Here is a 275926-nt window from a genome sequence, read left to right as displayed (position 1 = left end):
ACAGGCTTTCTCTCTCGATCGTGAAGCAAAGAGTTCCAGCAGAGCGGGCCAGTTTCCTACAGCGATATGATTAATTCACTTACTGCCGCTTTTACTCGCTGAAGATACCGCTGGGTTTTCTCTCCCTGTGCTCGATGGGCTTGAGAACAGGGACGTTCCCTGGAGAAAACGGTGCTTTGTGTTTCTGCTCAGGCTCATTTATTCACTTATTTATTTATTTGCGCCATGATAAATTGCACTGTGTTTTGGGAAGTTGAAATGGTACATGTTAAAATAAAAGCACAACCGCTCAGAAGAGCACAATTTGGGAAGCAGCTAGAGCATCCGCAGATAAAAAGGGAGAGACGGAAAAGACGGAGTTTTCCAACGAATTAATTTCCTCTTCATCATCTAAACACACGGAAATGAATCTTCTAGGATCCATTACGAGAGATGAATGTTTGTTAACACTCAAGTTCAAAACAGTTTGGCGTGCCGGATAGGTTTCCAGACTCCTCCAGAGAGGAATATAGCGGCCTGAATGAATGAATGATTTGTCTTTCTGAGCCTCGGCTTTCGAATTCACAGAAATAGGGTGATAAGCATAGAAATAACCTCCACAGAGGGCTTCTATGTGCCAATCAATGTCCTAAGCACTTTCTATATATTACCCCATTTAACCGTCACAATGAGGTGAGTGCTATTCTCATCATCTCTATTTTATAGACGAAGAAACTGAGGCACAGGAGACCTGACATGCGCATAGCCACACGGCCAGTAAGTGCAGGGTTGGGACTCAAACCTAGGATATTGGGCTCAGTGTCTGTGCTCTGCTCAGCATTAAATTCTGATGCTTCTCTTTTAGGATGAGCATGTCACTTCACCTACAGTGAGTGCCCTCTGCGCCCTACTCGTCATCAGGAGAAATCCCAACTCCACAACACAGAATAATGAATTTTCCCGGCGGAGGTCCTACCTCTGCACTCTTCCCTCTTTGGACAGACCTCAGGCCACCTGAGCACCCACCGGCCACACTGGTCTCCCATCATGTGTCCCCCAAGCATCACAGGTGCCCTTGCAAGCCCCGGGCTCTGCGCTCGCTCCTCCCTCTGCCTGCAGGGCTCCGCCTTCGCCGACTGCCACCCCTCACGAGCTGCTTTCTGGTCTCCTGTGCTTCCTGTGAGTCCCCTTATTACGCCTCAGGAGTTACCTGGACACAGGTAAGTCACCCACCTTATATGTTCCCATGAAACGAAACACGTACCTCTGCCATAGTGTTTGTCATTGTACTATCCGATGTACGAATCTGTCTGGATCAAAGATTGCTGTTTTCTCTACCGATCTAAGGCATCAGTGATACTCCCCAGAGCACTGTGTTAAAAAGCATTCTGGGGTCATATTTGAGACCAAAAGGAGAATGTTAAGTGCAGACTTCGTAAGGGCAGGGACCTCGTCAGACATTTACACCCTGGCATCTCCAGCGTCTGGCTCAATCTGAATGCACAGTAGACACTCGATTAATAACTGCAAGTGAATGACAAACGAACAATGTCTGCTATAGCCATGGAGGTGAAAGCGGTGGCATTGAGTGCGAGATACTTTACATCCCTCTGGCAGTCTCTGATCTCTTCGAGGGCAGAGAACACATCTTACTCATCTTAGTATCTTTGGTGCCTCGCTTACTGCATTAGAGAAACTATTATGCCTATGTAAATACATAGTTGAGAGACACGCCTTCGAGCTCGAAGAGTCTATACCGATGCGAGGCATGGAAGAGGAAAACCGAGCCACGTGACTCAGTCTCTCCTCTGTTTCGTAATGAGCCACGCGGAACATGGCACCAAGTAATGTTTCACTGGTGTGTGGTCTCTTACCCCTGCAGGGTTAGAATAAAGATGGAGATGCCTGCTGCCCAAGCGGCCGGGAGGTTGGAGACACGCTCTGCATTTACTGTTTTGTCCTCCGAAACTCAGAAATATCATCTCTCTTACTTGTTTACTATTGTACCTCCTTTCCTGGTGGGTTCAGGATTTATCTCCCCCCTAAAAAGACCCTCTCTAGGTCCTGTGGATTGGAAGAATCATTCGTTAACTGTGTTTTTAAATTCCTTTCTCCAAATTATTGTATGACAAGGAGAGAAAGTTTAGTCCTGAAAACGATTACTATTTTTTTTTTTTTTTATAATGAACCAGGGCCAGGTAGGAAGTTCCCCTTAAGAGGCCAACCTGACATGCCTGTCTCCTGTACAAGGACATACTGTCCACCCACCAGCTGACCTCGGGTCCCACTCCGTGGAAGGCACCGAGGGGCCAAGTGCACGTGGCTGCCTCTGGACGGTGCCTGGGATGTACCTGGTGGGACACATAGGCCCGTACTCTCTGAACAAGCTCTATTTTCAGAACTGCTCCTTGAGATGATATGACAAATAAAAGTTTTGCTCTTCAAAGGTAAAAGAAGTGGAACGTGACATCTTATTTGTTTTAATTGACCTGAACTGGAACAAATTAATTTAAAAATCATTCGGTAGCATTCTTTGAGATGTTTTGGGAATGTCTGAGGTTCCATAAAACCAAAGATAGCTTGGGGAGGGAGAGCGTTTCCTCTCTTCTGGTCTCGCTCTGGGCCTTAGAATGAACTCACTGTGAGATCTGGAGCAGAACTCGTCCGGTAGAACTTTCTGTGACTGTGGCACTTCTCTACATTTGCGCTATCAATTTGCCACATGTGGATACGAAACATTTGAAATGTAGCTAGTGTGACTTTATTTGACTCTTCTCTTCAAAGTGACTTTTTTACAATTTAGCCAGGTACATTTTCTTCTTCCCTCTTAACACACACACTTATCTACAACTTGAAGCTATTATTCAAGCTGAATCTGATGTGTAACTCCCTAAACCCTTAGGAGTTGGGTGTCAGGAGCTGTACCTGTGACCAAGAGAAGCCACAGAGCCCCACCTATTTTTAACTCTTTGCCTGGACTATCCTGACCCCTGGCACCTGCTACCCACCTGTTCAACACTAAATATTACCCGAAGAGGCATCCTCACCCTTACCAGCTTCACTGCCGACTTGTTCTGCACTTTATTTTGTCAACGTCACTGTCCCTCCCCGACCAGGACCCCTTTTTCCCTCCCTAGGGTCCCTGAAACTAGCCCAAGAAATAATCTCATCCACGTTCCTCATTTAATAGAAGGGGGTAATGAGACACAGAGTTATTTGCTTGCTTCCATCCTCACATGAAGTTAATGCTCCCCATCGAAGTCCTACCCTTTTACTTGAGGTTCATTTCTAGGGCCCCTTTCCCATAAGAGGCTTTTTCTGATTGTTTCTATGCCCCTTGATAACCCCTTCCGGGAATTCCTCTAGCGTACAACCAATAGCATCCATTTCAGCACAAAGTCTTGCATTATTTCATTATTTTTTTTTCCTTAGCAAGAATGTACAAGTTAAGAAAATAGGAACCATTTCTTTAACTGTCTCCCCACACAGTGCTGTGTGTCCGAGTATGTGCTCAATACTATTGAAGAAAGGAAAATAACAGAGCTTGTCCTGACTCTTCAGAGAATAACATGGACCTTAAAAAAAACAGTAGGTTAATCACATCAATCCTCATCTCAGAGAAACTGTAGAAGAGAAATGTTCCCTTAATTTTTCTTTGTGCTTAAATGGTCACTTTTGATAGACTATGCCCAAGCCCAGATTTAAAAATTAAAATTGCTTTTAATATACAAGTCAGTCAATTTAATTTGGCAGGTATTTATTAAATTCAAAGACCTTATACTGTAGTTAAAGGACAATACTTTCTCACAGGAAGGGAACCAAGATTAATGTGACAGCATATAATTTAATTCCAGCATGTATTGAATGCCCACCATGATTCAAAAAATGTGTAGCTCAGGGCTATTCAAGGTTGGTGGTAGCCACAGTGACTAAGGGTCACTTTACTAACGTGGTGAGAATTGAAATAGGCTTTATACGACTGTAGAAAATAGCAAGGCTGATAGGAGGAAGAGGAAAAGGAGAAGTTGCTGGGTCTGGGAATTAGCTGAGCAATCGTGTGGATGTGGACGTGTGTGGACGTGTGCGGACTTTGGCCAGGGTGCAGGCTAACCGAGAGGAGGTGGGCGTTTCCTGATTCGGGAGGTCGGCTCAACCAGCTTTGATGGGAACAAGAGAAACCACTCGACTGCTCAGGCAACGGGGAAGCGCACCAATTTCTGAACGGGCAGAGGTGTCCTTGACATATAGAGTAGAGGAAGAACACACTCATCCAGGAATTGACGTTTGACTTACGCTCTCATTACGGCAATGTGGTGGCCACAAAGAAGAAGAGATCAACCCATTTTAAGAATAATCGTCAGGATAATCTAAGGATACGTTGTTTTACGGGCAGGAGGAGTGTTAGGGGAGAATTGAAGGGCGCTTTCAAGCTCGGAGATCGGGAGGATGAACAGATGTTCGACTGACGGGATAAGAATTAAGAGAGGGGCGAGGACTTCATGCGGTGAGAAGAGGGTATTTTCAGTGTGACAGGATAATGGACGTTCCTGGAGATGCTGAAGGAATTTCAAAACAGGGAACTGGAACTAGAATCCAGAGTGAGGATGAAAACAGTGCCTTTCATCGCAAAAGAAACTACATCCCTCTCCTCCCAACCACACGTTCGTTTCTTATGATGAGAACTATGGAAGTCCAGGATAGGGCTGACAATAGAACATGTTTGGACTGAGTCTCCAAGTTACCTTGCCCACGGCTTTATGGGTGGCTCAAAGTCAGACAATTAGTTAGACAATTAGCCGCTCTATGAACTGTCCATGAACAAGCTGTCTGACCTGAGAACTAGACCTTAGCAGAAAGTGAGAGGCTTTGTGTCATGTACACGAATCAAAGGGGAGACCAAGGGCTGAAGAGTGACAGTAGGGGAGGGGGTTCACGCTGCTCACAGCTCCAGCTTTTACTAGTGAATTCTAATAAAGTAATCCATGCGCCTCGGTCCTTACATACCTGAGAAAAGAGAACACATAGGTAACCAAAGGTAGTCTCACTTGAGCCCTCGCCGCCAGAATTCCCGGAGGTCCACACCCCAGTCCCTCCCCCATGGCCCAACACACGCACACAACCTCTTCTCTCCTGCCGGTGTTACGATAACTTGCTCCTTCCGCCGTGGCTGCCCCCGAGGTCCTCCTCTAGCAGAAGAGGGGGACCTCAACCATACCGCTGTCACTCCAAAGCCAAGGCATGCGCCTCTGATGTTTGCTGACCAAGTTCTTTCCTAGCCCATGGGATTCCTTACAGCCAGACTGTTTGGATCACCCAGCTCTGCCTTTGCTCTAAGTGACGAGAGCTGACTTTCTGGGAAACCCCGGCCACGGCCCGTGCCTCACTGGTGACACTTCCAGCTCGTCACAGTCCCTTTTGCCCTTTCTGTTTCTGTCCACACTGTTCTGGCTGATACAAAAGAAGGCCTTGCTAGTCTCCGGTGTTACAGTTTATTTTAGACCAACAAGCAAAGGCCGCACTGTCTTAGCTCATCAATACTAAGTGTCTACTCGTTCATCTGAGTCACCTTTTCAGATTCTAACAAGAAACTTAAAATCTCCAGTAAGTGAAAAATCACATCGGCGGTATCATTCTGCGCCGTACTCAAGGTCATGCCCCTCCTCCCACCGCGCCTGGAGAGAGCGCCGAAACCAGGTCCTCTCTGCATTTGGGGCAATTGTCCTGCTTAGCTAAGGGCATGCTCTGTGGGGGAGTGTGTCTGTTGTCACCGTTTTTCATCTGCAAGGCCTACTCTCAGGCTGGATGTGTACAGCCATCTTCCCCGCCCAGAGTCTCAAGGACTTCATTTAGGAACGGAATCATAGGAGGCCCATCCCCACCTGTTATTTTATGTTAGGGTTCTGTGGAGGAAACACACACACACACCCACACCCACACACACACACACACACACACACACACACACACTCTCACACACATACACATGAGCCCTAACTATATTAATAGCAATTAGAGTAACAATAATCAGAGACTCTACTAAAGGCGAATGCTTTCTTTCCATAACAAGGACCATGTGTTTCAGGAAATGTAACCAGCAATTATACAGGATTATTTGACTGAAGCCAGTTGCCTAATCTCATGTACAACAGATCCCATTTTCTTTGAAATCCCTGAAATAAACTGGAAGTTAGTTTAAGATAATCGGTTTCAAAATAAAGATTAAATCATAATACATATTCCCTGGTCGAGTCCAAAAATTCCTTGGTCAGGACTTTCAATCATTTCCAGTCATTTATAAAAGACAAAACACGGCTACTTTGATAAACCTGCTGATCGTTTCAAGCTGGTCTTTATGAGCATAAAAATGATTCTGGTTCCAAAATATTATCTGATAGCTTAAAGGGTCCATTTTTTTTACTGCCAGTAAAATAGCAGCTTGGAAGGAAGCAGAGGAAAAATAAAACCAAACCGTAAGTTATCAGAATGAGTTGGGCCTCATCTTCTCTCATAGCGTACGACTGATTTAGAACACTCTTTTAGGAAGTGCATCAAAATGCAGAAGGAGTGAATTCACATCTTTTTCTCTGATGTTGTATGAATTGTAAAAAAAGTAGAAAACCCCTGAAACGAAAAGTATAATTCACCTATTGTCATTCGATGCCAATCAGAAACAGAAAGTTCTCTCCTAGAGTGTTATAGCGATTTTTCATAACCACAGCGTATCTATATAGGTAAAAAAAACACAGCTGGTTCATGCTCAGAATTTAGACCTTAGCAAGACTTTTAAGTGCTAATTTTATTTCACAGGTCACAGCTTTAAACACTGTTTGGAGAACCTGCAGTGAGAGGTAGCAGAGAAGAGCAGGGACGAAAAAAGGAGTGGACTGGTCAAGGGTGCGGAAGACTCCATGATACCAATAAGACCAGCGAGACACGTACTGGTGAGATTCAAAGGACTTCTGCAGAACAACCGTATTCTGAAAATTAAAGGAAGACATTTTTGCCGTCGTCGGTGGGAGAAAGAATAGAGAGTACTAGCTTCATAGCTACTTTGAATCTGTGACATTTATATTCTTGTAAAGACATTTTCTTTTTTAATCCCCAATGCCTCTACAAGATTGCTCATACAGTCCACACATTTTACCAAGAAATATATGTAATTCTCATCTCGTTGCCCTTGTACAGAACATTCCCAGCAAGTACGAGGTCAAGTCAAAGCCCGCTGCACAGCTCAGCAGGTCGCTCAGCGCCTGCTGCCATTTTCCTGCTCTTCTCTTCGGCGGTTCCCCCTACTCTCATCACGCACCCTCCACCCCAATCACGTAGACATGCTCCCGGGTCCCAGACCAAGCAACGCTCTTTCCCACATGGGCGTGCTCTCTGGTGCGGCTCTCTCTGCCTGAACGTATCCCGCACCCTACAGTCAGGGGTCTGGGGTCCCTCCAACGATCGGCCGGTTTCTTCCCATAGATCTTGTCAAAGTTCCCTTTGCACAGTCCAGCCAAGTAGAACCATTTCCCCATGATGGACCAACCCCAACACTGCACATACAGCCAGACTTACAAAGTGATGCTCTCCCCAGGTCAGTTCTGGCCCCCCAACCTGGGGACACTGGAGCTTGCCTGGGCTCTGTGGGGAGTCGCTATCAAGATGATGAGCATGCCGGTGACAATGAGGACAGCCAGAGCAGTATTGACACCCTTAGGATGTTTTATGGACTGTCCTCCAAAGAGTAAAAAAATCCATCCTGTTGAAAGGCACAATGCGAAGTATCAAAATTAACTCTCCCCCCAAAGTTTAACATGTGTCTTTTATATCACCCAACGTTAGCTTAAATTCCAAAGCTGCCTAACAGAAGTGGCCACTGTTTGGTTGGATTCATTCTGGGGGAGCGTATATAATTACTCCCCACAGTCTATCAGACTTATAGCCAGCGTTTGACAGCAGTCGAAGATGTGGCTCCTTAGATGTTTTTAAGAGAGATCTAATTAAAAGAATAAAGTGTTCTTTCTATGAAGAACACCGAATGCCGGGTGTAGATCTGAAGATCAGGCACAGGAGGAGACTGCAGGCAGGCGGAGTCACCCGAAGAGGGCTGGGGGACAGAGGGCCCGGGACAGCTCGCTGAGGGCTGCTCTCTGCTGGTCAGTGGAGTGACAGGATAAAAACAGTGGCGAGTGTGAGTTATGGAGAGGGAAGGTCACTCTCCACTCTGCCCCGCTAATGAGCCGCGGAGATAACAGAACCGAAGCAGCTTTCTCCGTGCAATTTTTCATGAATTGGGTAATTAGCTTTATTGACTCTCGCTGGATATAAATTCCCCTTCTGAACACTCCTGGAAATGTCTAAATTATAAGATAAGCACCATTATCCTGAAATTATATTAAGTTTAACTAACAGAGCTCACTTTTGAACAGAGGTCAAATGCTAAGTGCCTCGGGGTCGTTCAGAGACGTAGATTTAAATCTTCATTCACTGTCCACTTTATGGATGTCTGTGCGGTAACTACAGGGATTAAAAGAAAGCTAGACCTCTCTCATGCATGTTCTGATCTAAACCCCATACTGATCCTATGACATACGTTCTGTCATTAGCTGTATATTGAAAATCAAAAGAAGCATGGAAGGGTTAAGTAACCTGCCCAAAGTACACAGGAGGTAAGAGGCCGGGAGAGATTCCTGGTTTCAGAGGCTGCGCCATTAACTATCGAGCAACGACCTCTCCAGCCACACAGGTGAAAGGGCGCGCGGGCCCTGGTGGCAGCCTTCCGGCCTCCCAGCTCCCCCACTGCTAAATGCCGTGACCAGAGGCTCGCCGAAGCTCACCACTTCCTCAGGTTTCGCTCTGACGCTGCCCACGCTGAGGCTTGGCATCGGGTGGAAAACATTCCGAGTAACTCCCAGCACAACTGCCATCTCTCACCCACTATCCAGGAAGCCGTGGGGCAGCTGTCACTGAGGGGCTGCTTGGCCTCCTTCTCAGCCTCCGAATCCACTTTGCTCAGTCCTTGTGGAATCGGTGAGGAGAACTCAATTCTTTTTTTTTTTTTTACCCATCCCCCATGTATTTTTTGCATATCCTCATCTTTCTTTTCATCACACGAAAAGTATCCTTGGATTTCTCTTCTCAGACAGCCCTTGAGGTCTCTCAAGTACATCCCTGTATAATTTCATAGTGTATATCTAAGTTGTCCTCCTGCGTGTTTGAACAATAACTTGCTTTCCTAAGCAATTTTCATATTCCCCATATAAAATGTGAACACTATTATTTAATAAAGGTAGAAAGAGTACTAAGTAAGAAACTTGCCATTTATGAGGCACTATTTTCTGTCAGAAATTCTCCTACACAATCTACCTATCGAGATCGCAGGAGAGAGTAAATTAAACAATGTTTGCAGTTCCTATTATTTTCATTTTACTCATTAAGAAAGAGACACCCAGAGAGGTGAAGCCACTAATCCAGTCCACACAACTGAGAAATTATGGTGCAAAAAAAATGAAACCCAAGTCAGCTTCCCTCCAAACCCGTGTTCATGTCATGACAGCTGTACTTTTGACACCTTAGTGAGCACAAGCATCATCTGGGGTCCTGATAAAAGCCAGATCCTGATTCAGAGGGTCCGGAGTGGGGCCCGAGATCTGCATTTGTGACAAGCGTCTGGGCACAAAGAGGCCATTGGTTTCCAGACCACAAGTTGAGCAAACAGATACTACGGAGTTTAGCTAAACTTTTCTTCACTGTGAAATGGCCATCCTCAGGCCAATTCCTTCTAAATGCCACAAATCCCATGTCATAAGTCAAAATGAATGAGCATGGACTTGATGGGAAAACAGACAGTACTTCCTGAAGTGGGCTCCATGGGTCATCTGCACAGAATTCCCTGGAGTGCCCTTTACGTGTGACTTTCTGGGCATCACCTTGGCCCCTCCGGACCAAAATCACAGGCGGCAGGACCTGAGAAGCTGCGTTTATGGCAAGCTCCTTATAATGCACAGTCAAGTCTGAAAGTAACTAGAGAAGCTTCAGCACCGAATGAATGGGAGAGAGATGGTGATCAGGGAGGCTTATTGAGAAAGATCTGTAGGTAAAGGGGCCTGAATGACATCTCCCTGAAGGCAAAACAAAGCTTTTTCCTTGTGTAAAAGTGAGGTTAAAACTGAAAGAGTTAGTCATAAAGTTTTAAGATTGGAAGAGGGCCAACGGACTAGGTATTGACAGACAGATCACCTAGGAGACCTCAAGAAGGAGACTGTTCTTTGCTCTTTATGAAAAAGGAGTCACAGCCTCTTCACCCCTTGGATAAAACCGTGATGGATATTAAATATCGGATAGATACACCACACTCTCAGTGCTCCTTTGGCAGTATCTGTAGAGAAGAGAAATGAATAAAAATAAGCTCTTATTTATAAAGCATTTTCACCATGTGTGTTAACACCCGTGACATAATCTGCTCTCGTACATTGTCTCAGAGGGTGTGTAAAGGCAAGAATTATTCATTCTAGCTCACAAGTGAGCACACTGGAAATTGGTAGCAACCCTCGGGCCAAACCTCCCGTCTCCAATGTCATGACCGTACTTTTCAACTCGTCCCAGAGCTGCCAGACATGACTGTACCTCGGAACCACCAAGAAGACCCCACTCTCGGCCCTCTGAATCAGAACCTTTGGGAGGGAGCCTGGTGATATGTACTTTCAAGAACACTACCACAGGCGATTCTTACGCATCAATCTATGAAACCATGTTTAGGAACCACTCAACTAGATTATGTGACAGTGAAGAGCTTCTTACGACTCAAAGAGTCACCTATAAAGAGAAGTAAAGGTGTGGGGACTCTGGGACCCCTCTTGAAGATCTTAATAGCAGCAAGCACGGTTTGGGGTCTACCTTGCTTAGAATGTTAGCTTAGAAGTAAGGTGTCATACCTCCAGGGAGTGAGAAGTTTTAAGAGATCTCCTTTTGAAAAACTGGTTAAAAGAAAAAACCTAAATGGTTTTATTTGCAAGCCTTTCAAGGTTAAGGGACAAATTTAAATTTTTTAACTCTAAGATATGGGGAGAGTAGATGATACTACAGTGCTAGATTTGGGATTTGCTCTCTGTTTAAGTCCTTAATAGCTGTGTGGCTTTGCCCAAGTCAACAAATCTCTGAGACGTTCAGCCACCTTCTCTCCAGAACATAAAAATGTGGGGGAAAGGTGAAAAAAGATGAGTGAAAGCACACAACACATAACAGGGGCTTTTTACTTATTAGTCATATTGAATCTGGGCGTCCTCAGATGAGTGGGCTGGAGATAAGGAACAGGAAGGCGGGGACCCATGGCTGCTGGCCAGGCCTAAGTAGTTCAGACTCTACAATCTCACCCTTCTGTCAGCGGGTCCGGCCTTCCGAGTTGACAGATGGGACAGCAAACTGAGCAATGCGATTGAGTTGCCAGAAAGTTCCTCAGGGATGCGGCGCCTGAAATTTTATCATTTTGCTAGAGACTTCCCCTCAGAACTTCCTTTCTTGTGCTTCTCTTTGAAAAGTGAAAAAGCCCTGATGAGTCGACTTTGTTCTACATTTTAATTGTCTGTTCTTCTGGCCAGAGACACCGCAAGAGCATCTGTGTGTAGGGGTAGGGTAACCACAGAGAAAACCTGTGACAAGAAAGGGACGCAGGAAAGAGAGGTGACGGGTGTCAGGTCCAAGCTCTGCTGGCTTCGCGTCTCCCCCGCCACAGGCTTAGCAACATCGTGTGCTCAGATGAACTTGAGGTGGCCGCTAAAGGCAAGAGGTTTGTGGCCAGAAGACATCTGAGCCCCTCCCCCCGCCAACCTCCCTGAAAACAACACACACACAGAATTCAGGTTCTATTTTGTTTACCGTTCTCCTGCTTGACCCTCTATACAAATCGTCAGCATAGACGGATGTGAGAGAGAGTAATTACTCTAGCCAAATCTAAAACTGCTTCTACTCTGTGCAATCCTTACTGCGAAAAAGGACATCTACCTCAGAACCGACACTGAGAATGGCGCCATCTAAACGCCGGAGACATAAGGGTAAGGATTGTGGAGGAACGATTGGCTCGGGGAAGGGACTGGTGAACCCGAGATGAACCTTTCACAAAGGGAAGTGTGTGTGGCGAGGAGGTGGATAGCACCTTCCACAGGACACATCCAGATACTCCCAGCCCGAAAGCAGCCGGGGCAGGAGCTGGAGGCGGCCTGCTGCACAGGTGGTGAGAAGCAAAGGATGATCGTCTCTGGGGACGAGCGCCAAGGCGAGTACAGAAAGCAGCCAGTGGAAGAGCTCCCTCCCAGCTTCTTCCCTGGGGCCAGAGCATGCTCAATAAAGCGCGGCCACCCCACCGTGGTCATGCCATATGGAGAAGGGGACATTGCCCACGCTCATTTTGCTTTGGAAGATCAATTCTTCCATGCAGCAGAAATCTCAGTGAGTTGAGCCTCTGGATCTCATTCTCTTCCTGCCCCCAAGAGACAAAGCTCTTGAAATAGACAACACTTACAGTCAAATCTAGTTAAAGTTCTATTCGAAGTTTCCCTTCTCCCTTTGTCTGGACCTGTATTCCTTGATAAGGACCCTCCACCATTTCTGAGTGCAATTTCCTCAACTCCCAAACCGGAACGAAGCGAGAATCATCTAACATGGTAATGTTTACTAGGTCAAAGAACACATACGGGTGAAGGCTTAGTGCCATCGGGCCACAGCCACGATCTGCTGTCTCATGAGCATCACTGACTGACGGTCCCAGGTGCTGCACCTCCAGACCTATCCCAGTATTCACAGCCTGTTCCCAGGGCTGCTCCAGCCAGCGATGCACTAATGCAGGCTTCTTCCTGCAAGACAAGGGACTCCTCTAACAGGTGACTTTGGCCAAAGGACTCACCATCTGCCTCCCCAAAACATTCTTAGAGCTCTGCCGTAGAACCCACCTCTCCTTCCTTCTCCCTCCTGCACAGGTGTCAGATCTCACAGCTGGAGGCATTTCCCACTCTCTCCTGCTCCTCATCCTTTGTCCTTCCTGGTCATTTTCCCGAAAATCCTCTTGCATGTCTGCTCCTTTCTTGGAGAGTGCTGAGCAGAGAACCTGAACTAACCCACTTGTGAAGAAACCTGCATCGGTGTAAAAGGGCTAACCCAACACCAGGCAAGATCACATTCTGAAGTTACGTATCATTGTTTTAAATATTTCTAAGGGAGACAAGAGAAATATGCTGAATAGCAGAACTTGTCAATCCGATTAACTTAATGCCTGGCTTGCTTTTGCAGAATTTGGGGGGAAAGTATAGGTTTAAAATAGAACAGATCCAAGAGACACAATACATGCACTATAAAAAACCTAGAGAAGATTAAAGCGATAAGGAAGAATTGGTGATGAAAGAAATAAAAAAGACATTTTTTCCCGATTCACTGAGATTAAAGGTGCCACCTTCTTGCTCCATATTCTACAATACAAGCAGCACCAGAAACAGGAAGAGCTAGAAGCTGTGTTCTCAGCTGCCTGAGGGCTCTAGAAAGACGTGGTCCTAGAAAACCCTACCACGAACTCCAACTTCTGCCAGTTATATTGTCAGCTTAGGAGCAGAGGGCAAGACTTGAAGAGCTAGATTAAGTCACAGTTTTTGATTGATTATGCTAAAGGGCTGGACACCAGCTGTAATGTTGATGGAAAACCTAGCTCTGAAATCATCTGTTAAGTGACACAGTGTGATCATCAGGGACAGACCGCCAAATCACACGGAAACACGTGCTTGCGACGTGATGTGCTATTAACCTCGACAAGTCTGGAAGGTTGGAGGCTGCGATTTTATGCAGATTCCTTACAAACAGCTTATTATTTTTTTTAACTTTCCATCAAAACTCAAATGGCATCCTTTAGTTACCCCTCTGAGAAGGATGTGTAAATTGGACTAGAACGTGTGACTGATGCCTAAGCGGAAAGTCAAAGAATTCGGCAGTGAAGATGTTAGCATCACGCCTGGCTCAGCTCTGTCCAGCCACACGACGTGCCCGCAGAGCCACTGGTGTCCAAAGCGTGACATCTCAATCCGCACTGAAGTGAGATCCCACGGTGGCATTCCGTTTTGGAAACAAGAAGATACGATGGATTCAGTATCGTCCGCTTCCAGAAGAGAGAGATCTGGCTGTCAATCATCAGTGTCTTCGTGGCCCATGTCTTACGCTCAAGCGGAACCACATGCCTTTATGGGCAGGACAGGAGTCGGCGAACAGACTGCAGTTTCGAGCTATCATGCTCTCGCTATTACCAGTAGCGATGAATCCAAAAATTATATTATAATATGTCTATCTCATTTCATACACCATCATACTCATGATCATTATGCTAATGGCTTTGGATTCTGATTTTAATAAATTAATTTAACTACTCTCTCTTTATAGGGTACATTAAAATCCCATACTATTTTGTTTGAGGCATATGCAATTATTTTCTAATGAGTCAAATATTCCTAATTAATAAAACGCCATCATCATGTAGATACATTTTACAGACATGACTAATTTTCAAAGAGTTAGGTCAAAATCGATTCAGCACTAAAATAATCCTGAAAAATTTAATACCCTAGACTCACATGCATTGTTCTAGTATAAATTTTAAGAGTTGATTTATTTAATTTTAACAAATCTCAAAATAATTTGTTTTCATCATGTCTACTTTGTCAAAATTTACTAAATTTGAATCTTTAAGGGGAGAGAGAAAGAGAGTTGAAGGAAGTATTTTATGATTTATTAAGATATGAATACTAGCTACCTCTTTCCATGTGTAGAAAAAAATGGGAAGTAAAAAAGAGTACCAAAATTAGAGTCTAAGAAAATTCTTCGTGGGCCACGTCTCCGTGATTGCCAGCCCGGCTCACAGGATTTCAGAAAATCAAAAATGATTCACTGGAGAAAAAAAATCAGGCTCTCCCCTGATAGCACATATTAGACGGGATGCCACCATTGCTACAGGAGTGCTCAGAAGGAACAAAGTTAACGACAGAAATGTTCCCACTGTCATTCCCTCCAGTTGGTCAGTTCCTGAACTGTACCATGAAACATAGTTTGAATATCACACCTGCATTTGAAGAGGGTTGAGGCCACTGATAAAACTAGGCAAAAGCAGTTTTTTCCCTTCGCCAAAGCTGTCAGTGAGATGCTTTAGGCTGCAGGTGACAGCCAGCTTGAGCTGGATGAAATTATAATCTAAAGGAAGGCGAGCCGTTTGCCTGCTTCTCCCTCTCTTCCAGCCTCATCCCTACGCCAGATCCCTTTAGGCTCTTAACAAGTTGACTGCAGCATCATCAAGGAGAGAAACCATTTATTTCTGAGGCTCTTACTAAATGTGAGAAAACTTTCCTCAAATACTCAAATAACCTCCTACCAGAGTCTCTTTAACCTGCATCGGGGCCCCATACACATTTCTAAAGCAATCTTATGGCCATTAATTGGCATAAGCCTACATTTCTGAACCAACTGCCAGAAAAGACAGTGGCGTTAAACCAATGGTTCTCACACTTGTGTGTGCCCTAGAGTCTCTTGGAGGGCTTGGCCCCCAAAGTCTGTGATTTGGTAGGTCTGAGGTGGGAACAGAGAAATTTGCATCTCAAAAATTACTGGTTTTTTTTTTGTGGGGGGCAGGGTGAAACAACCTAGTCTCTTTCAGGTCATACTAATGCTTCTAGCTGCATGATCACCATTTGAAAAGCTCTGGATTAGACCAATCAGGAATGCCCATTATGGCTTAGGATGGGAGTCTGCAGTTCTAACGAGCTCCAGGATGATGCTGATGCTGCTGGTCCACAGGCCGCTCACTGGGCAGCACAGCCTGAGAGGCCTCCTCACACTCTCTCCTCCCTGGTTGTGTTTATTCCCCTTTCCCGAGCACACTCTCCACCCCCAGCACTACAGCCAGGATGCATTTGTGGGGTATTTCCTCCTCCTGCAGAATAAAGAGAGCAGCAATTTCAGTGCAGCTGGGAGAAAACAACCGAGGGAAAACTACGTTAGACAGCCTGAGACCCATGTTTGATGGGTATACCACTCTCTAGAGTGAGCTCTGAGTTCAGGTGAAGGGGAGGCAAAGATGCATTAATGTGGTTCTAGGGTCCAGGCATCTTGGACTGAGGTAACAGCTTCCTGGCTGAATAATTGATGCCAGGTTAACCAGTGAGACTTTCTATCAAAAAGTCAGTATAATTGTAAGTGAGCTGAGGAAACTTTTTCATTCCAACGGCATCCTATGTAAAAAAAAAAAAAAAAAAAATGGCTTCTATCACTCTACGATGAACATTGCAATTTATTACAAAAATATTATGATATGAGTGATCTCTTCACTCTTCATGGGCTGGTCCTGGTCTGGGAGGGAAACATGTCAGCTGGGAGTGATGTAGGAATTTATCACTGTCCTCAGCCTTCCCTTTGGTCTATTCTCTGCTTAAAATGTTTTGTTTAGAAGCTATAGTAGACAGTGGAAATAAATCACCTCCAAGTTCTCAATGTCGGCAATGTATTATACTCATGAGGAATGATCACATCTAAGGCAGACGGGAGGGCCAGTGCAGGTCATCAAGGTGCAATTACAGCATTAGGCTCAACTGCGTTGGGCCAGGCCAGCTGATGGATGGCTTTCTGAAGGACAACAGGGTAAGAGCACTTGGCAGCAATGGTGAAGGCGGCCTTCTGATCTTCAAACATCACATTGGACTTACTCAAGGAGGCGAAGTACTTCTGTGAGGCCACTTCAAGCATGATGCGTGCTAAAGCAATCGCTTACTAAATGGTGCAGGTCAAAGAAAGAGAAAAATAAACCTCAAGGAGACCTGGTTACTGTACCCTTTGGACTGCCTCCAGCAGTTCAAGAAACCCCATGAGCAAGAGGAAATGGAAATAGAGGAAGTGGATGCTGGCTGATGACACACGTCGAGGAAAAAGGCGTTAAACATCTTGGCTCAGTACCTGCTGTTGCAGAGTAAGCAGAGAGGTCAGCTGTCTGGGTCTCTGGCTCACAATCCCAGCAAAGTGGGAAGGGCTGCAGAGTTGGCTGTGTAAATGAAACAAAAGGAGAGAGAAAACAGAGCAGGGAAAGAATGCGAGGGGAATAGGTGTGGATGTTGAGAGCTGAGATGGTAGCTTGGGCGGGACACTCTCTAAGGGTTTTCTGCTTAAATAGTTCGGTGGTGGGAGAGGGCGCATTTTGTATATTTAGTGACTTTCATCAATTCTGCATTTGGAGAGCTTAATCTCAATGGAAAATCGCAGTCTTATGAATGGCCTTATTGAATGTGAAAGACAGGGCTATGACATAATCTGAGAGAAGAAGCCGAAGGTAAAGCTAAGATAAATCACTCAGCTTAACAGGGAAATGGGAAACTTGGATGTTTGACAGGAAATGAGGGCCTGGGGATGGAGAGAGGAGCTAGGAGACAGCTCTCACGAGGGACACAGGGTGTCAGCACATAGTGGGAAGCCAGGTCCCAACAGGAGAGAGAGATTGAAAGTTTCCTGCGGGTTTGAGGGGAACGATGACTCTTGACAACACAACTAGGCATCGCTTCCTTATCTGTGCTGTAGTTTCCCCGTTATCCTGAAATATTTTCAGTAAAAGTCAATTAGACACGACCTGCCTTATATCAGTACTGGTTTGGGGGGATAATGAAAACGTGCTGTGTCCATTTCTGGGGGGAGTCGATGTATGTCTTACCACGGCTGCGAGGCAGGAACCTGTGGATTACTGAGGGGAATCGGGAAACCTCAGATGGAGGCAGAGGACTGATAAATATTTCCAAATTATTAGGCACATACGGTTTATTAGAGGCTTTAAAGATTCTTTTTGTCTGTTTTGTTTTATAAATAGCCTGTATAATTTTGAGAGTTAATGGTTAAACAGCCTGTTTAAATTAACAGAAACTGTTTATGAGCGTCTCACTAAAGTGACATTGTGTTCACATCTTTATATAATGAGAAGGGAGAAGTAATTTTTAACCAGGTCCCAGTCTGGAAGGTGGTCTTCTGCTGCAGTTTATAAAACTTTTTCTTCTCTAGGTGCCCATCGATAGATAAATGGATAATGAAGATGTGGTACATATATACGATGGAATATTACTTGGCTATAAAAAAAAAATCTTACCATTTGCGACTTAAGATGCAACAGATGGACCTAGAGGGTGTTATGCTAAGGGAAATAAGTTAGAGAAAAACAAATGCCGTGTGATTTTCCTTGTATATGGAAATGAAAAACAAAAGAAACGAACAAAACAAAGCAGAAACAGACTCACAGATACAGAGAACAAATCAATAGTTGCCAGAGGAAGAGGAAGAAGAGGTGGGCGGATGTGTGAACACGATGAAAGAGATTACGAGGTACAAACTTCTGGTTACATAATAAATAAGCCACAGGGATGTAACGTAGAGCGGAGGGAATATGGTTAACGACACTGTAATCACTGTGTTACGGTGACAGATAATTACCAGACTTGGGACGATCATTAAATAAAGGATATAAATGTTAAATCGCTATGCTGTGCGCTTGAAACTAATGTAATATTGTGTGTCGACTATATTTCAATTAAAAAGAAAAAACGCTTCCCACTGCCACAGCACGGGCGGAGAGTGACGTGGTGCCGTGGAACGCAGGGAGGCCGTGTCCTCGGAGGGAACGAACGCTTCCGGACCAGGGAGGAAGGGCCACCAGTAAGCAGAGCAGTCTCTTCCCGGAGAGTATCAGAGAAAGAGAGTGGCCTAATGCTCTAGGTCAAGAATGGACGGATGGATGGATGGATGAATGAATGAATGAAGAGTAACGCCGGAAACTGTGAAGACGAGAGCAGAGACTAGGAGAAAGGGCCTTGATGTACAAAAGATGACCGCTGGGGACAAGAGATGGAAACCGAAGCGATTCCAAGAGGCGGAAGAACCGGGCAGCGCGGAGGTTTTTGTCACTCTTGGTGGAGACGTAGAAATCCATATCGGAAGCTGCGACGCAGCACGTATAATTTGTTACATGTAATTTGACGTAAATTGTCTCTATTGAATTAAATCGTAGTCAATTAAACTGTATTAAATTGTCTGTAGTGAATTATGCATACCGTTCTTCTTCCAGGACCAAAATATAGATTCTATCATTTTCAACAAATTGCCCGGCCTATTACCATGAACGCTCGCGTTGCAGAAACTCTGCAGGTGTTGATACGAACAGGTACCTTCTAGACGCCCTGGCTTATACCCAGCGCCCACCCGCCCTCATACACAAACTCATGATTATAGAAGTTCCTTGGGCTCAAACTGAGCATAAAATTTAGGCAGCCTATTTATTTACTTATTTACTTATTTATTTATTATTTTTTTGTAGTGAGGCAACCCTTGCTTGACCTCATAGATTACAAGGACCTTGTCAGCTTGCAATCTTTATTTTTATTTTCTCCTTTTTTTCTTCTTTTTTTAATTTTATGCCTACAGCACCTGGTCTTCCTAGGTGGTCTCCCATCCAACTACTAACCAGGCCCGACCCTGCTTAGCTTCTGAGATCAGGCTTGTTCACAGTGGCATGGCTGTAGACAGCCTATGTGTTTTTTAACCCAAACCAAAATACAACTTCATCAATACATACACATTCAGAGAAGAGAGAGAGAAGTTCCACATTTTAAAAAACTGTGGGATAAAATGCTAATTTTAAAAAAAATCAAACATGCCTTGTAGAAATTTAAGTAAGGTAGTTTTTATTTCTTAAAATGATTGCTTGCCTTTCCGCTGTGATGAGAGACTATGTTGGGGAAATTGGATTTTCAGAGAATCTGAACCCCTACATCCTAAAATAAGGTAAAGAAAGTAATGCTAAGTACACTTTCTCAGGAAAGAATAGATAAAAGAAAAATATTATAGAAAAAATAAACAAGGAAATAAATAGGTAATTTATCATAGAAAAAAGAGAAAAGGCTAAAACACATGTGAAAAAAAATGTTCAAGCTCACCACTAAATAAGAAATGCAACTAAATTCAAAATACCACGTTTCGACATCTCCAGGTGGTGAAGGTTAATGAGGATAAAAATGCCTACGACTGACAATAGGCCTGCGGTGTGGAAGGCGCGAACTGATGTCGGGCACAGTCAGGGTACAAGGTGGGGGGCAGATCCAGCCTGTGGGCGGGGCCCGCGCCCTCGAGCTAGAGCAGAGAGAACAGAGCCGCCTTTGGCCGCCTTCCGGGGATGCCTCTGCGCCTTCTCTAGGTTCCTTTAAGTCTGGTCCCAAAATCAGTCATGACAGGGCAGTACCCCTAACTGTTGCCAGAACAAGTGCTGGATTATGTGCTCAGAGAATTTGCTTCCCCCGCCCTTGTCTACCCACAGTCCACTCTGTTCCCTGGTCAAAGAAACAGTGAAACCACGCTACCTGCTCAAAGCAGATCTGAGCCCGGGAAGGGCTCGCTTGATATCCTCGCCCTGGGGTTTCCTCATAAACCAGGAGCCTCTGCTGATGCCGTATGAAGTATTATTATATCTAAACCCCTCTGGAGGAGGGATGGCATAGAGGGATAGACCGGATGCCAGACGCGGCCGCATGGTGGGGACGCAGTCAAGCGCCAATGCTTCCAAGCACCACTGATGGGCTCTCTGACTCTTACTTCTACCTACACACACACTCACTCACACTCGCACACACACTCCTATATTGCCACGGCAGCCTGTAGTGGACTTCCTCTCGTGGCATAGGCCGACCTGCTGCCAAGTGAGGCACAGCCGTGCGAGCTCGCAGAGGCCACAATGAAAGGCTGCACTAGCCGAAACACGCAAATACAAACAACCACGAGTTGGCGCGTCCCCCACGCCAACCGCCTCCACAGACTCAGCTCTCAGCTGCTCAGAGGCTGTGAATGGCAGCGTAATGGAATTAACGCCGCCTGTGATCTACCATGACCTGTGAAAATTCGGATTAACTGGAGGAGGGATAACAGCTAATAACAGTAAAAGGCTGAATTTCGGATTTTAGAAACAAGCCAAAACTGATTAAGTGGGCAGATTGGTTGTGACAGCTCGTAGTCTGAGTGTCGTGAAATAAACAACGCTGGTTAATATGCTCTGTCATGGAAGACTGAGCAGATGATATTTCATGCTTTTTTGGAATTGACTAAAGAAGATTATACAACAGCACACTAGGACAGCCATTAAAATATCTACTGGCTCCTTCTGCCTGGAGAATAACAAAGTCTAGGTGAACTGAACTCACTCTTCATCCACCCACCCACCACTATACAGGCACCACCCTCCCCAACCCATCCGTCTGACCAACAAATACTTGCGTGCACTTTCCACCTGTCAGAAACTGACACGCCGAGTCACAGCAGCAGGAGTTTACTCTCCACAGGTTTTCTCTTCGCGTCTCCCTTGTTTGGTCATCGTGAGGGCCCAGACTATCACTTGTGCCTCAAGACCACCAGGCAGATGGGGACCGAACCCTGGTCATCGAGCTTAGCTTCTCATAACCATTTCTAGGACAGGTGCCGGGAGCAGAAAGCTGGGTTGCATCATTGTCTGAGGTGCCAAACCAGGATGGCGTGAGGCTAGGGGATGGCTGTGTACAGCACTGGAGTCGCTAAGGCAGCAACATCGGAAGCGGGTTTTAGATTAGGATGAGATTAGAGGGGATGCTGGACCAAGGGAGGGGGTCATACTAGGCGATAAAGAGGAGGCAGACTCTAGAAGAAACAAGCTAGTCACGGAAATTTGGGGTTTTGACATAATGAATAATTCCTTTGAGCCACATTATGTCTATCTTGATGGCTTTCTGTCAATTCGAGCTATTATTTAATTTTGGTAATTGAAAGAGAAGCTTAGAAAGGTGTACAATAGACATTAATGCAGTGGGTTGAGAGGAAGGCAAACTTGTCGACCATGGAGAACTTCTGTATAAATGTATAAAAAGAAATGTTTAAAACAATATGCAAAGAGCAAAGCGTGTGCCGAGGAAGTTCGGTACCAATTTATAAGCATCACTATCATTTCCTTTATGTTATAACAAAGTCAAAGATCATTACTATTTTCCTACTGGATGCAGGCTTTTCAGACTCTTTAATAACTTGGATGCGAGCCAGATACATTCTATAGTAAGCCTTCTATTAACTTGACATTAATTAACAAGACTAAGGCAAAAACTAAGATACTAAAGAACACCATCAAAGCAGTCAGGTGATTTTTTTTTTTAAGTATGTATGCAGCAGGGGTAGGGCATTCTGTTTGGAATTCTCAAACTACTGTAGCTAAGTGATTTCAGTCTTACCTAGCTCAGATCTCTGCTACCTCATCTGTCAAAGATGTGTAATAATATCTCCTTCACAGGTCGGGCAGTTTCACCAAGAGGCTCTATCTCGTCTCCATACAGGTGTTTAGGAGCCATAATGCAGTTACAAGGGGAGACTGAGGAAGGGGTGTTGAAGCTGCATTGACATCACAATCCTTTCGCTTGATTTTGTTTCTTTGGAAGAACAATGGACATATTAAGAGAGACTATAGCCCTTCCAAGACACTCCTTGTCTGCAACAGCAAACTTTTTATGCAAAAGACCAGATAGTAAGTATTTTAGGTTTTATGAGCCACACACTCTCTTCAGCAACCACTCAACACTGTCATGCAGAGCAAAAGCAGCTATAGTAAACAAATAAGTATGGCCGTGTTCCAATAAATATTTATTTATAACGACACACAACAGACCAGGACCACAGCTTACCCACTCAAATGAGATATCTTGGAGCTATTTTGTTATTTTGATAATACAGTCATAGAAGAGAAGGGACCACAATGCCAAGACCAGGGGGAAGCATTCCACGCACAGTAAATAGTGAGAGTGAATGCTCCAGGGTAGGCGTGAGCATTGGAAGAGAAATAAGAACCATGCCGCTGAACTCAGGGCCAAGTTCAAGCAAGAGGGCGAGACAGGGCGGGTCAGACCCTGGTCAGATCATTTAGATCAGTGTCGTCCAGTGAAAATATCATACAAGGCACATATACAATTTTAAATTCTCCAACACATATATAATTGTAATAATAACTTCTTAATCTATCTAAAATATTATCATTTCGACATGTAATCAGTATCAAAAATAATTAATGAGCCATTTTCCATATTTTTTTTTTCATATAGAATGTTCAAAATCTGGCATGTACTTTACCCTTACAGCACATCTCAATGTGGACCAGCCCCATTTCAAGCGCTCAAAAGCCACATGGGGCTAGTGGCTTCTAAATTCAACAGTGTAGATTTAGAAGCTTATGTGGTAGGATAAAGAGCTTGGATTTTTACTCCAAGCCATTAGAGGGTTTGAGTGGGAGAGTGATAATATCTGATTTACATTTTTAAAAGGTCATTCTTTAGGCACTGCTTCATGGAGAATGGATTATAGGGAGACTACAGGAAAAGAAAAATGGAAGGAAGAGCTGCTGGAAAGTTCTTGGCCTGGTGCAGGTGAGGGACATGGGTGGGCTGGGCCGCATTGGTGGAGGCAGCCGAGGAGGTGGGAAGGATGGGTTCGAGATGTGGATCCCAGGTTGGCATGAAATGCAGGGAAAAGGCCTATGAATTTTGGCGTTGGAGTCAACATCTATATGTAAATCTCACGGACCTTCAAAACGAGTTTTTCCATCATATTGGATAACTCCATGAGGACCCTGCTGAGACAAAGGTCCCCAGTACCAGGTCGAACAAGAATGACCCAGGCAGAGGCAAGAGAATCAGAGCCCCGGAAGACGTTCTGAGGCTGGAGTGGGAGTAAGAGGAGAGTGTAGACTTTATTAGCTCTGGGCTATAAATCTCTCCCACCATTGCCCATCTACCCGAGACCTACAGTGCAAGGCTGAATATTTTAGGACCCTGCTCCCACTCCCCTACCCTGCCCGGCTTCAGCTCTGTCCGAGTCACTGCAAACATTTCTCACCACACCCATTTTTTTTTTTGTTTATCTACTTTTAAAAGAGGCAGCAGGAAGCAGACAGTCCAGACTTTCATCCATCTCCAGTCTCGGCTGCTACCTTGGCCCCGTCGCTCAGCCAATGTACCTCCAGGGGAGACGAGTCTCCCTTTAGATAGACAGAAAGAAGGGGCCTGCTTAGAGAAACTTCTGGATAGTTGTGGAAGCACACGAGTGGGGAGGAAGCCAACAACAAAGGAGCCAAAGCAGAAGCAAGGAACAGACTTAAACAGTCCACAGAGCGAATGACCCCATGTAGACAGAACACTGTACAATTTGCTCTGTGCTTTCCTGTATCCACGCCATTGAACCTTCAGGAAGACACCTGAGGTCAGCATCTTCTGGAACATTTTCGGGAAAGGAAATGTTCCAAATGAGCTTGACTCCTTTTTCTGCAATCACACGACCTAGAAGACGTGAAACCAGGGGCTCCAGATCAATCCCTCACACCCATTACATCCCTGCCAAAGTAGGAGTGAGTCTACGGAGCCATGTGGGGGAACCAGCCATGATCGCCCAGCCGGGAAACACGTAGGAAGTCACACACGCCAAGGCTCAGCCTTACCCACAGGGCACGGAAGTCATTTAGGTTACGCCCTGTGAACACCAGGCATCTTTTCTTTATTTGTGTCCCCCGTATTTGAGTTTCAGACAACACATTCCAATAAGTGAAATGTTGCTCTGGACCAAAGATATCAGTATCATCTGAGATCAGCCCTAGGGTGGAGAACCTAGCCAGGGCAGGGTGGAAAATGTTTTCCATGTAATTTGTTTAAATATTTTCAAGTTAAGTTGACCAACCTTGAAATGCCTCAGGAAGACAACAAAAAAATTCAAATGCCCTAGATGAAAAAAAGCAGTAAGGTACATGAGTTATTTATTTCCTTTTATTTACATGCTATGTCTAGATCCAAATAGGAAAAGATTTTTATATAGACTTGTCCTGCCTTGCATCCATCACGGAAGTGCCAAGTAAAACTAAATTAAGAATGATTGATGTGTGACACACTAGTCAAAATATTTTATATTTAATCCTGATAACAACTCCACAGATAAGGAAGAAAATGAGCAGGAAAATAAAGGTAAGTAGCATTTATTGAGCACCTACTACAGACCCGCCACAGAGAAAAGCATCTTATACACTCTAGCTACATTTTACATGGGAGTAAACTGACTCCAAGAGGTGAGTAACTTGCCAGAGTTTATGCAGGATTCAAACCCAGGCCTTTCCAGTGCCTTCTGCAACTGCTGCTAAAGACCCTTGTGATCGTGCGTCTCCTAAAAAAACAACTGTGGGGTGTGGAACTGAAGAACGCAGATTGGCTTCGACAGATGAAGGGTGGCTCGTTCCCCTCAGTGCCTTTTCATGAATCTGACTCGCTGCTCTGTTTACTTGATTGCTTAATGGCATTTATTTGTTGAGCGCCTAGCGCACACAGAGCACACGTGCATCATTATCTTTCTTCTGGCTCTTAAAATGCCCCGCCTGGCTGGGTTATTGGCATCCCGGGAGGCTGCTATGTGGTGAGCCCAGGCCCGAACTGACTCTGCACAGCTGAGGCGAGACGGGGAACATTCAATGACCTCACACAGATGACACCCTGGGCTCTGCGCTTGGCCCTGGCTAGTCATCTAATACAACGACTCCATAAAGTAGGCATTTGATAGTCCTCTCATAAAAGTGGAAACCGAGATTCAGACGGTTAATTTGACAGCGCTATCTGGCATCGCATTTTAGTAAAATGATATATTTGCTACTCCAAATTGGCTACCAAGTGAAAACCAACAACAGCAAAAAATCGAAGCCAACCTAGAGAGCTCTCAAGGTCAAAGCTGCTTATGATACATTCCCTTCTCCCCCCCTCTAGCCCCTCCTCCCAAAAGAAAGATCATTTATCAATTATTGATTCAACTCTAGGACTAGATAGATAGGGCTAGCTACTCAAATCATATTTCAAATGTTTTGGAGTGAACCAAATTCTCGAGATGTTCTGCTAACATTAAAAGCCTTTGTCCTGTAGGAAAACCACGTGAAATTGATGGGAAATAGGCTTCACATGTGTCCTGCTCCTTAGATTAAAGATCATAGAATACCTTCGTCAGAACCATCGGCTACCCAAGAAGTCCTTTGACGTCTCCAATGATCCTCTTCCCCAATATGAAATCTCTCTAAAGTTAAATTTCTTAAAAATGGGACATAATATTTGTCAAACGCCATCATCCAGAGGACCAAATGTTACTCAGAACTTAGAAATTATATATAGTTTTTGGATGGGATTATAAAATGGGACCTTTCCTTAACTAAAAAGAAAATGGAAGGAAAGGAAGAGAGAGAGGGAAGGAGGGAAGAAACAAAAGGGCCGAACAGCACTTATTCTTCCTGACAGACGTTCCCGACTCTCCGAGGAACAGGCTGTGGCATTTGTCCTTCTCTGGGCCTGACCGGTCCTGCTCCCCTCAGCGCTGGGGACGTGCCATCTCTCGAGAGCACCCTTGTCACTCCTTTCTTCCCTCACTTCCTTTTTTCTCTTTTTCCAACCCTAGCACACATATAGTTATTGAGCAATTTGTGCCCAAAACCAAACGATGCTTTCTTAGAAGACCTCATCCCTTTAATCCATTCATTTATTTATTCACCAAATACATTCAACTCCTGATTTGTACCAGCTCCGGTGCTGAGGAAACTGTGATGAACGAAACGGCCTCGTAACTGGGTTTGGAACCAGGACACCTTCCATTCGCTCCGCCTTCGCTTCCAAGAGTGATCAGGGCCAAGGGGCAGGTGCTGTTGTCTTTCTCCAGGAATCAAATAGGACACCAACCCTCCTTCCATCCCCAGACAGGTCATTTGCCTTCACATCCCCCTACAAAGCCATTTACTCTGACATTTATCCATATGCCCATTTATTCACTCAACTATACTGCCAAAGAGCAGTATAATGTGGCGCATAATATGTACGGTCCAGGGCCAGCTAGACTCCTCTCTTTATTAGCAGCCACCTCTCTAAGGCTTCATTTCCTCCACTGTGATGACAGGAGTCTCATCACAGGACCTCCCTCCTGGACTCATTAGGAGGATTTAATGCCAGCATCACACACAGAGCACCTAACACACTCAATAAAATCACTGCTACTGTTAGGGGCCATGCACATAATCAGATCAGAAAGTCAGACAAAACTTACACAGGGACCTAGAGGGGACGAACACCACACCCACGCTGCATCTAGCAAGTCCGCTGTGTCTCTCCTCGATCAGCCATCGCGAGTGAGGGTAAGGTACCAAAACGGCTCCGGCCTGACCACCCACATTTGAAAGGAGCCTCAGAGCACTCCAGCTGTCACCACCTCATTTTTTGCCCGACCAAACATTATCCGGAATGGATCACACTGCAGAGCTCATACCTGAGAAAGCCGGTAGTTCAATGATTCATCTTGGCTGCTTGCGTCGAACAGATGTGAGTCCTACAAGTGACTCGAGTATCCATCGCCTTGAGATGCGGTGTCTACATGTGTATCTGATGATTCTCAACGCGGCAGCCTGAGTATATCCATGATCTGAGAAGCAGATGAGGAGACCATCCCTTCACAAAGTGCTTTGGGAAAATAAGCTCACAATGAGCGCCCGGGAGGGGCAAAAAAGAAGGGAGTGAACTCCCCTCAGGGTGGAACGTGTGCCCTTTTAGCTCATCAGGTTAAAACTCAGCCAATGACATTGCCCAGAAAAAGAATTGTTCCCTAAGGAAACTGAAAAGGAATTCCGGTGACCCATGTGGGGTCAGTTTACTCATTCATATGGTAAATAATGTAAATGCAGATGAATGCAATCACACCCAGCTTTAAACACTAACTTTGGGATTGAGGGAATGATAAGAGAGGAGGGGTGAGAGCTGGTAGCAGGAAACAGGAAGTAATCACAGATGGGTGACTTTTGAGTAGGGGAGAAGAGCCTAAAAAGAATGAGCCAGAATTCATGCGCTTCCCACCTGTAGTCAATATTCATGGGCTTCGACAGTGGGTACTTTTGCAGAGAGTAGTTCATTCATCTAATCATTTATTTGTTGAATATTTTAAAGAGGATCTCTCCATCTGACATCTCTATGGAAATATATATATTTGTGCAGTATCCAAAACGAACCAATATTACCAGAGAAATAGGGATGCGACTGATGAAAGCTCTAAACCTAAAATAATTGCAGGCATGGGCTGGAAGTACCCTGTCAGCAGAAGTGACAGTATGTTCCAGTCTGAGGCTTTGAGAGACGTGGGCAGTTTCCTGCAGTTCCTATGTAGTCTCCTGTATTTCTCATTCGCCATGACCTAAGCATGACCCTGGAAGCCTTCAGTCTGTCTCAGAATGAGACTTGCACGGGGTGGACCTGTATCCAGCCTACAGCCTGACACCAAACCCCACTGAGCCCTGCGAAGCCCCACAGCGTCATAGCTGACTCATAGACCTGTGGGTCAAAAACAAAGACTTGTTGATATTTGGTGAGGGGTGGGGGAGGTTGTTTGTTATGCAACATCATTGCAGAAAAACCTGACTAATACAAGTCCCAAATTTCATGCTGCTGAAGATATTCCCAAATAAAGGTATTTCACGTAATTCCTAACAGAAGTCCAGCTCGGTTGATAATTGCATTTAGTTTCATGAGATCCAAAAAGAGGTGGGCCGCCTGCATCTGGCATACACGTCACTCATTGTATAAGTAACTCAGAGTCCAGAAATCAGGGTGGTATTTCCCAGGCGCTATAAGCTAGGAAATCCTGGATAACTATTTGCAGGTGTTATTCATTTCTTTATTAATACTAATGCTACGATTTATAAAAGGCTCACTGTTAAATATACCTATATATCCCCATTATATAGAAACTAAAGCACAGAGAAGTTAAGAAAAGCATCCAAAACCACACGAGGACAAGCCGGGGAGCCAAGACGCAAACCCAGACGGTAGACCTCCAGAGTGTGTTAAAACGCTGCCTTTAGGAATCCACGGGAGTCGCAAAACTTTGTTCACACCTCTCTCCTACCCATTCAGCCCGATCCAAAGATAGTCCTTCCTCCTGCCCTTTACTCCTTGTCAGGCCTCATTAATTCAGGATCTGGACACAGGTCTGAGGAGCCCCCCACGTAAACAGAGGCCATGTATCACCCTTATGTCAATAAATCCACGGTGACTCAGAGGTGGTCTGGCTTGAGTCAGGAAGGTGGGCTGTGATCTGGGAAGCTGCTGTCTGCCATCTGGCTGTGGGTTACTGGCTGGCTTCTTCCTTACCTTGGTGAGTTCTCGCAAAAACCCACCGTTGTTTTTTACCACGAACTTCCTTCTCTCTTCCAGGAAGGGCTATGTTTCTTATTTTTTTCTCTTTAGATACTCAATATCCCTTGCCCCCACTTTTCTCTGACCATTCTTAGAATTTTGTGTATTTTTCTTCAGTTTATAGCCTTTGCTTTTACTGCCCTCAAAATTCCTCAAAGGCTTATAAAGGCTTTTTATGCTTCTTCCATCTTCTAAGGATGCAATGAAAGGCAAATTTCATTCAGGTGGATCCAACGCTGTAGTTGGAAAAGAAACAATCCCTTCTAAGATTGTGTAACCAAAAGAAGAAAGAAAAGTAAAATTTCTGGATTTTAAAAGTAATACATGTTTACCGTAGAAAAATTGGAAAACATAGGTAACTAAAATAAATGTAAAAACTACCCATAATTCTTCCCCCCGAGATTATTGCTTTTAGTTAATATGTTAGTATTTTGATAAATTTCCTACTAGTCTCATAAATATATTTTAACATAATCGTGATTTTTACAGTACATGAATTTTAGTGGCTTGCTTTCTCACTTAATCTTATAATGTAAACATTTTTTTCAAGTCCACAAAAATTTTTAGAGGAGTGTTTGCCAAAGCAGCCCAAGGACCATTGGTCTCCGAAAATATACCACAAAAAACACGAGGATCATGGTGGCACGCCTTTGTGAGACAATGAACGTGACATGGTCCCGTCCTGGGGACGCATATTGGCTCCTTTAAATGTCTGAAAAGCTGAGCAGCAGAGAAATCTGTTTTAGTTCATTTCCTCAGCATTCCCCGGGACATGGAGCATGCGTCCCAGGTTTTGAGGAACAGCTATTCAAGTCTCACAAGCCTAGTGTTTTGCAGGGGGGGGGCTAGTGTTTGGGTGGAGGGGCGGCGAGTGGTCGCAATTGGCCCGATGAGGGTCGGGCGGTTTCTAATCAGGCGCCCCTTAACTTCTCACTTGAAATCAGTCGATGTTATAGATCTAGGTGCCAAAGCTCCCAAAACAACAACAACAAAAATTATTAAACCCTACAGAAAAATCGAGCTGAAGTTAGAAGACAAGATGCCAGGGCATTTGGTTTTCCAGATTCAATTCAAATTCCTAAAGAAGAAAAAAAATGCCTACCTTATTAACCCCTTTCAGTTTGCGTTCGACTGCCACACGCCGCCTGGCCTCTGCTGGGTTCCTTTTCATTTAGTTTCTCGTTTCGTTCTTGTCACAATCCTGTTCAGTACCTATCATTGTGTCTATTTTGCAGGTGAAAAAACTGAAGCTGAGAGGGTGTGAGAGCCCGAGTCAAGGGCACAGGACCCCCCCCTCCCCGCCCCCCCCCCCAGACCATGATGGTTGTCTTTGAACCGCCTCTTCTCCCCGGCGGCCAGCCAGGGGCGTGACAGCTTCCATGCGAAATTAAAACCAGTGGCCTGTAGTCAAAAGGGTTCACCCTGAAATAATTAGCCATCTTCTCAGTCATTCATTATGGCCCTGCACAGGACTAATCTTTTTCACGTTTATCGTCCAGCAGCAGCACCTTCTTCTGAATGCATTTCACGTTCTTACGGATTTGGATAGTAAGCGAAATCCATCTCTCATATTAAAATCGCTTCACTTAATGTATTGAACTTCGGCCCTTTGATTGGGTACAGTAGAAGATGTTAGGAACGCAAACTCAGGAATCCATTTTAAGATAAAACTCTGAGCAGCAGATCACGGACCACACTGCCTTTAGCAGAGAGGCATTGGGACAGAGTCGGCATGCTCCATGGGTTTCATTAGGGAAATAGGAAGGAAGAGAAAAACTAGAATTCTTTGAGCTATCCTAAATTAAAGGCTTTATAGGCGTTGCCTTGTTTAAACGTAAAAGCTCTGTATAAAACAGTTACTGTCGTACCCATTATACAGATGGGGAACCAAGAATCATTGAAGGAATGACTTGTCCGGGTCCACGCATTTAGAAAGCAGCAGATCCAAGGCCTGCCCATGGATCTTTCTGAATTTAAAGCCCAGTGGTGGCTGTCACATCCATCTACCAAGATGCGGGCTCTGGCCAAGGGGAGTTTGCTCTGTGCTGGCTGCCAAAGGCGAGGTCAGGATAAGAAGAAAACTGTTGCCTGTATAATCCTGGTTTATTCCTGTTATTCTGGCATAATTATTAACAGAACCTCTTTCATTCTCAAAATTGTCCTGACTCAGAATGATAAATTATAAGGTGCTTCCTGGTTAAATGAACGCATCCACCCCTTAGGAGGGTCATGATCCCTCTGCCATTTTTTATTTGTATTTTTTATTAATATTATTTACACCTACAGTACCTGGTCTTCCTAGGTGGTCTCCCATCCAAGCACTAACCAGGCTCGACGCTGCTTAGCTTCCAAGACCAGACATTGGGCTTGTTCAGGGTGGCATGGCAGTAGACTATGAACTGTGTCTCCACTGGGGCGTGAACTCGGGACGCTCTACATGTAAAGCAGACCTGCGAACCCCTACACTATGGAGCCACATCCACCTTCTGCTATTTATAGGTATCTGGAATGAAATGTAAGAGAAAGAGGAAATCTGGGAAAAAGACACATCCTAGATGTTTTGGAAGTAACAGTCAATCTCCTTCCAAAAAGACTCCCCCTACAAAGCAGAACAATAGGCTGAAGTAATGTCCCGGTGGAGAACGGTGCTGAGCCGTTGGAGAGAGCCATGTGAGGGTCTCAGTGAGGAGCTGATCCCCAGGACGGACATGAGGGACACTGAGCTGTGGCCCAAAGCCATGACACTCGGATTGACCTCAGCCTGAGTCCTCAGAAGGGAGAGCTTTGATGGAAAGGAGAACCAAAGAAGAATTGGGACATAAAAAGACACAGATAGTGTCGTTCCAGAAGACAGGATATGACAGCCACAGGGAAACAGGATGCGACCTGTCAGATTGGAAAAGAGGACCCACTGGGTGTCCCAGAATGGAGAGAAGAGATGCACTTTGGCCCAGTAATGCCGGTACCCAGACTTGTCTAGGCACTTGCAGATGGTCACCATGGCAACTGGTAGCCAGAAGGGGACCAGGAGGAAGATCACATGAAGGAGGTACCCTAGGGAGAGATCCTCTGAGTCAGAGAAGTGGATTCGGAGGGGCTGGCCTGCAAGGGGCTCCCAGCATGATTGATTGGGTCTTGGAATTGGCACCAGCGGCTGCCACTGGTGATTTCCTTGGGCCTATGACTCGAAAATCCCTCGTTCCCAGCCTCTGTCACCACAGCCTCAAGGATCATCACTATGTTTCTGTCCTACCTGCTGCTCCAAGGCCAAGTCCGTACTCAGCCCAGATTTTTCCATTCTCCCCCTAGATTTCCAGAAGGGCCTCTCACAGTTTTCTATTTCTCCCTCTCCCAAAAGCCCTCGTCTGAGGTGCCTGACCAAGGGAGCCAAGTACGTCGTCCCACTTAAACTAGCAAGAGGAAGGAAAATAGTTCACAGGGCCGATTAGGAGCGATGTAAATGATTCTGTGGAAACTTTTCATTCATTCTTGGCAAGCCAGGCCACGAGGTTGGAAAAACAGAGTCGCCGTGCGACCATCCAGCACGATGAGCCATGCTTTGCCCTGCTCCGGAAGCCTGTGTCATCGGGCCATGGAGAAGAGAAGAGAAGGAACAAAGGAAGGTAAAGCCGACACGCTCTTCAGCAATCTGGAAGTAATAATGACGAGGCCTGTGAGCCACTACTGTGAGCAGGGCCGGCCCAGCCCAGCGGCCTGGGGAGCAGTCCGAGTCCTGCTGCGGGAGCTGGGGTATGGGCCCTCCTTCCTCCTACACGTGAAAACGGTCTCAGATGAGAGCAGAAGACTGGTAATGGTTAGACTTCCTTGCCTCCCAACCCGCCGCTGAGGGGAAGTAGAATCGGTTGATTTGCCATGTGCCGTTTCACTCAGGACGGAATTGTCTGATGTCTGAAATATTCGCGAATGTCACTGCAGGTGACCTGGCAGCCTGAATCCCCATCAAGGGACCTTCAGGAGCCTTCGCAGGGTCGGCAGACTCACAGCCCGAAAGCCACGCCCCCTTGCTTCCGACTGCACACCCTGCAAAAGGGTAAGCATCCGCTTTCCCGTCCAGATCTGACCTACGTGATCAACGCAGTCCCCAGACGGCCATTATGTGGAGCTGGCACACGACAGGACACACAGATGCCTCCCGGGCTCGGTCCCCATGTAAGCTTTGCACTGACATGGCTGCTACAGCTGGCTGGCTTCGTCCGGCAAGGAATGAGTCATGGGCCCGAGGTCAGGCACCCAGAGAGGGGTGGGATTCGTGACACTGCCCCCAGATGTTTGCCAAACTAACCTTGGCCGAGCCCGCCACCCCTCCGCAGCTCCCTCCCCGTCATCTGGCCTTCAGATTACTCAGGCCACGGTCATCTGCTCCTGGTCCCCCACTTCTGGGAGCAGGGCGCCCATGTGAGGCAGTGGGCACCCTGGTTCTGCCAGTGGCCCGGGGGCCAGAGGCCACGCACGCGAGGCCCGACCTGGCACGGATCGCTTTAGGGGCGCGATGTCTCCCTTGCTCGCTTATCTTTTCATGCTTTCCCTGCACTCACAGTTTTGAGCCCCAATGAGACGTGTCAGGATCTGCGAAGGAAAGGAGAATACAAGAACGAAGAGACCTGGCCGCTTTCTAGCAACACTGAGCAACCTCCTCTCCTCTGGGCCACAGTCCCCGGAGGATGAGCATGCCCTGCCTCCTCCTTCTCCCTACTCAGGAGCAGTCACCACCCAGCTCGTCCCTGGAGGTCGTCTCCGGAGCTGGGCACTGGCGCGGGCCAGAGTGGCCTCGGCCAAGCCCGCCTTCAGCCACAAAGGCCAGTGCGTGGGTTTTTATTGTCATGCTGCAGGAAACAGCTGAGAAAGAAAAAAACAATGTGAACACAGGGAGCCGGGAGCGCTGCTCATCTGTATCGTTTTCTTGGTCACTGGCTGGCGCTCCCGCGACCACACCTGGAATTCCCACGGGACGATTTTGGCTACACATCCCGCGCTCCCCTGCCGGCAGAAAAACTCAGCTCTCACCCACACCGCCGGCACCCAGCCAATTATGTCCTTTTTTTTTTTTTTTTTTTTTTTTTTTTGGCTGATAAAGAAAGAAAGAGCACGCAAGGGGGTTGGTTTGACGAGGGGAGAAGAGAGGCTGCCAACGGCCACACAGTAAATGGCAGTGAGAGGGAGGCAGGAGACAGGAGGGGACGGCCGCCTTAAAGACAAGCCAGTTTCTCCAAGAAAGCATCGTTATTTGGCAATTTTGCCTGCTCCGAGCCACTCCTGGCCACCTCATTGCTTCTGCTCCTGTAACAGGTGTTAAAACCACTATCTCCTCTCTCCCATTTCCTGTGAGGTCCAGCTGATGAAAGGGGGAACCGAGAACCCGTAGGGGAAGTGGGAGGGAGAAAGCCCCGAAGGACGGATGGAGGCCGTTTATGATGAAGCCTGCAGGACAGAACACTTCCCGTAAGTTAGTTTCTACCAAAACGGCTTTCTGTGTGAAAGATAACGTCGTTTCCTCATTAGTGGGTTTTGTCTGTGATCGTTAAGCCTCCACATCGGGTTCCAGATAATCATCCCTAACTTAACATCATCCATTCAGTTCAGTGGAGAGTGGAGAGGCCAGGCAGGGAAGGGAAGAGGAATCAATCAAAACACGTTCTCGTCTGAGGCCGGCTGCGGTGAGAACAGTGGGATTTCGCGAGGGCTGCGGTGGCGGGAACAGGTTACTGCAGAGCCAGCTGCCTCCGAACTCTCCTGTTCTCTGGGGGACTTTAATCTCCCCGATAAAAAGGCTTAAGCCCCAAGCACCCGAAGGGAAGTTCACTGAACCTTCATCCCACATCATGCACGCAATCGGATCATAAAGACTTCAGAGAATTTCCCGGAGGGTTTCTGCTCGCCCGGGGCCCGCTTGCAGGGAATTTGAACTCTGACTACACTCTCGACACCTCTTCTCTGTCTCACCCCTGTGTCTGCCCTTCGCACTCGGCGAGATTAGTCCCGAGGACAGCCTCCCCCTCAGGTCACCTACGCTCCTGCATTCCACAGGTCTATGAAGGTTTGCAGATGACACAGGTTTGGAGCTGTCACAAAGCATCCCACCTGGGGCACCGGCCTGTGGCCGGGGTTTTATGATCCCTCCTTTCAGGATTCATGTGATTCCCTTTCACTTGCGGGGCAAAACTCACCCATTTCTGTGCTTTTTATGTGGAGTAAATTATATCTCTGTTTTCTCCCTCCACCCCCTCTGCCTCCCCTTGCCCCAGCCCCGGACCCGGCTGCCATCGAAACCAAACCAAGGGTTTATCATTTCACACTCAAAAAACCCATTAAGGGGTTTTCCTGAATGAACAGACCGTTCCATGCTCATTTTTTTGTCACTACCCAATTTTCTTCTCCATTAGTATCTTAGTCATGCCATCGTTTCATGATTCTTTCAGCGGTTGCCCTAGAAACGACCACAGGTATTCTTAAGTAAGTTTAATAGAAGTTTTCATTTTTTAAAGTTCCCCGAAACACTTCTGCTCTATTTACCTCCCCTCCCACCCTTTCTCTGTTGTTCTCTGCATTTTCATCCTCTGCGTGTTCGTGAAATGAGATACTATTGTCGTTTCTTGCGGCCAGTATTTATTTTGCCCACGATTTTATTTACTCGCACATTCACCCTTTCTGTTGCTTTTCCAGCCCCGTCTGCATTTTCATGCTTCTCTCTAGGATCATTTTCCTCTGTCTGAAAATTCCCTTTAGTGCATGTTTTCCGGCAATAAACTCTCTCAGATTTTGTTTTCCGAAACCATATTTTCAGAAGCACATTTTGGTTTCATTTCTCTGGATGTGTTTTGCTGTGTGTAAGCCTCTGGGTTGACATTTATTTTCTTTGGGTACTTTAAAAGTGCTAAAGCACTAAAGCCCATTGGACTTTTTTATTTCCATGGAGAAGTCGGTCGTTAGTCTGATAGTCGTTTCTTTCCAAGTAATGTGTTTGCTTTTCTTTGCCTTTGCTTTTTAGAAATTAGGTAATGAAGTGCATGTATGTTTGCTCTTTTTTTTTAAAAAAAAAATCCTTTTTAGACTTTATAATGCTTCTTAGATCTAGAAGTTAATGTCTTTTACCAGTTTTAGAAATTCTCAACCGTTATCTCTTCAAATACCATTTCTACCTCATCGTCTCTTTACTCTTGTTCGGGTGTAGTGCTCAGGTACCCATGACAGTGTCCTTGAAGACAGAGCTCTGAGCTTGACCGAAGGCCCAGGACTGACATCTTGGTTTCTGTCCCCTGGAGTTGATCGAAGCTGTCGTCTTAGCCATTCGCTTTTGCAGCCCATTGTGACACAGCGGCAGGTAACTAGAGCCACCCCTGGAAGATAACTTCTGCCTCTGAACGAGAGGTGCCGGCCTGAGTGTTGCCTCAGCCTGTGCGGGACGATTCTGAAGACCTCGGACACACAGCTGAGTAGCGTGGCCACCATGAGCCATCTTTTTGTCTATTCCTAGGTGAATCCCGCGTCAAGGGCCCTTCTCCCTGAGTGCCAGCATGTCCCCCAGACCCAACTCCCCCTCTCACGGCTCACCTGCTTCTGTCTTTCTTCACTCAGACCCTAGCTGTATCGTTGTCTCATTGTTAAATTGTCTTTGAAAATGAGTTCCACAGCTTCCGTGAGTCGTGAGACCTCAGGTCATGCCCCCCACCCTTCCAAACTGCCCCCGCTCCAGCACATGTGGGAAAAAAGACACTGTTCAGAAATACTTTTTTTTTTCCTTTTTTTATTTTTATTTATTTTACCATTTAACCTATTCTTCAGTTTCAATTCACCTACTTTGGAAAGGTGATTCTGAAAGGAGAAGTGAGCGGTGACTTTACTTGGCAAAAAAAAGGGGCGTTTTTTTCTTCTCCTTTGAACTATAACCATTTAAGGCAATCACAGTGCTTTCTTTGTAATAAAGGGAAGATTTCAGCGTTATCTGAGCTACTATTTAAAATGCTGCTTTGTTTATAGTTGCATGATTCGAGTTGTCTGTGCTTGCCATTTCTTCCTTCCCATGGGAAGAAAGCTGACAAGTTAACAAAAAAAAAAGTCATAACAAATATATTACAAAGGGGATGTTGAAGATATATCTCACTGGAGCAGTTCCCTGTTCTTAGTGATAGATATACAGTAACAGTGCTTTGTTTATCTAATTTCGGCAGGTTCTAAACAATCCATAACCCTGTGAGGAAAAATTCTCTGGCTCCTGAACACATAAGGAAAGAAAAATTGAGTATAAATCAGGAAACTTAAATTATGATCCAAACGCACTCTAATTAGCATGCGACCATAAGCAAGGTAATTCATTTTCTTGTTGGTAAAATAAAAATATTATTGCACAGGGCCATCAAAAAAACTAAATGAAATACTACACATAAAACATTGGACACTGAGCATATTATATACATAAAAAGATTTTTTTTTTAACATAAAGAAGCAGTTTGAATGAAAATTATATTGACTTTCGGAACAGTGACAATTTATTGTATAGTCTCAGACTCAGTTTCCTCACTCACACAAATAAGGGTCAGTCTTCAAACAAATACACAAACTCATTGCAACTGTAACCAACAGGCAAAGGGATTTTTTATGGTTCTTCATAAGTTTGCTCGACATTCGTCAAAATAATAGTTCAGCAACTCCATAAACTAGAATAGATCCCATGTGGATTAAACTTTAGGAAATTGAACTGTAAAAGTACTGGCAGAGCTGAACATCATATATAAGACAAACAAATAAGAAAGCTCAAAACCATGGCGAGAACAAGGCAGACTGACTAGGATCCTTGGGACCAAGGAATGACACAATGGTGAGTTCCCTAAGCTCTTTTGTTTTTGCCTAATATGTCTTAAATTAGGAGCTGGAGAAACCAGTAAGCCCGAAATGCCAATGGGAATAGACAAAAAAAAAAAGCCTCAAGAAGTGCCTGTTTTCTCTAGCATGGACCAAGAAAGGGGCAGCCCCACAAGACAGAAAAACGTTTTGGCAACAAGTACCCCATGCCAGCGAAACAGCGTGAGCAAAGTGTGGCGGCACCGCGCCCCGGTCAGCAAAGGCCAGTCTGCAAACACAGGCGTCCACGGTCCCCAGGCTGCAGTGAGATGGCCCACTCCCTGCTGGGTTGAGTCACAGAGGACTGTGTAGGGAACGAGACTCCTTTACCCACCTGGCGGTAATGAGGAGCTCTGCTTTTTACGCCCTTGTTACGGTGGAGGCCACGTGGGGAGCTGTGACCAGGTGCCTTTCTCTCCAGGCCAGGGTGGTGTCGGCAGAGGGCTCGTGGGAGGCTTTCACTTCTAGCTGGGCCAGCAGCACTGGCGAGGCGCCCCTACCCCCGGGGTGTCAGTGGAGGCCAAGTGGAGAACACGGCCTCCCCCTGCCTGGTGGGAGCAAGGTGGCACCTCACTTCCTCTGCCAGAGCAGTGTCAGAGGAAGCCAGCTGTTATGGACCGAACCTTGCCCCCCGTCATTCGTATGTTAAACCCCTAAGCCCCTTTGGTCCAGGACTTCTTAGTTGTACTTCAGTGCCACGTTGTGGGGGTTGGGGAGCCCCCCACCTGTCTTCAGGCTCCAGGGTAATGACTGCTTTGGCTTATTCCTCCTCACCTGTCGTCTCCCTCAGGTAATAAGCAGGATGCTTGAACTCAGTAGAACACCCACTTCCTGTGGGCCATACTGTTGGAGCGTCCGGGCAGCTGGGGAAATGATGCGAGTCAAACGGACCATCAAAGTCTTGGCCCTGCCATTTACCAGCTGCCAATATTGGGGCAGGTCGCCTCACCTCTCTAACCCTGATGCGCCTAGCGCGGCCCAAAGGACAGGTCGCCTCATCTCTCTAACCCTGATGCACCTAGCGCGGCCCAAAGGACGCTACCGACCTATCGGAGGTTTCAAGATCATGGTCTTGGATTGCAGCTGCGGAAGGAAAAATGTCCTCCAGCAAACCAAAAAGGACTTCTTCCTGTATCCGAAACTTTCAGGTGACTCCGATAGAGGCTTCAGGCTTCTCCGTGATTCTCCGGGCACAGCCGTTCCAGAGAAGACGCAACGGAGAGAAAGGGCCGGACGTCCCTGAATTTCCCCTCTCTGCTCCCTAATCGAACCATCTTTCATCTGGCTCCACGTGAGGCTCTTGTCCTTCTATGATCTGTGTCTGCGTTTGAATACATTTCTGTTTTAAGCATCCTCAGACCTGTGGGAGCTTATTCTAAATGAAGCGAGGGATAAAACACCCCCATATCGTCTATATATAAGTTAGCAGAGTTAAAAAAAAAAAAAAAATGATCAGACACCCAGCCTGCAAAAATTTATCTCTTGGAAATGACAATAGGCTGCCTCAGACTTCAAAACATCTAATTTGTAAGTGATCTATTTTTATAAAGGGCAAAGGTGGTGGGAGGTGTACAACCTCATTAAAATTCTCACGACGATTTAATGAGGATGGATTGTCTTCATCTTAGAGTCGGTGAGACGGGGGTGTGGGAAGACGAAGCAAGTTTTTCGAGGTCATGCTCGCTACACGTTCATAGGGAACCTGGAATAAAGCAGGTTTAACTGTAAATGCCATGTTCTGCGTGCTGGGTACAGGCCCCCCACGGATACCCCGGGAAACAGGTAAGGATGCTTTGAGTGTAAGAAACAAAACAAAAAACAAAGTCTCTTCCAGGTCTTAAGTATAGAAAAAGCATGGACACAGCTAAACAGCAACTAAAGCAACACGAGACCCCAGACCCTGAGCACAGACTGACGAGAAAGGCAGACGGGCCTCAGGTGGTCTCCCCTGACCACCAGTTCCATTTGAAAATATCCTCTTTTGAGCGTGGGAAGCATTCTAAGGAGCAGCTCTAGGCTCTTCCTCAATTTCCCAAGTCAGGGGAGGGTCAGTTGTGGAGCCGTTGATTCTCGCTGATGCCAGGGGCAGCTGTGGGCACACAGGAAAGGTTTCATCTGGACTTTAGCTCCAGCGATCCCTGGGAGAAAAATCTCAAGTTTCAGCATTTTCCCAGTTCTCGTTTCATTTGGTTGTCACTATGACCCTATGCCATCGACAGGGCATGGAATAATCTCCCATGACATTTCAAGTTATTTTTCTGTTGTTTAACCAATTTGTATTGAGTACTTTCCTCAGGCTAAGAGCTTTTAAATGCATATAGATTAATGTAAGTTAACCCAAATTACACGCCACATAAAAGATTAAAAAGCCGAAGCTCACTGAGGGTAAACCAGTTGCTTACATAAATACTAAGTTATAGAGCAGCGACCAGAATCCTGATCAATCAAGTCCCAGTATGTGGCTCTTCCCACCAGGTCAGGGGTTGGCGAACTTCTTCTGTAAAGGTTCAGAGAGTAAATATTTTAGTCTTTGTGGGCCATACTGTCTCTGTCGCAAATCCTGAATTCTGTCTTTGCAGCATGAAAGCAGGTTTAGATAATTCCTGAGGAATGAGTATGCCAATACAACATTATTTACACAAAATGGCAGTGGCCGTATTTGGCCCCTGGACCATGTCTCCTCTTGCCGTAGGCCACTACCTCAGTTCCTACAGCATCAGCATCCTTAGCCAGGTCCTTGTATTGCTCACTAGCTACTTCCGCATCTCAACACTAAGGACCTATTGTCTTTCCGCCTTCCTTTCCTGACACCGTGGCTCCATGCAAGAACCTGCAGCCCAAAATCAATACCCTGATCACGGTTTTACCTCTGTCCTCTCTTAGGCTGAAATTTATAACAGTCCGGACAAAGCAGCTATGTTGATCCCAAAGAAGAAATGACACGTCTGTGCTAAGAGAAGGCTTGCGGACCTGAGCTCTGTAAAAAGCTTCCCCTGACCTCGTGGCTTCATTCGTCAGACTCTTGAAATGAAGGTGGAAGCGGCACACATGCTCGGGCCCCCCTGGGCGATGTTGGGGGTCTCGGTAAGAGCTCCCAGCTCTGAGGTGGCCGTGAGGCATCTCCTTCTTGACCATACTGCTGCCCCGGCCCCAGCATGACGCGGCATGAAGACTGGAGAACCGGATCCGGAGTGCAGCATGCTTCCGGATGCACGCCGAACTCTGGGACCTTCTCTCCTGTCCTGTCTCCTGCTCTACGTACGCGCCCGCGGGAGTACGGGGCTGGTCTGGTTTGCCATCGCCCCTCTGAAGGATCCTCGTGAGTACAACGTGTCTGCAGGGTGCCAGGGACTCTTCTGGGCACAGAGACATGTCAGTAAATAAAACAAAGTCCCTGCTTTTATAAACCAACACTTATTCGAGGAAGGGAAAGACAAAAGCAGAATGAATCTTAATGTTTAGATAAGGAGGAAAATGAGGGAAAGGAAATAGATTATCGGAGAGAAAAAAAAAACTATTTTAGATAAGATGCTTAGGAAACAATCTTTCCGATGAAGTGGTATTTGGGCAGAAGCGTAAATGAGGTGAGAGAGTGAAATAAGCCCACACCTGCAGGGACAGCATCCTGGGAGGAGGGAGCAGCGAGTCCAGAGCCCTGGAGTGAGACCGGGTCTGGCGGTTTGGAGGTGGCAAAGAGGCCGGCGGAGCCCGGAGTATCTGGGGCAGAGGGAGAGGGGCAGAGAAGCACTAGACGAGGTCGAAAAGGGCCCACGAGACCAGACACACACAGGCTTGTGTAGATCTCAGAAAGGATTTGGGATTTATTCCCCCTGAGATGCATAGTCATTGGGCTTTAAAGGCGGGCAGGGCATGCTATAATATGATTCTTTAAAGGGTTTCCCTATCTGCTGCCTGCTGGGCGTGTCCCGTGTGCTGGGGGAGGGTGAAGCTCTATCAGCAAACCAGTGCGATAGTGTGGATCGGAGACGTCGATGGTTTCAGCCAGGGCGAAGGCCGTGGGGATGGTGAGAGGCGTTTTGATTTAGGACGTATTTTAAGAGTCGAAGGATGGAAATGACTGATGAGTGGAATGTGAGGTGAAGAGAATGTAGGGAGTTAAGGATGCCTCCCAGGTACCCCTCAGAGCCCACCTTTTTGGTCCAGCAGTTGCTATGGCAACAAGCTGCTCGGGTATAGCCAGGCAGCACTTCGGCCTCCCTGCCTGCACTTGGCAGTTCTTGCCTCCTGCCCCAGGTCATTCTGGCTCCCACTGAAGCCTGGAAGATCCAGAAATTTCACACCGCAGAGGCAACTTTTGAGCAGAGGTGGGTTGGGACAGGTGGATAGAGCATGCACATCTCGTTAAAGAGTACCAGCTGGAGCCCGCAGCAGTAACCAGCTCAGGTGGGCTCCCCTGGAGGAGATTTCTCTCTTTCCGTTTTATTTTTCCCAGCCCCTCACTCTCCTTCCCTGGGTTTACTTCTCAAAATAAACTTCCTCCAGGCAAGCCCTTGCGGGAGGCTCTGCCACTAGAAGCTCACTCCATTTACTGAAATAGGAGGCTGCAGGAGGGGAGAATTTAGTGGGGGGAACAGGTATAAAGCGTTCAGCTCAGGTAGGACGTAGGACAGTTTGAGTTGCCCGTTAGACCTCCCCGTGGAGATGGTGAGGGAGCAGGTAGATGACTTGAGTCTGGAATTCAGAACACGATGTGCAGAAGAGACCAGGCTAGTTGGCTTCAATAGTCTCTACTGGAATGTGGCAGGCACCCCTGCATTTATGGACGCCACCAATACAATGAGTCTCCACGCCATCGCTCTCTCCTTCGTGGGTGACTCTTTCTCTGGACCCGGGGATGAGCTGAATAGCACGCAGAGACCAGGGGCAGGAGCAACGAGAGGCGTGTCCTGTATCATAACGACGACTCTTCCATGCCTTCCTCGTTTTATTCTGGCTCCGGCACACCCTGTGCCCCTCGCAGTCACCTTTGAACGAAAGCTTGTCACGGAAAGTCGGCATGGGCACTGTCTCGTGGGAACCTTTTCCCTCCATTAAGACTCCCCCCGAGGTTTTAGAAAAGGAGGAAAGTGAGGTGAGGGGCAGTTGGTGGGTACAGAGAGGATGAGCAGCCGTGTTCCGGGATCACCTCTGACAGCCCCCCGCCTCCGCCCCCGCCCGAGGCTCCGTTGAAGAGACCTTGCAGAGACAGCTTGGCTTTTGTTTTCATTTCCATTTAATTTGTCCAAATAAAAACTGCAATTACGGAGCAGTTACACAGCCCCGCGTGCCTCAGAGTTGCCGTCCCTGGCACATTTGCTATCCCCGCTTGGAAAATTCACCCGTAAAAGCGTCAGACTCGCCTGCATTATGTGTGGAAACCGGCAGTGTCATCCTTTGAGCAAGGGATAAAAAATTCACCCTGGGGTGCTGATGTTAATAAAGTTTAATTAGGCCAATTTGTAGTGAGCTGGGGTTTCTACTCTGCAATTTGACAAGCAGCTTAAACTGATTCAACAGTTTTTATGTTCAAGAATTTCTGTATCTCGAACGAAAGGTCAAATGAAACATAAAACTCTATCCAAAAGACTCCTGGGGGTGCCGTGAATTTCTGTTGTCATTTGTGTGTGTATATGTCTGTGCACGTGTGTTGTGTTTTTAGATGACAAGACAGTGATCTTGGGCAGCCATGTAATCCATGCCATCGGTAAAGTCCAGGAGGGCAGATAAAACCCTTCTCCTCTTGTGAAGACTTTGCTAAGTAGCTCATGACCCTCTTTTCCTACTGTCAGGGACAGACTTCACAGATACCTAAAACTCACTTGGAGATGGCTCGAGAGATAAGCCATCATGCCTAGGGATGGCAGATAAATTTTATAAATTATTGTTGGATCAGAAAATGATTTGATGAATGTTCTACAACTATAACAATAAGAAAGTTTCAATAAAGCTTTCAAAGGGTGTGTGACAAGAGTCGGCCCTCTCTGTAGGCAGTGTCTATCTTGCATCTACGTTGCTGAGAGCAACAGGATGTCCACCTGCCTCCTAAAAAGGTTCCCTTGTGATCTGATATGGTGTTTCAAATGCCCGCATTAGAAGCAGACTCCTGGTTAAGGACGTTAAATGCCGGGAGACTCGAGATAAGAGAATGAAGATACGGCATCTAAAACTGATCATGCACAGACCTCAGAGCAGCTTGCATATATTTGTGACAAATTGACTCTTGAGGGAGTAGGAACGAGGTCAGCTACATTTTCACAAGTGCCAGGAAAGAACTAGAACACAAGATGCTGGCGGGAGGGTGGGCCCCTCGGGCAGGGAGCTTGGGGAGACGGGAGGGAGGAGCATGGGCGTCTCCGTCTAGGCGGAGGAGGAGGCTCGGAGGAGAGAGGGCTGACGCTGACAGGCGCAGGAAGGGAGGACCTGCAGCCCAGAGGGCGGCACGAATCAACAGCCGATGTGACAACCTGTCTTAATTCCTGGTGAAAAACCTCAAGAAGCTGTGTGACGATCTGTGTCTTCTAGTGGAAAAACTGTCATCGGCTCTGCACATTTGAGTGCAACTGCTGGGATCTCGAGCTAGAAATACTGAGAAACTCCCGTCTGCGAGAGAAGGAGCATGAGCAGAAGGAGCGAGGCCACTCCCACCAGCTCACTGGGCGTCTGCCGAGAACCCCTCGCCAGGCATGTACGTGTGCACGCCTGTATCCCGCGGTGGCCCGCCTGGAGCACGTGGATCACGTGCTCACACCCGGCGTCTAAGCGCCAAATCAGACGAAGCCCGCGCAATCCCAAACATCCAGCCAGCTCACGTCATGAGGCCAGCCCAGCTGGAAGTTGGCCTTTACCCCGACCAGCCGACCGGATGACAGATCACAGCTTTTGCGTGATCTCTCAGTGGGCGCTCTGAGACACGATGACCCTGTCTGCACATGTCATGAAAGGCACATCCTCCAAGACGGCATGGGCCAGGCCACGCGGTTCAGAGGATGAGAATCTCAGAACTGAATTTTATTTCCACCCGTTTGTGAGCAGGCGGCACAGATACGGCCACATCTGCGTGATCCTTGCACGACGCAGCCCCTCTTGGGTGGTGCTTCAAAAAGATGCTCGTGGGGGCGTCTGCTGAGCCTCTGCTCTTTGCCTCGCAGCCTCTCCCTGTCTCCTCCCAGGCCTCTCCTTTCATAGTAAAAAGGATCACGTGCTGATGCTTTAAGGAGCACAGACGAATGAAGTTGCATGCGTTGCTGATATAAGGATAATAAATGTTGTTATGTGAGACAAATAACATGCATATGCATGATCCGGGCAAACCCCGCCATGCACTCGCTGTCATCAAACAGAGAGCCCGAATGAGGTAGCCATGTGAACAATAAATCATGGAACCAATTTCAGGGAAAATCGGTTTTGCTTTGGAAAATTGCATTCAAAATATATGCCCTTGAAATCAGCTAAATATGAAAATTTGAACATTTAGTAAATTAGATTAGAACATTCAGTGAAATACAAAATTCCCAGAAGTTGAAAGCAATGATTTTACCCAAGGTAAAAAAATTAAAAGATATACATCATAGGGTTCCTTGACATCCCCCACTCTCCACCAAGTAAAACCAAAGAAAATAACAAATTCGGAGACAATGTGGAAGGAACCTTCCATCCCTTGATGCCTTCTCCATTCTCAAACGAAAGGACAAGCTGATGGATCCACTCTGACCCTCAGGGAGAGTCCAGGCATGGCAAACCCCTCCCGGCTCAGCTGATTATACTCGCTCCTCCAAGATGCAACTCTGGCCTGCATCTTTATTTCCTTTAACCAAAGCAGCCCAACTATTCTGTGGCCTGAGCCAGTGACACAGCAATGAAAGGACAAGACAATCATGCCATAAATTCTGAGGCGGGATGCGGGGTGGGCAGGGTGCGTGGGGTGGGGTGCGTATCGACAGGCAAACCAAAACTGGTTTAGGGTCTAAATTCGTCTGCGAGGGCTTCGACTGGCCTAGCCTATTAACAGACCTTGGAAAGATTCTCCCAATGCATCTCAGAGAAGCACAGAATCAAGGCAGCTGTGTGGATCTACCATGGAAATGGAATTGCTCAGGCTCAGCTGCTCTGGCTGTGGAAGCAGATATCCCCCAAATGCCATCACACAAGACAGAGAGGAGGACGCTCTCCAGCGCGATCGAGCCGTCCGCCCCACGTCCTCCCTGGCAATTTTGGGGTAGGTAGGAGTGGTAGATGCTGTGGACAAACCTGGCTTTTCATCCTCTCTCTTCCTCCCTGCTTTAATTTCCTATCATGTAGCCCCTTAGCTCTGAGAACGAGCGAGCAAGCAAGTTTCCTAAAACAGAGACCCCCTGGCCCCACTGTCTTAAAGAGAGCGGCGGGAACCCATACGAAGAGGTCGTATGGCCTCTTCACAGAAGTGTGCCGAGGATCCAGCAGAAACACATCGCATCGCAGGCTCGCAGGCAGCCTGCTCAGGGTGGGAGGGATCAGCTGGGCTTCCTACTGCCTCCCGCTCCCCTTCACGCCCAAGCACCCGAGCCAAAAGGAGCTGTTTGGGATCCGATTCTTTAAGTTACGTGCAGAAACACGGTGAAGATGACAATATAACTAATGATATTTACGTTTTCGGAGCCAAAGCGAAATTTTTTTTCATCACCACAAACATTTGCTGAAGCCCAAAACTTCGCTGTTGAAAGCACCTCTCAGAGGAATTACTTAGTAAGCCAAGTTCCAGTTGGAGAAGGAGTCGATGTCAGCTTTTGAGGCATCAACTGGGTTATGACACCAAATGGCTAAAGCAGGACAGAATGGCTCCAGGCAGAACTTGGGCTCAGCTGCGTTTTCGGGCCTTTTATCCGTGGGCGTGACCACAGCTGCCGGCACTTCGTGTGGACGCTAAGCGTCTCCCAGCCCTGCCATCAGGCCACAGCCGAGTCAACAAAAGCAGCGATTCGATGTGTTTCCCCTGGATCCATTCTGCTAAGGAAGCCAGTCCTAGGGGGCCTGCAAGATGCCTCCTTCCTACACAGTACCACGCAGAAGGTCAGGTCTCCTTAGAAGCTTCTTCCCTCACCCTTCCCTCTCTAGATTCTCAGAAGACACATCAAGGAAACACACCCATGTACGAGAAACAAAGAGGGCTTATAACGAACTGCCAAAATGTCCTCAAACCCTACTCATGCTTGCCCCGCTACAAATCAAGGGATGCTTGCGAAAATCTCCCAGGGCGTGCGAGCCACATAGCCACAGCTCAGAAAAGTTTTGTGAATCTGTTGTACCCCACCAGTACCAAAAACCTGTTTTCTCCACAAGTCAGGCTGTCTGCTTGACTTTCTCCTTATCTATGCAGCGACTCATGCCTTAAACTCCCAGGCTGCGCTATCCCTGCTTACACACACACACACACACACACACACACACACACACACACACACACGTCTTTGCATAGGTAGTGCCCATTCAGCCTACTAAGGCTCATCTCAGGAGCCCCCTTTTCTGACAAGCTTCCTTAACATGCCCCCAAACAGAAAACCCCAAAGTAGACTTCCCGAGGCTCCCTGGCCAGCTGTGTGCGCTCTCTGGTTCACCAGTCATTCATCCTGGGCTTGTGACTGTCTTATGAAGGAACATGTCTCAATCCTAATCCTGTTGAACTGAATCGAATGCAGCTTAAAGAAAGCACTTTGATTTATAATAGAAACTGTCAATCCTCTCCCCTGCCAGCGTTCCTTATGTGACAGACTGGTACCATCACCACCTGCCACTGTAGCCAGAAACTTGCCTGTCTGCCACCCAATCTGTCATAAAACTCTACTGTTTTTAGCTCCCAGCTTCTTGTTTGGGGCTCATTGTCTCTCACCTGGACTATCATCTCAGGGGCCTCCCACTTGCTCTTTAGACCAAAAATCCCACCTGCTCTTTGCTCACTGAGACAAAGATCTGGCCACGTCCCTTCTGGAGCAGATCTTTCCATCTAGCGCCACAGGCCACGGGGAGCAGTACGGGGCATGGGCGACAGAGATGTTGGCATCCCTTCCATTCTTGAAGTAGCGGATAGGATCTGTGATGTCCCCAGATGTGCCATCCACAAGCAGCAGTGTCTACGTACGCCAGTACCCAGTCAAACATTATTTTCTGAATGCGCTATGACATAGAACTGAGTGGGAAGTACTGCCCTAAAGAAGAAAGCCCAGGCTCCGTAGCATGACCCTGAGGTCCTCCACGTTCTGTGCTTTGCCCTCTCTGTTCTCGCCACGCGGCTTGTGGTGCAGCCACAGGTTTAGAGCCCTTGGCTGTCATGGTGCTTTGCTCTCCCCGTACCTGGAGCACCCTTCTCACTTTGCCTCGCCAGGCTCATCTCTATACGAGGATTTCCCATCTTCTACCCCATATTAATCTTTCCAAAGCTGGCTTCCTCAAAATGAATCTAAAAAGGAACCACGGTGAAGACAGATCTCATGCAAGTGTTTGTCATTGAATTGTGTTCATTAAATCAAAGACAGCAATGCGGCTCTAAAACCCAAAAGGTCCCCTGAAAGGACCAAATGTCCAGGTTCGTAATTTAGGGTCAGCAGCAGCGGCATCAGTTTCTTTTCCATGTTTATTCATTCTTGGCCACTTGAACACGATCATTTTTTTTTTTTTTTTTCAGAATGAAAATCCTGGGTTCTGAAAAGGCTTATACGACAGGATTTAGAATCAGAGACAATGTGTGCCCGTTCCTAGGGGTTATGTTTGGAGGAGATAGCTAATTGAAATATCTTGTGTCTGTCCCCTCAGGCCTTCTCCTTCTCCCACACCAAGAGCTTACAGACTCACATCCCTGATACCTGCCAGACCCAGTGAATGTGAGTGACTACAAGCAGCAGAGTGAACAGAAACTCGACAAGGAAAAACTGTACACAGAACTGTTGCAGCCGTAAGCGTTGGTTTGATTTTATTTATGCAAGAAAAATATGTTGACTACCTGCTGGGTTATTTTTCTTAATTAGGGTAGTATATTTATGGGTGTTAACAACATTATTCTCTATACCTTTTTGTAGGTCTGAAATATTTCATAGTAAGTAAGAGTTTTCCAAATGGTTTATCTATGGTCAATGAAAGGTGGTGGAAGAGGCCTTCTAGGTCATTTTTGTGTTGTTGGGAGGTGCCCTTTCACAAGCTGGTGGTCAGATGCTCAGGAAACATTCAACTAATTAATAAGGGGACACTTTTCACCTGAAGAGTTGGCGATTCTCCATGGGCTGCCCTTTTAACAAATAATTGCTCTTGTCAATGTCAAAGATTCATTTTTATTCCTAGTTCAAAATTTTTAGTTCAGGACCTTCAAATATTCTAATTTTCATAGAGAAAGAAGGAAGAACTTACTTTTCCTGAGAACCGTGTGCAAATAAAAATCACAATAGTGTTTATTCTTTATCAAGGACATTTGTTTCTCATCAAATTCGATCTTCATAGCTAACAGTATAATCAAAGTAGGGATTCTATACTTGTAGATAGAGTGATATTAATCCATCTTTATATATCCTGGAACCAACACTAGTTGCTAACTTAGGCTATGTACATTAATGAGAGAAATAGAGCATTATCATTTCCAGTCATCTGACTCTGCAAGGGTTCGACTCTGAGAGCCCACTGAAAATATCCCATGTGGATAAAGTAGAGCCACTATCATTGAAGCACTTGGTTCATCTCCAGACAAAATCGTTGCTCAACTATAGCCCATGGCCAAAACCAGGAAATACAAACCAACTGTTCAGCTGATTTCCCCACCCTCACTCATCAAACAACTGCCTCTTTGGATTAGTAGGCCCAAATAATCCTGTGTCTGTCCTCTCTGCCTTCTCTTTCTTCTAAAATTAGGAATTAAAAAAAAAAAAAACTGTACAAAGTTTAAACAAGGTACATTGCATAAACTTATAATCAAGCTACCCAAATTCATGGAATTGGTCCATGGAGAAGAACCATCATCATTCATACCCCAAGATCGTCTTTGATTAAAAACATTCAGCAAGAGGCTATTTAGCCTTATTGGGTACAGTTACTCAGTCCTCGGATGAATCACAAACAGTAAATAATCACCCACAATTTTTTCTTCTGCATAATTTCCCGTCTGCATCCTTCTTTCATAAGGAGTAAACTGGAAAGGGCTTCTGGTTAAGATGGCGACAAAGGTAAACATTACACTTGCCTCCTCTCACGACCACATCAAAATTGCAACTAAACTACAGAGCAATCATCATTGGAAATCACCTGAAGTCTAGCTGAACAGAAGTTCTATAACAAAGGGCATACAGAAGAAGCCACAACGAGACTGGTAGGAGGAGCAGAGACACGGACTGAGCTGGTCACATGAGCATGTGGCAGTTAAAAATCAAGAGGGGATATCTCAGCTGTGGCAGTCTCTCCTGAGAAGCACGGGGTCCCAGCCCTACACAAGAATCTCCAGCCCAGGGTTTCAGCACCAGAAAGAGAAGTCCTCACAACTTCTGACTATGAAAATCAGCAAACTTTGTGACTGAATAACAAGGAGGAATGGCTGGATTCTTAGGCATTCCTCTTAACGGGCCTGCACATGGACTTACCTGCTGACAGATGCACTAGCTCTGAGCTCCAGCGGTGGGGTAGCAGCTCTAAAGGCTCTAAGAACATGCAGGGAGGAATTAAATTTTGTGACTTCAGGGCAAGGGGTGAAGGGGCAGCTTTCTCCCAGGTGGAAGTGCTGGCAGACTCCATAGTTCCTTGGTTGAACCCTCTGCTGCTCGGCATGTAGAAGCCAGGTGGCCACCATATATAAGTCTCCATCAACCTAGCTGACATCGTTGGCCCTGCCCTGATGACTCCCTGAGACCCCACCCCTTTCAACATATGGGCCCACCCAAGCCACTTCCAGTGGTTTTTCCATAAAAACAGCCTGTCTTGGCTCATGTTGTGGATTTTCCTAAAATCTCTCAAATTTTCTCAAGCCTCCAACAATCAGTATCTGGCCCCAGTGTGTCCCATACCTCTTGCTGAGTAGTCCCAAGCCCCACACTAGTGGCAGCTGGCCTCAATTTGCAGCTTAACCTCTCCCAGGCACCTTCGAGCCCAGCACAAGTGGCGACCATCTACAGATCATTTTGTAGCTCAAACCAGCTGGCCCCGGACTGGGCACAGGCAACAGTTGAGCTTGGCTGCAGCACAGCTTCTCCCAAGAGGCACTAGAACCAACACATCTAGGGGTCAGCTTCCTATAACAGCAGAGCGCCGCCCCGCCACCTCCACAGATGACCCACCCAGGGCCCTGCTAAAGTGAATCCTGCTCTGTAGCATCAGCCCCTCCACAATAGCTCCTCCACTGTAGTCACAGCCAGTCCTCGTAACCGATCAGCCTGAGGATCGCTCTATCCTATCGATCTGCAAACAGCAACCAAGGCTCAACTACAACAGGAGGGCACACACAACCCACACAAGGGACATACCTGGAGTACTTGGATCAAGTGACCAAGGGAACTGCGCCCCTGGACTCCACGAGGCACCTGCTATATAAGGCCACTCTACTAAGACAAAGACAAAGTAGCTCTACCTAATACATAGAAACAAACACAAGGAGGCAACCAACATGGGAAGACAAGGGGTTAAGAGGTGCAAATTGGTAGTTAAAGAATAGTCGTGGGGACATGGAATATAGCGTGGGGATTATAGTCAATAATAGTGTATTGGCTGTGTATGGTGTCAAAGAGGTATTAGATTTATCGGGGTGATTACCTTGTAAGTTATATAATGTCTAATCGCTACACCTGAAACTAATACAACATTGTATGTCAACTGCAATTGAAAAATGAAAATTTATTTTAAAAATTAAAAAATTAAATGAAATATATAAATGCAAAAAAAAAAAAAGGTGATGAATTGTAAAGGAATTTAAAGATCGTCTAAAAGAATTAAAACAAACAAACAAACAACCAGGAGAGGTCAATTGATTTGCCCTATTTCTCCTTTCAGTACAGTAGGGGAATAAATGAGATCACAAGTGTGAAGGCATTTGCAAACTATTTCTGAGATTACTGTGTGAGTAACCTCGCTGGGAGTAAGATGCCTAGGTCCCCTGATTCTTAACCTTGCCCATGCATTACCTCTTCGTGCTACCGATAAGCAAAAGGGCGGCTCCAAATGCTTCAACGGTGTGGACAGGTTCACAAAATACACCCGGGACACGTATCCTAAATCAAAGCTCTCTTTCCAAGCGCAGCACTGAAGCCACAACCTGGAAGCCTTGGGCCCCTGACACTGAGCTGGTTAGGACCAAAGCACAACAACAATGACTTCGCGCTGTTTCCCCACCAGTCCCTCTTACACTGCGCATTTATTCGGTTTACTCAAACCAGGTACATCCCAGTAAAAAAATGCAAATGTGTCCTCTAGCTGTCATGAATACATGTTAAAGGAATACAAATGTCTTAACAAGCAATGGCAATATGTTGACTGTCAAAAATTTGAGAGTTTGCTATCGTCTATTAATAATACTCTTCATAACAATAAAGTATGGTAGGGTCTATAAAATATATCTAAATAAAGCTGTCAAAAATTGATGAACTTGAAATTGGTATTGCTTATTTATGAAGTACGACACAGCATGTCTTGAAATAGAATATGCACTGTTTTAAATCTTAAGCCCTTTATTTACTACAATGCAGAACATTTTATTTTTAGACATCAGTGAACTTTGTTTTGTTGACATCTTCACTTATTTGGCTGAAAATAAAAGTCAGGAAAATCCCGTGGTGACTCATGGTAACCTATCAGGATATTAGAGCAAGTATAGAGACCATTCCTTGTTTGGACTGATGTTAAATCAACTGGTCATTAAAGGCTTTCTTTTTGTCTCATAATTATGACATATTAACAGTCAAACAGGGTTGGACTAGGAATTCTCTAGGATTAATTAGAGGTTTTCATTTAATGCAAGCAATAGTCACAAAACGTAGATGGCTTGCATCAACTCATTGGATTTACCCATCTTAAATTGCTCTGAGATTCAGAAAATGGCTATTTTTATACGTTGTGCAACCGTTTCTCCAAATATCTGCTCGTGCTCAATAAAACTAACATATCACCCCGACACTCCTGAATCTCAGCGTGTGACGTGTAAGTGGACATACCCATCACACACACATATATAATTAGGAGACTCAAAAAATATGCAAAGATGACAAGAAATCACCTGATTCTTTGGCTATGCTTTAGTAACAAATATATATTTCTTGGCAAATAGCCAATCATTTTTGGAAATAATATAGGACCATGACCCAATAAAGTCTAACAACCTATGCCTTGCTCTACATGCACCATTAGGGCCTGTCACCAATCACCAGCCGTCTTCCTCAGGCATACATTACTTTCTCGGGAATCACGAAACACCCTAAGATAAATTTGCCCTTCTCCAAAGAAATCCATTTCTGACTCAACTGCAAATCCTGATTCCAAGCTAAAATGAACGCAGGCAGGCAATTTAGGTTCTTTAGAAAACTTCCTTAAAAATACAAATGTATGTGATGTTAAAGCCTTCCAATATGTCTGCATGCTGCCTTATTAAATTAAAAACACCTGGTTTATTTATACAATGTATCCAATGGCTTACAGATCAGGATTCTAGAAACAATACATGTCTTATAGCAAAAAATATACATATAATAATCCACCGATAGTTTATATAAATGATGAAATGTTTCTGAATATATCTATATATCTATATATGTACACATATATACTCGTGTGTGTGTGTGTGTGTGTGTGTATATTTGCAGAATCAGCACACAAATACTGCAGTCCTTCATTGGCTCTTCCACCTCAGTGTCCAGGACACCAGGTTTCAAAGTCTTAAGCTGCTGAGCAAAGGTCACCGCTGGGGACAAAGGACTGGCTTGATGCACCGCCCCTTGTGAAGGACCAAGTTTGCCGGGCAGTGGCAACCGGCAACGCACGGCTTATTGCACGGACCGATCTCGTTCCAGTTGTCACAGGTCTTGGCGCATCCTGGACCACAGGTGTCATACACGGCACCATGCTTGCACTGGGTGGCTGCAAAGAAAGGCGGACACGAAGGTGAGCTGTGGCCTCATGAATCCACCCTCCACCTGGTGCCCCTTCTGCAGGCTCGTGTCACTCTCTGCCACATGTCACTGCCGTTCTGAGGGCTTTCCACAGCACCGACTCACTTTTGCATTTTAACAAAGGAATAACAAACACTCAGCATTCCTCGAACACTCTAAGAATCACCTGCAGCTAACAGCTAAAAAATAAAAACATCAAAGATTCACCTCCTGGGCCAGCAAACTTCAAAATAAAATAGAACGGAAGCTTTTTTTATTTCTAGATAAGAAAAATTATACATTAGTGAAGCTACAGGAAAACCTATGAAGTTACCTAGTTATGGATAATAGTATGAAAAATGAACTCCGAAGAGTTTTTCAGACAATTGAACTGCGATGAATAGGAATATTTTCTGTGACCTCACCAATATTCAAATATATGGAATTACATACACATCCAGAAAAAAAAACTGCCAAAGATATTGAAAATGCATTACATATTTTAATTGTAGGGCTTATGTGGTGAATTAATCAAATTGAGGAACGTTAGGGCAAGAATAAAGCCAAATAGGGAAAAATCAGATGTGCAATTGGAGAGAGGAAAGTAAGCATCTGGCCGGGTTGGAGGACATAAAAATGCTGATGTAGCAAATCATTTTGCTGTCTTTGTTAACTCAGAGCTAAAACGATTGTGTCAGTATTCTGGGAGTTCCTGAGAATTCATGAATAGATCTGTCACACACACATATACACACACCCCACAAACATTCTGGAAGTTTAATGACACACAGACTCTCCCATCTGAGTTCCTTCCAGTGACAATCAAAGAGACCGACCCCCCTTCATAATGGCAGGACAGTTGACGCTGTAGGAGTTTAGAAAAGATGACCCTGCAAGAACACCAATAACAACCCAACCTTCATTCGAAGTTGCTCCGAACACTGGAAGATCACTTCAAATGCTTCTATCATTGTTCATGCCATTTGTAAAATAACAGCTGGCGAAAATCGTTAATTATAAAATGGAACAACAGAATTGCATTTCATGCAAGTGGGCCTTACTTCGAGTCTTTCAAATTACATACGTAGAGTTACCAGAGAACGTGAGTCTTTGACAACATCTAACAAACAGTAAGTGAATTCCGTGAAGGCCCCTCAACTACCCATTACAGGAGTTAATGAGAAAAAGCCACCCTGTCCAGAGAGTGGTCAGTCATCTCTCACAGGGTCTCACATATTATTGGAAAACCAAGCTGTACGAAATGTAGAACTCCGAGGAAGACCTGAGTGGAACCGACTTTATAACGTTTGGTTCTGTGATGATCACTTTTCTATGTGGATTGGGTTCCCTTCCAGGTCCTGGTCATGTCTCTACGCCATACATACCCCTTTCACAGTAGTCCAGCTACTAAATGTATCTATTAGGCCATTCGGATGTGCCATTTGCTTTCTGCCTGGATCCTACCTGATAGAGTAATAAGTGAAAAATCACTTACTGCACTCGAAGGTTGGTTACATTCCCTAACATTACCTCCACAATGAAGCTTCGTTAAGTTGTTTCAGCTTTTCATAATGTAAGTCTATTCCTTAGGCCACTAGGAACCTCTTATAGCCACGCCAGGGCTGAGGACATGTCCTCTGCCTTGATCTAGTGCCATTATCTAGCTTGAATTCTGCCTCCAGAATTCATCCCCTCTTCCTGTCTGTTAGACTCAGTTTCCAACCTTGTCTCCCGCCCGTCCTGCCTGGATAAGTTGTCCCTCATCTCTATTCTCAGGGCGTCTGCTCTTGCCCACGTCTATCCCTGTGTTAACAACGTGGAATTATAATCGTCATTTTCCTCGTCCTCTCTCTTCCCCCAACTAAATCCAGGCTGCTAGAGGCAAAGCATCTTGTTCTTTCACTTTCGGCAGTAGTGTGGTGTTTAACACGCAGTAGGTACTCAGAGGGATGGATGAGGGAGAGGGTGGATCAACATCACTCCTTTAAATCTCTCGATTGTTGTATTTTCTCATAATCTTTGAACTTTTCACTGATCCCTTCAAAATTCTCCTCTTTTTCTCTTTTCAGTGATGGACAGAGTACCCTGTACGTTGTACATGTCTGGTAATTTGGAAGCATCCTGGCCGAATATCACATTGACACGTAGTAACTCTATCCACGTGTTGTTAGGCTTCTGTGGACCAACAGTGTTCGAAGCTGAAAATGAGGCTCCCCGGGGAGCTTCCTGATGTCCGGCCCCCACCCCAGAGGAATCAATTTAGAACTTTTAAAGGTGGGACCAGGTTACAAGTCATTTAAACAAAATGCCCCCTCAACGCGGGCAATTTTAATGGGCAGTCAGGGCTGAGAACTGGCCCAGGTAATAAGCCCTCCGTTCTGCTTCGGTCACCATGGAGACACCTTTCCAGCAAGTGAGAAGGAAGCCAGCATTTCTGAAGTGGAAGTAGGTGTGCGACGGAAATGCCTACCGTTTCACAGCATCTTCCAGCCAACGGACCACGGGCGCTCTTGCCGAGTCCCGGGGCGCCCGCCCGCTGGCCGGCGGACCTGGGACGCGGGCGCGAGAACCCTTCGCTCCCCCTCCCTCCGCGTCCCCCCACCGCCACCCACCCCTGCCCTGCCCTTCCTGCTGTCTGACCCATCTCCACTGGGAAGCGGCTTTATTATTTGTCTTTACTACACATGAATCTTTTCCTTCTCTGTTGGCTTGATCCTCTAAATATTAGAAAGGTCTTCGGATCAATGCTAATCTTTAATCGAAAATATTCCATCGCCTATCAGACTGATTTTCTTCTTCTTTTTACCTCCAAACTTCATAGGGGAGTGTACAGTCATGTTATCTATCCCATCGTTCTGCAAGCGATCGACATTGGTGACCTGTCTGCTTCATCTGCCACTTCACTGAAGCATTTCCCACCAAAGTTTTCAGTGATGACGATTTGCGGACATATTGGCAATCTCTAGTATGCTATGACCTCTCCACAAAATATTCGGTCTTCTTGTCTATTACATCTTATGATAGTGAACGCTCCACTTTCTTCTGCTAACAGCTTGAGCACAATTTCTCTCTCTCGAGCTTCTTTGCCTACTTCCTGGAGAACTATCTCCAAGACTCTTCCCTCAACATTGCTTCTCTCTCTCTCTCTCTCTCTCTCTCTCTCTCTCCTCTCTCTCTCTCTCTCTCTCTCTCTCTCTCTCTCTCTCTCTCTCTCTCTCTCTCTCACACACACACACACACACACACACACACACGCAGCAGTTACTACAGTTTTACCTCTATTTTCTAGGGAGCTCTGAAATATCATCGGTTCTGATTTTTTCCCCCCAACCTCATCATTTTCCAAGTTTTAATTCAAATGCGACCTCCTTCAAGAGGTTCCCTGGATGTCCCCCAGGATGCTCTTCCCTCCTCTACATTCCAAAGCGCTTTTCACATTTTCGTTATTTCTTTATTTGTTTTAATCCCACAATTACAGCGCAGCTGTAGTTCTTAATTGGAGATGCTTATAAGAGCCCCCTGAGTATCTTTTTAAAAGACACATATTACTAAGCCCCATTCCCTGAAGATTTTTGCTCTGAGTCTGCAGTGGGGCCCAGGTAGCCATAGATTGTAAAAGCTCCAAGGGTCACTGTGGCAAGCATTGCTGGTTGGAGAGAACGAATCCCTGAGACTTGGGCTCTGAGGAACAGAACCCTTGTCTTCCATGACCCTGAGTTCTGGCACAGGGCCAAGCACAGAGGAGCAGCTTCATAAGCGCTTGTGCCTGTTGGATGATGATTTAATCTTAATGACGTTCGATCCATCATCCTGCATCCCAACGTGGATTACATTTGGCTGGCCTCGAGTCCATTTTCCACTCTGCTGCTTCCAGGATGTCTCTTTCAACTCACTTTACTCTCCAGAGACTTTGCTTCCCTTCAACTCTTGCAAAGATCCCTTTAGTATAAAAACTCAGCGGAATCCTCGTTCTCACCAGTTCTTCCCTTCCCCTCATTCTTTTATGGACATGAACCTCCCCCCACCCCATGCCTTTCCCTCTCTGTGACCATTCGATTCTTGCTTTCCACTCTGCCACTTAGAAATGCTCTTCTGCGACATCTTACCTTTGATTATCAAACCCTGGTGTTTCCCTCACAATTGACAGGTAGGAAGTGGAATATAGGAAAACGAGGAAGAGCCAGGAAATGAAATTTTTAAAAAAAGATCTTTTTTCATTGTACAATTACCATCTCCATTTCGATTCAAATTAAATCAGCAAACATCGTCAGGGATCTACTCTGCAAGCGGCATCCTCTCAGGCCGGAGGGTCAAATGTGAACTAGACGTCATTTCCAACCTCCAGCTACAGCCTGGGCTTGTGACCAAATAGGTGAAGGTGACGCCTGAATGGATTTCTAATCAAATGCGCGATGTCACGTAGAAGCCACCAAAAGCAGAGTGCAGTGGAGGGCAAGAGACAGCAGCGCGAGGTTGGCGTGGGGAGGGACTGAGGGAGACGTCAGAGCCTAGATCCCACTTAAGTCTTGCAAAGTGAATTCAAATTGTCAGACAGACGGGACAGGAAGCGTTTTCCAGGCAGAGAGGGCAGCAGGCGCAAAGGCAGGGGTGCAGGGGACTCGCTGCTCTGGCTCCGTCGGGGCAGGGGCGGCCCGTGGCTTGGTGAGGGGAGCGTGGCGTCTGCGGAGGGCGAGCAGGAGCCAAGGGCAGAGGCGCGGGCAGAGGCGGAAGCCTCGGCAGAGGAGAGTCTTGGACGGGTCGTAACTGGGGGGCGACATGACTGAATTTGCCTCCAAACTGGGACAACTTTCTGACGATCCTTGAAGGTTCATACTTACCTGGTCCCTCTTTCACCTTTCTGTGAATCCTTTTTTTTTTTTTCAAACTTATAAAAGGCAAATGACATTTTAAAAAACACAAATGTGAATTGATTTGCATATTCAAAAAGGATACATTTGATTTAATTTTTTTTTTACCAAACCAGGTAACTACCAAAGCAGTTAGAGTTGGCATGTATTTGTTCTGAAAGGGGGCACCCAAGTGACCTCTGTGTAACACCTACAAGTAGCCTTACGTGTTCTGTCGTGTGGTAACCCTTGGCGGCTTTATCAATAAGGTCAATAAGTATGGCTCTGTGCCCCCCGGAACTCAGCTACCTTCCATGCCCCCCTACTGGGGGCTGAGGTCACAGTTTGGATTTCATCTCCTAAACTTTTTCAGGTGGCATCCGGTCAGCCAAGGAAAAGCTCAGAGGCTATGAGCACAGGGGAGATGCTACGGAGAAGGGGCGAAACTCTCCCGGGGTTCGCAGAGTAAAAGCCAGAGGAAACCGCTCACGGGACCCGACAGACACCTGAGGCGCGGCAGCAAGGCACACGCCACGTTGGACGTCCCAGCGTCTTTTCCACTGACAAAGCGTCTCACTGAAGCTGCAGTGATGATTAGCATCAGCCACGGGGCAGGCGGCAGAAAATCGGCCAAGGAAAGGGAAGTATGAGGCAGGAGCAGGACCGGAACGAAGCGACCGAGTCAGAAGGTACCAAGTAACAGCTGCCAATCATAAGAAATGAGTGAAGAGAAAGTGGGAGACTCTAACGGATATCGGGACAAATTAGCTGACGCCTCTGTAAATGTACAAATCAAGATATCTTCACATTTAAATATGTTTTCCCACAATTCTCTTGCTCATCTGTGTTCTCATCATGATTAGGAACGGAGGCTATAAAGCAAATTGACCTGGGTTCAATCCCCAACTTTCTCCTTTTGTAGCCCTGTGATTTTCAGCAGATTACTTAACTAGTCTTAGCCTCGACGTCTCTATCAGTCGAAGGCGGGTAAGAGAACATTACCAAAGGGATTACAATGTGGATTTAACAAGACACAACGTAATAAAGGTGCTTGTGTTGTCCTAGGCGCAAGGAGGTCCTTCGATAGTATTTACTGGTAATATAAATCTTCATTATTACATTTTCATAGGCCTTGCATATTTAGTAATCCGCACGCTCAGCTGGAGTCCCTTTAGTCCCGCCTACGTGGCTGGTGGGCCTGCACTTTGGGTTCGCATCCAGGACACTGCCAAACTCCAGCCTAGACTTGGAAATCACTTGCTCATTCAGCATTTCAAGCCTGGCTGGCTTCTGATTTGTTCAACTTCCCAGCTTTTTACTCTGGAAAATTTCTCTTCTCTGTATGAAGTGGTCTTAAAGGCTGTCATAAGTCAAAAGACCTGGGAGCTAAAAACAAAATAAAGAGTATTCTTATAGTCTTCACTATTCTGATGAATTCAGAAATGAATCTACTAAGCGATGCTGCATCTCTCCATAAGTGTGCCGCGGGCCGGCTGTCAGTCTGCAACGTTCAGTGTGTGTGTGTGTGTGTGTGTGTGTGTGTGTGTGTGTGTAAAAGGTTCCCCTGCAACCGCACATCGACAGAGTCCGACTTCACTCAGATGGCTAATTAATTGTAAGTGGGACATGGAACCTTTCAGAAGCCACATTCCTTTTTCCATTAGGAAAGTAATTTGAGCTCCGGAGATTCTGTCCCTGATAGCAGGGTGCGGAGGCGTAAGGTGTAGTCTTCACATGCCATGTGGGCACCGAGATGGTGCTAACTACAGCTCTGAGGCAGGAAGAGAGAGTCCATGCCTCCGTATCTACCGTGATCCCCACCACGGCAGCACCGCTAGTACAATTAATGAAGTTCTGCCGAGCGCTGCCTTGCATCAGCATGAATGGATGGGGCTTGATTCCGCGTATTTTATTTATTTTCCGGTAGATTCAAGGGAAGGAGGATTCAGAACAGAGAAAGGATCCAGACCCTCAAAACTACTGCCCTTAATATGTTATTCTGCACTGATGCGTTAGGGAAGAGGTACGCCATTTAGCCTCACCTTTCAGGAGCCTGGACCACACCTTCGTGTGAGTAATTTTTACCAAATCAATATTCCTCTGAGGTTTGAGCAGCATTGATAGAGAGGTACTCTTGCTGCGGGCGGTCAGCTCAGATATAAAGATTGCACTTGTGTTTGCAGAGGAGAGAGCAAATCCAAACAGGGAAATCGGAGGAGATAAGTGGACTTTGGTGCTTTTCGAGGGCACAGACTAGTGAGCACGTCAAGGAGCAATGTGAGTAACCCACGAATAGCTGTCATTCTACTTCCCCAAAGCCATCCAAGTAAGCATTCAAATTAACTCGGTGGTTTCAACTCTGAGTTTCAACTCTGGCTGTGGGTCAGGATCGCCCGAGAGGTTTCATAAGACGCACAAGGACAATTCAGCAAGATGTCTGGGCACAGGGGCCAGCCAGAGGTTTCTGGTCTGGTCTGGTTTTGTGTTTTTAAGCTCCCGAAGTGACTCTAATGTCCAACCAGATTGAGACCCACCAGTCTAGGTGGACAAATGTCCATGAGCTGAAAAATGCAGCTTCAAGACCCCTCTTCTTGACCCCAGTTCCAAATGATCGGTCCTGTCCTCCATCAGCTGAGACTTGCTGGAGTTAGCAAGGCCATGGGAACCTTCCTCGCTAAAATCAGAGCTCAGGTTATTAGGACTCGAGTCATGTTATAAACCCCAGTCCGGACCTTTACGGGAAAATGTTTGCCAGCCCTCGAAGGAAGTAACAAACATGCAGTCATCTCATCCTCAAATCTCAATAGCGGCGGAAACTACTGTAATTGACTGAGCATCTTCGATGACCTGGACACTATTCCAGATGTTTCGCTACGTGTCACTAATGCTTATGACTCTGCACAGTAGATATTGTTACAAAGTTCCAAAATGTATCTAGGCTCTCCTCCTCTCTCCCCACCCACTGCCTCCCTCTTAGTCTGAGCCACCATCTCTCTCTCTCTCTCTCTCTCTCTCTCTCTCTCTCTCTCTCTCTCTCTCCCCCCTACTGCAACAGCCTCTTGCCTGGTCATCATCTGCTTTCAACCATGGCCCATCCAATCTGCGTCTACAGGGTGATCTTTGAAAAGCATAACGAGGCTTGCTCGAAGCCCAGCGGTGGCTGCCACCTCTCCTGAAATGGAAGCCAGCCCTCCTCCCGAGGCCTGTGCAGCCCTGCACGATCCAGCTCCTGCTTCTCCTCTGCCCTTGTCTTGTGCCCCATTCCCTTACCCGCATGCCGAACGCAGGCCGGCGCCCTTCCCGTTCGAGAGCGAGCTGTTTTATTCCTACGCTGGCCATCAGATCTGCATAGAACGCCTCCCCTGCCGCCCCTGGCTAGGCTGTCACCTCCGCAGGGCACGGCCTTCCCCCCTCACCTCCGGGTAGCCACTCGCGTCCTCTCCTTCTGCTTCCTGTTGCTCTGCCCGGTGGGTTTCCTTCGTCCCACTTACCACGCTTAGCAAGTAGTTATTGCAGTTACTATTTTTGCCTGGGTCGCTCATCGGACTGCCAGCACCTCGGCAGGGGTGCCTCATCTCTCACAGTCCCCAAAGCACCCACGGACGGCACTGAGCATAGCGCCCAGCACTTAACCAGTTTGTAAGGAATATCACATAAGCTAATTACCTTGCCTCAGATCAAAGAGCTATAACAACTATTCTAGGAATCTCCCTCAGAGGGAAAAGAACATTCTGCTAGGGTTTGTGTCTCAGTCTCTCAGCGGGAAGCCTCTGGGCTTCATCGGGTTGCCACTGATGGGATTTTCCGTGGCCGGGGGCAGGGGGCAGGGATGTGGCTACTCAAGTCAGGAAGTCTCCTCCCCTGCCGCCCTGGGCATCCGAACGCACTTCCGCTGGCTGGATCTGCCAGGCGCGTCTCACCTGCACAGGTCTGTCTCACCTGCACAGGTCTGCCGAGGCTCCCAGGGAACGCGGATGCCCTCTCGCTGGCAGGCCCGGGCGTAGGCCAGGAATGACTCACAGTAGCAATTTTTATGGACTGGACATTCACACATGTCTGTCACGCAGGACCTATGGAAACCAACAGAAAGAAACAAACATTTAAAAATCTCGCTAAGGAGGGTAGGGCCTGGTTAGTACTCAGTGGGGAGACCGCCTAGGAAGACCTGGTGCTGTAGGTATAAAACAAACAAACAAACAAACAAACAAACAAACAAAGAGATAAGTAAATAAATATCTGGAACTACCAAACACCCTAATGTGACTTGTAGCAGCAGGTGAGCGGGTGAAAGGGAACCTCGACTGGCCACTAAAAGTTGTTCGTTTACGTCAAAAAGCTAAAGACAATATAAAATTCTGCACGGAATCTATGCTAGATGCCACCGAACAAAGTGGGCCGAGGACCCCTTTCTTGTAGAGCAGGACCTGTCGACAGAACTTCCTGCCGTGACAGAAGAGGCCTGCAACCGCCACTGTCCGAGCAGCGGCCACTCTCTGCACTGGGTCCGTGGGATGCGTCCAGCGTGACTGAGGAAACAAGACGTTTACTGATTTAATGTTGATTTTCTTAGAAGCGAGTAGCTATGTGTGCGTAGTGGTTACCAGGTTGGAAATGCAGCTCTCGGAACTGAGCCGCCATTCAAGCTGTTGTCAGTTCGTGATTCGCTCTGATACAGGAATAATAGATCCTACTTCAATATAAACCAAAACAGTGACCAACGGGACGAAAGCGTAAAATCCCACAGCGATATCTTGAATCTCACTCTTTTAAGGAACACCGGACCTCATGCTTTAGAGTGTGGTGCGACAGATTCCAAACAAAGAAAAAAATTTAGGCCCCTGATTAGACTGAGAGATAAAGGTGAGCGAACCAAGGTCTCTTTAGCTTAACTTTGAATGTGGAAATGATCGGCCAGGACATAAAAGTAACAGAGACATGTTTAAATGCAGACTAACAAATTTTGAAACATGTTGACCTCGACGATACCATCGCGACTTGACATTAGTAGGTAATATTAGTGTACAAAGTACATCAGTCTGCCACTGAGTGGCGAATAGGACATCCTACAGTTTCTGTTTGGTAAACGAAGAGGTCATTCTACGAATGAATAGATGCACCCAAAGTCACATTCGTAAGTGGCAAAAGTGAACTGAATTAAATCACATCTCCTCACTCTGAGACCAGTGCCCTTTTCATCACACTATACACTGTCCTTGTCCTCATCTTCCGGCGAGTTTACTGCCCAACAATTTTGGCTTAACATTTATGCCAGAGGCCCCTGAGATTAATAAAATTAAACTACCCTTTTTTTTTTTTTATGTTTTTTTTTCAGCGAAACTTCTTCCTTACAGAACCTAATTCAAGGCTGAAAGCAGAAAAAAAGTAATATTCAAGGTTACAAGTGGCACAATGATCCTGAAAAGCGATCAGGACACGGTCGTCTAACGTTAGTATGTCAGCGTTTTCTCGTGGGGGGACATGTACGCACACCTGATGAGAGAGAGTGACCACCAGCTAGCTCTGAGCGGAAGCTGGGGTGCCACCTGCTCTGAACAAAAATGGACAGCAGTAACCATATTAAAGGGTCAAGAGACTCACCGTGCACATACAAAATTATTATTACAGCCCAACACTCAAGGGCAGAACCTTGAGAAATATGAACTAACAGAGACAGAAGAGAAACAGATCTGAAACCCCAAGAGCCTCTTTCATTTCATCAAGTGAGAGATTATTTGATGCCTGACACTTAAGACACAATCGTCAGGACGGAAAAGCGGATCTCTCTCCTCTCCGCAACAAGCAAGGTCATATTTTTTAATAGCTTCTTCCACTTGCATGACAGAAATCTTGTGCAATCATGTTCGCAACAAACCCTTTCTGGTGGGAGGCATGCAGTGCTGTGTCTTTAAATTCATGTGGCACCTCCAGACTTCCAAGAAAAGCCAAATGACGCCTGTCCTTAAAACAGCCTCTAACTGCCTGAGTGTGAACCCCCCTCGATTTTCCTCTCGGACTAAGCCCACCCATCGCATTCAGACTCAGATGCTACAGCAGCCCGGTCAGCTGCCCTGAGTTCTACACTCTGCTCTCATCTCTACCTCACTTCCCCAGGAGGCTTTTGTCGCTGACCCTCCATCCTGTCCTGCGGGGCGTGGATCTCTCTCCTTCATACACAGCTCGCGCTGAGGTGACATGAATGGGATGGCACCTCGCGGGCCTGGAAAAGTGACAGTTACTTGCATGGAAAAGAGCTGGTTGACATGAGGAATTGCACGCTCTGATCTGAGAGAACAATCGATGCCATTCTGTGACACCGTGTGGACGGCCAACAGGAGACATGTAATGCAGCTGAAAGGATTGTTGGGGTTCTCTTCAGTGTTAGTGTTCTCTTTTCTCTTTATTTCTACTGGTCGTCTTACGAAGCTACTTCCACAACTGAAATTACGGACAGCTCAAGCGTGCTGAGAGGAAACGCCTTAAGCGGCATGTGGCATAATTGTTACATACACGTGCTCCACCTCGCCCAGACCACGGCGCCCTCAGACGCAGTAACTAACACGTCTACCCTTCAACGCTAAGGAAGATTTCTATGACTTGGCACCTCTAAGGAACAACGCTTGAGGCAAAGACGTTTGTCAAAGCCAGCTCTTCACTTGAAATCTTTCACATATTTTTGAAGGCTTGAAAGATGTGTTTTGTCACAGAAGTTAAAACGACAAGATGTCCTTTTTCACTTGTCAACTTGATGATTCTGACACAAAATTGTGTCCAGGGTTTGTGAGAGAAGGGAGTAAGTAGATGGCCCAAAAGCTCCGGGAACAAGTATAAAATTATTAGCTCTCCCAGCAAGCATTTTGCTACACTCGGCGTTTATGTGGGTTATCTCGTTTGTTCCACACTGCAAGGGACATAAGGTGACCTTAAGACTAGCTCACTTAACAGGGGCAGAGACTGCAGCTTAGAGATGTTAACTCCTCGGCCAAGGTCACGTGGCTGATGACAGATCCAGAACTCCCCAAACAGGACTCAAACCCTGGTCCTTCTGATCTCGATACCTGTGTTCATAACCACTACAACAGAGCATCTTTCCAGAAAGCCATTAGCGATACCTAAAAATAGCCTTAAGAAAGGATCCTTCCTTTTGATAGGGAAATTTTGCACCTGAGGAAATCATGATGCGTGTGGACAAATAATTTATATACAGAAGTTTCCATCACAATGTTGTTTTAAAATAATAATTTTTAAAAAACCATCTAATTTGCCTACAATAGGGATCTGGTTAAATAAATTTAGGTGACCTTTACAGTGAAATATTCTACAAACATCACAATGATGTTTTGGAAACATGTTTTAAAACGTGAGGAAACATTCAAGAAGGATTAATTGAAAAAGAGCAGAACCGTGTTTTAATATTGTGTGGTCTCCTAAGAAAACAAAACTCACTGAACACAGATATGCCCGCATGCTCACATTAGCCACCTCTGAGTGGCGGGGCTGACCTAGGTGGGGCTCATCTGTTTTTTTCTTATCTGTATTTTCTATAATGAACACAGATCACTTTTCTAAAAACATAAAATCACAGTGTATTTTTAAAACAATGACAAGGAGAACACGGGACATATTAATATTTCGATCAGAATTCAGGAACTGGAGTGAGAAAATAAGAAATAAAGAATGGAAGAAAATGAGAGTATCCATTTGTAGGGCTCAGTAAATATTTCTCCAGCGAATATCTCCCCAGTCTGTGCATCGGAGGCCTCCTGACATGAACTGTGCTTTAATTCACTGTGTGTTGTCTTCAGACTTCACTGCCTTGGTCTACTGATGCTGTGAACTTGACATCCAGATGGATGGAAGGGATAATGGAATAATTATGCATGCTTCTGCCAGTTACAGAGAAATTTATTAAGAGAAAAATAAAAACATCCTCAAATGCATTTCGAATTTCAGGGAGAAGCAAAACTATTATTATTCAAATGTTCAATTTGTATTTATAACACTTAATCGTTCGGTATGAAGAAAATCTAATTTATGGCACAGTGGAGTTGAATTTTTATATGTTAATGGAAAATTGTCCTTTCCTTAGTCTGCACCGGTTCTGCATATTTGTACTCATTTTATAGAATAAGTAGCAGAATTTTATCACTTTGGGTAGTTACTAAGATTTATGGCTTCGGTTTCTCTGCTTTCATGGTATTTATTCTGTCACCGTTATGTTCTGTTTGATGGTGAATTCTTGGTCAGGAAACACATCTGTTCATGGCTCCGGTGGGAAAACGCAGGATGCATTACAATTGGACTCTTCCAGCGAAACCCTACAGGTAAGGAGTGTCCCGCCCGCCTGGCCACCCCATCACGGCCACTTTCCACCACAGACGTTTCTCATTTATGTATCTCGAAATGATTTTCTGACTTCTCCGCCCTGCTCCTGGCATCGTTCCTGACGGCAGAGAGGTGCGGGCAGGACTCTGGTCCCGTGGAGTTCGCACAGCGGCTCGATGCAGCGGTGTGGAAGGAGATGCCGAGCGCCTCCCTTCCCGACCCGTCTTACGCATCTGTGTCGCGTTTCAGGAAGACTCCTTGAAAGCCTTTCCTCGCAGCACCCAGCTCAGTCCCGGCATCAGAAGCGACCTGCGTGCGGTCAGTGCCCTCCCTGAAATCCGACTGATCACGGCTGGCCTGCCGGGAGCCCTAAGTCATCTATTTTCCCTCATCAACTTATAATCGCTGCCTTCCGCCAAGCTCCAGGACAGTGGCCGCCAGCCGCAGAGAGCTGTTTAAATGGAAATTTAAGTTAATTGCATTTAAATAAAATTTCAAATTCAATCCCTTAGCCACATTAGCTACATTTCAAGCATCCAGTGGCCACAGGTGACCAGTGGTCACAGTACGGGACAGAGCTGACTGACACCAGTCCCACCACCGCAGAAAGCCCTGGCGGAGTGCAGCTCCATCCGCACTGGGAAACCACTCCTGTCCTCCCCAGGGGCATTTATAGGTATCGTGAGGTTTTAAGATCAAGGTCACTCCTGCTTTCCAACTGGGCACCTACAGAGAAGGTTCGTATTTCTTGGCAAGGGGTCCAGGGTCCCCAGCGGCGAAGGTCACCCAGGACACCGCAGGGGGATGTCTCAGGACACCTCAGCCTTCCTCTGCCTTGCCGACCATGCCTGGCGTGTGCTTCCACGGCTTTCCCACTGGGAAAAAATCAATGCCTGTCCCTTAAGACACAGTCTGAATTCCTCCGTGGCGCGCTCTGACTGGCCCAAGAAAAGTCAGCCCCTTCCCATCGTGCCATGTCCTCTCTAGACCTTTATTCTTGCGCAGACCCTCTGAACGCTCATTACCCGCCTCCCCGTTTGCGGGGGCGGGCGGTGTCTTGCGCATCCAGTTTAGCACAGTGCCTTGAACACGCAGCTCAGTGAATATCCAGGGACTCGGCAGAAGAGTCGGTGAGAATGGCCTAGTGACCTTTGCTCAGCCCCGACAGGACACCGATATTTGAAGAGCATAGATGCCGACCTTGCCCCGACTCCCTGACTGCTGCCTAGCACGTCCATGGCCGTGGGGGATGCTGGTTTGTCAACCTCCGAACCGAGCTACTTCTTCTAGAACTTTGCCACTGTCGGCCTCATTTTGAACGTACACATTTCTCCTGCATTCGAGGGGATATTTTTTTAATTTAACGAACAGTGGAAAATAGGATTTGAAGAGAGAAACCTGCTTTAACAACACATTTTCAGACAAGCGCATTCAATATTGTAAGAATAACCTATAGATCTTCCTGTTATTAAAAAGGCAAGCCTCCAATACTGCTAAGATCAAAAACCATCAAACATCGCCCCGCTTCCTAGCAACGGCATACCAAGTGGTTTTCCCTCTGCTTTTTCTGGCACGATGGCCGCCGTGTCAGAGAGAGGCGAGTGCTTGCGCCTTTACTACCCAGACAGCTTAAGCACTGGGGAGTCCCCACACTGCGTCTGGGAGAACGGCAGGGCGCCCGGGGGTGACAGCAGCCTGCCCCATCCTGGAGGCAGAGTCGGACCTGCCACCAGGAAGAGTCTCTGGCTGGACTCCATGGTTTGACCTGGAGGTCCCCTTTCCTGAGAGTGACAACAGGATCAGGGCTGAGAGGTGACCGGACAGCCACACTGGGGTCCTGGCTCTGCTCGCTGCCCGTATCTTCCCAGGAGCCCAGGCTTGTTTTGTTGGTGCCAGGACATCAATGGGAAAAGGGAAGGGAGAGGACACAGGAGACAGAGTCCTGCCTGGGGGGGCACCGTGTGTTTACCTACCAAAAGACTGTTAAAAAGCCCCTCGTACTTTAAACCTTGAACTCTGCCCTGACCCCCTAACCTGAGTTACATGGGAGTAACTAGAGATTGTAGCCATATCCGTGTCACATTATACTTAATAATTTTATCCATAAATTATCTAGCGGCTACCTCTGCTCTTCTCGATGCTACATGGGCATCCCAGTCGCCCAAAACAGTGTTTAACATTAAAAACAGGGCCAAAGGACTCAGTAATAGGACACATGAGGTTGCTTTATTGAATTCTTAATGTGTGTGGGGGGGGGGGGTGGGCAGGGGCGAGCTCCAGCTGCCAGTCAGCAGGGCGTCCCTCCTGCTCACTCCAGACCCTTCCTGGGCCAGCAGCAGCTTAGCACCTCTGTGGCTTAAACATTGGTGAGAATATTTAATATCAGATATTGGCCTAAATCTTTGTCCTACGGCTGCCAGGACAGCACAGCTTGTCCATTTCACAAACTCCATCTGAGAAGATGGGCAGGAGGATTCGGGAGGCCAGCTGCTGCTCTGGTTGTGAACGATGAGCTTCCCTGCAGTCCAGCCTCATCAAACGCCCCACGTACGTACACGCACAGCAGCCCTTCAGTCCACTCTTAAGTGCAAAGAATGAATTCATCGAGCCCTGTTTGTTCCAGGCACTAAGGGAGGCCCAGAGATGGGCAGAGATGGACCCGCCTAGAAGAGGAGATGGTGCAGATACTAAACATCAGAGTCCACAGGGCAAGAGGATCGTTAGGGCAGGAAGGTCGTACAGTGGGACATGGAAGACCAACTCCACGCGGCGGGCAAGGGTATCCTGAAGGAATTACAGACTAGGAGAGGCATGGTGCCGGGTCTTGAAAAACCTGAGGCATTCCGCTTGGTAAGAGAATGAGGAAAAGGAAATTCCAGACAAAGGCAGGAGCCTGAATAAAAAGCGCAGTCTCCAAATCACCCGATTTGATAGTCATGTGGTCCAACCCCTAATATTATTAAACAACAAGACAAAAAAAAGTCCCCGAGGGACAGTCACACAGCCTGTCCCTGGAGACCTCATTTCCTCCGCAGAGCAGCCTGGCAGGTCTATTGTGTAAGACATTTCTTTCTTCCAAGGCTCCAAGTCCTCATGATTTGCCATCCTTAAGTCTTCAGTGTGACATCTGGAGCCGTACGGAGCAGTCACCATGCTTGTCCCCACGACGGCTCTTCAATTATCGTCCTGAGCCTCGTGTGTTTTGATCTTGCTTCTCCAGCGACCTTCCCTCCATAATTGTTCTCCCCGCCTTGACAAGAATAAAAACTCAACCACCAAAGTAACAGGGAAAAAAGCTTCCAAACCATCTGGGCAATTATTCACAAAGAACCCCTTCTTTGCTCGTCTGCGCTCTGTTCCCGTCACGTACACCCTGCCCACTTATACATAACTCAAATTTAAAACCGAGGTGCTCTACATCTTTACCTAATTTAGATACTCTCTAGACACTGAAAAATATTGATTACTTTAATCTTTATACCATTCCACAGGGAGGCAAATGCCATGAACCTGCACAGGAAAAGCGAGCAGGATACAGAAGTCCCAGAGAGGGTCGTTAGCCTCCGATGCCCTTCCAAAGCTGGGGCTGTTTTTCTGGAATGATGGAGGCACCTGAGAACACACAGACCTTTAAAGCAGTAGCGCTTACGACCTTCCATGAGGCTCATTTAAAAAGGAGTCTCACAACTGCCACAAGCTGAGTCCCGCTGCGAGCTAGGACCAAACAACCACCAAGCATTTTCTGGAGCCTGAAATGTTTGCTGCTCCCCATCAGCCTTCTATCAGGCCATACGTGGAGCACATTCCTCCATGCCCATCGCCAAGATTTCCTGTGTCTTAGGGTTGGGGCGGCGTGTGCCCCCTTGCTTCTCCCCATGCCCAGTGGACATGCCTTCCAAGGAGCCGGAGCCAGAGGCTCCACAACCCCTGTCACAGAAAATACCCCTCTCGGCAAAGACGAGCTCCCTTTGCTCGCGTAGGAAACTCTGGCTCCTTGGAGGGAAAAGCTGGCCTCGATTCGCAGACATCTGCTGAGTTGTCACTCTGTAGCCTGGGCAAAGATGTCCCGCACACCAGCCGGGGAGAGGGGAAGCCTGGTCACTAGCCCCCTCTAGTGGCCGAGAGGTAGAGCACCAAGCAAACTGCGGTCTCATTCCAGCATTTGCTTCTGACTTTGGAGAGGGAGGCCGGCTGACAAAAGGGCACCCCAAAATGGCTGCGCGTCAGAAAATCAATCACCTGTTCCCCTTAAACACGTTCCAGTCATCATCGTCGTGCTCAGTGTAAAATAACCGTCGGGCTGGTTGGGCTCTGAGCCCCCGGGGGGCGGCGAGAGCCCGTCGGAGGCCCACGCTCCGCAGGGCGGGCCGGGAGGAGCCCGAGCTTCTCCGCCTCCTGCAAACTAACAAACGAACGCGCTGTGCACGTCTAGCTTCACACGCGAAAGACTCTGGAGGACAGAAGAGCACCGGGCCCTTCCCCTGGGCAGGAGGCGCGCCCTCTTCCCCGCCCGAGGTGGCGGCACGGTGGGAGGCCGGAGGCGCAGGCCAGCTGCCAGCGTCCAGCCCTGCTCCCGCCTCCCGATTAGCAAAGCGACAGGGTCCCCGCCATGCGCGCTCTGTGACCTGCCCGGGGCTCGGCCAGCCCCAGGACGAGATGGCATGTACGCTCAGATGGACTTTATGGAAACGAGAGGGGGCTGTTTACCCGGAAACGTCCTAACACCTCCTCCTCCCTGTGGGGCGCCTGTGTCGTCATGATTCTGCCTCGGGCCTGGACGGACACGCGGCATCTTTGCAACGGCGCCTCTCAGCCCGGCGAGCGCGCGTCGGGGCGTGTGCTGTGCGCGGGGCCATGGGGTGGGCCCTGCGCGCGGGGCGCAGGGGAAGAGGGGCCTGCCTTCCCCGGGGCAGCTGGCGGGGGGAGCGGGGCGACGCCCCGCGAGGCAGCGCCTCCGACGTCACACTCTGGGGCACCCTGTCGCCGCCGGGCACCGGGGCGAGGAACACGGGCCCGCACAGGGCGAGCTGTGCGCGAGTTCGGAGAGGCCGCGCGGCGAGGCCAAAGGCGTGTGGAGCCGCCGCACCTGGTGGCCGCCCCGGCCGTGTCACTTTGGGGACATTTGTTGCCTTTTCTATGCTGTCTTCCTTGTGTAACCTCGTATGTGGTTATTAGGAAAAATCAAGCAAGGAAACAGACCGTCCCCCACTCCCCAGCGCCAGTCCCTAAGGAGGAGCGAGAACTCGGCCCTCGTGGGACCTGAAGGCTGGAGGTCAAGGTCGCGGCGAGGCAGAAACCGTGGTCGCGCCTGCGCTCCGCGTGAAGCGCTGCGTTTTCTCTTTCCTCTCGGTCTAGCGCGCCGCCCCTCCCAGCGCCACTCTCGGGGACCCCTCGCCCCAGCAGGGCCTCGGTGACGTCGAGCCGTTTGCGCCCAGCAGGGCCAGGACGCGTCCGCCGGTCTGGACGGCCACCGCCTGCTGAGAGCGCAGTTACCCGGGCGCACAGTCTCAGCGGCCGTGAGGAAAGCACACGCGAGGGGGAGGCATCGAGCATCTGGAGGCCACACCCCGGCCGCACGCAGCAGCCACCGCCGGCCCGGCTGCTTCAAAGGGGCCGACCCTTCCAGAGGCCTTTTTCGCATTAGGCGGTGGACGGCCGCCAAGTCCCACAAACCCTCCACTGCGCGCGCTGATAAAAGCGCGGCGCGGCGGCGGGCCCTGGAGGATGTGGCGCGCGGTGACCCTTTTCCGACGCCGGGTGCCTTTCATCACGCGTCTGCCAGGCCTTCTGGCTCCACGCTGAACCCGCGTTCACATCCAGCCCCTGCACGAGGAGGGGGTTTGTGCTCCATGCTCCCTGCAGCCTGGCCATACAGGGAAAATCAGTCCACTAGACCTACAAGGAGAATCATCCTTCCGGAGAGACCCGCCCCATCCGCATCCACGAGGGATGGCACACGGTCATTCTGCGTTCACAGAAAAGGGGTTCACGGTGCAGACATTCCCCAAATCCAAATCAGAAACACCATGGGCCGGCCACCTCGGCGCCTGCCTCCCCGTCTGCCTCCCATCAGGGGACTGCCCGTGTACAGGCCCCAGTGAGATGGAACCAGAGGCCTGCTTGCCAGAAGTGACACAGGAAGATACCACCTTAAAGGCCTTCAAGGCCCCGGAATGCTCACAGCCCAAGCGGGGAAGAGCTGAGAGTGAGCAGCGTTTCCTGAGGGCCGATTCCGGGCTGGGTGCTTTGCATACACGAGCAGCTGAATTATGACTGCACGATTTCTAACAGAAGAGAGAACTGAGAGCCGAAGAGGACCAGCCGTTGTTTTGTGTTGTCTGCTCTAACATCACACTGATGGGAAGTGGCAAAGCCGGGTCCGTGCCCTGTCCCCTATGACATGTTGCCATCTATAGCATGTGCTGCGGCTTCTGCTGGAATGTTCCGCCTTCCTCTCCTGTCCTCGGCCCTCTTCAGTATGCAGGGTGAGAGCTTCCTCAGGCAAGGCTTCTGAGACCCCCAAGCTCGATGAGGCTGCGCACATGCTCGTGGCCTTCGTGAACGGCTCTGTCACAGCCGGCATGGTGTCCCAGTGTGACTGGCTCCTCCCTCCGTGCGCCCCGCTGCAGTCCAGGGTGGGCAGGGTCTGCACCACCATTTTTCATCAGCTTCGTGCAGTGTCTGGTTGAGAGCAGATGCTCCACACCTATTTTTTCTGAATGAATCGTTTATAGGTGTTCATGTCGTCAAGGCCAGATGAAGTGACTGCTAAGACGACAGTGAGAATCAGATGGTAAATGGCCTGAGGGTCTGAAGGAGGAGTGAACGTACCGTGGACTTGAGTACTCAACGGCCAAGCGGAATAAGAGCTGAAAACCGGCCACTGGACTGGGCAACTAGGAAGTCAGTGGTGGCCTGAGGGGGAATAGTTCCATAGGAATGGTGAGGAGAGAAACCATCTCCACGTGTGAGTTGTTGAGTGAAGACCAACTGTCAGCAGGTTGACAGTGAAGGGAATGAGAGAAATGGGGCCATAGTCTGAAGGAAAGCCAGGTGTGTGGATGTGTGTGGGTGTGTGTGTGTGTGTGTGTGTGTGTGTGTTAGGATCAAGAAGACTGAACATATTTTGTACCTAGAATAAAGAAAATTAAAGTCCAAGAAAAGATGCTGAAGTTAAAGAGATGGAGGGGTTAGATTAATCAAATGTCAGGAAGAAAATGGATGAGGGTGGGATCAAGAATTTAGGAGAAAGATTGCCTTTTTCTCTTTACTTACAGTTGCTAGTAAATTCCTGAGGAAAAATTAATAATAAAAAAGAGAAAACCACTAGAGTCCCTAAGTTTATACAAGATACAGAAGGATAAGGGGCGAAAATCAATGCTAGCTTCAAGATCAGCAGTTGGATGAACGAAGACTAACAACCCAATGTAAATATCTAGCAAAAAGGGGGGAAGACGCGAACGAAATTTACAAATGGTGTTTCCAGGTAAGGAAAGACTCCAGACAAGGGGCAAGGTCGCCACCTCTGGAGAATGAGAGGTCCACTCCCTCTCAGTCCACGACCTTGGGGACCAATGGCAAATGAACGGAAATAAAACTAAGGCCGAGTTCTTAATCAGGCAGAAATTTAGTGTGGAAGAAACGAGCCCTGAGCTCGTGTGGAGAGAAAGATAATGTGGCAGGTTTTCTAGGCCTTAATTTTATGATCTAAGATTAGTGATGGAACATTTCCTCCCAAATCTAAAAAACTTGAAATTTAGAAAACACATTCGGGGGCAGGGAGGATGTGGGCTTTTCTAGATTCTTTCTTCCTGAATGTTTTAATGCTCCCAACTACTCAATAAAAAACTCTTAATAGCAACCATTGTGGCGACTCATCTTGGTTTAAGACAGTGAATGCTCAAAAATCCTACCAATAGGCTGATGAGTCATAAACAGTCACAGAGTCATAAAATCAAGAGTCTTAGAAGACCTTGGTGAACATCTACCCTCTGCAAGAATTCCTTTTATAGCATCCCTAACAGATGGTCTTGCATCTGCATCGCGTCTGTAAGAAGAGCTCAGGAACTTTTTAGGAATCTCATTCCTGTGATAGACAATTAAGGCTTCTATCTCTCAGGAAGTTTTCTTGTATATTAAATGAAAATGTGTTCTGCAGCGCCCACCCATTTGTTCAAATCCTACCTTCTGTTATACTGTGGAATTATTCTGTTCTATTCCAGCTTCCATATGATAACTTCTTCAAGTACGTTACAAAAAAAAAAATTAAAATGTTCCACTTAACAGTTAACTTTGGGGGGACTTCCAGAAAATTTCTATTAAACTATTTTTTACTTCCTGTCCTTTTATTTCCTTCCCTCCTACCCACTAAAGGATATCAAACAAAGAAAGTATAAACTTTCTTTCCCTTATATTTATTCTTTCAGGAAATCTCTACTGAGGAGGGGCATTGTGCTTGCCTCCACGTTAGGGGGAAAGATGAAAAGGATGAAGTTCTAACTCCAAACTATGTAATGTGCTAAAATAAATTGAAGTGAAAGGAAGAAAATGATGAGCGCTATAAAAAAAAAAAAACAAAGAAACAAACAAAACAAAAAAAAAACGGTATAGTATTATGAAGCAAGTTCAAGGAGAGAGAGATGATTTTGGCTTGGAGGATAGGGAATGATGAGAACTTAGAAAAGATTTCAAGGAAGAAGCTTTATTTGAGTTATAGCTTAAAAGAAAAAAAAAATAGAGTAAGTTTTACCCAGGCAAAGAGGAAGGAAGAGCTTTTCAGAAAACTCACATTTTAGAAATCCTTTTGTTTGAAATGCCACATGTGCTATCTGGGGATTGATGAGCGTAAGGAAAGAAACAAAAGTCATAGGAATCAACTGGAAAGGTGGGTCGTACTCACATAATGGGCTGCCTTGCATGCCAGGCTATGAAGCATGAACCTTATTTGGCGATCGGAAGAGTCACAGAGATCTAAGCAGAAAAGTGATAAAATACAAAATACACCTCAGGAAAGGAAGCTGATGATAGGGTGTCAGATGGGCTGAAGGAGGCGGAGACCGAGGATTAAATGGGGGAATTAAGCAGCGACTGCTGGTGACCCAACGTGGGGTTGCGAGAGAAAAAAGACACACCCAGGGTTATCTAGGGGAGCCAGGAGGAACAGAGATGTAACGCACGCGAGACAGGAGAGGCACGATCTGTAGAGTCTGAGAAAGGATCTCATACAGGGCGAGGGATAAAAAGCAGGGTCAAAGATGCCGCTGGAGGTTTGGGACGGGGTTTAAAGTCTGTCAACACAATAGAGGAATGTGGGAAGAGGAGCAGATACTTCAAGGAGATGATGGGTTTATATTTAATCGTGCTAAGTTTCTGGTGGAACATCCAGGCAGCGATGTGGTGGTAAGTGTTCAGCCACTGGCTTTTGGCAGGTTAAGGAGAAGAGAGAGGGTGTCCGATTTGTAGCCTCTGCCAATTTCTGCGGTGTAAACTCTCCCACTGCAGCGGCTGTCAGGCTCCAGGCATGCGATGACTGATCGTGAACGTGGAGCTGGGAAGAGATGCTACCATCTGGCTTTAGAGAACCCCTGCTGCCCATTCCCGCGCACCCCTGCCCCCAGCTGAAAACGTGTCGCAGATGTTGGCATGGAGTGAGGGGGGATGGGAATGGAGCCAAGCGCGCCCCTCACTGTCCCGCAAACAAAGTGTGATTCGTTGTGAACAAGTTAACGCCGTGGCTACAGGCAGACTTGAGCGCTGCTACCGATGTCCTCCGCAGTCGGCCAAAAGCCACGGATAAGTTTTCTCATTCTCTGTTACTAATGTTCATGTAAACAGCATAAACGCGAGCGCTGGCAGCAACCAATGAGTTTATTATGCTAGTTTGACTTTTCATAATGTCCTAGGAAGATTTCTCCTTTAAGATCCATTGCTGTTTGCCTACCATGAAATAGTAACTAAGTATACTGCTGAATCAATTGTTTCATTGCACTTTTGCAAGCACCTCTGAGCTGTCCACTGCTTTACAGGGGCTCACGATCATGCTGCTCAGTCAATCAGAGGGTGCAATTTGGCTTAAAAAAAAAAAAACACTAAAAGCTACTCTTTATCTCTTTTCAGGTGTGTAACAATCCAGCAACATGGCTGATGGCTGTTGGGCAATTGATGACATCATGAAGTTAGTACGGTGTGTTATATCAAACAAGAAATTTAAAGGGTGAGAAAAGTGAATGATCCATATAAAGATAATAGTCGAAAGTCATGCACTAAGGCAAGAAGACAGGAAGAAGGAGGAAAAATAAAATGAACAGTCAAAAAGGATTTTACTATGAATCAGCAGTGAAAAGTTGTCGTTTCTCGCCCACATCCTTCCAGTGATAGCACAGATATCATCGCATCCTTTCTTCCGGACTTCGCAGCCCATTAAGTATTTTTTTGGTGCAACCATTCTTTTTAATAATACAACATTCCCCACACATCAGCCAAATGTTCTTTTAAAAGCATAAAACAAATCACATCACTCCTCTAACCAAAAGTTTCCAGAGATGTCTCATCAAGTTAAAACTGCAATCTACCTAAACCCTAACCATGGTGCATACGCGCCTGATGAATGTCTTCCTGCCGTATGTCTTCGTCTCTGTTTACCAGCCTTAGCTCACGGCCTTACACCCAGGCTGGACTTGCTGCTTTTCCTGAGACAGGATGAACGCATTGCTGCCTCTGGCTAGAACACTCTTCCAGCCTCATTGGAGGAGCGGCTCACACCTCTCAACATTCAGTCCAGTATTACCTCCTCAGACATTCCTTCTCTGACAACCAGTATCCAGAATAATCCCTACCTTCACTCTGCCACCCTCTTTCAAATCAGAAACTATTCTATTTGCAGGCATATCTCAGAGATATTGTAGATTTTGTTCTAGACCACTACAGTAAAGCAAATAATGCAATAGAGTCACAAGAATTTTTTGGTTTCCCAGTGCATGTAAAAGTTATGCTTAAACTATACTATAGTCTATTAAGTGTGCATTAAAAAATATTGCTAAAAATATTGCCATCATCTGAGCCTTCAGCGAGTAATAATCATTTTTCTGGCGGAGGGTTTTGCCTCAATGCTGATGGCTGCTGACTGATCAGGAGGTGGTTCCTGAAGGCTAGGGTAACTGCAGCAATTTATTAAAATAAGGCAACAATGAAGTTTGCCACGTCAATTGACTCTTCCTTTCATGAATGATTTCTCTGTAGCATGCGATGCTGTGTGATAGCATTTCACCCACAATAGAACCTCTTTCAAAATTAGAGTCAATCCTTTCAAACTCTACTGCTGCTTCATCAGCTAAGTTTAAGTAATATTCTAAATCCTTTGTTGTCATTTCAAAAATCTTCACCAGGAGTAGATTCCATCTCAAGAAACTGGTTTCTTTGCTCGACCATGAAAGCTACTCCTCGTTCATTCAAGTTTTATCAGGAGACTGCGACAACTCGGTCACATCTTCAGGCTCCACCTCTGATTCTAGTTCTCTTGTTATTTCCATCATATCTTCAGTCACTTCCTCCCTGAAGTCTTGAGCCCCTCAAAGTCATCCACGAGGACTGGAATTAACTTCCCCAGACTCTGATTAATGTTGATATTTTGACCTCTCCCCATGAATCACGAATGTTCTTAATGGCTCTAGAATGGTGACTCCTTTCCAGAAGGGTTCCTATTGACTTTGCCCAGGTCTGTCAGAGGGATCACTATCTATGGCAGCTATGGTCTTATGAAATGTACTTCTTAAACAATAAGAATTCAAAGTTGAAATTACTCCTGATCTGCAGGCTGCAGACTGGAGGTTTTGTTAGGAGCGTATAACAACAGTAATCTCATTGCGCATCTCCATCAGAGCTCCTGGGTGACCAGGTGCTTTGACAATGAGCAGTAATATTTTGAAATATATCTCTTTTTTTGAGCAGTGGGTCTCAACAGTGGGCTTAACATATTCAGTAAACAGAGTTGTAAACAGATACACTGTCATCTGGGCTTTGTTTTTCTAGTAAAGAACCCAAGCAGAGTAGATTTAGCATGATTCTTAAGGGCCCTAGGATTTTCAAAATGGTAAATGAGCATCAGCTTAAACTTAAAGTCACCAGCTACATTAGCCCCTAACAAGAGTGTCAACCTGTCTCTCGAAGCTCTGAGGCCAAGCACTGACTTCTCTCTGGCTATGAAAGTCCTAGATGGCATCTTCTAGTAGAAGGTTCTTTTGTCTACATTGAAAATCTGTTGTTGAGTGCAGCCACCTTCATTCGTTATCGTAGCTAGGTCTCCTGGGTAATTGGTTGCAGCTTCTACATCAACATCTGCTGCCTCACCTTGCACGTGTATGGAGATGGCTTCCTTCCTTAAACCTCATGAACCAACCTCTGCTAACTTACAACTTCTCCCGCAGCTTCCTCACCTCTATCAGCTTTCATAGAACTGAATAGAGTTCAGGCCTAGCTCTGGGTTAGGCTACGGCTGCAGGCGATGTTACAGTTGGTTTGATCTTCCACCCAGAGCACTAAGACGTTCTCCACATCAGCAGTAAGGCTGTTCCACTTTCTTGTCATCCATGTGGAGCTTCATTCAAGAACCTTTCCCTCACGTTCACAACTGTTTGGCAGACAAGGCCCATTTGGCTTATCTTGGTTTTTGGCATGCCTTCTCCACTCAGCTTAATCATTTTTAATTTTTGATTTAAAGTGAGAGGCGTGTGGCTCTTTCTTTTGCTTGAACACTCGCAGACCATTGTCGGGTCATTAATTGGCCTAATGTCAATATTGTTGTGTCTCTGGCAATAGGGAGGCCTGAGGAAAGAGAGAGAGATGGAGCAATGGCCAGTCGACGGAGCAGTCAGAACACACACAGCATTTGCTGACTGTATATCGACTGGGAAAACAGTTTTACTAAATGCCAGTGAAAACTCCTGAGGAAACACATCGCACAAAAAGATGCGAGCCACACTATCAACCAGCCGACGCAACAGAAACAGGGCCTAAGAAGTGCAGAATCTCTGCAAACAACAGCAACTTGTGAAAAGTGAGAGAGATTTAGTAGACTTTTTTATATTTTAAAAGTCTACACCATTTAAGTATTAATAATGCCGTAAGAATCAAAACGATATACTCGAAGAAAATCATTTAAAAAAAAATCTCTTTGCCTGCATGGTGGAAGCGAGGGTGCAGAGACAGAGTCCGTGTCCAGTGTGGGAGTGGGGAGGGCCCGGGAGAGGAGGGAAAGGAACCGGGAGACAGAGAGAATGATGGTCTATATCGGGGCAACGATGGTTGCTAATGCAACCAAGCAAATAGATTTTAGACACGTTTTAGAGTTTACATCAACACGACTCGGAAACTGACCAAATATTTGAGCATGAGAGTTAAAAGAGAGAGAGAAGAATCAATGACTTTTACATTTAATGAATATTTGCTGAGTCCCTTCTGTGTCCCAAGCACTAAATTCGGCACCAGGAACCATGGACAATTAAATAAAAGCATGCGTTAATTCAGCATCCTTGTAGGAAAAGGAATGGGTAAAAAGGCATAGTTTCAACCCACGAGAAACATGCATGTATTTCTCAAACTAAAAATAAAAATCGAATGTGGATCAGGATTAGTTAAAATTAGGAAACAATTGTGTCTTCTAATTATAGAACAGCTAGAGGAGAATCAAAGTGTTTAATTCATGGAGGAGAAGAACATAGAACTGTAAGGAAAGGTGGGTGTAAAACTGATGTGTGAATCTGGTTCAGACTGAGCAAAAGCAGAGGAACCAGATCCATGATGCAAGAAGATTCTAAACCGAAGTGAAATTTAGAAGTGAAAGAGGACCCAGCCTCTGGACCACTGGTTCTCAGCCCTGATTATACATTAGAATCAGCAGGGAGCTTTGCACAACGGATGCTAGGGGCCACCACCTGCAGAGATTCTGACTTAGCTAGTCTGGGTGTGGCCAAGTTATCGGAAAGCTCTCAGGCGACCCCTCACGCAGCTCTGATGGAGAACCCCAGAAGCTGATCTGAATCAAGAGCAGACCTTGGTTCATGGTCTAGGTCAGGGGTCCCCAAACCCCAGGTGCGGATGGGTGCCAGTCTGTGGCCTGTTAGGAACGGGGCCGCACAGCAGGAGGGGAGCGTGGGCCAGCGAAGCTTCATCTGTATCTGCAGCCGCTCCCCAGCGCCGGCATCACCGCCTCAGCTCCACCTCAGATCATCAGGCATAAGATTCTCACAGGAGCACCGGTCCCTGGTGCCAAACAGGTTGGGGACCGCTGGACTAGATAGTCTTGCAGTCAAACGCAGCTAAGAAGGCTCCATTCCTAGGCTTCACAGATTACACTAGCAGCTAGTTCACCCCAGGAATCCTCAGAGTCCAGAAGCTCACATTTTTAGAACAGAGGAACTGAGGTACATATTTTTTTTTTTTTTTTGGAAATATCTACACGATAAATAGCTTTTCCAACCTTAAATGCGTGGAAAGCACATTTTATAGCCTGATGATTTTTCTCCATCTCTGTTGTATAAATAAAATTGAGGGGTCAAATATAAGCCTACTCCCCTTAAGTCTGCATTAAAATAGTCTTAATTTTAAAAATTCTGGTCAGCATTGAGCTCTTATAATTTTATCCTTCTATGCAATATTCTATAAAACGAGAATTACCTTATTAAAGAATGTAATCTAAGGCCTGATTGGAAGAGTTTCTATGAGCTTTAAGAAGGGCACTCTGCCCGCTTGAACGAGAAGAGGGTCATTGCTGATGCAAATGTTATTTCAGACTTTGATGAAAACCAACCCTATCATAAACTCAGAGAAAATTGGTCATTATTAGAAACTGTAATCATCTCCGTCAAAGTTCTTTACTCACGATTGTCCTTCAACTAAAGGTCACTGCAAAACCGAAATTCTCAAAGAGAGGAAGAGGCAGCGAAGGGCAAATGCCTCGGCTGCCGGGCACTTCCTGCTAGTGAGGCTTTCCCGCCCACGACAGCAGCCTCCAGCTGTCCTGGCTTTGCTCTGCGGGCTGCTGGCCCTGTGCGGTCATATTCGCTGAGAGGCTGACGGTCCAGCTGAACTCTGTGCCTCTGGTACTTCTACTCAAACCAGCAGCCAGTCTCCCTTGGGGCCTCACCTGCGGAGTGTAAAAAATGCAGAACCTTGGCCCCACCCCTAAAACTGTTGAATTGCATTCTGTATCTTAACAAGACCTGGAGGGGTCTAAACGCGCTTTGAGGCCTGAGAGGTGCTGGTCTAGAGGAGAGCTTCTGAAAGTGTGGTCAGCAAAGCAGCAGCTTCAGCATCACCAGGAGCTGGGGGAGAAATGCAAATTATCGGGCTCCATGCCAGACCTACTCAGTAGGACTCTCTGGAGATGAGGCCGGGGCCCAGAAATATGGATTTTAATGAGCTCTCCGGGTAATTCTTGCCCACAGCCAGGTTTGAGAGGCAATAGTCTAAAACGGGCTTTTGTCCCACCCCAGCCAGAGCACTTAACTCTCTGATCATTGGAAGTTTGGGGTGAGCCTAAAGGATGAGGAGGAGTGAAGTGGGGGAGAAAGGGGAGCGGCTGCAGCTCCAGACCCGGGTGGTACATCACTCGTCATCTGAGCCGGAGCAGAGGTTAGCTTTAGCATCCGGGGATGAATCTTGGGTTCTCCTTAGAAATCTCAGAATAAAACGATAAATCTAGTGATCTGAAACCTCAGTCTTAAGTTTTTGCAGAGCATACCTTTAATCCTATTTTTTTTTAATTCAAATTTTGGGCCCTGGCCCACTTTCCCACCCCCATCTCCACTAAAGGCATCCGAGAGTATGAAAGACAAACCTATCTCCAAATACTCATATTATCAATGCTATTGGTAAACTTCCTTTTTTTGTCTGTTTTCATAGTATTATTGTATTGTAGCCGAATTCCTCTAAGAGTTTACTATGTGCTTCATTTACTCCCTCCCTTCCGACTTCAACAAACATGCACTGAGCATCTACCATGCTTGAGGCCAGGGTGCAGGACACCAAGCAACGCTTGATGGACACTGAGCCCTTGGAGCTAAGGGCTGGACAGAGAACATCCAAGGAACCAGGCACTTAGCATAGTAAGGGCTCTGATAAGAACTACAAGGACTGTTGCAGAATGAACCTCCTCTGCATCCCGACCCTGAGCTAGGAAGCACTGCGCACGACTAAACTCGGTGGGAAGTCAGGGATGGAGGTTCTGAGGCTGGCCACCAGCAAAGAAAGGTTTTCCTTTTCTTTCAAAATGCTAATAATCGAGAATTCCTTAGCTCCTTCCAGTTGTTATTTCCTTGCTATGGGAAGGCATTTAGCTTTTCCTAGAGAGGTCAAAGTTGACTGTCACCTTTTTTTGAGTGCAGAAAAAGTTCTTGTTCTCAATTTCTTTGGTCCTCCACAATACTCTAGACTGGACGCACTGCATTGGGTGTTCCATAGATGCTCAAAAAATGTAATTGTTACTTGATTAAAAAAGGAAAAGAAAAACGTTTTTTTTTTTTTTTCTTCTGAAGAACTGGATAATGCTCCTTGAATCACAATCAAGCTTAACTCGGAGATGATAAATTTAGATTTGTATTTCATCCTTATACTCAAGGTTCTCAAAAAAAATAAATAAATAAAATAACCTGACTATAATTCTTTCTTGTTTAATAGTTGTGACCAAAACTCTCAGGGGTCAAGGAGAAAAGTGAGTAAGAATGCAAACAAAGAATAAACTTCAAGAATGAAAGACTAAAAATCAAGTCACTTTTTAAGTATAAATAAACTAAGGAAAAAATAGAAGGAATTTGGTTTGAAATTATAAACATTAAGAACTTTTATACAATAAAAAATAAAGAAACCAAAATATTGAAACTAAAATACCAAGTGCTAACTCCCTATCCTTAGGCGAGTAACTCTAACTTTTGTTCCTAATTTTTGCTGTCTTTTGAGAATTCTCAGCCTTTGGAAAACACTGAGACTTTTTGGAGTCTTTTGCTCAATTTGCAACAACATTCCACATATAAGTGATTACTCTCTATTTCTTGAATGCAAAGTTTTATATATGTCTATTAAGTCACATTTAATTCCCATTGTTCTGATTTTCTACATTCTAACCAACTTTTCAGCGTGACCTATCTGTTGCTGAGAGTAGTGTCTTCGAATCTCTCCTTGCGACTAAGGAGTTGCCAGATTCTACGTGTAAATCAGACAGTTGCTGAGGTAGATGTGGAGGCGATGTGGTCGGACGTGACATGTGCATGACTGTGACATCTTAGTATGTTGTTTCTAATATCCCATTTTCACCTTTGATTTTATTGTAACTGATATTATTGCTGTAACAGCTTCCATTGGTTAGTATTAGAGTACATTTTCTCCATCCCTTTGCTTTCATTCTGTCTGGGTCATTCTGTTAGGTACTGCTCTTGCAAGCCAGACGTAGCATATATAACTGCTATGTTACAAATGCAGTTTGAGAAGTCTATAATTTTTAATAGGCCACTTGAATCAACTTGTAATTTTTCCAATTATTGATCTATTTGGATTTTTGTCTTCTCTTTTTCTATTTTTAATGGTTTTCTTCTTTATTTCTCTACTTTCTATTTTCTATTTCCTTTAGGACAACAAAAGGTTCTTACTGTCCCATCCAGCAATCCCATCACTGGTTGTTTACAAAACGATTAAGAGATTAGAAAGCAGGTGTATATGAAGATGTTCCATGAAGCATTATCTATAATGTTGAGCTAGAAACATGTGTCCAACAATAGAGAACACAATAAAATATCTGAGAACCATTTCAACTATTTTTGAAGCCTATATAGCAAAAGGAGAACATGTTGAGTGAGGTTCTAATATTAGGAGAAAAAGCAGAATCCAGACTTCCACATGGACTGTATGGACCACTATTTCAACCACGTAGAGATGCATTGGTGTTTGGTAGAAAGATGCTCAGCTCACTTGGCTCCTTCGAGGAGCATTGCTCTTCTCTGCTATGGCTGCCATGCGGGTACCCTGCCACGTGCAGTTTGAACATGTGACTCCACCCATGTCTCATCCCTTGCTATTTTCCACCCTCGGTGGTCCTAGCCAGTGTAGTATGTACTCATCCGAGAAGTTCTCCTGAACTCGCTGAATTGCCAGGGTTTCCCAGAGAAACAGAACTAATAGGATGGAATAGGATAGGGCAGGGTAGGGTAGGGTATGATTGGGTTGGATAGGGTAGGGTAGGATAGGATAAATAGGTGGGTAGATAGAAGGGCATTGAGAGAGATTTTAGAAATTTATTTTAAAGAATTGGCTCACAAAATTGTGGAAGCTGGTAGGTTCGAAACCTGCAGGGGAGGCTGGAGATTCGGGGAAGAAATGATGCTGCAGGTCCCAAAGGCAGTCTGCTGGCACAATACCCTCTTCTTGAAAGGTCAGTCTTTTTCTATTGAAGCCTTCAGCTAATTAGACGAGGCCCAACCACATTATAGAGGGTAATCTGCTTTCCTTAAAGTCTGCTGATTGAAATGTTAATTTCATCTAAAATATACCCTTGGAAGCATCTCGAATGTTTGCCCAAAGATCCGGACACCATTGCCTAGCCAAATTAACACATAAAATTGACCATTATACACACCTTCTTCATGTTATTCATTCATCTATGTATCCATCCAGCAAATTTTCCTTGAATACCAAATATATGCCAAGCATTGTATCATCCCATTTACTCAAGGAAATGCTCCTGGCTCATGGCAATAAATCTCAGACTGACTGGCCACCCTCTCACCCAGGGACTCTGGAAATGTTTCTTCCCTTTGAGTAGGTAAGGCCTTATTAAAAAGGAAGATAAAAGAGAGAGAAAGATATAAACAAAAATAGTATTGTGTAGAGATAGTGGAATAATTCCTTTTAAATTATCTTTTGTGACTCTTAAGTTTTACTTTATTTTGTTTTAATAAAATGGGTAAATAAATTCGAGGCTTCTTAAAGTGAGTGGAAAAACCATTGCAAAGAAATGCATTAAAGGTAGAAATTTAGTTCTCAGGAATTTTCAGAGGTTTATGCTTAAATCTTTAACACAATGAACAAAAGTTCTGGAAAATGCTTTTCATCCCCTTAAGATGGCCTGTATTTATTATATTAGCAGAGTGTCCTTTTAACTGGTCTAAAAGCAGCCTTTCCGATGCCAAATTGGCAGAAGGTCTTCTATCTCAACCTTCTGTTTTTGGGTGAAAAATAATTTTTGAAGCAACTTTGGCTTGGGCTATGCAGACTTTTCAGAGACCTACAGCTTCCAAGGTATTAAATAACAGCTGACAAAATGAAAAAACAAGAGATAATAGTAAACAGGGCAATAAAAGCAACACTTTAGAAAACCATCCTTCTTGTTATGATAAAGGTCCTGGGATTCATGAGATACAACAACTTTACTGGTTTTCTTTAGAGAAATTGAATCTCAAGAGGCATCGCCAACTTAACAGCTTACTTGCCGGGTTCCTGTTACTTAGGACTTTTTGGCCTCAAAGAGTCCTGAGACATGATACAGCCTCTTGATACAGTCTTCTGAGGAGCTGAGTTCAGTGCTTCTGACTCGAAGGACCTTGGAGAATCCAAGCTTAGTACTTTAGTCTCTGGCAGTGTTACAAAAATGGTCGTGACGCACGAAAAGAGCACAGTTTTAAATTCAGAAAGACCTAAGTTTCCGAAGCAACCTCCCGCTGATGAAGGAGGCCATTTGACCGGAAGCTCTGACATTTTGCTGTATAAATCATTTCTAAAAACTTAAAGGGAGATGAGATGCTGCGTGGGAAGGTATGGCTTTGCATTTAGTTTAAGATTCTGCCTTTACCACTTTAGTAAGTGTTATTGTCTATGTACCCAATAATAATGCCTATTAAGGAAAAATAATGACTTGAGAATCCCAATTTGCTTTTGGAAGTTTATTAATGCATGATTGCTGGACCAGAATAATCTTTTTGCTATTGTTTTTGTTGTTGTTTATTGTTGTTTGATTTTGTTAAGAATCATGAAAACAGAAAAACAGTTCAGGAAAATGGCCACAGTTTTCGGAAAACTAAAAAAAGTAATAAAATATTTAATTAAAAAGCTAGACTTCTAAAGGTTTCAAAAGTCTTTCTTAATTTCCACAGTTCTGAAAGGTGAACAATTCAGAGACAAAGAAAATGAGCTACAGAGATCTAAAACCTGACAAGTTTCCTTTCTGTGTAAATATAAGAATGAGTCAAACTGAATAAGGCAAAGGAAAAGGCAGATGAAGAAACTACATTATATCTTAGAAATTTTTACTCCAACTTTGTCAGAAAGAAGGCATCCATCCATTCATCTATCCATCCGTACATCTACTCATTCATCTTCCAATCTATCCATCCATCCATCCATCCATTCATCCATCCATCCATCCATCCATCCATCCATCCATTCATTCACCTACCCTCCCACCCATTTAATCATCCAATATTTTGCTACATACTATTGCTTACTATGAAGTAATAGGATTGCAGATATGAATAAAACAGGAAGGTCCCCATCTCCATGGAGTTTATATTCTACCATATTCTTATCTTCATTCTTTCATCAATGCAAAAAGATATGAGTTATCCATTATATTTTTTAATGTAAGAACAAATGCCATGACATTAAAAGATGTCGTCTATCAGTGATCATCGAGGAAATGCAAACCCAACCACAGTGAGATCTACTTCACACCCATTAGATGGGCTGTCATCAGAAAGTGAGATAACGACCAGGGTTGAGGAGGAGGGAGAGAAATCGGAACCTAAAGACACTGCTGGTGGCGATGAAAAACAGCGGCCGCTTTGGAGAACAGTCTGGCCCCTCGTCTAACGATTAAACACACAGCAACTGTATAATCCTGCAGTCTCACTCTGAAGAATTGAAACGTTATTCACGTAAATACAAGTACATGACTGTTCATAGCAGCATTACTCATAATAGCCAAAAGGTGTAAACGACACAAATGTCCACCAACTAATGAATTGATAAACAAATGTGGTGTGGCCATACAATAGAATATTATTTGACCATTAAAATGACTAAAATACTCATGCACACTGCAATATGGATGAACCTTAAAACTATTATATGACGTATAAGAAGCCAGTCCCCAGAGACCATATAATATATGACTCTATTCATACAAATGCCAGGGCCAGGATGTCTCTAGAGACAGAGGGTATTAGTGGTGGTCTAGGGCTAGGGATGGGGTCGGGTAACACCAGGGGTGAGGGCAAAGCTCTTCTTTTTGAGGTAATAAAAATGTCCTAGTATTGACTGTGGTGATGGTTGCACCTGTCTGTGAATATAATAAAAACTATTGAATCATGCATTTTAAACGAGTGAATTGTGTGGATGTGCATTATATCTCAATAAAACTTTAAAAGAAAAAGAAAAAAGAAAAAAGAAAAGCTAACGCCATAGCCATTTTCTCAAGAAATTAGTCGCCTTTCTCCTAAGACACTCATCCTACTTCTAAACACTTGTACTTGTTTTTCTGTACTGTTCTTACTTGTATTAAAGTTATTCCTGCAGCATTTATTGTCCCCTGCTAGAATGCAAGCATCCGGAGGGCAGGACTCATATTCGTGTCATCTTTGTAACCCTTGAAGCACCCAGAACAAAGCCACTTACATAGTAGCCACTTAATATACTTTCGAGTGATTGAACCATTGATTGGTTCAAAATTAAGAATTATTTGATTAGTGGTAATTTATAATTGGATAATTTAAACACACACACACACATAGTGAATGGGAATCTTTCTCACTTATCACACTTTCTTCACTCCCTATTAGATTTTTTAGTGTGTTAATATGATGACCAAAATCATGACTGTCACTTGGCCTAGACACACCTCTCCGGCCTCGTCTCATCGACCCAGGCTCTGCCTTCTTGTCTCCTTTCAGTTCCTGAAATATGTTTTGCTCCTCTCTACCTCAGGGCCTTTGCATGGAGTTCTCCTGCACTGCCCTCACCCAATTCAGGCCTGTGCCTCTTCAGACGGCACCTAAGTCTCCCTTCCTTGGAGCACCTTCCGTAGGGCCTAAGACACATCGGGTTCACATCACAGCCTCTTACGATTCCTCTCACTTTTCTCGATCACCCTTTGCACTTATCCCAGATGGTCATAACATTCACGTGCTGGATGACAACGTTTTTCTCCTCACCAGATTATAAACTCAGGGGGGACAGAGACCCTACCTTTCTTATTTGCACGTGAGTTCCCCCGAGCCCCGCATGAGGCACTTGGAATATACTTTCGAATGAATTCATTCATGAGTTGAGGTTTTAATGGTCAATAAAGAAAAAGCAAAGAAAAACCTCACTGCTCATACAAGCAAGACTTCAGAAGTTAACAACTCATGTGTCAAATCTGGTTTAAAAAGCAAAAGTGCCAAAGGATGCTAAGGATCCATGTATAGCAATTGCTGGACACAGGAGCCGTCAGTAGTGCAGGCCCTCGGCAGGCTGAACGTGGGGCGGTGCAGACCAGGACGCAAATCCCCGGGGTCTGGGGCCCATGGGGACAGAGGCGAACTTCCAGAGAGCCTGGGAAAACATGTACAGATGTGGCTGCCTGCGGTGGAGTTTGTAAGAGGAAAGGGATGAAATGCATGGCCACAGGAAGACAGCTGCCTAAAAATGGAAACCCGGGCGTATTATGCAGGGATCGTCTCCCCTAGATTAGAAACAGAAAGGCAATAAAAATGCCACTTGTGTCAATAAACGCCTTCCGTAAGAGAGCACGCACCAGCGCTCGTGCCCAGGGACGGCTGCACTGACAAACCTTGAGGAAGAGAATCCAGCAGGAAAAGGACAGACAGTGACATTGCCCAGGTGACATCCCAGCAGCCACGGAAACATGGACGAGAAGAACGACCTGCAGGTGAGCACAGGTGTGTGGCTGGGCGATTACGCCTCTCACCGAGCAGCGTCCTGGGCCATTTGGGAAGATGCCCAGTTACCAAAAATGCCATCTCGATACCAAAGAACGCTTTGAGCTGAGCTTCTTGCTGGGAGTCCATGAAATTACACATGCAAAGCCTTTAGTATACCACCTGACACGTGGTAGGAAGTTAACAAATGCTCATTTTTAAAATCTGTTGTTACGAAGCCCAAGGTTTGATATTTCATTATACGACTTGCTTCAAACCCCGTATGGACAACATTTGCTCCTATGTACTGAGAGCGTTGTAGATGGTTTCACAAAAAAATGCATGCTCACCAAAATAAATTCCAGATGAATTAGAGAGGTAAAATAAAATAAGTGAAACCATAAAAGTACTTGAATAAAATTTACGTATATTTTTATATAATCTGGGGGCAAGTAAAACCCAAATAAGCATAAACGCAGAGAAACCCCATAAACCGCACACACAAAAATTATATTGACTACCAAAAAAAGTAACACTCACATATGATAGCAACTAAGAATCAGAGCAAGGAAACAAATGACTCAGGGGAAAAACCACAACATATTACAAAAGGTTAATATCTTTCATATCAAAAACACTCCTAAAAGTCAGAAGAAAAAGATGAATGCCATTAAAAATGAAAAAAATGTTGCCTATCGTTTTAGAAATTTACTTTTCTTTGCTTTTGAGTTTTCTAGATTTTTATTGTCTGTTTTAGTGAAAATACTCCATCAGCAAGGGTGCTTGCTGACTTGTCGTTAGTTAAAATATAAAATTGGCTTAGCCTTTCTGGTAGTAGTTTAATGTATGTATAATTTCAAAAGCCTTCAAATTTTCATGCCGTTTGACCTAGAGATTCCACTTCTGAAAACTTATCCTAAGGAAATGAGGATAAACACAGTTATTGAGGTATGTTCATTGCAATGATACTTAAAATCTTAAGAATAACTTAAATGCCCAACATTGGTAGAATGGTAAAAATGAACTTTGTTACATCTATATTTATGTGAAATGAGTTAATATTTGTAAAGTTACTAGCACTTTGTCTGACACATTATACACTCTACATAGGTATTTAATAAATGAAAAGAAAAATAAATAACATGCTATACAGGCATTTACAACAATAGTAGAGAAGAATACTGACAAGTAAGGATGTGAATAACATACTATTATATGAAAAACCAGCTTACAACACTATTACAATAAGATTTGGACGTTGTAAAATAAGTGTGTAAGTGTACACACATACATGTATGTCTGAAAATTTAAAAAAGAAAGTCATCTTGGTGAAGTTATTTTTATTTCTTCATTGTTTATGTTTCCTAATTCTCCTGCACCGTTCAGGATATGTGTGTCATACATTTTTGGAGCATACTGAGCTTGAATTTTAACTTGCTAAAAGGAAGAATTTAATAAATCTTGTAAACTTCTCTGAGTGTTTAAATGTAAAATTTATACAAAATTTTTATAAACTCCATTTAAAAATAGTCATTGCCATTCTTTAGCAACCATTTAGATAATACAGGATATTTTTCTTCTAGGCTCATTTCAGAACTGACTGCAATCCCCACAGACCATAACTTTGCCTTAAATTGTTTTCTCTTCCCAAGCCTGAAAGGGGTCTTAGCCTGTGAGCTTCACACAAATTGCCAAGGAAATATTTATCATCATCCAATGCCATCTGAGATCCAAACCAAAGTCTCGAATTCAGATTTACCTCCCTTTGTTATCCCCAAATGAGATTTATTTTCGGCAGACCACCCAACTGCCTCTGAATGACTGTAACATGCAGGCTTCAGCCAATCAACAAAGTCTTTGCAACCCAGTTGGATCAACAGCAAAATCCATCTGATTGATTGTGCAGACAAACCATATTCATGAAAAGGTAACTGGGGGACAAATTAAATTTGAACACAAAGAGTCAATGCAGGCGCATGAATAATTAAAACCTTCGGCACAGCTCACCAGGACAAAACCTCTGCTAATAACCGAGAACCGAAAGATTCTGCTACCGAGTCTCTGATTTCCCATTTGAAGTTCTATGAAACAGCAGGAGATTCCATAAAAGCTTAATAAAAATAATAAAAAGCTGTCTCTCCTCAATAATTTTTCCAAGGAGTTGTTAACAGGACCATGTCACTGAACACTAATTTAAGCATCAATCTTTCTTATGGAAATACCAGCATTTTCTCTCCCCGCCTTGCTCTTAAAGCGGCTTCGGCCATTAGCCTTAAAAGAAAACCACTGAACCAGAGGACTTTTTCCCTTGGAAACATTTTAAGGGCAAAAGCAATCTATCTTTCCACGGAGGTTCCTGAGTGCACGTAGGTCTCTCCTACACCTGAACCCAGAGTTTTACGATCACTTTGCCTCCCTAAGATTAACACTAGTTATTCTGCTCCTAAATCTTCACACTCTTATTGGATTATTCAACCTGGGCGTATTTCTTTCTTGCTTGAAATTATAAATTTTTAAATTAAAAAAAAAAAATTCTGATCCGGACGAGAAAGAACAGCTTTAGAGCTCGAAGCCAGCACCTTCGGTTCACGAGGATCCCCCACCCAGTTCCCAGAGCATTTCCAGGGGCTCCGTACGACAAACTAAACCTTTCCACCCTAAATCTGTTTGCACAGATTCTTCCAAATTTCACAGGAACACACAGTATATAAAGTCTGAAAGCACATATAACAGTGATGAGGAAAGCGACAAACATACTACTTCTGCGATTCCCAGGCCAGCCGGCCAGCTGTTGTTCTCATCACCACATCCTTTCCCGAACCCTCCGGAGGCTTTGCAATCTGGCGCCTTCCCTCAATGCTACGCTAATCACACCAAACGGGAACCTGTGCATCCACTTTCCTTCTCGCCCTGCCCCGTTGCACCCTCGCCCCCAAGTACAGACACTGAGGGGGTGCGGGGGTCGGGGGAAGAGAACGGGAAGGAGCAAACTGCAGGAAGTCATCAGAACATGCTGGCTTGGGATGGGCAGTTTCAGGTAATCAGACCTCGGTGCTTATAAACCCACGAAAAGACCAAAGATGATACAAAGGCGAACTGCGGAGCGGAGCCAGCGGATACACAGCCGGCGAGAGCCAGCGGAAACCTTGACACATGGTTCAAAATCAGGTCGTGGTTTCGAAATCCCAACAGAAGCCTGATTTTCTTTGCACGGCTTCTGGAGCAGTGGAGGGTTTTCGTTAGGTGATATTCGCCCTCGCGCTGTATAGTGACTGTCAGCAAGATTCTACTTAACATTAAGAACCAGAAGGACAAAAAGCAGCTCCTTCATTTGGCAAGTATGGGGCGGGAGGGGCGGGGTGGTAAGCTAGAGCGAATGGAGAGGAAATAAGCCATTGGTATCGGTTAAACTCAAGAGAGTCAAATTTTGAAAGAAAGCTTCTAAGTGCTGACACACTCTCGATCAATTAGATTAAAGAAAATGAATTTCTAAAACTAGGTCGACATCTGGCGTGGAGAAAGTTTTCATTTTAAGGGAGAAATCACAACTACTCCGTCTTTGTCCTCCACAGAGCCTAATCGGTATACCTACGTGCAGTGGAAATTTGGTAACTGTTAATTGAGCTGAAGCCTCTTTACCATTTCATGTATCTGAGAGGGGTTAACCAATTAATAGAACAGCTGTTGAACGACTTGGGGAACGGAGTCAAAGTGAAAGTCCACATTGTGATATTCAACTTTGTGTGTTATCTTGTCTGGGCCACAGGGTACCCAAATATTCCGTCGAACATCATTCTGGGTATTTTTATGAGCATGTTTTTGGATGAGATTAACAGTTAAATCGATAGACTGAGTAAAACAGACTTTCCTCCCCAATGTGAGTGGCCCCATCCAATCAGCCGCAGGGCTGAATAGAATGAAAGGCCGATCTTCCCGTAAGTAAGAGAGAACTCTCCCCAACTGCCTTCCAGCTGGGACACTGGTCATCCCCTGCCTTTGGAATTGAACCAAACCATTCGCCTTTCCTGGGTCTTGCAAGCCTGCTGGTCTTTGGCCTGGAACGACACCATAGGCTCTCCTGAGTCTCCACCTTGCCAACTCACCCTGCAGATCTTGGGACTTGTCAGCCTTCCTAACCACAAGAGCCAGTTCCTCATAATGAACTTCTTTATTCATCCTACTGGCTCCACTTCTCTGCAGGACCCTGACTAACATACCAATCCATTTGGAAATCATGGTCCCACCTCTTCCGTGACTGCCCGCTCTCCTCCAAGAAATATTTCAGGCTTAATCTAAGACCGAGGCCACGTGGTTATCCATGTTGGGGTAAAAAAAAAAAAAAAAAAAAAAAAAAAAAAAAAAAAAAAAAAAAAAGTAGAACTATTTAATACTCATGGGAGTATCTAATGTTTAGGAACATTCAAAAACCCATGGGGATTGTCAGGGTCTTTTTCCCGTTCCAACTCGGAAATTTGGCATCAGGTTGGACCAGCTCTAAATGTCATGTTTTCTGGGTAAATACTTCGAAAAAAGTACAGACCAGAAACAGCGTAGTCAGCAAAATCCTCTCCTTTTCTCCACTCTCATACTCAGGATTCCTGCGAAGGTTGCAGAGAAATCCTCAAGGGAAACTTAAAAGCATGGAGCAAGGAAGTCAGTAGCAAACACATACTCTGTGTGTCACTGGACCTATTGCGATGCCCTCTGGCTCTCTGAGGATCGGTGACCAAGAGAAGAAAGAGAAAGAAACTAACGTGGAACCCGGGAGCTCCGATGTGACCTCCTCAGGCAGGCCCGTGGCTCCAGGGATAAGCCGGCTTCAAGTGCAGGGAACTCAACAGTGTTCTCTGTGGTTTCCAGGGTAACAATGAAAGGCCATTCTCACAAGCCCGGCTCATTACAGAGCGCTGTGGAAACCAAGAGTGTGCATGCTCCACGTAGGTCTAATCCTCCAGGGATCAGAATATGAACCTTCACTGTTTCTCTGTCAAAGTCACAGCTGAAAATTAGATTTATAGAATCAGCACAGACCTTGGACCGATATTAAATCTCTTTGACCGATACAAAATCATGCAGATCAAGGATCATAAGCTGAAAAAGGCTTATGTTTGTTTTGTGTTGTTCCCTATCGCTATATTAGCAAATGAATATACAGCACTTTTTTAAATTACGGATATTTGTTGAAGATTTACTATATCGCAGACTTTGCTCTAAGCGCTTTGCTACTACCTCACGTGACAGTTGCAAAACTCTTATCAGCAGATATTAGTATTACATGCATTTTAGAGATGAGAAGTTTGAAGCCTAGAAAGTGTGTCGTTTTCCTAATGGCACACAGTAACAGTAAAGCCAGGAACTGAACCCAAATGGTCAAACAACACGTCCTCACTTTTACCCATGATACCAAAACTCAACCCACTGAAGAACCAAAAGTGTATAACCTCATATGTTAAGCAACAAACCTCATATGTCACATAGCTTCTACCAGGAAAGGGGTCTGTGGCATAAAATAAAACGGAGTCTCCTTGGAAAACAATCCTAAAACACAGCGAGCTGCCTGAGATTTGCGTTTTGACGACCAGAACACAGAAAAGGAGAAAAACACCTGGGCCCGAGACGGTGTCATATTTCTATTTGACTTCCGGGAGAAAACCTCAATCTAAGTCCAAATTACATAACACTCCAAACGGTTTACTTAGCCAGTGGCCGCTGTTCTAGTTTGGTCTCAGGAGGATGTCAGCCGGAGCCACACTCAGAGGTTTGGCAGAAGTTATGATGTCTGAGGGAATTAGCATTCTAACGTCCAGAGGACTCAGGGACAAATGCCGCACAGTTAATAGGATGATTCAGATTGGCTTGTCCCTATCGGCATTAAGATGCTGCACATTGAGTTACTAGATCTACCTCAAAAGAACAAAAAATTCTTTAGAGAAAAGATTTATTCTAATTACGATGGACCTCTCGTGCAACAAATCGACTTCTGGGAGCCTCCAACGCAATGAACGTCCTGTCGGGAGTCGTGAAATACAAATGTGGTCTAGTCCTCAACTCTGTGACATTTACACCCTCTAGCTGAGGAGATGGGAAGTGAGCATCAGAAAGAATACACAGCGAGAGAAGATCTAAGCTGCAATTAGTGACCACGACCAGAGACGAGGCAGTTTGGTTAACGGCCGAATCAAGGAAGTGCCAAGTCACACAAGAGTTCATTAAAGAAAGGAAAAGCGTGTGTCTTTGGTAGGCGGGACAGGTTTATAAAAGTCATGAAATTTGAGCTGAATGTGGGAAGGCGGGCAGGGTTTGGAGAGAAGGGAGAGCAGAGGGCAGGCCAGAGGCACACGGAACGTGGCATGCTCGGAGCCCGTCCTCCTGGCTGACCGGAGAGCTCGGGGGACAAAGCGTTTATCTGAAAAGGTGTGCGGGGCAGAGACTGAAACAAATCTTGGGTGGCAAGCTAGAGTTCGAATTTTGTCCTTCATGTAAGGGCGGGGAGGGGTACTTACCAGAAAACTCAAAGCATCACCTGAGTGTGGAGCTCAGCAGGCAGGGAGCTTTAGAGCAGAAAGCAGATTCTAGCAAAGCGACGGGGTAGGGGGCGATGGCGGTAGAGCAGGTGTGTGGGGCGAGGGCCTCAGACTGTCTGCGAGTGAGAAGCGCCGGGAGAGGCGGAGAAGATGCTGACTAAGCTCATCGACACACAAGCACCGGCCCAGACGCTTGGTCTTCTCTCCTCCCTGGGTTCTGACAAGCACCAGAGCATAGCGCTTAGCCATGCCATTTCACAGACGAGGACAGCTCAGAGACAGGAAATGAAAGAGTAACATGTGCCTGACTTCCTTGACAGAAGAAATCGACAGAGTTGGTAACTGATTGAAGAGGGTGTGAAAGGCAGGGTAGCGTCAATCGTGCCTAAAGATGACTATATGGTTTCAAGCAAAAAGGCTCCTAATAAAAGTATGAACCAAGAAGAGCCACAGGGAGCCTCGGGCCTCCCTCACAGGGTGGCAGTTTTCCCCGTGAGTGTGTAAAGCCTGCCTCCGGTAGCCTTGTACTTTGTTAGTCCTACCCAGGCCTGAAATGAGTCTCCTGCTTGGCGTAAGTTTCAGGTATGTGGTTTATGACACTTGTGGCTGGGTCTCCATGGCTTGTGACATTGACAGGAATCAACGATACCATCTGGACGTTGAGGGGCTCTGAAGGCCTGACTATCAATGCAAGGCTTATTTACCTCTCCCAGAGTTGGCCACCTTGGGAAAATGAGTCTGCAATCTGGTTCTTCTACTTTCTTAATCTGTTAAAAGGCAGCACTGAAAATTGTCTCAAGGCTCCCTCGGCTCGGGAACATCATTAGCTTGAATGAAATGTTGTCCCCAGTCCACAATAAAAAACAGTTATTCACTCACATCAAGGCAAATGGACACTTGGGAAAAGACACAACCACCTTTTTAAAACAAGACTGTCAAGTAAATATGCACTTTGGTGTTAAATTGTCTCACTGAGGAGTCTACATATCGAAATTATTTCATCTTCCTCTGGTAAAACAACCTGACTCATGAGTCAAGGATCATGATGACTGTTCTCATCGCGGGTGAGTCCAGACATGGCAGGCCAGCCCTGTGACGGACTTGGTTTATAAGCACAAATATAATTAACCTGGACAGGGCCTCAGGTGCTTTTAGTTTTCTTCCAATGTCATCTAGAGGCAAGAACAACAAAACCCAAATTGACCCTGTCTTCTTAGACCTCTCTTAAGGAAGTCCAAATGAGGACGAGGAGGCGTGCACCCTCCCAGGGCATGCTCATGACCCGCTGCCAGCCCCACCCCCCACCCCCCCGGACGTATGAGAACGTGTTTGGAACTTAGATGACACGGTGGCCCTGACAGCTCCATGGTGCACGTCGTGTCTCGAGCTGCGATTTGCCCGAGGGATGAGATTCGCAAAGGACAGGCAGCGAGGAGCCATGGGACGCCGCCTGACAAAGAACCAAGAACACGCAGACGCGAAGGCAGACCACGTCGCTCGCCTCCCTCTTCCCCCAGAAGACCGTGCATGCACATCCCTCGCCCACTCAAAGCGCAGCCACTTCCACGTAGGAGGCAATTCCGAATCGAGATAAATCCAGGAGACAGACCGTCGAAAGCAAACGAAGCTACGCGTGTGTACGCAGGGGTGTGTCTGGAAACCTCGAGGCCCTGAAGATGTGCTCGGCTGTCTCTCGCCCTTCCCTCAATGTGTTTCTCAACACGCCCTACACTGGGAGATGCAGGATGGTGATGACTCCTGTCCTTTCTTTTTCCCAGGCAATGGGCCAACAGAAGGAAGACAAGTTTGCCCTGGGAGGCCGGGGAGCTCGGCACATGCATGAGTGGAGTGTGTCTGAGCTCGTTGTCGGCCTTCCCCAGCCACCACCGCACACACTCGGGTCGCAAGGGGCAGGCAGCTTGCTTGGTTGGGTCGGATCACATTTCTCTTTCTCAGACTTGGACTTAGAATTTTCTAGAGCAAAAGGAAAAGGGGTCCCGAGCTCGGGAAAATATAAACCAGATGTCCCAAAAGAGAAGGAGAGTTAATGACATCAAACATGAGCAAAGGGATGTTCAGAGCAAAGTGCCCGATACACTCAGGGGTGACCGGATTGGATGGAGCGGAACGCAGAGAAAAACGAGCGAACCTCAAAGCATTGGCGTCACCACATGGCACGGAGCCTTGATGGCCGCACTCAGGGCTTGTGAACTGGCCTGAATAAATGGCAGCATCCCGACGCGCTTCCGAGCACAGGAAGGAGGTGCTAGGTTTCACCGCTGGCCACAGCACGCCCGCTTCGGGATGACTGGAGACCCACATGGACGAGTAGGTCTTTATTTCTCAATCATACCCACTTGTTTATTTCTTCTTTTTCATTGAAAAGAAGTTATTTTTGAAAATCCACGTGCTTCCAAAACTTTTCCCAAGCAAGAGTCACTGGCAATCCCCTTTCCCTTCCGATGTGAGGAAGAATGGAAGAAAAGCCTGAGGTTCAAGTTTCTATGATGCCGGGGATTTCGCTCAGAGGTGAAACGCAGAAGAAAATCGTCTCACATTAGACTTAGCTAGGAAGGAACCCAGACTGGGGATCTTGCAAGAGGCACAGAGCCAAAGACAGAGAAGCAATACGTCCCTTCCTCCGTGGAACGCTGCGTTTCAAAACGATGGTTGTGGGAAGCATTTGGGGTGAGAAGCCAGGTCCAGTAGGAGCCCGACGCTAGATGGTTGGACGTGAAGTGAATATACGAAAGAACAAATTCCATGACGTTTCACATCCCTGTTCCCAGATGTGCCGCTCGCGTCTCAGGGGAGGGTTTCTTCTTCCTCACAGTAAAACCCGAGGCCCTTCCCACGGCCTGCAAAGCCCTGATTCCATGCCTTATCTTCCTCCCTCTTCCCTTCGCTCCTTCTGCCCCAGATTCAGGACCGTTTTGTTACTTCTCCAACTCTCCGAGCTCCTTGCATTCTGCCTGGTAAGCACTTTTCCTGAACTTGACCTCAGCTCATTCCGTCCAGGTCTCAGCTCAAATGGCGCCTTATCCAAGAGGCCTTCTCAGACTCGTTAAACTAGTTTAACTTGGCTTTTCTTGGGATGCGACTGAATAATAAAATTAATACGAGGTGAACGAAAGTACATGTTACAGCTAAACTTAACTGAGACAAATGTAAGATGATGATGCCATCAAAACACAAAGGAAAGGCTGCCACGTGGACACACGTCCCTTGCACGCCACTGGCATCCTAGGGCACGGCACCATGCTTGACATGTAAGAGGGCTCAACAAATATTGCCAGAAGGGTTGAAGGGAGAAAAAGAGAGACGGAGAGGTGGGACCTCTTATCCCCAGGCTCTCTGTGCAGAGAATGCTCTGTCGGACGCAGAGGCGTATGGGCATGTTTCTGGGAAAAGGTGACTTAGCTTTCATCAGAATCTCAGAAAGGGTTGCAGCCTCCCAAAAGTGAAGAAGCCCTGAATAACTTAGTAGCACATCAACCAAAACATCTGACGCAAGATGTGAAATAAAAATAGATCTTTCTTTAGAAATTGCTTCTAAATGATCTCTAAAAGCAAAAAGAAGAAAAAGAAGATAAAACGGAGGAAAGATTTTATAGGTACACAGCATTCAAATCAAGGATGAGCTCAGCCTTTTATAGCAGGGTCAGGCATTAGTGTGTCTTATCTCTAGAATTAATACTGTGAACCAGGAAAAAATTTTGAGTAGAAAATAGCCCCCATTTTGAAATTCATGTATTTCTCTTTAAAAAGACCAATAAGATGAAATAGGTTTATTCAAAATTCAGCCAACATAAATTATAACATAATACTTCCAAAGCCTGAATGATTTTGCTTAAAAGAAAATCTTTTAGAAGAAAAAAATATATATCCTCCAAAATGAAAATATATTGTAGTACAGTTGAGCCTGGAAGAATGCACGTGTTGGGGGGCTGAGCCCCGCAAAGTCGAAATCCACATATAACTTCAGTTGAGTCTTTGTATCTGTGGATTTCCAGCCTTGGATCGAAAATACCAGTTTGACCAGCAGTCGGTTGAATCCACGGATGAGAAACCCACAGATACTGAGGGTCGACTGCATTTATTTTTTAAAAAATCCGCATATTAGTGGGCCTGCGCAGCTCAAACACAAGTTGTTCAAGCATTGACTGTGTGTGAAACATTTGCAAAATCTGAGTGTCTTAGCTCAGTTTAGAAAACAGGAAATTTGTCATCAGGGATGGATTAGTAGGAGAAGCTATTACCAGATTAGAGCAGTAAAGGTCAAAGGGCACAAGCAGTGGTTCAAACGCACTTGGTTTCAAATCCTGGCTCTGTCTCCTTCTGTCCTGGTGACCTTGGTTGACGTTCTTAACTCCTTTACGCTCGGGTTCCTCATCCACACAAAAGGAACAGTATATGCAGGTAAAGGCCTCAGTTGCCCCATCGGGCGCAATGAGCGCTCAAACACGCAAGCTCTTACTCATCCTCTACTTACAGAATTATCCACTAGTATTAACGCTGTAACATATTAACGGGCTTCCCAGAGTTTCGGGCGCATAATGCATGTCAATCACTGCTAGCTAACATGGCTGTCAATACTTTCCATCACCAAAGCCACGAGACTCATTATCTGTGGTCATATGGCCTTGTGTTCAGCCACCTTCTGAATCTGAATCTTATTTTTACCCCTCAAGTACTAAATACCAACCTCAGCCTTCCTGTAGTCCTTATTTGCTCTGCAGGTCAATAAATCCTAACGGTGGCCACGAAAGTACGGGTCAGTATCTGCTCAATATCTTTCCTCCCTGGCTTTGATCGCAAAGACGAAGCGAAGACTCCAATTTCCTGGTTTCCTTTCCATATGGAAAAGCTTTCAGGGGTTCTGAAAGGTCTTCTGGCCTGTATTCTTTGAGCAGCTCAAATGCATCCTACCTTCCTGCTCACAGATGGGCCACTGGCCGGAGATCCAGTGAAGGAACCAGCTCGCCCTCTCTCTCTCTCTCTCTAAATTCCCAACACTAGGTGAGACAGCAAATAAAGATCATAGAGAACAGCCCTTTCATGTGAAAAGAATTATTAATTCCACTATCATCACAGGATTTCCCCATTTCTTTGCAAAGCACTTATTTCTCTACTCTCTGTGTCCATTGACCCGACTCTTTAAAAGCCCGAAGCCGGCAGGAAGGAAGCAGAGTTTTACAGATACGTCCTGTCAGCCATCCTGGGCACACAGTCCTGGCCCCTGGCTCCGGTCTCGCCCTCCTGTGTGCATGGCGGGAGAGCGTGTGGGCAGCTCTGCCCCTGCAGCGGACGCCAGCCTCCGTTTCAGTCCCGCAGGAGAGCCGCGTGGTACCCAGCGCTCTCTTCTCTCGTTCAGGCTGAGCCCTGGTCGTCCGCCCCAAAGTGACCAGGGTGGTGTTCCCTGTACCGGACTTTCTCTGAAAAGCATTTCAGTGACCACGAGAACTTTGACTCTAAATTCTAATCCTGGCTCACAAATGACCCAGCCTGGGCCTGGCCTTATGAAGGAGCTGTAAGAACAGGACCATCTCATCTACAAAATGACATGAAAAGGTTTACTTTGCTGCCTGGACTTTAAACATCACACTAAGAAAATGCCACCGAGCTCCGGTCACCACTTTGGTGGACATACACTTAGCTCCTAACCCCTTCACTTAGGGGCCCCCTCTGCATTCTCGTCACTAACATTGGGAGGCTGACTGTACAACACAAAAGAAACATAAGCCCTGTCATCAAAGAAAAGTCTCTGAGGAGACCGTCTCCGAGCACTGGGTCCCTGCAGGATCCCCAAACACCTGGAAGCAGTTTTTGTTGTGATTGCTTCACCTGGTGCAGAGGTTCCCCAGGTGTGGTCCCCAACCCCCAGCAGCACCTGGGAACTTGTTAGGAATGCACATGCTCGGGCCCTGCCCCAATCCCACCGAATCAGCTCTCTAAACGATTCTGACTCCTGCTAAAGTTTGAGAACCACAGTGTAATGCGTAGACTATGTAATAGATGTGTGAAAACGAAGAAGTAAACGAAAGATGAATAAATGAAGTCTGTGGCTTTACCGAAGCCCTACCCAGTACAACCAGCTCCCGGTTAACGGCGGAAAGGCAGTGCCCTCCCTCACGTCTGAGGGGCGCCGGGTCACAGACTGTAGTGACTCGATTTGCTAGCCATGCCCTTCGCTGTTCATGATGCCACCCCAAGGGACGTCCTTCTGCTAGCTGCGCGGACCAGCCCCTGGCTGTACTCCACGGCTTTGAACCTTCAGTCTCCGATGGCTGAAATCTTTCCCGGTATTCTCTTCCTCGCCCCACTACACCTCTCTTTGTGCTGTTAACACCTACACCTGCTTTAGGTTTTAGCTTAGTGAGTCACCTCCTCCAGGAAGCCACCCATCTGGCAGGTTACCAGAGCATCCTGTACAACTCTATCAAAAAAGCATCCCTCCCTGTGGGAACTCCTTTTTGCTTGTCTCTCGCGCCCACTTGCCCGTACTGCAAGGTCTCTGAGCCGGAGGACTCGTTTCTCTCACTCACAGCCATGTCTCCAGCACCTCAAATGGTGCCTGATGAATTATGGAATCAGTCGATCTATCGATCGTGACTATAAAATAATCTATATTTTATAAGAGGTAATTTGACTTCTAGACATGAATAACTGACCATGAGCCTAGAAATGAGGCCTATGGATAAAAAAAAAAAAAAATTCAGCTTTTTTTTTTTTTTTAATCAAAACTGCCCCCCCCCACCCCAGTCCTTTTTAGACACGTACGCACTGCAAAATATTTGGTCCTTGGTCGAACCATCGCCCGCTCTGAAAGCCAGCAGGTGAAAGTCTACTGCTCCTTTTACTTGCCAGGTAAGACGAAAAATGAGATCGAACATTAGATTTCAACACAATGTCAGTGGAGAACAAGGCGCAGGAGGATCCAAGAACACGAAAGTCTCCTTCCTGCTTCGGACGGGCACACTCGCCAATGAGTTTAACTCTGCCGGCTTGGCCGGCAAGGATCTCAGTCCTGGACGTCCATCACTCAGCACCGCCCTGCGTCCAGACGAAGCCCTGTCGCGGCTCCTGGAGCAGCACGGGGGCCAGACGGTCACCTTGGCGACGGCCACAGTGCTGCCGGGCAACCAGCTGCTTTCACAAGATCCTGTCCCTGTGGTTTCACTGAGTCACAATGCTGCATTCATGACACGTCAACGTTCCAACCGATCTGTCGGGGGCCCGATCGAAGCCAGCCTGCCCAGGGCCAACTCCGAGGACATCCATCCCCAGGTTCTCTCGACCCTGGGACCCAAAATGCATTTCCTGATTTTCTAAAGGGTAACCTGAAACCACAGGGCTCAGGCCTGTCCTAGACCTTGCTGGTGACGAGGCCAGCGAAGTGGCCTTCTCGGTCGTTCTGTTTGGGCTTCACCTCACTCAGCCTGGTGAGCAACCTATTGGTGATGATTTCACGATAAAAAAAAAAAAAAAAAGAAGAAGTGTTAGGGCCACTGTCACTTATTCCCTGACTTGTTCCAGAAAGAATTTAAATCAGCTTTAAACACAGAGAGAATGAAAGAAAATGAAACAGTGAAGGAGAAAAACGAGAAAGAGAAAAACGAAACCAAGGTTGAGATTAGTTTATAGAAATAAAATTCACGCCCTGATGTTCTGTACTTTTGATAGAAGCTGGTCTGAGCTTGCTCTGAGCCATCTGGTAACCACCAGCAAGAAGAAAAAACTTACAGTCTGTCCTAATGTGCTCTTCTCACGGGAGAGAGCTTGGGTCTTCCCTCAGAACCTTCCAAATACTATGTGTTTGCACATAGTATTAACTAACATTATTTTCTGTTTGTAAACCAACAATAAACAAGAAGAAAATAGGGCAAGAGGAAGCTACAGCAAGAAGACACACGCTACTAAAAAGATCTACAACTCAGAGATCGGGAGCCCCGCTCCCTTCCAAGGGTCTCCTAGAAACCGATGCTCCTGACTGCAAGTGATACACCAGAATAACCTTGACTCCTCATGTAAAGGTCGACTTATGCTCAGACATATTTAAAAATGTTGACATGGAAAAAGTAAAAGTTTAGCATACATTTCTTCTTTCCCGACACTTGGTAGTCCTCTAAGCAAAACAAAATAAGACACATGAACTCCTTTGAATCTCTACCCTCACTAGAGATGAGTCCAATTTTGTTTTAAGTTCAGATCCGAATACTCAGAGAATTAATTATCTCTTCTTTACTTCCCCTTCTTTGTCGGGATTATCAATTGAAATAATCTGTGAAGAACAAACACATAGTGGAAATTTTAATTCATTCCTAAGAAGGGTTTGTTTTTGTTTGCTTCATTTTGTTTTAAGAAAAAGCATCAATTTCTGTGCCAGACAGAAAGAAGCTCTTCCAAATGGGTCTAGAAATGACGATGGAAAATAAAAGAGAAACACTTCTTCACAGACTGGCACCAGAGGAGTAGGTCATAGGGAAGGCAAACTACAAACAAAATATTGTCTATTTCAGAGCAACAAAATAATATGATAACAAAACAGTATTGACTGAGCATTCGCCGTGCGCTGGGGCCTGGAGTTAGTGACTCTACAGAGTGTCTCCTGTGATGGGCCCTTCATCACTCCCCGGATACCCGGGGCATCCAGGGCTTCGACAGGGGAACTTGCCTGCCCAAAGCACACAACTCGGAGGCCGAGGAGCTCAGAGTCAATACAGGTTCCCGAGTCTGTCTGATAACTCTGCCTGCCACGCTCATTTTGTACCACTCTACCCATGACTTTAAAAAAATGTACTTCATTTATTTATTTTTTCCTTAATTTAATCACTCGGCATATATATTTTGAGTGTTAGAAAACATTTATAGTGCATGCACCTTCTTATTTGCTGGGTATACAATAATGAACAGAACGTGAGCTTTAAGGAGGCTACAGTTTTGTGGATAAAAAATTAAAAAGCAGACATTTACAATACACTCTTAATGCTTACAACATAAGGGAAGCACGGAGTGCTATGAGACCTCATACTAGTTACATCAAACTATACAGAATGGGCAAATTAAAAGTGGTTAAAAATAAAAAAGGAAAGTGCTCGTATTCCGCTTTCTGTCCCTATTTAAAGGACGATGAATCTAAAGATAAGTGAAAATTGATTTCTACATATAGCAGTTGTCGATAGCTGTGTAACAAGTTTGGTGGCTTTAACAACAACTTTAGTGGCTTAAAACATACATTTACTACACGGCTTTCTGCGGATCAGGATAGAAGCACGGACACTGCTCAGAGTCTCACGAGGCAGCAGCCGAGCTGTCCTCTGGGGCTGCGGTCTCATCTGAACCTTGACCGGGGAAGGACCTGCTTCCAAGTTCATACAGTTGTTGGCAGAATACCCATCACTTTCTGAAGGTGTCAGTCATGGCAGCCTCCCTTCTGGTCTCCAACAGGCCACACCTGTCCCCACACCGGGCCTGCGCTTCTGCCTGCCCGCACGGGCCTCCTCACCAGTCCTTGTCAGATGCAGTGGGCTCCACTCAGAGGAGAAGTCCTCGTTCCGAGCTGGCTGCCTCCAGCCCACCCTGCCACACACCCTTATTTCCTCCATTGGCGATGACCTTGTTTCTTGTTTATAGTCACCTGCCCACACTAAACTATGAGCTCTCTGAGAGAAGAGCTTTTGTCTCTTGTTCAGTCCCAAGCGACCATACCTACAACCGTGCCTGTCACACAACAGGTGCTCAGTCAAAGGAGTGAATTGAATAATTTTTTAAGTCTTTCTCTGAAAGCTCATAGCAACGGCACAGTATTTAAGAACCTGAGCGGATAGCGGATGGCAATAGACTCTGAGATCATCGCTGGTGCTCTTGCCAAGTTCTCTGACAGAGACCTGAGACAGGTGTCCCGTCAGGCTGGCTGCTCAGGTTCTACGGGTGGCCTGGAATGAGCTCCAATTAGCTCAACAGCGAAATGAGGAAAGCGTGACTCACGCCAGCCTCGCTCTCATGGATGGAAAGGGGTTCACACTCGTAAATAATGAAAATAGGGTGCAGCTACACCAGGCTGGCCCCTGCTTCCTAAGAAGTAATCAAGGAGTCCCCTAAGCCAAGAGAGGGGCTACAAAATAATCACTGTTTTATCTGCTACAATAACATCATTTAAATCTGTGCTCAGAGCCTCATCTAATTGTATTCTAGAATGTAACTTTCTGAGGAGAAACACTGCAGGATTTGAGAAAGTTTATGCTGAAAATAAATTCAAAGCTAAAACTAAAATCAGATTCAAATTACATCTAACCTTGAGCCAGGCAGGTTGTGTGGTAAAGAATTAACCTTGCCTGGAGAGAGGCCTTGAGTTCCCCGGGGGCTGACCTCTCGGCCCCTGGAATGTCCTGCCTGATTCTGAGCTGAAATCCAGGTAGAAGTTTTAAAAAGAAAAAAATGGTGAGAGCTAGTGAGTAAGGAAAACGTCTTGAACTTCAAGGCTGGATTTGTAAGGCCTGGTCAGACAGGTGGTACGACTGAGGTGTCTACTGCCACCTGGTGTCAGGATACCTTAATTACAGACTCAGAGTGACGGCTCCTGAAAGCCGAGTTTGCCAAAGGAAAAATAAAAAGGAAGGCCTGCGAGGTTACCCTTTAAAACGAACATCTCATTGGATTTAGGGCCCTCGCTCTAAAGGAAACTTGAGACAAGCATTAAAAGACACAAAGAGAGGTATTCCAAGCGTGTTCCTCTTTGAAGCCAGGAAAGATTGACTTGATTTTAACGACGGAACAGCAGCTATCTTTCTGTAATTTTCTCATCCACAAACGCACACACACATACACAAAGCCTGAACCGCTTCCTGATCTGTTCTCTTGCTTTATACTAAACGACTCGTTTCCTTTATAGGAAAACACAGAGCGGGTCACCCATGAGGTCTGCGATCGTCCCCTGGCAGGCAGCCACCGGCAGTCCCAGGACGCCGCGTGGCCAGCGCCATCGGCCTTCCAGGGTTCCCCTGCCCCGCCTCCCGCACCCCACCTCCCAGCAACTCCGCGGAAAGGACACATCTGGGAATCCTCTGGCCTCCCTTCAAGTCCTTACAGCTGCGAAAACCACTGCGTGGAAAGAAAAAAACATTTCCTAGACCGGGAATCCCCAGACACTTTCTCAAACTGAAGGAGGGAAGAGCGTTTTGCTCTGGTGAATTACACCCGGTTGGGGTCAGTGGGGGTCTGTCTAAGTGCCTGGGCTTCACCGCACTTCGCATACATTTTCTGCATCTTCGGACTTCTCTGAAGCATGCTAAAGAGTCCTGCTTTGCTGGTAGGGTTGCACTTACATGCAACTATTGAAATATTCAAGATTTGGGTCCGAGTTAGGGGAAAAGCCCACTGCTGGCGTTTCATAAACCAGCCCAAAATACATGAGGTCTTCTCTTTCTCTACTTTGTTCCACACAACCCGGCCCATCTCCTGCCTCTCTCTGTCCCCAAGCCGCCCAGAGCTGGCCGGTCAGTGTGGCCTAAGTCAGCAGTGCGGCGTGGATCTGATGCCGGCTGCTGCAATCTCAAGGGAGAGCATGTGGCGGGGCCTGCCCAGTTCTCCTGGGTTTTTCAGGTGGCGTGGGTGACACAGATGGAGAAGGCGACGTGGAGAGGCTGAGAGAGGAGCGTGAAAATAAGAAACGGGAAAGGGGGCTGGACACACGCAACGCCTTCCCCTCAGCAGAGAGTCTACGCTTGAATCCAAGTGCAATTTAGAAGATTTCACGCTAATTTTCCACACCACACTACTACTCCTTTAGAATTTTTCCATAACACATCGGTGAGGAAAAATGCAAATATACATACATATATATATATGTATATTAAAGAGAACTGTCTAATTTAAGGACAAGTCAATTAACAACTTGAGGGCTTAAGACACACTATTGATGAAGCCAGTTAAAATTTTAATACGATTCATAATTAAATTATTTTGTGCCCAATCACATTCAATTAGTTAACTAAACCAAATTCTGCTGATTACAAAGACCTTAAACATTACACCTTTATGCCAAATGAGGCCATGGTCGGTGAAACTATTTTGTGGAGAAAAATTAGCAAAGCTTAAAAAGTTTCGCAAAAGAGGAAAGAAAATATCCAGACTAATGTGTAGTCTTTTCTTATTCATTTACAAAGTCTTTCCAGTTTTTAGACAATAGATGGTTTACTATTAAAAATATTGAACTGAGTAAAAAAATAAAATAAGCCTTAAATTCTTGACATCTGAAAAGTAAACTTTAATTCAGAGAAATTGGAATTATTATCTTGAGCATATAAAAAGAGCTATGTCATATTTATAATAGAATTTGCTCTGTGAAATTTGTCATATGATTAGGGAAACAAAGAGGTAACATTTCCTCAGAAACATATCTTTGCTTTTTCTCTTCTCTATGTTACAAACACAGTGGTGCTTGAAAAGTTGAATTTGTATATTATGTGACATTATTCTTTGTTCTTAAAGGAAAACAGAGATTTTTTTTGGAGGACAAGGGGGACATGCAAGGAATCAAATTCACATACAGTTTATGTATATGACCATCTGTGATATCAAGGTGACTCTCTGTAGTCCTGTCATGACTCATAAAAAGTCATTGTCACCACTGCTTTCAGGTTCATTTTAGAAATTCCACCCATGACATAAAATATACAGGCAAAAATTTGCATGTACGGAATGTCATGTGACTGCTGTTTTCTTCTTTTTTCTTTTCAACATTACTTAAATGTTGTACCGTGAACATATATTATTCTTATAAAGCAAACACAAAATTTTTTACAAGGATGGCAAGGCAGTTTTCATTTACACTATCTCACGCAGTGCCACGAAAGAGAAATGGTTCAGCCTTAGATTGTTCTGCGGAGGTATCGGTGAGAATCTATCTAGTCAGCTCTCCATGACGGAAGCGGGAGAAAATATCAACAATCAAAAGGTAAGTAGCCGAGCCAGGGACCGGATTCTGCGCAGAGAGGAAGGGCACAGCCAACGACGCCCGGTGGCAGTACTGCCCATTGACCTCGGTTCCGGGAGGAGCAATCCTACCCACCGGGAAGTTACTGTCGTACCTATTCTACAGGTAAAGCATCTGAAACTCGGCTAGCTGCCAGGGTCACTCGGCTAGCTGCCAGGGTCACTCAGCTGGCTGCCAGGGCCACTAAGCCAGCTACCAAGGCCACACAGCTGGTTACCAGAGCCACACAGCTCTGAGATGAGGTCCAGCTGGCATTGCCTGATACGTTCTCAGTCCATTGCTTCCTAAAGCCTCCCCAAGGTCTGGTCCTTGCTGCAAGGACCCTGAGAACAGAATTACCTTTCCATGTTGACCTTGATATTGCCTTGCTTTTGACACATGTGCTTGGTAGAAAAGAAGAAACCCAGCATCTACCCGACCTTGGCCACCCTCGCTTGAACACCCATGAAGATGTCCTCCCTGGTTGGGGAGTGAGAGCATCTTCAGGGCATCTGACAGGCAGGTTGTCTATCTCTACCCTCCTGAGACTTGTTTTCACACATCCCTGCCTCTCCCAGGAGCGGCTGACTGGTGCCCTGCCCCTCTACCACACACGGCAAACCACACACTCGCCCCCCCACACACACCCCGCCCTCCAACCTCGACTCACAAATACCCCAAGAGCATTTTCATAAGCTCCCCAAATTTGATGCGCCAAGCCCCGTACACAAACCAGTGATGCCCAGCTAGCTGCTATAGCACCTTTCAAAGGCAGAAGGCAAGCGTCTGCCCGGTCACCTAGCAATTCCAATTCTCCTGGTTCCTGTCAAAGCTGTTTCTCATGACTCCTGCCAGGGTGCTCATCATATTCCTGCTTGCGGTCCAGGGATCATAATACAAAATAAATCACCAAAGGGAAAAGAAAAAGGAATTTGCAAAAAAAAAAAAAAAAAAAAAAAAGGATTGATCTCTGCAGGCCTGCTCTCCAACTTTTGTTTTCAACACATTCCTTCGAAATGGGATAAAAACCAAAAGTATAGACTTCTGGGTGCCTGGGAGAAGGATAGGCTTTCCATTCTATTTTAGACAGAGAAAGGCCCAAATAGAATTTGCAGCTGGGGTAGGGGAGCTTACAAAAGGGGACTTACACTTGTTAATCACTCGATTAACAGCGGAAGAAATGAAGGCAGCCAACAACTCTCAAGCACTTCCTCTGTGTGGGCACTGGGCTGTGCACATGCATTCACATTCATAATCTCACTGGATCCGATGACAACTCTTCATGGTAGCTTCTTTTGCTATCCTGATTTTATAGATTAGCAAACTAAGGTTTAAGAGCTTAAATAATTGTTCGAGGCTGTAGAGCTGGGCTGGGCTTTTTGCCTTGGGAAACCGCAAAGTTCTTAATTGCTAGGCTCTACCTCTTCCCATCTGACCTTTGAGTGGTGGGCATGTGGATTCCAAATGAAACTCAGTTTGCCTGTCCAGGTGTTTACCTCACTCCGAAGTTCTTACATTAAGATCTTTCGATTTCAACAGACAAAGGGTGGGGTCAGTTTCGGGGGTGGCACAGGGAGAAGAAAGAAGGGAACCCACGGGATTCAAATTCCAACAGGAAGATGGATTGAAAGAGCTAAACGTATGTGTTGGAGCCAAATGGTTTAGCAGATGGAGGCATATTCAGGGATTTGTGATGACAGGAATAGTCCTTTTTCCACCCCACTTTGAGCTGCCTTTACATAACTTTATCTTTTATGTCCAAAGATCAAATAATAATAATAAAAAAGGATCACATTTAATGAGAACTAGGGAAAATATACTGGTGGCAATTAAAGAGTAAAAATAACTGCTCTGTGGCTTCAGACCACAGGCGTTTGCTCATTTTAAGAGGCACAGGCAAATCACTTAAGGCCTTTTGGGCTGTGTTCATCTCACGCTTCCTCCTACACACCAGTGGCAGTTAAAGTTATGGACAGTCATAGCCCTTGAACCCAAGTAATTGCGTAGTAAGTGGAAGTACAAACTCATCAACTCATACATGCAGCTTCCTTTGCATGTCAAATCCAAGTCTCCTGGTAACCAGTTGCTTTGTGTGGAGGGGGTGGTTAATGGGAGTTAGAGGAGGTTACAGAATCTCTACTCTTAGAGACCTGCCCTCCACCCCCGAGCTCTAACTCTTCTTTCCTCTGACTCTGAGCACAAAGCCTCACTGCGGGCCAAGATTCAAGGAATCCTCACTCCACTGCCTTGTTTTCAATGTGCAGATCTGCTTCGGTCTAGATGACGAGGTCGACCAGAACTCTTCCTCAGGCCTAGGCTAATCCAGTGCACTCAAACACCCACAGCTGTCCGCAGTGAACCGGGATTCCCACCTCTGTACTATACCACTGGTTTTTAGGCCAGAATCTGGGAAGTACTCACCAGTCTTAGAGCCAAGCTAATGCCTGGTGTCACCAGTTTTCCAAAGAATCTTCAGGCACGTGAAGATAGAATCACCTGTAGGATATCACTCTGAAATACTCTCTGAAATTTCCTAATTTGAAATATAATCTGGGACTGACTCAAGACAAGATCAGCTGCTGAGCAGAAAGACATAGGAGCATTTACCCTGTACTTTGGGAGGCCTTGTTTTATATACCAAGAGATTCGATTCACTCTGTTTCAAAGTCAAGTCTATCCTCGGTCTGTAACCCAAGCCCAGAACACTGCACTTACCGGTAGAAAGTAGCATAGTCCACAGTTGAGTGGCAGGTCTGAAACTCCCAGGATTTGAGTTTCTGGCATTCGCGATGGGCTCGAAGCTTTACCTTCACTGTCCCTTGACACAGTTCAGGCACTGGTTTTCTCTGGGGTCTGTTGCAGAACTCATTGGACTCCACCCTCCAGGACTCGGCAAAGTCATCCACATCGAACTTGAAGTTTCCATCTCCGCCGATTAAGTCATCACGCTTATGTCCATTATAGTTGCCACAGAGACCACAGAGTTTGCCCTTGAGATGGGGGGCAGCCATGACTTCTACAAAACTGTCTCCATCCCAGGATATTTCCAAACCTAGAGGAAAAGGAGAGGAAAAGGGGATTAATCACTCCTGAATTCAATCATAATTCCCAAGTATGCACATCCTCACACAGCACATATGACTGTCCTCTAACAAGGAGCACCGAGGGGCTGTCCGAATTCCTGGTTACTTTTCATTCTTGCCATAGTGAATGCTGTGTGACATCACATGAATCACTTACTTGTTGGGACTTAGAACTTTTAAACTGTATAAAGTTTGCCCTTAATAATGAGATCTTACATACCCTAGTTTGACTTACAAATACTCATTGACCATGTTACCCTAGGGTATATATTTTTTGCCCTTTTCTAGAGTAATTGTGTTGGTCCAAATCATTCTTTCATTTATGCAATGATTACTCTAATGTGGGAAAAGATAACAAAGATGATAGTTTTTAACGTAATTTTTTCTTTATCCTAAAATCTCCCCATGTGATTATGCCAAATATCAAATGAACGTTTCCAAATTATTTGCTATAGTGACTATATTAAAGCAATAAATATATATAGCTTCTGAATACATCCTCAACAGAAATGCTCATATAAGTGAAAAGTCTGCTCCCTCATTATTTTACAGCCCTCCCTGGGACATGGATGGCTGTTTAATCAGTTTCCTATGGCTGAGTTATTGTAAAACCCTTTGAACCTTCATAGCCTCCATCCCTGAGCGGATCAGAAGCTTTAGCATTGGAGACACTGGAGGCTTCTAGCCAAACGCTAAATAGAATCAGTGGGACAGTACAGTCCTGTTCGCCAAGGACACAATCTTCACTCTGGAAGTGGTGGCACGCAGGCCCCTCTTGGTTTGCCGAATTCACCATCTGAAACATCAGACTGTTTTTCTGAGCAAGTTCATATCTCTCCAGAAATGCTGGCCAAGGCTTCTAAGAGCCGCTCCAACCAATGACCCCCCTGAATGTGTCACACAGAACATCCAGATTATGCTGTCACAGACAGGACAGCCAGGTTATCCTGCCTTACACACAGATCAGTCTGACGAGAAGATCAAGGATAAGTGTTTGTGTACTGATCATGATATTGTGTGTGAAGACACTGTTCATAAGAAAAAGAAAAGGACTTAACGAAAAGCTTTTTGAGGTTCAACCCAAAGTAAACAACAAGCTCTGTTACTCGGTTTCTCTTTGTCTCAAGTATGTGTTAGAAGTGTTTCTTGCTGAACCCTGATCACACCTTGGCAATGTCTAAGCCCCCAGCGAATGGGTGACCCAGGAACCAGAAAATGTGAAAGAACCACCTAGGGCATGAACACGGAGAGGAATCTGCAAGGTCAAGGCCCAAACCTGCCCTAAGGCTTCTCCTTAATCACTGTCAGTATCTCCTAAGTGACAACCCACAGAAAGGGGCTCTTTTTAACAGAAAAAAAGAGAGAAAGTCTCCCATGTATGTTTTTAAATCTTACTCTTTTGGGTGTGTGACAAAAACTAGTCTTCCGTTTAACCAGTTCTGAGCCTCTGGCAGGAGGAATGTGACTCTCCTCCTGGAAGACTCTGTCTTTGTTCTTGAAGGATCAGGATGAGGCTGATGAGCAAATGTTCAGAAGATGCTTAGAAGTTGGTGAATAAGGTAGTATAGGAAAGGATGGAGTAGGGGAGGGAATGGATTTTGCTTAGATGTAAAATTGACATAAGGCAACATTAGAGTGCTAAAAGATCAGTAAGAAATGCTCAGAAGTAAGACTCTAAAGCCAGTATTCCCTAAGTCGGGATATGGTCCAAGAGGAAAGAAGGCTGGCCACACAACTGCCACAAGAAAGAGTTACAGGTATGTGCTGGGGAGAGTTATAGGTAAAATAAACCAGTGGTCTAAAATTAGATTTCTCAAGAAGGAAACAGAAAGGTCCATATGGAAATCACTGTATGGCTGTATGGTAAATGAAAGAAATACAAGTAGTCTTAGTCCAAGGCAAAGTGTAGAGAAGCCTTCCTGGTTGAGATAAGAAACTGGACTCAAAAAAGTAATTAAATAGAGTTGGCTAAAGAAATGAGAGAAAATCATAAGACAGTCTCCCTTGGGAACAGTTGATGAAGGGAAGCTAGTGATGGGACAAGGTCATTAGAGAAAGGACACGCTGCTAGAATATCCACCTGCTGGGCCGACTTCCCCTGTAGACCCCTGTGAGAAGATGGCTGTCAACTGAGACAACCACACTATTGTATCAAATGATTTACAGTTCTTCATACCTCATCATTCAACACATTATCTGGCACATGGTATATACTTTCCCAATGAATGAGTTACCCTGTAAATTGATCTATCAAATCTGTGAAGCTAAGGAAATTGAGAATTTCATGCTAGTTAAGACACTGAAATAACAATTGTGAAAAGAGACAAGCATCCTATAATAAGATTTGTAATACACTCTCTAAGGTATAGAAGAAACTTGACCTCATAAGCCTGTAGCCAGGCAGCTGCCCAGCAAGAGAAATGAGGGGAGAAAATCAATTTCATCCAACACTCTTAACTTTTACAGCATAATTCCAAAGATTTTTCCATGTGGCAAAATTTTCCAAACTACAAATCTCTTTCCTAGACAGCAGGCAAATATTCTTCCAAGTGCCACAAGAGTTGAGAATTTCCATCCAAAGGAGCTCCAACATCATTACTGACAATGAAATAATAAATCTGAGACTTTGGGCAACTGAGTTCCTGGGAATTCAATCCACGGTGAACAAGCCAATCACTGTGTTCTTTTTTTTTGCAGTGGACTGGTGGTTCATACAGATCCACCGTGTTCTTAGTGTACTCTTCTTAAAATTCTAGATAGCTCTTCATAAAACATAGTTTCCGAAGTAAGAGAATAATTTATAATTCACTCCCTTTTCCTCCTTTTATCTTTGTTATTATTATAGTAAGAGGATTTTCATGGGCCAATGCCAGGCTTTATATTCTGAAGGGACAAAGTATTTGTCTACATATGCCTTTGTTTATTGCTGTATCATGCACATATGAGTTTTTATGATTTTTACCCTTTATGTGAGTAAAATCCATGAAAAGTACATTACAGTAGTAAAAGGCAAAAAAAAAAACAAAAACCAAAAACCCTAATAAGTTGTAATTGAAAAAATTGCTTCTCCAAAAGATATTTTAAGTAGGGATCTTCCGAAATGAAAACGGCATGGACGCGTGGGCTGGGGATAGTCTCCTCCGCAGCTGGAATGAGTTCCTGACTCTCTGCATGGGAAACCGGGTAGAAATAAACTGGCAGCGTCGGAAGGCTAAAGCCGAAGCACATGTCACATCTGGGGATGTGAGCAGCAGCTGCATTCCTTCCGCTGTGTGAAGGAAGGGTCTTCCAAATTTCCCTTCTCACCAGCGGATGTTTTACTAACTTGTTCTTCACCCTTCAAATGTGTGACCTGGCTCCAAACCACTAGTTTGGGGCTTTTCCTTGGGGCGAGGGGAGTGTTGTTGTTGTTTTATTTTGTGATTGTTTTTATTTGTTTTGCTTTTTTTTTTAATTTTATTTTTTGGTTGTTATTGTTGCTTTTGCTGCTGTCCACTTAAAGGGGAGAGGAGGTACAAAATCAGTAGGTACCCTGTAGCGATGCTTAAAAATGGATGGTTTTTCTGTTCAGATTATACGCAAAAAAAGAGAGAGAGGAAGAGAGAGAGAGAAAGAGAAATAAATATTTTCCAGGTTCATCAAATGTTGAACTCTACCAAAAATAAAATAAACAGCTAGACTCCCACGTGTTAATGCCTTTCAGGTGGACCTGATGTAACTCTTCCAGGTAGAGTTGATGGAGTGAACAGATGGCAGAAAGGAAATACTTTGAAATTATTCGCTAAGTGCCGAGAGTTGGGTGGGGAGGTATTTGGGGGTGGGCGGTGCTTTCTCAAGTTCCTAAGCTTTGCTCTGTGCCCTCCGTACCACCCCAGTTGTTATCTGGTCATCAGCTACCGCCTAATCCCCACAAGCGACACGGCCGCCTGTGCCCCTCTGCCAGACGATTCTGTCGTGAAGTGCCGAGTCCATAAACCACAAGAGCAAAGACATTCCTTCCCATTTCCCATCCTCCAGCCACAGGCTGGATTTCAGCTGTTATTTTGAAGAAAGTAGGCTTTGATCATATGGGCTTATGAAATTAAAAAAAAAAAACTATGGAAGAAGAACTCAAAAGATATACTGTGATATTTTAAATAGACAATCAATAAGTGCGAAGAGAAAACCATCCCTAAGGGGTAGCACCGGCTGAGATGGGTAGACCGGAGTGAAAAAGACGATTGTCTGGAAACCGAGTTGTTTGTTCCATGCAGAGGATAATCTCAAAGCAAGTTCAGTGTCCAGAGGACTACGGTTCTTCCCTAGGAAGCAGAAAGCTTGTGTGCTTCCCAGGCCGCAAGATGTTGTTCAGCTGAGTAGTAAAGGCGCCACATAAATTACTTGCATCACGATAAAAGAGATGGAAAAATAAACAAACTTGTAAAACTAAATGCAAGGCCTATAAGAGTTAACTTTACTATCTAATTATGGTACGAGTGACGTATTCTCATTGCCTTAGCAGCGTTTTTCTTTTGCTCATTTTTACAATGTGGAATCCCAACAAAGAGCACACTTATCCCAGAAGGCATTGCCAGCTGTGAGAGGAACAGTATTGAACTTTCTAGACTTTTAGCGATCTTCTAGTATTCCTTATCCTTTTGAGACTTGGGCTGTGGTTGACTAATAATTTCCATATCGGTAGAATCCACTGTGCTCAGCTGGATTGCAAACAGATAGGCAAGGTGTTTCTAATTAGTTCTATTTAATAATGTGTCATCTTGTGCACAATTTACAAGGGAGCCACAAACTGTTCCCTGTATCTGCAGAGTGGCCTGCATTTGCATACAACAGCAGGTGTCTGAATTTTCTGAACAGGACTAATCCCTCTAAAGCTGAACGATCATAGCTTTTCACATCTGCCGTATTCCAAGTCAGGAATGGGAGTCTTTCTGCCTTTGTAGAATATTCCAACACGTTAATATTTAACATTCTCTCATTAAAACCATGTTATAGTCTCTAAATAAAAGCTCCCTGGGCTTCTCCTTGGCTCCCTGACTTGCACAGGCTCAAATCAATTTATCAAATATATATTTGTCTTGAATTGAAACAATTAACAGGGTTCTCAAGGTAGAGAATAGTCCCTCGAAAGTGCCCGCTCGACTTCCCTTTTCGATCTGTATTATCTAAAAGAATTGGAACCCAATTGATGCTTTTACATTGTTAAATTCTCATCCATGTTAAAAGCAAGAAATATACTGATCTCCTCAAATATTATCCTTAAAGAAAGAGGAAAAGCCAGGAAACCAGGCAGTTCAATATCCAACTGGCAAAACATATGTACTAACCAAAGGTAGCATGAAGGGAACCACAGATGATACAATCAAATGTAGAAATGAGTTGAATTCACTCTTTGGGGCTAATACTGGAGAACTGAGCTCTGTCTCTAAGGTCTCTCTTTTAGGTAGCACCTCACAGACAAAAAATTGAGCCTCGTTGAACCACTGGAGTAAGGTAGCAACCATGGTGGAGGGAGAACATACGTGCCCCTGTGGAGTGGAAATACGGAGTCCACTGGGCCTCCACTGGACAACACGGGATGCTAAGAAAGGGTCCCGGGCATCAGCTCCACGTACTCAAGGTCAGGGGCAGTGCTTTCAGAGGAAGCATCCTGTGTCCTCCAGCTGGAGCCAGTGGTTCTAGCCATCACCTCGAAGGGCATCCTTCCCCGGGGTCAAGAATGGACAGGACCAGATCTACGCGGTCCACTATTCATGGCAGCACAATTTACAATAGCCAAGATATGGACGCAACCTAAATGCCCATCAATAGACGACTGGATAAAGAAATTATGGTTCATATATACAATGGAATATTACTCAGCCTTTAAAAAAATGAAATCCTACCATTTGCAATGACATGGATGGGCCTAGAGGGTATTATGCTGAATGAAATAAGTCAGGCAGAGAGAGATAAATAACATATGATTTCACTTATATGCGGAATCTAAGGAACAAAAAGAACAAACTAATCAAAAACAGACTCACAAATAGACAATTTGGTGACTGGCAGAGGGGAGGGGGGACTAGGAGAATGGGGTGAAGGGTTAAAAAAGTACAAATTAGTAGCTGAAGGTGGGTCACGGGGATGGGGAGCACGGCAGAGGGAACGCAGCTAGCATGAGTACGATGGCTAAGTGGAGGGCCGGGGAGGGAGGGGGCAATTGGGGGGATCGTTTTCTCAACAATATAGATGTCTAACCAACATACTGTATCCTCGAAACTAATTTAAATAAATAAATTTAAAAAAGAAAAAAAGAATGGACGTGGCAGCTGGTCACACAGCTGGGCCTCAGCACTCCCAAAGGCACGCCCATCCGCGTTTGTGGTTGACTTTTGAGGGTCCCCCCCGGCCCCTTCTTGGCAGATGCGAACAAAGAGACGCTCTCGCAGACGCAAACAAGGAGACGCTCTCACAGATGGGAAACTGCACATCATCCGCTGAGCTCATGGCGACGCTGACATTCCGAGCTGGCCACCAGTGGCCTCAATTTAGCAACAAAACGCGAGAAAGAGGTTATTTGGAGAGAACACGGCTATTTTTGGAAGGAGGACGGAACGCCAGCGGGTGTCCGCAGATTGCAAGGCTGGTGGGACCGGCGTCGGAATGCGGAATGCGAGGCTCCGGGAAGTGCAAATTTCTCCAGCTATTTCGGGGCGTCTTGGAGATCTCCCTCCAAAGCCCCAGTGAATGGCGATGAGGCAAACACCTGCCTGCAGCTGCGGCACTTCTCTGCTTCGGGGTTTTCCTAGGGGGAGGAACCCCAGGTCCTAAAGGCTCAGATGCTGTTGCTGTGCGGGTTGGTGAGGCGGGGAGAAGAGCCGGAGGGACAGAGACGCCCCGCGCTGCGGGAAGCCCACCTGCTTTGGTCGTCACTTTCAAGAGATAGCCATCCAGGTCGACGTGGAAGAGCGGCGCCTGGCAGGGCAGCGCGATGCGCGAGCCGTTCCAGCGCACGGTCAGGTGCTGCTGGAGGCTGACGGTGCTGGCGCCCAGCACCAGCTCCACCGACTTGGTCCAGGAGAAGGAGCGGGTCCTGCGCGCGTCGTTCTTCACCAGCACCTGAAAGGGCGAGGCAGGGGAGGAGCAGTCTTTCGTCAAAACGTACTGACACGTCCCCTGAAAGTTAAATGTGCGTCCGTCAAAAGTGTTGTAGTGGGGGTCTCCGAACACCGTGCAGACGCCGGGCTCTGCGGATGAGTGAGAGACAAAAGCAGCGTCATAAACCGTGCGCAGGAGTAAGAGACACATCAGGGGTCCCCGTGGGAACCGGGAAGGGGCACCCGCCAGGTGGGGGAGGGTCTTAGCAGAGATGCACTGTGCGAAACCAACTTAAAAATAAATGAAGTTTGGTTGTTCGGTTGTTCTAAAAGTCTATGCCAAACCTCAGGGGACATGTAATATTTTTCGTGCTTTTATATTTATTTATAACACTTTTGAATTTTTAAAGCATCTCTGTTTTGGAGCCTTGATATGCTTCTGTGGTCTTAACGGAAGGGATGGAGGAATGGAACTAAGATAATTCTGTACACAGAACTGGCCTAACCTCCTAACCCAGAAAATCAATAACAGACTATGAATCAATAAGAGGCAGTAACATAAATGACAATACAGCAAAACATAATGTTACAGCAAAACATAATGTTATTCCATTTAACTAATTCAAAAAAAATGGAAACATGGTATTCTACTCGTGACTCATGGTTTTAAACAAAATATTATATTCAACACATATGTTTACTAAAGACAAATGAACAGAATTGCCAAACAGATACAGTTTAATGCCGTTGGGAGCCACGTACCGATAAAGTCAATAATTTCTATGTGTTTTATAGAAATGCAAGGTTCCTATATTTTGATATGTATGTCAAAATCTAAAGTTGGATAAAAATGAATTGTAAAACCCATCATTTAGTAAATTTAAGAAGTTCCAATGAGTTCATCACTTCACAATGTTATTACTTCAAATATTTATAAGATCCAAGTAGAATTTTATACTTTGGGGTATCATAAATTTTTTTTTTTGCTCTTTTTTTTTTTTTTACACCTACAGCACCTGATCTTCCTATGTGGTCTCCCATCCAAGTACTAACCAGGTCTGACCCTGCTTAGCTTCTGAGATCAGATGAGATCGGGCGTGTACAGGGTGGCATGGATGTAGACTCATAAAGATTTTTATAGAAAATTAAATAGCATTTCTTTTTTAAAATAAAATTTGGCATTGATCTGTTCTCATGTTAAGATAATTTATCTGTTTTCAAAGAGCCATAAACAACCAGGAAATGAAGAATTCACTTAAAGAAATTAACCCACACAATGAAAGAACCATTATAAAAAGAGCAATTTCCAGTCAACACTACAACAGGTCAGGAATATGAGGATATCATATCAGGGGTCGTTCTAAATATCGAAGGGAAGAATTAAGAGTCAAGACTGAGGGGAGATGTGCCAACGGATCCTATAGAACCAGTGAGACCCAAGGCCAACATTCGCTTTCAAAGTCTAACGTGTTTGGCGAGTAATGTTGTTTCATGTTGTGATATGTTAAGTCATTTCACATGTCTATTTCATGTTACTCCATATAAATCGCATATATCTGGAATGTGGTAAATTAATTATTTGTTCTACATTAGCTTTCCTGGTCAATATTTGATAGCGACTCAAAAAAGAACGTTCTGGGCATGTAGGAAAGTTTCAATGAACAAATACTTTAAAGAATATACAACAGGCACTATTCGGGTGGAGAGAAACTAACAGGACAGTCGCAACATTGAATTCACCTTCCATTTCTGTTCCCAACGGTGTTCTCACCTATCTAATCACCTCGCAGCATTTTCAACCCTTTCTCCACGTGATTACTTTCAAAATTGTCCTAACACATACTTCCCTCACAGTCTGACAATCTCTCCCTGGCATAAAAATGGTGCTTTTGGTTAACAGAGCTGATACTGCCATGTGCCACAAAAGGACTAAATGTTAATCTGACCACCAGATGTACCAAAGTCAAGAATAGGGATTTTTTTTTACAGAGCTCTTAACTCCACATACTCAGCGAGAAATCCCGGAGCCAATGAAAACTTTTGAGCTTTTGAGCTTGTAACAGAAGGACTCAGTTTGGAAAGGCGGATGCACTAGTGAAGGATTTGAAATTGTCCTCCAGAAGAAATCCTCTCTCAGCTGTGAGCAGGCACAGGAAATGACTGTGCCTTCTGCCCAGTCCACAGTGACAATCTTCTCCCTGAACCAGGGACGACCTATGGCTTCTCCTGGTGTTCTGAAAACAGTGGCGTCAAAAATATAATTAACGAAAACAGTAGCAGCTAACATTTACTGAAAATTCATACCCTAGCACCGTTCTTCATGCCTATAGATCATGGATGCGTTATAATAAAATAGATATTTAGATTGTCTCCTCAGGTTAAACAAACACCTAAGCACTTGGTCATAAATCCATAAAATGAGTTAATATCTAGTCATCGAAAAAGTTTGTGAATAATGTTCACGGTTGAGAAAATGCTTATGATGTGTTAAGTGAAAAATAGGAAACAAAATTCTATGTACAGGATCATCTTCACTGTGTTAAAATAAATACAGAAACACACACACCAAAACTGGAACTGTGGTTATTTCTTGATGACAGAATCATGAGTGATACTTTTTCTTTCTTCCTTATGCTTTTCTGATTTTGTTTTTAATGCCATTTTTTTTTTCAGAGTCACAATGTGGGTACTTATAGATAAGGCCAATTATGTGACAAAGTGAATCCTCAAAGAAGCAACAGAAAATGTACTGCCTATAGTGGCCCTGGGGAAGCCTGAGCTTACTCATAGCTTGGCGGAAAGTAATGAGGGACATCCAGGGAGACCGGGCAAGGGGAATCATGTGTGAGCAGTGCTGTCAAGAAAGATATTTTTCAAGAGGCCCTGACTTGTGGAAGAGAAGGGTTTTGGCGATCGGGAAGCTTTTGCTGTGTAACAACAACATAGGAGAGGCCAACAAAATTTCATGACTAGGAAGATGCCTGAGAATTATGTGTTGCATTTGGGGACATTTGTGCCATGAGCTAAAATAATTCTGAAACCTTGGCCCCTTTTTCTGGCACCTCAAGGTCACTATGCCAGATCTGGCAGGAGCACCAAACACGTTCACTGCAGAGTGACTGAAAGTGAGAACCTCAGGGTCACAAAAGTCTGCCTAGTGGAAAGGAACAAGCGAAAGAGAAACCCCGAGGTGACAAATGAACACTGTATCCTCGCGTAATTTTTTTTTTTCCAGCAGACCCAGGGAAGTGAGCTGCCGTCCAAGATGTCCAGGTGTCTGCTCAGACTCTTCTGGAAAGCTTGGAGTGATAGCTGGAGGTGAATAAACGGATCACTCTATAACTAACCTTGAATATGTGTAAGTCAGAGGAGGGAGAGAAAAAATGCTAGTTTACTCTTGGCAGTACTTTTCATAGTCCTTTAAATCAAATTATCAGATGTCATTTTTATTTTAGTTTGTTTGTAACGTATGTACACAAACGTCTAGGCATAGAAAAAAAATTAGAAGTGTATAAACCCAAATATAAAAGCGATGTTTTTTTTCTCTTAGGTTATGGAATTATGGGTGACATTTATTTTCCTTTCTTGTTTATGTGTATTTATATGTGCTTTAAAAATTAAAAATATTGGATTAAACATATTGCTTTGATGTTACATACTTTAATAAGATTGCTATGAGAATTAAGAGAGGCAGCCTGCTTTTAAAAACATAATACCAATGCTTTCCTCTTAACCTCATTAAGTACATTTACTTCTGCTGTGGATGTATTTATTCTAATGAAATGCCTTCATTTTGAGAGCAACGATTATTCTCAAAACATCCATCAAAGAAAATTAAGGGGAACTTATACGACTCCATGTTATAAAGAAGAAAATAAGAGAAATCGAATAGACTAACTCCCTTCCCCTAAAACACACATAAAAGAAATAAAAACAGAAAAGCATTAGGAAGAAAAATAAGTATCATTTATGGCTCTGCCATCAAGAAATAACCACTGTTTATAATTTGTGTGTGTGTATGTGTGTATACGTATGTACTTAACATAGTTAAGATTATCCTGTACATGAAATTTTATTTCCTCTTCACTTAACATGTCATAAGATTTTCCCAGTCATTAAAATCACCTTGAAAACATAGAAAGTGATTTTCATCCTCCGTCCATTACTTCTGCCAAGAGAAATTTCTCTCCATCACAACGTACCACACAGACGGATAACTTTCCAGAGAAGTGTTCTAACCAGGAGAAAGTCCAGCAAATAAAAAACAGGGTTTTAATCTTTTCTCAACACAAACAGCAAGCAAACAGGCCCTGTGGGACTCCAGGGTCACTGGGTCATGCCGGGGCTCCTGGGAACCCCAGGTGGGTAAAAGTCGTGATGATGCCAAGTTTGGGCCAATACCAGGAAAGCTGAAATTCGAAACACTGCCCTTAACCCCGGCCCCTCCGTTATTGGTCTCCGCTCCTCCTGACAGTGATGTGAACCTCCGAAATAAAAAGGCCGTGTGTGACCCAGCAGGAACTGGGCCTCTCCACGCAGGTGTCCCTGACAGCTGTTGTCCCAGGGTTTCTGAGGGCCAACAGATGCCCCACCAGGGACACCCGAGCCCTAGGTTTTACATCCTTGGCTTCTTAAGTGAAGAACTTAATCTAACCATACCATGTGAATATAGAGAGGACAGTGACTTTCTTTCCACCAATCTGTAACTCACCAGCTATACTTACGAATCTATCCATAAAACCTGATTTTTTAAAGAGCTGAGTAGATACCTGAAACTAACATATTTTTTTAAGAAGTTAAGTACGGATATTGTTAAGAATGTAAACTTCTTTTCACATATTTTCCATACCTCCATAGGGTCACCAACTTCAAACAGAAAAGCAAAGGAAGCTGTCGCTACCTCCAAGATCCCGTCTAAAATAAGCCTAACCCCCGGAGCCACGGCCGCCGTCCTGGGAGTCCTGGGACGTCCCCACCACAGCCGCGAGCTCCCCCGCCTCCCGCCTCTGTTCCCGCAGCAGCCTGGGCCTGCCCTGCACGTCCCAGTTCACAGCACAGGAGCCTCCAGTCCCCTGGGCCGATGCCAGCTCTCCAGAGCCACCTCCCAAACGCCTCAGCCAAAGTCACCTTCCTTTTCTCCAAATCCCTAAAGCAAACCTGGCCACACAGCTCAGATTTTCTGGGACAGCCTCGATTTCGCATACTCTACCCAATAGACACACTATGTTTTTCTGTTTGGGGGTTAACAAGATGGTCACCAAATCTACCCTAGCTTATAGTTATCCTTAACTATTAAATTTAGACTTGAACTCCTTCTACGGAAATTTTGTTTGTACTTCTCAGTGCCTGGCACATTGGTTTGTATCTTGAAGACACACACACACACACACACACATACATATACATGTACATATACATATCTATATATATGCATTAAATGTATTTATCTTTGCAATAGTCACAGTAATGCCTGGTATAATATATATTAGGTATCAACAAATATTTGCTGAATAAATGGGCTAATTTATTAGAGAATATATTTTAGTAGAAAAAAATGAACTATCCACGCTGAACTTACTAAAACAGATAACTATAATGACTGGCATATGGCCGAGAGAATTCTGCTTAATCAATTAATTAATTGAACAATTAACTAGTGGTCTCAGAATAAGGAATTAAGGCTGCAACTGTAATGAAGAGCACTGATCAGCTGACCTGGAGCTGGGGAGAGGGTCCTGGGTGATCCGGGCAAGGCTAATGTCATCACAGGGGTGCTGACGAGTAAGAGAGGAAGTCTGGAAAGTGAGGGCCACCGTGGAGGATGGGAGGAGGCCTCATATCGAGGACTGCGTGGCCTCGGGAAACTGGGCAAGGCAAGAACACAGATCCTGGAGTCCAGCCCTCCTGCCGACTCCTTGGTTTTGGCCCGTTCGGATCCATTCCGGACTGCTGACCTCCAGAACTGGTAAGATAATGTGCGTGTGTTGTTTTAAGCCACTGCGTTTGCAGTAATTTGTTTCAGCAGCAATAGAAAAACCAATTAACTTAGCGAAACCCAAGGCGGCTGGGCGGAAGTCACTCGTTTACGTCGGGCACCATGCCAGATGCTTCCCATGCACTCACCATCTTCTTGAAGCCTCGCTGCTTCTCTACGCATTGTATGTTGCTATCCTAACTTCTCAGCAATGAGTTTGGACAGGTGGCCGGGCTGCCCACGTCACTCAGAAAACAACAGTGAAGACAGAGTCCGAACCGGCCTCTGCCAGTGCCCTCCACGCCGTGACCCGACGCATCTGCTCCCGCCCCGTGCCACACCATCCTGAGTTACTGCCATGAACCAGCGGGGGTCACAGAGCAACTCGGGAATCTGCAGGGAAGTGTGCACTCTTCCCTCTAAATGCACAAGTGTATCGCTCAGATGCAGAGGTTCGCAGACACCCTGTCCCAACGCTGATCGACAACCTCCCAGGAGCCCGTGAACTTCAGTTAAAGAACACCTACCTAGCAGTTGATTATAAAGTGTATTGTATGGTTTTCTTATTTAATGTGTTTATATTTCATCTCCCCAACTACATTACATTACAAGTTCCGAAACTCAGGGCTTTTTATCCATGTCCTCCAGGGCACCTTCCAGAATGCTGGAAACTCACCAAATTTTAATGAATACAGACTTGTTATAAAAGATGAGTTTTTTTTTTGTTTTTTGTTTTTGTTTTTTTTTTTTTTTTTTTGCACTCTCACCTTCCAAGCTCTGACCTTGAAATGTCTGCTCTCTTTAGCCTGGAAATTGTTATTTATCAACTTAGAGCTGCGCATCCGAGCCGAAAAGATAGGGTTCCCACCCCCAAATAACCCAGCTTCCAGCTTGAAAGCCGTCCGAGAGCTTCACAAACAACTTCGCTTTGAAAAGAGACCTGGGTCTGAACCCCAGTCTTGAAACTTAATGAAGCCAAAACGATGTGCTAACTCTTCACATAACCTCAGTTTGTTCACCAATAACATGGGTCTAAGAACAACTCCTCTGAAGGGTAACAATACAAAAGTGCTGAGAACATACTAGATGTTCAGAGAGTAGTTGCTGTTAGTTTTATTATCTAGCAAATATATATTTGGCTAAAATAGGTCTGGAAAAGGCTGTAACATACATATAAAATGTAGATTTGTTGAAATTTTAAGTTCATCTATGAAATGTAAGCCTTCTAGGCCAGAAGAAGAAGGTTAATAAAGTCACAGACATAGAGAAGAACACGGCTTGCACAAGAAGATCAAGAGACCAGGCTGATGGGAGTGGAGAGTCTCTCCAGAAGATGTGAGAGCCCAAGCTGTCTAAATAAATTGGTCTGAGATTTATTGCCAGCCTGAGAAGTTTAAACGTATTCCAGAAAACCAACATTTCTTAACGCGTTTCTTATGAAACATCAATCCTGCCTGTGGCTCTGCCAAAATAAGTAGGAAAAAAAAAAAAAAAAAAACTCTGCAGCTCAAATTAGTTCAAGAGGTTCTCTATACTCCATCACCCTCTTGAAAGTTTACCCTGCATGATGGCATGTAGAGGCCTCTGAGAATCCCGTAGTGAGAAACCTATTTAAGTTTGCTTGACCCAGCATTTAATCATATGATGTACACAATCATAGAAGCTTGTTTTGAAAATATTACTCATTATTTTCCCTCAGCACTAGCATCCTATGAAACAAACTCTGCGAGAGACCAGTAAAGGAAGCTGGCGTAGGTTCTCGTGAAAGTCAAGTGTGGGTTCTGACAGCAGTCTGTAGGAAGGGCCAGAGGAGCAAAAACGGAGGTTCGTTGCAGGCAACCTAGGATGAGGGTCTGGCTGCCGCGGAAAGGGGGAGAACGTTTTTATTAGGAAAACAACACAAAGAGACAATCAACTAGACTTGATGACCGTGATTAGCAATGTGAGAGAAATGCCAAAAGCATGAGAAATAACACGAAGTCTCAAAACCTGTGCAGCTGGGATCACGGGGGTGCCAGAATTCAGTCAACAGACAGGGGTTGGAAACAGCCGTTCAACCCTCCATCCAACTCCCTACACAGATCATTTGGAGAATCAAAGGTAGCAACTGTTAACCAAATTCAAATGCAATACTCCGAAAGAAGAATGTGGTCTTCAAAACAACTAGAAGCTGACATCTGCCATATTAGCATCTTATCAAGAGGTCACATGTCAGGGACCTCGAAGTTTGCACAACTCTGAAATCAAAACGAGAGGAGGGCTGCCATGGAGGCAGAGAGATGAGCTTATAGGATGACAAGGCCAAATGTGTACTAAGGAGGGATGTAAAAAGGCAGAGCGGAGGCGTGGAACAGTGGTTTGGGATAGAGGATGTTAATCAAGAAACAGACCGCAATAAGGAGAAAGAATGATAATATTTGAAACTATGGACTTTACACCTAAGGGAACTATGGAGTGCAGCTAATGAGTCACCTCTCCAGACTCCCTGGGAAGGTTAGAACTCACATATTGTAACTTCATAAGACAGATAAGGTTGGTTTTTAAACGTGAGCAAAAATAAACGCTTTCAAATAGAAGTCCTTAGTCACGTACAGAGAAAAGAAACTGGCAACCTTCGTATATATTTGAAGGCGAACCTCCAAAACGAACACAAACGTAGTCCATAGAGAACACCAAACAATGCTTAAACGTTCGGGCTTTGGAGTCTCCTGGACCAGGGCGTTTGCTCACCGGGAAGGATGTTGCCCTGTTGAATTTTCGGACCCTCGGGTCTCTCGTGTATGACATGGAGCAGCAACAGCTCCTACTTCGTGGGTCACTGTGATTAAAGATTAAAGGGCATCGCGTACCGCAATGCCTGACACGGACTGACACTGGATACTTTGTCGCTGGGAGCAGGAGCCATTCTAGTGGCGGCACAGTAGCAATTGTTGTTCCTCTCATTTTGCTTGTAGGAGATGAGACCTCCAGAGAGGAATAAAGCTGCCTCGGCTCGGCAGACGGTCGTGCGTAATTTATTACACACACTTCCCACAAAGTGTATTTTTCAATTTGAATGCGGGGCTTATATCTTTTGTTTTCCCGCTTAGCTGTATTACAGATGTGCCCTTGTTAAGGGGTTTTGGTCACCAGTTCCTTCAGTCAAAACTGGGGTCCTGCATCTTTCTTAAGAGTCAAGATGGCAGCCTTGGCTAAAGTGCACTAGATGTCTAATAATGAACATATGTATCTGTTAACATACAGAGTATATTTTTCAAAATCAGGCAAGAAAGTCACTTTTAATTGAATGATTGAATAGAGAGCATCTATATGAAAAGTAACTTTCCCAAGCAAAGATTCAAGGAAGCCACATGATACGATAGAAAAAATACTAGACGAGGAGGTTAAAAAAAAGCAGGTTCTCATCTCAGCATTTCCGGTTGCCACTACCTGAGCCTTCACTTCCTCACCTAAGAAGTGGGAGGTTTGACCTCATAGTTAAGGTCCATTCATTTAAACAACTCCATGATGCGACAATGGTGAAGAGCTTGACTGGCATAGTAACTTCGCTTTCTCTTACTCATAATCTTACAAATTATACACAATTAATTTAAGCTTAAAACTACACACGTTTTAATATTTTAAGTAAGAAAATTTGGGGAGATCATCACTTACCGGTGGAAATACCTCAACCCTGAGTTGCTAGGAAGAAAAAATAAAAACGTCTGGAAAAATGAGTGGACATGGAAAACCAAGACAGTTTGATATGGCGGTGAGCGCAGAGAATGTCAACTATCACAGCTCTGCATTCGAACAGAGAGGTGGAGGTGCCACCAGGAAGAGGAAAGCCTGGGCACTTTAGTCTACATTTCTAGACTATTAAATCGAAACTCCTCCCTAATGTCCTTCTCCAATCTCTAATCTCTGCCCGTTGTAAAATCCTCCAGTCTTTCTCCTCCCTTCCTAGCTGTGACCGGTTATTAAACTGCACACATGAAACGGATGTGAGGATCAAATAAGACCAAATGAAAGAGCCCAGGTCAGCGTTTAGACACCTAGCAGATGATAAGTAGACGTCAGCTGCTGCTCTTGCTACTCCTACTTTTCCTGCTGTTGCTATTATTGCCATTATTGATAACGGAGATGATGATGATGATGACGACGATGACGATGATGACGACGATGACTGCTAATTAAAATCAACAGTCAGAACTTACGGAGTACTATCCCCCTCTAGAAACCGACCAGAAGCTGTGGATAAAAGTTGACCCTTAATAACGTCAGTCTTTTCCTTCAACTTTACCCCAATTCACAGCCAGAAAATTTAAAGTAACAACATCCCTTAGGACAGACCAGTGTATATAACAGAAAACAAACTAATTTCCTCTGACTCCTTCCAGTGCTGCCCCTGCCGGTGTGGGATTTCCTCGCCACCACATGTGGGATGCTTGGGTTTCGTTTGCCACCCCTGCCTCTGGCTGGGCGTCAGGAGCACCGACAGCCCCAGCTCCAGATGCTCAAGCTCAAAGTTCAGTGGCCACTTAGATTAACACCTCCTTGGCAGGGCTAAAGGCAACACCACAAATTCTTATTCTACAAGCATCTTGAGCTCCGGTTTCAAATTTCTTTGCTTTCCTGAGTAAAGGACAGACTCTGGTAGTTAAGGGACCTGGAGTCATTTACAGTCTTGGAGGCCAGACACCTGGCTCAAACACAGAATTACTAATCTGCAGAACCTCTGTCAGGGAGATTTCTCATACAATGGGCCCCAAGGTCATTGTTTCAGTAAGTTGTTGCTATATTCCCCTTCCTACAGCTACTCTCTAATTGGGAATACCTGTAGACATGCCCAGAGACTTCAGAAAGTTGTGCCATAACCAGCCAGTGCCTGGGGTGGGTGCACGCGGCAGGCAGGGGCTCCCTCGAGAGCAGGCACTCCAGCACGGCGTACAGCTGGAAACTAACCCTTGGGGGGGGTTAAAGAGGTCACCTGGCAACTGTGAGACTCCTTGCACCCTGAGTTGCTGGAATCTGATATTTCCTGTTACTTGTGGGACATGTAGTTGAGATTATTTCAATTAATTGCACATCTGTGCTCAGTATAGCCTCTATGTTGCATAATCGTGACCTTTAGTTTGGGGTCTGGATTCTGAGGGTCAGGACTACACAGCTAAAGGCACAGCCTGATGAATCTGAGACCTGGGTATCCAAAGCGGGTCTGCTTTGGGTCGCCTCTGGTCTTGTTGATGGTTAATGGTTAAAAGATTAGATTCTCTTTCATAATCAATCTCTCTCTTTTCCCCCTTTGCCTTCTCCCTCCCTACACACACACACACACACACCCCTCTCTTATCGGTGAAAAGTTTGCCTCTAAGTATTATTTCCTTGTCTGAAAACAGATATTCTGCCAGCAAAGAATTTATCTGATTCAGGTTTCTGCTGGGTGGTCAGGTCAGGATTCCATCCACTGTTTGCCAACACACAGTGAAACAACACTTCACATAAGCCAAGTGTCACATATACGACAGATGGTGGCCTTCGTGGCACCTCGCTCGTGGTCCCGTGATGCCCACCCCAGGCACAGGGGGACTCATGTTAGGCGAGAGCTCATACTTTGGCAAAAAAATAGCACTGCACAAAAGCTTTATAAAGTTTATTTAGCTCACTTTCAATATTTATATTAAATAATTCACTCAAACCAAATTTAATTCTTTTCAGTAGGAAAAGGAGCGAGAACATCCCACATTATTAGAACACAGCAATGCTTTTCATACTTCCTTCAGGTCTGATTTTAAGAGGATTCACTTTTTTTTTTCAATTCTGATAGAATCGTCATTGCCCTTCCAGACCAACCCTACAAAGGCCACCCTGCTCTGGGGAGTACAGCCACATAATGACTCAATTACTGCTTCTTAGCTACGGAATTATAAATTAACCATTATCAGACGATTGCAAAGAGAAGCCTATAACATGTTCTACGCGCTGGCTTTGTTTCCTCTTTACTATTCCTTTCAGAGGTCTGACACAGCCCCAAACACTAAGAAAGACCAACCCAGTCAATGAGGCAGGGATTCTATGGGATTTTAGAAGCAGACAACGCAATGTCACACTGCTGAAATAGGGTGACACTCATTTAGCTACTCCAGATAATCGAAGTAAGTTTTAAGAGTATTGAAGCTATGAAATAAATCTATTTCATTTATGTATGTATATATGGATGGATGGATCTATTTATTTTTGCCTTCTTCCAAAAAAGATTGGAAGTAGCTCGTAGGCATACATACCAAATGCTTCACAATATAGAAGGTATACATAGAAGGTGAAACCAGGGATAAGCTTGTTACTCAAAACTGCATGCCATTAGAGGCAGGCTGCCAATTTATTTCTAGCCTCCGAGCAGCTAAAGAAAAGATGGTTACTTTTAATCAGTCAAGATATAATTATGCCTTTATAATTTTTATTTTTTTGGTAGGGCGAGGCAATGACAATACAGAACCACATTCGATTAAGTCGAGAGGCTTCTGGGATGTCGTTTTTACACCAGCAGAAAGGCACCCTCGCTTTGCTGTCCCCCTCCATCTCATCGCCATGGGTGGAAAGTAAGATGCCGCCCCTAGTACACAGATGTTTCTTTGTGCATTCACCTGCGCTGTCACCCCTGTTTGGAGCATCAATGTTTCTCAACCGGGGTGATTTTGCTCCCTAAGGGACATTTGGCGATGTTTGATTGCCAAATCCCTGTTGATTGTCACAATCGTAGGAAGAGGAGTGCTACTGGCATCTAGCTGGCAGAGACCAGAGATGCTGCAAACATCATACAATGCACAGGACGGGACAGTCTCCACGACAAAGAATTATCTGGCCAAACTATCAGCAACATGGAGGTTGAAAACTGTGAAGTAACTACGGGGATGTATATGTATGTGTGTGATTTTTTTAAAAAAATAAAATGGAAATCAATCACTTTTCTGGTTTTTGAAAACACTGGCCTTGGTAGGTACTTTAGCACCCATTTTTCTGCTCTAGAAAACCATATATCAAAAGAGCTTTCGTAATTGATGGAGGAAAGAAAAAACGAGCTCAGAAACGAGTTCTGGATCCGGGTTCTAATGACAAAGAGATATCAAAACGGGAGGTCTTTTGGGCATAGCCAAAGGACGTCAGAATAAGTCTACCTGCATGTGTTATGAAAATCTGGGCATCGCCTTAAAAAATTGAAAGTTAGCCCATCTCTTAACTCTATCTGAACAAACAGGGTTCGCCGAACAGAATGCGTTTCACAGAACCGGTGGAAGAGCGGCTGGAGAGCAGGAGAGTCAACAGATGGAAAGTGCACCAAAGGAAATTGAGAAATAGTCATCCGATGATGTCATTCAGAGTTGGACCGAGAACCACATGCCTGGGCGCTTCCCGCGCGGGCCTGCTGGACGCAGGTGCACGGAGTTGACAGTGTCCCTGGTGCCCCTCCAGCTGGGTGGCTTTCTCCCTTGCCAAGCACCTCTCTCAGTGACAGAAGTCATGGGCTCATTCAGGTTTCACACAGTATTTCCTATGACTGTCTACAATGTTGGTTTGAGTTTGTCACGCCCATCCTTCTACTCTTCCTTTATCCCTATTTTTCTGACAAGCCATGAGTACTCTAGAAATGGAAAGCCTAGCTCATATCGGAATAAACGAATAATGAAATGCAGCGTTTCTCTCAATTACTGAAGTAATCATCGTCTTGATCCTTGTGACATAAAGTCAGGTAATTCGAGATTGAGGCTGTTTCTGTACAGGACTGACCATCTGTTTCTGTTAAGCTGATAAGCAGCAATCACACCTGACAGAGTGCGATCAGCAAAGGTAACCTATCTGTGCTCATGCAAATTGAAAGAGTTAGCTAGAAATCCGAGGGGTCCCTTTGAAGTCGGCCTCTGCTTTAACTAGGGAAATGCAAACAACTGCACTGAGATGGATATAAAGGAAAACCATCAATTTAGACTACTCTGCTCATCCAGGAAGGACTTAAGCTAGAGGCAGCTTCCAGACCATCTGTAAACAAAGTCGCCTCAGAGGGTCTCTGGGAGATTGAATTAACGTGATCATTTAGACACATGTTTTAAAATTAACTGGTGTGTCAATAATAACTAATTCTTCTTCCTGCATTCATTCCTGGGCTCTACTAAGTCATACCTTGTTGGCCTGTTTTGAGTTACTTTGTGGACTGCATTATCTTTAAAGAAAAGTTCCTTTATTAATTTAATTTCCATTAATTCAAGCAGTACTTTTATCTAGTATATAATCTATGATCGTTTAATCATTTTCTATTTCAAAAATCAGGGAGCTATGCGTATATATTTACATATAATAGCATATGTGTGTATACATGTACAAATACATACATATGTATGTGTATATATATGTGTGTGTGTGTGTGTGTGTGTGTGTATATATAAACCTCTGTACCTTTTGTCCAAAATATTTTAGACAAGCGAAATAAACAAACCTGTTCCCATGCAAAAGCGGCTTTCAACCATCATCAAAGGCCACTCTCTAAGCCCGACAGGCTCACCAAATACTTCCTAACAGATTCCGTGACTTCATTAGTCCTACTTAGAACACATCGAAACCAATTCCACAATGACATTGCTGATACTCCTCTTTCACTGAAACACTTCAGAAAGCGATCTCAACGCCACGTGAATCTGAGGAAGACATTAAATTTGCTAATAGATCCAGGCATCTGTCTACACGGAGGGAGGACATTAAACCTATCCCTATGCTTTTTCCGTGATTAGTAGTGCATTCTTGGGCAGGTTTCAGACTCGGCCATGTCAGAAAGAACCTTCAAGAACTCAGTTATAAAAATAACAGGGTGGCCTAACCGCCGCCAGCCCAATGAGTCCTCGTTTCAGCTTTGCCAATAGCATCATTGGACGTGCCCAGGTGAAACGGTGAAGAGGCGGGGGCGAGGCCGAGGGAGGAAGGAAGAAGTGCAGGTGTTTGGCTTTACAACGACAGGAGGAAAATCTCTCTTCGATTATGTATGTTTGGTTTTACCGGACATCGTTATTTTAGCCACTAAGTCTGCAAATGCTATTAGCAGTTAAAATGCACACCAAGTTATCTGGTCCTTCTTAAAACCTCATCAGACCATTTATGTTTTGAATTTCTCATAGCAACAAATTCCGATGGAAACATTTACATTTGTCTCGATTGTGCTTCTGTGAGAGAATTAGAATTGACTTAAAGTGTCTGTAGGGAAGTGGGAGGCTCCATCCTACACCTGCAGAAACGACATACGCGGAAAACTCACACCGCCATTTTTCTTGTCGCACTATAAAAGCAAAACAAATATTAACAGCATGTTTTCAAAGGAATAAACTTACTTTCAGTGCAAATAGGACAGCATCCTTTTCTGTTGAGAATTTTACCCTAATCAAGAGAAAAACAAAAAAGAGTTCAATGTTAAGGGTCTGCTGAGGACAAAACTCCTTTTTAAATTTAATACCAGATAAACCAATGAAATCAGTCCAAGCTGTATTTGAACTCGATGCCCAGATGGTGGTGATGATGGTGAGAATGAAGGCTTCGTGTATCAAGTTCTAAGGCTAGGCAAAGTCATCCAGAAAGCTTTCCTGTTTTTATCCTTTGAGAAATATAATATCTAAAGGACTCATTGGTGTGATTTTTCTCATGTAGAGGGAAGATGAAGACAGTCTTGGATTGAACCATTTCACTGATATCCAAATCTAGCCCACTGGAGACCAAGTGCACACACATGAAAATGGGAATTGTCTGTCAACCTATCAATCCAGGTAAGGCCTTTGCAGGGGTGGGGCAGAGGGCAAACAGTAAACCATAACCCAAGCTTGGGCATATGGATATGGACAATATCTGTGTTACAGATCAAAGTCAAAGCCAATGAAGCTGAGAGTTTTGAAACGCTAAGTAATTTTCCATCAGCTCTCTGGAAACACAATGCAATCTCCTATAATGCATTTCTTCCCTTTTTTTTTTTTTTTAAATATATAACATTTAAAGGAGGAAGCATATTCTCAGGGCCCATATCAGAGAATGACCTTGTCTTATCTCTGACTCAAGGGGACTCACAGAGAAAAAGAGATTTGCAAAAAGATTAACATTTACGAAGCACTTCCTATGTAACAAATATCCTACTAAATATTTTCTTTATTTTACCTAATAAAAGGTTTAATAAGTTAATACTTAGAACATATCAGGATTTAATTAATATTACATATTATTATCATAATTGTTATTAAGATGCACGAGAACCTTCTGAGCTGAGCATCTCCCTTTTTAAAGGGGAATAAATTGATGTCATGTAATACAGGGGTGCTAGAACCCAAAATAAAACCTAATTTTGTGTAATCCTAAAGGCTGCATTCTTTCCACTCCAGACTTTCACTCTCTTTCATCCTTTACCTCTAAGAGAAGGTGATATTTATTTGGTAACTGCTATCCACGAGAAAGAGTGCTGTGCAGGCTTCATACTCTGTCTCATCTACACTTCCCAACTCTCTAAATGCAGGTGTCTCTACCCCTGTTTCTAGGAAACCCCGAAACAAAGACCATAGAGAGGTGGTCTAAGACCCGTGTCAAGGCCACGCAGTTAATATAACGTCCATTCACTCATTCACTACTGGTCAGTTGCCTCAAGAACAGATTCAGGTACTCAAAAAAATCATACCAAAATCTGCTGGTTAATAACTGAAGAATTAGAACCATATCCAATTCACTTCTGTGCCACCAAGACCTAAATTGTACATGAAAGGCTATGATGACTTTGAATAAGACGTGAAACTCAGTCCCATTCAGCCATCCCATGGTTTGGGGCATAGTGACACATTTTCATTGTCTAGAGCTCTTTTCTCTGTCTCTATTCAGCACATAGGTCTTTTCTGGCTTCTTAGACCAAAAGCAGTTGAGGATAAAAACCAAAGGTTTTCTCTGAGCTTGGCTCAGGTGGATGGAATGATGGCTCCAGGCGGAGGGAGTAAGGTGCTCTATCAGAATGGAGCAGAGCTGTCTAAAGCCAAGGCCCCAACAAAACGTAATACCATAACCCCATACATCTGCACACGGCCAGAAACTGCCATAGACTTCTTCAGCAAATGAAAGTGGGGCTGGCAATATTACTGAGTTAGATGTCAAATAAGTCAAGCATGAGCCATGATGTCAGAGTTCCTGGGTTACACACAACCAGCTGGAGACCTCTGGACCTCTGGACACGTTGTGACCTCGTGGGTAAGAAGGGCCTACCAATGACACCCACCTCAGAAGAGTGGTCTCAGCATTAAATAAGGTTGGTCTTGTGACTATGGAGAAAGTCTCAATACATGCTAGCGATGACGAGATGACAGTGTCATTACAACCCTGTCCCCACTGGAACCCTCACAGTCCTTCGCACAAAAGTCCTTTGCCTCTGGAGGAATAGCCAGGGTGGGCAGACAAGCGGTCCAACCATAAAACCCTTCTTCAACAAGGCACATGTCCTTCTGGAACAAGAGATGTGTAGTGCCCAGGAAGGACAGAGCAGGGGAACACGAATGGTCTTCATTTTTTTTTTAATTTTTATTTTTTATTTCCCCAGGCAATGCAGGGGACAGGAAGCAAGTGTTTAAGAGGATTTCCATGGCAGACCTAAATTATCTCCCAAAGTCCTCAGAGTGACCAAGGAGGAGGGAAAATGTGACCTGAAGGGATGCTTGCAAAGGTGCCTTGAAACAGAAGGGTGGCCCCTGAGGCGGGGGCTGGGCCCTGACAAGCTTTGACGAGATGGGTGGGTGGGCTTGGGGAAAGGTGTGAGTGGGCCGGGAGGCACGGATGCTCCTGGCCCAAACGTGGTCCACAAAGAGGGGACGCTAACGAGACACTGGTGACATAAAGAGCCTTGACCTCCCTGCGACAAGAGAACAATGAAACCCATCAAGCCCGCCACAAGTGGCGGGACTCATGTGCAGCTGGCTCTCCATCACCGCCTGCCGAGCGCTAGTTTCTCGAGCCGCCAGGTTGGCACGGTGTCCCGTTTTGTCTTGTAGAATAAGGAAGCCCATTATTACTGACATGTGTTGCGAGGGGTCATTAGCGGTGAGTTTTCTCCCAGGACTGGCAGAAAGGATGCGATCCCGTTTTCCCAATGAATATTTATAAGCTGACCATGTTCAAGCCTACATACTGTATCTCCTGTTTTTTCCTTCCTCCTTTTATGGGAGGTTTTCAGTTTTATGTCTGAGGCCTTTTAAAGCAAGACTAATTAGGGCTTTTTTTTTTCATCACCCTCCCCTCCCCCCCTTTATTCAGTTGTGCAATAGGAACAGCTGTTGTTTTTTTTGTGCCTCGTTTGGCAGTCAGGCAAAAACAGCGACGTTTTGTTTATAATAATAACAGATGTGAATAAAATTAAAAGCTGTCTATAACAGAGAAGGGAGGACATGTTCTGAATATATGGATGTATTTTTTCATTTACTGGAAGGTATTGAATAGATCTGACATTTTCCCAAAACGCATGGAACTTTGAGAGGTTTCAAGTTGCTGAGGTGAATTCACTGGAGCTCATGCTTTAGCAGATAATGGCTGCTTTATTCGGTGCGTTGGAACTGTGGGTTTCTTGAAAAGAGATATTTCCATAAGGACGCGATTTCCATTCAGGGCTACAGTGGAGGCCAGGGTGAGAGACAGAACACTTCAGAGAAGGGGTCGGGGGTGCTCCCGGGTGGAGAAACCCCTTCTGAAACTTATTAATGAACAACCACATATTGCTTTGAATAGCGACAGGAAGAAAACTCTGATATGAGAAGAGAGAGAAAGGAGGAACATGCAGAGGACGGTTCTGATGTTCAGCAGAAAACTCAGCAGATGCTATAAGGGAGCAGATCTGACAGGAGTTGGAGACGCAAAACAAAGCACTGGGCAAAGGCACCACGAAATAGGCGAGTGGGGACAAGGGCAAGATAGGAGCCATTTTCACACAAGAACAGAACCTGGGTGAGAACTGCAGAAAAGGAGAGCTTTGCAAGGGGCATGTGCCTATTCGAGAACCTGAAGTTTCAGGGGGTCCGGCTGTTTTAAGGACTACCTACTCTCCAGCCCCCTTGATTTCTCAGGAGAGGAACACCTGACTGAGTTCTGTGACCACGTGACCGTGCCACGCACACAACGTCTCCCAAGCTGCTAAGGTAGAGAAAGTCATCGGCCCGTCTTCCCCACATACCTGGGGGCAAGTGCTGATGGGAACGCACTGCTTCTTACGACACTCCGTCTTGCCTTCCACACAAGCGCAGATGGTGCAGTTAGCAGAGGACCATATCTCTCCATCCTACAGGAGAGAGCACAGGATTCTGCCGTCAGCTGGAAGCTGATGGGAGCTCATCCAACAGGATAACATTTCTCCGCCACAGAAAGCATGTCCTACCCTGAGCGAGGAACGCCATCACCGGCCCGAATTACTCTGAGGTATCCATCTGCACCAAACCGACTTAATGTAAGATTAGATTTGAGGGTGTGTGTGTGTGTGTGTGTGCGCGCGCGCGCGTGTGTGCGTGTGTGTGTGTGTGTGTGTGTTTGTGCACACGTTCCCCCATCAGGATATAAAATAGAATTATTGGGCGGCTAAGTTTCACCCAGGGAAACTAATGGGAATTTTCATGCACGATGCAATGACGAAAGTCTAATTTTTCCCATTTGATCGACTGAAATGTTTAAGCCGTGCCAGGCACCAGCCATTAGTTGACAGGTCTGGAGGTGGTAAGCATATCCCCGGATGTGACATGGTTCTGGACCACACCAGGCAGACACCTGACCAGACACCTGATTTGAAAATGTGGATTCCTGAGAGAAAACACTGAGACCCATTCAAACCACGTCCCTGCCTATCGATACTCTCCTCCCAAAAAGCTCTGTAGTATTTTGGGACACGTTTTCTATCCCAGAAAGGGCTGCCTGCAGGATTTCTTTGGCTCATTGGATTAATAACTTGCAATTACCAAATGCCCAGCCTCAGAAGCCCCGTGCCTGGGGGACCGTGCAGGGATGCGCATCTTGCTTGTGGGAAAAGAGATTCCAGGCAATAGAGTTGGACTAGAAAACAAAATAAGGATTCCTCCCTGGGCTTGCATATTTAAGCAGAAAAATTCACTAAAAACAGAGAAAGTAGCTCAGATCTTTGATGACGATGATGCCTTTTCCTATTCCCTCTCATTTTTGAAGCTTTTCAAAGAACTGTCTACTCTTCAGACCCTGTTATTTTCCAGGAGAGGAAGACCTAACTGAATCTGTCTTAAAAGGGCTTCTGACTATTCCGGATCCTCTGAATGCACATTTCTAGGACTTGGTGTTTTGTGGACGACCCCCTGTAGATTATCTCTGGCTTCATTCCCATAAAGGAGCCTTGTAATAAGGAGCCTGGACAGCTCTTTGGACAGCCCCCCCCCGAGTGTGAGTCTATTGCACCTGGGTGCTCCAGAGAGGGATGACTCATGTAAAGATGACACAAGTGGCTAACTACAACACATACACACGCGCACACGCAACCCCCTTTTCTTCGGCATGACGCGTCATGTTTTCTCATGATTCCATAAGAACCACGTACACCATGACCATGCCACCTGAACATCTCCCGAATGAGAAAATCTCTCTTTGAAAAAGTAGCTTTGTGAAAGAGTTCTCAGAGCGTCAGGCTATGGAACCATCTGGACCTCGGCAAGGGGCATCTCTGACGCAATGAAATGCTCCCAGGGATTTGGAGACCCATATCTGCACCATCCAGGGGGACCCAGTCACTGGCCAACCACATTTGGAAGAGGCAATAAAGTTTTACAAGTTCAAAACATTTTATAAACCAAAAGTAAAGCAATTTGTAAAAGAAAAAATTCTCAAAGGAAAACATTTTCAGAGAAGCATCTCTGTCCCTACGTGTACTTTATTCTAAATATCTATGAAATTTTATGGTTCAGTCCAGTACAGTAGTTTCCATGAGCTTGGCTCGTGACATACCCGAAAAATCTTATTGCCGAACTTGCACACTTTGATGTCTTCTGGGGGCACGCGTAGGAGGCACACCTCACAGCAGCCCTCCTCGCCTTTGTCACAGCCACCAGGGTGGGAGCACTTCTTCTTACACACTACAGTGGAGTCCTGTGGGCACAAAGGCAAACGAGACGTTAAAAAGGATTTCCGCCTCTACCAAACACCCTGCCTGGCCCCCTTCAACAACCCCTGACTAACCGCTTTAAAACATATTCTGAAGATACCATATTTTCATTTGATGCAATAAATCTTTCATTCACTTCAAAATGTTAATCGTCAATTCACTGTTTGTACTATGAAAAGTGTGATCTACGCTCCCTGCCTTCCAAAGGTTTATGATTTATTGCTCAAGAGATGATGGGCCAACCAGCTTCCTCCTTCGGTCCTTTTCCTCTTCTTCGTCCTTCATTGGCAGTGCTCTCTTGAGTCTCCTCCATGGCTTTATGCCACCTTCTAGGAGTTTAGCATAATGGCAGGACACCTCTGACCAAAGACTACATACAGACTAGGAGTGAACGTTCCACCCCAAGATGAAATTCTTATGTTCACAGAGCAATGGAACGAGCCATTCCAAAACTGGACCCGGGCTTTCTATAAACCGTGTGACCTTAGCCAAGACACCTAACCTCTGAGTGTGACAAGTTTATATCTGTGACTGAAAGGGTATGACTTGATTTCTAAAGAAGCAGCATTCCATGAACAAAATAGCCAGGTAAATGGTGCCCACAGATCCATTCAACAACACACTGAAGAAAGATTCAGAGCAGCTTTAAAAAAAGTAAATGTATCTAGTTCCCCAGCCAACAAGATGCAATTTCACATGAGTTGTCAGCTGGAAGGATTGTATGAGCAAAACATTTATGGAACTTAGTGGAAGACAGGGATGGAGAGCATAAGTATCCCAGGGTAGATCAGCAATTCCTTCAAAGTGTCAAATTGGTGTGAAAACAATGGCCCAGAAATGAGGCCAAACCCCTCTCCAAGACAAAGACTCTATTAGTAAGCTTTTCAAGAGGACTCACTTCTGAGCATTACATGTAAATAGGTTGTGTAAATCAACCTATGTTAACTTCTAGAGATTCTGTGTTAATCGTATGACTTCAGGAGGTACTTCTGGTACCATCTAATACACTCCCACTGACTTATCCATCTAAGATTAATGTGACAATGAGCTGATCCTTCAAAAAAATGTCATTTGTTATCCTTTATTTTAAGGTTATACCCACACCATAAAGTAGATAGGATTTAGAGTTGAGCAAGATCGGGGGAGAATGTCAGTTCATTTATTAGGCGTGTTATCTTGTGCAAATCCATCTCCCTGAGTCTCAGATTCTTTACCTTCAAAATGGAGATGATAACACTGACTTCTCAGGTTTCTTGTACAGTTTAATGAAATATTTAAAGTACTTGGCACAGTGCCTGGCTCACAGAAATTATTATAAGTCAACTTATTAATTTAAAAAAAAATCCTTCGTCAAATTGCATGCCTTGATTTGTATTCACTAGCTTTCAAATCATGCACACTTCACAGTAGATTTCCCAACTTGTATTAAATACACACACACACACACACACACACACACACACACACACACAACTAGCACCCATTAAATCATATGCTTGGCGCCTGGCACTGGTTTAAGCAATGAGAACACAGAGATGGTTGGATGAGCTTCTGTCTTCGAGGAGTTCGGAGAGTAGGAGGAAAGATAAGCATGTGAACAAATAAATGGCAATATAATATGGTAAACAGACCTAGTCAAGGAGTAGAGGTAGCAGAAAAGAGTGAATAATTACCTATGTAGATGGGCTTGGAAAGCCTCACTAGAGGAGGTGACATCTGATACAGGCTGCCATAGATGAAGAGGAGTTTGCTAATCCAGTTTTAAAAAGATTAGAGACCATCACATTTAAAGGCACGGAGACCAGAAAACATACTGTGTTCAGAGAACTGCTAAACAGCTCCCTGAACCTGCCACGGCATTGAACGGGGACGTTGGACAGGGAAGCTCTCAGCAGAGAAAATAATACTGATTATCCAAAACGATTGCAGCCTGATTCTTCAAGTATCTAATTTCCCGAAGATGACTGTGAACTCATACTCCAATAAAACAATCACTTGAAAGAACAGTATTAATTACACCTCTTTTGAGGACTGGGACACATTTCCTAATCATCTCTCAAAGAATCCGTGAGACCCAAAGCACTGCAAACATAACTAATTCCCATGCATGGGCTGCCTCGCTTTCCTGCAATCAAGAGAATTGGGAATGTGATGGGTTTCGTCAAAGGCTCAGTTTCCCCCAAAGGAAGCTATAACTTGTAGAATTGCTGGAGAGGAAGAAAAGTCCTGAGGATGGAGGCCAAGCCCACCAGAAGGAGTGGCTATATGGTTAGCATAAGGTAATAAAAACTATGACGAAAGGAAGGAGCCTTAGGAAAGTATTCTCAGGCTTAAGCATGACTCAGGGTTCAGTGCCAGGGAACAGACGGGTCAGCCCTCACTCAGCCACCTCCTGAAAGTGCTCCTTAATAAAGCATGCCTCGAGCAATCAGGAACTTCTGAACTCTAATCCTGGCCAGTGACTCATAGCTGAGCCGACCTCCTCTCTTTCCATCTCCAGCCCTTCAGCTATCAAAAACAAAACAACCACCATCAACACCTCCACCAAAATATATTACTCTACACTCGTGTCACGCAGATGTTCACGCGCTAATGGATGATCCTAAAGTCCTCTATATAAATGAGTCTCTTCTTGGTTTCAGAAATAAATCACGGCATGAGCACAGTCTAGGCATGTGTGATGTGTATCCCTTTAAAATTCGGGAGTGGTGGAATTCTTTCGTTACCAGTCATTAGACTTCTGGTTGTCTTTTGAAAAAAGTGAGCAATGTCTCAAGTGAGCAGTAGGGCAGTGAGCAAAACATATATACTCTCTTTCTAAACTACTAGGTTTATCTTGTGATGAACCGTAAATCCATGCCTTCCTTTTCTCTTGAATGTGATTAAGGCTATTTTTATTGCCAGGTGTGTCAGAGAATTCATTGTGGATAATTAGATCCAGAGAACACTGCCCCACGTGTTTGCCTGATTTTAGAAAGTGCCTCAGTCGGCCACTCGGAGTTCAATTGTCAACACCAGCAGCTAACTTGCTCCTGAGGAGATGACAATGAGTTGTAATTTGGGTCCTATATTTGGGCTTCCTTGCAATCTTCACTTCTAACATGGCATCAGCAATGCCTCTTTCTGATAGATAAAACATTGCGTTTGGCTCTAACGCTGACACTTTCACTGCTGGACCACCACACCTCAGACGCCTTACCCTGCAGGTGCACATGGTGCAGTTGTCATAGAGGAATGAGGACCCGTTGTCGTAAACATCACTGCGAAAGAGGCAGCTTCCGAACGGGAGGTCGAACACCTTCCTCTGACCTAGGGGGAGGCAACGGCACAGTGTAAGCAAGACAGAGACCAGGGTGTCCCGCGTTGTCAGCGGCAATTGCATGACAGAGCAGTTAAACATTGTCAGGCTTATTTGACAAACCAAAACAGAGCTTTGAGGCACATGTTCCCAGTGGATCCTCAGGAGTCATTTAGAGTTTTTGTTAAAAAGAGGTTTTATCACATTGTAAATTCAAAAAATCATTATTATGTGTTTATAACAGTGAACCACGATGACTAAGACACATACCTGCTGTCAAAGGGCTCAGTCTACCAGGGTAACAAACCCACAAAACATGATTTCAACACAATCATATGGTATGTTCTGGAAGGAAGCCCATCTGGGAACTGTGGGACCAAGGAGGACATAACAGACTTCTTGGAGCATGTGATGACTGAGCTATATCTTAAAAAATGAGTAAAATTATCCAGAAAGTGGGTGTTGGAAGGTAGGAGGCAGGAGGAATCAAGATATCCCAGGAGGAGAAAGAATGACCAAGAAGAACTAATGCAATAGCACCTCAGTTGAAGAAATTGCAAGGCCATTGGTGAAGCTAACTCACAGAGTACATCGGGGCAGACTCTGACTCCACATGCCAAGTGCCTGGCCTTTCACAGGGGTTGCATCTCTGTAAAATTAGCTTGGTTTGCCTTTTTCCTATCATTTATCTACATGTGCTTCATATATTTTGTAAGGGGCCTTAAATTCTTCTTGGCAAAAGGCAGGATATAAATAAATATATATAGTTAAGCTTTCTTCTCCATCAATTGAGAGACATTTTCTGAGAAGGGCTTCCCCCTCTTAGAATGAAAAGCCCCCCACTTCCTGTTGCTATCACTACAAGGATAGTACTCAGTATTGTTGTATGGATGGATGGATGCATGGATAGATAGGTAGGTAGATGGATGGATGTGTGGAAGGATGGATGGGTGGATGGGTGGGTGGGCGGGTGGGTAGATGGATGGATGGATGGATGGATGGATGGATGGATGGGTGGGTGGATGGGTGAATGGATGGATGGGTGGATGGGTGAATGGATGGATGGGTGGCTGGGTGAATGGGTAGATGGATGGATGGGTGGATGGATGGATGGATGGGTGGGTGGATGGGTGAATGGATGGATGGGTGGCTGAGTGAATGGGTGGATGGGTAGATGGATGGATGGATGGGTGGGTGGGTGGGTAGATGGATGGATGGATGGGTGGATGGATGGGTGGGTAGATGGATGGATGGGTGGATGGATGGGTGGATGGGTGAATGGGTGGCTGGGTGGCTGGGTGAATGGGTGGATGGGTAGATGGATGGATGGGTGGATACATCAGTAGATATCTAAACAACAAGACTCTTCAACAAGTTTATCCTTCCTGAACAAATGTGACTAATGGCTTAAATTTTCCCCCATAAAATGTAAGTTTTACATAAATCTACCTTAGCACAGAGGCTTGTACTCATTAAATAAGTGGCAGATGGTAAGTATTATTATTAGTGGTGGTATAATTCAGATATAATCGTGGGCCATATTGCTCTGAGAGGTGCACTGGGTGCTCTGTAGACACAAACCTCTGAGCAGGCTCCTCTTTGGTGAAGAGAAGAAATACAAATTAGTAGTTACGAAACAGTCATGGGGATGTGGAGTACAGCATAGGGAATGTAGTCAGCAATGTTGTAAAAGCTACATACAGTTCTAAGTGGGCACTTGACTAATTGGGAGGATCACTTTGTAAATTATAAATGTCTAACCATTGTGCTATACACCTGAAAAAAAATGATAAAAGAGAGTAATAGAATGATGTTATGTAAAAGGCAGAGGTAAGACATGTGAATAAATCCTGGTCAATGGAAAATCGAACAGCAAATCTGTGTCCAATCAGCCAAAAGTTTAATTAGTTTAAGATATCGAGCATCTAGAAAGCAAACTAGTGTTTCCCTTTTTCCTTTCTGTCTTTTGCAGTGTGGGTATGTTTCTTTTTAACCCAAAGGACATAAAATCAAGTTATCAAGGCCCGAAATAAGATAAAACATTCAAAAAAGTGGTTCAGAGACTCCATGTGCAGCCCAAGTTGAGCCATTTCCACATTATTCCACTGGGGTTTAGCCCAACCAAAAAAGGTCTCATTTGGGAGAATTATGATTTTCAAGTTTCCTAAGACTTTCTGTTCCTTTTGTAGTCTGTTTTATGACCACAAATGGACAGAAAAATCTGCATTCAATACAACAGCCATTGCTCATTTGAGAAACTTCTGAGCTGACTCAGTGTATCCATGGTACCGGCCTCAAAGCATGAAGCAAGCCTACTTATCCCCAAGGCCAGGCCCTAGACGCCACCTCCTCTGCGAAGACTTTGCTGCTCAGATGGACCATGGCCCACAGCATGATGGCTTTGACCACAGTGAACTGACTACCCCAGGGGCACGAGCACGCATGGGCAATCCAAGAAGCCACATACCAATGGAAATATCTTTAGGCATGTCTAAACAATTCTCCCTTGTTCTTATAATTATTTCATAGTTACTTAAAAAGTGTGTGTGTGTGTGTGTGTGTGTGTGTGTGTACAGGTAGCAGTAAAGCAAACATTGTTGAATAAAATTGGGAGCAGAATCCCTAAAAAGAGAGAAAATTTCTCAAGTTTAACAAGATACTTCGATTGGCCAGTTTGGTTATAGAAAGATAGAATGGGGGGCGGGGGAGCGGCAGATGGCTGCGATACGCCGGGAATGGGAAGATGAATCAGTACGATATTTGGAATTGGGAAAAGCAAACTGAAAAAAAGGAGAGAAGATTCCAGAAACGAATGCGGACAGTACCTGATAGGAGGCTGGAGCCCAAGTAATAGAGACAAACGGTACATTTTTTCTAAAGATAAAGTGAATAAGATATTTTAAGAACAAAGAAAGCTTAATATTCTATTTCGTGCTATTCACTGTGCTTCTCTGTAATGAACCCCCGCTGACTACGAACCCTCAGGGAACGTCTGCTACACAGAGCTTGACTCGATAGCACCATAAGATGCGAAAAGACTGGGTAGCACTATGTCTGCAAGGACAAAATGATGTTGAAGAAGAAGGAGTAAAAGGAAGGAAACAAGGGGGAAAAAATAGTGAGAGACGAAGCCAGCAGTGAATGGGGAAAACATTGGGCCCCTCAGGGACTCCTGGAGATTCTGGTGGGGTTGCTGGATGTTCTGTTGTATTCATGTGGTGGGTCAAGTTGCTTTTATTTGAAACTTAAATAGTGTGACCTCGACTAACTCAAGAGCCTAAGGATCCTGTGGAAGAAGATAACGTATGAATTGTAAACAAAAGCCAAAGAATCTCCCCCTGCTCTACGGACTCCCCATCATAGACTGTCTGCTTTCAGGGGGCAATGTGCACATCGCCCTCCCTGTCACCAGGGGAGTTGGGCCACAGCAGGTTAAAGCATGGGCTCAGGAATCACAGAGACTCATGCTTGGGTATCAACCCATCGCTCCCCATTTGTGCCGCGTTCTAGAAGACTACTGCCTTCTCAGGACACTAAAACTAATAATGACACCTGTAGTATGCACTGTAATTACATATCTGTTCAGTTGCCATATATCACAGCTTCTTAAGATTAAACAATAAGGAGCACATAAAATGTGTCGCATGGTGCTTAGTACATGGTAAATGTGCAATAAGAAATAACTAATCCTCCTTTTGGCTTTTATTCATCATTCCATCCCAGACTTCTCCTTTCGACATGTTATCTGCCTTCATGTTTTCACCTCTAAAAGTAACACTAGTTTATCTTCCGCTGTGTTTTTACTCTACGTGCCTTTAAAAATCTGTTCCAACTTATTGTCATAGACCCAAGTAAAGGTCGTGTTCTCAATACCGTTCTGTCCGCAAGAGGCCATTATCCCAGGCCGTCTGGTGCACCAGGTTCACAGACACGAGGGTAGACGAGTGGGAAAAAAGCTCTGTGGCGGCCTCAGAAAAGAGGCGAATCCTGCGCCCACCTTATGCTCATTTAATTAGAAGTAGTTGCCAGGAAACAGGACAACTTGAGGAACTCAAGGCCATGACGTGGATGACCATTCTCTGCAGAGAACACCAAAATACGTGACCTGAGAACCGTCACTCACCCAGACATTTGGGGCAGCACTGCCCAGGAGGGATGCGGCTAAGGTGCTGCGGGCAGGAGAGGATGGGACAGACTTCTCGCACGCACTGTGTCCTGCCCCCCTGAAGAAGAGAGAGACAGAGAGAAAACAAAGCACATTTAGAAAAGTCAGCACATGAGTATCGATCATGGAAATATCTGGCTCCAGCCAGGGACTTTCCTGGCGTTAGGTCACTGGGCGACTGCTTAAATCCATGTAATTTCTCCCAAGCATCCTTTCGTCTTCCCTGTAAGCCATACACATTGGACCAGCGAAAAGACTGCGGCTCCAGAGAGGATCACGGCATCGCGTTTCTTACCAGCCACCACTTTTCTTTATCTTGTTCCATCTCCAGATCGACCAACTGTCTCAGTTTGCCTGAGATTTAAGGCTTTCAGGACAAAAACCGGGAAGGTCTTAGGCCAACCAGGATAAAGTGGCCTCTCTTTCCAACCCCCGAGCAAGCAGAGGTTCCTGAGACCTCCTCGTTCAGACCCCCACCTCAGGTGGGTCCCATGGACATCTTCCCCCAGGGGGGCTTCCGTTTCCAAAATGGCTTATAGACATTGCTGGGATGGCTCAACGAGGTTGGGTTTCGAGGAGGTGGCCAATCTGCTAAATAGGGACACATTGAAAGTTGATATTCAGAAGAAAAATCTCACTGAATTTACCAAGCTAACTTACTCTGTTTCCATAAACTAAGTAGAAGGTACGTGATGATTGATGCTGGACAGACTGGCCGAGCCGCAGTGCACCATGGGAGATATTTCAGATATTCCTCCTGCCCCTCATTCTCGGTCTCTTGGGTGCTCCAGCACCCGCTACCTCTGACACCCATCCTTCCTCCCTTACCTCGGCATCGCCCTTCCTCTGCCCGGCAGCTTTTCTCCCCTCCCTAGGAGGCAAAGATGCAGCACGCTGACTCTGCCTTCTCTACCCCTCATCACGGGCACCTGTTTTTCCTGTCTCAGCAACTTGTAACTGAACCTTTGGAAAGCTGGAACAGGCAAAAAAAACAAAAAACAAACAAACAAAAAAACACCTGTTTTCCAGTCACTTTACATCCAACAACTCTGCAAGACTCATGTGGAAACTGTCCTGGACAAAATGAATCACCATCAAATCGGTGAATCATTAAGTATTGCTTTTTTTTTTTTTTCAGAAAATCAGTTAATTTGGTAAATAAACCACTAGGCAGATGCAATTTCCATGGATTGAGCTCTCTGGGATTAGAACCAGAAACCAAATTAAGAGACCCTCAGGAATCTGTTGTCTCAAGTGGTTAATTTATATCTCAAGAGGCCTCAGAGAGCCCTGGACCTCAGAAAAGGCAAGACCCCCTCAGGCCATTTCCTCCCACCTCCTGGCCACTTCCTGCACCAACACCTGACGTCAGGCCTTCAGCCACTTATCCCCAGCCCAGCACACGCCATCGCCCGTTGTTTCTGCCTTTCCGGCCTGTTCCTGCCGTTTTTATTAGCATAGTTTATATTTTGGTAGGGATGGATGGAAAGGGTAGGGCACGTTATGTCTTTTTAAATATTTATGATTTTCAATCCACTTTAATGTTGGATTCTTCCCCAAACCAATGGAGAACATGTGAAAATACCACAAAAAGCTCCTCTGTTGTTTTTACATTACTTTCAGATCCGCAAGAATCACTCAAAAGCTCCTAAGAGTCACTGGCTGCTGTCTGTGAGGTTCCTCACGCAACTCTGCATAATTCTCAAGCCCGGCCTTCCCCCAGGCTGCAGAGGCGCAGGGCCTGAGTGTAGGTCGGACTCCGAGGTCTGCCCCAGCTCATCCATAAACCACGAAGTCAAAGACACAGAGGACAGATGCTGCCCTTCGCTTTTAATTTCAAAGAAGTTCATCTGCAAACAGCTTCTGAAAATCTCGAAGCCTCGGGCCACATGAGGTTGCCTGTGCTTTCTCCAAGGTGCACAGAGAACACATTCTTTTTCATCAATATTCTCTGTTCCTGTTGGATCAGCATCTATTTTTCAGGCATATTTTAAAATTAAAATTAAAAAAAATATATTGCATAATTGCATAGGAATTAACTCGTCCAACACTTTGGAAAGCTGGCAAAAGATTATTTGCACCTCAGTAATTTTTCTTACAATAAGGTCAAATAGCAAATTTTGCGTACACACTATAACGGCAGTTTGTGTTTCCCTAGAGTCTGTTGAAGTAACTTGAACTCCATTCTGGATTTGCTGGCTTGACCAAGTTTTGTTTTGTTTGGGTTGCAGTGCTGTGGCCCAGCCCAGTCCCCAGGCTGCATTCCAATGAAGGCCTCCAAAGGGAGCCCAGGGCCTTCCAGCTCACAACCTGCTTCTATAATTTCAACTCAGCAGGGATTCTGGTTAAACTATAAGCTGTGGCTATGCTGTAAACTAACAAAGTTAAAATAGCAGAAGTAAACATTACCGTTTCTCAAAATGTACTAATTCCTACTGTAGCTGCACTAACTCGGGTTCTATCAAATTATCACGATCGCTTCCTAGTTGGCTTCCCCGCCTCGACTCTCTTCTACTAATTCATCCTGGAAGGTTCCATATGCCTGGGACTCCTTTCCAGCATCCTCCCATCATTTCATTATTTGATCAAATATTTTTCAAGGCCTATCACATGCTGGGGATACAGCAGTGAATATATCATAAGAAATCATTCTCTTTGCGGAGCTTACATCCCCACTGAGCACACCCCCATGCTAAGGTGGAGGATGGCTTACCACTGCCTTCAGGATCAAGTTCAATCCACTCGGGCTAAAAGTCAGTATAGAAGCAGCTTCGGCTCAATAACATCTGTTTCTTTTTTTTTTTCCCCCCAACACAGAGCACTCCATTTCCCAGACTCTCTTGCGGTTGGGTGTGGCCATATGATTCAGTTCTGACCAATGGGAGGTGGTTGAAATAATATAACACACACACTTGCAGGCCTGACCCATAAACATCTCTCATGCACAGTACTCCACTCTCTCGCTTTCTCTGTCTACTGGATGGCCAGCCAGCTGAACGGAGGGGACATCAAGAACTTTGCAAAAACACGAAGAGAGCCAGCTCCCCTGAGTCATCATATAGAAATCTATCCACCAAAAACCTATGATGAATCTTTAAATGAGCCATAAAAAATCGTGTTGAATTAAAACACTCAGACATATTAGTTCTTTATTATCACAATTAGCCCACTTTGCCAAGATGCCCATAATCTTCTTTCCAGTGATTTTCCCCCTAACTCTGACATAAGGAAAGGGGTTCAGTAGATCTTATTTTTTTCCTTTATTGCTCCCAACCACATCTTCAGCCTTGAATTTTTTTATACATACCTCTTCTCCTCTATCCCTCCATTGATAGACCCCTGTGGAAAAACTGCTTCGTTCCATGTCTATCTCAAGCCTCCATATCTGTGAAGCCTTCCAGACCCATTCAGTTCCCAGAAACTTCCTCCAGCTTTCTGTACCTCTTCTTTTCTCATCTGTACCCCTGAATTTTGGGTGTGTACATAAATGTTAACTCTAAAGATGACACTGGTTTTGCCTTCAAGCTAGCGTCCTTCAGAGCAGGAACCAGTCCTTTGAGCCAAACATCCTTCAGGAAAGTGATGGGCTCAAGGAAACATCTCAGTAAAAAAATTGTCGAATGAAAGAGCGAGCGACCATGCATAATGAGCTCTAGAACCTGGCTGAATTCTTCGGATGGCTTTAACTACAGGACGCTGATGAGCTGGCATAGCTCAGGGCTCTCTGCTTCTGCTCACCTGTGTATCTCCTTGGGTTTTGTACATTTTAGGTAATACTTAAATGTTTATTGGTGCTGATACTTCAAAAAGCGACATTCATCCTCAACTTAGAAAGCTAATAGAATTCCTAGGAGCCCATGTATTTTGTTAAATGCTTGAAAATTTCTAAATGGTTAAAATACATAGGGATTAATGACTACAGCTGACCCCTAAACAACAGAGGGGTTAGAGGGGCTGACCTCCCATGAAGTTGTAAATCCTCGTATAGCTATTATATCCTCATCTGGTCAACAAAGAAAGGAATGCTAGGAACTTCCATAGTACTGATAAGTTATAATTTTCACCATTCGTCTTTTTTTTGGAAAGGCGAGTTTGTTCCTTAGAGGTGGTCATTTGTTCTAATTGCATATCTGAGTGCTTCTCCAAAAGTAGCTGTTTTTGAGAGACTTGAAACTTGTCCCAGGTCTCTTTTCTGCCCCCTTATTTTCCTGTGAGCTGATTCAGTCAAGAACTCAATGCTTTGTGTCAAAGTTTACCCTAGAGTAACACTTTTGTTGCATAATAAAAATCTATCTTCCCGAATGTAGTGATGAGTGCAAGACGATAAAACCACAGCCATGTGCATGTGTGCATGCAGGATGCTTCTCCCACCCCTGAGGATTGCTGAAAAATGGGGCCTGGAAACGGTCCTGTAGCATGTGACATGGCGCTCATCCCTTGACCGGGATGCGGAGCCCGGCTCTCTAACTAGAGACAGGAAGCAGAGCAGCACATTTCTAACCAGTTACAACCAATCAGCTACACTCGAGCACATTCTAAAGTGATTTCCCCCAATGTTCAATTCTTTTAAGAGAATGGAGTTCTCCATTGATTCCAGATGAATGTGGGAACGAGGGGCGAGAAAAACTGGAGGGGCTGGTGTAGGGGAGAAACACATCTTTAGTGCAAGAGTTTATGTGTGACCCCGATTCTTACATCATAACACACAGTGGTGCGAAGCTGATCTATGAGCAGAGTGCCCACTCTGAACTACAAATTGGGTCCAAAAACTTCACAGAAAGAAATGTATATTCTTAGCTGTTCCTCTCTTTGAGCTGGATATTTATTTTGGTAAAGTTTTGGGGCATTACAGTTACTTCCGGGGTAAAGGTTTCGATACTCGGCTTCCTCTGCTCTTGGCCAGAGGAGAACAAGAAATCAAAGGAGCAGCAGCAAGTGAGCTGTCAGGCTAAGGGAATAAATGTAGAGTGGACAAGGAGATAGTGGACGCCCCTAATGGTAGCGGTTAATGAGCCCACTTAGAATGAGAGGGGAAGAGAGAGAGAGAGGTATATACAGACACACAAATCCAGGATATTGGCATGTATTATACACTGCCACGGTATAATAACTGGTGTGTTTGTGCATTCCCCACTAGACCCAAGTTTTTTCATTTTCTGCACCATTGACATTTTGGGTCAGATAAGTCTTTGTTTTAGGGGGCTGTCCTGTGCTTCGTGGAATGTTTAGCAGCCTCCCTGGCCTCTTTCCACTAGATGTCAATACAACCCTTCGTCCCCTGGTTGTGACAAACAGAAATGTCTCCAGACATTGCCAAATGCCCCTGGGGGCTCAAATCACTCCCACTTGAGAACCATTGCACTAGACCAAAGTTTTCTCAAGCTGTAGTACAGGAACCTGCAGTTTTAATAACTTTCCCAGATGATTTGGATGTGGCTGTCCTAGGGACAGGATTTTGCAAAATGCCTCACTAACATGAGCTTCCAGCAAGCAAGGATTAAGCTTATCTTATCCTCTCCTCTAGCAACGAGCACACGCATCATAGCTTTTAACACGTGCTCAAGACATGTGTTCTAAATGACGGAGGACATCTTTCAGGTGGGGGGAATTCTCCCCAAGAGAACGGCAGGGCCCATTTCCCCTCACTGGTGGCTGGAGGCCACTTTTATTCAGGCTTGTGAAGGAAGAGGGAGAGAGGAGCAGGGGTGAGGATGGAGCTGAGATGGAGTTGACGGGGTCAAATTGTGCTTCTCCGAGGCACCTGTGTGGAAACCAATGGAGGCTTCTTCATCACAGTCTGTGACGGGCTTGGAAACTTTCTACCCCAAGAATCTGAATGGTGTGCTATACATGGAGTTTTGTTTCCAAGTGATAAAATAAAACTCAACTGTGGCTTTTACAAATCAAGGACATCTCAGTAGAGCTTCGCAGAGATATCTATTTGCGTCCCATAAAAATTTTAAGCAAACAATACCTGTGAGAAGTACCCACCGGGCTGCCGAAAACAAAAAACCCTTTTGTCCTGACTACCCACTCGGAGAACCGTGACCCGATGCTCTGCCTGTCTTGGCCATCGAGCCTCATTTTTCCCATCGATTAATGTTCCAAAGTCCAGTTGTATTGTTGTGCATATTATTGTTTTGGTTTCCTATTCCCGCTGCAACGAATGACCACACAGGTTTAGTGGCTCCAAACCACACACATGTATTATCTTACAGTCCTGGAGGTCAGAAGTCTGAAATCCATCGCTGGGCCCGAGTCAAAGTGTCAGGGGGGCCACATTCCTTCGTGGACTCTAGGGAAGAATCCATTTCCTTGTCTCTTCCAGCTTCTAGAGCTGCCTGCGTTCCTTGGCTCACGGCCTCCTTTCTCCATCATCACGGCCATCAGGGTAGCATTCTTAAATCCGTCTCTGTGCTGACCCTGGCCCTTTGCTTCTGTCGTCATGTTGCCTGTGATGGTGACCTTCCTGCCCCCCTTTTATAAGGACTCCTGTAAGAGGACCCATCCAAACATCCAGGATAACCTCCCCATCTCAAAATCCTTAACTTAGTCACACCTGCAAGTTCCTTTTCCCATATAAAGTAACAGCCACGGGTTTTGGGGATTAGGACATGACATCTCAGGGGTTAAGGGACATTATCCTGCCTACCAAAGTCATTATTCAAAAAATGGCATTTAAATTCACTATGCAGTCTCCAATGTAATATTTCAGGCCTGAAGTCACAACGACACACTATAATGACATGTTCCATCAGCCTTTCTCTTGTGGAAAAAGCTAATTCTTCCCAATGTTTTTCAGGATGGAAAAGATAGTCAGGAATCTCAGTCTACACCCTGGCTGTGTGGCTGCCAAACCGAACAAGTCGCTTATTCTGCTCCCCATGCTCCTCTTTGACTGTCTCCTTACACCTTTTGGAGGGTGACCCTCACCTCATCTGAGTGTCTCATCTTATGTTCTTGCTCCTCGCTGTCACAGGCAAAATCATAGGTGCCGATGGGCAGCCCCAGGAGCCACCTTCTGGATGTTAGTGAAGCAAGAAAACTGCCCTGTTTGCCGACAGGCCTCTTCGCGGGCACTGTGTCAGCCCTGGGGGCAAGCAGCAGCCGCAAGGCGACGTTCCCGCCAAGCTGGAGGACTTGGCCGTCACTCTCTGGCCCACATCGATGAGTCCTGTAGGGACTTTAGTGTCCTCTGATGGCCAGATAGATGACACTCCAAGAGTTTGACTGTGTTCAACATAGTCAAAGATACTGGCAGAAAATTGTAGGGGAAAAAAAATGCCTGTACTGGCCTCAACAGGGGGTTTGCATGGCGTGGCAGTGAGACCTTTGTCCCCCGACAGCTCGGCTTGAGGCCAGCTCTCAGCAGCTGCATCAGGAGCAGCCGCAGCCTGGCTGTGGAGACTAGAAGTGCGCGCAGAGGCAGAGCCGAAGGTCATGATTTTTGTGAAATAAATATTAGATTCGCAGATAAATAGGTGGTATGCATGTGTTTATTATTGCTGCACTAATACCACTTAAAGAGGTTTCAGTATTGTGTTTGCTTAAGCCTCATATATAAAGGCAAAATTCAACCATGCTCTTTGCGTCCTTATTCTTAGTTCTTTCTTGTCACTTAGCCGAACGGCAGGTTTTTGTGTTTGTTTTCTTAACGTCTTTGCTTTGAAAGAAAATTTAGAAATGCATCCTCTTCCCCAAACCCAGCGTTCCACACACGCAGACACACGAATCACTGATAAGACTGGGATACCGTTTCAAGCAAATTCCAATCGGTTCCGGGTTTCCACAATTATTGTACTCCTTTCTCCATCTATTTTAGAAGCAGGAAGATAAGACCATCCCGGGTGGCCAAGGTCAGACGAGATCGGCAAACTGATGCCCTGGGAGCAGAGGGAGGAGGAAAGCCCTAGGAATCTGAACAGACTGGCAAGCCTGGTCTGTTTGGTGTCTGTGAGCAGGTGCTGAGGAGCGATGAGAACACAAGTGATCCACCTGCCCAGAGGAAGGGGAGCAGAGAGGTAGGGCTCGCTGCTCAGGGGGCTGAGAGCCTGGCCCTGCCATGCCAGTGAGCGTGGGTGCTCCCTCTCTGACACGAGCGATCAATAAACAAATAAATTCACTAGAGGACACACTTCGAATAGTTCCCATTCCCAGAGACCACCCCCGTAGGACGTTTCCCAATGGCCGTCCTAAAGAAAGAGCTAAAGAAAACGGGCCCTTTTCCTTCTCTTTCCATTGTTATCAAAGTTTAACCTTTCATCATCGCGTAAGTCATCAAAACTGTTACAAGCCTACTTCTGACACATCAAACACTTTATCTACAGTTTGGCCCACTTCCAGGGAGATGAAAAGAACAATCATTCAGAACTCACACCTTCTGTGAGTTACAAGCCTGTCCTGAAAGGAAGGAAATAACATCATCGTGTGGGAGAAAGGGCATTTTTCGTGTTCTGCGGGCTGTCTACATCACCCGAGGCTGCACGGGCTCCAAGTGGGAAGCCACAGGAAGGCCTCTGATGGCGGCAAGGCTCTCTGGACGTACCAACTCGCAGAGACCGGAGCACAAGCATCACCAACGACCGTTTCTCTAAAACCCGTCTGCTGACCATTACGTTCTGGCTACCAGAAATAGTGTAAGTATACCACATGTTTTAGATAGTTCTTTATTTTGTTTCCATAATGTCACATTTGGATTCATCGTTTGCCCTGAACTAGGCTGGGACTTAGTTCACCGAGGGCAGAAGCCATGTTACTATTTCTTCTGTCTTCCACGAGTGCCTCCGTCTTCCTAGCTCTACAGCAAGACCAAGGAAACATCACGAGTATTTGGTTTTCAGTTAAACACCTACTTGCTGGGGTGTCAGTGAAAGCTGAAAATAACTTAAAAATGTGCGTGCTCCAGTCAGATTTCCTGAGGTACAAAAATATCTGTGGTCTTCAAATGAATTAGTCTTCATTGAGATATATATCTGGATCCCTTCACAGTATTGACAAAATTATACTTAGAAGTTTTTGAGATTTTTCCTAGCATGCCTAAACACAATCCTGAAAAATAAGATTGCATGTAAAGTTGTTTTTTAAATTTGTGACTAGCAGTTAACTAGTCATAGCATCTTGACTTTTGTTTCCCTAGTCAACAAATATTCAAGTTTCCATATGTTAGACACTGTGGTCTTTAAATGAAAATTTGCAAAAATCTCCATTCAGTACATATTGCTATGTGCAGTCCTCTATTTTGCATCGGGTGCCAATTTCCCAAAATTCTAAAATATTCTAAAATATTGTAAGTAAAGTGTCATAGATCCTATAAACACTCTGGCCTCCATCATGGGACGCTGTCCAGGTTGACTAGAGGTTTCTGGCACTTTTCATTCAAATCGGTGATACCACTGGGTATTGGTCTTGTCAACCAATTCTAAGTTTATGTTCTGAGATAATCGGGCTGGAACGCAATCTTGGCAAGCTCTAGGGACGATTCTGATCTAGGCCAAATATGATCAAAGAAAAACCAGTGTCCAGGCTGTTGGAAGCAGCCATGCCGGGGGTGGGGGGTCTCGGTTTGAGCCAAAGCTAGTGTTCTGACATGTCTGGGCAAGTCCAATGAAAGGGAGAGGTTCACCCATTTGGCTCCTCATGAGACACAACATATCAATCCTGGGGGAAGAAGAGATGCGGCCCAACAGATTCGCCACTTACTGAGCCTAGCTACAGAAGGAAGGCATTATCCGGCTATAACTTGGCATCTGTCGCTCAAGTCATCCCAAGTCCATATGCCCATGTTGCTACAAGGAGAGCAAGATCCTAATGGCAAAGCCTAAAAGAACTATGTCAGTAAAACCTCTGTGAAAAGTTCAAGTACAGACCCCACTAATTTGGCATTCGTATAATGGAGTAAAACATACAACAAAGGAAAGGGATATTGGTCCTTCCCGCTTTCCCTCCGTGCTGCTTTGTCATTGGAGGCCTCCGGGCTCTTAGCAGCAAAGCACAGTCAAAAAGGGCGGAAGTAGTAGCCATGCCAGGCTGATAACCAAAGTGTCTGGAAAAAATGGTGGCAGCGCCAAACAGAAGAAACATCACAGACCGACACAGCAGAAGAGGAAATCTTATCTGGCCCAGAAAAGTAATAGTCCCTCTATCACTGACTTGCAGGAAGACTAGCCATCACTGTCTAGCACTGGGTAGTACGAAATAGCACCAGAAACAGGCATGGTTGTATTCTCTGGCAAATGTATTCCTATATTGGCCAGGCAGAAAGAGAAAGTGGGCGGTGTCCTATAGAAACATTGAGTTATATTAAATTGAGCTTCTCTGGGATTAATATCAGGTGAGGTTCAGGAGCTTTGTCTTGTCATCATGGCCATAACATGCTGTGGAGAGGCTGAAAGAGAACAGGTGTCTCGGTGAGGTAGCAGCTGGGTGGAAAGAGTGCCTGGACATGTCCAGGTCTGAGCGGACGACAGCTGTGTAACTGTGACATCATGCTTAGCAACCCCAGAGAGTTTTTCCAAACAGATGGAGAACCATAGGACTGAAGAGGTCGAGTCCTTAACCTTATTGAAAGGAACGGAGAAACGTTCTACCTGAGCAACACAATTAGTACCTATTTTAGAAGATGATATAGAAAGGACAGCAGTTCGGGACTGGTTTGTTTGTTTGTTTGTTTGTTCAGGCCATAGCTAGGATAGAAGTTCAAGTGCTTGCCAGAACTACCCTAAGTGCTTCAGTAAAGACCAAGGACAGTCCTTGTGGTTTCTGTGAAGCTAATGGAAGAAGAGGAAAAGCCATTTTTGATTGGAAATCAAGGGCGAGCCAATCCACTTAGAACAGCTGTCAGGACTTTAGTGTTCAGTGGACTAGAGACAGCCACTCGGAACATGCCCAGAACCCTAGGCTCTCTTTACAGACCAGGGTTGAAGGGAAGTCTCTGCGGGACAGATGTCCAGGAGTCATGGAGGCAGTGGTTCAAAATCATCCACCATTTTATAATAGCAGGCCAACTGGAAGATGATGTCAATGTCTTCGAAAGGGGTAGATTAATGAAAGTTTAGATACTAAAGGTGGAATATCCAGCCTTTTTGACCAGGAAATCCATAAAATCACTTTTAAATTGATCTGTGTTATTTATAAAGAGTCTTATCAACTAGTACTACAGTTTGGGTGCCAAGTTCAGAGAACCGATAGAAACAAGTAACTCAAAGTACATGACTGACCCATGATCGGAACATTGCTATTCTGAATGGTTGAGTGTTATCTGTAATCTCAAGAATGTCTGGAATATCCACAAGTGTGTAGATTATGGATATTACCCTTGCAGTGAAGTATTTCTCTTAATATTTAGATACAACATAAAACTTTCATTTGTTCTAAGTAGCTATCTGATAACGTCCATTCAGAGGTTCTGTGGATGAGACTCCAAGTCAAAATGTTTCCACTTCTCCTCAAAAGAAAAATTGCCAAGGTGGGAATTACGTTTGTGTTATAGACTTTACTTAAAATACACCATGTGGACATTCAACGTGCAATGATCATTTGTATTTTTTTGTTCTAGGAAGGTGCTGTCAGGGGTCTACAAAGAGTATGATCCACTGGGCCTTTTCTCTGCTGTGGCCTTAAGAGAGTGTTTAGGCTCAAGTCTTGTTCCCTCCTTTGCAAGTTCTCGCAGGCAGACTAACTTCGAAATCACAAGTGGCCTATTCTCTTAGATCAATTTTGCCTGGAAAAATGGCTGTTCTATTTACAACGGTAATAAAACATGTCAGCATGGGGAAGCTTGGGCTTCCATGAGGGGATAAGGATTTAAAATTCATCATTCCCAAAAGGCCTAATGGGTTTTACTTTAAAAAGTAGAAGAGTTCTTAAAATTTGGAAATGAAAGGAACAGTGCTAATAGCACCAAAATTGTTCATAGCAAAATTTTTTGCAGGATTCTATTCTCACACACTCTCAGTTCCAAAGGGGGCAGAGGACCGGAGGAGGAGAGACACAGTTACGCCTATACCAGACGCTGTGGGCAGAAGGCTGCACATTTTTATAAAGAGGCCATTTCCTTCGGCTAATCCTCAGATGTGAGGTCTTTGCACCAAAATCTTCTTAAAACTCCAGATCTGATCTATCAGTAAAGCAGCAGAAATAGCAGAATCCGTGAATGTGGAAATGATAGCAAACTCCAGATAACGGGTGATGAAGCAAAATCGTGAGGGACCAGAATTCCTTTTTCACAGGGTTATGAACTAGTCTGTGACAACACATGGAGAGGCTATGCCTTGAAGCTCCCTACAAACCACGGAAGCTTCCAGATTTTAAATCAAGAAGAAAAACTGGAAACGCCCATGGCTCAAAGGAACCCAGCCCTGGAGGTAAGAGCTCCTTCCGACCCTAGTTTTAGCACTCACTACTTGGCACCAAAGTACTTAACATCTCTAAGCTTTAATTCCTTCACGTACAAATTAGGGAAAATAACAGTACCTAGTCCCACAGAATCTGTATCAAAGATAAGATGATGGAGGCAAAGCTTTTAACCCAGTGCCGGGTGCATAGGAAGTGCTCGTTAAATGGTAGCTCTTACAAATATTTAGGGTCAAATTAATTTTGAATCTCACCAGCTCCATAAATTAATAAATGAGCGACCTTGGGCAATTTACTTCATCTAAGTCTTGGTATTACTAAACAATGCCATTTTCCTCACGAAGCTACCGTGAAAATTTTATGAGTGAATGTGCTTAAAGTGCCCAGGTACAGTACTGGACCTGAAAAGGTTACCGATAAAATCGAACCTTCAGCATCCCTGCCCCGCCCTGCTCCCTTCAGGGTTAGCCACTGAAGGTACGTTTCATTGGCCCTGAGAAGGACAAGGCTGTGGCGACATTCTCCCTGAATTAGCTGGAGAACATTTGTGTTTTCCTTGGCACCGGGAACACATGGAGTAGTCTTTGGGGGTGTACAGTAGTGTCTACATCGCTCATGCATTTGCATAAAGCTTCAAAGCACTTTCTTGATGTATGCAGTATGACAGCCGCGGTAACAATATGTTTATATAAGTTCCACGCAGATTTTATAAAATAAACGTGCACATGTTTGTTTTCCTAAGGAGGGGTGTGTTTGGGGTTGGTGGAAACGAGCGTTTCATCTCGCTATAGAAAGTGACGCATGCTGGCATGCTCCCTCTGGCTCCGTTGCCGCAGACAGGCTGGTGTGTCCTATGACCGCGTGAGGCCACCCCGCAGATACAGTAGGTCACTGTATAACCATTTTTTAAAAATGTTCTTCGATAAAAAACAGCATTGATGGGCACCATAACCACAACCCACCTGAGGTCTAGAGGAAAGGATGAAATAGAAGGCTGTGACTTTTAGCACACAGACTCCCTCAGGCAAATTGTCATGGCCCCAGCTAGCTGTCCGTCTTTCTGTATGTAGAAGTTAGCCGAGTGTGAAAGACGATGACAAGCTCTTAGCAATATATGCCAGAGTTTACCTGTCTTCTTTTGGAGACACTAGAAAAATTGTCTGCAATGGCCATCAAAATTATCAAGGTCATTACATTCGATTATCTCCTATTGCATTTCCTAAACTAGTACTTTGTGGAATTTTGTTTCCTACGAAGAAATAAGTAAGTTTGTTTTAAACAAAGCTACATAGCTTTCTTTATCATAGGACTTTTCTTGTCCATTAGAGCATATGGCCATTCAATGGGGAGAGTATAGGATACGGTGTTTCTCAAACTTATTTGACCATAGAACCCTCCTGTCCCGGCACATTAACATATGTTGGTACAATATAATGAGGAAGAGAATTTGGAAAACACTAGTTAACTTCAATTTACTAATACCATACAGCTGTCCTAAGTATCTACCACTACAGGGTCCTTTGTCCCTGGCACAAATCTCTTGGTGACAATTTTTGGTTAAACAAGTCCTTGTATTGAGTAACCAATGTTCTTTAATTGAATAATCAATTCTATTCCACAAACCTCCCCTTTTGTAATGTTATATGAAATAATACCCTCTTCAAATTCAATTTAAAATTATATTTTTATACATTTCAAAAACCACTCTGTTTGTTTGTTTGTTTGTTTGTTGGAGAATGTCAATACAAGCTATCTAAGGATTCCCATTACTTCTGTTTTATTATTATTATTATCTTGATTTTTCAGAACTTTTACTATAGAAAAAAACCGAATTCTAAGCTCTTTTCCAACTCCATAAACAAGGTCCCTTACCAATTTTTGGTATTTCCGGAATATTTCTAAATACCATAGTATAAACTATGACCTCTGCCTCCCACTGTCTCTGAAAACATAGTTGGCTGACTATGTGGGATGTGCGGTTCTCCCGTCTTTAAAAGGGGTGTTAATAAGATGTGCTGAAGACTATTTCGGTCATGTCGTTGTCTTTTTTGCCTAGAAAATGCGCCCCTCAATCTCTACCTCTGGGTGGCCTTTAAAAAGTGACACATCATAAACAAATAGAACCCCTATAGAGCCCTCAGAAGGTGGGAATGGCAGAAACAAAGATCCAAGGGAGAAAAGCTCATTTACCACTGTAGCTTCCTTTGTTTTGGGTGGAACCTCACGGGACCACAAGCAAGGCAGTGACAGTCCTGGGCTAGGTTAGGTCAAGGAGCTGCATAAACGGAGTAAAACTAGGCCAGAGCTCTGGGGGTCCGGCAAGGACACCAGGCTGGGAGCAGCTGGAAGCATCGGCCAGAAGGATCGGCGCCCTTCCCAGGGGCCAGCGTTGTAAGGAGGCAGGGGTCAAAACAGCATGGATTTCACACTCACCTCAGGCCCTTTATTTCCCTAATAGTGACACTAAAATATTAATGTTTTTAAAATTCTTTCAAAAAGCGTGAGAGGTTCGAAGCAGCTTCCCCATTAATGTTTTCATTTTTACTTATGACCTTCGAATCTGTCTCCACGCACATATGTAATTTTATATCTACAGTCAAGGATCGTGTTTTCCATTTGCCAGTTTATCCCCAGTGCCTACCGCAATGTCTTTTCCCAATAAAAAATTACAGCTTTTATAGACAGACTACAATACCATTGGGTAATCTACCTTCCCTGCTTGAAATCCTGGCAAGCAGTTCTCCTGATTTTCCATAATTAACATTTTATTGGCTATTTAATATTCCATTATGTTGATGATATGCTTTATGATGCGCTCATCCTTATGCCTCCAGATTCCGACTCTGTCTTTAGACAAGGGAGGTTTTGCACAGAATCATTCAGGCTAATAACCATATCCCCAGCTCGCTGTCCACGTTTCCATATAAAAGAGTTAGCCAGATATGAAAGGCAGTGACCACTCATCTGTAACTGTCCCCCAGTCCCCCACTCCTCAATTGCCCTTCGGGTGGGTGCAGCCCACAGTTGGAGCCTCTTCCCAGGTGGACAGTATGCAAATCTAGGAGCCTTTGGACTGGTAGTCAGCAAAGCTGTCTCATGGACATTTCTGGATAAACACAGGAACCAAAGGACAATGGAAATGCTAAGGAAACTGGAGGGCAAAATGTGAAAAACGATTAGCTTTATATTTAAATGAGATATGGATTCCTAATCTGGGCCATATGTGGATAATAACATAGTTTAAACCAGTGGTTTTCAAACTTTTTGATCTCAGAGTCCCTTTACACTCTTAAAAATGATCAAACCCGCCAAAGAGGTTTTGTTTATATGAGTTACGTCTGTCTGTCAACATTTATCATATTAAAAAGTAAAACTGAGAAATATTAAAAATGTGTTCATTTTAAAATAACAAAAATCAATCATATTAACATAAGTAGCACATTTTTATGGCAAATAACTATATTTTCCAAAACAAACAAACAAAAAATGAGTGAGAAAAGTAGCACTATTCTACCTTGCTGCAAATCCCTTTAATGTCTGGCTTAATAAAAGGCACGGGCTTTTTCTATTGCTGCTTTCTTTCAATTAATTGAAATGTGTGGTTTTTAGTGTGGTATATAAAGAAAATCCAGCCTCATACATACAGACAATGTAGCTAAAAAACAGGCAGATTATAAAGAGCCATTTCATATAATTATGGATACTTTTCTTTGATATTATACCAGATACAACAATCTTGAAAGCTAGTAGTAATATGGAATTCAAAGTCATATCTTGCAGTTTAGGGGGACACTTTCCCCATGCATGGTCCTTGTCACACCATGCTTTGGCCATTTGGAAAATACTGACTTAGCCAGATCTTCCAAAAGTTGGTGTATTTCATTATCAAATATCAAAAAAATATATATATACATTTACTAATATCATCTCTTACCTCTTCAGGAAAGACTTTAATTATTAGAAATCTGTCAAGCTCACAATGGCAAATAAAAGTTTTCCAAAATTCTAATTTTCACATAAAATCTCAAATTTTATCACTGGTGACCTAGACTGCTATTTATTTGCTTTAAAATGACACACTCACTTTTTTTTTTTTTTGAGAAGATGTCACTTTTTTGTTTTTTTGAGAAGATGTCTACCATATGTCCAAGTCTAATCTGTCTGTTGATATCCTTTCCAATAAAAGTGAAATTTCATGAAAAAAGTGGTCGGTTCAGCTCACAACTCAAACAAACTCATAAGTATTTTTCCTTTAGATATCCACTACCTTTCAATATTCAGTAGACTATTTTTTCTATACTTGCCATATGAAAACATGTATTCAAGGGTAAGATTTAATGAAAACAATATTTAGTATCATCAAGGACATTTTTAAGTATAAATGGCTTTTTTTTTTAACTGAGAGTGCATGGTAGTGATCAATACATTGACCACTTTGATTATGCTAAGGCCGTAGCAATTTTACTCACTATCAGTGCAAATGTGAACATAGTTAAAAAAAAGGCAAATAATGTCTTACTATTATGATAAAACCTGGTTTTGAACTCAGGAACCTTTTGAAACAGTCTTGGGGACTTCCAGGGACCCATGGACTGCACACTTTGGGGACTACTGACTCAAATTCTTTGACTCTGACATTCTTGAGGTCTACCTCCGTGAAGCAATTCTCATAACCATAAAAAACAAACCAAAGTGTAGCAGCACATTTGGGTCACAGAAATGAACTCCATCATCCCAGGAAAATACTGTCCATCACCACTTAAAGTGGCAAGTTCACGTAGTGGACTATGGGATGAAAAAGGATAATTAACACCGCCCACAGAGCCAGCCAGAGATGAGCCATCGAATCTTGAAAACACCAATTTTGTTCCAGTAAAACTGTCAAGAGTCCATATTAGTCATTTACACCCATATTTTCAGGTATTCAGTTGAAAAAAGACAGCCCTTTGTGTGGGTGAAAAATGAAGTATAAATCTGGGAGGCAAGACTGAGAAAGAGCAGACGCTTATGTCTCCAGAGTTTGTACCTCCTTCTCTAAAAACATATCTGTCATCAACTTCAACTTAGAGGACCAACAAAAGACTTTTATAAATAAACACAGTGGCCATTTTCATTTTAGGGAATCCGAATTCTTGGTAATCAATCCGATGGCATGAAACGCCAGCTAACCCTTCTCCAGTATGCTTTAAGCAGGGTGTCCTCACAAGACGGTCATTGTGCAGAGTAAACCAGGACCTACAAGAACCAGACCCGGTGTGCTGAACGAAGGCAACAACATGACATTTTTAGCTACTTGCTGAGAATTTTCACGTAAAGGAAACTGAATAAGAAGTTTCCATATTCCCCTCGTTTCAAAATCCAAGAAATACCTGCATGAAGTTGACCCACAAAGAAGAAGTGATCCAACACAGAACCTGTGATTTATAACAATGATGGTAACTGAAATGGCTAATTGTGCAATAGAGTCATCCTTCAACTCTGCCTAGTCCTGGTCCCCCACCACGGCCCCCCACCACGGCCCCATCACGGTTCCCAGACCAATTAGGGAAAAAGAAAGTAAGGGGTCAACTAGTCTCAAGCCCTCTATTTTCACAACACCCCAGAGGCACTTGGCACCGGATTCCCTTTCTTACTAGGCTGGGCCAGGAGGTCATATTCTAATGGTGAGCTCAAAGTAGGGGGTTTGGACTTGTTCCTGAAACTCCAAGAGTTCTTGAGCCTTTAGCCTAACACCTCCTGGTCATAGGCATCCCCTGTCCTCTCAAACTCCCCTGAGCTGGACAAGCTAACTGATAAATCCTGTTTCAGCTTCCAAACAAACATAAAAGCCTAACGGGCAGGTCAGAAACTCTGTCTCCAGAGGTTTTCCTTCTAGGCACTACAGCACATGGACATACTCTCGGCGTCCCTGCTCTACCCCAAATCTGATTCACAAACTTGCCTTAGTCTCCCATCCGCTCTCACCCAAATTGACTATTGCTTTCATGCTGGGCTTCTGCATTGGCCGCCTAGCACCTGGGACCTAGAATCACTTCTCCCTGCCCTTGACTCTCAGGCTAAGGTGCAGAAGCTTCCTCCTGGTAGTCGAATTTCCTAAAGAGGATGTGACACTTGCCTCCCTAGATCTGTGAGCACTGTGTACTCCCGAAACCTGGAAAGAGTCACTGCCCTCCTGGGCTAGGTCCCTCTAGTTTATCACAGGCCCCAGACACCAACTGTTTGCCCAAAACTGGGCTGCAATGGTTTTATTATCCCGTGCCAACCCTCTGCCTGGTTGCATCCCTCTTCCTGGCTGTACCCCTCTGCCTGGCTACACCTTAACTTTTGAGCCTGTCCCTCTGCCTCCCCCTCCTCGGCCATCACATCTGGGAGCTGCTGTGCCTCCTAGACAAACACATATTTACAAATAAAACAAATCAAATCAGAACGTCATTTTAAACATTATAAATCACATAATTAAAAGGTCAAGTTAAAATTTATGCTTTCGTTGGCAAACCATTTTGGGGGGTACACGTTTGTTAGGTTGAGAGGAAGCAGACCGTTTTCAATGTTATTTATGAACAACGATTACATAATTATGTACGAACAATTTGCACAGAGCCTACAGAGTCATTTTATCTAGTCATTACAACAGAACCACCGAGTCACAGCTTACAAATGGCCACGCTTTATTTCCTCCACAATTCTGGAACTCCTGTATCATTGACACCTTGAGACAAACCAAGAGTCAACCCCTATCCTGGAGTTACTCTAAATATCACTTAGGATGCCTACATCAGAATTGCCCGAGTCATTTGCTAAAAATGTGTACTGCATAAAAATGAGCCACCTTGAATCTACTGTGTGAGAATCCACATGCAGAGCTTGGGATTTTAACGAATGCTTTTCCGTTCAGGATTTGCATTATTAGTAATATTACTATTACTGTGCCCCCATATCAGGATAATAAGTCAGTAAAGAGAGGAATAGGCAAAAAAGCTCAAATCATCCTCATAACCACTCTAGAAATTCTATAGGTAATATTTTAAATTGATGAATCAAGAATGAGCAGTACATGCATATCATAGAATAATATGGAGAAAGACATCAGAAGAAAGAGCCAGAAATACTGGAATTAGCCACGTATGGGGGAAAGAATACAGGGCAGGAGTGTGGGGAGCGGGGTACTATTGCCTTTGTTATTAACTTTTAGCACTATTTGATTTTTTCCACCCACATAGCAACTTAATAAAAATAAAAATGCACCAAGAATAAAGAAAATAAAATATTCTGTTATTCAGACTTTTAATTTATCTGGATTAGTGTTTCCATCCCATTTCCATACATCTATGGCAGTAAAATGACACTTCTTGAAAATAAACAAACAGAAAAACCACATAGGAATCAAGGACGACTGGTTTTTCGATTTTGGTTCACTTGGACAGAAAACAAAATCTACCAACATACTGTTTTCGCCCTGCGCTTAGCCGTCTACTTCATTAAACGAACAAAGAAATTTCATAGGAACTCTCCTCTTGACAAATGTGCAAAAACACTAGTAAATTACTACAAACGATCAAAAATGGATTCTAAACATAACATAAACCACTTCAGATTTCCTGTGTGCTGGCTACATGATTCCTACTAAAATGTAGCAGCATATGGCATAATTCAATATTCTCTAGAAAGTCCTGTAATTTTTCTTTCCCCAATCTTATGTCGAATGTGTATAAGAGGCGCTTGAGTTCTTATGTTAGGACATCAGGAGGCTTGAGATTACTTAGAATTCGGAGGTTGGGAGGGGACTGCTCGGGACAAAGACAGATATATCGAGAGAAGAGAATAAACATGGGGGGATAGCTAGCTGTGACAGAGGCCAGCCACTGTGACAATAGTGCCCTTCTATCAGCAAAAAAACAAACAAACAAAACAAACAAACAAACAAAAAACCAGACGGTACACAAGCCAATGGTATCATGTCTGTTTTCTACACTGAGTGAGCTAAATTTTCTTTCACTTTAGGTGCATCATGCTTCATCATTGCCCAGTCAGGGATTACAGTGAGAAAATATTTAACTGTAGAGTCTGGGGTTCCGAAGATGCGTGATGACTAGCCGTAGGCGACAAACTGTGACAGCTGTGGATATTAATACTAAGATAGATGATTTATCCATCGCTCATTTCTTCTGTCACTGGGAAAATCTCAAGATCTACAACATGCAGGGGATTAACTGGACACTTCCAAAGCAATGCCTCTTTCTCAAGAAGACCTTTCTTTTACGTAAAGTGTCACCCAAGTTCCTTCAGGTCACGTCTTTCCTCCGCGGCCCTCTCTAACAATCTGAATTCATTTCACTGCTGGTTTCAAAGACCATGCCAAGTTGGCTCAAGTCCCCTCAGAACACATACCGACCTCTGTGACAAGAGATGCGTTATCGTTTCCATTTAACTCCTGAGAGGGAGCCCAGAAGGGCCATAGCCATGATATCAGCGCAGACAGCATGAGATAACTACTGTATCTACGGCAGACTCTGGCCCACCGCAGGGAAGAGGCGAGGGGTGTTTGAGCATTTTGTCAGTACGATAGCTCCTTTTCCGCCTCTCCTCTTGCCATTTTTTTTTTTTCTGGCAAATGTTAAAGGGATTGGTCCACCCAGTCATAATCTTATTAAGTGAAGCCAAATCTAAATTACCCTTGCAGGCTATTTCTTCTTCCAGTCTGAGCAGTAGAACTCAGAAAGTTGGCTGTAACAAAGGTTCATTATGTGTCCTATAGAGCTTTTAAAAAGATTTGGATTAAATACTGAGTTGGAGTTTCCTAATTGAGAAAACTTTCATAAAGGAGTTCAGATTCTTCCTCCAATGTTTTGAAGTCTCAAATGTTTTGAAGCCTTCATTGCCTTCTGGAACTCAAGAGTTCGCCTTCCCTCAGAGGCATTGGGAATAAAGAAAGAGGTTGCCTAGGTAGTGTTCTTCACTGTGAATCCCCGAAACCAAACATAAGACAAGGGAAGGAAAAGTGTGGGAAACGGTCCCCAGAACTTGCCCCTCATAGATCAGGCTCAGCAAAACAGAGCAAGAATCTTGAGTCCTAACGAATGGGAAATTTTTCAACTGCAAGTCTCTAATATTTTCAAAATTAAAGCAGCTTCTTGAGTCCGATAATTTGGACATAATTCCTAAAAGGCCCATCATTTGATGACAGGCAGTTTCTACATAAGTTGGGCAGTTTTCATTAACGCCAAGATGATTCTAGAAGTTGTGACCAATAAGCACCATGGAAGAGGTCGCTAATTTCCTTCTCAGGAGAGTCATTTGTACTGCCTGCTGCTCAGTATCCCATTACTGCCATCACATTTCAAGATCAGCAATATTGTGCAAGAAAGTAAGTTCCCTGGGGGCAGGGACTCCATGCTACACTCACCGATAATGTTTCACACTTCTGCATGGTGTCTGCCATTCAATAAATATTCAACGGATGAAAGAAGTAACACCCCAAACACAACCACCAGGGACAGCTTAGACAACTCGGCATCTTAGGATAATCACATCCAGGAGAACACAGTATTAATAAGATGCCTTGTAAACAAACATCTTTTACTTTTCTACTGCATCTATACAAGCCAGTGGAAAAAGAATGCTAACCTGGAGCCCTCAGGAAAGCACTAGAAAACGAACACCAGCCACAGCTCTCCAACGAATTCTTTGAAGATTTGCTTTGCAGCCAGATGTTGGTTCTAGTTTCCAGCTAGGTCATTTCATTGTTAAGGAGCACAGGTCTAAATGCCTCATCTGAATGCGGCAATACCTACCCCCAACGATCATTGTGAAAACTAAACAAAATATCTCGCCTAAACCTTCACAGGCCCTCTTTAAGGTCGTGATGATATAAAAAATATCTACTTTGATTAGTTTTCAATTCATTACGTCAGATTAAAATCTTTTAACTGAGGTAATATCTAGAATTTTTTTTTAAAGCATGCTATTACAAAGTCGTGCAAGGCAGTTAGTCTCACTTCATTAGGTAAAAGAAACCTTTATTATAACTGATCTTTCAGCGGTACCAAAAAATTCAGAGATAATAAACATCAGTAGCTGGAATTCATGCTAACGAGCTAGTCATCCTAAAATATTTGTCCAAAAGTTTCAAAACATTTCAAAAATATTCTTCCCATATTTCCATTAGCTTTGTCCAAATCAAGAGCCTTTTCTTCCACAAGCTTGTGATTCTATTGCCTCAAGGTTTGTGAAGCATGTCCCTCTACAGCAAACATGAGTATTTATAAAGCAATTAACTAACTGGAATGGAAATGACTGGTTAAACTAACCCTTTATTTACCTTAAATCTCTCTCTTCACACTCACTACACACATTTATAACATATACATGTGTGTACGTGTGTGTGTGTGTGTGTGTGTGTGTGTGTGTGTGTGTATTTTAAGAAATGTGCTCTTCAGAGAGGAGGGGTGATTTAATTTTTGATTTTCCTGTTTTGAGAAAATGCTTTTATTAAAGGTGAAATTCCAGTGAAAAATTCATGCCGCCTACAAAGTGCATTGGCAATTGCTGCCTCTGTCCTCACCCTGCCCAGAACTGACTGGCACTCTCTTCCACTGGGCCTCAGCGGACACGTCCCCAAGGGAATAATTCTGGATAATTCAGTCCAGTCATCCTGTCCCTCAAGTTATCTCTGACGACTTCTCGTTTTACCCTCATGATTTATTTTTTTCCAAATACGGGTGACAGACCACATGTGTCAGAATAACAGAGAGTTTGGGTAAAATGCAGATTCCCATGGAGGGCCCAGATTTCAGAATCAAGATCTCTGGGGTGGGACTCAGAAACCTTCATTTTAGCCAGCAACCCATGTGATTCTTAGACTGAAATTTGAGCATTGTCGATCAGCACACGATCAAAGGTGACTGTCATCTATTCCCATGGCCCCAGTCATGAGACAAGTTAGAGACACCATACATCTATAACTCTGGGAAAGACCCCCACTCCTACCCCACTTCTGTGCCTAGATGTCTAGTGGACAAGAGAAGCTGAACACACTTGCCATCATCCACACTCAAATCTGTCGTCTACACGCCGGAAAGAAGTCTGATCAGGATTCTTCACTGCTTAAATCCTTCAGTGGCTCCTCTTTGCCCTCAGGAAAAAGGTCAGCAAAGAAATTTCCGACTGCTTCTCTCTACCTACTGTTCCCCCTGCCCTCTAGGTTCATCCTAAGCCATGTCTGGGATGTTTCATGCTTTCTCCGGTCCCCGAGCCTGTTCGCATGCTCTTCTTTCTGCTTCCCTTCCAAATGCTTCCTTCCTCTGGTACATCCACGTTTGTTTTCCAGATTTCAGCCTGGCTAGTCCTTCTTCGGGGAAACAATAAAGAACAGCTTGTCCCCCTCTCCCCAAACCAAGGTCAGTTTCCCTCCGTGTAGCCTCACTGGCACCTTCCACTGGTCTCTGAGCACCAGTTTCTCATGTGCAGAGCTTCTAAGTACTTCATACCACTTTACGGTCCTTATCATACTGTCCCGTAGCTGCTAGTTCGCTCACTTTCATTCTTCGCCGTAGCTCTGTGAGACAGGCTCTACATGTTTCCTACCCACGACGCCGCCTCCAGCGTGAAGTATGAGGCCCAGCACACGAAAGAGCATCACATGTACTTGCGAAATCAATCAATACACAAATGAGTGGTCCTCGCTGCCTAAACTCCCTCAAAAGTGAGGAGGATGCTTGTGCACCTGTGATATCATCCCAAGGAAGAGAGTAACCTCAGCAACGTCAGGCGGCTGGCTCTCCATGAAGGCTGCATGGACTTTATTGAGGCTGAGCATACGAATGATGCAGGTCAGACAGGGGGGATGTTTAGAATGAGTCTTGGCTCCCAGAAGTAAAATCCGAGTGGGAGGTGCTGAGAAAAGAGTCGACCTTGGGTAATAGAGTCCTTGATCTTGGTCCCCTGATCAGAGAATGGCTCCTGGTCTGCGAACATGTGCAGTTTCTTCCTCACCTCCGCTGTTCATACCATGTGATTTATGAAGGAATCAGAACTCTAGGCTCCGGTGCGGACAAGCTCCTTGGAAGTTGAGAGGGGGAGGCGTGCTCTTTGTCAGTGATGTTCTTTTCCTCCACAGCTATATTGTGGACACGATGATGTAATCCCACAAGCGGCTCATTTCCAAAACGAGACTTCCCTTCCCCGAAGAGCAACATCATCCAGGGGGTAATTACATCAGTTGTTGAGCAGGTCATCCCTCAGCGGGGCTGCTGCTCCTCGGTCCTCTGGAAACCTGTCGTTTTCCTTTCCCATCCTGAGCACTGATGAGGGTCTTGCAAAGCGGACCAGGCGCTGGGGTGTTTCCTACGGCAAACTCACATTTTCACCCATCGGACCCCCTTCTGAGTCAGGGCAAGCGGCACCTTTCAATTCCACGGGGAGGCAAGAGATGCGAAGCATAAAACCACGTGACGTTTTTCTTTCTTTCTTTCTTTTTCTTTCCATTTTGTGTTGTGATTTTTACCTCCTGGGAATTTGTCTTGTATCCACCAGATTTACAGGGGGAACGTCAGACACGTTCTAAGAAAAAGTTCACGGCAACGTGGTTCCTCTCTAGGGCGGAACATCTCGGAAAGCGTTTGTGACGAGGGCAGGCAGACCCGCATCGAAGGGGTCAGACGCTTGAGGCGCTAAACGAGCCCGAGCCACATTTAGATCGGAAGTGAAACAAGGAGCTCCTCTCTGTGTCTGGTTTCGCCTTGGAGCTTTTGCGAGGGGTGCAGGATTTCGCCTTGGCCTTTCCAAGGTGATGGTAAGGTTCGTACGCAGACTTTCTAAATGGGAATCTGAAGGTTACAAAACGAAGCCTGCCTTCGATACTAAATCTCTGCTTGCCTTTGCTAACTTTAAAAGATGAGAACCATCTGAAACTTCTCCATCTGTGCTAAAGGTGAGATTTGCTTTTATATTCTAGTGTGTGAGGGTGTGGAGGGGTGGGAGGAGCAGGCTCCTGCCTGGTTGCTAAGACAGGAAATGTTTCCTTATATTCCCAGGTCTCTTCTTTGAAGTCAACCAATTTTTCTACAGCTCATAATTAGAGCCTTCGAATCAATATGTTCTCTGTGTTCTCCTAGCAAAGGTCGGATGGCAAACCAGATGTGGTTGCTGATGACTCCAAACCCCAAAAATGCAGCTCAGGCCTCTGACAGTGGTTTTGGATAGTGGCATGGACGAGATAGTGGATTTTAAGCCAAAGTGAAATAAATGCACCCCTTCTCCAATACTCACTCATAAAATCCAACTACGGGCTTTTGTTGACAAGCTTAAGTGTCTTTGGAAGAGGCAGCCAACAGAAGAGCCCGGATCTCCCAGGAGAGAGCAGCACAGGGGGCAGTGAGGTTAAAGTGTCAGGAATAAGACGTTAGACATGCGGCTTCCGCACCCAGCGACAGCTGGCCGGCGGAACACGCAGAAATGCTCGTCCTCAGGCCCACCCCAGACCTACTGAACCTGAGCCTCGGAGGGTGAGTCTCTCTGTGTTTTAACAAGCACTTTGGGGGGTTCGAGTTTGAAAATCACGGCTTCACTCAACGGTTTCCGAACCTGGCTAATCGTTAGCATCACAAGGCGGCATTCAGAAATTCTTTGCTTCTAAGAGCTGCTCACACTTGCTGAACCAGAGACCAACGGCTGACAGGACGTGAGCAGCACCGTGCACCGCTGCCTCGGCGGGGCGAGCGCCTGCCTGGCATGCCACGGGACGCTGACGGCGTGTTCATTCCCGCTTCACCCGGTCCCAGTCAAGTCTCCCGAATCTCTTTTGGATGTACTTGCAAGTTGATTTCTGCTTTAAAATTAAATCGATTTCTGTCTCTGTTAATAAAACGATGGTGATATTGACTAACACCAATATTTTACCCGAAAATTCTGAATCTGCAAGAACTACGTATTAAGTGATAAACTGCCTGTTGCTCTCTCCTTACCCCCACCACCCTCCTAAAAAAGGGAGGCTTTTCCTATGAGCTGGAAGCATGCATCTGGCAGGAGAATTGAACAAAGGTGTTTTGTATGAGGAGAAAGTTACTCAGATAAAACTGGAAAACTAGGAACCACAGAGGACAATACAGTATGAGGAATTTAGCATCCACTATAGGTGATAAAGACGACACGATCGCTTTAAAGAAATTCAAGTCTCGGTTCAGATCCAGATTAATTTCACCCCCAGGAACTAAAAGAAATTGCAGATATTATCTTAAAATGCAATCAGTAATCAGAGAAATTGTGGAGAGCTGTAAAAGTGCCTGAGATGGGACAAGGGTAAATACTGCCCTGTTTGAAAGGCAAGGAAAAGCTCAATCTTGCAAAGTGCAAGCCCAAGAGTTTAACAATTTGCTTTAGAAATTTTTCAGGGATTGCATTAAATAGGTAGGTCTTGACGTTCAAGAAACCAAGTTAAGTTACTATGGTCACGTGTAATGATTATTCAAGAACAAATGACAGTGAAAAACCCTTTCAGGCTTGTTTTCTTTCGTCACTGGGAATCAAAGGATATCTGAGCCAAGCTGTCTCTTTATTTCAGTAAGGTAATTGGCACACATCCTATTATTTTCCTGGGAGAGGATAGAAAAATATGTGAGATGAGTGATAAATGTCACATGAAACAAGTTTTTATCAGCTTCCTAAATATGAACAGGGAATAGATTATGGTCTTGATTGAGTTTTCTTTAAAAGCCTTAACACTTTACAGTGTTCTCATTTATCTTTTTTGGAGGGTGAGGGGATGGGGGGGGCCGGTTTTCTAATGTCAATACTGAAACTCTCAAGCCATTTTTCCCCAAATGCTACTTTACCTACTCATAAAAACATGCATTGTTTTCCAAGAGCTCTGTTCCCGAGGTGGGGTACACCCTTAGCTTTCTTTGCTTCAGCCCTGGTGCCCAAAGCAAGGTCTCGGGGCTCCAGACTCAGAAAATGTCCCGTTGTTCAGCCCCATGGGTTCAGAGCACTCCGTCTTCAATGGAAGCCCTTTCTGGTCAGAACTAGCAGACAATAGAGAGAAAGTGGTATTACGCTAATGGGTCAAACTTTTCAGGTGCTCAACCATAAAGGAAACGCGTGTTTCCCCTTTCATGATTAGCTGAACTTTTTTGTGATTTTCCTCTTTGTATCTCAGTAAAGGCAAGTTGGAAACGCTGTCACAGCAACAACTAAAGAAGGGCTTGCATCTCCAAACGCCTACAGCCCATGAGCACCCCCATTCCCCTCGAATTCCCAGCAGGTCAGTATCTCATAGGCATGTGCTGATTTCATTGATAACAACATCAGTCTTAATAGGTATCGCTTTCATACCTCTTATGTACTAGGCGCTCCTAACAAATCATTTCATCTTCGTCCAACACTGTGCAGTATTATTATCATTGTCCTATTTTACAGATGAGGAAATAAAGGCACATAGTAGTTAAGCAACCTGTCCAAGGTCACACAGCTAATTGACGGTCAAATCTGAACTCACCATCATTTTGTCCCCAGAGTCTAGTTTCTCTAGGCCCTGTTTACCTTATCCTGACTTCTGTACACATGTCCCTAAACCCAAGAGAATTCCAGTGCTCATCTGTGTGCACCTTACGAGTCCATCCAGTCATGACATACGGTATGAAATGAGGGGCTCCTTACTGTGACATCACAAGGGCACTCAGTGTTCTGCTGTCTCCACAGGGGAGAGGACACCACAAGGCACAGAGACGCTACTCCGTAATACGCACATCGCCGGTAAGAGAGCAAAAGAAATTCGGAAACATCCTTCAAGAAAGACGGAAACACTGATAATATGTCAACAAGCTAAAGTTAATGATCAACGAAAATCATTTGGTACCTGTTTCTGCTAACATAAGATGCGTTGAATGTGCGGATACTCTCTACTGTGCTACCTCGACCGGTCTACGTAGTGAACATAGAAACTATAAAGGCTATGGAGGTTCACTTACGACCTTAACCCCCCAATACCGTTTTCCTGTAAGACTTTAAGTTACCCACCAAGAACTCTTATACTGGGTGTTTTCGGGGACTGAGTCCCCCCCTGATGGGAGGAAATTCTGTACTCCGCGCTACTGACTCGGCACAGCACTATACAGGCGGGCAGAAGACGAACGAGCTGTTTTGACTGGCTCGAGTTCATCGCATCACAATGACGCCTTCAACAGCCATTGAACAGGGACATGGGACCACCTCACACACATTCACAGAGCACAGCATGTCTCGTTTCAAGGCCATCTGTCCTCACTTTGCCTCTAAACACAACTGTCACCCTGGGCATCCCAGGGAGCGTCCCAGCTGCCATCTCTCCTCTGTAAACAGTGAGCGCGGCTATACATCTCTTGCCCACACTGTCACCGCCGTCAAGACGCCGGGGCCCTTCCCGGTCGTCTCCTCTTGGCTTTGCTCTCTCTTGTTGCTTCAGTCTCAATTTGCCTTTCCTATTTCCCCACGTTAGGGAAAGAAAGGAAAAAAAAAAAAAACCTTCACAACACGCCTTTTTTATAGATGTCGTAATCCTCCTTCGGTTTCATTCATTAGCTTATTCATGTGTTTCATCCATCCAGTGAGTGCCCAGAGAACACCAGCGTTTGTCAGACACTCTCCTGGTCCTTCAATGATGAAGGACAGCAGACATGGCCTGTAGAGTAATCAGACCGCAGACAATGAAATAATCTCAACAGACTATAATTAGACTCAGAGGTCCATGTGATGAGAGCAAGGAGAGGGAGCGATGGGAGACCCTTAAGTGCTTTGAGCAGAAGAAAGAAATGAGCAGACTTTCATTTTTAAAAGCTCATTGTGTAGAAAAAAAGTTCACAGTGGCCGCTGTTTGACTGTAGGCGATGATTATCAATGCCTGCTATAAACTGCAGAGGAAAGGTCGATGAGAAACTTTAAAATGGATGGATCAGACTAACAACCCACAGATCAAATCCGCAGATTAAACTTAGCCTCAAAAAAAAAAAAAAAAAAAAAGGTCCAATCAGACCTTAAGTGCCCCCTGATGGAAGTTCACGACACCGACTGTAAAGTATTCTTTCTAGAAAATCAAACCTATGTCTGAGCAAGTCTCTAGACATAACTACCAGTTTTCAAAAGACAGAAGGATACGTTAAATGACACTATGGAGATGGTATCAGAACCTGGGAAATTTTAGTACACAATTTTGTGATTTCTTCAACAAATACATTATAATGACAAAAAAAAAAGAATTTAGTATTAGAAGAAACTAAAAAGACTAAACTATAATGTTCTAAACTTGTCAGAATCCAAACAAACCAATCATATGAGAGAAAAAAAAAACGTGAGAGAGAAATTCAAATGCTGACTGACCATCTAGTAACATGAAGAAATTATTAGTAGCTTTTTAAAAATGTGGTAATGGATTCATGGTTGCTCTTTTAAAGAGTTCTTATTTTTTTAACACGCACTGAAATATTACAGATGAACCGATAGAGCATGTGCTCAGAATATCCCAGTGTATATGAAGAGAGTAGGCAGAGGTATGAATGAAATAAGACAAGCTGTGTGTTGGGTACCGACGGTGCGTACAGGCTTATTACGCTAGTCTCTCCACGTCTGCATATGTTAATTTTACATTACAGAAGTTTCGAAAAAGGAATGGAGGATTTCAGTAATGGTTGCACAAGTCTAAATTTACTAAAAAATCACTGACTTGTACACTGAAGCAAGTGGATATGCAATGGTATGTACATTATATTTCAGTAGAGTTGTTTTTTTAAAAATGCAAAATAAGAGGTCTATTATACTTTAAACCTATTTAAATCTTATTAAAATTTTAAACCCATTAAAACTTGAAAAGTGACAAAATGAAAAGAGTAAAAGATGAGACTAGAGAGGAAACCTTCACTAGAGATCAACCAAGAGATGATGATAGCTTACACTGGGATGACCGCGATGGAGGTGGAGAGAAATAGATTCAAGAAATGCTTATGACATGAACTCTACGGGACCTGGTGGGTGGTGGGCGGTGGGAGGCGGGGAGAGGAAGCGTATTGTTCCTGGGTGTGTGGTTTTCAAGGGGACGAAGAGTCACGTACTTGCTGAGACAGAAGACCGCAGAGACGCAGGACAGGCGGAGGGTGATCGTGAGTCCTGTTACGACAGCCGAGGAACGAGCAGAGACAAGCAGGCGCAGCTAGATTCCAGGAGCCACAGCACGCGCAGTGATCACGGGCAGTTCTGAGCTCTCTGGTTCTTTTTAGGAATGGCAGCCTGTTGTCAAGCCAGGATTTCCAGGCTGAGACATCTGGGGAGTCTGGAAGACTGATGACCCCAAAAACGGCAACAAAAGATGCCCTTTCGAAAAGTCAGAGCTGGTAATCTTTTAAAAATAAAGCTTAAAAACAATAGATCACTAATTTTTTAACATTTGTTATATTCGAGATCATCTTTAAAAGACAGTTTAACCCAACGAGATTAATGATTATGATTGATAGTGCTGATTATCCTTTTATCACTCTTTTCTAAGTTTGTTGTTCATAGGTCCTTGATCCTTTTGATCATTTATTTGGTTGTGATTGTTGTCACACAAATAGTTTATTGGTTTAATTTGGTGCTGGTGTGTTTTATTCATTTATTATCAACATTTCTTTACATTTTGTTTTTCTCCAGGGTTTGCAATAGTGATTCCTTCCCATCTCATGTGAGGGTACCCTCGAGAAGGGGTGTAGAAAGGCATGGTGTCTGCTTTCTGTACGTACGCTGTATCAGGTAGCAGAATGCGAAACAAGAGTCACAGAACATCTGCTCTTTTTCTGATGGACAGTTTAAACAAAGGAAAATTAAATATATAGCAAACCGAAAATAAGCCAATTTTTTTTTTTTTTTTTTTTTTTTTTTTTACTAAGACCTATTTGTCTTATGATTGATGCTAGTTTCTTCCGGAGACCATTATTAGGTTTCTGCCTATCAATTTTTGGAGTTCTTGAGAGTACACGCTTTGAGATTTTGGGGAGTTCTTTTTGTGAGCAACTGTAAGAGGCTGCATTGAATTTAAATGAGATTTAGAAGCTAAAATCTCATAGGAAATCACACTAAAATGAGAGGCATCAAGTCTCTGCTGAACTCTCAGCCTTTGCAATCTTTTCAGCTTACAGAAATTTCTCATTCCCAGTCTTCCTTTGTACGACAGCTCAGTACAGAGTTTGTATTGGAAAACTGATTTCCCTTACTTTTCTCTTATTAAGTTTCTATGCCCCTTACCAACTTCATCCTAATAATTTGCAGATTTCATTTGGCTTCATTTATTCTCATTGTTGCTATTTTGAGCCCTCTCAATTGCTGCCTGACATTCAACTCTGGATGCATTCTTGGGGTTTTTCCTTTCAATTAAATGCTTCCAGAAACAAAATTTCGGAAAAATGGGTTCACCCTAGCTGACTCAGATTTGAAAGCTTTTCCAAAGAGATTTTTACAGGGAAAATATTGCTGGCACCGAGTTCCAGGCTGCAATTTAAATTTGGCTTTCATTTTTCACATCTCCAGCAATGTGAAAATCCCAACGAACTAACAGTCTTCTCTAAGAAGGTCCCGATCTCCGGAATGTGCCTGCTTTCCTTATCCAAAGGAATTTCAAGGTACAGTATAAACTTGCTTTTCTTGCCTTGACCGACTGACTGCAAGCAGCAAAGCCTTTATTTATATTCTGGTTTAAAAGGTTTTCCTTTAATGGAAATTTTTGCTGTCTTCCTTACAGAATGGTATGAAGATGAGTGAGCTCAGTTGTATTGTGAAACTTTGCATATGCAAAGTATGCTTTTTATTTGCTTTCAATGATTCCTTCCCAAGGCAGCCAAACAAGATTCTAATAAATTCTTAAAGGTACAGCATCATTTCCTCTTCAAAGTGTAGTCCATGGACCAAGCACATCGATCTGCTGCTCTGGAGCTTATTAGAAATGCAGAATCTTGGGCTTCGCCCTTGACCTACTGAATCAGAATCTGCATTTTAACCAGATCCTCAGATGATTCATATGCACTTTAGTCTGAGAAGCGCTGCGGCCAGATTCCAGATACTGCTGTTGCTACTGGTGATGGTCCACGGACTGTATTCTTAAGATGCCAAAATCTAGAGAATAGAAGAAAAACTTGTACTGTGGAAAACAGGTAGCTAGAGTGAGCCAAAGGCTGGATAAAAACCCCAGGCAGTCTTGGACCCCAGTAGGTAGAGAATTTGGGGAAAGGTGCTTTGGACATATGTAGAAGAAAAAGAATTTCTGGAGGGAGAAGATAATAATGAAGGCCTTTCACACAGAGACACACACGCGCACATGTGTGTATGCGTATATTATAATTTCTGAATTTCATAACAGTCTTCTAAGATATATATTTTCCTCATTCTTATAGAGGAGATAACTGATATTTATTGAGTTTAAGGAGCTTACCACACAAGAAGTCAACAGTGTGCACGAATTTGAAGCTAAATTTAGCTAACATTTCGTGTAATAAGTGATTTTATTTTTTTCATTTACAGTTGACATTTACTATTACTTTGTATTAGTTTCAGGTGTACAGAATAGTGATTAGACATTTATATAATTAACAAGTGACTTTAAATGTGTATGTACAACTAATTAAACATTAAAAGTAGACTTTTGACTATCCCATCTAAAGCCCCCAAACTATATTTACCCAAATTGACCAAAAATTTTTTTCTGTTGAATTTTCACAATAAAAAAAAAAATGGATGATACTCTTCCTAACACTGACACGTGTGTGTTCCTAATACTCAAGGAAACACAGAAACAAAATTACACAACAACACAATAGACATTAGCAGTGAGCTATGTACAAAATGCATATAAAGGAAGAAGCTGGTGATTGGGAGGATCAGGTAAGTCTTCACAGGAGATGACATCTGAGCTAAGTTTCAAAGGTGCAACAGAAAGAGAATCGAAGGAAAAGACCGCGAACATAAAATACCACACGCTCCGAGTCACGAGGGTGAGAAGACACAGCACGCTTGAAGCCTGTGATTATTAAGATGTGTGAGGGAGGGTGGATGTAGGAAAATATTTGCAGCTGAAAGCAATCGTTTCACCTGCTGACCCTGGGAGGACGGAGGCAGAAACATAGTGGTACCTTATCAGAAAATCACCTGGAAGGTCCCCTTCTTTCTAAGATTGCCTTAGTCCAACAAACAATACTTGTCAGCCATTTTCCTGCTCTCATATACAAGCAACTGGTCAACACAGAACCACAGTATGAGCCTAGAGATACAGGCAAAGTGATGCTCTTGAAGAAAAATGTTTTTGGGGTTTTTAATTTTCTGGAAACAAAACCTAAAACTGGCTGAACAGGTCAAAAGAAAAGACTCAGAAATCCGACCCTCAGTTTAGTGGAGTTTTTTCCATCCCATCTCTCTCCTTACTCCTGGGGTGGCTCTCTCCCTACAGGGCAGCCAAAGAAAACGACTGATCTTCCACATTTCTAAACTCTGTGTAGAGCGTATACTTTTCGGCCACAAGACACTTACATTTTTGCATTTATTTTTTAGATTTCATTGTATTAAGCACTAATTGTTATTACATAGATAGTAATGGTATGACTAGGTAACCAAGTCTGCCACTGACATTTGGAGGTGGGAAATAAGGTCAAAACCCTTGTCTTGCATGCAGTGGCTAAGGTGGCCCTTACTAAAACACATGGACAGTCTTTCCTTGATGCAAATCCTCCCTTTCACCAATGGAGCATCTGCATGGGTGGTTTTTAAAAATCTACTTCATCTCCTTTTTCAGTCATGAAGAGTTCAGAAAAAAAAAAAGGCTAATTTTAGAGCATTCGGTAATAAGCATGTTCAAGAATTCTGCTTTAACACATTAATTTTACTATTAATAAAATAGAGCTGGATGGTATTTCCTTAACATGATGCTATGTCGGCCCCAAAAACAGCCCCGTGGGCAATAAAAAACGCTGGGACATTGCCATTCAAGTTAGAAACAAGACAAAGACATCCACCATCACCGGTGTCATGCCACATCGTGCTCAAAGTGTCAGTCAGCAATTGTACAAGAGGAGAATTAAAACCTATACACGTTTTACAGAGGAAGTAAAATTATTATTGTCAGATGATACGTCGATTTATATGGAAAGCTCAAGCATGACTCTAATAAACATTTCAACTGGATGTTATTTAGAACTAAACAGACTAAAAAACTGATACAATAAAAACAACATTGTGGAAAATTACAAAATGATAAATTACATAATATTAAGATAAAAACAATAAGAATAATAATTTTAAAAATCTGGCTAGGTGGAGGGCCAGGGAGGGAGGGAACAATTGGGGAGATTGGTTTATAAACTATATAGATGTCTAACCAATGGGCTGTGCACTTGAAACTAATTTAAATAAATACATTTAAAATATGTATCTTAAAAAAAAAACCTGGGAAAAATTACTTTTTTAAATCTCAGACTGGAAAGGCCATCCTCATAGTTATACCAAATCCAGACACTGATAAAGAACAGCTGGGAGAATTTAAACTACCTAAAAATAAAAATATTCTGCATGAAAAAAATACTATAGAATCAACAAAGAAAAACTGGGAAATATAATACATATCACAGACATATGGTCAGTTTCTTTAATTTATAAAAGCTCTTGGAAATCAATACAAAAGACTAACAAACCAGTAGAGAAATAAACAAAAGGCAGTTCACAAAAATGGAAGTATATGTGGCTCAAGTACCATATTTCGTCAATTCTAAATTTGTTATATTTTAACACTTCTGAAATCTAATGAATCTTATAATCAATGATTTCTTAAATTTGATGAATTGCAGTACATAAAAAGGTATTTGTTTGCGCTTATAGTAAGAGAAATAAAATTAAGACTCAAATGGATAATATTTTTCATCAATCATGCTGACATAATAAAACAATAAAAATACTGTATTGGCAAGGTAAGGACCAAGAGCCACTCCTACACACTATTAGTGTAGCTAAAACTCACTACAACTCTTACAGAGAGTAGTTTGGCAAAAGCATGAAAATGTATGTACTCTTTGATCCAACCACTCTAGTTCTAGGAATTTGTCCTAAAAAAATATTCTCACATGTGTGAAATGAAATAAATATAAATACATATTAATTACATCATTGTTTATTAAAGCAAAATATTGGAAAAAAATACACTTGCATTCATAAATAAATTACGTATACCCATAAGTATATTATTCTATATTTATAAATGAAATAATATGCAATCATTAAAATGAGGCAGCTCTTAAATACATTGATTTGAAACAATATGTGAGATATATCATTAAGTTAAAAAGCAACATAGAACAGAATATATAAACACTATCATTTGTAAGGATAACAAGCATAAGTAAGTGGAAATAAAACTAAACTGTTCAGTAACAGGGGTGGGTAAGAGACTTCATTTTCACCATGTATCACCTTGTATCTTAGGAATGTACACGAGCATGTGAAATGTATTCAAAAGAAATAAAACGTTCATACTATATGCATAAAGATCGCAACCCCCTTAAGAGCAGACGGTTGAGAATCATTGACTAGTCCCTTGTTTCAGAAATAAGAAAATTCATCTATGACTTAGCAACTTGCCCAGGATCATGCCATCATCTCAACTTCCTTTCCAGTGCCAAGGTTCTAGTTCTATGACTTTATCTTTATTTATTTTAATGAATATAGCGAATTACGTATGGAAGAGCCAGGTTTAAGTACCAGTCATTGAATTCCAACCTAACCCAGGAAAAGCTTCTCAGAAAACTGTACCGGGAAGGTGCCTTGGCAGAGAAGGGCCTGTCTTCTCGGAAACAGGCGGGGTGAGCCTGATGTGCTCCTCGAGCCTCCCTCATTCTGTCAGAACAAAGCACGCTCACACAAAACGGGGACCGGCTGCTCTATTATCTGGGATAGTTTGCACTAGAAGGCAAGCTGGTCAGCAAGCTCACGCTCTTCTCTCCCTCCGCATCCCAAAGAAGAGACCGATCGTCAAGGACACGTGTCTGAGAACCGAAACATCGCGTATCCAAGCAACACGCCAACATTAGCAACGCGTCTCCCAGGGACTCCCGGGGACTGCGTGGTGTCAATCTTTCAAATCTACCCTGTTGCTACTTAAGCATCATGATGGTGACCTTTCCTCAAAAGTGTTTCATGTTCCCAGCAGCAGTAGCTTCGCCCAAGGAGAACATCCCAGGTTAGCGGTTTTGATTTCTGAAGTGCTCATCAGATTTAGCTCCGGCTGTTTGCGTATGCTCTGCTCTCTGGTTTTATCATCATTCCTCCTCTTTTCCTTGGCAAGTAACAGAATTTAGTGAGGCCTCTCCTTTCCACAGAAACCCAGCCAAAAAACACATGATAGTTTTAGGGATTCACTTCCACACTGTGAAACCTATTTCTTAATTAAGAGGACATAAACCAAAATCTCTCTCAGAATTTAAAAATTTGTCATATTTAACCTACATTTGCTAAAGCTTTTCAAGTGAAATCAGTATGGTGTATGTATTTTTAAATAGAGTAGAATACACCATGATTACGTTAGAAAAAAACCATTATTTTTGTTTATATCATATTTTTGGCCATTATCCTAGCTGTTATAGCAGCTTGTCTAAATTTTTTTAAAAGATGGAATTAGAACTCTGTTTTCTCACTTGGTAAAAGAAAAATAGTATATAATATGCAGAGCTGCTAAATATATAGGAAAGCACACCTTTATATATACTAATGAAAATCGGCAATGTATAACAAAAGACTAGTAAGAATATTAATACCTTTTGTCCCAGCAATCATATTTCTAAAAAGTTAATATCTTAGGGAAAAACTTAAGGACACAAGGAAAAATTTAACCTCAAGGGTGTTCCTAGTGCTTAAATAAAATAAATTGGTAAAATGAAATGAAAAAGTAACATAAAATGATTCCAGAGAGCTTACAAATTCCAAAATGGTTACAGTAAGGACTTCTAAAAATCCATGCTTCCAAAAAGCATATGGAAATTAAACAATACACTCCTAAAACCAGTAAGTCAAAGAAGAAACAAGAAGAAAAATTTAGAAAATGCTTTGAGGTCAATGAAAATAAAAACACAACAACCAGAATTTATGAGACGCAACTAAAGCAGTGTTTAGAGAAAAATTTATACCTGTAAACAACTATATAGAAAAATGAAAAATCTCAAATTAATAACCTAACCCTCCCTCCAGCTTAAGAAATTAGGAAAAAAAGAGCAATTAAATAGAAAGCAATTATTTTTAAAAGGAAGTAATAAGTACTAAAATGGAAATAAATGAAATAGAGAACAGAAAATGGAAGAATTCAATGAAACCAAAAGTAGGTTCTTTAAAAAGCTCAACAAAATTGACAAACCATTAGCAGACCGAAGAGGAGAAAATGGGAGAAGATTCAAATTACTAAAATCGAGAATGAAAATGGAGGCATTGCTACTGACCTTACAGAAAAGAAAAGGATTGTAACAGAATACTATGAACATGATGATCTGCATAAAATGAAAATTCCTAGACACATGCAAATTACCGAATCTGACTAAAGGAGAAATAAAAAATCAAAATAGACCTATAACAAGTAAGAAATTGAATTAGTAATCTAAAAATTTCCCATGAAGAAAAGCCCAGGAACAGATGGCCTCACTGTTGAATCCTACCAAATGTTTAAAGAAGAGTTCACACAAATCCTTCACACTGTTTTCCAAAAAATAAAATAGGAGGGAACACTTCCCAACTCATTCTATGAAGGAAGGAAGAAGGAAGGAAGGAAAGAAGAAGGAGGGAGGGAAGGAAGGAAGAAGGAAGGAAGGGAGGGCGGAAGGACAGAAGAAAGGAAGAAGAAAGGAAGGAGGGAAGAAAGAAAGGAAGGAAGGAAGGAAGGAAGGAAGGAAGGAAGGAAGGAAGGAAGGAAGGAAGGAAAGAAGGAAGGAAGGGAGGGAGGGAGGGAGGAGGGAAGGAGGAAGGAAGGAGGGAGGGAGGTGAGGAGGGGGGGAGAGAGGGAGGGAGGGAGGGAGGGAGGGAAGGAAGGCTACCTTTCATCTCTCGCACTAGCATGTGCCAGAGCCACAAGGGCACTTAAGACAAGATGTCTGAGCCATGAGCTGCTATTTTAATATAACTTGATTAAGCTGTCCCTAGCCCCTTTCTACCTTCTCTTCTTCAGGGTGGGTGCTCAACATGTGAATATTATGAGATTCATCCGATTGTTACATAAAAGGATAACAGATGGGCCATTTAGTAGATCAGAAAAATGGACAGTTATTGACCACTTTGTGACAGACAAACACGTAATTCTTGCAGACCTCCACCGTGAAGCTCTGGATATAAAACACTTCACTGGAAGGTTTATGAAGGCCTCCAACTTACTTCCAACCAAGGTTATCTTTGAAGTTCTGAGGAGGTGGGAGAAAACAAAGAGGTATCGAGAAGAAGGAAATAGAGGAAATGTCAAAAAGAAGAGAGCCTGGAGAATAAAGTGGGTTCCCTCTCCCCATCGTGTCTTTTTATCACCCCAGGCCCTAGCTCAACATCAGCCTTTGAAAAGCACTTGGCCTCTTTCAGTGAGAATTATGGGACGGTCAGAAACTGAGCAGCCAACAGACAGGATATGTGTCTTCTCATCTAGATGATAAGGTCTGAACAGAGGGTCCCAGAAGGAAAGGTTCTTTAAGAAAAAGGGGGAAATTATTTAAAGCAAAACATCCTTTCTCCGAGTGAATCAGAAGTTCCTGCCGAACTGTCTCTTTTGTAAGTCCTCTAAGAGTATATACCAGTAAGTACAGTAAAGCCTTTTTCACATTATTAAAATTTGAAAGTATAAAAAGTATCACATAATAAAAACAAGGTTCAAGAACAAACCTTCCTATATTTGATTCTTTTTTTATTGGGCGAAGACATATCTTTTTAAAATTTGGGTTGTGATTTGAATCCAAAACGATCTCACTGAACTTTAGCCACAGACCTTTGCATCTTAGCACATGAAACCCACTGTGTTCCAGGCAGGTAAAGTGACGTCAAAATGGGACTCATCACCTAGAAACTTCCATTTCGAGTTTTGACTCTTAAGCTGTTGACGAAGGTTGGATTTCCTCTTTGGGAACGTATGAGAGAATGGTAGGAGGCTGCTCTACCGCTAGAAAAAAAGGCTGAGTGTGAAATATACTCATGGTCGTTGCCAGTTTCATATTCAGGAACTGAGCAGGTGGGCCAGGAGGAAAGAGATGGCGAGAGCTCCTTGCTGACCTCATACTACAAAGTCGCGAAGCCCTGAGAGAGCCCCTGCGACACAGGAGACTTCCCTTCTGCTGAGGCCTTCGAAACTTTGTCGTCTTGGAGAAATAAACATGACAAATGAAAGTTGTTTGGCTTCGAAATTAGACTGGCCTTTTCTCCGAAGAGCCGGGCAGCCGCTGAGCCAGACTCGTGGTGTGCCAGGTCCCCAGCCACTGGAGGATCACATTGCACCGTTTGATTGCATGAGCCCGTGGCCAGCGATGCTCCCCACATGGATCCAGCCAACGACAGCCCCTCTCGCCCTTCGGCCTCGACCCTGTGCACATGTACACGGCGTTCTCAGGGACTGTGCCACCACCGAACGGGAGGGGTCTGTCTGAAGGGTTTGTAGGGTCGTAAAGACAGAGGAGGTAATCCAACCTGCTTCCCTTCAAATTCACGTGGAGAGTCTCTACATTTTGAGGATTCCTAAGAATACTTCCAAAAAAGGAAACGCATTCAAGAACTCATGAATTTGAATCTGCTCTGACATACCAACAGGTCACCGTTTAAAAGCAAGCAGTGCTGTGTTCGAGGGCACTGACCAGACTCCCACTGGGGTGCAGCTGACCTGGACAACTACCGAGTCCGTCAGTGGCCTTCTGGGACAGAGCGAAGCCCATGCTAGACGATTTGACTGTTTTCTAAATGAAGCAAGGTAACCTCACTTACCTCACACGGGGCTTTCACTAACGTTAGTCAACCGTGGGTAAAGGGTATGACTGGAATTCTGCATTCTTGAAACTATCAAATGCTTGGCATTGTTCATTCATTCATCCATTCAGCATGTTTTTGAGTGCCTACTATGTGCAAAGTGCCATTTCAGGTGGTGGGAGCACAACAATGAACAAAACTGTCTTCCTGCTCGAATGGAGCTTATATTCGACCAGGTGGGGGGGCGGGGTAGGGGAGAAAGATAGAGGATAAAACAAGATGGCGATACAAAGCTATGGGGGAAATTAATAAGGTAGATTTGATAAGGAGCGTCAGGTAGCAGCAAAGTAGCAAAGTCACCGTTTTAGACAGTATTGGTTAGGAAAGACCAATACTGTCTAAAATGGTATTAGGGCTGTACCTGTGACATACGCACCAGAAGTTAAATACCCACCAAGTGTAGAAAAAGAAAAAAGAATGTAAAATGGTTAATATTTACATATTTACAATGCTTTATGCTGAAATGGTAGTATTCTGAATAAAATGGGTTGACTATAAAATTATTAAAATTTGTTTCACCTGTTTCTAACTTCTTTGAATATGGCTACTAGAAAATTGAAAATTGCATGTGTGGCTCACATTATACGCCCATCGGACAGAGCACGGGTAAAGTGGGAGTAAAATGGACCTGCCCACCACAGAGAAGCTCCAGATAAAGTGTAGCAGCTCCTTAAGGGAAGAGAAAGGAGGACTCAGGCTGCAACACACTGTCTCCCAGGAGCAAAAACAAAGGCGCTGGCACCTGAAGGCGAAGAGGCAGCTTCCTCCCGCAGCCTCCTGTACGAAGGGCAATAACCAGACACCAAGAAGCGATGCGGCAGGCTCCTCCCCGGAAAACCAACCCAGGAAACGCTGGTTTTAAACATTTAGGTTTGATATAAAAATAAATGCCCCGAATTCAAACAGGTTACCATAGAAAGGTATAGAACTAAAAAGTATTCGGCCTAAGTGCAGGTTACCAGGTAGGGCATCTGTGTGCATCACCCCACGAAATCATCATAACCACCTGGGACTTCTTTTATTAAAAAAAAAAAAAAAAAAAAAAAGGAAAAAAAAATGAGTGTGGGAGTGTTTTTAGCTCCAAAGCCTCTTTCCTCTGAAATCTTCTATTTCATATCTATGGCAAGAAGCAAGGGATCCTCATCCTTTTCATTTTGCATAAAACTCTTCGCGCATGAAATAGTTCTATAGGTCCTGTTTGCTATGGGGTGTATATCATAGACAGAGGAAGAAAACATAAGCTTCCTGGGTATATTTTGCCAAGAAATAGTTCCTCTATTTTATGAGGGAAGGAAGTGAAGCGCAGAGGTATATCCGTTTGCTCAAGGAGCGTCAGATTAAATCTGTGCCTCCTGACTTAAAAGACCAGGCCCTCCCACCAGGGCCCACCTGCCAGACCCTGGGTGTGCAATACCGACTCACGTGTTGGCCCCTGACTCTATTAATACTCTGGTCATGGCTACCTCGCCCCGTGGAAAACTCAGGCCTCGCTGTACCAACATCTGGACAACATCTGGAACAGGGGAAGAACGAGGGTTAACACGCAGAAAGGAGCAACACCTGAACGGACCTCAAGGAACAAGAGGTGCAGAAGAGGCCGGGGGACTCGCTGCTTAGAGGGCCTCGGAACTCTTCTAGAAAACCATCGATCTCACACTGCCTGGTTTCCTACTAAGGCGGAGGCATGCCTTCAGTCAAGCCACCGAAACGCCTCCCCGTCTGAGCTATGGCTCTACAATCGTATAGTAAGTGCCGCTGAGTCCTTGACAGAATTTCACCACTGGAGTCCTCTCCCTGGCTTGTCACTGCTCCTTGACTTATGGGGAAGCTCCCTCTACCTCTAATCACTGTTCTGCTGGCAAAACCCACAAATCCATTTCATGAGCAAAGAATTTCACGCAATCCGAAGTGGATGAGAGTCTCCTGCTCCTCATGCTAGACATATTGGAGGTACAGGCATATCTTAATATTTCAGAGAAGCTTTATCGTTAAAGAGTCAAAAATAGCTTCTCTTCTTTATATTTTTAATGTGATAAGTTGTGGCAGAACTACGATACTAGGCAAAGATGTTTTGCATCTTTGAATATAATTTATAACAGTATCAGCTATTTTAAAACGTACATGACTGTGCATTTATCAAAACTCCTAGATATGTATGCCAAAAAGAGTGAATTTTACTGTGCATAAAATAAAAAATTAACTTAAAAAAAAAGTAAATTTAAAAATGTAGTGATGACCTATTATCAGATTAGCAAAATAATTTCTATTAACTGGTATTTAGAGTCTGTCAAGTAATCTGCTTCCTGGGAAAGTAAAGGCCTTTTCAGAGTTGAGGAATTACAGAATTATGGAGCTGGAAAGGCTCTAGGAGGCCTTGTTTTACTTATGAGGAAACTGAGTCTCAGAGAGGTTAATAGGAACGTTCTGAATCACCTAACTTGCCATATAACTAGGAACCTGGGTCTCCTCACTCTCTGGCCAGTGACCTTTTGCCCACAACGACGCCGGCTAAGGACACAGAACACATCCTCCTGCCTAAATCTGTTCAGAACAATACAGCAGCAAAAGCAAAACTCGAAAAAAAAAAAAATACTGAAAACTTCATTGCACTTTTCCTAGTGTTTGGCCAAATGATTTTACCTAATGATATAAGTTTCAAGTAAATACCCAGTTTGGTTATCAATGAAATCTTGCTTCAAAATGTGAAAATTTTCGCATTGCAAAAGCTCTTCTTACAGCCCCAATGCTCTCCTGGAGTGCGCTCCGTTCCTTCGGTTATGGTTTAGTTATTAAAGACAGCTGTGTCCATTGTTTACGAATACTGTGGATGCTGAAAACCTAATAACAAAACCAAAAATTCTCAAGAGTCCCCTCCCTCTCCTTTGCTTGAACTTAAAGCTGAAAAGAAACACGTTTCCCACCAATGTCAGGAAGAATCAATCCTGTCATCTACCCGTCACATTCATAAACTCGGACTGGCCCGAAAGAGAAGCCTAGAGTCGACATCACCCTACAACCACGACATGAAAGTATGTTAAAAGCCTGCTTTGTCAAATAAAAGGACGAAAAAATTCCAGATATGTATCAGTGTTGATGAAGTGGTGAGAGTAATTTTTCATACTCATGTCGAAATTAAAAGGAACTTTCCTACTATTGAATTTTAGTTCTTAAAATATGACCAGAGGATGCTCCTTTGTAATGAGTCACTGCTTTATTGATGTTTGACAACATTACGAATTTATAAGACCAAAAATGAAACGAGTACCGTTTCCCCTAACAAGAATGTCTTTTTATTCATTATGAATATGACAGTTTTTTTTTCTTTTACTTAACTCCAGCAATATTCGGAGGTTTAAAAAAGTCCTTGCATAGGACGTTTGGAACATAATATTGTCCGTCGTGATCACGTTGCCTGAGTTGTTACATGCACCGTAAAGGACAGGAGATACTGGAGCACAAAAGCGGTGTGTAGATTCACGTGATAGACACGTTTGACACCGGGCGTAACTCCAGGTTGTTTGTCCCTTGCTTGGTGCTCCTTACGCAGAAGGTCACCCAGATCCTGGAAGCCTGTCCCTATTCTGAACAGCAAAGCCCGCTCAATATTTCAGCTTGCTCTTCCGACCCACAGCTAAAGAACTTTGGAGGGTTCAGAGGGGATGGTTCACTGCGATGGCAGCATAGGCTCAGAGATGGGCATTAGAAGACGATGGATGTGGACAGGGAGAATCATCTCCTGTGCTTGTGGTTGGTTCCTCCCCCGCCCCAGTCTTTGGGCAGACCGTGGATGGCTAGCTGGGCTCCAAACGCACTCCTGCTTAGCCCGAACAAGTGGTACCATTTAAAATTCCGCTCAAAGAGGATGGTGGTAATTGAAGCCATTCAGGGGACCGCAAAAGCACTGCCACCTGGCACACTGAACATTTGAATGACATTGAAAAGGTGCCGAAATGTGTAATCAGTTCATTCAAAAGATATTTCCTGAATATTTACTGTGTACAGAACTCTGGGATGGTTATTCAAGGAAAAACCAAGACAGCAATGAAAAGGAATTATGATTCTTTACGGAAACAGGCAGGAGGGAAAGGCGAAGGCATGAAGGGTGGGGGGACGGCACCATTAAATTCCCGAGATAATAACGGAGAAAAAGACCGAAAATTCTGGGAATATTCTAAAGTACCATAACACTAATATTTCATTCTGTTTTGCTGACAAAACAGGATATTTCTTTTTACTTTTATTAATGCCTGTCTGCTTTCTCTTCCTCCCACATCACAGGAAGATACGTTCTTACATTTGTCATCTCACGAGACTGGTAGAGGGCAGAGCTCATCCCAACCCCCACCCCGTCCTCTTCACAGATACTCTGAAGTCCCTTCGACAGCTTTTTTTAAAAATACTTTGTATAGGATTGTCTTCCTCTACAGATTTGTCATACACCCTTCACGTCACTATGCTCACTGAAAGAAAAAAACTGAACATTTAGCTGATCGTCTTTAAGATCGAAACAAAGCCCCAAGTAGGAAGAGAGAAAGTTCTAGATTTATATGGCTTATTTTCAAGACCATAAATACTTAGGAAGTGAAAGACCAGACATTTAATCAATTCAATTTTCTTCTGTTTCCTATGTGCAGACATCCGCTCAGAGCTGTGAGGGACGTGATGCCTGTCCATAAGAAATTCAAACTCTAAAACGCAGACGGGATGGGAACGAGAGTCCTGGTGGAACGTGGAAAGCAGCGCGGACACCCCTCACTCTGACCCGGGGGAGAGAGAGAAGGGGGGGCAGGGGGTGGGGGTGGAGACGGGCGGAAGTGGGAGGCTGCAGAGCCATGGGTAAGGGAAAAGGCACTGCAGAAACTCAGAGAAACACGTCAGGTTAGTAGGGGAGCAGGCGCAGAGGTCACGCTCCCAAAATGAAGGAGTCAGGGATGGAAAGAGAGGAGCGTAAATAAAGAAAAGCTTTGGACTAATTAAACTTGGGAGCTGACAACGTTGACTCACTTTTCTCTCTGCTAATGTATTTGGAGCAAGATTTGAGAAGAAAAGTTTGGAAGGAGAGACGGGATTTCAGCAAACTCTGCCCTCATCCAACAGGCAATATATGTGCTGAGGTTAAAGAGCACACACGGCACTTTTTTCAGAGATTTTAAAAACACACCTTAACATCGCTAGCAGAAGATTGATACTCTTTGTGCATTCATCAACGTTGATGGAACTTTAGCCACTCAATAGAAAAATGAGAAATAAAAACACAATTTACAGAAGAAACACAATGGACTGATAAAACATATGAAAAATGATCAGTTTCAGAAGCCAAATGCCAGTGAAAACGAGATTCTCAAATGGAAAAATAGTTTTGGTGGAAGAAGATGTACACATACATATTGCTGATTAAAGTGGAAATTAGGACATCTCCGATACGAAGATGTCCTATTTTAGCAACACACACACACGCGCACACACACACACACACACACACACACACGGGTGCGCGCGCGTGCGCCTCCCTTAAAAAGTTTGTATCCTTGACTCACTAATGATAGTTCTGTGAGTTTAACATAAGTAAATAATTAGAGAAACAAGGAAAGATTAATATTGTTTGTTATACATTCATAATAGTGAAAACTGAAAACTATTAATTTTTAATATCAGCAAAATGATTCAGTAAATGATAGTATACTGATGGGATATTATATAGCTATCAAAAATTATTTTTCAATGACCTCTTCATGAAATGGAGTTACATTCACAATGTAATACTAAATGGAAATAACCGGGATGCGAAACTACTTATAGAATGTGATCCTGTCTAGTCATACAACCATAAATAAACATGAAGAAAAATGGTTGGAAAGAAAGATATCAAACCACATTAACTGTGGTTAACTTTTGAGTTTTATGAGTATTTCTATTTTTCAACCTATGTGGACTTTTTATAATTATCATATATCTTATAGTCAGCACATATTATCACATAACATCTCAAACTTGGCATGCAAAAAATAATAATAATAATAATAAAAGGTTGCAGGATGGTTTGATTTGTCCAGAGAGAAAAAGTGAAAAGCCCTTCACTGTTGAGAGTTCAGTGCCTAATACAGTACCTAACACACAGAAGTCATTCAATCCTTGTTAAATTCATAAATGACTGGCTGTTTGTAGAGAGAAGTCATGGATGGAAAGATGGAAGGAAGAATGAACAAATAGTTGGAAATTCTCCAGCATTTAGTAAAATCGGCATCTTTCTTGGGATTTTTAGGAGACAAAGAGGCTCATCATGTGACTGACCTTAAAGAGAATAAAGGAAGGAGAAAAAAAAAATACAAGGAATGATCTTTGCAAGGATACAATGGGATAGGATTTAATCAGTTGAGCTCATTTTTCTACCAATTGTCATGATCTATTCCCAAAGACTCAAATTTGTAAATGTATCTCCATATTAGATGAATGGGAGAAAGCAACTGCTCAAAAGCAGCTACGCAATTGCCCCCTTCATTCTATGGAGGATAAATTTACATTCACAGAACCATTAAAAAAAAAACTCGCGTCTGGGTGACCCGACTCCTGCACACGACCTCCGAGGAGGGCTATCCAAAACTGCTTCAACCTCTCCTGCGACTTTTACAAGGAATACATGGGCCCCATCAGATAAACGTGCATTTCTATCCATCTTTGGAAGCAGAGGCAGTGAGAATGGCTCCGTCCCAGCAACCATCACATTTTCTTTGTGTATTCATAATTTCTTGGCGAGGAGATCCACTATAAAACACAGCCGATGTGAGGGTAACAGATTTGTGTTCTTCGTCCACACTCTGCATCACGGTGACAGATACTTAGGCTGAACGCCCAAGGCTGAAATCTGGTATGAGTTTAAACTTGCTTAGACTTGTGAACTTCACAGAGAGGAAATGTAATTCACATTTTTATTGTGTTAATATTTCTTGCACCAAAATTAGGGTTCTTTGTGGATGCTCACATCACCATGATACCTCCCTCGAAATGTCTGATTGCTGTTCGCTCCACAGATTCAAAGGGCATTTCTCACTTTCAAAAGTCTATAAACAATCACACAAAATATCCCAAAATTATACTAGTTGGAGATGGGAGGGAGAGAGGATGGGAAAGAAATGACAGGTGGCTTTTTAAGAGGGCAGTTAGGGTTTCGACTACTATGAGTCCTTGATCTGAGGCACGCTATTAAGCGTCTTCATCCCAAAAATGGGGCTAATGGCTCCTAGGATGCAAGATAATTCTGAAAATCAATGTTTGAGCCCTATATGTATCTGGCACAGAGTATACACTAAGTAAAAGTAGCTACGATTATTAATAATGCCTCTTAATAAATCATCTGCTGATTTATTTTCAAACCGTGTTTTTCTATAAATGATCATGCCATACGAGAAGTTTCCTTTCCAACTGTTTTCCTTTATTGGGCGTATTTTTAAGATGGGTGATTCCCTGTGTAGAAAAATAACTCTATGGGATGCTTCAGCTATAAATTATATAAAGAAATAAGCAAAAGGAAGTGTAGAAACCACAAAAATAAAGACATATATGGGCATTAAAATTCTGGATTTGCCCTGAAAACACATGAGGCAGGAATGAAAGAGAATTTAAATATACAAGTCTTTTCCAGTCTACTTAACAACGACAATAGATATGTCCCCTATTGATTCCAGGAACTTGCAGATAGAACTCAACCAGTAACACAGACGACACGGCTCATGTCATCTTGAAAACACGCCTCAAAGCCCTCACCTCGGTGTTTCCACCTACAGTGCACCGTGACCCTCGCCTAATTCAAATCCAGTCCTTCCCTAGAAAAACCCACCGTACACCAGACCCCACCCTCAAACCTCATTCATACCCCACCTCTGGCCTTTGCCTTCTGAAACACTATCGTAAGTCTCTGTCAAGGGAACGATCTATGACCGCAGTAAGCAGTAGACTCAGCTTTGTCTCACCAACAGGTCATCAGGGTGGTGTTTTCAAGAAGCAAGAATCCAACACCGCCAAAACAACAACGGCACATTTACGGACTCGGTCTAAAGAGGACGGCATTGCAACGGACCTTCCAGGGGAAGCCTTCGTGGATGGATCACAAGGGCACAGATCCATCTAACAGAAAACACCCAGGGCACAGGCACTTTCGGAAGCAAGTCGGAGGCCCCTCTTAGTGGCCAAGTGCTATCCGGCCCTTAAGGAAAAGCCTTATTTATTATTTGTTCATTCATTCATCCATTCATTCATTCATTTGACTGTTCCAAACTGAGACCTTTTTGTCCTCAGGGTGACGGTACATCCGCAATGCAACATGGAACACTGCAGCAATAATACTAATATTTCAGACTAGTTTTGAAAACTTCTCTAAGGGTTTTTGGCCCACACTGCTTAGATGAACTGCCCACATTGATCTAATCCACTTAATAATTGCTCAATTCTCCAATTTATTGTCTAGATGTAGCCAAATTTCTCCCCATGGACAGGGAAGAGATAGTGACAGCCTCAAACGAAAAGGTGCCAAATTGCACATATTACAAGTAAGGCAGAGGCCATGTGAGAGGGTTCAGGCATGGAGGTCCCAAGTCGTCTCGTCAGAAGAGCGGTGGTGTGGCTGGGGAGATGTAACTTGGATCGCCGTGGCGTCATGTGACCACGGAAATGAGATGCCCCACTGCTTCCTCTTACAGAGAAGCAGTCTGAAGCCAGGCACACCGAAACAGGGAGAGGTCGGGCACGTCTCCCCTTACTTTAGGACGAGGTCAGTTCCGAAGGTGGAGAATGGTGCCCTAATCACTGGTGAGAGCTTCCTGACACTACTTCCTGCTGCCACGAGTAGTGGCAATCTTTGAGTCTCGCAGAACACTTTTCGAACAAGACCTCCCCAGGGAAGTCATCCACATTCCATACAAAGCAATTCATAACAAGCGCTATAGCAGCTGATCATAAATCCTTCTTCTTCTCTGAGCTCATCGACTGTGGTGTGCATCTCTCTATTCCCCGCTGAATTTAAACGCTAAATGTGCAGAGGGAGATTAGGTTGCAAAGGGGAGAGAGCAGCAGTGGGGAAAGGAAGGAAAATCAAAGTCGGCATTCATTTGTTCATAAATTCAGCAGTTACTCTGAATGTCCGTCACGTACCTGAGCACTGAAGTTACAAAGTCACCATCTTACCCAAATGAAGTCAAATAAAATTATCACAAACAAAAATATTACAAATCATCTCAAATATTTGGGAAGTCAAGGATGGGTTGCTCTAAAGGGTTTATTTAGCAACAGGACCTGATCTGGTCTGGGAGTCAGAACGAGCCTCCCCAAAGGAGGAAGGTTTGGGTTTCTGGGGGTGGGATGAGTGGGTTTTAACGAGATATGGAGGACAACAGAGGAAGAAAGGAAAGAAGAAAAAATGCAGCCTGGTAAAGCCATGGGGTACTAGACCAGGGCCCCAACTTTACTTGGCAAACGAATCCTCCGAAGATCTTGTTAAACTACAGATTTTGATTCAGTAGGTCTGAGGTAGGGCTCAGGCTTCTGCATTTCTAGCAAGTTCTCTGATGAGGCCAACGCCACTGGTCTAGCCCACACTTTGTATAGAGAGGATCTGAGCCCAGAGGCCAGAGCAGAGAGAAGGAGGGAGAGCTGACGACCAAGCTGACGGCCAAGATCCTTGGCCGGGGGCGAGGGAATGGTCAGACCTCGCCAGGCTATGCTGAACATGGGGCTAAGGGGACTGGAAGCCACGAAGAGCTCCATCTTCTTTGTTCTCTCAAAATAACCTTCTTAGAAGTTCATTTTCCCTGGGAGACAGCACTTTGCAATATCTACAGCGTAAGTGAGAGCAAAGGTGTTTATGGACTTCAAGGCTTCTAAGAGCCAATAAAGTAGAGCTCCTTCATCCGTTAACAACCCATGTTTATTAGCAAAAATCCTCTGAACTTAATACGCCTTTGTCAGCAAAAGTAATTGATCTTGGCCGGTTAATTTGGCTGCTTTTACAGGCTGAGGACTTGCCACTCTTTTAAGAGTGTCTGACAGCACTGTGGGCCTTCCTCCCTTCCATAAGCAATTTCCAAGAACGCCGAGCCCATAGGCTTCTTAAAATAGTTTGGTAGAAGAGAACGCAGACACCTCTCACTGGCACCTTGGTCTATAGTCTCACACAGCTAAAGACAACGAGTTTTATAGAAATGCCTGTGCCAACCACCACCATCCTAGACTCTGAGAATTTGATTGAACAAAAGCACACAGAACTGTTCGCTGCTCAGTTAGGCAGGTAATAAAAACTCAAGCTTAAACAAAAGAGAAGCAGATGTGTGCTTTAACCAGTGCTCAGTGTACTTTATAAACCATTCTTTCCTTCTGCCTTAGGGAAGAGTCCCCTTCTTTTCATTTTAGAAGGAATGTGGGATGTAGTCACACACCGAACACACGCTAACATGACCAGACCACTCTATGGAACAGCTAACGGAATTCAAGTTTGTGTCCCACAGGTTAGCATCAGGACCGTGGAGAAGTAGTTCTCTGGGCTCTCTTATCAGCATAAGGACTAAGCGGGGATGATGTAGTTTCACAAGTAATAGTAGAGCATGTCTGTACATGAGTCATGATGATATTCACACCTAAAAATGTTAGCCGCTCTGCTTCTGGAATGGGTCAGGGCGAAATTGTGAAACCCTCTCCAGATAGCTTCAAACGTTAGCATGTTCTCAGCTGTCTGGAATGCCATAGATACTGTCCCGACCTAAATCAAGGATGCAAAATCATGTGTAAAACATTCGTTTCATTACCTAAGGAATCCATCTCGATGAGATAAAGAATTTTTCTGGTTGTCTGCCTCTGTCGCCACATCACAAAAACGCAGACAGACGCAAATTTGGAGAGTGTCACTGAGGGGGTTGGACACAAAATACAAGCCACCTGGCAGAGAGCGGGGGACACCTCGGCAAGGTGGCTCGTCATCCGCCAGAGCCGATAGTGTCGCTAGGGGTGCTGAGCACGTGCGCGACCCCGCAGGGAGTGCTCCGGGGCCGAGAGCAACCTGAGGACGCGGGGCGTCTCACAACAGCGATTCCCCCTGGCGAGGAGGGGCTGGCCGGCTTTAAAGGGGAGAGCTGTCACAGCTGGAAGAGAAGACATGGCTGGTTTTTAGCGTCTTATATCACAAGACGGCAAGATGAGAGAAGGAGAAAAAGGTATTCCAGACCGGAGGCAGCGCGAGCAACGGACTGGAGGTCTGAGAAAGAGTAATGGGATGGCAATGAGCTGGTGGTCGGTGTTGCACAGGTGTGTGCATGAACGTGCGCGTGCGTGTGTGTGTACACGTATGCGTACTAATTCAGAGACATACACTTATGAATGTCTGTGCGTTTGCGTGCACATGCACGTGCACATACATACACTTACACGCTGTAGTCAACTCTGTTGCTGCCTCCACCCCACCTTCTCGCCCTTACCACTGAGCGCACATGCCAGACTTCCAACTGCCAGCACCTCTGTTTCTTCCTCGTGCTGCTAGAGGCCACTTTGCCACCTGAGTGGCAGGCTTGAGATGGTACCCAATCGACACCTCCCGGAGCAGAGAGGAGTTGGTGGAAATGTATCCCGGCTCTCTCTCCCTTCGGGTGGGAAATTCTGAGGCAAGAATCAAACACTGGCTTCCAGGCTTTACCCAGCAGGAGTGAGCTCTGGTCACGCACACAGTGACACTCGTCTGGTGACATTTGACTGGCTGCCTCCCCTCCTCGCCTCGTCTGCACATTTTCTGCCAGAGTCTCCTCCACCCCCCATAAGCTACAGACATGCAAATATTTGTCTCAGGGTCTGTTTCTGGGGGAATCCGAATTTAGATGCATAAGTGTATGTGTTTGTATTTATATTTATAGACATGTTTATATGGGTTCGTGTAAATGTGTGTGGATATAGTCACTCGCAGCTGTAGACATGCGCACACACAAATACATACGCACACAAACACCACGTGCTCGCTGAAAGGCGTAAATCTGTTTGCATCTCTCCATACACAGCACTGTAGTTTTCCTCTTCGCCAAAGCACAACGGATCACTACACGCAGGCTCCTTGTTTAACAGGGGAACCTGCAGCCGAGGCCCCTCCCTGCAACCTCCGCAGCGGCACTCGGTGTCACACAGGTCCTGTCCGAAGCCCTAGTCCCGCTTCGCCCCCTCCCTCGGCAAATCAGCCCCTGGCTCCTCCTTCTAGGCCCGCTGCCGGGCGGCTCTGTCGATTCTGGGCTTCACGGTGCCAGGGCCAGGCGGTACGTTTGAAATGTCCCCTCCTAAAACAGACATCTGCACGGTCACCACTAGGAAGGACAAAGGATTAGGGACATAAGAATGTCAAAAAGTCTACGTAGGGACCTAGAAACCGATACAAGATATAGGCCTGGAGAGAGCGTGCCAAGCAGGAAAGCTTGGGCAAGTGAAAACGCCTTTGGAGATTTGTTTCTTCAGCCACGGATGAGAGCAGAACTCCCACGCATTGTATCTAGAAATGCAGGGACTCTGAGTGCCTCGAGTGCCTTTGAGTGTGTGACCCCCGCACGCACGATCTCCAAACCCACACCTGGGTAATTCCGAAGGACTGGCATCTGTCATTCCCGATCTCTAAACTCAATATCAGGACATCGGAAAACGCGGCGTGACTTGCCATCGGGAAGCTGTACGCCCTTCCGTCCTCTTTGCCATCTCCCAAATCCCCTCCCCAGGAGGCTCGCAGGCCCAGCCTTGGCACACCTGCATGAGAAAGGCGACTCGCTCAGGTGTGGATTTTAAATTTCCCACTCAGAGATGCCTTATTTTCCCTCAACCCTCTCAAAAGAAGGAGATTCATATATATATATCAGGAAATTATATAGTTACCGATATGGAAGAAATGCAATTGAGAAATGAGCAGTACTTAATGGCAAATAGAAATTATGTACATAAGAAAATAACATGAAGCTCTTTAGCCATAATTTGCAAAAGAGGAAGAACATGGAAATTGAATCTGAATATGTAAACTTATATCTCCATCAGTAAATTACTCCATCTCCATTAGTAGCTACTTTTGTGTTTTTATATATTATGGTATAATGCATATTATGTACCTCATATTACATATTTTATATCTATATATGTCAATATATCATGTTTACTTTAATCTGGACTCTCCAGGTTGTATGAACATGTATGTAGGAAGGGGAAAGAGTTTAGGAACAGCATGTAGAGAAATGACAAATGCTATGATTTATGATGGTCCGCATATGATTTTACTCTTATAAAATTGGGGTGCTAGAGTTCCCTAGTTTTTTGGATTCTGAGATGCATACTGGATGTATTTATTACCAAAGATTAAAAGCTTTACAAATATATGGTTGTGCTAACTTCCTGCTGTAAAAAACGTGGAGTGGTCGTTAAGACTAGATTCGCCATCATCACCGTCACCACCATCGCCACCAACGATCTTACTCCAAAGTTAAAATACATAAACAAAAAAGACCCCCTTAAGATTGTAACCTGAGCCGAGTTTCTTTTTCTGTGCTTAAACACTTGAAAGATATCCTCAGTATGTAGATTACAAGTCAACAGTGCTTGGAATAGCAAGTCTTTGTCTCACTAATCCCTACTCTGCTCTGAATCCACAGTTTGGGGGCCACTTCCGGTGCCCATTCCTCCCAGGGTAACGGAGCACCCTCCAAGCAGCCTCTCCCACCCTGCAGGACACACCGAGGCCAGCCACACCGTCCCCCTCTGCTTCCCATTTCACGGCACTGAGGAACTCAACAGCTGCTTCGGCGAGAAGCTTCTCTGCCCGGAAGAGCAGACAACCCCTGTCTTCCTAAAGCAGAAGGCAAGTGGAGAAGAATCAGCCCTCTTGCCCCCTTTCGAGCAGCGGTTCTCAATCGGGAGTCAACTTGTCGTTGAGAGGGCACGTGACATTGTCTGCAGACATTTTTGGTCATCACAGGTCATCACAACCGAGGTGGTGAGTGCTACTGGAATTTAATGGGTGGCAGCCGGGGACACTGCTAAACATCCTGCAGTGCACGGGACACCCCCCGCCACAAAGAACACCCCAGCCCAGAACGTCCCCAGTTCCCAGGGGGAGGAGCCTGTCGTAGAGAGATGAACTCTCCCCCTGGTTCCCCATCCGGAGGCAGAGGAAGAGAGACCGTAAAGAGAGTCAGGGCCGCTCTCATGAGTCTCGCCTGCAAGGAACCAGAAGGAAAGCCTGCGGAATAGCCCAGGCAGAACTTACGACGCAGGAGCACTTGATGCACTTGTTCCCTTCCGGCCGGAAGTCCTCGCCTTCTCGGTACTGCACGCCCTCAAACACACAGCCTGGAAGGCAAAGCGGAGTTGACGATTAGGGCACTGGTCTTCGTTCAGCGTGACACTGTTCATCTATCCACCGCCCATCCATCTCCACCTCCACCTCCACCTAGCACTGTGGCCTCTTTAAGGATGACACTGCTCCATGGTTAGAAGAAAAGGAAAAAAAAGTACAGAAGACTGACATGGGCCCAGAAGCCCAAGATGCTGGAAGGCACAGAAGAAGTCGGAAGCCGGGCCAGCCCGGGGGGCAGCAGCGCACGAGGCTGAACCCTGCAGCGTCCGAGGAGCTCATGTGGCCATCTGGACCACAGCTGGGGGACCCGAAGCCCAGAGGGCTCGAGAAGGCCACCAAAGAAGGCCCAGTGAGAGATGTCGATGATGAGCTGGAGAACAAATGACACAAAAAGCTGCCACCCGGGGAACACCCGGGAACTGCCCCGCCTGTACCGGGCCCTCTGTACTCCCGGTCTCATGCCACCTGCACAGTCACCCTACAAGGTAAGGACTCCTGTCACCGTCCCCATCGATGAGGAAGACCCAGCTGGCAGGTGGCAGAGGCGGGATTCGAACTCAGCTCTGACCCTCTGGCCACACTGTGCAGAGGGTCAGGCACCAAAGCAAGAAGAGGCAGAGGCAGTCCAGGGGCTGCCATGCTGGTTTGAAGTCCCACCCTATGTGTCGTTAAAGGGGCTAAGGCTTCCACCACGTCTGGCTAGAAATAGCACCAAACGCCCAGGAGGTGTCTCCTATTCCAAAAGATGCTCGGGACACCGTTGTATTCTTAACAGATTTCACGCATGACCTGAAGTACAGGCTGGCCACTAATTGCATGTCACACAGACTGTCAGCTAATAGCAAAGCCTCTCTCCTCGAGCCTGTCCTCACGAGGTGCTTTGCCAGAACAGCTGAGGTCACTTTCCACACAGTAGACAATGCTGGAAGCAATACTACCAACGGCCAAAGTTCAGCACAGGGGGCTGTTGCAAATGACTGACTCACGCCCCTGGGAGCAAGCGTTCAGGGCCTGCCAACTGAAGTCATCGACAGAACCCACCAAGCTCACGAAGCAGCTGGTTCCTGACAAAGAGAAACCAAGATTACCCATAACCACCGCATCTGGCTGCCGGACCTGTTTGTTTTAGAGCTGTATACGGAGCCCTTTGTTCCACTGAACAGTCAAATGCTACCGAGTCCGAAGTTAAATAGCAGAGTGAAACTGGTTTTAAAGCCCCTTCGATGCCCATACCCGTGCAACCAACCACCTCCTTCCCATAGATGCGAGAAGACCTGCTCAGCTTGGGTCCCTCCCCGTGGTCCTATCTCAGTGTTGTTAACACAATGGCAGGTGCCCGGTCATCGCTTTGCAAAGGGCTCTGCCAACAAAGGGTCTTCGATTCTTTCACATATGCTTGCACCACTGGTTCTGTCACGCGGATTGCCGGACGGCAAACTACATCTGACAACTCAAACAAGGAATGTTAAACAAAAATCCTGTGCAAACGGTTCCTATCCCAACTCACCATCCGTGAGCAAAGAGTCAACTGAAAGGAAGGAGCCGACCACTGAGAACGCCTGAAATCTGTCTCGGGAAGAAGCTGACCACAGACTGTACCCGTTTGTCATTATGTGGAATAGCATTCCATGATCGATGACAGATGTCTGTCCTTCTGAATTACCAAGGAGAATGCCCCAAGCCTTCCCTAGACCGGCCCTATATAAACGTGGCTCAGGCCTCCCTCTAAGACAAAAGATAAAGCATTCTGATTTGCATCCCAAAGGTTGGCCTTTGAAATTAGGAAGAGAGGGCAAAGTTGATTCTTTGAGCCCATAACCAAGGGCACAGCGCCTGCCCAGGTGTCAGGGGCCTTGTGTAGCAGTGGCTAACTGTTAAAGATTTGCCTCCCAGGGCATGTGGAACCAAGCGGAACAGCTCTCATGGTGTAGGGAGTGGTGGGAAGTAGAACAATATGGCGGCCAAGAAAGAGAAGAAATCACCCCCCAGCCACACCTTTGGCCTTTCCTCCTTCACAGGTCTCAGGCAGGTACTTATTCTCACAGGTCTAATTCCTTCCTCGTGAACTACGGACAGTACTTCCTCCCTCACTGGATGGTCGTGAGCACTTAACACTGTAGTGTGTGCAATCACGGAGTTCGGCCTTTCCTTCCTGGGAACTCAACCAGAAAGCAAAGTGGAAGACGCAGTTGCTCAAATATGGTCACTTTAGCTGTTTGTACACCCACACTTTCAAAGGCAGCCTGAAAAAATGACTGTCCTGACTGAGGAGGAATGATATATACACAAAGTTGATTCTCTATCAATAAAGCAACAGTCTACTCAACACGACTAAATTCATATTTAAGAGCTATGATCATTTTTAAATCTATATATTATAAAAACTGTGCTCTGTTATCAATCTCAAGCTTGGCTACTCACAGAAATTATCTGAGAGGCTGAAGTCCCACTCTCAGAAATTCTGATGGAACTGGTCTGTGTACAGCCTAGGCATCAAGATTTATTTTTTAAAGCTTCCTGGTGGTTTTAGTGTACAGTCTAGAGGATTACTGATCTAACTTCAGATAGATAGATCTTTTAGGCATTTAAGAGTATGGCTACATGATATGAAGCATATTTAATGCATTCACAAAAATAAAGTACTCAAGCAAATCCTATTCAGTGTATATAAAATAAATGGGTTATGGAACAAATTATTTTACTTTCAACCAGTTTGGGGCCTTCATGTAAGTTCATGTAATAATACTTCATAGAAATCTCACTGTGAAAAGGAAGTTTGGCTCAATAAAGACTGTCCAGGGATCTCGGGAAGGTTGGGAATAGTGGAGAGTTGACCCACTTTGTCATTCAAAGATGAGAAAAGTCTAGCCCAGAGGAGGGACTCAGGTCTAAGCATGTTTCAGGATGTGGAGGGGAGTGGCAGGTGCCTGCGAGGGGGGAGGGGCTCATCTTTGCATGATGCCTCAGCCATGTGCCAGAGGTCCACAGAACAGAGGGCCCTTTGGAGATTAACCTCAAAAGCAAAGAGTAGTTGTGAGCATCACCTCCAAAGCACTCAGAGAAAAACCCAAAATGTGCAGAACATCTGTCTAAGAGTATGCACCAGGGGCTTAAAGGATCAGGAAAAAAATCTCTCACCTCAACATCTCCAGGCAAGAAAAGATGCAGGAGGCCTGAACATACCGTCTGGAAAAGTAAGAGGAGACACTCGAGCCACTGGGAAGGAAGGGCCCTTGACTGTCATCCGGGCAGTGGGCCCTCTTGAAAGACAGTGGGTTTCTTCACCACACTGGAAATTGAGACCAGCAGAACCCTAGGCTAAATTCACTTACAGACATAGCCCTCCATTTTCAGAAAACATCTGGTCACCTCATCACCAAGGCAAGCTCTGGCCAAGGGACTGCAACGTGAAGCAGTAAAAAGACGATTCTGGTAGCAAAGGAAAGCCACAGCCCTCCCTTCCAAAATAAGCGATACCTGTGGCCCTGTGGAGAGGAAAGCAGGCCCCCTGAGCCTGGAGCATTCTGCTGCCAAGACCTACAGCATGGTGCATTCATCCTGGGCTCGCCAGAGTCCCATCGGGTATTTCTATGCAAAGAGGTTTGTTCTCTAAACCCATTAGGCTCACAGATGTAAAGTGAGAAAAATCCCGGTCAGGAAAGGGGAAAATCATGCAGTCTTGAGAGATTTGAGAGGTTTCAACTGTACTGTGCTGCTCCCCTTCCTGAGAATGTTACCTGGACAGGTGGGGCAGCACGTTCCCAGGTGCCTGGAAGGGTTTTTACAATGAACGACACATCGCACCTCAGACTCCGTGATGACCCCTTCCTGAAAAACAGAACACCACAAGCAAAGTCAGCCCCGAATTCCCACTGAGGAGTTATTCACTTTTGGAAAATAACCAAGGTAACAGGAGAAAAGTCCGAACACAAAATGCGCAAAGCAAGGGGGTCAGTGTCAAGTCCAGAGGTACGTGGTGCAAATGAGTTCACGTCTCCCCAGCTCACCCCCGCGACACTTTTGAATACAGAATGCAAATCTTGTTATCCATTCTTTACCCTGCCTTTGGTCTTTCTCTTTGGCCCTTATTTACTTACTTACTTACTTACTTACTTACGTACTTAACTTTTAACAATACTATTTTATTTATACTCCTGTATGAAAAAAGTGGCTGTACTATCGTGTTTACATACATACCAATATTGAAAACAGAGTTTGATAAGGAATCACACCTAAATTTTATAAAGAACATGTGAACGTCAAAACACTGATTAGTTATAGAAAGGAGAGTGGAGGGAAAAACCATTAGTTATCATTTTCATTTTCATTAAAGAGCAGCACCCACCGAGAAGAATCAAATCAATTAGTAATGTTCATCTACACTACAAGATAATATACGTAGAAAAGTGAGTGGTTGTACTGATTTTATTACTTTTACTAAGCCATTTTATCTTCTTCACACTCGGTGATCCACATCACATTGGGAAAGAAAAAAAACAACTGCCGAAATACCATAAACACAAGGTCAAAAAAGGATCTGTGCTTTAGTTATATAACTGAAGAATTCCAAAAGCTATGGCTCGGGATCAATTTCCCTTTCGTATCTGCATCCCAGATGGAGGATTCAGGTTAGTTCCCAGCATGAATTTCCTGCCCATTATCTTCAGATTGTCCTTTTCCAGTAAAAAAACTAACAGCAGAAAATAAAGGTAAATTTTCAGCATCAGAAAACCTTTCATAGGAGGGTATAAGAAAGAAGTTAGAATTCAACTCAAATGGAAATAAACCAGATCATTAGACTAGCTGGTACCTGTCTGATACCTAGTTGAAACCAGTACATGCAGGCTCTACCAGAAAGGGTTTTTAATGACAGCCTCCTTATTCCTTGCATCCACCCTATGAGCTAGTACTACTCTCATTTCATGGCGGATGGAAGTGAGGTCCAGAGAGGCTAAGTAACATTCTATAAGTGGCAGAACCCATATTTTACTTACTACACTGCATTCTCTTCCCTGTTACTGAATCTAGGTCCTATGAAGACGAGAGTTTGGAGAGAGGGGTCGTAACTGTGTCATTCTGCAGAGAAGCATCTCAAACGAAGACTTCCTTGATGGGGGTCAATAAACAGCCATTTCCTGCATTTATAGATAAGGTCTCTTTCCCCCAAAGAAGGAAGAAAGTTAGCAGGCATGGGAAGATGTCGGCTGAGCCAAGGAGAAGATCTTTCTAACAAATTTGACAAAGGTTTGCCCTTATGGTTACAGAATGAAATGATATTTTCAAATTAGCTAGAGGGACTTAGGAAGAGTTTTTGAAAAAGAGGAAAATTAAAAGCAAAGTTCATATTAGGTAGGTAAGGTTTCTTTTCTGTGCTTTGTTCTGCAGTTCAGCACTTCCTGACGCCCAGGGCTGCTGGTCTGTAAGACCTCTTCTGTTAATAATTTGGTATTCCTGCATCGTGCTCTGAGCCATGCCAAGTGGCCCGTGACTCAGATGATAGGTGGCAGGAATTTCAGTGTCAACAATTGATGGTGATCCCTTACTGTATTATTCAGTCAACAAAACATTCCCTCCCAGGTGATCGTTTTCATTTAATTTAAACAAAGTCTTCATCCAGAGGCAGGAAAATTCCCCACTGGTCCAGACAACTTGAGGATCTTCGAGTCCTCTGTGGCATACACATGTTATGCTACACTCCAAAAGGCACGCGGTTGTCTCGTTCAGAAAACAGTGCAGGGGATCAAAGTGATGGTCGCTGGATGGGAGGGGATTGAGGAGGTGGATGGAAACGCGAAGGAATCAGGAAGTTAAAATTAGTATTTAGAAAAAAGGGTATGTAAAGTACAGCATAGGGAACGTAGTCAAGAGTATTGTAATTACTATGCATAGTGCCAGGTGGGTATTAGACTAACTAGGGGGATCGCTTTGTAAATTATATAAATGTCTAACTACCATGCCGTATACATGAAACTCATATCAAATAATATCGAATGTCAACCGCAACTGAAAATAAGTCAATTTTCTAAAAAGTTAAAATAATCAGTCAATCAAGACAGTGGACCTACGGCTTTCGGAGCTCCCCTATCAAAGAGTGGAAGTTTCATTGATCAAGAAGCAGGGCAGAGGTGGGGCAGTGCAGATTCTAGAATGGATGTGGGCTTTCGATGTTATTAAAACTCACTGTTCTGGTCTCTTCGTTCCATGAAGTTGACTAAGTCTATAACCTGGAGTGAAAATTCAACAAATATTTATCGATTCGATTACTCTATTATTTACATCTGTTCTATCTTATTTTCACAAATAATTTAGATTTACTGCATAAACAAGCTGAATATTTAACTGAATAAATAACGGAAGATCTTATGAGTGAACACGCCCACCGCAGGCATATAATAAACACGAAGACATGAAATTCAGATTTCGATAAACTAAATATCAGTATACTTGAGGTAAGATCAGAGAGAAATATACATTATTATACTGAATTTTCTTTCTCCTTTAAGTGCAAAAGCATATCCTTGGACAGCGAAATGGGGCTAAGGGTAAAATGATTTAACAGCATCTTCTGTACAGAGAAGAATTTTAAAATGATTTCAAAACTAGATAAGCATTTCAAGAGCATTTTTCCAGAAATAAAAATAGGAGTTTGAAATTTTGGATTCTTCATTTTTCATTTAGTTCAGCTCGTGTGTTTAAGGTTTAAAGAATTCGTGCCACGTGGAAGCGATGACCTTTCAGAGCCCGGCACCAGACACAGTGGGCTCCGAGGGAGCCGAACTGGTGGTTTTGAAATTTGTCAGGTTGAAATCATCAAGGTTCAAGTGTCCTAATTGCCTTGATTGAGGATAGTGTACAGATTGGCTCCAGTTCAAAATGTTTGCAAACCAAAGAAGGAAAACATATATCCTCTAACAATACCTCTTTCTGCTAACAGGAATTTGTGCTTTGCCGAAAGCTGACTCACAGGAAGACATGAATTCTCCCCAAGGACATATGCATCTTCGCGGAGTTTTTCCAGGCGCAATTTAACAAGGGTGAACGTTTCCACTGTGCGTTTGGAAGCAGGTCCTATACAATATCTGCCCTGCGCCTACCTCGCTACGGTGAACATCACGATAAACACATACAAAGTTACGGTGGTTTCGCATTTGTTTTCTTTTTTGCATTTTGTTTTGTTCTGTGTTGTCCGAAAGGAGCTTCTAAGAAAGACCTCACAGATTCCTTTTCGCTGGAGAGTGAAACAGTTGGACTTTACCTGGCACTGGCGTAGGACACAGGGTTCTGCAGCGCTCTGCCATTTGAAGGAGCTGTTGTAGTTATTTCCTTCGTAGGAGCAACCTGGACAGGAGACACAGAAGCAGAAAGACGGGCCGAGAATGAATGTGGGTTTCCTTTATCTTTGGAGAAAGGAGTCATATCTTCTAAGCCAGGACTAGGGATCAGAGGAAGCATTGCACTCCTTGGCTACCTTCCCCAAAACACAACTCAGCTTTTTAAATATCCACTCGGCTTTCACTTAGTTTAATTCTTTGTCTACTGAGAAGATTAACCTCGCAGACTATATTTTCAAATGAAAAACCATGGATTGATGAGCTATCTTGGCCAAAATGCATAATCTTGTGACTTTATTTATACCGAGTGAAGTATAAGGAGGACCAGGGCTAAAAACACTGTGATGAAAGGGGATTTTACAAAAGACTAAATGAACTCAAAATGCTGAAGGTCAAGAGGGAAGTTCAAAACATGGTAGGAAATAAAAGCAGGAAATTCAAATATCGGAAATAATTGCAAAATCTTACACCTGTCTAAGACTACGCCGGACAAACCCCTGGCTTCACCAGATGAACTCTTCCAAGCCTGGCCTCCCGACGCTAAGAGCTAAGATTTCACATTTCACTTGTAGGTTGTGAACTAGATTAAGGAAATCCGAAACCACCAACGTATGGATTATCGCATGCTAATTCACTAGCCAAAACAGAAGTCATAATCATCCATTGAAAAAACCAGAAGTCAAAGGCCAGAGACCCTGAAAAGAGGCAACAAGCCAGTCAGCTTAAGTCCCTGCAGAAAGAGCCAAAGATATAACGATGTGGAGATCACAGCCTAGATCCTGATTTAGCTGGTCCGAATAGCACCCTCCGCCCTGTGTGTCATGCTTCTGGGAAGACGCACCTGGCTATGTCTCTAGTCACTGCGCAGTTGTTATGAGGAGCCAACCAGGCAATGCAGAGCAGGAACACACACATGGGGATGATCCAGAGGTAAACAGGCCTGCCTGTCTGTACCAACGATTGACTTTGGGCAAGCTGATCAACCTCAATTCACATCAGTTTTTCTTGTCCGAGAAACGGAGAGAAGACTTACCTCCTTCCCTAAATTCTTTCAGGTACTGCTATGGTAATAACTTTTTTCTTTTTTTTTTAAATGCTCTTAATACGTATAAACAGAATAATGAAAGACTTAAGGAAATGTCAATAGACATTTCCGTAAACGCGGAACCCCGACGTGAATTCGCAGAGAGTTATGAATGACTGAAAAGATCTCGGCAGCACTCCCCTCTCGAGCGCCCACAAATCAAATTACTAACGTGCACAGCTGATTGGGAACATATTAGGGAAATGCTTTCACTATATATTTTTTAATTTCCTTTGCATGAAGTGTTACGGCGATAAAATGTTCAACCACGGGAACCCCTCGCACATTACAAATACTTAGGCCAAACCAAGAATGAATACAGTGAATTTTCAACAATGAAAACCAATATAAAACAATTTGGGCAGGCATAAATCTTACCGAACAAACACACTTACAATAGACGTGCCATGTGCATGTCTGACCCGCTAACACAGACTCACTCGGGTAATAAATAACTTGTTCCGAGAGATGGAGGCGGGGAAATCAGAGGACCAAATCCAATTCATGTGAAGTCCAAGTAAATATGAAACGCCTGCCAAGCCTGCCAGTGCAGTTTCCAAATATGTTATATATTTTCATCCTTTGGATTAAAAAAAAAAAAAAAACTACAAGAAACGGTGATTTTACGCTGCTAATAGGGCAGGCAAAGCTCTTGCCTTTTTATGTGGAGGAGGAAGCGCACTACTCGACCCATACACCCCGAGGAGGAGCCGCGGGCCAAGGCACAGATCATAACAATGCCAGGTCACGTGCACGTGGCTCCTGGCGGGACGCCAGGCCTCTCTGAATTATTCCGCTCAATATGGGATAAAAGGTACTGGAACAAGTGGTCCATAGTGCAGGGAACCCAGCAAGGCTTCTGGCTTCAAATAACTATCAGTTGGAAGTCTGGCTCCTTCACCCAATTTCAACATGTAAAGGCCAAGGTCAAGTTGTAAAGTGCTTCTTTGCTTGACTGCTCTCATTCGCACATCAGTCTACCACACCTGAGTCCCTATAATAAATGTTCCCAAATGTTGGAGGAGTCTGAAGGCCAGAAGAGACTCAAAAACATCTATAATAATCTCTTTAGTGAGTATAATCCATTCCTTTTCCTTCTTCGTCTGCCCTCGTCGGCATCAGCTAGTTATGGAGACTCTCGCACACCAAGCGCTATGGTAGATTTCATATGTAAAGGGATTCTAGGAAATTACATCATTTAAAAAAGGACACGTTGACTAATCCTTGGGTTCATGTTTTAAGATAAACACGTTATCTTAAAGCAAGACACTAAGATGAGCCACATAAAGACACATATACGTACAATTGAAAAGAACCTCACGTGAAGTCTAGATTTACTTCTCATTTTCTATAAGAAAAATTTCTTTATAATAAATCTATTGGCCACCAACTTTGTGCTGCTAAAATGGCAGACAGGCAATATCCTATCCCCCCTTTTTTTATTTAATCCTTTTCCTATTTAGAAAAAAAAAAGTGCAACTCACTGCCAGCATAACATCACGTGTAGGAACTCCACGTATTCCAGGATTTGACATTTTCAGCGACCGAGAATTACTATATTTTGTAAATGGAAATACCACTACTAAAAATAGGATGCTATAAATAGAATGATGTCATTTGTTTCCAAAGACTATTGATATACTAGGGTGATATGAAGATAATAATAAAAGCCAGACATTTTGTGGCAAACTTTGGGGATGAGGTCAGGACTGTGATTCACGACTTATCTCGGGATAAACATCCCAGCCACAAGTGCTGCCAGCGAGTATTCTCGGGACAAACGGGAAATGGGTTAAACTCCACAGGAAGAATATACTAAATATCTCTTACTGGCCAGGGTAGAAAGAGAGGCAAGGAAAATTTTCCTATATGAGACAGTGTTTCTCAAACCACCTCCGGTGAAACAGTTCGTTCTGTCTTTGTTCTTCCAATTCAATGCAGACTGATAGTTTTATAGACTATAATAAAAATGAATTATTAGAAAAACTAAATTTGAAAGACTAGGACAAAATGTAAGCTTAATTTTTTTTGTTGTTATTATGTGTAACTGGCATAGAATTACTCTGTGGAATTATAAGAAACATTTCTAATTGTTTACTCTCCATTTCTGTACTTAATTCATCGTGGTGACCTGAAGAGAACGCCTTGAGTCACACCGTATTTGGGGATATGTTGTGGGGTCAGGACCCACCCGAATAAATAATCAAAATATTTCAATCTTAAATGTTTAGAAATAGAAGCAAACTTTCAGATAATATAGATTATTATCTGCTTCATTTCGCCGATAAAAAAATTCGTACGGAAAAATTAAAGCGGCTTGCTCAGACTCGGAAGGCCCTGGGTCTGACACTAATACTAGAATCCAGCTCCCTCATGGAATCCATATTTTCACATCCAGGTCCAAACTAGCGGTATTATTTGGGCAATTTCTAATTCGCATTGTCCTCTGTATCGAAGACGTCAAAGCCCAGAAGGAAAGTCAATGCCGGCCTTAGAAAAGCACATGACAGCAGATCCAGGAACTAAACAGAAGAATGGCTAAGCGGGGTTACACAGGAATGGTTAAGCAACCAGTAAAGTAGCTTTTCCCATTTCTTTAAATATTTTTAAATAAACTTTCTACAAAGGAATTTATAAACATTCGTTAGTGTTCTTCTGGCGATAAAAAGCTTTTCGGATTCCACAGGCTTCAATATGGCCACCCATACTGCAGCAAGAGGAAGTGGTTGTTTTCTGATAAAATCACCACACTCGATTTAAACCAACAGGTCTCAATCGAGGGCAACTCTGCCATCTCCCATCCCCCACCCAGGGGACTTGGATATTTTCAGTTGTCATGACTGGGGGATAAAGGCGCAACGAACCACCAGTGGGTAGAGGCCAGGAGGCTGCTAAGCACTCTACAGTTTACAACAAAGAATCAGCCAGTTCCACGTGTCAATCGTGCCAAGGCTGAGAAACCCCGAGCTAACATCACACATCGCCCCAAACAGTTCCTCTTTACAAAACCGAAGAAATACAAAAACGAGCCTAAACTAGCTATGCTTTTCTTTTACACGTATTTTGGCTTTTTCATGTCAAACGTTGTCAGGGGTGGAGAAGAATTTTAGAGGCTATTTTTTTAAAACATACATCCTCTTAGAGAAACTTGGCCTAATCAGCTCGCCGACTCAACACACGGGGCAATGGAAGTAGGAAAAACACAAATAAATCGAATCCACAATTAAGCAATAAAACTCATTTTTCTTATTAGTTATGAGCTTTTTAAGTGGTCACATTTTCCCGAGGGAGAGAAGATCACACGTTTTCATCATTCTGTTGTTAAAATAGCTGTTAAACATCATCGGAACTATAAAAAATGGCATTGGCCTCTAATGAGCCTCGGCTCCACTACTTTCACCCTCCTAATCTTAAGTCATTCATTGCTCAAATTCACATCAGCCTAAGAGCAGAGAACTGGATCGCATTACCACTGAACGCTCAACCCCTGGCGCCCAAGGGCCTCACAACTGGGCCCCAACCTACCTTTCCAGTCCTTTCCCTTCATTCCTGGAACGCCATCTAGGTCCCTGGGTTACATCCCTTTCCCTAACCACAATGAACTTGAGTGCTTTTTAAAACAGGTTCAAGTGCATCAATTAAAGTTATCAGCTTCCACCTCCACCATCCCACTGAAACGTCACCCTCTCAGGCTGCAGCTGCCTACTAAGCGCCCAATCCAAGGACATTCAGACTCTACCTTAAGGGACTTCTCTGCGGCAGTGTGACCACGCTTTTCTTCTTGCACCAAACCCCGCGCACTACCTGGACGCGTTCTTCCAATTATCTTCTCACTCCCTCACACCTGCCCCAACTAAGCTCCTGGCTATTTCTCACCTGGGCTCTCAAAACAGGTTCGCTGACTATTGCTCCAGGAAAGGACAGAGGTCTTTTTCAAGTATCTCGCACAGCTATCAGTGTGTGCTCTTTTAAACCCACATCTTAGTATCTCGTTCGCACACTCGAACTATCAATAACTGATGGTTCTCAGCCTGGCTGAGGTATAGACTGGTACCTGTCCCTAACCTTTCTTCTCCAGATGTACTTACTGATCAGAGTCTCTGGAAATAGACAGTGGAAGAGGGATCTAATTGCAGCCAGGATTGAAAATCACTGACCTTTACTGTAAAATTCAAACTTAGCATATACGGTTCTCAGGCAGCCTTGCCTCACTTAATCTCTGCTCCCAAACCTCCCAAACCACAGACATGCTGCACTTAGAATTCCCCGCAGTATGGCCAGATCTCATCCTGCGGTTTTGCAAATGCTGGTCCATTCCCGAAAACCCCAGACCTTATCCATCCCCTCCATCTCCATCATCCCCACAATGACACACAGGGCGCCCAGGCTCTCCTTCTTTGCCCAGCTAACTCTCCCCTCCCTGTCATGGCCTCTGCGAAGCCCTCTGCTCTCACAGTGAGCTCCTGTGCTCTTTGTCCCTTCACACTCGGCCTCTCAAACGTCCATTTCTAGGTCCTTTACAGTACTGTGGATGCAGCAGGTGCTTAATAAATATTTAATTTCGGTGGTAACATCCAGCATGCACCAACATACAGCTATTCCTGGAAACCACAGAGAACATAAATAGGGTGCCATTTCCCGCACCTCCCCGATGTCCTCCTTCACAGGTGGACCAGTTCGGTTCACTGTTCCACCTCCAGAAATAGCAAAGCTTTCTTGGACCAACTCAGCTGTCAAAGTCTGTCTCTTCTAACACGCACCCCTTTCCTCCACGGTCCAAGCAGGCTGGGGTCGGCCACAATGAAGGCAAGTCCGCGAGTGCCCAGCGCCTACCAAACCTTAGAGACGAGAAGCACATCGACACTTTCTTGGCTCTCTTCCCATGCTGTTCAAGACAAATCTTAAGATAATATTCAGGAGGGCGCCTTTTCTTTCCAAAATCCACTTTGGTCCCCCAAATTAGTGGTTTATTCTTGTCTGGGGAAGAGGGGGGGGCAGGGTTACCATCCAAATGGTCATATTTACTTAAATTAAACCAAACTTGGGGTCTTTGAAGTCAGCTCATGCCACATGGACCAGGGACGCAGAGCAGACAGGTCTATCATTCTTTGCTGCTTCCGGGCCACCTGATAGGGCACCCCACCCCCTAGACTTGGTCAATAAGCCCCAAATTACCCCAGCCCAGTACAATTTCTTTTAATGAACCACTTTTCAGAGACTGTTCCCCCAGAAACATATGGAAGTATAATCAAAGGGGATAAACATAAAATCTGACCAGCCGTTCTAGGGCTTAACTCGTGTCCTTAGGAGTTCATTTAAAACAAGCTTTTATTACTCTTCAAGGCTATGCCTACCATGAATCCTGCAGGCAATTTTGCTTATTTCTGGCTAATGGGAACTTTACAGCCAAACCATTTCCTCAATCCCAAGAGAAAGAAGCGGACCCATGAACCGAGTTTTTCAAGAGTGAGGTGTGCCCCTCTGCCAGGACATTTTTTTTATAGCTTTTTTTGTTTTGTTTTTCAATCAGGAATTAAATATATGAATGAAATGAAATAATCAGCAATAGAAAAATAAATGTTAAAAAGCTATCTTACTTAATTTTTATGGCTTTATGAATAAAATCCCAAATACGAAGAACTATCAGATGAGTAAGGATGACTTGCAAATTCAGCTCACTTCACCAATAGAGAGGAACGCACAATCTCCATGGGACTTACTTGGATTTCAAGTCTATGTGTTTGCTGAAGACTGCGAAGTGATGAAACTGTGGCTTACAGAACCAGTCTCATAACCTCACAGGATTAAAATACATACGCTATCTGGCATTGATATGTAGATAATAACACAGATTCTACGAGCCATAAATAATTTAGGATTCTATCCAATAAAATATGCTTTCGAACTTTTAATATAATTAATACAGGAAAGGACACATGCCATGCGTTAAGGAAGAAAAATACTTGCAACAAATACTTTTCTTATATGAGCCACATCACCTGTCATTCCTGCATTTGATCTATTCTTACCATAAACACTTCTAAATGTGGGAAAGCGTCTGCCCCTAGGCTGAATCAGCCCTGTGGTAGCCGTCTAGCCATCAGCAGCCCATTGTCCAATGGCCGGCACCCATTGCCTTTCCACAGGCAAAGGAGAAAAGGCAGAGTTGACCTCACACCGAGCAAAAATGGAAAAGGAAGAAAAAATGGGAGAGACTATCCTATAAAGTCATGACTGGTTTTCTGATGTGGGCAGGAAAACGTCGCTGTTCCAAAAGATAGTTCCACTAACTTTACGTAAACAATCCTCTCATAGGAGAAAAAGGAAGAAGAGAGAAAACGAAAATCTGCATAATTATTATAGGCGAGTGAGGCACTGCGCTTGGCGTCGTCACATGTGACCTAAGGCCACTCTCATCAAACGCACTCCGGACAGAAGACTCCCTCCCCCCCCCCCCACAAACATTTTAACCCCTAGATTTTAAAATGAGGAAGCCAAGATCACAAAAGCGAAATTACTTTGTCCGGGTCACATAGCCACTTCCTCCGAAACCCATGTTCCATCCGTTCTCCGGGTCCTGCCAAGCACTTGGAAGTAACTCAGAAAGTGGGAGTTTCAAGACTAAAAATGAGTCCCCTGGAGAACATGATATGCTGCCTTTTAGTGATACTGTCACATCATGTTCTAGTGATGTCTGAAAACCAATATGGCAAAGTAAAACGCAAGTCCTGTGGCCAAAGGGGCAAGACCTGGTTTTATGGATTTATGGTGAAACTATTCTACCTGTACCTTTGGCCACCCATCATGCTAGGTACAGGGCGTCCGACACTATGAAGCAGCAAATAATAAGAGTTCGATAGATCAAATTCAAACCTTAAAGGTTGGATCCATGCATGTTTTTTTGTTTTTGTTTTTGTTTTTGTTTTTTTTCAAAATAGGAACATGTTTCACAGTTTGGAGTGCATGGTAGCAGCCCGAGAAGATAAAATTTGTTTGAAGACAGCAAAACAGCTGACAGCCTCGTAGAATAAATTATGGCAGCTACACACAAAAATATAAATACGGTGGCTATAGACAAAACATCATGACTCGAACCCTCAGCTTCTCCAAGGTAATTTCAAAGACATCAGTGAAAATCTTTTTGAGGAGCATAAAGAAGAAATGAGCTATGTACAACGCACATATGAAATACCATTTCGTGTGATTCATGTATTGCCTGGCACGATTTTTACACTTTGGGAAGCATATTACACAGATGTGATCTTCACGGTTGATTAAACAGGATGTTTTGAACTCATTGCAAAAAAAAAAAAAAGTCAGAAATATTTCACCGCCTCCCTTGTTATTTTACTTTTTGTTGTGACTGTAGATTCGCGGGAAGGTACAAAAAATATACAGGGCGATTTCACACGACCTTCGCCAGCCTCCCTGATGCTAACACCTTGCATTACTAAATCACAATATCAAAATCAGGAAGCCGACGTGAGTGAGTTCACGGAGCTTATTTTACACGCACTGGTTCCACGGGTCACTAGCTAGTTCCTGTTCGTTGCTAAGCAGTATTCCATGACGTGGATGTGCCACAGTTCGTTGACGCATTCATCCATTAAAAGACGTTTGCATTGCTTCCGGTTTTTTGCCTAGTATGATTAAAGATGCCATGAACATCTGTATACAGGATTTTGAGTGAACACACGTTTTCATTCTGTTGAGTCAAATGCCCAAGAGTGCAAATGCTACGTTATATGGTAAGAGTATGTTTAGTTCTATAAGAAACTGCCATACTGATTTCCAGAGTGGTTGGACCATTTGACATTTTCGCCAGCAATATCTGAGAGATTTTTCACATCTTCACTGGCATTTGGTGTTATCATAGTTTAATAGTCTATTTATTTTGATAAGTGAGGACTGATATCTCGCTGTGGTTCTGATTTGCATTTCGCTAATGGCTAAGGAAGTTAAATACATTTCCATGTGCCTTACTGCCTGCCATCTGCATCTAATATTTGGTGAATATCGCTTCATATCTTTTTTTTTCCATTTTCTAATTAGATTTTATTGTCTTCACAAGGTCTTACACAAAGCAAAAAAAAAAATTAATGAAGTCTAATTTATCAATTTTACTTTTTATGTACAACACTTTTGGTGTCAAATCTGAAAACTCTTTGCCCAGCCCTAAGTCCCAAAGATTTTCTCCTACATTCTTTTAATACATATTTTATAGTTTTATGTTTCACATTTAAGTCCATTATCAATTTTGAGTTAATTTTTGTTTAATGTATAAGGTTTCGATCACATTATTTTTCTACTTATGGATATCTGATTCTTCTAGATTAGTCTTCTATTGAATTGCCTTGGCTCCTTTATTAAAAATCAGATGGGCCTATGTGTATTTCCGGGTTCTCCATTTTGTTTCATTGATCTATGTATCTGTCCCTCTGCCAAGACCACTCTGTCTTTATGACTGTAGCTCTAAATCTTGACATTGGGTAGGCTGACACTTTTATTCTTGTTTTGCAAATTTGTTTTAGCTACTCAAAGTCCTTTGCTTCTTTACATAAATTTTAGAATAAACTTGTCTATGTCTACAAAATACCCCTGGTGAGTATACCCCTTTTTATACCATTTTTAAAATTACATATATGGGAAAATCAGACTTGATGCGCACGGCATCCAGGAGCTTCTCTCCCACAGTCAGCATGAAGCCTGACTGTGTTTACCAAGTCCATATTTTTAAGAAACATTTTGAAAAGAGCAGTCCAAGAACGAACTACAGATTCCTGCAGCCCATCTTTGTCCTCTAATCTGCCACCTCCTTTACCTGGGCTCTTTTCTAGAAAGTTTGAGCTGAGCCTCAGCTGCTTGGGATAGTTTTAGAACTGCATGGCCAGCAGAAAGGGTGTCCGATTAAACAGCTCTGCACACCTGCAGAGTCTTCTGGAAGGCTGTGTGTGGGCCCCACCTGACTCATGCCATGAAATCAGAGTGAGGTCTTTGTTACATTTGAAACACGGGTAGAGAAGGAACTGAGGAGAAAAATCCACCCTCTATACAAACAGGACAAAATGGAAAAAGACCTTAACCTATGGGCAGAAGCTGTAGAAGAGACCATCCAATATCTTACAAGAAAAGCAGTCACCAACCAGTGGCACCGCCCATGGAGAGGAGTGAGGAGAAATGTCCACCAGCAGATGAGCCCCGCCTTCCCCAGCGCGGAGTCGAAGGACAGGTGCTCATCGGGAGATCTGTTCCATCAACCTCCTGAACGTCCTAGATCAGAGGAACCATGGATTTCTGGGTTTTACTTGTCCATAGAGGCTTATCTTTTAAAACTGTATGTCTTTGGTTAGTGATGCTTTTTAAAAAAAAAAGGAAAAACACCCAACACCGGACATAGAACCAATGGTATGCCGTTCATGTTTAATAACCGGCTCTACGAGAGAGAAAAGCCCGGATTTTGCAGAGTGTTCCAATTTCCAAGGTATAAATCCTCCCATCATGTTCAATTTTGAGCTACTGACAAGTCATGACACAGAGTTGGGGAGATAAGTACTCCAGCACACCACTGTATCTGGAACTATTTACTGTAACTTCAGAGGCTATTGGTTCTACGAAACCTTTTCTCTTCCTAACATACCATGAACATTTGGCTAGAGTTTAGGATATTTTATTGGCATCGGGGGTCATGCTGTTCATTCTATAGACCTAGATAACATACATAAGAAGACCAGTAGTCATATCTTCTCAGTTTTGACATTATATCTGGCTTTCCTCCTTCTAAACCTAGCACGCACCAACTCATAACTTAACTGGAAGAATATTTATTCCAGTGGCTCCCAAGCCTGTTGAACACCAGAACCACCAGGGGCTAATTAAGAATATAGATGCCCAGTGGAAACAACCCAAATGTCCATTGATGAATGAAGAAACAGAATATGGCGTACGTGTACAATGGAATATTATTCAGCCTTAAAAGTGAAGGAAGTCATGACACATGCTACAACATGAATGAAACTCGAAGGCATTACGTTAGGTAAAATAAGCCTGACACGAAACAATAAATATCGTATGATTCAACTTATACCCGGCAAAGGTCAAGTCACTACAAGTGGCAGAGTAGGGAGTTGATTCCACATTTAATTTCAAGTCTGATGCCCTTGCACGTCATTCTTCAAACGACCGAAGGCTTTTATGACTATCCTCCAAGGCACAGAAGTCCCCTGTCCAGGTGCCTAAAAATAGTACCCTGGCTTTCGCACTCGGCACCTCAACGTGGCCTTGCTTCTAGAGGCCCGAAGTTGTTACCCTTGTATTCACAGCCTCATCACACTGGCCGGTCCCCAGACCACAGTCCCCAGAACCTAAAATATCAAAACCTCAAAGTGCACTTTTAAGTCTGATCGCTCTGCCTGTATGGCTCAAAGGTATGCCCAGACATTCTCAAGGAATGGGAAGGCTGCCTCACGTGTTAAGCACCAGCTGGTGGATGCCCAAGCATGTCTGCAGATAAACATCTTGCGCCCTTTCACCACCAAGCTACTGGAAACATAATTAGCTGGCTCTGGGGTAAATAAGCTCATCTGAGTGGAGGAGGCGCTCGAGTTCATGGACATACCAATGTACTTTGTTCACCTTCATTATCACATCAGTCCTGTTAAACATAAAGCTCACTCGCAGAAGAATGCTAAGGCGAATGCTCATCCACCCTCAAGATGAGATACCTCTCCAAAAGGGAACCTGAAGCATGTGTTCTTTAAAAAAAAAAAAAAAAAAACGTGCCAACCTCTGAAGAGACTGAGCTTATTCTCTGATCAAAGCCCAATAAGAAGGGTTATAATTGCAGCATGATGATCATTTTTAAAATCATAAATAGGTGCATGTACATTCATGCATCTTCATAAGCATATACAAGTCACACATACAGACATACCTTCGATTTTGCAGTTGCCAAACTTAAGCAGCAAATAAAAGAGAACTTAGACAGATGGGGGGCGGGGAGGTTGTGTCAATTCATTTCTTCCCTGTACTTTCTGATGATGCCCTCCAACTTTCCACTTGGAATACCTAGATTTATTTTTCTCAGTTTGATCGACTCGGTGAAACAATGCCAATAGAAGCCTCGGAGGAGATAAAAATATTCAGATTCCAAGACATTTTGAGATGATAAGCAGCACCGTGATTTCATTCCCATAGTGAAATATAAACCAGGAAGGGAGAAATCATCTTCGAGGGAAGAGCAGCTTACCCTGCATGGTGGGCAAAGTACAGGCAGTCACTTTTAATTTAAATTCTTTTACAAGTATTGAAAGAATACTTTTAAGAACAGCTACAGAAAACTCAAGGCCAAATTAAAGGTGTTTTATATAATGTTATAAAAGGAAGATGATAATCATATCAAAATGATGGTAACTAGGAAATCCGAAGTCATAATTGCGTAATATGATGTGGTAACTTTGCAAAATATAGTGAAAGATCTATTAAAAATTACATTTAGGTTATCGCTATGTCTGTTAGTACTGAAACATACTGCAGCCATTGCCAGGTGAAGATACACTTGGGCCATGGCGATTTTAAGGATTTTTTTTAACCTCTATGGAATTTCAGTGAAGAAATAGTAAAGCATCAGGAGCTGGAACTAGTTTATAGACAGTCATTTTTCATTCCTATTTATCCACCCTTATTCTCTCCCAACAATTCTCACTCAACAAGTTTTTAGACCTTGCAAAATTCCAAAAAGGACTTAAGATATGTTAAGTTGTGTTAAGCTCAATAGTAATAGACTAGATATGTAGTTGACATCATGAGACACATATTGAACTAGGAAGACTAGAATTTGGTCCCAATTTTCCTACCTTTCACTTACTCCCCTTTTTCCACGAGCACACATTTCCCGTAGTATAATAACTACTGTGTGCCAAGCACAATGATCTCACTGAGAATACTATAGACTCTGACCTCACAGAAACTCCAATTAGCGGGAGTTACAGAAATCAAAACACTAAATCACAATTGTACCAAGTGTTAAGGAGAGATCCTTAATTCTATGGTGAGTAGCGGGGAGGCCAGGAAGTTACATCTAAAGTGAGACGTGAAGGGAGGGTAAGAGTCGACTAGATGACAGGGTAGAAAGCAGCCCAAGCAGAGGGAAGAGTATGTGCAGAGCCCCGTGGCAGAAAGTGAGCGCAAGACACTAGGAGACGTGAAAGAAAGTCTCCGACCCGGAGGAATACGGAACAAGAAGAGGCTAGAGCAGAAGCAGAAGCCAGACTTTGTGAGGCTCAGGGGCCACCTAACCAGGGCAGAGGGCATGGCCAAGGGGGTGCGCTCGCTAGTGCTTCCTGTGTGCAGCGATCCAGAAGCTCTAAGCTCCAGGCTCCACAGAAGCTTCTCCCTGCCTTGCATCCCAGAGCTGCAAAGAGTATGGTCGGGAGAACTCTAAGGTGGTCCTGAAGATGTCCACTGCCTGATATACCCGCCTCGTGTAATCCTCTGCCCCTGGGCATGCGCAAGACCTGTGAATGTGATGGACACCACTCCCACGGCTAGGTTATGTCACATGGCAAAGATGAAGAGATTTCGCAGGCGTAATGAAGATTCCTAATCAATATGATTTATTAAAGAGAGAAGTTATCCTGAGTGGACCGGACCTAAAAGGTGAGCCCTTAAAAAGGATCTAGAGGTTGGAAAGATGCTCTCCTGCTGGCCTTGAAGAAGCAAGCCATTCTATGGCCACATGGAACTAAATTCTACTAACAACGACATGCCTGAGCTTAGAAGATGGCCTTGAGCCTCAGATGAGACCCAGCCATGGGTTAGGGTTCCATGCCCAGAACCCTAACCCATGGAAACTGTCTAATAACACATGAGTGTTATTTTAGGCCACTAAATTTGCCATAACTCATTATGTATCAATAGAAAATAAATAGACTGGGCATCAGTAGCTGCAGGCAGCTCTGTCAGGCTGGTGGCCACTGGAGAGGACTCTCAGGTTCTATTATGGCTGCCAGATCCATGTCCGATTGCAGCACTTTGCATATGACTCAACAGGGAGACCAGGGCCACCAGCTTCCTCTGTCACAATAAGGGACATTCTCAACTTGCCCACGTTAGAAAAGTGAAAACTGATGCACCCCAAGTCAGTAGCAAGTTTTGAAAGTCGAATCTTCTAACTTAAAGGCAACCACAAACTCTCCGCTTAAACCGCTTTCCAAAAGCCTACAGAATCTAAAAAGCAGAGGCCCCGAATAAGTGAATTGGGACAAATTTGACAGGGAAAGTGGATTTCTGTTTGAAGTTTTCTTACTAGCTTTAATAATGAAAACAGATTTTTTAGAGTATGATTTTAATGTTTACAGAATCTTTTCAAACAAATAGGGTCATTTTCATTTAAAAGCCAAAATAGCCTGGTTTATATTATGGGAAACCGATCCATGAAATATAACATTGTCTACATCTTTTTTCAGTTAAAGAAAAGGAGAGCAAAAAAGAAGCCCATCTAATCTTTCGTTCTTTTTTTTTTTTTTTTTTCCTTTTTCTTGTCTTTAAAAACATATTAAGAACCCCCTTTCAAATTTCTGGGACTAGGTAGATAACATTAGTCACTGATAATTTTCATCAAAGAACACATCGCAGAATCTCTTAAGCTCAAAGTCATGGTAAATATAGTAGTGGCACTGCAATTGAATAGCTCGGTGGTGGGAACATACTTTTGCAAGATGTTTTGACTGATAGGTCAGAGTCTCAGCATTGAAACAGTAAGAGCAAAGCTAGGAGAGACTCCTACGTGCTCGGGACAACACAATATGCAAAGGTTGGCTCCAGAAGGACCCCCAAAATCTGCTAAATGGTTGTCTCCAGGGAAAGTTGCAAGATAAATATAGTCAAGAGTGGCTGGAAGCCTTACTTTTACAATAAATGCTTCTGTATGCTTTCAATTGTCTGGATGCATTGTCCATTAAAAATATTTTATGAAACCAGGAACACATAATACTCACAAAAAACTAAAGCTCATCTCCCTGGGATACTACTGCAGTATAAACAGTCATGGATACTGAAGAGAAAATGAAAAGTAAGTCGGGATGCTCCCCAAAAAATGTCAGTTAGTAAGAAAAGCCACTGCCTCCTAAGCCAGATGTTGCCTTCATCACCTCCACAAGCTTTGCTGCCCGCCTGCTTCCTTTGAAATTGCTGGTCTACCCAGGCTATCGAAGTCCATGGAGGGAGAAGGGATGCAGCAGACAAGGCTCACACAGGCGGAGCTGGAGCCAGTACTTCCCTCACTCCTCTGTCTCCTGAGCCCTCCGAACCCTCCGGGTCTCTCCTCCCTCCTTCTGATCTCACAGGCTGGTGATGGCAGGAGGAAGAATTAGCCTTTGGAATCTGAGTCCCGCAACTTCTCCCTACTGTGTGACCTTGGAAAACATCACTTGACCTCCCGAAGCGCCTGCGTTTCCCCATCTGTGGCATCAGAATAACAGCTACCACCACTCCAGGGCCGAATACAACAATACCCATGGACACCTAAAGATGGGGGTTTGTCTGTTTCAAAACAGTCTCTGAATCTAGTTCACAGCATAGTTCAGATGACTGAGAGAGCATTAACCTTGGGGCAGGTCGCTCCTTGATTGGGATGTGAAACCTGGGTGAACTGCATCCAGGACATTGTATACAATGACTACCAACAAATCTGGCTGTCACTAAAAGAAAGGAAAACAAAAGTTGAGGAAAGAGTCGCTCTTTTGTGTGGGCAGCAAGCACTGCATGGTTATAATTGCCAAAAGAAACTGGTTAAAAACAAACAGACTGACACACACATGGCTAACTCAGCCTTTCCATCTTAAAACATTTATACAATAAGACAATTTACTCCATCGACGAAGAGAGTGTGATTGGGTTTTTTTTTTTTTTTCAACATTTTTTTTTTAATGCTCAGTCTTATATACGGTAAGTATGGTGAGTGGCTGACCTACCTCCTTCTCTCTACTACCTGCCTTCGAAACAGCCACATAGCAATATTTTAAAAGGCACGGTGTCTTCTAGGTCATTCTCAAAGCAACACTGAGAGGAAGCCCCTTATTTCATGACCTCGAACTGCGTGAAAGGCAAGCTATAATTCCTAGTGCTCAATTTTTTACCATTATTCAGAGTTGCCTTTTACTTTTGTCAGTACTTGGTCTATATACATAAGCCCAATCCAGTTGAAATCCTCCATGCATGCTTTACTCCCTAATTCTTATTTATCAGAACGTAGGATGGCTGTCCTGATTTCGAAAACCAGTGTAGAAATATTTATATTTGGCCTCTTTCCTTTCATTTTCTGAGACATCATAAGGTATCTTTAAAATCAAATACAGAAGTGAAACTATTTAAAATGAAACCTGTGGAATCACAACCATTTGAAAAACAAGACATAGCACAGAGAAATAAAAAACAAGATTGTGGAAAAAGCCCACTTGATAAATGAAAGACTATTTTCTTCTATCTTTCATCAAGGACAATTAATATCTTATGTTCTATATGAAAGAAGAGGATGGAATTTGACCTATGTTTGAAACACACCTTATTTGTTTGTGATCCACTAATAAGAAACATACTCAGATAACAAATACATTATTGTTCATGAAAGAACCCCAAATTAAAGGGTGATTCCCAGTCCAAGTAAATACAGAAAAGCTGCCAAAACCATCTGTTTGACTCTCAATGATCTCATTTGTTTTCATCAAACGATCTTGAGTTTTTTCAAATTAGATTAATCTTTTTACACAGTTGTTAGGTAGTTGGGTAAAAAAATTTATAACCATTATTACCATAAAATAATCTGGAAAGTACACTAAAACACTTCCTTGAGACGAATTAGTTATAATTTACTTATTTTTTTTTTTAAAGAATATTCTGGCTTCCTAAAAGGGAAGAACAATTGGTAATCGATGCCATCCCATAAATACCTGGCATGTGGATTAGCAAATGCTGATCCATGAATGAATGAATGAATGAATGATATGAGCAATCTGATTGAAGCAAACGGGAACACAAATGTGCGCACGCACACACACACACACCACAGCTTCCCCCCCCCAGTACCTATTTTTTAAGTTAATTGGGGTAACATTGGTTAATACAATTATATAATTTTCAGGTGTACATTATAACTTGGCATCTACATATTCTATTTTGCGATTACCACCTGGAGCCCAGGTTCCTTCAGCTACCATATATTTGATCCCCTCTACCCACTTCACCTTCCCCCAACTCCCCTATATTTGACCCCCTTTACCCTGTCTACCTGCTCCCTCCTCCCCCACCTCCTACCCCCTACCCCCCGGTAACCGCTAGTCCATTGTCCATGCTCCCAACACCCATTTGTACCCCAGCCGAGGGTTGAGCAAAGAGAAAGGCGAGAGAAAGAGAAATGAAAATGTCTGAATCAACAGCCAGACAAGAAGGCCACCAGGACATAAATCACCTTTGCACTGCTCACAGCAGGCTCGCCTCTGCTTGACGGCCAGGGCGCAGTCTCTCGACAGCACGGGGCATTTCTCTCTCTTACAGGTCACTTCCTTGTTCTAGGCAAAAAGAGACAAGAGACATTTGGAACGGACTTCACACGGAACCCCCGGAATCCCAGCACGTGGCCGAGGTTTCCCCAGCCTCCTTCTCCGTCTCTTGCCTTCATCTTGGCAAGAAGACTCTGTGGCAGCAGATAGGATTTGGCTCTCTCCAGAACAGAAGCGTCCATCCAGGAAGACCAGACATTTCGATGGCAGCAGCGGATGGGGGAGGATGAAAAGCCCCTTCTTCGCGAGTTACCGAGATAATCAAATGCTCAGAGAGAGGCTTTCTCCCACTCTGCTCTAAGGTTTCCTTTTAGTACACACTACAGGAACGATAATATTTGTGTAAATCATATTTTACCCATTGGGCTACCTGGGCCAGGACTGCATCGTGAGAACAAAAATATTTGCACACGGCTGTCCAACAATCCTTAATAGTACAGTGCATTAAAACGCGGCAACCTAAAGTTCCAACTCAAATAACGACAAAGTCGAGTATTGAATCGGCTCAGTAAAAGAAAAAGAAAATATGTTCCCCGTGCCAAGCAGAGACACAGTCGTCAGTGTTTTATAGCTGCGGGACAGCTGCATCATATTAGCACGTATGCTAATGAAAGCATGGTGAGCATTTGCATCTTTTATCCTGAAAGATTAGCTGTCGAACTGACTTAGAGAAGACCCAAACAGGATGTATACGCCTGCTGGTACCTGGATGCTCACGAACCAAAAATACGACGTCACAAAACTTGAACAAGATGCGGGTTTTGTTAATAAGCGTCTACTAAATGCGGGGTGCTGTGGCTTTCGTTCCTTTTAAAATTCTGTGAGGCAAGTATTATCTCCCGTGAAGAAATGAGAAATCTGCAGCTCGCAGACGGTATCGACTTCTCCGAGATGGCACAGCTCGGCGGTGGTAGAGCCGGACGTCACACAGAACTCACAGACGTGCGCACGCCCAGGCCCCGCTGTGCCGTGAGGCTGACTGCGGCAGGTCGGAGAGGAGAGGCTGGCCAGCTCTCTCGCCGCGAGATGAGGCCAGACCCCTCCTGGGATACATGTAGGGGAAAGTCCTCCTCAGCTCTGACAATGACCCTGAGAGATTCACAGTGCGCTTCGGCGTAATGACTGCAAGAAAGGGCTCACCATTTCTGGTCCAAAACCAAGGAGAGGGGGTGCGTGTGCGCACGTGTATGTGTGTGTTAGGAGCTGGGGGTCCAAGCAGAGTCCATGCACCACATTCCAGCCCGAAAGCGGTTCTGAGACAACACACATCAGCTGTGAGCTGCCCCCCAAATCCCTAGGGGTTCCAGAGCCCCGTCAAGATACTCCCAAGGCCTCATTCTGAAAACGAGTCTCCTCCTCTTTCCAACGATCAGAGCCTCCGAGAGTTCCAGAACCCCACTGCCTCCCACTCACCGATTACCACTGGGGCAGAGCGAGGGACGTGGGGCCTCGTCATCGCGACTGCGCTGTCTGTAGGTGGCCTTGTTAACTCGCTGCCCTTGTGGCTCTGTGAGGCCGCTGAAGCCGGGGAACAAAGTTGCTCAGACTTTTCCACTGGGTGACGCACAGTGAAAGGGACCATCATTTTAGGTAAGGATCCCTGAGGCCAACGTGGTAACATACTGATGTTATTAGCTCTCAGTGCATGGTATTGGTGGTCACCTGAATTGTCCCCCTTCTGGGTGTCTGTTACGTGGTAAGGGACCTTGCGGGGCCGACCTAGTTCACCCCTTAAAGTCCTGTGAGGCAGGGGCCCTCCCGCTGAGCTGCAAGTCCGACCCCACGCGCTGGTGGCCCGGCCTGCACTGCTCCCCATGCCCTGGGCTCACACCCGATTTCCTTGAGGGCCAGGCCAGGCCGGCACCTTTGTTTTCGGCTCCTCGGGCCATCCAGGGTGCAGGCAGGGCTGGCGCCCTCTGCTGTGTGGGGCCAGCGAGGCCAGTGGGCTCGGGGGCTGCCGCAGCCGACTCGCGGTCTGAACCCCGGTGTCCCGGCTCTGAGCCCCAAAGCACCTCCCCTCGCCCTGTCTTCTTCATAAGGATGGTGGCGTCAAGATTCGCTGCGGGTCACAGTCCTTCAATTTCCCTTCATAGTTTTTCTTGTATTACAAATGCAATACGTAGTTTTATGGTCACGATACAAATGAAAGCAGCATATTTTCTAAAAATTAATAATATCCTCCTACCGACGCCAAAACAATCAGGAACGGTGACCAGGTATATACGCCCCTTGGCACTGCGAAGGGTGACTTCGCCTTGCAAAGCGCAATTCCTGCAGCCATAGTTCGACACTGGCGCCCTCCACCCCAGCGTGGCTGCGGGGTGAATGCTCTTCCCAAGCAGAGCGTCTGTCACCTGAGCCTTAGGCAAACCTGGCCGCAGCCTAAGGAAGGCCCCGTCCCTCAAGTGTGTCTCTTCTCTGAAGCGAAGGACCCTCAGACACAGGGAATTCAAGGCCCCACGGGCAGTCGGAGTGGGTGTGAAGTCGCATTTCGGGTTCCGATAAACAGAAAGACACACACTGTCCTAAATATAGGAACTCTTTGCTAAATTAGAAACCCAGGAGCCAGTCAGGATCCACAACAGGATCCCGAGATTCATAATAAATGGCTTGTAATTACAGTCCGGCACGAAGTTATTCCAACCAGATGGTCTGCAGATTCACATCTGGAATTTTTTTTGGTGCGCACACACAGGGAACGGCCCTAAACCTCAGCTGTAGGTTAGTGGGCTTTTTCCTCCCTTCTAATAACACGTGGCATTCTTTTTATATCCCAGCAAGGGTCACGTTGGCATGAAGCTGCCATCTCTGATCCTTTCCCTGGTGTCTGGTCGGCACGGATACGGAGCACATGCTTAAGGTCCCAGGCCCTCAAAGAAAGAAAGAAAGGAAAACTACAGAGAATCACTGGTGAGAGGCTGATTCCTCCACCCACTTAATTGGGTCCAGCAGCTACAGAGTAAATTCAAGCACAGGTTAATTCAGACCACTCACTCCGCCTTCCCCGATTCTGCCAAGAGACAAAAACACTGGTCTTCGAGCCAACGGCTCTGGTGAGAAGTGGTCCACACAAAGCCACGCCTTCAGGAGTCCTCATCTCCCACGTGCACCAAGTGTCCTCTGCTCCGACTCAAGGTCACAGCTCATTCAGTTCACGTTTTCGTTCGGGAAACACTGATGCACGCTTCCCGGACACTTTGTGTGCACCAGGCGCTGTGCTAAGAATTTAACATGCATGATTTCACACACGAAAAGAAATTCCACTTCATCCCCGTTTTACAGATGAGGAACCGAGGTTAAGAAACGTGTCCAGGGTCATGCAAGAGGCAGACTTGGAATACTGCCTGACCCCCAAAGGCACACATTGAAATGAGCTTTGCTACCTTCCAGGCATTCAGAACACAGACCAGAACAAAACGAAGACGTTCGCCCCGGAGGCCCCAAGGGAGACTGGTGCCTTCCTGCTGGTTCCACAATGTCCCCCAGCTGTCTAACAAGCAGAATAACTCCAAGGAGCTGTGTCGCCACCCACCAGGGAAGGTCTACAAAGTGGCTATCTTCTGGCAGAAGGAGGCTGCACCATTTTGGGTATCGACAGGTGTGTGTGCGAGCCACGCCTCTGAAAGGCAGCCTGGCATCCTGGAGCAAACGTTCCCCCACGTTCCAGCTTGGGTTTGAGTCTCCCCAAACCTAAGCAGCAGACAAGGTGGCAAACATGCCCCGGAGGAAAACGTCAGGACACCCTAAAATACCTACCCGGCCAGTGTATACGAGTAACAAGCCTCGTCACATTTTTCATTCTCAGTCGCTGTCTCCTCATGTTCGGCTCTCCCGAGGGTCACGCAGCCTGTGATCTACCCGTCTGTTTGCATGACTGTCTCCTTTCCAAAAGAGCAAATATATCAAAACCCGAAATGTAGCCTCTGGAGACACATGAAATGAAGTGCCAACATGCAGAAAACGAAAGGGGGGCACAGGGAGCGAAAAAGAAAGAAGTCTGCACGGCTGGCAACAAAGCCGGGTGAGGATGCAAGCCAAACCACAGCTCCCGCCACGGCCAAGTTCAGGCAGGATTCTGGCAAGCAGCTTGCTGTATCGAAGACGCGCCACTAGATGGCAGCACGGAGTCCCCCGGCTCTCTGGCCTTTGTAACTAACTAACTGGCCGTTAGATCTGCAAGTGCCTCCTAAGATTTTTTTCAGTGTCTGGTTTGGAGGGAAATGATGCCTCGTTGATGTGGGGGAAGAAGGGGTGGGGGCTGGAGACAGAGAAGATAACGAATCACCACCGTGAGCGTTTCCTGTTTGCTTTCCTCAGAGAAACCAGAAACACACACACGCGTGCACCCACACACACACGTGCACACACACACACACACACACGCACGTGCGCACACACACAAACACACACACGAAGTTTTTGAGATACTTTTGTTCTACGTCGAACCCATGTCTTGAAGATACTGTTTTCTAAGATTCTTCCAGGCCCAATCCTCTTATGGAATATGGAGAGTCTTACCTGACTTCTAGTTCTATGTTCAAAATAACAATAAGATAAAAGCCGGAGAGGGAAACAGAGCAGCTGACATGTCGAGAGGTAACGGGGAGAAAAGTCAGCTGCCAAATGGTGCATATTTAGCCCAAAGCAGCAGCACGAATCCCTCGAAATGAGAATATAAATGAAAATACCTGCTGTCCTGCCCACCGACCCTCTTAGCCACATTAGAAAGGTGGCAGGCCACATGAGCCCCTTCCCTAAAAGATGGCATTTTCCGTCAATCCTCATCTCTTATGACGGCAAAGCCTGCCTGGGAGGCAAACAGCTGTCACCTGGCGAACTAGGAAATTCCAAGTGCCAGATGCTTTTTCGGAAGATCAGGAAGGCCACGGAGTTGTGATATTCTTCCCTACCCAAATGAACAACACCCAGTATGCGAGCGAAGCCCACAGGCCAGGCTGCACGAGGATCATTCGCACTATAAGGGACGCTGCCCTGAGTCTGAAATCTCCCAGACTGCCCCACCCTCCTCCACGGACGCGCACGTCCCTGTCATTTCGGCCCTGCCGTCTTATTTGAGGAACAGCCCTGTGCAATCGCCTTAGCAGAACGCAAATATCTGTCATCGGCTAACTGTCAGGGGTGCACACCCAGCACGGTGACTCTGAGAAGGAGAGGAGCTTAGCAGGGGACGTGCCCAGCGGTCAGACCAAAGACTGGGCGCACGTGCCCTTGAGCTCGGTGCCGGGAGTGAGAACGAAGTCACGCCGCGAGCTTCTTATCTGTGTCTCCAGACACTGACAGGCTCTCGGAGGAAACAAGACAGCAAGCCCATCGCACAATCACGGTCGCTTCTGGCCCCCAGTGAGAACTGCAGAAGAGAATTTCACTTCGAAGTTCATCTTAGTCGGTGAGTACGAACAGGACACTCTGACCCTTACTTAAGTTGTTTTTATCAAAGAACTTATTTGGAGCAGACACACAAGAGTGAGTGAGAGTCCCGCTCTTTGAGAGTCTCGAAATTGCTCACAGAGGAATCTGTTTTAGGAATACGGATGTCTCGCGTCGAGTTTGCCATGGAGGAAGGGATCCGATACGAACGCGTGTATTCTCCTCGGAATCTCCAGTCTCCCCGAGCAGAAAGTCACGGGGGTCAACTTTTCCTTGAAGTACCCACACGGTAACCCAATTCCAGCCCCAGAGGAGCCAAAAGGAGCTTTATGGTACTTTTGAACACAGGTCACAATTTCTCCTAGGCGATATTATAAAACTTCTCATAAACAGAAGAATAATACTTCATGTTTACACAGCACTTTCCTTCCGAAGAACTCTGCAGACGTGATTTCATTAATCCTCACAGGTTTCTTAGGCTTTGCAGACAGAGGAACGACACACAATGCAGTGCCTCAGGTCCCTCAAAGAGCTTGCTAGCGGTGGACCTGGGGACAGACCCCAGTTCCCAAGCCTGGACTAAGCGGCCAGCCAGGGAGGCGAGTTGCTCGGGCACAGCATTAAAATTTATGGCTGCGTCAGATTAGTGCTAGGTGAGCTCCTCAATGATTGTAGAGATGTTAGGAATAAGTTAGCACGTAGTTGAGCTATTCTGACATTTTCTGGGAAGACAGGCCACCCGAGTCGGACACAGAAGGCCTCCTGCCATGTCCCCTGCCCCGTTCTCTGGTGACCTGCGGATGGTGCCAGCAAAGGGATGGGCCATGACGCGGGTAAACAGACCCGACTTCAGAGCGTTAAGGATTTAGAATGCAGAGATGTAAGCAAGAGCCGAAGGGAAAGACCCAGAGAGGGCAGGTTGCGTTGCTTGTCACCAATTTTAATCACTGGAAGTATAAATAAAGCGACTCCCTCTCTGGAACGTGTGGTCGGGGGAGACGCTTTGCCAGCGAGCATGGCCACTCGGAGGGGAGGCACGCGAGCTTGTGCCTGCTCCAGCCTGTCTCCGTTGGACAAAATCTCCTCTTAATCTCTTAAAAAATAATCACTGGAAGGCTGGGGGGGTGCTGAGATAGCTCAGCGGTTGCCAATGGCGGTATTGAATTTGACTGATAATTTATTATTTTAATTAAGCTTTTACTTGCTTGTTCTTTGTTACCTATAGTACAATTGACTTGCCCATAACTCTTACATGGAAAGAGCTGGGAGAGGGGAGAAAAAAAATAAATAATAAGGCAGTTTGGTCCACTACAAAGCCTTCGTGTACCAGTAAGAAACGCTAGGTCATGACTTTCAACTCAATAAAAGTTGAAAAAAAAAATGGAGAGAAAACAAACAAACAAACAAAAGCATTGCTAAGGTGAGAAAAGTATGTTTGATAGAAAAAATGACCCCAACTTTTCAACCAGGAGAATGGTTTCCCAAGATCTCTTCTCTTCCCCAATTGAGTGAGGTCAGGACAAGAAGCTGGAGGTATCAATGACCCTTGCTTTTAACCTAAATTAGCACTTCCAGAACTTTCTGAGCCCCAACATCCACTGCTTTTGCAAATTCCTTCAATAGCCAACACCACAGAATTGATTCATCACAAACCAAACAATGAAGTGGCATATAGTTCTCTCGGGCAGGTGGCTGAATTATTAATGATAATAGTACCTGATGTTTATAGAAAATCTATCATTGGCTAGACTGTGCTGAGCACGTGTTATGTCCTTTTTGACCCTCACAACAAGCCTGAGGAAGGCCCTGATTTAATCCCATTTCATGGGTAAGAAAATAGAGGCACAGAGAGGTTACCTGGCTTGCCCATGTTTACACAGCTAGCCAGGTGCAGACGTCCAAACCCGGGACTTGCTGATTTCAGAGTGGGTGACTTAATTACTATTCTCTACAGCCTGGTTTAGAGGCTAAGGTAAGCCATGTCTTCCTTGCAGCTAAGAACATAAATGTTTGCTTTTGTTAAGCACTCCCCATTTTCAGATCGTTATAAACCTTAGTGGTTTATGGTTTCATTTTGAACACAGGAGCACAAAGGGTGCATCGTAGGAAAGACGGGTGAAGTCTCTGACTTAAAAACTCAAAACACGTCTCAGTCGTTGAGTGTCTGCTCATTTGCAAGACAGACCAAAACCTGGACCCAAAGCCTCCGAATGCTCTCGTTTCTTCCTTGATCCGAGCGGAGGGGGTGTCTCTCCCGGGAGGCTGGCGGCCACCTACAGCCATACTTTTAAGCCAGGCTTAATGTTGAAGCATCTTGCAAGAACATCATGCAATTCATTGCACTGCATCTGGGAGTGTTATCCTTTCTTCCTCTGCCTAGGCTCTCCTTCACCCCGGAGGCCTGGACCCGGGCAAACACAGCCTCCTCTAGCCCAGCGAACAGTGCGAACTCCGAACAAAGCTGCCCTTGAAACCCGGCCATTTAAAAGACTTTATGAAGCCCACCGGGGCCCCCCGATTATTTTGCAACAAGTCATATCCCATGAAGAAATTCACTTCTCTGCAACACAAAACAGAGGGAGATTAAAGAAAAAGTCAGGGGGGTGTGGAGGAAAGAAGTAAGACCCCCCGCCGCTCTGTCTGGACAGAATCGTGTCTTTTAGTGCCCATACCCTCTACAAAGACGATGTTCTGATGATATATGGCCCTAATACATCACCAAATGACAGTGTTCTCCTGATACTGTACCTTGAAAATATGACACGTGCCAGCAGAAGCAACAGGGGACTAGTAAGCAGGCCCTTGTTATATTTAACTTACCTAACATTGCAGTTCTTTTTAATGGGCTTTAGCTTGTTGGAGGGATTGTTTTGGATCCTATGCTGTTTAAGGATTTAGGTCTGGATTTTTTTTTTTTTCTCCCCTGCCTTTTCGAGGAACTTTAAGAACAAAGAAACACAGGCCATTAGAATGTCCCGGCTTCTCAAGTACAGCTCTGATTTTAAACAGGGCAGTGTCGAATGGCTCCTCATTCTATTTAATCATAGTTCGAAATACAACCAAAACAGTAGAGATGGCAGAGCACAAAAGAAATAAGCGCCAAATAAAAATAGTAGCCCAGCGAAAGTCGCACGGCCTGGTTTTTATTACAGTGTGCATCGTATGGGGAAGGGGTCTGCGGCCAGGCGCTCGTGAATGCAGCCAGGACGGACCGAATGCAGAACGGCGGGCGACTGGGCGCCACGGCCCCCGTCACGGATGCGGCTCCGCCACCGTGCTGGGGCGTCCAGAGCATCCTGGAAAACCAGGAGGTGAACTGCATCCCCATCTGCCAGGCGCCAGGAGCCAAGTATGTGAACTGAGAGGAGTAGAAGTCAGCATCTTTCCTCGATTTCGCCCAAATTCCCACGTCTGCCCAACTGAAAGGGATTTTAACGGCCGGGATGCGGGATGGAGTCGGTAATGCAGAGGAAGTCCACAGACCCCCGAGGGGAAGGAGATGTGAACAGGGGGGCGGGGTGGGGGCGAGTGACAGGGACAGAGTCCTGCCAAGTGAGGTGGCCCCTCTGCCCGCGTGGCCCAGCTGCCTCTCCCAACCTCTTGGATTATTTCACACCGCTGGGCGCCCCGCAGCATGTGACAAATAAGGAATCGGCTTCTTCTTCTGCCCAAAGAGAAAACAAAACAGAAAAGGGAGATAAAATTCTGTGATCATTTCTGTGCCTTTCTGGCGAGTTCTTCTGAATTCTGGAGAAAACGATGGGGGACCGACCGCTGTAACCCTCAGCAGGATCTCTGGCTCGGGGGCCATCAGCCAGGCTTCCCGGTCCCTGAGGCACAGCATGGAAGTGCCAGCCGGGCTGGCTGGGGCCTTGGAGGGAGGAGAGTAAGGGTTAAGGAGGCGCAAATGACAATAAAATCAGAACACTTCCCCGGGAAAGTCTGCGACCTGGCCTGAAGCAGGACAGCGGGAGGTCTTCCGGCCAGGACAGCGGGAGGTCTTCCGGCCGCCTCTTTCCTGACTCACCACCATGTAGGAAGGTGGGCTTGCTGGCTATTTCAAGAAACAGAGAACTCGGTGGACCCTTTTAACTGTGCACATAAATGATCCTCTGCCAAAGACGAGCAAACGCACCCAAATCACGGAACCCGAATGTCTGGGATCTCATTTGCGTCCTGCTCGGAAGATTGGCGGCAGCAAACCACGTCTTCACGCGGCCGGCCCTGGGGGGCTGTCACCCTCTCATGGGCACGAGTCTCCTTCCTGTGTCACCCACCCACACCGGGCGGGTCTCACCGGGTCCTCAAATGCTCCTGCAGGTCAGTAGCGAGCCACCGAGCGGATTTTCCGCAGAGCGGGACGGATTTTTCCCAGGTTGCCCGTGAAAGCCCACACGCCACTGAGAGCTCCAAAAACACCTGATCTTGGCACGGAAACGGAGCTGACATCGCAGGCCCCAGGCAGGGTGGAGGAACTGCCGGCGGCCCATCTGTCATCTTGACAGAGTAACTTCCCGGTCCCTAGTGAGACACTTTTAAAGACATCTGCACGATTGACCCTGACCACCGGCGATCACAGAGGCTTTCGAAGGGGCCCCCGGGATGCCAGGCTTTCGGGCCGGTTCCCGCCGTCCTGCCTCTGGGTGACGGTAAGGGCGACGTGACCCGTCGGGCGCTGGGCGGGGCCCCGTGCCGGGCTGTAGTCCCGCTGGTGCTGCTGACTGCAGAGGGTGTCCCGTTAGCCTCGGGAACGCCGGGCAGGGGAGCGAGGGGACAGAAGCCCTGTACCCGGCTGCAGGTTCACAGAACAGGCAGCCTCAGACAGCACGCCCCGACCGAAGGCAGCCCCGCGAGCGAGGGTGGCCTGACTCGCTCACCGGGGCCGTGAGCAGCGCGTTCTCTTCACCAAGGTTTTTCCAAGGGCCGCACGCAGGTACTGGAAAGAACTGGAGAAGCCGCAGATTTGTCTCGTAGCTTTAGAATGTAACTTTAATCCCTGAGCTTCCATGTTCAAACTCATTAAACAATCGCATGAATGCCAATGTTGCGTATAATCCACTCTGTTCAAGTGTTACGAAGAAATGAGTGACTATTTACCCACGAAACATTATCAACTTAAGCTCGCCGCTAAAGAGGTTCATAGCATGTGCCCCATTTTAAAAAAGAAAGTCAACCACGATTATTCCCTTTAATAATTGGTTTTTTAAAGGATTTCACACCGAAAATAAGACAAAAGTGTCAACAGAAGACACATGACCTTTAGAAAATGTGCCATCTTGGCTATACATTGGATTTTTCTACAGGTTAAAACTCTGCGTCACAGAATCCAAATCTATCTGACTAAAAGTCCACGCATCTGTTTTTGCACAAATAATTTTTGAGCCCCCGCTGTGGACCAGGCACCGTGCCGGGTTTTGCGGGAACAGAAAATACGAATCGGATCTACCCTCTGCCCTGGACCAGCGCGGGATCCAGCAGGGGCCAGAGCATCGGCACATCACGGGCGCCTCGCGAGCAGCGCACAGAGCTGTCCAGGCGCTCGGAGGACGAAAGGCCGGTCTCAACCAGGCGCCGCTGCCGCGAACTCCCTGACATCACCCGAACCGCGTCGGCTCGTTAGACGCTGTGTGAGCCACCAAATGAGCCTAAAATAAAGCTTTCTGCCATAATTATCTCACTGAGACAGAATCTGACCTACCCATGTCAGCATCTTGGGGTGTGACAACCCCCAAAAGGAATCCCCTAGGGCATCCTAGGGCACTCCCAACTCAGGTGCGGCCACGCGGTTCGGAATTGCGAGCACAGCGGTTCATTTTACGTCAATCGCGGGGATTTGTTCGCGCCACTGTTTTCCTGTTCTATGAAATTGTAATGATTAATACGCTTTGCTAGTCTTTCATGTGGATAATATTGTTTTGGGTAAGGCATGAAATACCAGCATGCTGAATTTTAATTTATATTTCAAACAATTACTGCACTACCAAGCATGAACAATAATATTTATTTTTAATATATAATAATATTTATATTTAATATGTAATAAATAATATTTATTTTTATAGTTTTGTATAGGAGGAATTTTTATTTTATAATCACTATTGCATATTAGATATTTTCTTATGATTATATTATTGTTCATTGAAAATGACTTTCCATCTTTCAGTCAGTGTATTTGTATAATTTTCCCGCCATCAGATTTGATATGCAGAGTAAGGTGAGCCATGAAAAAGGCAAATTGTCATTACAGAAAACGCAGAGTTTAAAGTAGAAAGGGGCGGGAGTGGGGGCATCTCTAAATGCCACGTCGCGTGGCCCTCGACTCCATCACTGCCCGCCTCTGTGTCCTGCAGATGCTGCTGGATCCCAGCAAGTCGGTCATAAAACCCTGGCTGTCCTGCCGCATTGCTCCATCTCGTTGGCTCATGCTGAAGCAGCAGCAAACGTACGTCACATCGGCTTCGCATTGCAGCTGCCGCCCATCGCAGAAAGAGCACAGGAAACAGAGTGGGTCCCCGAGGGGATGCATCACATAGAAAGGCTGGCAGCAACCCAGAGGGTCAGCCTGCCCCACCCAAAGGCTCCAGGGAGGATGCTACCTAAATGAACCACAAGGACTATTAAAAACAGAATCCCCAGGGAAGCGATTCGCTGGGTCTCTCTCTCACCCCCTCGGGGTGCTTTCTCAACCTCTGTGGTCAAGAAGCAGTCTCTGCAAGATAACTCAGTAGAGTCCACCCAGGATAGGCCAGGCTTCCCACACTGGAATTATATATAGTCCCAGCCCTGGCTGACCTGCAATACGAGTTTGTCTCGTTTTTCTTTGCCCGGCCTTAACTATCTCAGCTGTGGACTGGGTTCCTTGAGAAATCCCAGCCCACCTCACAGCCTGGCTTACAGCAAATGAAGTGCAGGCTGGTGGCAGTTTACAAACACGGCATTTGTTCATAAAATAGTTGTCGAGGCTTACAGCGTGCAAGATGCTGCTGCAGATGCCCTGAGTGAAAAAGAATCAGACGCTATTCCTGGAGAAGCTTAGAGTCTAGTCGGGGAGACAGCCATGTAAATAATTAATAAAACTCCAGGGTAGGTAGGAGTAAGATTTATAATATGAGTAACCAACATAAGGCTTCAAAGAATAAGTAATTCCAATCGGGTGACTAGGGGAAGCCTTGCTGGAGGAGAGGATGTTAAGAGAAAAAGTAGCATTTCAATAAAGATGGTCAAGTACGAGATGATTGTGAATGCCTTACCATAATGTTATGTAAATGAAAGTTGACCTGTTTATACGTTTTGTACCAATAACAGAGTTTCAGCTGTACCTAACCACTAGTTGTCATGTTGCTTTATTGGGTAATGTGCCTATATTTGTGTTTATATTTGTGTATCCGTCCCTTTCCATTTACCTCCATTCATAAGAGTTTTTCAAAATCTGGCCCCTGCATAGAGGTCTTGGAAGAGTTTTATCAACAATGAAGATTCTCTGGTCTCTGCCAGGACTACTGAGTCAGACTCTCTGGAGTAGGGCCCCAGAATCTGCATTTTTAACAAGCTGCCTGGCGGCTTTTCTCCTGGGGGGAGGGAGAACAGAAAAAAATGAAGGCAAAATGCTCGCCACTGACTTGTTAATGACCTACGACTGTGTGAGAGAAGACGCGGCCAGACGAGTGTGTGGGCTGGGAGGGAGAAAGACGGGCGCCGTCAGCGCTGGGAACGCAACTGCCTGTCCCTCGTCTCCAGAATTCAAAGTGCCACCCTAAGCCGCCCCCACGCCCGTCACCAGCACAAACACACCTACTGGTTTGATCACAGGTTCATGCTTATCAACTCTCTAATGATAGAAAGTAGCGGGCGAACTAAATCCACTACCCAAATTTTGTACAAAATACGCGTGCGCGCGCGCGCACACACACACACACACACACACACATAATCTAGCGAAATCAAGGAATACTACCTTGTTCTGATTAATCAAACATTGCAGCAAAGGCTTAATATCTATGGCTTGCATGAGGCCATCAGTTTTCAAAGAACTCTAAAGCAATAAAAGGTATCTAGCTTCAAAACTATCTGGAACATAATTGAATCTCTCCTTGTTCACATAAAAAAGCATTTTTTCCCCCAATCTCCCAGGGCCTCGGGCCATCATTAACATAAACACCCAATAAATTTGTGCCGAGTTTAATGACCATCGATCATTCTCCTACTTCAGTCACACAATTCAGTTGACACATTTCCTGCAGAGCCCCTGCCACGAGCTCCCTCCCGTTGGAGCTGAAGGGAACGCCGCTTCTGTGGTCTGCTCGGCCCCCGTCCTGAGGACAGGCCAAAGAGCCCATTCAGAGCCGGGGTTCAGAGATTGAGGGGTGTTAGCGTTTTACTATATCATCACATTTCAGTTTATTAACCCAGTGTAAATTCACTCGGAATTCAAAGACACATTGCGACGGCCTGTCAGGATGCCTGCCTCCGGTGAAAAAAACCTAGCGGTGTTCAAAGTCCAGATCAGGTCGAACTACAATAAATTGCTGTTTCTATAGGTTAATGCCAAATATCAAAATTTTCATACGCTTCACTCTAACACCAAACCCTGGGAGCTTTATATGTCTGTAACTTGACCAACCGGTGTACAAAGCATTTTAAGCAAACTTCTCTGTGCCCTCGTCCAGTGTATGATTTATGTGAAACAGAAAAAAAAAAAAAAATCGCATTTTTATTACGTTCCAAATACTCCTCTATACACACGCTGGCAGTTACAAGGAAAACGAAGCCACCGCTGGCACCCCAAGCGTACCCCCGCAGGGAGGAGGTGCCGCCAGCTCCTCCTGGAGGATGAGACTCAGAAACGGGCAGGCCCCTCTCCTCTCATCCAGCTCTTCCCCGGATTCTAACTTGAGTCACCGCTTAGGGGAAAGGAATTTCCATCCTGGTGCTCACCTGTGTGCTGATGAGACTCAGAGGTGACCTCCGGTGGGTCCCTCTGGGCACAGGGACCATTCATTGTTTCACATGTGCTTGAAAACAGGAAATCGCCACATCTCAACCTTAAAAGGCCTGGTCCCCCAACCCATCAAGGAGCATAAACACAGGTGCTTGGTGAGGAAACTGTTTGGCACAGCAGCTCTCGAGTGGGAGAATATCTGATTAATCTTTCATGTCCCCCCAGTCAGGAAATTGGTGTCTCCCTAAGACCAAGAAACGCTGCTACGTGACTATCTGGATGCTCCTGTTTTTACACTATAAATCCACAAAGCAGGAGAGATGGTCGCCATCCGAGCCTCTGGAATTCACAAATTTTCAAGAAGTAAAGGGACAGAACGATCCAGTCAAGTATGAGGAGCATGGAACACAGGCACTTCGGAGCCAAGACGGGCGACTGTCACATGTTGGCTCAAACAGTTCTGCTCAATTAGAAAATTAAGCGGAACAGGAATCCCTAGTATGTTTTAAATAATAAATAAGCTCTAAGAGTAAATATAGAAAAAGAATGAAGATGTCATTTCCTTGCTCATTCAAGAGAATCTCAACGTTACTGCGATAGTCCATAGATTTGCCTCAAAGAGGAAACTAAGAAATCACGTTTTAAAAAAAAAAAAAATTTACAGAGAAAGAGGAAAAGAAATTAACATAAAGATGCTAAAAACGCCTCTCATCAAGGCCCGAAGAAATATAAGAACCGCACTGGGCCTTCTGGGTTTCTGCCTCCTCTCCAAGGTCCAGGCCCTTCTCTCATGGAAACAGTCTCCCCGAGGTCACCCACAGCCGACAAGGCCAGCAGCACGGAATATAAAAATGAGATGCTCAGACTACACCTAGTAGCCTTGGCAGCCACGAAAATACATCTCGCCAAAATCTACTTATTTGACCAAGAACACAAGAGTTATTTAGGAAATGAGGACCTTCCCAAGTTACAATGGGGTGCCACAATTGTGATCGCCACAATTTTTATTATCGCCGTCATTCTCTTTGAAGTATCTCTGGGGTGCCATCACCCACATTGCAGGTCCTCTCCCGGACTCATATGATGGTTATTCCACCAAAGTGGGGCATTTGGGGGACAAGCTATGGTCAGGGAAGATGTCATTCATCCCTTTCCATTTTCTCTTATCGAGTGACCTCCATGAAACCCTAAATTGCCAGTCAGTTTACAAAGCTTTGAATTTCTCATTTGGCAGATCTGGGTTAGTACCACCCATTACCTAACATTAAAAAAAACAACAACAAAAAAACTACCTTATTATTCTACACGATGTGCACATACAGTAAGGCCTTTGTCCTTAAAAGAAAAACACAATTTTCAACAGAGTCAGCTACCACAAGCCAAGGGAGCTAACATCCAAATCCTAATATAAACACGAAGGCTTGTGTCAAGTTTTCAGAGTTAGCCTCGCTGAGAGGAGAAGGAGGTGGCTGGGGAACACAGCTTCAGGGGGTAGGAGGCATTTTAACCCATGATTTCGGAAAGCAGTCATGAGATAATCCCAGATTCTCCTGCTCTATCACCCACTTTGCTGCTTTGGACAGTAGGCTATTTCTAGAAGAGGGAATGTTCCCTTTGTCACCAATAAAAACAGCTCTTAGTGTCTATACAATTCTAAATTTTCAGATGTAAGTGACATTCCTTTCCAAGGAAAAAACAAGTGTTTTTGTAATGATTACTTGGGACGTCTTTTCTGGAGGAGCTTGACCTTCTGTGAACAAACTCTGGGAGAATCGTGTTTGGGAACTCGGAGTTCCATTCTGGGGGGAGCTATCCCAAGTGTTAACAACCCAAACCATAAACAGGAAACTCCAGCCCGACTCCCACTCAAGTCTCAAGGTCACGGACCTCTCGCTGAATCTATGGGGCTTGCAGAGATGACAGGACAAGGTTCTTACACTCGAGGACCTCCTCTCTTAAGACATAAATTTGCCCAAACAACTACACTACAACACAGGACAAGCTATGGACGCAGAAGAAGACGCAGACTCTTGGAGGAGTTGACAGGGCCTCTGTGTGAGTTCGTCGGGTCCACACGTCCAAATCCAGTGACATCGGTTCATCTGGAACTACGCCGTGTAGGGTGAGGCCTAGCTATTCACGAGTGACTAGGGTTGGGCACAGAGCAGGACTCTGCACACTCTAAAATGGAGAGGACTCGGCACTGTCAGGCTCAGCGGGGCCACTCGGTAATCAGTCTTACATCTCTGCCACCCGCCTGGCACTTCCTGATACAATGGCAAATGCCGCAAATGAACAAGTGGGCCTCATAGTAAAAGCGACATTGCGATGAGCTGTCTACAGGTGCCACCAATCAAGCAGATCGACCTTTTTTTTTTTTTTTTTTTTTTAGATATAAATTGAGAAGCAACCCATCTTGCTAAGCTCCAAATACTGCCAGGGTTTTCCATCATTTAGCAGAAAGGCTAGCTGTGAGATCGACTGAAGTTCCACCATCTACACCGACAGAAATTCAGGGTAAACACGTTTCACGGATGTTGACGATAGACGTTAAGAAGGACAGTCAGTGTGATCACTTCTTAGACGCGACACATAGGCAACAATCGCACGGCATTTAGATAGTGGCCGTAGCTGTCATTCCCGAAATGCTTACCATGTACCACACCTGGTCCTAAGAATTTTCCGTGTTTCAACTCACAATTCCAACAAAATCCCTATGATAACAAGAAAGATGTCAAGATACAGAAATATTAGGCAACTCACCCAAAACCATACAACTACTAAGGAGTCAACATAGAAACCACGACCCTATCGTTCCCATGTTCATTAATTTATGTGCTAAAACCAACATATGGCCTATATTTCGCTTTCTTCTATTCAAGCTCATGCCCTTGACAGTAATTCACTTACAATGACTGCAAAGGACTTTTCGCAAACGTCGGCAGATTTAACACATACACATCCCCTCGGTTAATGGCCACTATCACATGTGAGGTCGACAGCATTATTCCTGCCTGGAAAAGAAGCCGGAAGCACACGTACACCACTGTGACCTGCCCACTGTGACCACAGTGACTAAAGATCAGAGAGAGCAAGGCGCCTGCTCAGTGACACACAGCTACCAGACAACCGAGGAGAGACCCGAACCCATAATTTCAGACACCGAGGCCACCACTCCATAGTTGCATTTCCATGACAAAATGGACATTAAAATTTAGTGGAAAAGGAAAATATTATTCCCGAAGATCTAAGGGATTAAATTTTATCCCAACATTTTTAAAGCACCAATAATGGTTTAATCGAGCAAACCTGAAATTTATAACAGTAAGATTTTATATTAGACAGACTCTTTTATATCATTGTTCTTAATAATAATAATAATAATAATAATAATAATAATAAACACCTCAGTGTGGTCTTGTCCATTCTGCGCTTAACTTTAGAAACATTCTAAAGCCATTTGCAAAAGTATATTACTTTTATCCATGAAATTAGTTTTGTCTCAGTACCTTTTAAAATTTTATGTGGTATTTGAATAGATCTTTTCCTAAGATCTATTCAAATCCAAGTTTGGAAAATTTGTGATTGTTGCACTAAATTTTCGAAATCCCTACAGCAGTCTTAGTTTTGGATTTCTGTCAAATGGGGTTCCACCCGAATTCTACCATCAATTCAGTTCACGTGCAAATGTGCAGCGGGTAGGAGGGAGGTGGGCACCATTACTGATCGTTCCAGTCTGAGAAGATGAGGAGAAATTCTTTCTTTGATATTCTTCTAGAATTTTCAGTCTAAGTTTGCAATATTTAACATCACTTATCTTTTTCTCTTTCAAACATCTCCTGCTTTGGCCTGTGCTTTCCTGATTCTTCTGTAACTACTTCCGGAGCCACCCAATTTTGATTATTGTATAAAATTTGTATTAACACCAGGAATACATACTCTCATGGTAGTGCCTACCAGAAAAAGTAATGTGCCAAATGAGTCACACGACAGCGTAGAACAGGCTGTCATTGTGAGCAACAAGAGGGACCTGGCACCCAGTGTAGAATTTTGAGCATGAGCTCTGGGAAGTAAAACGTTCCATTTAATTAGCAGCATCCTGCTCTAAAGACACCAAGGGATTAGCAAAGCGACTGCTACCGTGATGCCTGAGCACGTCACTCCACTACAAGGACTTCTGCATTTTAACTGCTGCACCCTGCTGGGCATGGTTTAGAATCTTTTAATCGAAATATTGTAGAACTGAAAGGTACTTACAGGAATTCAAATGGATGAGCCACGTTGGTTCATCTCAATGTCTTCTTTTCATTCCTACCGCCCATCCTGGTCCACTGACCACAACACATCCCTGGAGTCAGCTGTCCAGACTCCAGCCTCTCCCCACAAAAGCTCCCAGAGACATTTGTGTAAAACACATCTCACTGTGCCTTGTGGCTGCACAAAAACATTAAACGGCTCCTCCTGATGAGTAGAACTGGTGTCCTTATCATTGCATTCAAGGCTCTCCCTTTGCTGGCTCCCCCCTCCCCACCTTTCTGACCCCAATCCCATCAGGGCTTTGGGTGCATGGGACTCCGCCATCTCCTCACATCCTGAGCACATTCTCCCCTGTGCCCTTCCTCCAACAGATCCTCACCAGCAGCATCCTTCCTCTGCCCCTCAAGGTTCTAGATAACCAGACAGAATTCATCTGTGGTCCCCTTAGAACTTGGGGCTGAGTCTAGGAGAATGGCTTGCTTTCCGCCACTCCTGTAAAACTTACTCCTGCATGTGTCTGTCTCCCCCGTGAACCGCAAGCAAGAATCTATCCTATTGGTCTCTGTCTCCCCAAGGCGCCCAACCGGCACAATGCTTCAAACATAGAAAAGGCTAAAAACAATAAAATAAAATGTAAGGGGAGAATGAAGTGTGGCGAGAAGGAAGAAAGAATAATATTATTGAATTTATAACCTGCTATCCCTAGTGCCTTGAGTGGTGTTTTATAGAATCAGAACTGGGAATCAAGAGGTCTTAAAATATACACCCAGCTCATTTGCTGATCTTAACCAAGTTCAACAAGCACACTTGACCCCCTGGTGCCTTGAAAGGTGGTGCTATTTGTATTCTTTTATAGCACAAAGGCGTCAATATACCATCGGTTGGACAGAAGACCCATAGAAGTGGGTGTGAGAAACTGATATCCTTTATTTATTCGACAAACGTGTATTAATTGGCTTTACCTGCCATTGCTTTGCTTTGTGTGACTTTTCCCCACTGTCATGTCCTCTTCTCCCGTATTTGTATCTAGTCCAGAGACAGGCTCACCTTCCTATGCGTTATTTCCTACACTCCAAACACAGCTGACTGTCGATAGGCACTAAAAAGACCAGTGTCATGAAATGAAAGAAAAGTGCATTTAAAATGGGCTGGGGCTGGGGCAGGGAGCACGGGAGTTCCTAGGCTGCAGAAGCCACTCGGGTCTGGACCGGAGCTGAGAGCCTTCCGCCAGGCGGGCCAGGAAAATCCCCATGAAGCCAGACCACTAGGTAGTTTTTCCAGGATTACAACGCTCCCGAGTCCCAACCCGATCCCTCTGCCAATAAAAGTACAAGTGAAGGTGACCCCACAGGCACAGAGATGTAAATAGTCGGCAGAAAAGTGAGGCCCCTCTTCCATGGAAAGTTTTCTTTAGTGTTTAATGGAGAACAAGGGGAAAACTTCTACCAGGGCCCACAGACCACTGGACCAATAAGGAAGCAGTGCAGATCGGCCCGGTCCAAGTCTGGAGGGGCAGAAACCCCCAGCAAGCGTTACTGACAGAGCAATGTTCGCAAATGTTCGCTCGTGATGATGGGTGGGCTTGGCACCGTTACCCCGTGTCCCTTCTCCACCAGCTTTCCTTCTTCCCCTTTTCTGATGAGCCTTTGCAAACTATTCTAAGGGAGGGAGTACGAACTGAAATAAGAATGTCATCATCGACAACAATGATGAGTCATCGCAAAGAGCTCGCTACCTGCCAAGCCCTGGGTCAAGCCTTAGGTGCTGGATCTCATTTAACTCTCGCGGCCAGTGTGTGAGCTCAGGGCTGATATCCACCCCACTCTCTAGAAGAAGAAACTGAGGCTTAGAAAGTTGAGGTAACTTTCCCGAGCTGACCCCCAGTAAGTGACAGGACCCGCGTTTGACCCCAGGCCTCTGCGACGCCACGGCCAGAACCCTTTGCTGAAATGATATGATGCCCGTCAAAAGCTGCCTGAACTGTGAACTCCTTTGAAAGGGCCCTCCAAATGGCAGACTTGGTTTGTGCTACGAGACCAAAATCACTCTAACGGCCCTCCAAAGACAGACTATGCTGGCTTCGTGGAAGTGGAAATGAGTCTCTGAAGCCCTCGAGGTAACCATAGATGTTTTAAAGCAGTGAACGACAGAAGCACTCTGGTTTAGTGAAGACGCTGGCTTTGCATCCCCGTCTGCCTCTCAGAAACCTGTAGCTCAGGATGCCGGCTCTGCCTCTCTGAGCCTCAATAAATAATTCACCCCTGGGCCGGTATTGGTGAATTGGCCAGTCCAATGCCATAAATTAGTTACCTTCCCCCTAGAACTGTTCCACTGTATGCACTGTTCTATGGGAAGGCAATTGGTCACAATACCTTCTCTAAAGAGAGAATGAATGAATGAATGAATGAATGAATGAATCAACCAATCAGGACTTAGTCCTGATCACTTCCTTAGGGGAGATCCAAAGTCAAAAAATGATACAAAGCAGTTTTCGAAAAGTTATTGCGATCTATATACATGTGTATATACTAAGTGCAGTATCTCTCTGAACACATCTGGATTACTTTATCTCTCTCTCTCTCACACACACACACACACACGCGCACACATGAACTGTATCCTGATGCAACGTTATCCTCTCCATTCTCAAACATGTGCCTAACACTTGTTCAGATAATAGATATCTCTTCTCTAGCCAGTTAATTTGAACAGTAAAAAACATGAGGATTTTATAGAGATAAGGCACCCCAGAGAATCGAAGATGCTGGTAGCTACTTGTTTGGTGACGGAGGATTTTTGTGATTAAAAAGTATGAGACAGCAGACAAAGTCTCCTCTGTTTTCAGCGCTCGCTTGGCCTGGGGAGAGGTGGAGTCCCGCTTCTTGTAACACCAAATTGCACGTTGCTTTTTATGAGCAGAGGGTCCGTTTCTACATTGCACCTCCGGATTTAAAAGAGGAAATTTAAACCTCGGAATAATGTTTTCTGCTGAACAAGATGTCTGCCAAACTCAGCTCTGACTGACTTCTGGTTTTCTGAATCTTGGCCTCCGAAGTTTTCTCAGGTTTCCAGCCCTGGGCCGAACTCACTGGCTCGTGCCATCCCTTTCTCTGCTCCGGGTAGGCAGGAAGGGGGCGACAAGCCAGAGGCCCACTGCTTGGGTTCGCTTGGTGGCTTCGGGGACACCCGAGGGAGCCAGAGAGTTGCTCCGGACTCATTATCGCGGCGTGGCTGGCTCCGATCTCAGGGATGGCACTGGTGTGATGGGAAATACAATTCTAGCAAGAAGCGGGGAAAATCACACAAAACAGCAAAACGTCTGGGCCCCTCTTCCTCAGCCCCTTAAAAGATCACTTTGCACGGCGGCGAAAAGCCACGCTTCGCTTTCTGACCAAACAGGAGACCTCTTGCGTTTTTAACCTCAGAGGCCCACCCCAGGTTTCAGGCCAGCGATCCAACTTCTCACCTTCCCCCCGAGCAGAGGAACCGAAGCTTTCTGTCCCACTCGCTTTAAAACGGTATCTATCACCAGCTAACAGACAGGTTATTCTTGGACCACAACTGGGTCTGGCAGGAGGTTCGGGTCTGTGCGGGCGAGGACGAACGAGAATAAAATGACCCAGCCCCGCCTGCCGCGGCCACTGCTCCTCGTCGTCATCCTCGAGATTCCCACAGAAATGAGCTCATGCCGCTCTGAAACGTTTCAGAGCTTAGAAGTTTAAATCGGGCCAGGCTGATTTCGTGGGGGTTTTCGAGTTTTCAACTGTAATTACATGCAGGACTTTCTTCCACCTATTTTTTCCCAACTGTAACATTTTACATCTTTTTTAAGCATACGTTGAGGTTCGCGTTTTTTTTTTTTTTAATACATGTTATGAAATAAGATATGAGCTTATGCTCAGCCTTAGGGTATCTTTCTGCCAAAAGGCTGGACCAACACAAACTAAATATGACTATTTTCTTTATCCAAAGTACAGTTTTGACTATTACATACCCTCTTAATGTACATACACAAGACTAGCTCACAAGCAAAGCTCCCTGCAGGTCAACTGAAATAACGAGATTTTCCTTTCATATAATGTGATTAACAAATGTTAGCTAACCGAACTCCTAAGAGACTCCAAAGAAAAAACAAAATAACTCAAAGCAACGCCAAGTGGTAAAATAACTCGACGATATTTCTGTTTTCGGCCTGCTTTTTCACACGTTAACTGAGCACATAGCCTGGTTCAGCTGATTACAGGCCTGTGTTCTAGAGGCTGATGAAACCGAGAGAGTTTCAGCTCTGATATTTAATAAAATATGACCTTCACAAGCTACGTAATTCCTCTAGCCTCAGTTTCCTCATCTGTAAAGTAGGGGTAAAAGCTCTCAAGGGATATTTCTGAGGATTAAATAAAATAATGCAGTTATTTAGATAAATGCCAGCAAATGAAGCGGTTCATATATATTAGTTATTGCTAATATTATCTATCTGTTAAATAGGTCTCTCCTCCATCCTAGGTATAAAAATGCTAAGCACCCTCATGACAAGTGTGGGGTTTTGGAATCCACAGACTGCAGTGAGTCCAGTGGAAACTTACAAGAGCATATACATTTCGAAAACTGGTCATCCATCGATTCTTATTTAATTTTATCGAGTCATTACAAATGTTTAGGAAGCACTGATGCCTATGACGGCTTGGGTCCCATCATCCTAAACCCCTGCACAGGTCACGATAATGTGTCATGAGCCTCTCTGCTGGCGAAAGAACTCTGAGGCATCTTCCTAATAAGGAAGTGCCCGAGCCCCGACTCGACACAGTAAGAAGGATTTCTGACAGTTCTCACTCAAAGCAGATATCTCCGAACATTACTTAAAGACATAAATGAACCCACTTCCCTTCTGAACTTAATCAATACTTTTCTGGATTCAATATGCTTTTCACCTGAAGTTCAAATTTTCTGATGCATCTTTCCTCATCACTGTCACTCTTCACCTTCAAACGGCAGGATTCCATCTTATCGGTCAAGCTACGTTTTCAGAGGAAGTCACTATTTCCCACCGGGGCGGGGTTCTGCAAGGGGAAATGCTGTGTGGAGAATTTTTGGAGACCGTTTGCAAAACTCAAACTGTATATTTAAACTTTATAAATAGTAATATTGCCGAGGAAGAAAAAACAATATTTTTCACATGAGCCTGGAGCTCTGAGCATATTTAAATATTACTCAGTCAGGGTAATTTCCTCTGAAATCTTAAGAGATTACGATTAAATAATTCGCTCACATTATAAAGATAAGCTAAATTAAGAAGGAAAATTATCCCCCTGCCCCCTCACACACACTGCATTTGTAAATATATAACTGGGTCAAAATTTAAACACGAAGCTTCTTTTCAACAAGTCCTTTAGTGAGAGGTCGTTAGCTACATGGCAACTCATAAACCAAAATCTAAAAAGCCCTTCTATCTTAGTTCTCTTTTATTAAGGCGGCGACATTTATCTTCCCAGCAAATGTAATGCATTTTCACTTCTGATTCTGTTGATTTCCTCAGTCTTCAGAACCTGATAACCATTTGATACAGCCGTTCAGCTTCACCCATTTATCATTTTGGAACACTGACCTCATCTCTTGTCATGAAAAAGTGTGGGTAGTTTAAATCCAGATGGCTTGGCTTTCACCTCCACAGAGAAGAACCCCTTCTCCCCAGTTCCATAGAGCATGTTGATCTGATAACAGCCATCTATCACTTTGGGGCTGTGCATTTGACTGCCTTAACGAATTTCCAGCAGGGTTTCGTGGTGTGTAGTTTTTAATCACAGTTTGCCAAAAGTGACTGGCATGTAAAACTCTCTTTAAAACATTTCTTTTTGTCAGTCTATATTTCATCTCAGAAATTCTTATTCATATATCTTAATCTCCCCCATGTGGTTACTTATTAGACCTTATCATTAACTATTAAGCTAAAATAAATTGAAGCAAAATTTTTTTTTTTTTTTTTTAATCTACTGGATCCTGCCAGTGTTAACTAAGCAACTGACAGCCAAGTATCATTCTTTATTAAGGAGTGAATGTCCTGACTGACTCATGCTTCCAAATCAGAAACATAAAGACTGTTTTTGAGAGTTTAGGCTATAACAGGCAAAGAAATCCAAGATTACATCTCGAAATCCAAGATTACATCTTGTCCTCATGTTTGTCCTTTGTGACTGTCGCCTCTCTTTTCCATTGTCACAGACCTTGTCCCTGGTAAGATACCTAAATGTTATCTCACCATTTTCACACTGAGCTCCGATGACAGACTGAAAGCAGAAAGTTTGATGGCGCCTGTGATTTGGTGGCAAATAGCCATTCCCAGGGGAACACACAGTGCAAAAGGCAGTGATCACTGAGCCCACGCCATACAAAGCCCATCTTAAAGTTACTTTCGTAAAGATGTTGTCAAAGATAAGAACACCCAGCCTGATGAAATAGAAACAGCCAAAGTCTGTAAAACTCAGAAATTCAACTGAAATTCAATTCACCAGCGATGTGCAATTTTGTAATGGCTGGAAACGATTTTTAAGATCTGGTGACATTATTATATTTAATGGATTAATCTTGTCAGTGGCAACAATGGATTTCCTGTTACCCACTCTCCATACTTACCAAGCAGACGCACATGATACAGGGATTGTCCGTGATAAATGGAATCTGCAGGACTTCACCTTCGTTCTCACATTTTGCAACAGAACCTGAAATGAAGAAAAAAACAATAATCGAATCTTAGCTTAGTGACATTATTACAAAAATTAAAAATTTTACTTTCTTTGAAACAATCCAAATTTCTGAAATTCCTAATGAGTTTTAAATGATCAAATTCGCCCTCCCCCCCAAAAAAGTTCCACTCCCTCCAAAATAAATTTTATTTTAAACAGTTTTATTTGAACATTTTTTTTTTAAAAAGACTACTATATATAGATAGATTTCTGTTCTCAGCTGATTTCAGCACAACTGCGAGTATTTCACTGGATCTTTAATAATACTCATTCTTTGGGAAGGCGTTTCAACTCAACACAACCTCCATATGCAAAAAAAAAAAATTCATTAGGGCAAATTTTAAACTGGAACAAAATGCAGGACTGTGTCCACGAACGGGCCTTTATGTGTATCTTATTGTCTTGAGTTGAAATTACTTTTTGAAACACCATCGTCTTTCCTCTCAGAAATCGACTCAATAGTTTCTTTTCTGCACCAGGTGTCAGTAAAGTATGTCCTGCAGAATGGCGGCTGAGGTCTTCACCTGCCTGAAAACATGTAATTACTATATCCTGCCATTATTACCCTTTTACAATATGATCGTTTAAATCCACGGTCGGGAGGGCATTCCTAGCACAGAAGATATGTTGGAACTCTACGGAGTCAGAAAGGAGGCTATGTGGGAGACGGTGCGATTTTCCCCCTTAATTATATACGGAGAGGAGGGCTCAAAATGAGGTTGGGGAAAATATTAAAAACAAATCAAGGAATCTCTCAAATACAGATAGAAGTGTTGCTAGCACTGTATGGATGTCCACATCCCCTCGGTCCTCCACCCCTCGACCTTCTCACTGCCTTCCCGCCCGCTTCGCCCCATGGGCTTCGCTTCCTTCCCACCGGCCGGCGAGGGGCAGGCGCCCAGGTGCTCGCTCCGCGCCCTCCCATCCCCGGGGCAGGCCAGCGCCTCCTCTCCCAGGTACCAAGCCAGCGTCCGGGAGGGCCGGTCCCTCCCGCCCCCTCCCCTACCTGTCAAGAAGGAGGAAGCCAGAGACATGGGGACCCCCGAGCAATTGAGCAGCAGCAAGACGCAGCAGGTAATCCCGGGCGAGCGCCGGCAGGGACGCTCAGCCAGAGCCCTGACGCCGAAGAACCAGAGCATCGTCACCTGGAGGGGATCCCGGGCGACTGCAGGTCCCGCGCCGCCGCCTCTGCTCCGCTACCGCCGCTCGCAATCAAAAAGGGCTCTCAGCCGGCGAGTCGGGAGACAGTCCGCGAAGGAGGGAGGCGGGCGCGCGGGCGCGGGGGGGCGGGGGGCGGGCGGGAGGGGGAGGCGAGGGTGGGGGGCGCCCGGGGAGGAGGGGTCCTGCGGCCCGGCTCCTCCACTGCGGCTTTTTTTTTTTTTTTTTTTTTAGGGAGTTGTTCGCAGCGGCTCGGCGGTCGGGCCCTGCACGCCACCCGGGGGGCCGGGAGGCGCGGGTGTCGGAGCGACGCGAGATGGGCAGACGCGACCGGCCGCGCGGCGGGCTGCGCCCCGCGGCTCCGCGGTCGCCGCCGCCGCCCTGGGGGCTGCAGCCCTGCCCGGGGCGCCGCCGCGTCCTCGGCTCCGGCGCTGCCCGCCGCCCGCCCGCCCCGCCGGCTCCCCGGCCGGCCGGCGCGCGCGCTCGCGCCCGCGCGGAAGGCAGGGGCGCACCCCGCGCCTCCCGGAGCCCGCTGGGGGCGCCCCGGCGCCGGAGCTCCGCGCCGCGGACGCGTCTCGGCGGGGACTCCAGCCCGCTCCCCAGGCCCTCGAGGGAGGCCGCGGGCCGCGGGGCGCGGGTCGGAGCCCGGCGGGCGTGTCTCCGCCGCCTGGCGCGCGCGGGGCCTCCTCCCTCTCCCGCGGGGACCCTCCCCGAACGGGGATGCTGCACCACCCCTGCTCACGCCCGGGTGCCCCCGCCCAATAAAGGAGCAGAAATAGGGTGCAGGGGCGCCTCACCCGCCCCCCGCCTGCTCCCAGGTGCCCCGGCTTTGGGAAGGGGCGACGAACGGGGCGCGGCGGGGCCCCCGCGACTTTTCACTCTCTGCTCTGCTTCCCTCTGGCGGGGGCGCGATGGCGAACTCACGGGGCTGAGCGCGCAGAGGGGTCGCGACCAGCGCCCTGTGCTTATGTGCCTGCGCGTCCCGACTCTAGGGAGGACGCACGTTGAAACGACACGCACTCTCGGTTAATACACGCACCGAGGCCAACGCTTTTCGCCCCGAAAAGAAGAGGAACGGTCGCTGCGAGACTCCTCCCTTGCAGCCTCAGGCGGACCGGGGCGGGGAGATGCTGCCGTTGGGCTAATCGCTCGTCCACCCGCGAAGCAGGGAGGGGCCCGCCGGGCGGCCAGTCTCGCGGGGACCCGCGCCGCGGCCTCCCCGGCTGGGAGCTCTGCCGCCGCCCGGGGCTGCGAGTCTCCTTGTCTCTGCAGCCCTGGGAGTTGGGGAGTTAGACCCAGCGCCCCGAGGATCCCCCCGGCCGAATGTCGGCCTCCCGCCCGAGTCGTGGCATCCTCTGCATCCTCTGCTCAAAGTGGGTGCAGTGGAGGAAAAGAATGTAACCAAATTATGTAGGTGCGAGGTGGGAATTAGGGGCAGCTTGGGAAATGTTGGGGCCTGATGAGCCGTTGTCCTTGGAGCTCGCGGTGGATTGCCAGTTTCCAGTCCCCAAGAACGGAGACTGAGTTCCCGCACGCCATCCTCTCGGCGGGTCGGCCTGGGTGGATCCGAAGGGCTGTCACTGACTCGCCAAGCGCTTTTCTCAGCGGGACGCATCTCACAGTCTCCCGGCAACGTGGGTTTGTCTGTAGTCGCACAAACTGTACCTTTGAAAGTCAACCTGTTTACTAACGCGTTTAGTCCAGTTTCATCTCAACCCCTTTTCACTTTGGGGCGGGATATTTGTTTTCATTTTTTCAAGTGGTTTGAAGGTTTCACTTAATTAATGCGGCCCTACCAATATCTCAGCGCTCCAAGGAGCTGATAGGAAGGAACCCATTGCTCTGACATGGGAAAAATAAGAGAAGGAAAAGCTGTCATTAGCTTGCCACGCTCCATTTCCCTCTCAAAACAGATTTTTAACGTAAAACTTAAATTAAAAGAGAAGAAAGATGATGTGTGGTTGGGGATTTTTTTTTTTTTCCCTCAAAATAACCACCATAGCCAGGCAGCTTCTTGAAAACAGAGTGTGTTTAATGTATGTGCTAACCATAAAGAAAAAACATGCAAAAAAAAAAAAAATCTCTAAACCCATCCTTACCTCCCAATCCATTGAGACCAATTAAAAAATAAAATAAAAACTTTATTACTACAGGTAACTACAGTCTGTCGAAACCACTATCTCCTCTAAAAAGATTCTCTCTGCATGGGGTTTTCAGATAAAGATGTTAACAGTAACTTAATTAAGGAAACTGAGTAGTGGGGAGGCTGGGAGACCTTCTATTGCCCTAGACTTCAGCAGTAGATTGGAATGAACACTATTATAGAATTGCAAGACGTGAAGGGTGTACATGTCCTGTTCTGATATGCCTTCCCTGGAACTAGCCACACATCCTCAAGGGATCGCATGACAGAATGTTTTAGGATAGAATCTGGATGTGTGTGGTATTTCTCTATCCGGAAGCTTGGTGCCTTGGGGTGTGCTGGAACTCTCCCTGTAGGTACAAATCCAAAAACCACCTGGAAAACATCTTCATCTGCCTGGAAGTTTACGAACAAACAGGGAAGATGTACAGAAGCCTTTGGCAAAGCTATCTGTCTTCCTGTTTGTTGTAATCAGCCACCGCCAGTAATTTCCCTTACTGTTTTCCAGGCAAATGAGCCCTACTCCTGAAATAGCACCCTTTTCCCCAAAGGGCTTATCAGAACCTGCTGCTGCCAGCCCTTCAGGTGAGTGGTCTATAGCTATCAGTTGGTCTCTATACAAAACTGAGATACTGGGGGTCAAAAAAAGAGAGAGGAGGAGGAGGAGGAGGAAGAGGAAAAGGAGGAGGAGGAGGAGAAGGAGGAGGAGGAGGAGGAGGAGCAGGAGGAGCAGGAGGAGCAGGAGGAGCAGAAGGGGAAGAGGAAGAGGAAGAAGAAAAAGAAGAAGAAAAAGAAGAAAAAGAAAAAGGAGAAGAAGGCCTACACTGAAAGACATGTAGATCTGCTTTCACATTTAAAATAAGTGATGGTACTATCCAAATCCAAAATATTCTTGACTAATGTCAAAAGGTAAACAAAATGTGTGCGTGGTTCTGTTTATGACACTTTTCAAGGAGAAGGAGCTAATGGGGCCCAAAGACCATCGTTTAACTCAAGGGCTGTCCCAGTCTCAGTTCGACTAAGTGCTGTCTCATCCTCTTTAAAGTGGGTCAGACAAAAAGGGAACCAGGCCTGTGGCCGGAGAAATTCTCTTCACCTCTCTGTGAAGCTATGATGCTGAATTTGCACTGAAAAATACAACTAAACACAATTTAGTAACGTGGATTCAAAGTTACTTCAAGGGAAGTTCCATCAACCCATTGTCTAAAAACAGAAATAAATACAACCTTCCCAAAGGCCCCCTGGTAAAGAAATTGTGATATGGACCGCTAGGGAGGACCAGAAGCATTCCACAAATGCGTGAGGCTTTTCCTTTATAAAAGACACCAGGCTGGACATTTTAGATTTGCTAAAGATAAGCGAAGGTGCTGCCAGGAGTTTACAGTCTAGTGAGGGAGATAAACATGTTTTTAAATAAATACAGTGCAAAGGAGAAAGCGAAGAGGTAAGTAACATTCCTTGCCACAGAAGTGTAAAGAAAGAAGAGATTAAGCTTCCTGGAGGAGGTGGCACAGGAGCAGAGCCTTCAAAAAGAAGGAGGCTTTAGTAGAACGGGCAAGCTGGGGACAGCAGAGAGCAAGAGCAGGGAGACACAAGGCTCGTAAACAGCATGGGGAGCGGTCACTGTTGGCGCTCTCCACTGGCTGAGGCAGGGCCGTGGGAAGGCTTGACCACCCCGAAGACCATGAAGGGTGAAGGGCGTATGGGCAGCACCTGAGGGATCACCCCCGGATGAGTGACGGAAAGTCACCTTGAGTGAGCGCCCAGTTCTCTGAAACAACCAGAGAGAGTTTCTTTAGAATGAATGTTACTCGTGTAGGTGTGTTCAGAGGTCTGCACATTTAGTCGTCATTAATCGCAATACCGGAGAAAACTGTTTCTGCCACTGTCTGTTAGAAAGGGTTAGGGTGACAGAGCGCATCACATGCATGAATTACTGTCTCTCAACTTCTTTGCTTCAGCAGTGACTAAATGATTCTTCTTGAGATGAAAGCGCTGGCGATCTTAGCTTTCGTATAAACCAATTATCTCTGCCCTTTCCCTTTAAAAATTAGCATTCTGAGGGCTAAGGGGTAAATGACTTGCCCAGAGTCGCATGGCCCAATTAAGCAGAACTCCCCTGGCTCTCTGATCGTGGTGCTTTCCAGTACAGAGGTTCTGCCTTCTTGGGTCATAGTAATTACCGGAAAGGACCACTGGATGTTTTAGATATGATACAAATTAAAATTACAGAATTGACACAATAGGTATTCAAATGTCTATTGAACTGAACTGACACACCCATGATACAAGTTGAAAGACCATAAAACGCGGACCACAACTTTGCTCACCAGCTGAACACTGAATTTACTTTCTGGTCACTAGGCTAGCACAGTACGGAACTGCCCTCTCTTCTGGCCTTGCCTAGTGGTTGGCTTGGTTTCTGGTCCCTCAGAGACTGGCGAAGCTGATGAGAAGTCCTAGGGGCTCTAATGTCATTCCAAAAAATCAGAGGCTCTGAAATTAATTTTTTTTGTGAGGGTGAGGAGAATGGGATAATGACAAAAGGACCATTTCGGTGACTGTCTGTTTTATTTAAACGATCATTATTAAAACCGAATTATTAAGTCATTCATCTTTTTTCACTTCATCATTTTCGCCACTGTTTGTAACCTTCAGGTTCTTTTCATATGACTGTGCTCACTGAGCAGTTGATCCGTTTCGAAAGCAAGGCATTTGATAGCGACAATAGAACCAAGGCCTTTTTAGACATATTTGGTATGTCATGAGTAATGGGGTAAATTTTTACTGTTTCACATAGTACTTGTTCATTTAAATATCCACGAGCCAAAGCAACCAGATTGGCATGTTATGGATTGTCCAGTTCCACAATTAAAACAAAAACAACTATTTTTCCAAGATGTTCTTTTTAATTTCCATCGACATCTACAATATTTAATTAAAAAACTCATTTAAAAGCGGGAGTTATAAAAATCAGATATAAATTTGACTCCATTACTAGTTAGCCACCATTATTGGTTTATTTATAGAGAATGATCTTTGAGAGAGTCCTCTTCTCCACATTCCATCTGGAAAGTCACTCCCCAAACCAAATTTGCCTAAGCATCAGCTTCATTGGCACCAAAGCTGTAGCCCTATTTGTCTATCTAAAGTTGGGGATAGTTGAGGAAACCTTCACATGAAGCCAAGAATATCAAGCCTAGAATATCAAGCCTAGAATATTAAGCTAATGCCTTGCTCCTGTGGTATGTTCTTACAAGTGCTCCTGCGGGATTGTAAGTCGATCTCGCTTGGAGTAAGTGTCAACAGAGCAGAGAAAATCGCCACTGCCTCAGAACTATTATTATTTGAGATTACCTATAGACTCAGAAAGAAGCAGTTCAGCATTATCACCTACCTAAGGATGTAATTACCAAGATGCCAGCTAACATGTGTGGAGACTGGCAGAGCCTCCTGGATGTCCCCAATATAGAACCTCGATTTGTGCAGTCCGTATAGCTTATCAGCAATAAATACCACTTGTCTTAGACTCCGACGCAGTTAGGAGTGATCCCATGACTAACTTCTGGCCAGTGGGATAGAAATAGGAGTGTCTATAAAGGAGGAATGTATTCTTTCTCCTTCCTGTCCTCCTTTCCGATGGCTAGAATACCAGCATAAATAATGATGCTAGAGCATAGCAACCACCTTGACCTATAGAAAGACCTTGGGAGGAAAGATTTAGGGATATGGCAGAGCAAGAAAAGAGAAGATTAGACTCTGATACCATGAAGTGCAATATGAGCCCTGGGCTGATTACCTCTGACTTTACTGAATGTAAGAAACAAAAAGTCACATCTGTCTTGTTGCGGGCCTTAGTTAGTAGGGTTTTTTTTTTCCCTGTTACTTCCAACTAAACATAAAAGTTTCTGAAATATTTACCACCAAAGACAAAGAATAAGTGGCTCAGTAAAAAGCTAAATATGCTAATTAATTAATCTATTAGTTAAAGATAGAAACACTTTCAGAGTCAAAGAACAGATCTAGGATTTCAATCACCTGTGGTTCCTGTTTACTTGTGTCTTATGAGTTCTAGAAAATTTAGAAGCACTTACAATATTCTTTTTTTATATAAAAAAAAACTTTGAAATATTTGTATACCATGTTCATAGCAGTATTATTCACAATAGCCAAAAGGTAGAAGCAACCCAAGTATCCATCGATGGATGAGTGGATAAATAAAATGCAGTATATTCATAGAGTGGAACATTACTCAACCTTAAAGAGGAAGGAAGTTCTGATACATGCTACAACATGGATGAACCTTGAGGACATTATGCTAAGCGAAATAAGCCAGTCAGAAAAAGTTAAGTATTGTGCAATGCCACTTATTTTAGGTACCTAAGAGCAATCAGATTTATGGAGACAGAAAGTAGAATAGTGGTCACCAGGGCCGGAGGGAGCAGGGAATGGGGAGTTATTGTCTAATGGGCACAGAGTTTTAGTTTTGCAAGATAAAAAGAGGTCAAGAGACTGGTTGCACAATGATATGATGTATTAAACCCTCCTGAACTGTGTACTCAAAAATGATCAAGATGGTAAATTTTATGTTATGTGTGTTTTACCACAATCAAAATTTTTAAATAATTATTTAAAAACGTTTATAGTTTCTCCCTCGTTACCTAATTAACATCATTGTTGGGCAAAAAGTAGAAAGTATAGATTAGCAAAGAAAAAAAATGTTGTACTGTTTTACAACCTTATTATAGTGACCAGCTTTGTGCTAAGCGATTTACATAGATTACAGCGTTGAATTCACCCAACAAGCTTACGGGGTACTATCATGAGCCCCGTTTCACATCTGAGTAAAATTAAGCAACGAAGATTAAGTAAATTGTTCAAGGTCACACAACGGAGAATTGATTGAGCTAGAATCAGAGTCCAGGTAGGCTGACTGTAGAACTAAGGCTTTTAATTGGTGAAACTATTGTGAATGTTTTTGTTACTAATTATTCTTTGACGATATCATTTTTAATAGTTATGTAATATTTAATTTTATGAAGATACCATAATCCTCTTGAAAACTCTTCCTTCTAAGTAGTTTCTAGTTTTTACTACTGTAAGAAATGCTCAGTGAATGTCTTTTTCCTGTTAATATTCATTTCCTTGAGGATAAATTCATTAATTGGCAGACCAAGGCATGTACATTAAGGCATTCGAATCACATTTTTATACATTTTTAATCAAAGATTATTTTTCCCTTTGGTCATAATATTTTTATATGCTAGACTGATACACTTGCTCGAAAAGAAAGCAAGTCATTAGAAGCTCTACGCTATTTCTCAGTTATCTTAAGAGATGCTTGTAGGTAGAGAGGATATACAATTAACTTAAGGCTCGTTAAAAATAAAGCATGTCTCATTGGCTTTCTAGACTTCATTGACTGTGTGGTATAAATATTTGTTTAGGGAAATCTTAAAACAAACAACAGTGACTTATTTGACCACCATCAGCTTCGTGGCATAATATCAAGTGTCTGTGAGCTGGAAGATAACAATCAGCACCCCCTCCCAGTTTTTCCCTCAATCTCTGCCTAAAAAGCAGTCTCTTTCAGCATGAATTCTCAGCAGCTTCTTCTCCAAACCACACTTTCCAGTACCTCCCATCGGAAAGACTGTAATCATATAACGAACAATCACAGCATCTCTCAGAAGGCAGCAAAATAAAAAAAATTCAAGTGCCCAAGATTTAACTCATCAAAAGTCTCCCATCGACTCTAGCTTAATTTGTAGGAGTTTGCTGTCAACGAGGTTACTGGTCATTACGGAATGAACAAAACTAATTTCACTAATGTGGGAAGCATTCAAAGGAAATCCTTTGGAACTAATCCAATGACTTTACATCTAGCCCTAGTTCTGCCACTTGACAGTCTAATGACTCGAGCTGAAGGAATTAACTTTGTGAGGCTCAGTTTCCCCATCTAATAAGCATCGCCCCTGCCTGCCTGTCAGGGTTGGAAGAAAAATCATTTGATAAAGTGCTACGTGAGAAAAGGTAACTGAAAACGAGAGGTTTTAGATCTGAAATGCCCCCCAGAAAGCGTCTTATCCCGGTCCTGCATTATACAAATTCTTTAACTGGGGTTCAAATAAATTTAAGTAATTTGCCCAAAGCTATAGTGAACTTGATTTTTTTTCCAGAAGAGCAAGGACCTTCTTTGAGAAACAGTCCTCAAAATACGTGGTTTTAGTAAGGCCTGCCAATCATTATGCAGCCAAGGGGAATACGGTCCTAGAGCTCCAAGCGGATGCCCGAAACTGAGGATAGCACCAAACCCCATATATACTATGTCTGTTCTGATAAATACACACTGAGGATAAAGTTTAATTCATAAATTAGGCACAGTAAGACATCAATGACAAGAACTAATAATAAAATAGAACAATTATAACAAAGTACTATAATAAAAGTTATTCTCTCACGGTATCTTATTGTACTATCCTCACTCAGCCTTCCTGCTGTGAGGAGACATGAAAAAATGCCCGCGTGACGAGACAAAGTGAGGCAAGTGAGGTCGGAAACGTGACGGAGCATGAGACCACCACTGACCTTCTGACCGCAGGGCATGAGCGCTTTAGGGCTCCTCTCTGGCATGTCTGAATGCCACAGAGGAGTCATACCGGCACCACCCCTCTTGCGCTTTGGGGCCGTTACTGAGTAAAATTAAAATAAGGCACCGCGGTACCACGACGGTCAGTCTAGAAACCCAGACGGTGACTGAGTGACTGACAGGCAGGGTGTGTTTGCAGCGTGAAGAGGGTCAGTGGGCAAAGGGATCATTGGCTTCTGAGTGGGACAGAATTGGAGGGGGAGGGACTGCACACGATTTCATCGCACTGCTTAGAACACCATGCAACTTAAAACTTACGCATTGTTTATTTCTGGAATTTTCCATGTAAGATTTTCAAACCACAGTCAACCTCGGTAACTGAAACTGAAAAAAGCAAAACCGAGAACACGGAGGGACTGCGCATCCACATCCCGCACACGCTTCCAGCAAACAGGGACGTCACGTGGCCCGAGCGGGGCCAACTGTCACCCCTCATCCCTCTGACAACTGTCATCGGTCCTCGGTTGGACACGAACCCCAGCTCTTCCGGGCTTTTCAAACTTGAACTGAAGGGAAAATTCCTTTTCTCTCTGCTTGCAGCCTGCCACACAGTTGGCCCTGAATGAATGTTGGCCAATATAGATCTTACTGACAATAATAATATCCCAAGTTAATGTACCAATACCTGGGTTATTCCAGCACCTTCTAAAAGCAATGCCTCAACCTAAAGGACTAAAGCTAAAAGCAGAAAAGTTGAGGCATCAGAGTAGAAACTACAAAGAGGAAAGAGAGTCTAGCCTTGCTGGATCCCCCAGACCACAGGACACAGTTATCAGCAGCCTGTTTCGCACTCTGGAGCCCACCCTTATCTGCACAGCGCATGTCAGTCTTGGCTGTGCGAACCTAGCAATCCATCTTAAGGCCATTCATCTTTAATGAAAAACTACCCTGCGCAGAACAGGTATTTCGTTTCCCCTGAAGTTACCACACTTTCTCTCATTTTCTTCTCATTAAAAGTGCCCTAATTTCCACTACTCAAATTCGAGACATTATATTCTCTAAGACATATAAGGCACTCATTTACATTTAACCATCTAAATGTATACATTGTATTTGTGTAAATAGGAAGGAGTTGGGGGGAACTCAACACCTTTGCTGCATGTTTTAATTGATGTGGGGAAAAAATCAATTCCAAACAGAAGAGCTAGTTCCGTTGCGCTTCTCATCCCCAGTGAGGTTTATGATGGAAATAATTGCTGGGCATTAGCTATTGTGGTACTAACAGATGCCATTAAATGGACCCAAGACAAAACAAACAAGTAAATGGCATCTATTTATGGGTCACTTTATTCTTTACTGCTATAAATAGCCCTCCTTCGGGCATCATAATAGGTGTTTGCTCTGTATCATGTGTGAACGTATCGCTTTTTGCCTTCAACATCTGGAGACCGATAAATATAAGCACAAATGAACCTCCAGATCTGAATGCTCCGAGAAAGTGCTTCGTGGTTTTAAAGTGGGTCTCTATTCTTCCATGCAGTCCATTCCCTACATGGCAAAGGAGTTAGCTGGAAAAGTTTGAAAAAGTGAAAAGTTTAATTCTGACATGTCTTTCTTATGTTAGTATTATCATTACTCCCCCTTTGGATTTAGAAAATAATTCTAATGGTGCCTAAATTTTTGTTTGATCGAAGGTACATTTCTTCAATTCACAGAGTTCTTAAAGATAAATATTTTATAATCCAGCTTGAGTGAAGGAATAGAATATTCTGGTAAATCTAGAGTTGTTAAAATATTTTAGATGAAATATACAGTTTACTGATTCTCAAAGCATTAGGGAATGATACCATTGTTATGCAAGCAATTAAAATTTTATTTTGATCATTCAGATAAACTTCGAGACCTTCACACACCTTGAAACTCAAAGTGTGGTTGCTGGACCAGCAGCACCTGGTAACTTGCTGAAAATCCAGCCTCTCAGACCCATCTTAGATCCAATGAATCAGAATCTGCATTTCAACAAGTTACCCAGGGAAACGCTGTGTACATTAAGGTTTGAGAAGCACTGTTTAGTGCCACAGAATGGTCGATTTAAGCATAGCATTTATAGTATAAATGTAGCATAAGTGTCCCCAAATATCAATGAATTAATAAGGAGTTTGAGTTGGTAAAAGCCAAACAGGACACTTTGTTTTTTAGTTTAGTCTGTAATATTAATTCATTCAGGATGGCCTGAATAAGGAGAAATAATTTGCAAATGAACACCGATTTGGGCATGCACTGAAAATTATTATAACGTTTAAGTGAAAATTACTGCAATAACATTTTCATTTGAGGAGTCCAGACTTTCAAAGCAGTAGCTCAAGGTAAGCAGCATTTCCTGTACGCAAACAGAAGCTCTCCGCCGCCGCCGATCCCCTTTTCTCAACTCGATTGTGTGTGCTTTTATACTTGGGAAAGATGGAAAAATAATTTGTCGGGTAGTGTGCCATGACATATGTGGACTTCGGAATGTGATGGGCGCAGGTTCTAAACAATTGTCTATTGGATTCTTTAACCTACGTTGAAATGCGGATAATAACGCCGATGCTGTGTTTTATGTGGATTCACTGCAATGCCATGTGCCCAGCCACTAACTCACTCAGTGCCTGGTCCGCGGCACTACGTCAATGTGACATTTCTACATTTCTGTGTGTGGAGCTTTGTCTGACTTTATTTTTCATTTCCCCCTTTTAGAAATAATATTTAGAAACGTGTTTCAGAACTGTTGTGTCTAGAGGCAGAAGCATTGAAACCCTGTAAGGGCCCGGAGCGCATTCCGGCTGGTGCGGAGGCTGTAGGTCCTGCGCCGACTCAGCCCCCCGGGAGCGCGGGGAGCTGCGCGCTGCGCCCCGCAGACCCTGTAGGTGGCAGCACTGAGGCCGCCGGCCGCGCGCGGCCCGGGATGCCCCAGCGCAAGCGCCCGCCGCCACCCGGTCTGTGTTTAAACCCGCGTCATCTGCCAGATCGTGCAGTGTTCGCTCCCACGCATGGAGAAACTGTTCTTTCCAGTACCTGTCAGTATTTCCTTTTTCCTTCCCTCTCAGCCAGCTGCTCCGCGTGTGTTTACATTTGTGTGGTTTCTCTATTAGGGTGAGTCTGAACTCAGAAAACTCCATCCATTATCTCTGACCAATTCCTTTAGAGTCACACCCAAATATTTTAGCGTGGTCTTTTGAGAGTTACTTCTTCCTCCTCCTGGACACCCTAGGGGCACTCCCGCCCTATGCCCGCTCAGTTTGGGGCAAACAGTAATGCCCATAAGCCATATATAGCAAATGCCTTGTACAATTCTAAGCACATTAGGTACCTTTACTCAGCAAATCCTTAAAACTAGGCCGTGAGGTAGGTGGTTTTGTCAGTAATTTGCTCAAAGTCAAACTACAAAGGAGGGTTCGAATCGGTGTTAACACCACATGGAGATGCCTCTTAAGGGAAGATTGTGGAAGAAGTATTAAAAGCCTGCGAGGCGAAGAGATCTCAGAAGGAAATAAGTCTTCTGGAGAGTTCCCCAGATGCAGATAATGAGCTCGGCAATGGCCTTGGGCTTTGGCCAAGGCAGTAGGAAGATGAGAGGGGTCCAGTCTGGCGATAAATCAGGGAGCCCTGTTCAGAAGTGCTGTGGAAAAAAAGCGTTTCCTGCCTCTGGTCATGAGAAAAGCCACACCCCGGCCAATTAAGGTCCCGTCCTGCCCCACATGGTCCGCTCCTGGCGTCCAGCTCAGCACACTGCCCGGGGAAGCGGACATCCCTCACTTCCCCGGGAGATCTAAAACGGAGGTAGAGCGGGGTTAAACACCCTCTTCTCGCTCTTTGGAATCCAACAAACCCGGGTTCGAATTTTTTTATTTCTGTGCTTACTCGAGGGCACGTAACTTAACTGAAGGGAACCCCCATTTTCTTGATTGTAAACTGGATCGCTCGGTAGTACCCCCCTCGGGATGACCCCTCATCATCCGGGCCGAGCCGTTTGCACAGTGCCCGGCGTCGCCCGGGGTTCTGCAGTACCACTCTCGAGTGTGTGCACTGACGGTCGGCCTCGTGGCCCTCTGCAGGTCCCTGCATCGCTCGCTCGCAGCCTTTGCGCGGCGTGGGCTGCGGCTGAGCCGAGGCGCGAGCTGCACCCTGCCTCTGCCCCGACGAGTTCCTTCTTCCCTCGCTTTGTTTTTGCTGTTTCCGCTGCCTGTCCCTGTGCTGTCCAATACCGTAGCCACGTGCGGCTGTTCAAATTAATTAAAGTTCGATTTAAAATCCTCCCCTCGGTCACACTCACCGCATTTCAAATGCTCGGTAATCACACGTTTCAGACAATGCAGATTATAGCCCGTTTCCATCACTGCAGAAAGTTTAATGAGACCATGCTGGGCTAGAGGGTACGTCTAAATCCTGAGCATCCTTAGGGACCAGCCCAAATGTCACTGACGCCACAAAGCCACTTCTGTGTCTCCCCAGCTGCAGGTTATCTTTCCTAGAGCGGCAGAGACCCTGCTAGCCATGACTCACCGGACTGACTGGTTACCACTGAGACACCCAATGTCCCAGGCCACATGTCACTTCGAGTAAAGTGGCTCTTCAGTTTCAGAGCCACATGTGGTAGCTGGGTAAGCATGGAGGCTGGAAAGCTCCAGGGTATAGGAAATTTAATCTTGTTGGTTTTACATAAATTTGAAGCACCTATGTATCCTAAAACGCGGTCATAGGCAGTTTACATACATTATCATATTTGGCTCCCTTCGACTCTATGAAGTGGATATTATTATCCCTATCTTACTGATGAGAAAACTGAAAAATACTGTGGTTAGGTAACTTGCCCAAAATATGGTATGCTTGGTATGCTCACATACCAGGAAATAATCAAACCAAATGCAGAATCCAGATCTTTGTGACTCAAAGTTGGGGCTTGTTCCATACACATGAGGTTGGCTTCATTGCCTTCAATGTAATAAAACGATTTAGGGCCGAGCTGGAAGGTGGGGGGTGAGGAAGGTGGGGGGTGAGACCCCTGAACAAAGGACGAGAGTATTGTGACTAGAAGTGCCCGAGCCTTTTATCCACTTAACTGTGCTACTTCACTGTCATCTGTTCTTAACTCTTTAAAGTCCCAGAAGAGGAAGATTAAGGGGTGTGTGAGTGTGTGAGTGTGTGTGTGTGTGTGCGCGCGCGTGCGTGTGTGCGTGTGCGTGTGTGTGTGTGTGTGTGTGTGTTCTTAGTAAAGGTATGCAGGTACAGGAAGAGAAGTTAAGGGATGTGAAACAGTGAAAGATGAAACAAAAATCTTTCGATATCTTTTTATTGCTGTCTGCAAACACTTTGTAGGATTAGGAAGCAGAACATAGGAAACAGCCCTATTTATAAGTAAAACTATTCAAATATTAGCAGTTTCCTGTGATTCAACCTAACAATTTTTATCAATTATTTTTATCACTTTTACTATCAATTACTTTAGCAATTTTTATCAATTGAGAACAATGGATATTTGAGGGTCTAACCCTGAATTTAGCACAACCCGAGTAGGAGTGCTTTAAAACACTGCCAGACATATCCGGGACACAGAAGTGGTACTTTCTGCCTGCAACCTTCACTTGACCTTGGAAACAGAGAGACCAAGCTCCTTTCTGAGCCTTCAATTCTCTGGGTGCCATAAGCATTCTTAGAGAAGTCAATCCCCCCAGGGAGACTGACAGGCTCCCCCAGGTTGCTCAGTGTGAAGTGCATTAACATATGAAAGGAAAGAATGTGAAGGTCAGAGCTGGGGAGGAGGGGCCTCAGGGAAGAGAACCCCTGCTTCTGCAAGGACCTCCTGGACTGAAGCTGGGCCTGGCTCGCTGGCCCTCAGGGGGGTCTCTCTGGTGGAGATAGGTGAACCAGGCTAACTGCCATGAAGATGACCCAACTTTGCTTCTTTGCAACTGTCCTGTGGATTTTTCTGCAGGGGAAGGAATTCCTTGTGCTCTGCTGCCCATCCTTAAAAATACAGCAGTTTTGTTAAGGGTGCGCAGGAAAAAGGTGATTCATGCCCAGCTCCCATCTCTGGAGCAGGCTGTCTCTTTCCTTAGACAGTATTTGAATCATAATGGCCAAAATGAAAGTTGGTACTACTTGAAGGGAGAGCCTGGTGTAGAACTAGAGAGAAAGTAAATTCCCAAAATATTTAAGAGGAAGAAACCTATGATTCCAAATGTATTTGGCTAATTTATGTCTATAACAGAGTCTAGTACCTTGTGACATTTCACTTCTTGCGAAACTGATGCCCACAGTTTAATGGGCACCTTTAAGCAATTATTATAAGCCACGCTACCTTGAAATGTTAACAGCCCCAAAGACAAAAATGGAAATGAAGAAAAGTTTAGCCTTGTAAATACGAATGGTCACGTGACCTATACAAACAGGTTACTTCTAACCCACAGAAAACTCACCTTAAGATTTAAGTGTACACAGAATTTTTTATAGTGTATGATATTTATTCTAGTTATCTTTATGAAAGACTGAATTCTTATAAGAAATATCTCTGTAGGTTCAAATCAGTTTAGTGATAAATTGTCCTTGAAATGTTAAACTAATGTTTGTACTCATTTCATTTAATATTTTTAAAACATTTATGGCCAAATCATCTCATCTGTGGAACGTTCTAAAAATCTAGAGATAACTTTAACATTTAAATAATGCATTTCTGTAACAGTTTTCTTCAATTCAACTGTGATATTTGTTTTGTTTTGTTTTTAATATTCACTGGGGTGAGTGCCTAGAGGCATCCTCAATCAACCAAATCATAGTCATAGTCAAAGAACATGTCATTTTTAAAAAGTTAATGTGTGAAGGTGGACCTATAATAAAAATGGAATGAAAAGAGAGGCAAAAGGCTTTTCTTTATTCTTCAGGAAAATGTGAATAAAAGGGACCAGCAACTTGTGTTTTTTATAATCCCTGACTCCAAAAACTTCAAGTGCAAGAAAATGTCTAAAGTCTCTTTAATATTGAAAGTAACCCCTGAACAGTACAGTTCTCCTTTGAAAGATAAAGAAAATGAATCCCAAGGAAGGATGCTGACTGGGTCAGCCATTCCTTGGTGGATTCAAGCACCATCATTAACTGAAATTACCTGATGGCCTCTGGCATCTTGGGGGCCTGCCTCTACCCCAGATATCCGCCCCATTCTCACTCCAGGCCATCTCGAAGGCTGCTCCATATTTGCAAACAATTAACCCAGAGATTGCGCTTCCAGCCTCAGCATTCAGAACTGCTTTCAGAGTAAGACTGTATAACCCATTCAAGGACCGAGTTGGGGGAAGGCGTGGGGGTTATAATCTGGGTACCTTTTAAACTTCCTGCTCTAAAACAGAGGTCGTCATATAATCTAGTACAGTCATCCTCCCTTATCCACGGGAGGTACGTTCCAAGACCCCAGTGGCTCCCTGATCCCGCAGATGGTACCGAACCATATATAAACTGTGTTTTCTCCTCTACGTACATACATTGCTATGACAGTTTAATTTACAAATTAGGCACAGTAAGAGATTAACAATAAAAATCAATATTAAATTAAAACGATTATAACAATACGCTGTAATAAAAGATATGTGACTATGACCTCTCTCTTTCCCTCTCTCTCAAAATGTCTTGTTGCACTGTACTCACCCTCTTCGTTGTGATGAGCTGAGAAGACAAAAGGCCCAGGCGATGAGAGGGAGCAAAGCGAACGAGATGTTATTAAGTACAACGAAGGTCACGTGAACACACGCACTGCGATACCGGACGATCCATCTGAGAACCAAGAACGGCTGCTACGGGCCTCGTGGGCGGGGAACATCCACATGGAGACGCTGGACCAAGGGCGGAGGGTTCACGTGCCAGGCAGGACGGGCCAGTGCGTCGCGAGACCAACACGCTCCTCGGAACGGCGGCGCGCGCTCTGAAAATCACGCGTGGTTCATTCCTGGAGTTTTCCCTTTACGATTTTCAGGCCGTGGTTGACCACGGGGATCTGAAACCGCAGAAGGTGAAACTGAGGCCAAGAGGGGGCCACTGTACAAGACAAAAGTGGACTATTTCGAAGGCAGAATACCAGCGGATCTCAGGCACACTGGATCCCCCAGACTTTCCAGCTTCGTGGCAATTTGCAGAGACAGTAGCGCGGCTCAAGTTCACTAAGCAAACAAACCGGCGAAGGCTCGTTTTCATTTGCGTGCAACAATATGCATACGATTGTAGAACGTGACCCGGGCTGGCATTGTGGCATCATGCTCGTGTGGCCTGTGCAGAGCCCCGAGCTCAGAAGGGCCCCCTGCTCAGATCAAAACTCTGCTGTCGTGGTCGTGAAATTCTTAATAATTTTGAACAAGGGGTCACTCTACATTCCCATTGTGCACTAAGCCCTGCAAATTACATAGCCGGTCCTGACAATGAGAGGCCACGCTCGATTCTTGGGGGGCCTTCCGAGTCAGCAATCAGAAGGTGGTGTTATTCGTACATCCTTTGACTTCAAGTGGATTTTTTTTTTTTTATTCAAGGCTTTTCTTACTAGCCTCTTCTCAGACGTAGACCAATGTCTCCTCTACTTACAAGTTAGTCCCATTTCCCTCATCAGCAAAGTGGAGATAATAATTTTTACCCAGAATTATTGTCTTCTCCACATTTTTTAAACAACGTGCCTGACGACGCAGCAAGCGCTCGCAGTCATCCTCGTTCACGTAGAATATTAGCGAGCAGTCGAGTTGGTTGTTCCTGTGGTCGGTGGTCAAGTCAACCCCATCCTGAGGGTCTGTTGTGTACCAGACACTGTTTTGGGCACCAGAGATGGCAATAAACAAGATCATGACCTCTGCTTTCGGCAGGCTTGCATTGTAGTTGGGAGAAATGGACAGTAAATCTAAACGAATCAGTCAATTCTATGTGAGAAGGTGATGGATTGTAGAAAAATAAAGCAGAAAAGTGGCAGGGGGGATGTTTTAAATCGGATAGTCAAGGAAGAGGTCAACGAGGAGATGGCGTTTGAGCCAAGCTTTGGAAGAAATCAAGGCCCAAGTCGTGCATTCTCTGGCCGGGAAACAGGAAGTGCAAAGGCTCCAGGGGAGGACTGTGCCCTCCGAGGACTAGTAGGAAGGGAGAGAAAGGGAGGAAGAGTGGGGAAAGAAGAAGTCATAAAGGCGATCGGAGTCCAGTCTTGCATGAACTCACAGAGCCTCGTACAAACTTTACTAAGTAAGAAAGGGAAGCAGTTGAAGGTGTGGAGCCTGACAGTGACGTGGCAAGATTAAACTGCATCGTTCTGCCTGCTGTGAGGAGGGACAAAAGGCTCCTGGGATGAAACTGCAATCATGCGAGCAGAGGTGACCATAGCTTGGACGAGGTGATCGGCAGTGGAGATGTCGAGAAGTGGCTAGAGTTTTGATTATTTGGAAGGCAGAGCTGATCGGATTTACTGAAGGGAAACCAAAAATAATAACAAGAACAACAATAGAAATAATAACAAGATCTTAGACTATGTCCTTCAACTAGCCTAATTTCCGGCCAACTTGGCTATCACCCTTATCTTAGACCCTCTTCATAATAGTAACCCTGGGTAAGAATTATTATCTCCACTTTGCTGATGAGGGAAATGGGACTAACTCGTTAGTAGAGGAGACATTGGTCTACGTAGAGACAAAACCATGCTGAGCGGATGCTAGATCTTGGGGTCAACTCGGGAATGAATGAATGAATGAATATATACATACACATACACACATACATACATACAGGCATGAGAAGCCTTAGTTGGACTCCGAAGTTTATTGTGTTTACTGGCTGAAAGGTTTGCTAATAGCGAGTTAGCGCTGGGGTGCCATAATGAACTTTGTGCTGGGAAGATGAGAGGCTTCCTACCGGGCACTAATTTAAGAGAAATGAGCTCATCTAGTTCTTTGAAGAATTTTAACAACCATGGAATTTCGCCAGTAGGGTAAAACCTGAGCCAGATAGATACCCGGGAAGGCGGCTCCATACCAGCCCCCTTCATAAAAAGCCTGTAGCTGCTCCCCGGCTTGCGATAATGGAGGCAGGACTACATAAATGGCTCTAGAGTTGAAGGGAAGCTTTTGCCCCGGGGGCTGAAAGGACTGACAGGTCTCTGCCTTCCAAATTGGGATGCGCAGGGGGGTGACTTCTAGCTGTCAGCTAGAAGCAAAGGATGGAAGAGGGCTGGGAGCCTGGTTAGGAGAGGCAGCTGTGAAATAGCTGGCTGCTCTTTGCCAGTCTGAAAGTGTCCTCGCTAAAAAAAAATTGCGACCGACCCCTGCTGGCTTCAGAGAACTGCTGCCGCTTGTCATCCACACAGTCGATGGAAAGGTAAGGGCTCGGCATGGGGGCTAAGGAAGGGGACATGAGCGCCCCTAAAAATAAATGAAGTGAGATGATGTTCCGGTTACTACTGGTGCTTAACAATCCGCCCCAAACTTGGTGGCATAAAACAATGACTTTATTGTGCCTGTGGGTTCCATGCGTTTGGAATTCTGGCACAGCGGATGCTCCTCGTCTGAGCTCCATGGTATCAGGAGGCTGGACTGGGAAGATCCGGAGATTGGAGGGGGAGCAGGGGAGTGACGTGAAAGCTGTGGACCGGAATCTTCTGGAAAAGTCTTGACGCGCAGATCCGGTGGTTGATGATGACTCGAGGTTGCTGGCCAGAACGCACGACCCGGGTTTCCTCGTGACGCGACCGTGACCATGCCGTGGGAGTCAGATTTCTTACATGGAAGCTCAAGGACCCAACAGGGACTGTATCAACAAGAAAGATGACAGCTGCATTGCCTTTTCTGGTCCATGCTTGGAAATTTTAGAGTCACTTTTGCTGCATTTTGTTGGTTATAAGCAAGTCACAAGCCCACCCAAACTCAAGGGGAGGAGACACAGCTCTTCCTCCCCTCCACAGCGGAATGACTGTCAAAGAGTTTGTGTCCGTGCTTGAAACCGCTAAAGAGGAGCTTAAAATATTCTGGCTTCTGGGGAGCCGCCCTTGTCCCAAGATCTGGGGGGAGAGTGGGCAGGTGCGGCGACCTGCAGGGGTCGTCCACGGCGCAGGAAGTGCCTCCGCCTGTTCTCCACCCCTTTCCCTCACACCATTGCTCCCCTTGTCCTCTGAACTTGGTGCTGTAGAGAGGACATTATTTTCCTAACGGTTCATCAGAGTCTACGAGTTTATTCTTATTTCTCTTATTTCTCTTGCTGCTTTGTATGCAAGGGAATTGCTCCCTGCCTTACTACAGGGATTAGAATCCCAGACGACTCGAGTTCGAATCCTGACACCATGATTTCTCAGTGTTCTGACTTTGGACCAATGGCATGACATGTCTAAATCTCAGTTTCCTCGTGTACGAATGGAAGCTTTATAAGGATAAGAAGGAACGATGCCTGGCAGAGAAGAGCCATTCGAGAAATGTAAGATGACCCAAATTTAAACTGTTGTTCACAATGGTTTTTTATTTATTTATTTTTAATGACTTTCCTACTCTTTGTACTTTGTTCATGGTCTGGAGCCAGACAGACCATATTCACATCCTGACCCCCAGATCTACTAGCCGCGTGGCATCAGGCATTCCCTTTACCCTTTTTAGCCTCAGTTTTGTCATATGTGAACAGTACACAGTAATAAAGGTCTCAAAGGTATTTCGGTTTATTAAATAAAATCACACGTATAAAGCAGCACGACCAGACCGGACTCTCATGAAGATGCATTCATTCCCTTCCCTGTCTCATCTCACCCCCTGCCCCGCCATACACACCCCTATCATTTCTTCTTTGGAACCACTGAAGTGAGCAAAGTTTACTTAAAGTTTAGGAATTTCTCTCCAACTCTATCCCGTGTGCTTCTCCCATCAATAACCATTCCCAATTTCCCAGTCTCCCACCATGAAAATTAAAAATACCTGACCCTTTTGTGAGGGGAGGTTGCTTAGAGATAGCCTGACCCACTGGATCCTGGGGCGGAAAGTCAGCAGGACAGCCCCAGTTAGGCTGGGGGCGGCCCCAGGTCACAGGGGGAGGCCTTGCCTGGAGGCCTGGATAAATGCGTTAACCAGGCCTGACTCCAGCCCCCTGGTGGGGAGGCTGACACCGCAAGCCAGAGGGAAAAGCCCTCTTGTTGTAGGTCTGGTACTCAATTTCCAGCCTTTGTACTGACAGAACAACCGAGAGACATTATTGCCATTATTGCCGAAGCCCAGGGTTTTCTCATTTAGGGCTAACTGAGCTCACGGTGACAGCATCTGCCAGGGTGTGACTTCCTCTCAAGGGAAGAAAAGCCTTAAACAATTCTCCCCCCAAATGGGGGGAGGTCTTAAGTGATTCCAGTCCTCTCTGTAGTGTCTTTGCCCAAATGCAGCCACAAACGTGTTCCCTGGCAGCCCAGAAGAAATCATCCTCCTTCTTTATAATGAAAAGAGAAGTTATTTATCAGTGAAAGGAATCTGAGTGTTTATATCCCTTAACCAAGAGAGGAGACACAGCCCCTGGGAAAAGGCCGGCCAGAAAGTTGGACGCTTTTCTCCTTCCTGTTTCTTCTTCCAGAATT

General features: G+C 44.8%; 1 protein-coding gene and 2 pseudogenes across 4 annotated transcripts; all 3 read right to left on the bottom strand.

The window, feature by feature from the left end:
• Window positions 1-19425: 19425 nt before the first annotated feature.
• LOC118611137 lies at window positions 19426-19534 on the bottom strand (annotated as a pseudogene).
• Window positions 19535-52000: 32466 nt separating this feature from the next.
• On the bottom strand, window positions 52001-254734 carry BMPER (BMP binding endothelial regulator). 4 transcript variants are annotated; one of them, XM_016160041.2, is made up of 15 exons: window positions 254460-254734; window positions 253344-253429; window positions 228043-228142; window positions 210421-210503; window positions 206903-206993; window positions 203076-203158; window positions 148430-148529; window positions 144208-144317; window positions 140852-140992; window positions 139071-139175; window positions 135226-135271; window positions 119722-120051; window positions 112458-112794; window positions 62968-63098; window positions 52001-54170 (listed from the first exon to the last, which is right to left on the bottom strand). In XM_016160041.2, the coding sequence occupies exons 1-15, from the start codon at window positions 254590-254592 to the stop codon at window positions 53989-53991; spliced, it is 2058 nt and encodes a 685-aa protein (XP_016015527.1). In that variant the 5' UTR covers window positions 254593-254734; the 3' UTR covers window positions 52001-53988. The 4 variants fall into 4 exon arrangements, with proteins under 4 accessions (XP_016015527.1, XP_016015537.1, XP_036086360.1 ...); XM_016160051.2 differs by having other exon boundaries at window positions 254599-254734; XM_036230467.1 differs by lacking the exon at window positions 254460-254734 and adding an exon at window positions 251645-251788 and having other exon boundaries at window positions 253344-253430.
• On the bottom strand, window positions 120906-121024 carry LOC118610911 (annotated as a pseudogene).
• Window positions 254735-275926: the final 21192 nt, after the last annotated feature.

The sequence above is a fragment of the Rousettus aegyptiacus genome, unplaced genomic scaffold (assembly GCF_014176215.1).
Source record: "Rousettus aegyptiacus isolate mRouAeg1 unplaced genomic scaffold, mRouAeg1.p scaffold_m13_p_13, whole genome shotgun sequence".
Taxonomy (NCBI): domain Eukaryota; kingdom Metazoa; phylum Chordata; class Mammalia; order Chiroptera; family Pteropodidae; genus Rousettus; species Rousettus aegyptiacus.
The sequence above is the reverse complement of the archived record's forward strand: the minus strand, read 5'-3'. Positions and strand labels throughout refer to the sequence as shown.

Bases quoted from the DNA above. Each gene is read 5' to 3' on its own strand.
- BMPER (XM_016160041.2), bottom strand. From the start codon at position 254,592: ATGCTCTGGTTCTTCGGCGTCAGGGCTCTGGCTGAGCGTCCCTGCCGG. The intron at 144,318-148,429 runs GTGAGTGACGGT...GCCTCCCCCTAG, and splicing joins GTGCTGCCCCAAATGTCTGG to GTCAGAGGAAGGTGTTCGAC. The intron at 135,272-139,070 runs GTATGTGGGGAA...TCTCTTGATTAG, and splicing joins CCATCAGCACTTGCCCCCAG to GGTAAAATTCTCAACAGAAA.